We start from the raw sequence: 261,665 nt of genomic DNA on the forward strand, positions 1-261,665 counted from the left end.
ATGCAGCTGCTTTTGTCACTGATGGATAGGATATTTTGAATTTAGATAATTTCTTTCCTTTTTTTTTTTTTTTTTTTTTTTACATTTGAACTGTCTTTCAAGACAGTTCCAGTTTGTGATGTAATCTCCAAACATTTATCTTTTTGGTCTCTAATTTGAAGGAGTCTGCCAATGTCTCTGGTTCAGACTGGTAGTCTGTAGTTTTAACCAGTCAATGCTAAATTACTTTCAATAAAATTAATTCAGACTGTCACTATCATTGAAGATAACACTATGAGATATATATATTCTTTGGTTCAGTTGCCTGGATGTTTTAAGTCAATTCGAGGAAAACAAATGGAATAAGTAAAATCAACACATGAAAATAAATACCTTCATGTTTAATTTGTTCTGTATGTACAGTACTCCCTCCATTAGTTATACTATTTAAATTACAATGAATTGGCACAGGAGGATGGCTATCTTTTGAGATTGGGTCTGATGTATTGGTGAAACTGAAGCCCAGAAATGAAAAATATTATTGAGTTCTTATTCGTTTCTCTTATCGATTCACTGGACAGCATGTGGATAAATTATATTGCATCTTATTTGTTTTTCCTGATACTGATATAAGAAAGTATCTTAGTCTGTTCAGTCTGGAGGCTGGGAAGTCCAAAATCAAAGTGCCAGGAGATTTGATGTCTGGTGAGAGCCAGCTTTCTGGTTTATAGATGTCTTTTTGCTGTGTCCTCACATTGTGGAAGGGGCTAGAGAATTCTCCGGGTTTTTAAATTTTTATCTCTAAAATGGGATCTGTAAGCCCTGCCTTAGCTTGCTTCCCTTTGGACCTTAGAATGGAAACTTCAGAAGAATTGAGGGGGCGCCTGGGTGGCTCAGTTGGTTAAGCGGCTGACTTCAGCTCAGGTCATTATCTCACGGTCCATGAGTTCGAACCCTGCGTTGGGCTCTTTGCTGATAGCTCAGAGCCTGGAGCCTGCTTTGGATTCTGTGTACACCCCTCTCTCTGCCCCTCCCCTACTCATGCTCTGTCTCCTCTGTCTCTCAAAAATAAATACATGTTAAAAATTTTTTTTAAAAAGAAGAACTGAGAGCCATCAGAGCATTTATGTTCTTACTGCTGCAGTGGAACCCATGAATACCCCAACTGCAGAAGATACATAGAGTCTCAGGAAGTGAGGAAAAGGGTAGTTTCCTTTGTTAAAGTTTATTTATATACTTTGAGAGACAGAGAGAGAGAGAGAGGGAAAACACATGTATGCATGTGAGTGGGGAGGGGCAGAGAGAGGGAGAGAGAGAATCCCAAGCAGGCTCTGCACCCTCAGCTCAGAGCCCAACTCAGAGCTTAAACTCATGAACCAGGAGATCATGACCTGATCGGAAATCAATAGTCAGACACTTAACTAATTGAGCCACTCAGGCACCTCAGAAAAGGGTAGTTTCTGATCCTTTCTATTTTTCATACTATTGTGCAATTCGTGTCCTTTGTTCTGGACTCTTAAAAATGTTGAATAAGACTTTTGTCTTCAAACAAGTAGATTTTACACAGGGTTTATAAATTAGATACAGACTTAAATCAGAGGACACCCTCCCCCACCACATACACACACAAATCACTTACCATTTTGAAAAAATTCAGTTAAATTGAGTCAGCCCCATAATTGGTCCCTCAATACAATCAATTTCTTTCAACGCTGAATTAAGAGTTCTTCTGATCTAAACTAATTTTGCATGTAGACACCAAATATGTGGTACTTAGGTTTTCTTAAATCCTAAAAAAAAAACCTAAATACTCTGAAAAACTGAATACTCACCACTTCCTGCTCAGCTGTGTAGAAGTTAACTGCTGGATTTCCAGAAACATTATTTTACATAGACCCGGTTGTTTTCATTGGTTTTCTGATATCCTATAAATTTCCGATAATTTCTCATGAAAATTATTTCTTGTAGAAGAAACCTCCTTTTCATGCTTGTTTGATCAGATAACAACCTACCTGGAGAACTGCCTTTTAGTGCTCCCTAAATCAAAATTAAGTTGGCAGCTGACTTACAATTTCACATTATTGATGGCCCACAATTCACCCAGCTTCTTCCTTGTATTATACTGAACAGAAGAAATGAATTGAAATCCTTTTCTTTTTTTACTCCATATGTTGCTTCCATCACAGCTGTGTGAGTGTGTGTGTGTGTGTGTGTGTGTGTGTGTGCACGTACATACAATCTAAATAACTTCAAATGGGTTGTAATGGTTAACTTATGTGTCAACTTGGTTGAGCTACTGTGCCCAATATGAGGTCAAACATTGTTCTGGATGTCTCTGTGATGTTGTTGTTGGATGAGATTAACATTTAAATTGGTGGACTTTACGTATATTGTCCTCCATGTTGTGAATGGGCCCCGTCCAATAAGTTGAAGGCCTAAATAGAATAAAAAACTAACCTTCCATAAACAAGAGGGAATTCCGCCAACAGATGGCCTTAGGATTCAAACTGCAAGATCAGCTCTTTCTTGGTGTTCTGGCCTGATGACCTTCAGCCTTGAGCTGCAACATTGTTTCTTCTCTGGTTTGCAACCAGTTAGCCTGCCCTGTGGGTTTTATTCTTGCCAGCCTCCATAATCACATAAGCCAATTCGTTAAAATAAATCTTTTTCTCTGTGTATACACATTTTATTGATTCTGATTCTCTGGAGAACCCTGATCAATACACAGATGTTCTCTAGTTTTATATTAAATGATCAAAGAATGGAACTTTGTGGTAGCAAAAAATCTGTATTATTGTTGAAACTCTGAGATGTATTCATGTACAATCTCAACTTCATTTCTTACTGCAACCCCAAATGATATATCTTCTTTCTTTTGTCCATTCAGTTGTGTTTTGATTTCAAAATATATGTTTGTAGTGGGCCTGTGTGGTTCAGTTGGTTAAGCGACCGACTTCAGGTCAGGTCATGATCTCAGGGTTCGTGGGTTAGAGTCCCAAGTCAGGCTCTGTGCTGACAGCTCAGAGCCTGGAGCCTGGTTCAGATTCTGTGTCCCCCTCTCTCTTTCTCTCTGCACCTCCCCCACTCACTCTCTGCCTCTCTCTCTCTCTCCCAAAAATAAATAAAAAACATTAAAAATTAAAAAAATATATGTTTATATATAGAAAATAGAAAGCAGTTAAATGGATAAATTATGCATAAGCTTCAAATTTCTCACTGAAAATGCCTCTAGGATATTGGATAGGAAATGGGAAATACCAAGTGTTGGGCCAAAGTCGTGCTATTGTAGCTTCTTGACATTTGATTTTCCCGACATACCCACTATTGAAAAAGTGCTGAGGACTACTGTAAGACCACACAAGACCCACTCTGGTCTTGAGGGGATGCTTCCATTTACCAAATGAAATCCCCCAGAGAACAACTGACCTAGGTATGTAGACAGAAATAGACTCTGGGAAACAAAATTTCCACTTATCTGTGATTTTGGGGAGTGGGGCAATCCAGGTGATTGGTTCTATCATGTCCTCACTACTTCTCAAAGTAGGGTACTGAAATGGTATTTTGTGGGTATATGGAAAACTATAGCATGAATGTAGTCCACTTTTCTTTAGAGTCAATTTTTCAGTTTTATTGAAAAGCAGTAGTAAGTATTTTTGGTCGGTAAGTTAAAAATGTTTCAAATTGAAATAAATATCAACATATTATGGACTTAAATGCAAAGCTTGCACAAATTTTGCAAAATTCCTAAGGAGGTTTGCACTTACAGGTGAATATTTCCAGTGGGTTCATCTGCCCCCAGATAAGAGTTAAGATTGTATTCCCTACTGCCCTCAGCAGCACACCTTTGATGGAAAAAGTTTCAAAAGCACGATCTTAAAATAGACTGGCTTTAGAAAGTGAAAAGTAAAAGTACTGAAAAGATAGGACCAACTCCATTTGAGAGATCCCTATTCCTTTTTTTTTTTTATAAAGCTGATTTATTTATTTAGAGAGAGAGAGAGAGCACATGCACATACACAGGAGCAGGAGGTGGGCAGAGAGAATCCCAAGCAGACTCTGTGCTCTCAGTGCAGAGCCCAACACAAACCGTGGGATCATGACCTGAGCCAAAATCAAGAGTTGGATGCTCAACCAACTGAGCCACCCAGGCACCCCTCCTCTTCCTTTAATTAAAAAGCGAATTAACTCTCTCAAAAAGGAAACAAAAGAAAGTAAGCTATCAACAGTGAGTTTTAATGGCACTACTTTTTTGCTTTTGGTTTCCTTTTCCAGAAGAGCCCTTTTTTAATCAATGTTAATACTATTGTCTTTATTTTAGTTCTCATCTTAAGATCTAGAATTTACTGAGAACTTCTAATTCTAGGTCTCTAGATGGATTTTTATATTTACTCCTTTCAACAGTTCCATGAGACAGACATATTAAGTGGCAGAGATTTGCCTCCATGTCTCCAAAGCCCACAGTTTGGTTGCATTGCCATGTTGACTCCCATCGTTTTTTTCTCTCCTGGTTTAACCATCAAAGCACATTTACTGGGAAGTGGACATGTCAAAAGTGAAGGTATTCACATTCAGATAATATTGTGCTATTGTTTTCAAAGCAGTCCATGTTTCATGAGCCTGTAACAAAAGAAACTTTAAGTCATGATCTCTGAGTATGGAGAACACATGTTACATCAATTATTCAGATAATCATACAGATAATCCTAAAAGATTGAGAGAAATAGAGTGGAAGAATAATACAAAAAAAGGTTTGGTGAACATACTTTTAGTGACCTATATTCTTCAATGCTTAAATGTTTTACAGTATTTCTGGGTCTACCGCATGAACCAGTGTGGCAGAGTCTTGTTACATTATAGTATCTGTCAGTTGATCACAGTGCTAGTCTACAATTATAGGCAGGAGTGTACTTGAAAATTTCAGTATTCCATAAAGAAGACACAGTCTACTCGCTTATGTAATATTTAATTTGCCAAATAAACAAATGTCTGGCTTTAATACCTCTAAATGATGCCTGTTGGAGAAAAACAGGCACAAAACTAGATGCATTATTCAAGCCGGTGGTTTTCATCAGCAAATGCTAACCAGAAATGAGCCATTCCTGGTAGACCAGTTAAAACTCAACTGTGCAGAGTAAGGATAGGACCAAGCCCCCAGAAAAACAAGGACATTCAAATTTTTTATGACTTTATACAACCCTTTAGCCTGGTAATAGAGCTTGATACACATGTAAAGAGAAAAAGAACAAACAAATGAAGGGATTAATTAATTTGTTATACATTTTTGTTTGCTAAATTGCTAAATTTTAAGAGAGAAATCATGAATAATTGAAATCCTCAGACAATTCAACAATTTCATTTGGCCTGGAGTTTCAATGTTTTTTTGTTTTTTTGTTTTTTTTTTTCCATCAAAAGAGTAAACATGGAATAAAACAGGCTAAAGCACGTTTCTTCTTTATTTCTCTTGGAGTGAGACTTCCAAATGAGTAAAAAGTGTATGGAAGGCAAGCAAATGAAGGAATGACATTAAATGCTTGGATGATTATTAAAGGTTTGGAAAATAAGCTGCTGAACAACTAAAAGGGAACTAAATGTGACTGCGGTCCATTTATCCACCTACTCAAATATGCAATAATCTACTGAGATTTGACTGAGTAACAATCATTTTGAAAGGTTCTGAGAAAAATGACCTTGATGGATGAGACATGACATGCACCTCACCTCTGTAGCCTAGGTAAGGGAGGTTGGGTGCACAAAGAAACAATTCCAGTGTGCCATTCACATGTGAATGGCATGCAATGGGGAGAAAAGAAAGAATGTTACCCAGGAAAGAAGGGAAAGTCTTCAGAAAGAAGGGGACATTTGATTTTAGTCTTGAAGGAAGAGGTGAAGTTTACTAGACAAAAGCCATTTTATGGGAAGGAAGGAGCAGTTACAGCTCAGGGCAGATAGAAAAAATCAGGGCTGATGGTGTGTTAACGCCTGCTGATGCAATGCCTATTTAACAAGATAGATGGTGGGAAGCCATTTGTTTCTAATGCAAATACCTTATCAGCCAGCGTGTTTCCCCACATATTTGGATTGCCATCTGGGTCCCAGTAATCCTGCAAATATATGTGTCTTTTGAGATGTAGGAACTGGTTTGCGGGGTCCTCCAACAAAAATGGTGCTCCCAACGCTCCTGTAATTTAGAGTCCAAGAGCACAGCATCTTTTAGGGCAATAGTTTACATCTCACTGTTTATCCTCTTAAAGAGACATAGCTGTGGCCTTTGGGAGTCTGGGTGCCTGACAAGGAGATCCCGAAAAAGCTATGCTTTGTGGGAGATGACTGCTCCTCAGCCTTTTGCCATGACTGCACTATCATCACCCTGTGTCCTGAATATAGTACAGCATGAAAGCCAGTGCCATGTGATGAACGGAAAAGACTTTTAGAACCTTCTTTACATGCATGGGAGCCCACAGATCTGAATTCAAATTCCAGCTCTATCACTTTTTTAGACAAGTTTCTTTATTCCTCTAAGCTGTAGTTTTCTTGTATGTAAAGACATGGAATAATAACACAGTAACACAATAATATAGGATTGCCGTAAGGATTGGATATACTCATGACTGTAAACCACCCGGCTCAAGCCAGGCGGTCAACGGTCTTTTATTCTTCCCTTCCAAGCCTTTTCTTTCAGTTTGAAGTAGACTGCTTCCAAATCTGGCACTGTGGTTTCAATTGTTAGTATTGATCTATCACTGAATTGAAGAGGTTTGTATTTTAGATTCCTTTCCACTCCAGGATTAAGAGAAAAAAAAAAAGATGACTGTTTTTAAAATCCAGACTCTTTTATGTCTTGAAATTTTAACACTCTATATTGTGTTTTTATTCCCAAATAAAACACAATTGTGTTCAGAGTTCTAATTTGAATCCGTATAAAGGAAGAGCACACTGCCCGCCTATTTGTGGTAACAATACAATCTGTTCATTGCTTGTGATAAAGAGTCATTTATTACAAATGTTACATTAGGTACTCTATAGCTTCATCATTAACAGGATTCTACCGACCAGGATTACAGTGGACTGTAAGATACAAAACCTCCCCTCTGTAAGGGAGGGGAAGGAAGGGTCCAAGATTCAAAATAAAACAAGGAAACATAGGATTTGATTGCACTAAGGGAGTTTAGGAGAAGGCGGTGTTATTAAGCTTTGGGGCTCTGGGGCACAAGCAGACATTTTCATGATCAGGGAAATTGCTGAAACTCTTCCTTGAAGAAAAGATTAAATTTAGCAGGATGGGAGAAGGAGCAAGACTTTAAGTTTTAAGCTAGAGGAATGATGTGAGCAAAAATGTGTGGCACTGGGAATCTGTAAAATGGATGTCTGAAGACAATGGTTAGAGGTGGCTAGGTTATTTGTGCGTGAATGTGTGTGTATGTATCAATGTCATTTATATATACACACACACAAATAATGATAGTTGACATTTATTAAGCATTGTGCTAAGTACTTTACCTGAATTACCTTATTTAATACAACAAACCTAAGAAGCAGCACTATCAATCATTTCATCTTGCGGACAAGGAAACTACATCACAGAAAACTTAAATAATATATTCATGGCTAGTAGGAAGGGGAGATGGAATTCTCCCTTTAAAGCCACTGTACAATATTATGACTAAGAAACAGGAATTCTTGGGGCCAAAGGAAAGTAATAATAATGATAATGATAATAATAATAATAGTCTTATGCATTTATAGAAAAAAAGGAACCAATCATTACTTAAACATTCTGTATGATCTGCTTTTCCAAGCTTGACCTGAGCACTAAGCAGGGTTCTAGTTATTAGTTCTATTACCTCTAGATTAATTTGTTAACCCACTAAGCTCTCGTTCTAAATGCCTACCTATTGAAAATGATGTGGATATTATGCATAGATCAGGCTGTCTGTGGGTGCAAAACACTACTAGTGATGGAAAATAGAAAAATGACTCAGACACATTCTTTATTAATAGAAAGTTAGCAATTTATATTATTCAGTAATTTAAAAAGAAAAGATAAAAGTCAAATTTTTAGAAGATATTAGCAACAGACGATAGAAGTAATACTAGCCTGCTGGTAGGTAATCAAATTCAATACAATCAAACCAGCAAGCCTGTGGAAGCCATCCTCCAAAATGTCCCCCAAAGATCACTGCCTCCTTGGTACTCATATCCTCTGTGGTCTTCTTTCATTTAGTAGAGTGGCCCTGTGTAACCACAGGGTAGTGCAGAAGTGACTGTGTGTGACTTCTATGGCTAGCACATAAAAGATGTTATAGTTTCTGCCTTGTCCCATTCTTGAATCACTTGCTCTAATGGAAGACAGCTGCCATGTTGTGAGGACACTCAAACAGCCCTGAAGAGAGACCCATGTGTCAAGGAATTGAAGCCTCCCACCAACAGCCATACAAACGGAGCACCTGGGAACCTGATATTTTTGCTCCAGTCAACCCTTCAGATCACAACAGTCCTCAGATCACAGTAGCCCTCACTGACATCTTTACTGTACCCTCATGAGAGATCCTGAGTCAGAATCACTGACTTAATCCATTCCCAAATTCCTGACCTTCAGAAAGTGTACAATAATAAATGTTTATTGTTTTAAGCTGCTATAGTTTGGGGGAAATAGTTATGTCATAGTAGATAACTAATACGGTGTTTTATAAGTGCCTACTGATGTCAAGATAAACTGCTAATCACCGGAGCTGAGACCCAGATGAAACAAGTGAGGCCACTAGGGCATAAAACAGAAGAAGAAACTTGCCCTCAAGCTCACAGATTTTGTGCCATGAGATCTCCACTTGCCTCATCCTAGTCTCTGCTCTGATCATCATTGCAGAGAAAGATAAACAAAGAATAACTCTGCCCCTAAGGAATTCACATTATATTCAGAGCTCATAAATAATTACAAGGAAACATATTGTGGCCAGACCAATTGAAGGGGGAATGATTAATTCTGATATTGGCATGGAGGCATCACAGAGAAATCGGTTTTGAGTTGGGCTTCAAAGGTTATGGAATGTTTCCACAGTTAGGAAGAAGGGAGTGGAAACAAAGCACATGTATTCCAGGCTGAAGAAGATTCGAGAGCCAAGGAACAGAGGAACAAGGAAGGCTCAGGTTCGGTGACCATCACTTTGCCAATGTGACTGCAGGGTAGGGTTGAGGTGTAGATGTGGTCAAAATGAACATTGGAAAGATAAGCCGGGGCCTGATTCTGAGGGATAATTACTCTCATACCAAGGAGTTTGGACTTTATTCTTCAAACAATTAATTATTATTTCTGAACAAGAAAATGATAGGACCACGTTTGCTTAAAAAATTTTTGTTTGATTGTGATAAAATATGCTAACAGAAAAATTACCATTTTAACTATTTTTATTTGTACAATTCAGTGGCATCAACCACATTCACAATGTTCTAAAACCATCACCACTATCTCAAGAACTTTTTTATCCCCTCAAATAGAAACTCAGTATCCTTTAACAATTCTCATCACTCTCTCCTCCAGCCCCTGGCAACCATCATTAGCTTTCTGTCTCCATGAATTTGCTAATTGTAGGTACCTCATTGTAAGAGGAATCATGCACTATTTGTCCCTCTGTGTCTGATTTATCTCAGTTGAGTATCTTCAAGGTTTACATGTTGTAACATAGATCAGCATTTCATTCCTTTTTATTTTATTTTATTTATTTTAAGTTTTATTTATTTTGAGAGAGAGCGAGAGAGCATGGCTGAGCACGAGTGGGTGAGGGACAGAGAGAGAGGGAGAGAGAAAGAATCCCAAGCAGGCTCTGCACTGTCAGCACAGAGCCCAATGTGGGGCTCAAATTCATGAACTGCGAGATCATGACCTGAGCCGAAATCGAGAGCCAGATACTTAACTGACTGAGTCACCCAGGTGCCCCAGTTACTCATTCCTTTTTAAGACTGAATAATATTTTGTATGTATATGCCAACATTTTGCTTATCCATTCACAGATACTTTTGGAAACTCCTTTGTCAGTGTGAAAGGCAGATGGTAAAAGGAAGAGAGAGTGAGAGGAACAGGTTGGGGCCTCTTCTAATGGCCCAGAGGAGAGATAAGTGGGACCTGAATCAGGTGACTGACACCATGGATGGGAAGACAGAACTGACTGGAACAGAGCAGGGAACTCATTCATTTGGGCTCACTAGTGAGGACTGCCCAGCATTGAAGTTCTAGTTTTAACTGAGATGTGTTCATAGACCACTTCTCAGATTTCTCTTCATTCTCTTTGAAGAAAAGGTGTTACAGTATTAGACATTTAATGTGTTATTCTGTTAAAAAAAATGAGAGGGGGAGGTTTTCAAAATAGAGTATCTAGACAAAGAAGATTCAATATCAATATCTAATAAATGTTTGTACATACATTAGGCTCAGGATATAATTTACAGCTAGATAAAGAAAATACAGTAACCACTTAAGATAGTGTTACTTGGAATCATCCAAAAGTAAAACCAATATCTGCACTATAATTGTCATGGTGTATTGTACAATTGCTAAGGGGAAAAAAATGTATTACATAAATCTTAGCAGAGAAGCATGGTTTAAAATATAAACCATAGCTATTTTAAGCTCTAATAATTCTGTCTTTTGAAAATCTTCTATCTTTTTGCTCATGGAAAATATTTCACTGATGCAATCTCCCCCTCAACCCCACCCTCGCCTCTGAACATTCAAAGCACCTATTTCAGCATTATGTGCCCAACAGGCATCCAATAAATATTAATTGGCAGTGATAATAACATCACCCAGGAGAGAGACAGAAAGTAGTATTTATTAGCCTACTTTACAAATGAGAAAATTGACACACGGAGATGAAATGACTCACTCAAGGTCACATAGTAAGTCATTGGCAGGGCTGGAAATAAAATGCAAGTTATACAGAAGGGCATGCTATTATCCTCTCTGCTTGAGAAATTTCTCCTCCCTTTTTCATTCTGCCTGATCAACCTTGAAAGTTAGTGAGAGCAAGATCAGAGTTTGTGTTTGTAAGCCTATATAATACTGCTGGGGTTTGAAAACTGAACCCTGAGTTTTATTACTTTGTTGGTTTTTAATTTTTTTTTTAATGTAGGCAGTATCAGCCAGGTTAATGCCTTTTTTAAACTTTAAAATCATAAGCTATAAAAAAAAATCTTCCTTTTTTTTCTTCCCAACTCCCTACACACCCTCCTTCCTTTCATCCTGTATCATAGTAGTTTTAATAGGATCTGTCAAGCTTAGTTCTGCTCTCTAAACATATCTTGAATATAGTCTGCAGAAAATAATGTACAGTTCAAGTAAGGCAGCCACTTCAGAGTATGGAGATATTCGAGATCACAGCTCCTGCCACACAAGCCAAGAAGGATCAGAGATTGAGAGTCTTATCCTGGCCCTGCCAGTGATTTGTTGGGTCATTAGCTGGTTGCTCCTGCCTTTCCATTTCCTGTTCTTTAAAAGGAGGCTGGATCAAGGGCACCTGATCCTTGACTCAGTTGGTTAGGCATCCGTCCAGCTCTCGATTTCGGCTCAGGTCATGATCTCATGGTTTGTGCTTTAGAAGCCCATGTGGGGCTCTGCGCTGACAGCGTGGAGACTGCTTAGGATTCTGTCTGTCTCTCTCTTTGCCCCTCTCCTGCTCGTATGTGTGCACACTTGCACTCTCACTTTCTCTCTCTCAAAAATAAATAAATAAAAATTTAAAAAAAAAGTATAATGAAGCTAGATCATATGAAGCTAAGGTCTCTTCTAGCTCTAGTATTTTTAACTGGCATATATTCATAACAAATAGGTCATTAACTGAAAATTACTTTCTCTGCATGGTGTTAGGGCATCAAAAACATATAGAATATACTAAATGGGTACCGCTCCTACTACCATCAAGGAGTTCACCTGTTGAGAAATTCAGCACTGAGATAGATAGAAATAAGTGAAGGAGAAGTCAAAATAGTCCTAGCCAATAATTAAAAGAATACAAATAAAAATGTATTCACATTATGCACAGAGAAGAGTGCCCATCATGGGCTGTGGAGCAGTATGTTGGTAATGAAAACTGTACAATTGGAAATGGAATGATTCCCTATTTTGTTATCACCCAGGGAAGGTTGAAAAAGAGTCTTTAAATTTGATATTGGAGAAATAACTGAATAGTCTTTATACTGTGCACCTGACTGTGAAGATGATTCCTTGTACCTATGCAAGAAGAGGAACCTATACACGAAAAAAGACCAGAAAGCCTGATGTGAAATATAAGATATAGAATCAAAGGACAGAGTCTGATGGCAGAGTCCTATTTTCTTTCCTGTAGAAGAAACTCATTTAGAGTAACCTCAGCTCACCCTTCTCCCCCCTTGTAGATAGACTCTGCCCCTCGGAAGGGGTGGTGCCCCATTTAACTGTCCAAAAGGCATAACTTGGCATGTTCAGCTAGCTCTTGCTTCTTTCTCTTGAGAGTTAGCTGCCCTCAGAGATCATACTTTCTCTTCTGGTTCTGCAACCTGCAACTAGATATGAAATTTACCAAATTCTGGGGTCCAGTCATCAGGTCCTTTACATCTTATACTATGTTATGTCTTCCAAATTAGCCACTCTCAGGATTAAAGGGAATTGATTGCCTTCCATGATCATCTTTGGTTTATTTCTCCTCTTGACCAAATAAGCAGGCAAAGAAGGGAAGTGGGGAGTTCTATGTGTCAGAAGGTGGTACAGAGAACCCAACACGTCTGTTGTCTCTAAGCCTCACTAAGAAACAGAGAAAAAAAGAAACAAACAGGGGCACCTGGGTGGCTCAGTCGGTTGAGCGTCCGACTTCCGCTCAGGTCGTGATCTCATGGTTTGTGAGTTTGAGCCCCGAGTCAGGCTCTGTCTGTGCTGACAGCTCAGAGCCTGGAGACTGTTTCAGATTCTGTGTCTCCCTCTCTCTCTGCCCCTCCCCTGCTCACACTCTGTGTCTCTCTTTCTCAAAAATAAATAAACATTAAAAAGAAAAGAAACAAACAAGCAAACAAATAAAAAAACCCCACCAAAAACAAAAACAGAATAGACCAGGGCCCTCCAACCAGCAGGAACTTATCATCCCTGGAAAGCCAGGGCTGTGAATTCTGTGAATATTCATAAACAGTTACAATGAGGGAAGGAATTCTTTGTCTGTGAATAAACATGGTGGAATTTAGTGGGGGCAGAAGACACAACAATGTCTGACCAATCCACAGGATGGGCCACAGCTAGCTATTTCCCTTAAGGGCTGGGTGATACTGCTATTTGAAGTGTTACATGATGCCTGGTGCTGGAGATGGAGAATAAGCACTACAGTCCTGGCACAAGTTCAAAAATGCTCAGGTACCGGATGCTGAAAGCAAAGCACTTAGCATTCAGTATAAGCAATTAAAGAATTACATTTATTATTTACTATTTTTTATTGGATTGAGTCCTAGTCTCATCCCTTAAAATGTTTGTCTTCAAAAAAAAAAAGAAAGAAAGAAATGCCCAGGCACATAAATTAAGTATTAAAATAAAGTATAAATAGTCACTTGGAATTAAGTACAAAAGAGGATCAGGAGAAAAGGATATACAGACATCTTGGCCATATGGTAAAATTTTCAAAGATCTAAGCGTAGGAGAAATTTTCTAATTTTCTAATTTTCTAAATACTCATGTTTAGGTTCATATATTTAAAGTTGAATATTAAAAAAATTGAATATTTAAAAAATAAAGTTGAATATTTTATTCTCTGTGTTAATAATTTTTGTTAGAAATTATGAAATAGTTATTTTTTGATTCCCACTCTAAATTTTGATCACTGACCCAAAAATTTATGGTGGAAAAGAGAAGAGTTGTATTTCATGTAATAGACTGTCACTTTGCTACAATTCAGATAAAAGTTAATGAGAGAGAGAATGAGAGAGAAAAAATTTTGGGTTTTAGAGGAAAAATATGAAGAAGAAAAAGAAGGAGAAGGGAGAAATCAAGAAAAGAAATGAAAGGAAATAGAAACAAAAGAAGGGAGGTTATAAAAATGAAAGGTTCAAGAGGTGAAAAGTCATAGAAAAAAAGAACAGGACAAAAAGGGAAGTAAAAAGACAGAGGGCAAAAGAGTCAATGGAAATTAGTTAGGAAAAAAAAAAAAGACACTGAACTTCAGGACTAGCTCTTAAATTCCATCATTTTACTAATCTGTTAAGGAAATGCTTTCATAAATGAACTTTTAACTTGGGAGCTTCGGCTTTACTGATGTTACAATTGCTAGTGTGTTGACTTTGTTGCAAAGTAAATAGAAACTAGTATTACTTGAGTTTAAGCTCAGTCTGTTCTAACCTGCTCTGAACACATTAACATACACAAACATACATGCTCACATGCATGGCCATGTAATTCCTGGGCTCATGTTTTGGACCTGGCAGATCTTTTATTTGCTTTTAATTTTGTGGACAGAGAAATTTGTAACGCACAAAAGGCAGCATTTAATATGATTCAATAGTAACCCTTGTGGGTCATTGCCTGTGTGAATTGATGGGATTTCCAACTCTAGGGCCCTGACAAATGGTGCCACATGGACAGGAAAATAGATGGTTTTTCTGGAACAACCAGAGTGCTCAAAGAATCCAGTCACAGGCAATGATATTTTTCTCTAACTGAGTTATTTCCCAGTTTATTCTCACTACTCACTTTCTTGAGAGCTTTGATCAACCTTAAGCCAAAGTGAGTAGATAAAATTAAGAGCAAATTCTTATAAAACAAACTAAAACTATATACAGAAAATAGACTCCCAAGGAATGGGAGGGTAGGGAGGGCAGCTGGATGACTGAGAAGGGCCGTTCCTCGTTCCTTCTACGATGGCACAAAGGAAGGCAAAAATGGAGCCACTGGAGGCTGGGGGGTGGAGGGGTGGAGGGGGGAGGGGCTGACTGGGTCAAAGGGAAGAATGTGAGCTTAAAAGCTCTTATCAGAAAAACCCAACCCAACCCAACCAACCAACCAAACAAAAACCTTCAAGACAAACTGCTGTTGGTTGCTAGCCATGGAGTGAAAATAGGACCTGGATGTCTGCTAGAGAAACAGGCTAAAGGCAGTTTGCTTCTACTGTCTAAAACCAGAAGACATACTTACACTTCATGTGAGCTTATCACAGGTTGACAGTACGGGCAGCAAGAACCTCCAGCTTGTTTCACATACGGGTCAACCTCAAGGACTGGCTTATTTACTCTGCGAAACACTTTCCACATATGCGTATTTTCCATATTTCTCCTTTGTGTGAAATGGGGCTGTTGGATTTTAACAAGTGCCCTCTTGAGGTGGAATATACTGAGTTAGGACTTCTCTTTACCCTCGCTACAACTAGCCACAGCTGGAGAAAGCTTCCGGTTATATCTTAGTTGGCTCTATCTGTTCCCATAAAGTCATCCAGCTCCCTCACTCCAGGCCTGTTCTTGGAGAACCACTGGCCGCAACAGTGGATTTATTCCTTTTAGCAGGTGGGCTCGCTGTGTGCTCTGTTGCCTGTCCTGTAGCTGCATATCCCATATCTAGCAACAGGGCCAGAGGAGACAGTTTGTGTAGCAGAAAGAAGGGTTTTGTTCTCAGAAGACCTAAATGGAGGATTTGCGTGTGAATCCAGCATCACCATTGATGAACTGTGTAGTTTAGTCATTTAACTTCTCTAAGCCTAAATTCCCTTTGTAGAAGGAAAATCGTAACACTTATTTTCAGAGTGATTATGAGAGTGGACTTGAGGTAACCTATGGAAGGCCCCTCCCACAGAATAAAGACTTCAGGTAGTAATATTAATATTTGCTGCTTTTATTATAGGAGAAGGCAATTCTTGACCTGAATGCTGAAGAGAGGGTTTTTGTTTTGTTTTTTGATCAAATCATGACACTTGGACTTCTAATTCTCTGGCCAGGGAACCAGTTCCAATGTGCATAAATTACTATTTTAAGAAAGTCAATAAAATGATTTGAGGACTGTGCTCATGAATGTAATTACTTGGGGAAGCTTCTTCATCATTTTTAGCTTCAGCATTCCCATTTGGAAAATGGATAATGACATCTTTTCCCTATTGACTTCAAATTAAGTTCTAGACAAAAGCAATTTGTTAGACAACTAATCTGTAACAGAGAAAACTTTTTTTTTTAAATAATAAACACACACTTTTTTAAGATGGTTGTTTTCTTATGAGTAGAGGGCTCCAAGGAAGTGCAGATGAATAAGCTGCATTCTTAAATGAAAGATGGGAGGAGAGAGGGAAGAAGTGACTGAAGTTGATTCAAGCTACGATCTCCTACTTGAGAGCTGAATGATTTAGAAAATGTCAGGTAAACGAATCATTTGTGTAAGAAATGAATCTGGTCCCAAAGACTTATGTGTACTCAGCCTAGAGGTGGTAAAGTCTTCTTTCCTGAGATCTGAAGGGTTGAACCCAGCTCTGTCAACATTTCTCTCTCCTTGGTTTCTAATTCTCAACTTGTTATTTCACGAACTTTAGCCACATAATTTTATTTATTTATTTATGAAGTGAAATCAGTCAAACCAGTTGTCTTTCTAGGTAGACACATTCGTATCTCAGCTGGAGTTAAAGTGAATTCCAACTTGTTTCCTGAGAAAGTCTGTAAAAGTCATTTTGCAGGACCATTTTCCTTTTGCCAGATATTTTTGACCCTGCCTGTTCATAGGTGAATGTTGACTAGCAGTAGTGCTTTTAGCCTTGCTCTAATCCACCGTCACCCACTCTAAAGCCAACTGCATGGATCAGCAGTCAAAGCAAAGCAGTACACTGATGGATTGTAACTAGCCCATGACTTCGATTTGCAGTGTGCTCCCGAAACACTCAAACTGAGCCAGCCTCACTTTCTTCATCTGGAGAAGTGGGCTGTAACCACTATGATTATACATGCCTTGATGATAATTGCCTAATAATAACTTGGCTAAAAATGTTTTAATCAGTTATTTAAACATGTCCCAAACATAAATATAACTCTGATGATTAAAACTCTTTATTAAAATTATTTATATGCTTAAGAATGAAAGGCTATTTATATACACATACATATATGTACACATATATCTAGAATCATATTCTAAGTATGATTCTAAGTATATCCTTTTATCTGTGTGTGTATATGTGTGTGTGTATGTGTGTGTGCGCCTCAAGAAAAGTATGTACTTTTTTTTGTGGGTCTTAAGTTTATCATAAAAGTAGAAATTTATTCTTATTTAAGCATTTCACCAAAAGTATTTGTAAGTTGTAAAGATTTAACTGCGAAAATAATTTATACCTTTGTAGGTATTTTCAGTTTTGGTTACAAGAAAAACAAATGACCTCTCAGTTCCATTCAGATATCAGCCACTGAATTATTGGGTCAATTTGGCAGCAAATCATCTGACCTTCAGTGCCTTCCTTGATCTGTCTTTAAAACACCACTTCTCTGAGCTACAGCTTGCTCTAAAGGTTAATGAATTCACACTCTCACAGTACCTTGAGGTCTCCACATAATGGTACCATGTAAGTATTACAGTTTCTAAAAGCCATTTAAAATTTTTCTTTGTTCAAGGATACAAGAGCATTTCTTTGGAAGCAGCACTTAAAAGGACTTCTTAGCATTAGTGACATGCTAATATGTTAATACATAACTAGGAACAGAATGATCACACACAATTAACACTAACATGTTCAAAACCATGGCATGACATGATAGTTTGGTTTTCCCAATGCTCTAGAATTGATCTGTGGATAAAACATCTTTGTTCATTTCTTTAAAAAAAAGTCGAAAGTGGTTATCTATCAGCATGATTTTGTAAAAAGGCATAATAAATAAAAAAGAAATAGATTCTTACCTATAAGCAATGTTGAACACAGGGCTACTTGAAGCATCTTATATGCCATAATCCTGTTTTGGAAAGAAAAGATTTATTTATTTTAATTGAGACCCAGCAAAGCTGTAGGTCACACCGTCTACTTTCCAGGAGCGTGAAGCATTTGCTGCATACCTGGCAGCCCTGTGGAGCTGACACAAGTCAGAGAGGCCGTTGCCTAAGATGTGGCTTATTTATATGACTCCTGCCTTTTTACCCTTTGGACTTTTTGGACTGACTTTTTACAAGCTGTTCTTATATGAGCCACGTATTTATTTACTAATTTTATCATCTGTACAGACTAATGTAATAAGATGTTAAAAAAAAAAAAGGTTGGAAAAACTGAATCACTCATACATTGTTGGTAGGAGCATAAAAGGGTACAGCCACTTTGGAAAACAATTCGGCAGTTGCTTATAAATCTGAGCATGCAATTACCATACAACCCAACAATTGTACTATTGGACATTTGTCTCTGAGAAATGAAAACTTATTCTCATACAAAAACCTGTATAAGAATGTTCCATAGCAGCTTTATTGTAATAGGAAAGAACTGGAAACAACCCAGGTATCCTTCAAGAGCTGAACATTAAACATATTGAAGTACGTTTATGAGTAACTACTTAGCAATAGCGATACTGTAAACGTTATTGATAGACACAACAGCCTAAAGGAATCTCAAGGGAATTATGATGAGTGGCCAGTCCCAAGTGGTCAAGTACTGCATGATTCCATGTATGTAACCTTGAAAAGATGAAATGGTAGAAATAAACACATTAGTAGTTGCAAGGGACTAGCTATGGAAGAGTGAGGTGGGTGTGGTTATAAAAGGGCAATATGAGAATCCTCTGTAGTGATAGAACTGGTTTGTATTTTGACTGTGGTAGACACGTGAACATAAACATGTGCTAAAACTGCACAGAACTAAATACAGATATCTCATACACAGACACACCCATGAACACACTTAAAACTGGGGAAATCTGAACAGATCAGTAGATTACAGCAACATTAATATCTTGGCTATGATATTGCACTGTCATTTTGCAAGATGTTACCACTGGGGAAAACTGGGTGAGGGGCACACAATATCTTCTTACAAGTGTGTACGGTTCTATCTCAAAACAAAACATTTAAAGACAAAGGAATGTTTAACTGCATTATAAAATGTGTTTGTTTCCAACGAAAGTACACAACGAATAAAACCAGGACATTTCTTTACTTTTTATTTTTTTAGGCAATTACCCTTCTCTGTGGCATGATTAATAGCTAATTAAATAAACTCATCATTATGCAATTTATTCTTTTTTTATATACAATTTATTCTTAAAAGCAAATCACGCATCTGTTAGCCAGTCTCATCAAAATTATGCAACCTGAAACAAGCAGATATAGAGACATAACAGTGGTAGAAAATAACTTTCTTGTCTATCTTTGAATAGTAAAGAGTGTTTAGAGACCTGGATCTACCTAGTGCAGTTATGCCTCTAATTACTGATGGAAGCCTGGCAAAGACAGATGTTTGGGAATCGGCACAGTAAAATCTTGGCAGCCTATCCCATGTATCCATCTATGTGTCCAGCAGTTGCTCATTTCTGTGATTCTTCCTTGTCTTTTATTTGATGGAGAGGTATAAATGTGTAATTATGGGATGGACTAGAAAAATCTCAAGAAAATCAAAAGAAAATACTTTTTGTTATGAGAAGCACACACAATCAAAGGAGAAATTCATCTTCCTCTCTTTTCTTCCCTTCATCATTCTTCAACTTTTGAACCTAAAGTCAGGCTTGCCTGGTGTGGGGCTGTAGGCACGGCTGTCTCCCATCTCTTTCACTCTTTCATTCTCTTATCACAGAATGGCTCATTAGTTGGTGATTTGGGTTGTGATATAGAATGCAAATATGAAATAATAATAGTCATTCTGTGAATTAAAAAAAAATTTTAATGTTTATTTTTTTGAGAGAGTGAGAGACAGAGTGTACGCAGGGGAGGGGCAGAGATAGAGGGAGACACAGAATCTGAAGAAAGCTCTAGGCTCTGAGCTGTCAGCACAGAGCCTGACGTGGGGCTCAAAGCCATAGTCCACGAGATCATGACCTGAGCCAAAGTCAGACACTTAACCGACTGAGGCACCCAGGTGCCTCTCTGTGAATTTTCTATATGTTGTCTCATTTAATTCTCATGGCAACTCAATGGCGAAGATATTATTATCATTTTATAGATGAGTAAGCTGAGGGTCAGAGAGATTTCATAACTTGTCCAAGGAGCGTGTCAAGGTGAAACTTTGTAGCAGAAGAAGAGCGACCGCTGTGCTCCACAGGTAAAGGTGGCCTCGGCAACTCAATTCCGCAGGGGTGGTGTATGTATAATCCAAGATCCTTTATGGGCCAAAAATTGTTGTCCTTCCTGGTGAATGAAGCCTTCCTTCTCTGATCCCCCAAATCGAATCTGGCTTCTCTTTCTCACATCTGCGTACCTTTGGCACTTAGGCCCTGTCTCCCTGTATTATGTATGGTTTCATATGTACATTTCAGTGTTCCCAAGTGTATTACAAGCTTTCTGAAGGCTGGTTCTGCATCTTACTCCTATTTGTATGCTTTCAATGCCTAGCAGCATGCTTACCATGTAACAGCCCTCAATAAACACAATTAATCTCATGGAATCAGCTGATTCATATTAAACTGAACTACATAAAGTTGAATCAGTACTTTCCTGTACTGGTCTATCAGCAGTACAGCCTTATCCTACTGGCTACAAAATCCAAGTATAATGTAGCAGCTTTGTTTTTATATTAGGGCTTGGGTTTTAAACAGTGTTTCCCAGAGCTTATCTCTCCTTATGATCTCTAAGAGAAAAAAAGTTGGAGGCATGAAAATTGGCAATATTTAATTATAAAGACATAGAAATGCTCTTTGAAATAAAATTGGAATATCTATCTTTGAAAAATACAAAGATCAAGTGGCGTGGATTAATGAAGCTCATCAAGGAAGTCTGTTTACAACTTTGATGCTTTGTATTTAGAAATTATTACTTTAATATGATATGATGGACCTTGGTAAGCTCCCATGGTCTCTTTCATATCAATGAAATATAAATGTTAAAAAAAATGAGAGATCAGATCTAATATTATAAAAACAATTTACAGAAGAAAAAAGAAAAGAAAGAAAATTTTATTCTACCAAGAAGCAAGCTGAATTTAGTTACTGCTCTGTCATCCCAGCAATGCAATCAGACCCAATAAACTGCAAAGGTCTGGAAAATGCAATGCTCATTTAGAAAATTCTGATAAGAAGTGATGAAGGGCATGGTGCAGCCGGGCATGATTTAATGACATCATCAGCATCAGTAAAAGATGAAGAGTCAGCCAACATGTTGGAGGAGAGGATACTAGCCCTTATAAACATTGTACTAAACTTTCAACTGCATTCGACCTATTGAAAATAAGCTGGTGACAGTATTTATTTATTTATTTATTTATTTAGAGGGCGCATGTGCACACACATGCAAGCAGGAAGGGACAGAGAGAGAGGAAGAGAGAGAATCTGAAGCAGACTCCATGCCCAGTGTGAGTCTCACGACCGTGAGATCATTACCTGAGTCAAAATCAAGAGTGGGATGCTTAACTGAGCCACCCAGGTGCTGCAATATAGCACCTATTTTTATGCAGTTACTTGAGATTTTTGCAGAATTGCTATGTGGGAACAAAATTTGACCATAACACGCGGTAAAGGAGTCAGTTTTCTACTGATTTCACTACAGATGGGTTTGTTGTCCTTGACAGCTTAAGATAGAGAGTAACATGCCATCATTATCAGGTCGAACCTCAATTTACGAGTGCACTTTCCCTCCTAGGACTGATGGAATATCCCATCACCCCTGGGGTAGTGACTATTTAGACAGAGAATGGCACAGCAACTACATTCCAAGAAGGAGTAAGGTTTTCCATAAAGTCTTGTGCTACATGCAGAAAGTAGCTCTTTAATGAAGCTCAACATGACTCAGTTGCTATAAGGCAGAAACTACTTTTAAACTACTTCATAGAATATTGTTTTGCCTTGAAAGCTAGAGCTTTTGGTTTTATTATTATCTCAATTTGTGAATAAAATAAAGCCTTGCTGAGAGCACACAGAATATGGTCTCATCTCTCCTTATCCTGTTCCCTCCACTTAAGTACATTGTCCTCCCTCTTACCATCATGACTATTGAGCCCTTAGGGCTTCTGTCACCAGGTCGTGGGAGAATGTACTTATCATATGTTAACAGTAGGAGCTGGATTAACTTGGAGAAATTAGCTAAAATGTTGGAGAAACACATTCTGTTTTTGTATTCATTTTTAGTGTGACCATTGCAGGTTTAAAAACTTGCTACCACTTGAGACACCTTAGGTTTAATGTGGCTTGGAAATGTAGCTTGAAGACTTATATAATAGACTTCTCTTTTACTAGATGTAGTAAAACTGATCCTATCTGGTTTGAGGTGAAGGGGTCTTCCAATTATATGGGGGCTTATTATCATCTTGAGATCTAGGCCATTTGTATTACCCAGGCTTCTCTTCTGCTCCCTCTTTCCCATTTATTTGCTAATTGAAACATCCACCAAGGAGTGGTATATAAAGACAGACCATGAGGGGTTTATAGACTTATCCTTCAGGTATTATTCATTCATTCAACAACTATTTTAGTGGGTACTTCATACGTTCTAGGCACTTTTCAAAATCTATTTTAAGCATAAACATTGTTCCCAGTACTAGAGTTACAAAGCTATATCAACCATTTTATTAATTTTTTTTTTAATTTTTTAAAATTTATTTACTTTTGAGGGAAAGAGAGACAGTGTGTGAGCAGGGGAGGGACAGAGAGAGAAAGGGATACAGAGTCTGAAGCAGGCTCCAGGCTCTGAGCTGTCAGCTGTCATGGGGCTCGAAATCACGCACTGTGAGATCATGACCTGAGCTGAAGTCAGACGCTTAACCGACTGAGCCACTCAGGCGCCCCTCAACCATTGTTTCTTGTGTGGGAGAAGACAACTTCAGGGGAAGTTTCCAGTGAGATGAGTTGCAGTTTTCCATGAAGACAAATTTAATTGCGGGAGAAGAAAAATTCCAGGAAAGGAAAGAGCATGGCTAAAGATGAGGCTTGAGTGGAGAGGATGCATTAATCAGTCACATTTGAGACTATCACAATAGCATACTGTACTGGCCTTCTCTAAAAATTCTCTGTATTATTGATGTTTAATAATTTCTATTGGTTATCACTATAGACAAATCAGAGTAATTGAAAGATATGCCATTAATACAAATGTATATAGTCAAGCAGTTTAAAGATGTCAATCTGTTTTATGATACGGTGTTGGAATCACAGACCTCTTGATGAAGCTTTGAGGTAATGCATGCCGAGGCATTTTCCTCATTATACACTGAATAATTGATAGTTGACAATATGTGACATTTATTGAACATCTGCAATTCACTAGCTAGTTTACAGAGCACAGAATCATCAAGGGACCCTGCCCAATCAGCTCACTATCAAAACTCAGTCTGTCACTTGCAAAGTCTTCCATGCTTCACTAAACTAAAAGCAAAGAAAGCATTTCTAGGGACTCACCGCAGAAGTGAGTGGGGCCGTATTTTCTCTACAGGTAGGTCTGTGGCCATTATTATTAGTTCCACAGGGAAGCAGTCTTTTCCCATGGTTCTGGTAATCGCAAAAGATAAATTTGATGACCTAGTATAGATTTGAAGTAGCCTGTTCTATCATGATCATGATGCTTTCATGATGCTTTTTCTGCTATAACCTACAGTTGAGCTCTCAGCAGTGTGACTTTCTCAGGCTCAAAATCTAAGTGCATGTGTTTTAGTCTGGTACATATAAAAACAACATTGGTGTAGCATTAAGAGATTTAAAGTATTGCTTGAAATTCTTGCTTCCTTGGGGAAAAAGGAGGGGACTTAAGATAAAGGAGAGGAATATGGAAAATAAAAATGAAATACCATGGGTATGTAGGGGGACTAGGGAGAGTAAACTGAGAATTTTGTGTTCTGGGTTGGATGGGGCAAGAGAGTCGAAAGAGGCTGGATAAGAATGGCAGAAATGGCATCCCATTGATTGTTTTTGGGTTGCTGTGTTAGTTTGCTAGGGCCGCCAGAGCAAATACCACAGGTTGGGTGGCTTAAACAAAAAAATTTCCCACTGTCCTGGAGACTAGAAATCCAAGATGAGGGTGTTGGCAGTTTTGGTTTCCCGAGGCCTCTCTTTTGGGTTGTTTACTGCTGCCCTTCTGCTGCCTCTTCACAAGGACATCCCTCTGTGCATGCATACATTCCCCATATCTCTGTATGTCCTAATTCCTCTTCTTATAAATACAATAGTCAGCTCAGATGAGAGCACTAACAGCCGCATTTGAACTTAATTATCCCTTCAAAGACCATATCTTCAAATTCAGTTGCATTCTGAAGTATGGGTGTGTGTGTGTGAGGGGGAGGGCTGTTAAAGATTCAACATATGAATTTGGGAGGGACACAATTCAGCCACTAACAAGTAGCAAAGAGAAAAACCCTTCAAATGTGTGTAGTTCTGCTTCTTCTAATCCTTGTTTCTGCTTAAGGAATAGGAGTGTTTGGAAGGGCAGTAGAAGATATCCGAGGGAGGAAAAGAGGCTCCATGAGGATTTATCAGCTGGTGATGTCTTTCCTTGGGGAGACTGCCTTTCTCTCTTGGATGGAGGAAAGTTCTGAGCAAGATAAGGACCGCTCTTCTATATTCCCTCTCTCCATCTCCACTGAGCCAGTTTCCATCCTGGGAAATTCCAATATTGTTAAATGATTTGCATCTCTGGCTCATGTGTTGAGGCCAATGTAAAATGTTAGTTCTCCTTCCTACTGACAGTGACCAACAAATTGATGGATTCATTTTTTTTTTTTTTTTCTCATGGAAGGAAGATCTATCAGGGCAGGTATGTATGGGCAAGAGTGACTTGGCAGAAGGGAGCTTGACAGGAGGACTTCTATACTGCAGCAACATTGGTTTCATTTTTAGGAGTCTATTCAGACAGAATTCACAAATTTCTCATGAGCCCCAAAACTAGATTATTTGGTTTATTCCAGGTTACATAGTAGACATTAAATGTATTATTATGGTCTTTTTTTCTTTGTTATCCATTTTCTCAAGGAAACCTGAGACTATTATCCTTTGAAACTAGAAAATCAAGCTTAGTGCATGTTTTCAAGGCTCTTGAAATTCTGATTATCCTCATACAGAGGGTTCTTATGAGGAATAGACATTTAACTTTAAAAAAAATTTTTTTTAACGTTTATTTATTTTTGAGACAGAGAGAGACAGAGCATGAATGGGGGAGGGTCAGAGAGAGGGAGACACAGAATCCGAAACAGGTTCCAGGCTCCAAGCTGTCAGCACAGAGCCCGACGCGGGGCTCGAACTCACGGACTGCGAGATCATGACCTGAGCCGGAGTCGGCCGCTCAACCGACTGAGCCACCCAGGCGCCCCTACATTTAACTTTTAATAGAGGTGTAATGGTTCCTGAATCTCAGCCTCTTTTGATGCCCCGTCCTCTTTATGTTAGAGAAATGCTATATTCTCCACAATCACCATCAGACTTTCTGCTCAGGATGGATACTCTTTGGGTTATTCTAGATGAGCATTTATTTATTTATTTATTTATTTATTTATTTATTTATATTTTAATTTTAATGTTTATTTATTTTTGAGAGAGGGACAGAGTGTAAGTGGGGGAGCGGCAGGACAGAGGAAGACACAGAATCCGAAGCAGGCTCCAGGCTCTGAGCTGTCAGCATAGAGCCCAACGCGGGACTTGAACTCGTGAACTGTGAGATCATGACCTGAGCCGAAGTCGGACACCCAACCAACTGAGCCACCCAGCGCCCCTCTAGATGAGAATTTAATGCTAGAAAGAAGAGAACTTTAGGTGGGGGCAAGAATGGAGGGGTAGTCCTAAAAAGGAAGATGAGAAAAAGAAGAGACTACAAACCCAGAAACAATAAGCATCATTAGGATTCAGCCCAAGATAATTAAACAAAGATATTTCATGTTCTTATTGAGATATAGTTACAAAGATGAGACCATGATAGAGATTGGGGGTACGTTTCTGTACCAGGAGAAGGTGAAACACAAAAGAAACGGTAGATATATGACCAACTATATAGTATTCTATCATGCACCCAGTTCTCTTGAAAAATAGTTCTGAACTCCTAAATTGATAAAATAATGGGAAGAAAATTAGTAAATTCAGTCAGGTCTAATGAACCTGGTTGCCTGAACTCCTTAGCATATGATGACATGCCCCTTTCTAGGGAAAAGTCCTGCTAGTGGGACGTTGATAATAATAATTATGAATATTAGTTATTCATCCCCTCTGGTATTTATGGGGAATTTTATTTAGAAGAGTTAGATACAGGAGGAAAGGAGACATCACTATGGAGTGGTGATATCTACTCTAAATACCACTGTTCAGTGGTGAGAGGCTACGTAGTTATGGGGGTCCCTTAAAAGATGGAGTGATTAGCTTTGTCAGGAAATGATGTTCTGAATAAGGCAACAACCAAATTTACCAATTCAGTGGCTACTGGTCACAGGGTGGAGAGTGCTTCTTCTAGGAATGGAGAGGGACAAGTGGGAGAATGAAGGAGGAAGAGATTGCCCTCAAAAGAAAGACTGAGAGAAATGTGTTACAGAAACTAATACAAAGTCAGGAGGCTACTGTGGAAAAGACTCAGGCTCTAAAGGAACAATTCACCTCCAACCTCCCTGTGCCACACCAAAACTGAATGATTTGGTTGAAAAAGGTATGGAATTTGGAAGCCTGAATGATGTGGATTCTCAATCCCCATATGCACATTTTACATCAAAGCCTGTTGGCATTTTTTGTTGATTAGTTGTTTTCCAACAGCATTATACATTATCACTCACCAGACCCAGGAGGATACTCCATCATTTACCACACCACCAGGATAAGGTCTAAGAGCAAGCCGTCTACTCTGGACACTGTTCAGTCCCCATCCAAGGTAGAAACATATGCCTCTGAGCCAGAAGAGCAGGATAGCATCAGTGTTTCAACATGGAACCTTGCAAGTAGTTTCTTCTCCCTTCAGCTCACAGTAATTTTCCACCACACCCTATTATTTCTTCCAGCAGGATTCATGAAATGAAAGTCTTTATGCCTCATTGAAGAAATTTCAGGTTACGAATAAAAAGAAGGTGGAGCGTTGAGCCGATGGTGGAAGATCCCTGACATCACATCACAGGCTCATTTCTTCTACATGTTGGATTTTTTTATTCCTTTATTGTTATATTGCATTTATCGTGCAATGAAGATAATTCACACTCAGCAATAAAATGAAACCAAAAACTATTTTAAAACTGTTGTGTGGCTTTGGTTATAGACAAAACCATGCCTGCTCTAAAAAAATTTTTTTACAAGATTCTTGGAGCTTACCTCAATAATAGACTTGTGGCAATTTGATATAGGAGGGGTATGGTAATAGTAAAAAAAAAAGAATATATATATATATATTCCCTATATATATATATATATATATATATATATATATATATATATATATAGGGAACCTGGGTGGCTCAGTGTGTTGAGTGTCCAACTTTGGCTCAGATCATGATCTCATGGTTGGTGAGTTTGAGCCCCATATTGGGCTTGCTGATGTCAGCCTGTCAGCGCAGAGCCCTCTTCAAATCCTCTGTTCCCCTCCTTCTGCTCCTCCCCTGCTTGTGTTCTCCATATCTATGTATCTATCTATCTATCTCCCAATATATATACATATATATGTAGTCAGCAAATTTTACATTAGAAACAAAAGTTTCTTTGAGTGTCTAAAACATATCAGGCATCCTCTGGATGTTGTTGTGTTATGATATAAGGGAAAGACAATGCAATTATGTGCAAGAAAGATCCCTAGACTGAAAATCGAAAATTGTCGGAGAATATCTAGGACAATCTGTTCCATTTCAAAGGTCTGCAGTTTGAGTTAGCTAAGTAATTTTAAGAGGTTGTTTTTTTCCCCCAGAGGAGGAAAAATGTGCTTACCTCTTTCTTTGAATTGCCAGTTATTCATTGCACGTCTGTAAGTACTATGAGCAAAGGTCAAGGTACGAGCCTTCCTTACATGTGTGAGGTTTTTTCCACCTTTGAACTTTTAAAAAGGCTTTTATTACGGAGTGCCCCAAAGATCAAAGTGTCTTGTTTCATTACTTTGCATTCTAATAACGTGCTAAACTGGGCTATTTGCAATGGTTTTTAAAGGGGTCTTGTTGAAAGAAAATGGAACCAGCATGAGAGGAATCTGGATGCATTATCTTCCTTTCATTTTCTATGAATGAATCGCAGAAAACACAAATACAGAAAACGCTGTCTGGTCTTCTCAGGTCAAGGCTGGCGTATAATAATTTTCGGCAGCCTATTGAGTGGATATATAGCCTCCAATCAGAAATTAGATATTAGTATCTAAATGGAATTTTTGTACAGAAAGTTTTCTTTGCAGATTTTTGTTTTCTGGTCAGTCTTGACAATATTAACTTATATCCACAAAATGTACACTTCCCATTACGGTTACCTATGTGTGTATCTTTCTTTCCTGGTACCTCTAACTGGCTTCTTCTGTTCCCATGGGTTCCTCAGCCTCTGATTTCAGAGGCATGCAATACTCAATAAGTTCACTAATATTTTCCATAACACAAAACTATATTTTATTGGAAAATGACAACCTGTTGGTAGCTAACTCCACTGAAGACAGAAAAACTGTGTGTGTGTGTGTGTGTGTTTATTTTTTTTAGGGAAACCACATATTTATTTAAAGCATATTAACAGTTCTCTGCTAGGATATGCTAAATCTTTTTATTTTATTTTATTAAAAGTTTTTTTTAATGTTTATTTATTTTTGAGAGAGAGAGACAAAGAGAGACAGAGAGCAAGCAGGGGAGGGGCAGAGAGAGAGAGAAGGTGAGAGAGGATCCTAAGCAGGTTCTGTGCTGTCAGCCTGATGACCATGAGATCATGACCTGAGCTAAAATCATGAGGTGGAGGCTTAACGCACTGAGCCACTAAGGGCCCCTAATTCTACATCTTAACATGACAACAATGAACTCACTGTCTTCTGCCTTCAAGACTGGTCATTTTTTGTGACTTGCCCATACTATTAATGGCAATGTCATTTCTCCAGGACTTCAAGCTTAAACACATGGAGCAACTTTTGCTCTCTCTTTCTTTTCTACCTCCCTCAGACCCTTGAAGAACTAAATGAAGCCACCCACACTTGTATTTCCCCCCTGCTTTTACTATTACCTGTTGATTCCATTTAGAAATACCTACTCCCAAGTTTTCCTAATCAAGACTTTTTATGTGCACCTTTCTCTCCATTGGCATCACTCCAGTCCTCATCTCCATTGTCTCCTCTCCACTTTACTGCAAGTCTTCTGAAGATGACCTTTCCTGCCAAATAAGCCAGCAGATCATCCAGTGTATCTCTTTCCCCTTAACAGCAAGACTCCCCTGCTCAAGAATCTATTCCTCACTTTCTATTGCAATGCTATTCCAACTGCACTCCCTGCTTCTGGTCTTGAACCCCTCTAGTCTAGTATTCACATGCATCCAGAGTGATCTTTATGAAGCATGAATTTATTCATGGGATTCCATTTAAGACCTAACCCTGGCTTCCCACTCCTTATGGGATACATTCCAAATTCTTCAGCATAGCATTCAGGGATTTGCCTGCCTAAACTTGCACCCCCACCCCTCTGCCCCACTTTGCTTGCCACACTCTAGACACGATGAGCTACTTACTGAATGTCCACGCAGGTTCAACTCAGCACTCCACCTAGAATGTCAGTCCTGACTCTGTCCACCTGGCAAATGTAGCCTCATCTTTCAAGTGCCATCGCTTCTTTGGGATCTTTCCTAACCCACCTCTCCGGAGCCTGACTTCTCTCAAAGCACTGTAGCACCTTAATGCACTGATTGGTGCTTTAAAGTCCACTAAGGTGGTAGAAACTGTATATTGTCTCTCGTCGTCTCCATGTGCCTTCTCTCCTCACTCTCTAGTTAGAGACGTTGGAAAACTAGACACCACATTGAGACACCTTAGCAGCCCAGGCTCTGGGTATGAAAAACGTTGCTTTCCTTTGCTTTGCTGCTACTGTGCAGGCCATGGGGTGTGAGTGCACAGAGGCGGTGGCCAACTCAGCATTCCTGCACATGGAAGCCGTCCTTGTGGTGATTGGGGGCGGTTGTGGTGGCAGTGCTGTCATCAGACTGATGCCCTCTCCTCCGCAGCTTCAGGGTGGGAGCCGGAATTCAATTGTCAGTGGCGGGCCCCTGATTTTGGCCCTTCTGTCTCTTCCAGAGGTTTTATACATACTCATTTTCCCATGTTATATTCCTCTGGGTCTGACATACCTGGAATGGTCTCTGTTTCCTGCATTGAAACCTGATACTGTTGGCCTGTATTAAACTGTAACCCCTTGAAGGCAGAATATGCTTACATTCTTGGAACCCACCGCAGAGCTGGCTCTCACCAAACAGATGTCTGATGCACTGGATGAGCTAATAATGGCCCGAAATCATGTGTCACACCAAGCATTTAAACCTCAGCTGACACTCTTCTTTGGTGCTCTCCTTCCTTATCTGGCCAACCTTGTCGCTTCCTGAGCTGTAGCCTGATAATTTCAGTTATTATATTCCGTACACCTATGTATGTCTTGCCCGTTTCCCATCTCTGTGTTCTGATGGCTGTGTCTGTCTAGGGTGTCTTCCTTCCTATCAGCTCACGTTTACCATCCCCGGCAGGAAAAGACTTATAAATCACAGCGCATAATGAACAATTCTCTGCTGATGCTCAATGATGGAAAGAAAGTATGTTTCTGGGGCTTTCTGGTATTACTTTTTGTCTCTTGGTTAGGAACAGTTTTGGCTACTAAGTAAAAGGAAAACCAATTACAATTACTTAAATTAATAAAGATTAATGTTAAGTTTCGTTTCACCAGGAAGTCTGAAGATGAATGACTGCTGGCTTTGGGACAGCTTTTTGTATTCTCTTAACTTTTCCCTCAAGGAAGCAAATGACACCCCACATCCAGGCATTGTGCTTGTATTTGAGACAGAGATGAGGAAGACAGGAAACGGAGCCAGCCCTGCCTCTGCCTTTTATCAGGAGAGCAAAAGCCTTCCTAGAGCCACTAAGCCGACTTCTGCTTCTGTCTCAGTTATGAGGACTTGGTCAAATGGCCACCCCTTGCTACAGAAAAGTCTGGGAAAGCAAGTTTTCAGTTTTAAAAGTGGAAAGAGGTAGGGCGCCTGGGTGGCTCAGTCGGTTAAACGTCCGACTTCAGCTCAAGTCACGATCGCATGGGTTGTGAGTTCGAGCTTGGTGTCGGGCTGTGTGCTGACGGCTCAGACCCTGGAGCCTGCTTCGGATTCCATGTCTCCCTTCCTCTGACCCTCCCCCACTCATGCTCTGTCTCTCTCTGTCTCTCAAAGATGAATAAACGTTAAAAATAATTTTAGAATAAGGTGGGAAGAGGAAAGTTGGGGAAATGGCTAATGAGTTAGCCAACCCAAGATGACTACTATATTTTCTAACTCATATGTAACCATCATTATTTTGGGGGCAAGTTGTTGGTCTCATACCTTCAACAGTTTCCAGAGATGCTTACCACAGTGTCGCGCACATGGAGTATAAAGACTGTCAGTTAGACAGGTAACTGAAAATCAATGTAATGAAAACCCTACCATTGTCTAACATGGAGTTGACTGAGATGAAAATATACCAGCCAGGTTCAGAATTGCACAAAAGCAAGAAAATAAGTAAATAGGGTGTGAGTTCCTTTCAGAGATATTTCACTATTATCCATAGAGGGTCACTGGCATCTTTCAACATTATTACCTCAATAGTATTTGCCTTCTGTATTTATTATAATATGTCAATGTCACTTCTTAATTATAATTCTTAGGAAATTGCATACCATTGTGCATGGTTGGTAGGTATAAGCATCTTATTTTTATGTTTATAAATTGTCACGTTTGTGAAGAGTAATAAGATGTTGATTCATACAAAGTTATTTAAATGAAAGGGGGAGAGTGTAGTTTGAAAGATTTGAGCTATTGTTTGTGACTAGCAAATGAATGTTGTAATGCTGAAATGTCTACTTAGGAAGAGCTGAAGAGTCTCTTATCCCAAATTGACTCTTCTTAAATGAATTCTTTTTTAAAGTTTTTTTTTTTTTTGAGAGGGAGAGAGAGAGAGAGAGAGAGAGCGCGCGCAAGGGAGAGGCAGAGAGAGGGAGAGAAAATTTCCAGCGGGCTCCACACTGTCAGTGCAGAGCCCGATGTGGGGTTTGAACTCATGAACTCTGAGATTATGACCTGAGCCAAAACCAAGAGTCAGATGCTCAACCAACTGAGCAACCCAGGAGCCCCATTAAAAAAAAAAAAAAATTTAATCTTTATTTTTGAGAGAGAGGGAGACAGAGCATGAGCACGGGAGGAACAGAAGGAGACACAGAATCCGAAGCAGGCTCCAGGCTGTGAGCTGTCAGCACAGAGCCCGACGCGGGGCTCCCACCCACAAACTGTGAGATCACGACCTGAGCCGAAGTCGGACGCTTAACCACTGAGCCACCCAGGTGCCCCACCCCATTTTTAAAAAAAAATGTATTTTGACTCTCCTTAAAATCAGGATCAATCATAAGATGAGTAGATGATGTTCTCATTTTTAAATGTCCCCTCCCTATTATTTCTCCAGTGTTTTTGTATCATAAACTACAGTAACGTGAAAATGAATCTTGAGGTAGGGTCCAGGGAGGTGGCTAAGACAAAGAATCCTGAAGGTATACTTTGAAAAGGAACAAGATTTACCTTTCGGAGCAGAGCGTGGCTAAGTGGGGTTGACATGGGGAAGGGGAAAGACTTTTGGGGGTTGTGTGCGATGACTCTCGGGCCTCTGTTTTAGCGTAGCTGATGGAGCCTCCTGAGCGCCTGTTATCCAGGCCAACCAGTACCGTCTGGTGCTTTGAGGCTGGCCACTTAATGCAGGAGGGCTCCGCTCAGATTATTAGAAGACCTGCTTCTATGATAATCACGCTCTTCCCCCCTGTAGAAATTAGATATTACAGCGTTTACTAATTACAGGCGAGTGGCCCTGGTGCCCCCCCAATGGTAGATTGCTTTGAGATGGCAGCCGGAAATTGAGGTAGTAAAATAAATCCAGAAGAGGCTTGTCAAGCTTTTCTTGCCCATAAAATCAAAATAAATATCATATTTCTGAAGTTCTATGGAAGGAAAAATTGGAAAGATAGCTCAAGTTGCTTAGTAAAGAGAATTTTGCGATCAAAACACCACCACATCAGCCACTGTTAAAACAAAAATGCAATCAGGAAAATTACTTGAAATGTTTATGTTTACTTCCAGTTTTCAAATTAAAGTAGAGCATCATGTTCCTTTGGGTTGTCATTCAACTTCTCTCTTCCTCTCCTGATTCCTATAAATGTAGTAGCAGATAAACTACTTTTTTTTAGAAGTAAAATGACTATCTCAAAACTGACACTTTTTTTTTTCTGAGAGCCTCATTGCTTGCATGATGCCCAGAAATCACAAACACATCTAGTTCAAGTTTTTTATTCAGTAGACACTCATTTTTAATTTAAATTTTTTTTAAGTTTATTTGTTTACTTTGAGAGAGACAGAGACAATGTGAGTTGGGGAGGGGCAGAGAGAGAGAGAGAATCCCAAGCTGGCCCCACACTGTCAGTGCAGAGCCTGATGCAGGGCTCTCACTCATGATCTGTGAGATCATGACCTGAGCTGAAACCCAGAGTTGGACACTCAACTGACTGAACCACCCAAGCACCCCTCATTTTTTATTAAACAATTTTTAATGTTTTTATTTTTATTTTTGAGAGACAGAGCATGAGCAAGAGGGAAGGGGCAGAGAGAGAGGGAGAACACAATCTGAAGCAGCCTCCAGGCTCCAAGCTGTCAGCACAGACCCTGACAAGGGGTTTGAACCCCCGAAACATGAGATGATGACCTGAGCCGAAGTTGGATGTGTAACTGACTGAGCCACTCAGGTGCCCTTTGGTGTCCTCATTTTTTTTTTTTATGCTTATTTATTTTTGAGAGAGAGAGACAGAGCATGAACAGGGGAGGGGCAGAGAGAGAGGGAGACACAGAATACCAAGCAGGCTCCAGGCTCTGAGCTGTCAGCACAGAGCCCAATGCGGGGCTTGAACTCACAAACTGTGAGATCATGACCTGAGCTGAAGTCAGATTCTTAACAGACTGAGCCTGGGTGACCTCATTTCTGATTTTAAAACTATCATGTAAAATCTTTGCTGAGTGTTATTGAACTACCTTAGTCTGTAAGTCCTATAGCCCTAGGTTGAATGAGTTTGAACACTTTTTAGAGGTAACTAGGTCAACTAATTTCTCATCACCACCAGGACCTTTCCATACAGCCTCTTGGACAACTCCTGTTTCACCTTACGTTTTAGTGACTTGGCATTCAGTGCTTTGTGAGCGACAGCAGTTGCAAAGCTGGTGTTCACGGTCCTTCCTTACATTTACCCTCAACCTCCCTTTCCCCTGAACCTGTACCTGCCCAGTTCTGTCTTTTGGAACAGAACAGAATGTGTATTTCTTGAGCTGGGCCAGCACAGCAAATAGTTGACTGATGGCTGGCAGGTGAAAAAGTTTCTCCTGGAACACAAGCCTAACATTACAGTGAAGTCCAAATTCTGTTCTGACTGCCTTTAGTTCCTCCCTCCTTTTTCTTTCTGGCTGATCTCTTTTCTTCTTTCTCCTCTTCAATCGGAGAAAACATTATCAACCCAAGAAACACAGGAAGTCAGTGCTGGGCTTAGAACACAAAATGCCTTCATCTCTGGTGCTGTGTAATAAACTATGCAAGTGAAGGAAAACTACCTACTTTCCTTCCCTGTACTCCCGACCTCCTGACTCAGATTCTTCATGTTCTTTGTGTGTGTGTGTGTGTGTGTGTGTGTGTGTGTGCATGCAATCATTTCTGATCAAATTCTGATCCGAACCTTGGGCTCCATTTACCATATGGGGAATGATAGGAACAACTGTGCAAGAAGGTTAAATAAATCTCAGCGTGGAAAGAGGAGCCTAGCAAAGATGCCTCATGCTTAAAGTGTGGATCCAAGAGACCAGGAACAAAGACTTTTCTTGCCTGACAGCGCAGGATGAGCTTCGCCCTCCGACCAGCAGGGGGAGCGCGTGCTTGCAGAACTGGTGCTTGTCCGTGGCCTTGAGCGTGGGCGTTGGCGTGGACGAAGGCGTGGAGGAGGGCTTGAGCCAACAGCTGAGGGTCGGGGGTCCCTGTCTCCAAGGGCCGCGCGGGACGTGTTGGAGGACATGGGCGACAAGTATGCCACTCTCCAGCGGGCCCAGCTGCATCTGGATTTCATCCACGCCAACTCGTGAGTGCGCAGTGGAGCCTGAACAAGGGAGGGTCCCCATATAGTGAAGAAGAATTTGGTCCTTGTAGCGAAATACCCAATTTGGAAAAAAAAAAAAAAATGAACTTGGGTATCTGCTTTATGGAGATATTATTTATTTAAACTTGTTTGCATAAAAAATAAAAAGGTGGTAACGGTACATATTCTGAGCTAGACTAAAACTTTTTTTAATTTTTTAATTATTTTTTTATTTTGAGACACAGCGAGTGCGTGCCTGCACAGGGGAGGGGCAGAAAGAGAAAGAATACCAAGCAAGCTCCGTGCTGTCAGCACAGAGACCTGAGGCTGTATGTCACCAACTGTGAGATCATGACCTGAGTCGAAATCAGGAGTCCGGGGCTTAACCCACTGAGCCACCCAGGACCCCCTAGATTATAAATCTTTTTGTTGTTCTAAAATAACACCAAGTGGTAAGAAGGCCCAGCATTTAACCAAGTATTTAATTGTGGGTTAGCAGAACCACAGTCCTACCAACCTGGCCTATCTCTTGTGAATTCTCTGCCCAGCACACTGACATTTTAAAGATTAAAGTTGCTCTCCAGAGAGGAATTTGTATTTATTGATTCCAGCCTCTGTGGCCTGAGTCCTTCCAAAAATGTAACCTCTCCCAGGATGGAATCCTCACATTCTAGTTATTGCTTCTCTAGTTACTGCTTCTCTGTCGGGCGCAGATGCCTTTCTGGTACTCATCGGGTGTTATTTCACATACTCAGATTGCAGAGGCAGATGACAGAGGTTTTCTGTTCCATCCATCATTTCTAACCCAGTACAGCGTAGCAGTGACTGCTGTGTGATTCATAGTGGTAGGTCAGTTTTGGGAATCTTATAGTAATTTTGGATTTACCAAAAGTACCATCTGATGCAAGTGATGTACTAGGTTTGAAACCACAGAAATGCAAGTGTAAAGAATGCCAGGCAAGGATAGCCTAGCTGCTTGGGACAAACATGTAATTAAAAAAAAAAAGTAAAACAGGAAAATTTTTGGCAGGTGTTTAGTTTTGTGTGTGTGTGTGTGTGTGTGTGTGTGTGTGTGTGTGTGTTCAAATCTCCCTGGAGAAGAATTGCAAGTTGGAAAGGATGGAACACCTAGTTAAAAGTTAACTGAAGCAGAAGACAAATGACAAAATATCAATTTTTAGTTTAAGAACAATGCTGGAAGGACTGTGAATTTTATCTTGAGAAATTTCCTCAGCTTTAGTTTTGTGTAGTTACCCCAGCTGTTCCCCAGCCCCCTCGTCCCACAGTGGTTTCCCCTGGCCTGTATCCCATTATCAGCTGGTGGTCAGATAACTTAATAACAAAAGTGACAGCAGCAGGAAGCAACAATAACAAAATTAGATACAAACTGGCATCTCCTCAGCTTCTCCAGGTAGATTTTCCTTTGAGAATTCTCTCAGTAAAAACAGGATTGATTTTTAAAAAATTCTCTTTTGCTTCTCTCCCGTGGCCCATTCAACTTGAAGTCCTCTTCTCGCTATCACTAATTATGTCTCAGATTCATTCCTTCCTCTGGACTGCCATTCCTTTAGTTCCAAACAGCCACCATCTCCCCTGTGAGTTACTCCACATAGCCTCTAAATTGGGTTCTCTGCTTCCCATTCTTGCTCCCTGATGGTCCATTTACCTGAGAGCTCCCAGAGTGAGATTTTTTTTTAAGTTTATTTATTTATTTTAGAGAGAGAGAATCCCAAGCAGGCTCCATGCTCAATGGGGAACCCGACATGGGGCTCAAACCCATGAACTGTGATATCATGACCTGAGCTGAAACCCAGAGTCAGATGCTTAACCAACTGAGCCACCCAGGCACCCCCACCCCCCAAAAGTGATATTTTTAAAAAGTAAACCAGCTATGTCATGTCACTCTTCTTAAAACATGACAGTGGTTTCCAGTTACATGTAGGCTAAGTACAAGCTCCTGACCATGGAGTAGGTAGCACGGCATGACCCCGCTGTCTTGTATCTCAGCATGGTCTCCCTTTTTTACCATAGCCAGAGCATACTGGCCTTGGCTCCTTTCTGCTTCAGTGTCTTTTTGCAACTGCTCCTCTTGCTGGAGTGTTTCCACTCTGTCTCTGCAAGGGACTGGGTTCTCCTCATCCTTCAGGGCTCAATTTAAATGTCTTCTACAAAGAGAGGCTCTCCTTGATCACCATGTCCTCTTCCCCATCACCCTTCCTTTATAACATCTAACCAAGATTTGCCATATCATCTTTGTGTGTTTGTTTACTTGTGTATTTTCTATATCCTCCCACTAGTTTGAGCCCCATGAGGGTGAAGACCATGTCTGTCCACATTGGCATATGGCAGGCAGTCTGTAAAAATCTCTTCAGTGAAATAGTCCAGAAACTTCTACGGAATTTCTTTGTCAGAATGACTGCAGTTACTTTCCTGACGTATTATTTATATGTTGCATTTTTGTATATTGAACCCTGTGTTTTAAATTCACTAGAAAGGTTTGCGGTTCCAAATGCTGCTTTTGGAAAGCATATAACCTATACTTCTCATTTGCTCTGCTTTAGATTTTTATACACTGAATTTCTTTTGAGTGAAGGACATCTTTTTGCAGCAATAGTATTTAGTAGTTTTTTTTTTTTAATTATAAACTTGAAAGCTGACTCAAGTCAAGAGACCCCATATCAGCATGTATTTAAAGTTTAAAATTTCCAAAAAAGGGATATGTGCATGTGTGGGTGTGTGTATTTTAAGTTTATTTATTTATTTAAAGAGGGAGAGAGAGAGGGAAGGGCAGCGAGAAGAGAGAGAGAATCCTAAGCAGGCCTCGCACTGTCAGCACAGAGCCCGACTTGGGGCTTGAACTCATGAACCTAAGATCATGACCTGAGCTGAAGTCAAGAGTAGGATGCTTAACTGACTGAGCCACCCAGGCACCCCTATAGATATATTTTAAAATAAATTTTCAGCTAATGTCTTATGGCCTGAGGTATTTGGAATCACTGAGACACTGTAGATGATTTTTCTTCCTGTACAAATGAGCAGATGTGTTTTGATAAATGGGTCTCTCTTGTTTCTGCTACCTGTTTACTAAACATAAAAAGAAAATTGCAGACTGGATCTTCCCTTAATGCTGTGATAAAGTTGCTGATTGAAATATCCACATCAGGAAATGAAAAGCAAGTGTGGGACCCTGAAGGCAGCCTGATTTCACCCACAGATGAACATTCAGCCTTCAAAGCATAAATAGAGACACCTGTCTAATGTGTTTTGTTACCCAGGACTTGGCAGGAGGGGATATAGCAGAGTGACCACAGGTAATTCAGAGGAGAAAAGGGCCTACTGAAAAAATATACATAGATTATATATATCTATCTATTTATGTGTTTATCTATCTATCTATCTATCTATCGACTAATGGGACAAACAGGGGTCCCCTGCCAGTCTCTGTACATGCTGATGGAGTCTTAAGGCCTTTCAGTGTGCCAGGATTTTGATCAGGATTTTTCAGAAATAATTTTATCTTAAATAATACAATTTTAACGACAAGTTCTCAAAAAAACAAACAAACCACACTTGAATATTGTTTATAAGTAATTTTAAAACATGTAAATTTGCCATAAGTACAGAAAGCTGCTTGAAGTCTTTGTTTTATTAGGAACAGATGGGCTACTTTGTCAATTGTGTTCTTAGGCTCGGCTTTGTAATGGACCACATCTACTTCAGAATCTTGACCATGCTAAGAAAGTTGTCTCTGAAATAACTCCTTAATAGATTATCTGTCCTGAACTGGAGGACATTTGTCTGCAAGTACCTCGAAGCTTTTAACACTGATTACAGAGTTGGTTTAACTTTTGGTTTTCCCTCTTTCTTCTTCAGCACCACGCACAGTTTCCTTTTTGGAGCGCTGGCTGAATTGCTGGACAATGCAAGGTAAGGCTCGTCCGTGAACTACCCCTATGTAGTAGGAGGTTATTGGCAAGGAAAAATTGACTTCAGACCCAAGGGAGTGAGAGAAATGTGATCAATAAGGCAATTCTCAGAGCAGCGTCTATAAACTTGCAGCCCTCTTAGCAAGTCTAGCCTGTCTTGTGTTTGTTTGCCTCATAGTGGGAGTTTGCACAGTAGTTCTAAGGAAAAGGAGGAAAAGAAGGGATTGTTTGTAAAGTTTAAGAAACAGGAGGTGCCACATAAAAAATATGGATCCCTTGCCTACCCACCCCCCCTTTTTTTAAGTAGCAGCCTCGAGGTTGCTCAGGGGTCTAAGGGGCTTGGCATGTGCTCTCTTGGGACCAGCCTGTGCCTTCATCCTTGCCATTCTGAGTGGTCCCCATGGCCAACCTGAAGTCCTTCTGCAGCAGACACTTGACTTTGCCAGGGCTGCTCAGATGCTAGAAATTAATATCAAATGAAGCTGTTTACTGGACTTAGTCAAGATGTTTAGTTTTCTCATGAAGAGGGTCTTTATAAAGTCCCTGTGTTATTCTAAGAAATTATTCTGTATCATTTAAGAGTTTGGTGGTTTCCTGTGATTGTCAAAATGAAAACTAGAGGATATCAAAACAGTGTTGTGGACAGCAAGAAAAAATGTGAAGAGACGGTTTGGGGCCTCTTCCTTTTTTTTTTTCCCAGCAGTAAAAAATGGATCAAATATGTATTAATGTAGATACACGTGTACACGTATGTTGAGACATATGTGTATGCTTTGACATGAATAATTCTTTTTTGTTTGTTTAACTTTTAAATTTTATTGAAATCTAAATTATTGAAATTTAGATACCATTTCTTCCTGATACAACAGCTGATCAGAGAGAAAGTACCTGGGCTAAAGTACAAAGCTTATTATGAAATATCTTAATATGCTGTAGAGGTAAATGATTTTTCTGTGCCTTACCCCATGGCATTTCGCTGTGAAGAAACTGTTTCTTGGGGCGCCTGGGTGGCTCAGTTGGTGAGCATCTGACTCTTGATTTTGGCTCACGTCACGATCCCAGGTTTGTGGGATCCGGCCCCGCATAGGGCAGAGCCCTACTTTCTGCTGTGAGCATGGAGCCTACTTGAGACCCTCTCTCCCTCTGCCCTTCCTCACCCTTTCAAGTTAAAAAAAAAAGAAAAAAAAAAGTGTTTCTTTGAAAACTTCCATTTCAGTGCAGTGGCATTTATGGAGGACCTATTGCGTATATGGTATTTTGTATAATGTACAGTTATGGAATGGAGATAATAATACTTTTGTGTCATGTGGCTGTGGTAAGGATTAGGTGAGAAGGCTTAAAAGTACTCCATTCAGTGCTTATTTGACACACAGAAAATGCTCAAGAAATGGCAGTGATAGTTCCAGAATTTCTATAAAGGAGGAGCTTAAAAGCAGCAGTTGGCTAGAGGAAGGAGCTAAGGGCCCAACTTTGAAGGCTTTGAACAAGTCAGCCTAGCAATTCAGATGTATTTGGCATAGTTTTGGGTTGGGACTGATGGAAGTGTTGGGAGAGACTCAGATTTTCCGATTAGAATCCCAGTGGCTGTTATTATTCTGAGCTTCCCTTCCCTCAACACATCCACTGCTGCATCAGCTAAGGCCACTTTCCTCATTGTCTTTCTCCTTTCTCTCACACCCCTCACAGTAAAACCAGGATCTTTTGGCTCTTGCTCTTTTTCTTTTACAATTTCCACTTAAAAAATAATTTTAAAAAATACACAAATAATATCTGTGAGTTGTAGAAAACTGGAAGAACAAGAAAAAAAAAAAGGGAGTCGTCAGTAATCTTGTCACATGGTGGGGCAGGGGACGTCAGCATCCTTCTTCAGACCGTAAATATTTTCCCCTTTTCAGGCCATATGTTCTCGGTTGAAACTACTCAACTCTGCCATTGTGGTGTGAAGGCAGCTATAAGCAATATATAAATGAATGGGCATGATAGTGTTCCAATAAAACTTTATTTATAAAAACAGTTGGTGGGCCACATTTGGCTGTTGGACCATAATTTGCCAACCTCAGATCTAGAGAAAACCACCGTTTTGATTTTTTCCTTACAAATATGGATGTGTTTATCATATATATTCTTTAAAAACATGTGATCATCAGCTCAGGTCTCGATCTCTGACTGAGTTCAAACCCCGCATTGGGGTCCATACTGAGCATGAAGCCTACTTAAAAAAACAAAAACATATGATCATACAGTACATATTACTTAGTATTTTGCTTTTTTCTTTTCATTTTTTGGGCACTAAAATATATCATGAAAATCTTTCTGCAATTTATGGATTATTTTCCAACTAATTTTTTTAAAATAATATCCATTTTTGTTGAGCTTTTTGTGTAGTTACACCACTAAATTCCATCTCTTCTTTTAAAATTTCTGAGTTTCAGGTTTTGTAATATTCTCAAATTATGAATGATCATAGGTCTTGGTATATAAAGGTAGAGCAAAACATTTTAGTAATTGTTTTGAAGCAATTTAAGTGGATTTCTCTATTGTTTGGTACCTGACAATAGGTTACACCTCACATGAGGTGTAATTTTTTTAAAACATAATTTCATATTGAGGCAATGATATTTTTATATTGTTTCCAGAGATGCAGGGGCTGCAAGACTTGATGTGTTTTCAGGTAAGCATATTTGTTTTCTCCTCTCCCCCTTTTTTAATTCTAATGGAAAAGCCTGTAGTGATTTTGCTTTTATTTCATGAAATCAAAGCACATTTTATAGATTTTTAATGTAACTTAAGTGCTTTCTGAGTGCAGTGACCCTATGGGGAGCCAGGTTGAGAGCAGTATGCTCTGTGAGTAGAACTGTTCACTTGTTAGGGGACCCATTTACAAAATTAGATCTTCCAGGGTTTTGTGAAAGCTTCAGAGTGATTTGGAGCCGTCAGTTCGTCTGCTGCAAGAAAACAGTTTTATTTTAAAAAGCACATTAACTTAATGGCTATTCGTAATTAAGTATACCTCATTCTCGACTTATCACAGTTTTAAAATGTGTAAGTGAATGCGAAGTATGAATGTTTGAGGGCTGTGAAATTCAAACCAGGTGTGTTTTCTTCACTGACTTCATTTTTAGTCACCAAATGTTGATTGTCCTTGCTAGTTCATTTCATTAGAATACGATGCAAATGAGATCCTGTTCTGTATTTGATACTACCTAGATAAATGTCTGTAGTGTTAAAACTGGTCTCCAACCCCGATTCTGCCAGCTCTCCTAAAAATGTTGGCTCTTGGTCACAGACGAGAGGATATGATCTGTGATGTCAATCTGTATCCATACTTAAAAAAACAACTCAGGGTGCCTGGGTGGCTCAGTTGTTAAGCATCTGACTTTGGCTCAGGTCATGGTCTCATGGTTCGTGAGTTCAAGCCCCACATTGGGTGAGTATATACAAGCCCCGCTTCGGGTAAAGCCCTGCTTCTGGCGAGTCCCACTTCTCTAACTCTCTCACTGCCCCTGGTGGGATTCTCTCTGTCTCTCTCTGGCCCTTGCTTACTTGTGCCTTCTCTCTGAAACAAACAAAACAAAACAAAACAAACAAAAAACCAACTCAGTTCATTCAGTTTTCTGAATGTTTAAGGTGCTGTGCCTGATGGGTGCTTCTGGTTCATGAAGGAGAGAGACACGGACACCTCGAGAGATCTGAGAAAACAGAATAAATGATTTTCTTCTTCCCTTTTACCCTCTAGGTTCTGAAAAGTTTGAGAAAGAAAACAAGAGAGTCGGTATCTGTCATTGATAAATGCTAGGTTCGCATATGGAGCTTAGTATGAGAAATCCAGCAGATTTGCTGATCAAACCCCAGAATCAGACACTTGACCAACCTGTGGAGTCAGGCTTCCCCTCAAAACTGGTCTGCCTGGGGCAAGCGGGACAGAGCTCATGCACTCTGCCAGCAGCTCACTCACAAGAGGGAACAGGAGAGATCTGAACTGAGCCTCCCTAAGTGATTCTTCCTTAGATTACCGATCAAGAGAGTGAGCTTGCTGCCCCAGGGAAGAAGTGAGTGGAGGGACAAAGAAGAGCCCCTTTACTAATATTAATGGCACTCCGTTCCACATAGAAGGAAACACCACTAGTAGAGAAAAAGTGGTCTTCCCTTTCATATCCAATTATATTGTGTACCATAGAGTAAGTGTTTCTTGCCCAGGAGAGACTCAAAGTAGGGAGGGAATGCAGAGAAAATACCTCATATTTAAGAGCTAGGGCTAAAGTATGAATGGTTTTTTGTCAAGTAGTATAAAAAGAAAAGAATATTCTTGTCTGAGGAATTACTGTGAGAAAAAGAATGGAGGTGGATCAGTTTAGAAATTCATTCATCTATTCAGTAATAGTTTATTGAGCGTCTGTTATGGATGAATGAAATGAACAGTTATTCCACGTGCTAAGGATAGAGCATTGAGCAAAATGTTGGATTAAATATGTGTTCTAAGGAACATGCCTTCTGATGGGGGAGGGATAGACACGAATGAACAAATAATATACCAGGCAATGAAAAGTGCTAAAAGGGGGGAAAAAAAGTGGGATAAGAGAACAGAGAGTGATAGACAGATTGTACTATTTTTCATGAGGCGAATAGGGATAGTTTCTCTAACCAGGTGCTATACCATCAAAGATCTGAATGAGGTGAGGGGCCAAGCTGTATAGATACTTGGAGAAAAAGCAGTCAGGGAACAACGAGTAGGCTAGGTTGACTGAAGCTAATTGTTAAAACCAAATAGATGAGTACCTTCAATACCATGCTAAGGTTATTTTCTGTAGACAATGACCATTGAAAAATTTTGAACAATAACATTTGGCAGATTAGTCCTGTGCTCTTTTCTCTTCAAAGAAAGCTGCTCGAGCCATAGCATACAGGATGGTCTGTAGAAGTGTGAAAGGAGGGACAGCAGGGGTGTGGGGCTACACAAGGACCTACACAAGATTTCATGAGAATTTGAACAAGAGGAGAAGAGGACAAGATTTAAGCTGCATTTCATTCAGAGCACAGATATTACTGATGAAGGGTCAAAGGGTTGAGAAGAATTATCCAGAACCACAAAGTACAACAGATATAATTGGAATTCACATGTTATGTTCTTTTGGGTTTGTGGCAGGACACCAGTGGGGCACGACAGTTCTCATTTCTCCTACTGTCTCCAGCACTTGGCATTCTCTCTCTCTCTGTATCTCCCTCTCTCTCTCTCTCTCTCTCTCTCTCTCTCTCTCTCTCTCACACACACACACACACACACACACACACACACAATCTTTGCCATTTGCATTGAAAATGGCACTTCTTTCTTTAGTTTGTATGTGTTTTGTGAAGAGCTGAACTTAGGATTTTTGGTTTTAAGTTATGTATTCATAAAAAAAGCATCTATTCATGTTTTAAAATTTTTTATTGCAGCAAGTTGCAATATGGTTATCAACTTACCAAACTTTATTTTTCTTACAAAAATAATAAACCAGGGTCAGGGCTTATGTAGCGATAGATAGAATTGATATGGGATAAAGAATTCATCTAAGCATTGGGCTAGGTCTCAGAGTATTTACTGAGGCTCTAAGTTACTTTCCAATCTTAAGTTTTCTTCAGGTAACTTGAGGGAGGGCTATAAAATTCAAACTAACATGTTTAGACATTGATATTTTATCTGTTCATGCGTATTGGTTCTAGTAAACTTGGCTTTGCATTCAATATGTGTGTGTATGCATATATATGTATATATACATATATGTATACATATACATATATGTGTGTGTGTGTGTATATATATATACATATATATATATATATATATATATATTTGTATTTGTATTTATATATTTAGTGCTGACCAAGTGTCAGGCACTGGGTTAAGTGCTGAGTATACACAGTGCCTGCTTTTAAGGAACTGGCATCCTAATGTGGGGGTCTGTGGAAAATATGGTGTATATCTTCACTTTTATGGGTGGAGTGCCCTTAACTTTCACCATATCTCTGAGGCAACTGTGTTCCAAAAAAAGCTACTAATCTGAAAGAGAAATAGATACATAAGCAGGTATTTGTCTGTCCTTTGAATGGTAGGAAGCACACATTACAAACTAAATGTTCTTTATGGGCACCTGATGATGTGGGAGAATTAGGAAGGTGTCCTAGAAGGAACCTTATGTGAACGAAAGACCTAAAGGGGAAATAGGCCTTGGCCTGGTGAATCAGAGACTGAAAGGGACAAAGGGGCAGTATGTGCAGGGGCGTGAATATGGAGAGAACATAGAACACTGATGGAGTTGCAAAAATGTTTGAGATGCTCAAGATTAGTTAAAGAGAATATTTGTGTGGAAGTGGAAGGCTGCAGTATGGGTGAGGGGAGGGAGTGACAAGAGATGAACTCGGAGAGTGTATTAGTCAGGGTTCTTCAGAGAAACAGAACCGGTAGGAGATAGCTAAATAGACAGACACTGTAAAGAGACAGATGGACAGATATGATCTGCATCCCTTCCCCCCTCTAGATATGTATGTGTATTTATATATAATTTTCTATATATCTGTAATCTACGTCTATACATATAGATAGAGAGTTTGCGGGGGGAGGGTGAGAGGGTGCGATTTTAAGGAATTGGCTCACATGATTGTGGGGGCTAGCACGTCTGAAATCTGTAGGGCAACTGGCAGGTTGGAAAGTCAGGTAGGGCTGATATTGCAGTCTCAAGTTCCAAATCTTCCAGGTAGGCCAGCAGCCTGGAGACTCAAGTGCAATTTCTATGTTGCAGTCTTGACACAGAAAATCGCTTCTTTGGGAAACCTCTGTCTTTGCCTGAAGGCCTTCAGCTGATTGGATTAGGCTCACCCACACTGTGGAAGTTATTTGCTTTACTTGAAGTCAACAGATTGTAAATGTTAAGTCTATCCACAAATGTTTTCATAGCAACATCTAGACTAATGTTTGACCAAACAGCCGGGTACCAGGGCTTAACCAAGTTGACACATAAAATTAATTGTGAAATGCATGCTGGTCCACACTCTGCTTTCAGCAGGAGCAAGGAATTAGGCAGCTGTTGCTGTAATCCAGAAGAGAGATGATGGTTTCCTGAGCTAAGGCAGTGTTGTAGGGATAGAGAAAATGGTCAAACTTGAGAGCTTGAGAGATGTTGAGAGGAGGTGGAATTGAGAAGACATATGGAGATCCTGAGGTTTTGACTCGGGCAGCTGAAGCCTAATGCAGAGTGATGCCATTTATTGAACAGAAACATCAGAAGGAGAAGTAAATCTGGCGGAGAACGTGTTGTGGTTTGTTTTGGAGATGCATATTTAACAGATAGTAGAAATTAATCTGGAATCCTTAGTTTTAAGGATTGGAAATAAATGAGGCCAAGCTTCAGGGTGGAATGTAGGGGAATATTAAATTTTGAGGCTATGATGGTCTGCAGCATCTCATTGGAGTTTATAGAAAAAGTAAGCACTGCATATGTCTCTTGGGAATTTCAAGTCTTTCCCACCTATTCACCAGAGAATGCCCTTCTTTCTGCAAGCTCCTTACATGAGACCTTTATCCCAAGAGCTGCAAAATCAGTTGTTGCATCTATGCAGAGCCTCTTGAGGCTTGGATCAGGGGGTTCCCAGTGCTGATAAACACTAGAATAATCAGGAGAATTTTTATTCCTGTGCCTCATCCAAGACCAGTTAATCCGGAGTATCTCTACATGATTAAGATGTTTAGCCACGTTGAGAACAACTACATTGTGCAAAGAATTTAACAAGAGTGGGTTTCCCCTTGTTGAATTGTGGAGAATGTCATCCTCAGTCAGGAAGGGTTGAACAGAGCAAATACCTAAAGTGGAGGAGGAATATTCTGATACAGAAGTTGAGGTCAGCACTCCCAATAGACCAGGCTGAGAGAGGAACTGGGAAAATGAGATGGGAGGGAAGATCCAGAGGGTTTATTGGAAGTGAATTAGCAGGATTGGGGGAGAGATTAGAAGTGGGTATGTGAGCCTAAAATTATGAACCTGGAAAGCTTAGGTATGTGTTTTAGATAGTTATTTATAGATTACCTTGAACATTATTTAATTTTTAAAATGTAGATTGAGGGTGACCATTGAACACAAAGTTAACTTAACAGATGTGCTAAAACTGAATCATAGGTATAGAGTTAGCAAATCAGTGGGTGCCTGAGGTTGGGGTAGGTGTGATGGGCATGGAAGGGAGCAAGAAGGGAAGGACTACAGAGTGACCTGAGGAAACATTTGAGGTGATAGGTATATTCCCTACCTTGATTGTGATGATGGTTTCATGGGTATGTACATATGCCAAAATACATCAGTTTTACACTTTAAACATATGCAGTTTTTTTGTGTGTAAGCTATTTCTCAACAGAGTTATTAGAGAGAGACAGAGAGAGATGTGGTAGAACTTATATATCCAAATGTTGAAATTATTTTCAGAGCCGGATTATAAATTGAGCATTAAAATTAGTCTCATTAGTTTTAGTTACCTTTATATTTTTTAAGGGAGATTATTTTGTTATCTTAATGATATCTCTTAATCATCAAAATTGATTCCAAATAATTTAGCTATTTTCAAAAATCAAATGCATTTTCAAGAGGCAAATATTTGCTGCCACTAAGAAGCACACACAAATGGTTCTTATGGGAATTAACTACTTAGAAGAGAGCCTGAGGAATTTAATAAAAATGGCCTAGATTGACTTTAGAATTAGTGCTTTGGTGGAAGGGCAAAAAGGTTGATCAATTTGATAGAAGGATCCTGGGGTCACATCACCATCTACTTTTATTCCCTCCCGCAGGGAGGAAATGTCTGAAGTTTAAAGGGCCAGATTCCAAAGCAGGGCACGCCATGCTGTATACATAATTTATTAATGTGTAGGTGTTTTATGTTAGTTTAAAGCCTTTTTGTTGCATGATTATTTTCCCCTGCAGTTTCTTGTGAAACTCTAGCCAAGACACCTTTCTGAGTGCCACTATTGTGCCATAACTCTGTCACCCAGTGGCTGCATTTGAGGAGGACAAACAATTATATAAGCAGCATGACTTTCTTATGAACAAATTAAGGCCAATATTTATTAGTAATAACTGCTTTCTCTTACAGTGGATAATGAAAAACTGCAGGGTGGATTCATGTTGTGCTTCCTGGATGATGGATGTGGTATGAGCCCTGGTAAGTTAATTATCTAGATACCTAACTGGCTGTTAGAGGAAACCATCTGAAAGCCCATAAAATAAATAAAAATAAATTGAGCTATCTATGCAAAAACAGGTATGGCGCTATTAGGAAAATAAATCTCAGACTTAACATATTGTTGAACTTTTTATTTCATTTATGTATTTATTTATCTAACAATTTTAATCTTTATTTTTGAGAGAGAGAGAGAGAGAGAGAGAGAGACAGAACACAAGCAGGGGTGGAACAGAAAGGGAGAGAGATACAGAATCTGAAGCAGGCTCCAGGCTCCGAGCTGTCAGCACAGAGCCCTATGCGGGGCTTGAACCCACGAACCGTGAGATCATGACTGAGCGGAAGTCAGATGCTTAACCGAATGAGCCACCCAGGCGCCCCTATTGTTGAACTTTTTAGATTTAATTATTCCAGCTGACAGAGTAAATTGTAATCAATGTAATCATCTAAACCAAGACAAAAAGTGAATGTGGATAAATATTGCAAGAAAAATAAAAAAGAGAAGATACCGATTACTTAGAAAAAAAAAATTCTAGGAACAAATGGAAAAGAAAGGTAACTGGATGGGTTCTGAGATTGCTTTAGCCTGCCTTTCAGGTAGTCCTTGCAAGAGTCCTGAGGCAGTTTCCAATGCCTTTAGGCTGTTTTTAATTTTCTGCTTAACCTTGAGGTGGAGGTTACCTCCCCTTGTTTTTCGTGGTTTGTTTTTTGCCTGCAGTTCAAGGATTTAATAGCTTCAGTCTATTCTTATCATAATGAATACATTTATAATTCATTGCATGATTTTTTTCTTTTGTATCTTTGAGGCATTCAAAATGCAACACATAGTAGGTACACAATACCCGTTTGCTGTGGAATTGATACCCTCTGATAAGGGCTTTAAGTCATTTGGGATAGCTTGTCTGGGATTTCTTGTTTAACACTTTTCCATGTCCCATAAGGCAGGGTTTTTGACCACTAGGTTAAAAAAAATAGGGAGTTCAAACACTACGGAACAGTTCTGGTCAGTTCTACACCAGAGAAGAGGATGTGTATCAGTGCTGCTAGTAGGAAACTGAGAATACAAAGTTATTTTCTTGGGGCATCTGGGTGGCTCAGTCGGTTAAGTGTCTGACTTTGTCTCAGGTCACTATCTTGCAGCCCAGGAGTTCGAGCCTCACATTGGGCTCTCAGAGCCTGGAACCTGCTTTGGATTCTGCGTCTCCCTCTCTCTCTGCTCCTTCCCTGCTCCCGCTCCATCTCTCCCTCTCAAACATAAATAAACATAAAAAAAAAAAAAGTTGTTTTCTTGTTAGTCTCTGAAGTTCTCCCTTGGCACGAATAGTCAAAGATTATTAGCAAGTTCAGAAAATGCTCAAATATCTCACTCAGTTCTTGTTCTGACTTTGGATAACTTTGATTTTTCCAGGTGATTTTGATTAAAAGTATTGTTGTTTCCTTAGTGTTTAAATAAGAGAAAGATTTTGTGAGAAAATCATAATGAAAAAACAGTTTTGCTTTTCGCTTCTAGGCTGACTGTTACGTTCATTTACCTGAGTTCTTAAATAACAATATATGATCTAGTCTAAGAGTTACAGGATTTTTTTTTTTTTACCTCAATACCCAGGGTTTGTTGTCTCACTGCTTCAAAGAATGAAAGGTAGATACAAAATGAGCAGGAGGCATAAGATCAGAAAGTAAGAATAGTAGGAAAGCTCTGTTTACAGAGAGGGGACATTTGAAAGTGAATACCCGCGACAATAGGCAACGGTCTTTATTTTATAAGGTTCTAGTCACCTCCCCTCTTCCCTTCCCCCTTGTTCCTTCTCAAGTCCTACCCTATTGGACTGATAACTCTAGGTGCTGGTTGTCCATTACTGATTGGCTCATTTCCATTGTATGAGGGCTGGTCTGTGGCCAAACCGTTCCTTGTGGGTCATAGTTTATGATCTACTTATTTTTAGTCAGATCTTTTGTCAAATTCCTGAGAAAACCAAGGGGGAGTAGGTGGTGTTTATTACATTCTTGAGAGGGACCTTACTCCTGAGAGGGTTTGCTGTGGTCAGACACTCCCAGCATTGTTCCAAAATGTGTGTTTTTCCCCACCCAGGGACCTCAGTCCCTCTTTGTGTATTTTATCCTACTTTCCCTATTATATAAGGCCCTTCATTAAAAAAAAAAGAAGCAGCTCCTTTTATATATGGCTGTGAGCAAAATGATCAAAACACAGGGAAGTGGCAAATACTCAGATTTTTAGAAGGAACTCAAACTTCAGTTGACGTATGCAGTAGTATTTTTAAAAGCCCACTAGTGTTGAGAGACCAATTCTTTGTTAACATTGATTGGAAATCAAGTAGTAAGTTAGAAGGAAGAATTTATCTGATGACTGAAAATAGCCTCTGTGGCCCAAACTGATCTGGATCAACCGTGATCCATGGAAGTAACTGCAGTAGCTTCCACCCCTTCACTTCTGGTCCTGCCCCATTAAGTCCATTCCTCACATAGCAATCCTGAGGGTATTTGTTATCTTTTAATATAAATCACATCATATCATTCCCTTGCTTAAAACCCATAGTGCTTTTTCGTTACTTTGGGGTAAAATTTATACTCCCCAATAATGCTTCTAGTTTCTTGAATTATTTGACCTTTGTCTACCTCTTTGATCAATTCTCACGTCTCTGTCTCCCTTGTTTATAGCATTCCAACTACACCTGCTAGCCCTTCACTTGAATCTCATCTCAGATGTCACCTTAGGAAAGAGGCCTTCCCTGATCATTCCTTCTGAGGGCCACATTCCTTTTAATTCTCTATCACATTAACCTGGTTTTATTTTCTTTACCTAATACTCTCATAAATGGTCTTATTTATTTGCTTCTTTTAATCTGTTTCTCCTGCCATGACATAAAGTTATTGTGGACAGGGGTCATGTCACTGTTCTATACCTGTGCCCAGAACTCTGGCCCCACCATACATGGGAGTCTGTGAAGTGTGCTTTGAAAACCACAGAATATGGTCTCTGGTAACTCTGTACTATTACCCTTACAGTAACATTTATCAGCTGTTTAACCTTGAGCAGGTTACATAAACTCCTTGAAGTTCAGAGGATTCTTCTCTAGAATTCCAGAATGCCCTGGAGAGATCTGGAGAATAACTATGAGAGTCTGAAACAAGTAGCCCTTTTTCCTCAGGTAGTATCAGACCAGAAGCCATTCTGCCCTTCTCAGTCTTACCTGGGGCCAGGTAAGAGTCAAATTCGTGGAAAATTAGTAGTGGTACAAATAATTATAACACTTTTATTAGCACTTAACAGGTAGTGTGCATTGTATTCAGGGTTTCACATGTAGATAATCTCATTTAATATATTTATCTTCATCAACAGCTCTAACATAGGTATTAACAGTTCCCTTTTAGAGACGAGGAAATTAAGACTCAGAGTTTAAGCTCTGTGTGCCCAAAGTCATATGGCTAGGTCTGTCTGACCGTCAACATATTGCACTTGAGATCCTGGGCAGGGATCATGGAGCCTGACAAGGATCCTTGTCTCTGGACTGACCCAAGAGATGTGGATTTGTTCTCATGTCTTGAGATACGTGTGACATCCTGACAACTGGACCTCTGGCCAGTGTCAATGATTCATAATTCCTAACCACTTAAATGTCTTTCTCAATTACAGAGGAGGCTTCAGATATCATTTACTTTGGAACATCTAAGAAACGGTCATCAACCTTGAAGTTTATTGGACAATATGGTAATGGTCTTAAAAGGTGAGAAATTGTTTTCCTTTTTTAAAAAAAATATTTATTTATTTTTGAGAGAGAGAGAGAGAGAGAGAGAGAGAGAGAGAGAGAGAGAGAGAGAAACAGCAAGGCAGGGAGGGGTAGAGAGAGGGAGACAGAGGATCCAAAGCAGGCTCTGTGCTGAGAGCAGAGATCCCAATGCAGGGCTAGAACTCATGAACCATGAGATCATGACCTGAGCCAAAGTTGGACACTTAACTGACTGAACCACCCAGGTGCCCCAGAAATTGTTTTCCTTTAGGGCATGTATTATTGATATTGGGAACAAGCTTTAAAAAATATATATGTATGTATGTGTGTGTGTATATATATATATATATATATTTATATTTATATTTTATATTTATATAAATGTTATATATAAATAAAAATAAAAAAATACATATATAAACTTGAGAATGCTACCTTGTTTTGGGATTTCCATACCTATAACTGACTTGGATCTTTACAAGATTTTTATTTTTATTTTTAAAGTTTATTTATTTATTTTGAGAGAAGAGGGTAGCAGAGAGAGGGAGAGACAGAATCTCAGGCAGGCTTCATGCTGTCAGCGCAGAGCCTGATGCAGGGCTCGAACTTACAAACCATGAGATCATGACCTGAACCGAGATCAAGGCTTGGACCCTTAATGACTGAGCCACCCAGGCACCCCTACAACATTTTTAAATTTAATTCTCAGATAGGTGATGAATCGTCTTTTAGGTATTATTGAAGGACCAGCTCTGTACTTCAGAGTTTCACTTAATCTCTGTGTTCTTTTGTTCTCAGAGCATGTGTTAGTGTAGGTGAATATGTGTCCACAGCTTATTTTATTAACCGGTCTCAATGCAAGATGAGGACAAGAGAATATGAGGACAAGAAAATATGCCACCTGTGTGGCACCTGCCAGGGACAGATGAGTCTTCTTTTCTTAAGTCCTGAACAGTACCTTATTTCTAGCAGTCATGTTTCAAGCAAGGGTGTAGGGCTAGATTAGTTCAAATGCATCTGCTCTACTTTGAGAAAAAAGCATTTGTTCCCATTTGGTGATGGGTCAACAAAACAGTGGAGTTACTTCTATGAAAGAACAATTCATTACACTGCATAGTTTCATGCCCACCTATTTCTTCTTTTTCGTATATGAGATGTAAACCAGTATATTCTTGATTTTTTTATATAGTGGATCCATGAGGATTGGAAAAGACTTTATTCTTTTTACAAAGAAGGAAGAAACGATGACCTGTGTGTTTTTTTCTCAGACATTTTGTGAAAGAGAAGGTCTTAGTGAGGTAAGAATTTAGATTGTCTTTTGGTTCCCACGGTAACGGTGTTGTTTTCATTTGCCATCTCAGGAGGTGAAGGTTACAATGGTTCTTTTCTGATTATGATTTAGAAGTTTAGGAACGTATTTGGGAAATGGATAGAGGGTGGCTCAACAATCTGGGGTTATCGGAAGCCTGTTCTATGGACTTTTCTTGAGTGGGTTTTTAACTCCTAGGCAGTTTTCAGAACTTAATTTTCATTATCCATGTACCTGAATCTCCCAGAGTAAGAGGCTCCTTTTGGCACAGTGAGATTTTGGGAGCCTGCAAAACATTTCCACCACTTGTGCCATAAATGATCATTTTAAAATGAGTATTGGGGGCGCCTGGGTGGCGCAGTCGGTAAAGCGTCCGACTTCAGCCAGGTCACGATCTCGCGGTCCGTGAGTTCGAGCCCCGCGTCAGGCTCTGGGCTGATGGCTCGGAGCCTGGAGCCTGTTTCCAATTCTGTGTCTCCCTCTCTCTCTGCCCCTCCCCCGTTCATGCTCTGTCTCTCTCTGTCCCAAAAATAAATAAAAAACGTTGAAAAAAAAAATTAAAAAAAAAAATAAATAAAATGAGTATTGGATTAAAAGACTTGGAATACAAAATCTAAAGAAATTGGGTGAAAAATAGACTTGAAACTGTAACTCTAGTGACTATAATTTCAACTCCATCTGATGACCTAGATATGCCTTATTAATTTGCAATGTCTGGGTTTTACTATTCAGAATGTCAGTTGTAATTCCATACAGCAAATACAGGTTAAGGAACTGCCTGGCACAGATACCTTCCCTGTGGAAGGTAGGACACCAGCAGAAGATCATCTGATCATCAAAGTGATCACAAAATAAGATAGCCTTGTCACAAAATGTAGGCAGACACATGTGAATTGGATACATGACACAATGAGAATGTTTAAAAAGAAAGCTGGGGGCGCCTGGGTGGCTCAGTCGGTTAGGCGGCCGACTTCAGCTCAGGTCATGATCTCGCGGTCCGTGAGTTCAAGCCCCGCGTCAGGCTCTGTGCTGACAGCTCAGAGCCCAGAGCCTGTTTCAGATTCTGTGTCTCCCTCTCTCTGACCCTCCCCCGTTCATGCTCTGTCTCTCTCTGTCTCAAAAATAAAAAAATAAAAAAAAGTTAAAAAAAGAAAAAGAAAGCTGTTCAGTGAGTATGCATTTCTGCCATTAACAAAATTGTCAGAAACAATGGTATAGATAGAGAGCCTTGATTGGTCAGTGAGGGTTTTGTGGAGAGACTTCCACTTGCAGCTGGAAGGGCTGATACGTGGAGAGAAATGGGAGCAACTCTCAGACCTGGAGATGAGTACTGGGGTTTTGAAGGGCAGTGTGGAGATATGAGGAGCACGGCATGCCCACTGGCAGTGGTGGAGTGGGGCTGGATAAGGAACAGTCTATAGGCAATAGGGAGTAGTTGAGTGAGAGACTGGTAATGAGGAAAAGCAATGCTTTAAGCATTTATGTTGTACTTGATGTATGTAAAGGCATGGAAAATTGACCAAAGCTGAGGTTACAGCTTTCCTAAGATGGCCCATTTCCTTTTTTTAAAAACTAAAACCAGCAACCCTTTCCCATTTCCAGTACTACAGAGGCTGTCTCTTTCAAGAGTATGAGCAGAGTTTTTCAATATTTTCCTTAATATCTCTATATAAGAGATACTTGTATTACTTGTATTACTCGTATTGTATTTGTATTACTTGTATTACTACTTGTATTACTTGTATTACTACTTGTATTACTTGTATTACTACTTCTTGGTTTGATGTAGGTATTATCTATTAACTGCTCATTACAAAAGGATTTATATATATTTTTTCCTCTGTTTATATCACACATACATACCATCCCAATTCTCCACCCTCAACGTAGCTCCATTGTAATTTTACTTATGCTAATGTTTGATATTTACGTTTTAAGACCAGAACCACTTTTCACAACTATAACCATGTCATGAGCTATTTTTTCCTTTACCTGCATGATTTTTCATTTTTCCTGGAATTAATAATTGTCTGCTTAATGTTCTATGTTCTTAACACTGTCACTGAATATTTTCTTGGTTTTCTGTCTTTATTGCTATCTTAACCCCAGTCTCCTGTACTCTTCTTACTCCCACCTACTGACGACTCTGTTCTGGAGTCTTCTGATGCACTCCCCCTCACTCCTGCTCTCCACAGCTGGTGCTCTGCTCGCTCCCATCATCTGTCCTTGAGACCATATCCTCCATGAGTTTTCTTTTCTTTTTTTTTCTATTTATTTATTTTTGAGAGAGAGAGAGAGAGAGAGAGAGAGAGAGAGAGAGAGGTAGGGGCAGAGAGAGAGGAAGACACAGGATCTGAAGCAGGCTCCAGGCTCTGAGCTGTCAGCACAGAGCCCGACATGGAACTTGAACCCACAAACTGTGAAATCATGACCTGAGCCGAAGTCTGACACTTAACCAACGAGCCACCCAGGTGCCCTCCATGAGTTTTCTTAACAAGGGTACATGAAAGGTCAAGTATTTTGAGACCTTACATGCATGAAAATATTTTTATTCTATCTGAACATTCAGTGGTAATTTGGCTTGGTGTTATTTGTAGGTTGGAGTGAATTTTCCCTCAGGAATTTGAAAGCCTTGCTCCAATATCTTATTTCCAGCGTTATTATTGAGAAGTCCGAAGCCATTTAAATTTCTGAATCTTGTTTCTGACTCTTATCTCCCCTTGTACATTTTGAAGTCAGTAGAATCTTGTTTGTCTCCAATGTTCTGATTTAAGTATTTTGCTCTTTGGGCCAGTCTATTTGCATCCATTGTGCTGGTTGCTTGTTGGGCATTTTCAATCTAGAAACACGTGTTGTTCAATTTGGGGAATATTTTTCTGTAAAGTTAATGATTTTTCTTCCATTCGTATTCCCTTTCCTCTCCTTCTGCAACTTCTGTTGCATCTGAACTGGTTCTTTAATTTTCTTATCTTTTCTCTCCTGTTTTCTGTTGTTTATATTTTTGTTTTGTTTCCTGGGAGATTTCCTAACATTTATCTTCTAACCTTGTCATAGAAATTTTTTTCTGTAATCATATTCTTCATTTCCAACAAGTGTTTTAAATTCTCTTAATATTCCTTTTTAAAGATCTATAGTTTTGCTTCATGGATACAGTATTTTTCCTTTTAGCATTGTGAAGATATTAACAATGATTTATTTATTTTTTCCTCTGAAATGTTCATCTTCCTCATACAGTTTTTGTTTCCACTGAGTTTCTTTATTTGTGCTTATTTGGTCTGTATTTATCATATTGGAGTACTACTTTAAAGAGTAGTCCAATAAAATGTGGATTGAAAGCTCTGTGAGAGCGGTGTTCTAGCTGGGCTGTATGATTGCGAAACCCTCAATGTAATTTTCTAGATGTTTTTCCTTCTGGGCTAGTCCGATTTCTCCAGGAAAACTCCTACAGTCTTCTGCCTGAAGGCCTACCTGACATCTTTGGGGGACCCAAATGAGAGAGGAGGCCTGGGTTCTCAGCACTCAGTATGTGTACTTCGACCCCTCTGATCTCAGTAAGGTCCCCCGATCATTGTGCCTGACATATCCTCTAATCCAGAAATAGCTTGTTCTACTCTTTCTAGAGAATAAGCATCCAGTCTCTGTGGAATTGGGAGAGCTAGTGGCAGATGGGGTTCGGGATGCTACTTCTGGCTCTTCCCTCTGTATCTCACCTCCACAGTTAACTCATGCCATCAGTCTCTGAGCCTTTTACGGTGTTCTGAATTGTAAACAGGCTGTTTTTCTCTTCTGGCATGGGCCTCCGATCGGCTTTCCTGGATATGCTGTCATGTACTTTTCAACTTCTGAAGTGTCAGTACCGTTGTTCCCTCTGCCATCCTACCCATATTTCATTAGTGGGCCGAAGCAGACTCCATCTGTCCCCACATTCTACAATGGAGCATTTTAGAACACAACTCTGAGTGTACATAATTGTTATGTGTCTCTTCTTTATAAAACTAGAATACAAGGGGGAAATAAACTTTCAATTTCATGTTTTCCAATTTGGCTAGATGAGGAATGGACTGAATTAGGAACAGACGGAAGGATGATGGTTTGTATTTGTATATTTCATAGTAAACTGATGTGTGTGTTTTTTACAGGTTGTGGTTCCAATACCTTCATGGTTAACAAGAACCAGAGAATCTGTTACAGATGATCCTCAAAAATTCTCAACAGAGTTGTCTATAATTTTTAAGTACTCTCCATTTAGAAATGAAGCTGAATTGATGCAGCAGTTTGATATGATCTACGGGAAATGTGGTAAGATCACCAAAATTCTGAAATCTTGATAGAAGTATTTGCTTTTACTGCCTTTGGAAAGATACTTTACATGTACTTTTGTATTTTTTCTATTTATAATACCATGCAGGATCTCTCATGGGCACAGTCATTCATTTTATCCATATGAATTTTGTCTTAAGTGAATCCAGACATGAATAGCTCTAAATGCCTGATGATGGGAGAAAGATTTGTACTTGCCTGAGCTTGGGGAACTCTGGTTGTGAAGAGGATGACATAGTGTGTGACCACAGGGAATACATAGTCCCTGCACCAGATAGCAGAGTTAGGAGATGCTTACCGCAGCGTCTAAGGTTAGAGGAGAGTTTTGTAAGAGAGTTAGCAACTTAGAAACCAATGAGTCTAGGTTTCTGTGGCAGAGAGTTAGTAAAAGCTTCATGTTCCAGATGAACAGAGCTTTCTGTATTTCTGTATTTGTGTCTACTAACATTTTCCAGTGCCACTCATTCTCCAAACTTCTACCTTTACTATCTAGAAACAAGAAGAATCTACTCTAGAGAAAGCTGTGTGCATTTTCCTTTCTGCAACTCCTTGATTTATGTAATGTATATAGTGAAATTCTGAGAAATTTGTTTCTGAGTTGGCTTGTATTGCCCTCAAAATTTCTTCTCGAATTTGTGGCATTTTGTTTAAAAATGGTATTTTTTGTCACTGTCTCCCTTTTCTCTTAGAGGAAAACTAGTGGCAACTTAATAAAGATTAATGTTATTAATGTATACATGATATACTTTAAGGGGAGCTAATGTGATTTGTTGGTTGACTTTAAAAAAATTATTTCAAGTTCATTAGCATACCTTGTAGTATTAGTTTCAGGAATAGAACCCAGTGTTGGTCGACTTTTAATTGTGAAATACTCATGTAAATACTAATGAAAGGTATACTATTTCTTGAATATTTTTCTAAACACCTTATAAATATTAATGCATTTAATTCTCAAAACAACTCTATGCTTTAGGTGCCTCATGAACTCCATTGTGTAGATTGGAAAAATTAGATTCAAAGAGGTTAGGAAATTTATCTGAGGTCATTGCATTGGTAAATAAATGATTGATCCAGGATTTAGACACAGGCAATTTTCGTCACCGTGCTGTTTGTTCTCTCTTGTGTCTTAGTACTACCAGGAAAAGTGTAATTGGCTGTTTTTTTAATTTCTCTGACAGTCTTGTTTGTCTTTATATCACAATCAACTTTGTAAAGAATTGGGATTTTTTTTTGTTAACTATGCTTTAGAGCAGGGGTCAGAAAACTGTGGCCTGCAGGTCAAATCCAGCCCCATATGTGTTTTTATAAATAAAGTTTTATTGGAACACAGCTAAATTCATTCATTTATGTATTCTCTATGGCAGTGTTCATGCTGCAGTGGTGGACTTGAATTGTGAGTAGTTGTCACAAAGACCGTACAGCCTGTAAAGCCTGAAATGTTATTTATCTGGCCCTTTGCAGAAAAAGTTTGCCAATGCCTATTATAGGGTCTAAAAGCAATTCTTCATATTTGTACAAATTTTAAAAACTCATCTTTGTTTTTATGTGCATTGGTTTCAGTTCCACCAACAAGAGCTTTACCTACAATACAAATTTAGCTCAGACTCCTCCAACTATTTTCATAATGCAAATTATGAAAAAAGTGCCAAAGTTTAAGAATCCACGTTGAGAGACTTACAATGAATTAACTAGGAATAAACACTTTCCTGTAGAAACTCAACACTCTGGAAGAAAGTGGAATGTGCTGTAAGACGTACATCTTGGAACTTATCCAAGCATATTATTTACTGAAGTATTGAAGGAAATTTGGTCTAGAGTAGGCTTAATTCCATAGATGAGATAATAGCACTATGACTAATATTTGGTGTTGTTACAATACTGACAAGGCAAACATCCTTTTTTCTACTAGGTACTTTGCTGGTTATTTATAACTTGAAGCTTTTGCTTAGCGGAGAGCCAGAGTTGGATGTTAAGACTGACAAGGAAGATATGCTGATGGCTGGGGCTCTTGAGGAGTGAGTAGTATGTGTGTTTGACAGAATGTCTCTCAATAATGGCAGTATCCTCGTCCTGTGTCTGAGGCCACTGGGCCTTAGCACTGAGATAATTCATTTTACCCCAGTTACAGATGAAGAGAGTTAGGCTGGACCATTGATTCCCAAACCTGGCTGACCCTCTGAGTGACCCAGACAGCTTCTTAAGTATAGGATCTTGTCTCATCCCAGACATTGCTGAGTCAGAATCTCCAGATATCAGGCGTAGGAGTCAATATTTTTCACATGTTGCCCAGGTGATTTCGAGGTGGCAGCACATTTTGGAACCACTGGAATAACACCTTTAAGCTTCTCTAATTCTGAAACTCTTATTTTATGAATATTAAAACTGAAGAAAACAGAGTTCATTATTCATTACATATCATTAAAAATGGGCATCAGTATGGTGTGGAGCAAAAAGAAATATGACCAACCGATAATTAAGAATGGCCTTATGAACTTCACGCTTGCAGCTTGTAAGTAAATAAATTGACACATTCATTTTTCTTGGCTATTAGGAATCTATATGAAATAGAATAAGGAAGGATTTGGGAGCATGAATGAAAATTGTGGAGAAATAATGCAACAGTGACCAAACCTAAGTTTCTCCAAAGTAACTTTGTATTTGAAACTTATCAGCTTGAACGTGCAGTTTCTTAGTGTCAGAATGATTCGTTTTAAATACTGATGTTTGGTGCAAATATAATGAGAGCAGCAAATATGAAGCATATATGAAATCTTAAATTTTCTAGTAGCCACGTTAGGAAAGGTAAAAAGAAAGAGGTCAAGTTAATTTTAATAATGTTTTATTTAATCTGGTATATATAAATTATAATTTTAATATGAAAAATATTAATGAGACATTTTATACTTTTTTTCCTGCTAAATCCTTGAAATCTAGTGTGTGTTTTGTACACATAGCATGTATCAATTTGGAGCAGTTTTCTAGCATGGCCAATAGCTACCATATTGGGCAGTGCAATTTTAGACTAAGATATTGAGACCCAAGGAAATACATAAACTTAACAAAGAACCTGTTTTTGTTTTGTCTTTGAGGTGAAATTTGAAAACTCCTTCCCCAGTTAGAAAATTTAATGTTTGATAATGCTTTTAGATGATCTTTTCTACTTAAAGTTTTTTTTTATGATTTATATTTTTCTTATTTCATTCTAAAATGTGTAATTCTTAATTTACACAGAAATGAAGGGTTTTTGTCTTGGAAAAAAAAATCCAGCCTCTTTATTGTTATACAAATGCTGGGAACCCTATTGGCAGTATTAATACGCCAAGATCAGAAAGGAGGCCCAGAACTGTTACTGGCACATCCATTACCATCTCCCCCTTTCCTGCTGACCCTTCCTTTCTGCTTAACAGTTGGTTCCAGAACCAATATCTCATGCTACTTAAAAGCTTTGGGACTAAATTTTCAAGCAGTTATCTGTCAGAGTGCCTTGGCATTTCGACACTAGCGTCAGGAAACAAATAAAATTATTAGAGGAATAATTTGACAGCTAATTCTTTGGGAAAAAGTTCTTACTGTTTCCAGATGGTTTAATGAAGTCAGAAGCTTCTTAAGTCATTTAAGCAATTAATCACAAAATGAAAATGTGTCAGACCCAGGGTACGTACAGTTTAATTTAGGAACATTGACCACATTGGATTTGTTTGTTTGGTTGGTTTTTCAACATTTTTTGTAGTTTAATCACAAGAAAAGCTTTTTAAAGATGGGTGGGGGCATTTTGATGAGGCTGGATTGTTGTAAAGAGGAGATGTCATTTCTGTGCTGGGGCGCTCTCTATTTCATGGTTTCTGATATGAGTTTCATGATAGTGCCAAGGAGGGACAGCAGTATCACCTCCTGGGGGGGGGTAATTATGTATAGGTTTCCCCTCTGAAAAGCCAGTGGGCTCTGACATTAACCATTAACCCAGATCCTCTTTACTAAGGGACCAGGAAAACATGGACTCTTGTGGCTGAAAGAATACTCTGGTCAAAGATGGATCTTTTTCTGACTCTTCTTGCACTTACGACTTCTGTTATTTGAACTTCTAAACAAGTGCAGTTTACATAATCTTGGTTTTCAGAACAGGTGGTTTGTAATATAATAACTCCTTTGCCATTTTTCTTGTGGTTATTGTGTCCCCTTAAACCACTGAGCATGATTCTTCCTCTGTTCAAAACAAGTCTCAAACCTTGGAACTATGCAATTTCCACCTTTGGTCTTAGATGGTATGGTCCTGCTGATTCTGAAAATAATTTAATTTTCTACATAGAAATAGGAAAATTCAAACTTTCAGGCTTTTTTTTTTTTTTTTTTTTGGTCTCGGAGAAGAGGTTTTTCTGATACTTTTTTTTTTTTTTTAATTTTTTTTCAACGTTTTTTATTTATTTTTTTGGGACAGAGAGAGACAGAGCATGAACGGGGGAGGGGCAGAGAGAGAGGGAGACACAGAATCGGAAACAGGCTCCAGGCTCCGAGCCATCAGCCCAGAGCCCGACGCGGGGCTCGAACTCACGGACCGCGAGATCGTGACCTGGCTGAAGTCGGACGCTTAACCGACTGCGCCACCCAGGCGCCCCTCTGATACTATTTTTTGTTCCAATTTTGTTTATTGTAAAAATATATATAATATATAATACACACACACACACACACACACACACACACACGAGGGAAGGAGGGGCCGATAGAGAGGGAAGACAGAGGATCCAGAGCAGACTGTGTGATGACAGCAGAGAGCCCAGTGTGGAGCTCAAATTCACGAATTGTGAGATTGTGACCTGAGCCAAAGTTGGGAGCTTACCCGACTGAGCTACCCAGGTGCCTTGGGTGCCCTTCCTTCCTTCCTTCCTTCCTTCCTTCCTTCCTTCCTTTTTTCTTTCTCTTTCTTTCTTTCTTTCTTTCTTTCTTTCTTTCTTTCTTTCTTTCCTTCTTTTTAATGTTTATTTATTTTTGAGAGAGAGAGACAGAGAATGAGCAGGGGAGACACAGAGAGAGGAGACACAGAATCTATAACAGGCTCTGGGCTCTGAGCTGTCAGCAGAGAGCCCGATGTGAGGCTCGAATTCGTGAATTGTGAGATCGTGAGCTGAGCCAAAGTTGGAGGCTTACCCAACTGAGCCACCCAGGCTGCCCAAAAGTGAAATGATATTTTAAAAAATTGTAAAGAAAATAATTTGTATATCATAATTTTCATTCAATTCTAGTGTTTTTAAGTGTAATTTCTCATTTTTATTTTTCATTTATGATTTGCTTCTCAACCTACGTTATTATATAGTCTGGGTAAGTCTCATAATAATTTCTGGATAAGTGGTTTTACGATAGTCCATTAAATTGATTCATCATAATTTACATAACAATTTCTGTATTTTTGGATAGTAACATTGGTCCCAGTGTTTCACATTATTTATGGATAATATTGAGGTAAACATTTTCATGCAGATGGATTTTTTTTTTATTCTTTTGAATTGTTTTTTTAAGACAAACTCCCAGGAATGGAACTACTGAGTCAAGTGTCTGAACTTTCATATAGTTCTTGTGAGTATTTGATATCAGGGTTTTTTTTTTAATTTTTTAATGTTTATTTTTGAGAGACAGAGACAGAGTGCAGTTGGAGGAGGGGCAGAGAGAGAGGAAAACACAGAATCTCAAACAGGCTCCAGGCTCTGAGCTGTCAGCACAGAGTCCGACAGGAGGCTCGAACTCGGGAACGGCAAGATCATGACCTAGGCCGAAATCGGACACTTAATCGACTGAGCCAGCCAGGCGCCCTATTTGATATTCGTCTTAAACTTTGCAATCAGTACCCTTTATTGGCTTTGCACTGATGCTCTACAGAAGTATATCCGACCTTTAGCAGAGTCCTGTTTTAAGATGACAGTAATCTCATGAAAATTTCATTAGGAGTGATATTCAAGCACATGGGCAGTGGCATGTGCTTTGGCAACATGAGTCTAAAGACAGCCTGTTTTTACTTACATTAAAAGAGAATATGTAGACAGAAAAGTCATCTCAGAATTTCAGAATCAGATGAGGCAGAAGTTTGCATTTAATGTGTGATATATTAAATCGGAATTTGAATCTGTGAATGTGACATGTGGGGAGTGCCAGGGAATCACAGAGTTCCATACATAACGATATACAGAAAGTAGGTTATATCTGCAGGGAAAGAATCTGCCATGTTAAACTTAGGCAAAGTGCCCTAAAAGGGTAGAAGACAACATGAAAAATAGCTTTGTAAGAAATCAAAAGGAAGTTAAGAGTTTGCAACAAAGAGGCAGGGGAAGGGCTGAGAATACTGAATATTAATGAAAAGAGTAGTGAAGTAATAACAGAAAACAAGATGTTTCTTTAGGGCCAGCCTAGACAATGTTTGTTTGTTAATTCATGTTTTATGTTGTAATTTTGGGAACTCTGGACCAAGTCCTGCATCTCAAACTCTTGCAGATTTTTCCCCACTAAGTTTTTTTTTTTCTTCCCCCTTTGAGGTAGTCAAAACAAAATCAAGTCAATTTGTTCTCTCCTTCCGACTGGTGGCTGTTAGTAACCTTTAGCCACAATCACACAGATGATTAAAATCAGAGTGATTTCCAGAGGTCCTCTATTAAATGTTTATTTATTTATTAAAAACATTTTTTTTTTACATTTTTATTTATTTTTGAGAGACAGGGAGAAACAGAGCACAAGTGGGGGAGGGTCAGAGATAGAAGGAGACACAGAATCCGAGGCAGGCTCCAGGCTCCGAGCTGTCAGCATAGAGCCCGATGTGGGGCTTGAATTCACGAACCGTGAGATCATGACCTGAGCCAAAGTCGGATGCCTAAACGACTGAGCCGCCCAGGTGCCCCTATTTATTTTGAGAGAGAGAGAGAGAGCGAGAGCGAGCTTGTGCAAGCAGGGGAGGAGCAGAGAGAGAGGGAGAGAGAGAATCCCAAGCAGGCTCCATGCCGTCAGCACAGACCCTAACACAGGGCTTGATCTTACGAACTGTGAGTTCATGACCCAAGCCAAAATCAGGAGTTGAACACTCAATTCACTGAGCCACCCAGGTGCCAGAGAACCTCTATTGACTGAATGCAGTAGGACTGACCAAATGGAAGATGGCAGGTGGTAGATGGCTCTGAGATGTCAGTGCCTGTAATGCCTCACAGGTGGTTACTGTAAACTGGAATGTACAAGATCCATAGGGTTGGGATTCTCCTTCAGCATTCCTTATCCAGAGAGTCTATCTTTGGCAGGTGTGGAATTACTCTCTAATCTAGATGTTTTAAATTTCACTCATAGGACATAGAATTCTTTATGTGTACACCAGTATGGAATTACAGTTTCAGAACTGAGGTTTTGAAATTTCATATAAGATATGCCACCAAAAAATCCTGGATCCAGGTGTTAGTTTTCTTTACTCTCTCCCCTGTCTCATTCTTCCACCTGGTGGTCCAGCACCTGGTCCAGGAACAGTAATCTTTGGGGCAGAGGTTGGGGTGAGCCTCCAGTGGTACATAAATATGAGTTTCTTGAAAACCTCTCAAAAGTGCATAGATACCTAAATCAGTGTAACAGTGCTTTCTCATTCTCTACCCCTGCCCCTCCAATCTCTCTTCTACTATAGAAATAACTCTGCAACTTGGGCTTATTGAAGTGTGTCATCTAGACTTTTCAGTACTTGTCAGTTTATATTGAAGTCATACTTTTTTCTTCTTAGCTTTTTCTTTTGAAATAATTTAGACTTTTCAACAGGGTTGCAAAGATATTACAAAGAATTATAGTATACCTTTCCCTCAGACTCCCTAGATGTTGATAATTTACCATACTTTATCATTCATCCTGCCCCTCTTCTTTTTACACGCAGTAGGGACCCATGCATTCCTTTTAAGGGTAATAATCTATCACTATTAGTATTAACGTTGTGGCTAAAGTTGTCCTAGATTTGGCTAGTGGGAGCCTATTTAGGCTGACTCTTATGTTCTTTTGATGTATCACCATCAGTGTTGAATATTTTTGTACTTTTTGGCATCATAAGATATTCTAGGCTCATAATATACTTCTGCTGCTGTAGTAATGCGACAATAAGCCATTTTTCCAAGGAATCCTTTTTTCTTTTATTGGATACTCCTATACCTCACTTTTAAGCAACTTTTAAAAAAGTGACTGTAAAGTAATAAATAACTGTACATTGGTATAAAACAATATTTGCATGATATTATAGATTGGTGTACATCATACTTATATCGACGTCACTTTTTCACTATTTTAACTAATGCTAATCTTTATACTTCTATTTTTGGGCACTTGCATGAGTATTTCTTTAGTATTGATTCTCAGAGATAATATTGCCAGATTAAGTGATAGTAATTTTAAATTTAAATAGAGAGTGGTAAATTGCTGTGCAAAAAGCTTAAACTATCTATGCACCCAGCCAATGATCTGAATTTTGTCAATGGCCCCATTTTCATCAAGATTTGATATAAACTAACTTTAAAAATTTTGCCAGGTAGATTAAATATTTCTCTGAACTTTGTTTTCTCCTGATTATTGACGGTATGGGGTATATTTTAATGTTTTTTGGATGCTTACTTTGCTTCCATGATTTGCTTGTATCTTTTGTTTATATTTGTATATTTCTATTATGTAGTTTTAATGGTTTTTAGGAACTTTTATTTAGTTATTAGTACTTTGGATGTTAAATATGAGGAACATTTTTTCTTCAATCTGGCACTTGTCTTTTTTTAAATTAAAATTTGTATTTAGGTAATTGTAGACTCATAAGCAGTTATAAGAAATAATATAGAGAAAGCCTGTGTGCCCTTAACTCAGCTTCCCCTATGCTAGCATTTTGCTAAACTGTAGAACAATATCACAACCAGGATGCTGACACTGATGTAATCCATCTGGTCAAATCTCCAGTGTATCAGTACAAGGTTCCTTCCAATTGCCTTTTATAGCCACACATAACTCCTCTCTCCCCACTTGACTTTTAACATTGTTAGTACTGTCCTTTGTCTTAGAGAAATTTTTGATATTTTGGGGTCAAATCTGTCAGTATTTTTCTTTATGAGTTTCTATCTTTATGAGTTTCTTTATGAGTATCTAACCTCAGATAGGTTTTCCTTAACCAAGTATATCTTCTTATCATTTTAAAAATACTTATGGTTTATTTCTATAGCTTTTGAATCTATCTGGAATTTGTTTTTGCACATGATGTGAAGTGTGTGTGCAGAGGGGAGGATGGATTAATACTTTCTAATGTATGTAGCATTTTTAAAATCATTCAGCCTTTCCTACTTACTTGAAATGCATCATGAATATAAACTAAATTCTCATCATTTGTGGATCTCTTTCTAGATGACCTATTTCTTTTCATATATTTTTTCTGTTCTTGCTTCATTAGAACTTTTTAATTGCTATAGCCTTTATAATGTGTTTTGATATTTGGTAGGGCAAGTACTCTTTCACTGTCCTTTTTGAAAGTGTTATGATTGTTCTTGCACATGTTCTCCTCCATATGAATTTCAAAGTCAGCTTTTCAAGTTTTATTATAAAAAAATCTCTTGGGACTTTGATTAGTAGTCTATTGAATTTATAGCTTGACGGAGGGAGAACTGACATATTTATGTTTTGGTTCTTATTTCAGTCTTCTTTTATATAGTTGAGTGTAATTTTACATCATCATATATGCCACAGTAGTTAAGAATTTTGGTGGTTAGATTGTATGATTGTAGTTATATTTTTAAGTTTTTGAGGAACCACCATGCTGTTTTCCAGAGTGGCTGCACCAGTTTGCATTCCCACCAGCAGTGGAAAGTGTTCCCCCTTTTCCACATCCTTCCCAATATTTGTTGTTTCCTGAGTCATTCATTTTAGCCATTCTGACAGGTGTGAGGTGGTATCTCATTGTGGTTTTGATTTGTATTTCCCTGATGATGCACGATGTTGAACATCTTTTTGTGTGTCTGTTAGCCATCTGAATTACTTCTTTGGAAAAATGTCTGTTCATGTTTTCTGGCCATTTCTTCACTGGATTATTTGTTTTTTGGGTGTTGAGTTTGATAAATTCCTTATAGTATGATTTTGCTTATTAACCCTTTATCTGATCTGTCATTTTCAAATATCTTCCTCCATTCTGTTGGTCGCCTTTTAGTTTTGTTGATTGTTTCTTTCACTGTGCGGAAGCTTTTTATCTTGATGAGGTCCCAATAGTTCATTTTTTTTTTGTCTTAATGGAATTCTTTTATCTTTGATCATTAAGTGTGATATTTGTTCTAGTTATTTTTCCTTTTCATCAGTGCCTTTTGTCAAGCTTAGTAAGTCATTTTATTTCTAGTTTATTGAGTGATTTTTATTTATTTTTCACATTAGAAAATTGCTGTTAAGTTTCAGTCAATGGTTTTTTGACATCTGTTGAGATGAGTTAGTTTTGTTTTTCTCTTCTAATCTGTTAAAGTAGTATACTATGAAAGTTTGTGATATTCAACTATCATTCTTCCATTCCTACAATAAACCCAGCTAGTTTATGATGTCTGTGGTCTTATCACTGTGTTTTTTTATTACTACTTTTATTACTTTTGAATTGTGCTATAACTGTTAATCTATTCAGATTTTTAAGTTCTTGGATCAAATTTGTCATTTATAATGTCTTATAAAAACATTCATTTTATTTAGATTTTCAGATTTGTTGATAAGGAATTTTACATAAAATATTCCTATAAAACTTCTGTTTCCCCCAACCTTGTGGTTGTGTCCACTTTTACTACTTTTGTTGCATGGTATGTCATCTCTTTTTCTTGGCCAGAGAGGCTTAGTTGTTTCAACTGTCTTTAAAAATAAAATAATTTCAGATTCTTATTTATTTTGTATTTCTCTATTTTCTCCTACTTTCTGTAACGTTGTTTTATTTTACTTGTCCTGCTTCCTTGAGGTGTATCTTTTATTTGTTTACTTTCAATCTCGTTTTCTAATCTAAACAACTAAGGCTTTTATGCATCCTCCCAGCACCACCCCTGCATCATGGCTCTATTCTACAGGTTTCAAAAGTAGAACTCTCATTATTGCTTATTTCTAAATAGTTTACAGATTCCATTTTGATTTCCTCTTTAGCTCAGGAATTACTTTCAAAAAGTATTTTAAAAATCTACAAGTACCTAAATTTTGTGTGTGTGTGTGTGTTGGGGGGGGGTGAAATATCCTTTTATTACTGTTGTAATTTTATTATACAGTGATCGGAGAACGTAGTTTGCATCATATCGACTCTTTGAAATTTGTTGAGATTTCTTGTGGCCTAATGTTTTAAACCTTGGAAAAATTGTGACTCTCTGAAAAAGATTTTGTAACATCAAGCTTTTAATTAAATTATTTAAATCTTCCATTCTGCCTCGCCCCCTCCCCGCCCCCCAGCTTGATCCCCCAATTTCTGAGAGCAGTATGAATCTTACAGTGCCTATGGTTTTGTCTATGTTTCTTGTATTTCTTCTAATTTTTGCTATATATGTTTCTGAGTCATTAGATTTATGGCATACACACATTTTGTTTAAGTGAACCTTTATTAATGTAAAATATCCCTCTGTGTTCCGGTGATACTTTCTAATAACTTTGTTTCTGTTTTTGTCTAACATTAACCTATGTTTGCTTTATTTTGGTTAACTTTTCTTACCACATAGTTTTTCACTGCTTTATTCTCAGCAGTGTTATTTAATTTTCAATTTGTCTCTTATAAATGGCATGTAACTAGATATGTTAGCATTCACTCTGAGTGCTTCTATCTTTTAATAGGAAATTTATCTAGTTTACACTTATTAGGACATCTGCTATAGCTGGACTTACTCTGCCTTCTCATTTTATGTTTTATATTTACTTCTTTGGTTGTCATTTGTTTGTGGTTAGGTTTGTTTGTTTAATTTGTTGCCATTTGCTTGTGCTTGGGTTTAATTTTGTTCTGCCTTATTTTTTTTTCTCCCCCTTTGTGAGATTGGTTGAGTTGTTATTTTTTTGTCAAGAAGGAAGATTCATGTTTTCCCATTCAGATAGTCTGAAAATTATTTGTTCCATGCTATTCTTTCAGAGTGGACTGCCTTTATATTTTAAATAAATATATCAAACTTAGTTTTCTTATCAAAGTGTAGAGTTAAAAGTGTTATCTATCTTAACTCACAAGTAAGTCAAGGCTTTGGTATGCTTTATTTCTCTTCATTACCAGTTCCACCTTTTTCTGATTATTTTATTTGGATTTATTTATAAAATTTTATAATATTATGTCATACCCTGCATAAGTAATCATTTAGACTAAATTATAGGATTTATTATTTCTCTTTGCTTACCACACCATCTTCCATCCTGAATCTTAATTTACCCATTAGTTCATTTGCTGGATTATTATTGCTCAAGTAATTGCTCAGATAATTATTTCAAAGTCCATTGGATGTAAACTTTTGGAAGCTTTGTATCCTTAAAAGTATCTTTATTTTTCTTTTCTTCCTCAATGTTTGTCTAAATGAATAAAGAAACATTGATTCAAAAGTAGTTTCCCTCAGAAATTATTGCTTATTCGATGTCTTGAATCCATGTTGTTTATGAGAAGCCTAATGCAGATGTGATTACTAAATTTTTATAAATTGCTCATTTTCCCCACCTTGAATAGCTTTTAGGAATTCTTGTAGCTTTAAATAAAATTCCACAATGTGTCTAGCTATGGGTTTTGACTTTTTAAAATTCTTCATACTCAGGACTCTTGCACTGAGAATTCTTCGATGACATTTCTAACTTGCTTATTGTTGGTTCTGCCTTCAAGTAGATTCAGACCCAACCATTTATTACCTCCTCTACTGCTGTGATCCTGGTCAAAGCCATCATTGTGTTTCGCCATAGTTATTATGGAGGGTTTCCCACCAAGCCACAGGTCTCTCTTGGTTCAGTAAAAACTGTGCCACCCTCACTGTTCTGTAGCAGCCAGAGCAGTCTTTTAAAAACTCTCTGTGTAAAATTCCCCAATGACTTCCCATTACACTCAGAGGAAAAGCGAAGGTCTTTATAATGTTCTGCAGCATCCTGCATGATAAAGTCCTCTGTGACTCTCTAACCTCCTTTCCTCTCCCATCTTCTCTAGGTACACAGGCCTCCTTACTGTTCTTCCTTGGGCTTCCTTAGATTCATTTTACATTCCCTCATTCAGTAGATATTTACTGAGTGTCAGGACCTGTTTTATTTATTTATTTATTTTTTAAATTTTTTTTTCAACGTTTATTTATTTTTTTGGGGACAGAGAGAGACAGAGCATGAACGGGGGAGGGGCAGAGAGAGAGGGAGACACAGAATCGGAAACAGGCTCCAGGCTCTGAGCCATCAGCCCAGAGCCCGACGCGGGGCTCGAACTCACGGACCGCGAGATCGTGACCCGGCTGAAGTCGGACGCTTAACCGACTGTGCCACCCAGGCACCCCTGGACCTGTTTTAGAAGCTGGGTATATATCAAGGGAAAAAACTACAAATATCTTTGCCCCAAATGGCTTGAATTCTGTTGAGAGAGCTTTCATTCTAGTGATAAGTTATCTATGGTCTCTGAAATTTAGTCTTGTCATGTATAAAATGGTACTACATGGAACATGATCTGCTTAATATGAATGCTGTAGAAATAGAATAGTCACAGTACCTAGCACACAGAGGTTCTGAGTACATCTTAGTTCCCTCCATTCTGCTTTTCCCTACAATACTTCTTTCTAGCACCTACTATTGTAATGCAGTGGAAACTAACCTAGGGTCTGATAGGTAGCTAGCACTGAATTGAATGCCAGTGTCTAGATAATTTTCTCAGAATACATAGATACTTCTATTGGAAGGTACCAGCACTCTTCTTAGTGGGTTCCACTGTCCTCCATCCTTGAAGATCGTTGCGGATCTTTATTAGGGAAAGAGGGAGTTTTAGTTTTAGGAAATTTTGTAAAGTGCTTTTGTTGAAATCTCTTTCGGGTTCCAAATGGTGAAGACTTGGTCACTCCTGTAACTCATGTAAGCATTGTACCTGTTCTGTTATGCATGTGATTTCCCTGGGCCATGTTGCTTTTGTGACTTGTCTTCTTAGCATTATAAATATGTTACATATTCAACTTTAAGAGAACTTGCAAGAAAGGACAGATTCTAGTTTAAAAAAAAAAAAAAGCATGTTGTAGAATTGGCTGTCATCATAATGTCCTGTCATACCCCTGGAATCAATCATGGCTTAGGATCTCAGGCAGTTAGGAGAACACATATGACAAAACAGCTCTGAGAGTGATGATATAATATGGAATAATGGAATTGAAATTTTGTGCTAAGTAATATTTTGAAATTAGATGCCACGTTGCCAGTGTCTTCCTAAATTGACAGTCATTGGGCAGCATTTCATAATGTCTATAGTTTATGTCTTAACTGAGCTGGCTGGGAACACATCAAAAGTTACAGCTTCACATTGTAATGTATTGCTTGCCATACTGTGGTTATGACAGAAACATTTTCATTACATTGCATCACTTATAACTTTTATTTTAAATTACCTCTTTCAGTTGACATTTCTCTTAAGTATAATCTACCCTAAGATTAAATTTGGCTAGCCCCTTCATAGTTCAGAATTTAAGCTAGTTAAAAATCTTTATGCACTTCTTTGTATTCAAGATAATATAGACCTTGTTAATTTCAACTTTAGGAACTCCTCAGAGATTTTAGCAATAAATTTAGAAAACAGTTTTTGTTATAATATGTGGTATTTTCATGAATAAAAATATGGCACTTCTGAGATATTCCAAAAGGGATCTAATTTAGTCTAGAGTCATTTTTTTCAACTGTGGACCTTACAAGGGCAGTTCAGTGGGAGTCTGTTGGTGCATAGCCAATATGAATAAATGTAGAGGGTGTCCTGTGAGAGAGTGTTCTGTTCTTCTCTTTCAAGCAACCTTTCTTACATACTACCCTGTCCATTAGGTCTACCATGCAGAGGTTCTCAAAACTTGCAGGGTTAAAGAAATCACCTGGGTGGCTTTAAAAAATTTATATTCTGAGACTCCAGCCACAGAGAATCTGTATTGGTAGATAAGGAGATATGATGCTGACCATGGGACCCCTATTTCTGGCCCTTCTCCTGTCCTTAACAGTTTGGTGACTACCCATGATATGTCGTGTACAGAACAACACTTAAAGCAGAACAATGTGGGTAGATTGGGAGAAGAAAGAGGCCACACCGAGGCCAGCTGGAGGCTGAATTAGAGACTTTTTAAGAATGCCAAACACTGAGCAGGGGGCAAACACATAGACTACTCCATCTGCTGTTATATTCCACAGACTTTGAAGCCAGTTACTGCCTTAAAACACTGTCTTCTTTCCACATAGCTGTCATGTGGCACTGTGTGTGTGTGTGTGTGTGTGTGTGTGTGTGTGTGTGTGTATTGGGGAGCATTCTCTCTTCCTTTCTCTAGTTTATTATAGCCAGTTAAATAGAAATGAGAGAGGAAGAGAGATACAAAGATAGAGATATGGGCACTTCTGCCAGAGTTTCAGATGGAAAAGAAAGACATTTAGGAGTACACAAGAGAAGAGCACTTCTTGGAAAAAATATGTGAAGTAGTTCCTGATGGGGGGAGAATAACACTGTTTTTTTTTCTTAGATCTTTTGAAGATAACTTTATTACTTAGTACATTGGATTTCAGTTTCCCAATGGCCTTATTTATAAAGATTGAGAGCATCGTCATTGAAGATGATCAGTCATTAAAGAGTCTTTCTTGTAAAGGGAACCCCGTTGTTCATTCTACATTAAGCCAACAAAGTCCTGAATAATTATTATTTATTCAGCAAATATTAATGGGTGAGGGTGCTGCCTTCATGGGGTTTGTAGCCTGATGGGGATGCAGATAAAGACAGAGACACTACTAAGTGGGAAGTGCTGTGATGGGGAGGCACAGAAGAAGGAGGGGAGCCCCAGAAGTACATGATTCACCCAATCTTGGGGAGTGAGGGAAAGCTTCAAGAGGCCGTGAGATCTCAAGTTGCATCCTGAAGGGGGAAAAGGAGCTAACCAAAAATTGCCAGGGAATTGAATGTGCTAAGGCATAGGGATAAGAAAGCATGACCCATATCTATAGAACCAAGAGCATTCCTAAATGCCTAGACTAAAGCTGGCAAGAGACGGGGTTGGAGGTCATCAGATCATGAAGGACCTCATACCGCATGTAAAGTTCACAAGTTATACTGAGTAGCCCATTTCATATGTAGATTTTATATTTAGCCTTCTTCATCTTCTTTCTATCACAGACATCACAATAGCATAAGAAGTATTGCCATTCTGTTTGTTGCAAATAAATAGGAACTTTCCAAAGTGGCATGTGTGTAGAAAAGGGTTAACATGGAAGTCTTTGTCCTTTGAAAGTCTAGCTGTCAAGGTTGGGCCTTGGGAACTTGGCTGGTAAAGTTCTGGGAACTTGGCTGGTAAAGGCCCCTACACTGATAGAAAACTTTTCCTAACAATTAAGGTTGGTTTACTATATCTAGTCTATGCAAATAATATGGTTATGCTGGAATTTTGATACATGCTGGCAGAGGGTGCTTATGTGACCACCCCCCATAAAACCCTTCAGTGCTGTCTCTGATGGCTTCCTTAGGCAGAAACATCACACATGTGTTGCTGCATTTTCATAGGTGGGGGAAGAATGCCCTCTGTTTGACCCTGAGAGGGAGAAAACACAAGAAAGCTGCAGTTGGATTCCTCCAGACCCCACCTATCTTTCCCCATTATGATCCACTGTATACCCTTACTGCATCGCTGTGATAAAACTTAGCCATAAGTGCAATTCTGTGCTAAGTCCCATGAGCCCTTCTAGTGAATTTCCTAACAGAAAGGAGGTCTTAAGCATCACCAACACACCTGCTATGACTATTTACTTATAGATATTGATTGGATGAGTACAAAAAGTGAGTTATAAAATGCTGGAAGTACTAGTTTCCTTATTTTGTTTTTGTGTGCGTGTGTGTGTGTGCATATATATGTATATGTGTGTGTGTGTGTGTGTGTGTATTAGACCCATATATACCCATATATATCGTATATCTATATTTTTTAGAAATTCTTTTTTTTTAACGTTTCTTTATTTTTTTATTTTTTTTTTTAATTTTTTTTTTCAACGTTTATTTATTTTTGGGACAGAGAGAGAGACAGAGCATGAATGGGGGAGGGGCAGAGAGAGAGAGGGAGACACAGAATCGGAAACAGGCTCCAGGCTCTGAGCCATCAGCCCAGAGCCCGACGCGGGGCTCGAACTCACGGACCGCGAGATCGTGACCTGGCCGAAGTCGGACGCTTAACCGACTGCGCCACCCAGGCGCCCCAACGTTTCTTTATTTTTGAGTGAGGCAGAGACAGAGTGTAAGTGGGGGAGGGGCAGAGAGAAAGGGAGACAGAATCCGAAGCAGGCTCCAGGCTCTGAGCAGGCTGTCAGCACAGATCCCAATGCGGGGCTTGAACTCACAAACTGCAAGATCATGACCTGAGCCGAAGTTGGACGCTCAACCAACTGAGCCACCTGGGTACCCCTGTATATATATATATATTTTTTTAAACCCAAATTTGTCTAACCCAGTTTGATCTTTCATCATTATTTCTCAAATTATCAAACTTGGCTTTAAATTACTTCTGACTTTTACTTTCAAATGACAGAGATGTGTTAGCTTTTAGGAGAGTCAAAGAAAGCTACTGGCTTTAAGGGCAATTTTTATTTTATTTTTTTATTAAAAAATATTTTTTTAATGTTTATTTTTTGAGGGAGAGAGACAGAGCATGAGCAGGGGAGGGGCAGAGACAGAGAGGGAGACGCAGAATCCAAAACAGGCTCCAGGCTCCAGGCTCCGCGCTGTCAGCACAGAGCCCGGTGCGGGGCTCGAACACAGGAATGGTGAGATCATGATCTGAGCCAAAGTTGGACACTCAACCAACTGAGCCACCCAGGTGCCTCAAGGGCAATTTTTAATCAACAGATCCAGAAAGGATTTGAGTAAATGGCAGAAGTCCTTGGAAGACTTATAGTGTCTCCAGGTGACTTTTTTTTCCTTTTGCTTTTAACAGGTGAGGATTTACTTGATTGTGCAGCATCTGATTATTGTGCTGCACCATAATGCAAACAGCCTCCCTGGTCGTACTAAAGATTCATTAGTATTTATGGAGTAATAGCCATGGACTAGGTACTTTTTATATAATTTATATTGGGAAATTTTACTCAAGTCTTACTTGAAAAGAATTTCCTTTTAAACAAAAGAAATCCTAAAAGAACTTATAACCAACCAGAAAATCCTTGGCTTTCTTTCGGGCTTCATGTTCATTTTGGTAAATTCCTTGGAGCTCTCTCCTTTCTTACTGAGTAACTGGCAGTGGTCTGTGACTCTGTTGAGCACTTCCCCTCAGACAGGATTTATGTTTCCTTTCCATCATCTTTGTCTCCCTCTAGGCATGATGGGCATAGGGCTCCCTGCTTTCTACTTGACCTAGTAGCCTTTTCTGGGACCCAGTAGGTAAAGAATGCTGCTTCCTAAGCATAGCTGGGTTTGTTTTTGATCTTTATTTCTTGTCTAATTGGAGAAGATTTACAGTTCGTAAATGGACTTTAATATAGAAGGTCCCTGGAGTTAGGATACAGCAACAGAGTGATTTCCCAGCAACGTGCAGTTTTACAAGGTTAGCTTTCTTCGTAAGCCTGTTTACATTGTGTCTGCTCCCATTTTACTGCCTTTCCATCCTTTATTTTTCTTTCTCCTCTCTTCCTTACCACATCAGACTTCTCCCCTCAGCTGGCCATAAATACTTAATGCTTACTGCATTTGCAGAATGAAGTTTTATATTTCTTGTTTATAATTTTCAATGCAAATGAAGCATTTTTATTGTTTTTCTCCACTTATATTAACTTCATGGAAACGTTTCGTATTCCTGTGGGCCTAGATTCTTCTTGTTACATTTGAGCAGGGGGATTGTTTTGTTTGTTTGACTTGGTTTTGTCCTTCCGATCCAACAGCTTTAATGGAAAGTGTATTTTCTATTGCTGATGTAAGTCTACTTAGAATCAGTTGCCAACAAAAAACTGGTTCTAATCGAAGGATAGGTTATTTATGTAGCCCTTTATATTTAGAGGCCTGCCTAATGAGGTTATGTGAGTGTTGCAAGATTCGCTGGAGTGTGTTGTCATTAGGTTTAGAGGAAAAGTTCCTGAAGCTGCTGGTGGTAACCGTCATAACCTGTTAGTCTGATTTTTTTTTCTTCTGAAAGACATGACATTTTTGCATCCTTTATAGTGTGGTCTTTGGTATTTTCTATTCTAGTTTTCCAGAGAGATGGTCATTCAGAGCCTACACATCTGTTCTGTATTTTGAACCTTGGATGAGAATATTCATTCAGGCCAAAAGAGTTCAAACAAAACACCTATGTTATTGCCTCTACAGACCCAGGTAACTCACCTTCTTTAAATTATCTTCATAGTTTTTATTTTCTAAAATCAATAGGCTCCTCCCCCAAATTGTTTAAGTGATTTGATAGTAAGAATTTTATAATTTGATAGTAAGATTTTACAATTTGATGGTAAGATTTTTACTATGGTAAATAAAATTCAGACTGCTTCTGAAAGGTTTACTGAGCAGTAATCACGTGTAACAAATATTTGTCCATAATAGCCACAAATTGCAGGGAACCCTCTTAAGTTAGATAACCACTCCAAGTAGGAATTTGTTTTTGACTTATTGAATCTTAGGTGCTTTGATTGTGATTGGTTCCATTATAAAAATCACAGTTCACTTATATTTCTGTTTACACAATTTGAACTACTAAATCATACACATATGTGTATGTATATTTTATGTATGGAATGAACACATTTATAAACACTGTGTGGTTCAGTTATATTTTAGTTGTTTTTTACATTTTAGCATGAACTTTTTTTATTATACCACAATAAGTCTTGTTAATGTGCATAAGCATACATAGTTATACATTTTTCTTAATGATAAAAACTTTTAAGATCTACTCTCTTAGCAACTTTCAACTATGCATTACAGTATTGTTAACTATGTGGTACATACCACATCACCATGACTTAGTTATTTTGTAACCAGAAGTCTGTACCAGCATAAACTTTTTTGAAGCTGATATTTGCATATTTTAAATTTATCTTACCCAACTGTATATGCAGTCAGAAGAGTGTATGTGTGTGTGTTGTTTCTGGGTGGTCATTCATTTACTCACCAAACATTTATCAGAGTCTCCTGTGAGTCCTGAGATTGTGTTAGGTACAAAATATAGAAAGATAAGATTTGTTCTGATTTTGAGGAGCTTAATATCTACTGGGAGAAACGTTTAATGTTTGAACACTGTCTCTCTCTCTATATGCCTTTTTATATGCATTGTTTTTTTTAATTTTCACAGTGACCCTGTGGGTCATGTTTAATTATCACCATTTCAGAGATAAGGAAATGTCACAACTGAACAAGAGCTCACATATTCTGGCTCCAAAGTCTTTACCAATTCAAATTCTGTGCTTTTTTCCCCTATACTACACTAACTCTTTATAGTAGACCTACATTTGTTATGTTGTCTTATTTTCATGGAAAAGCAGTGGCTGTCCTGGGGCCTTGCAGTCACTCATATCAATATGCCCTAAGTCTAGTTACCATCTGTCACCATACAAACTTATTACAATGACCATATTCCTTGTGGTATACACTACATGTTCATGACTTATTTATTTTATAACTGGAAGTTTGTACCTCTTAATACCCTTCACCTGTTTTGCCTGCCCCAGCCTGTCCCCTCTCTGGTAACCAAGGTTTTGTTTCCTGTATCAGTGAGTCTGTTTCTGTTTTGTTCTGTTTGTTCATTCATGTTTTTAGATTTCACATGTAAGTGAAATTTTATAGCATTTGTCTTTCTTTGTCTGACTTATTTCATAAAAGCATAATACCCTATAGGTCCATCCATGATTTTACAAATGTCAAGATTTCATTCATTTTTATGACTAATATTCCATTTGTGTGTGTGTGTGTGTGTGTGTGTGTGTGTGTCCACGCACGCATGCGCGTAGGTTGCTTCCATATTGTGGCTATATTGTAGTAAATATTGCTACAATGAACACAGAATTGCATACATCTCTTTGAATTGGTGTTTTTGTTATCTTCGGATAAATACCCAGAAGTGGAATTTCTGGGCTGTATGGTAGTTCTTTTAATTTTTTGAGGAACCCCCATACCATTTTCCACAGTGGCTGTACCAGTTTACATTCCCACCAATAGTGTACAAGGGTTCCTTTTTCTCCACATCTTTGCCAACACTTGTTATTTTTTGTCGTTTTGATGATAGCCAGCCTGACAGGTGTGAGGTGATATCTCATTGTGGGTGTTATTTTTGCATTTCGCTAATGAGTAGTGATATTGAGCATCTTTTCATGTGTTTCTTGGTCATCTGTATGTCTTCTTTGGAAAATTGTCTGTGGAAGTCCTTCACACATTTTTTTTTAAATTAGGTTGTTTGGGTTTTTTTGTCACTAAGTTGTGTAAGTTCTTTGTGTTTTGATATTACCTCCTTATTGATTGTTTGATTTGCAGATAGATTCTCCCATTCAGTAGGTGGCGTTTTCTTTTTTGGTGGTGTCTTTGTCTGTTTTTGGTATCAGAGTAATGCTGGCCTCACAAAACGGGTTTGGAAGCATTCCTTCCTTTCTAATTTTTTGGAATAATTTGAGAAGGATAAGTACTAACTGAATGTTTGTTAGAATTCACCCATGAAGCCATCTGGTCTTGGACTTCTGTTTTGTAGAGTTTTGAAATTATTGATCTAATTTCATTACTTGTAATCTCACATTTTCTCTTCTTCATGATTCGGTCTGGAAGGTTGTGGGTTTCTAGGAATTTAATTTTCCCAGGTTTTCCATTTTACTGGCATATAATTATTTGTTGTAGTCTCTTCTAATTCTTATGTATTTCTGTGATGTCAACTATAACTTTCCAATTTTCATTTCTGATTTTATATATTTGGGCCCTCTCTCTTTTTTTGATGTCTGGCTAGAGGTTTATTGATTTTGGTTATCTTTTTTTTTTTTAGTGTTTTAATTTTTTAATTTTTTTTTAATTTTTGAAACAGAGAGAGACAGATCATGAGCAGGGGAGAGGCAGAGAGAAAGGGAGACACAGATGCAGGCTCCAGGCTCTGAGCTGTCAGCACAGAGCCTGACACGGGGCTCGAACTCATGGGCTGTGAGATCATGACCTGAGCCAAAGTCGGATGCTTAACTGACTGAGCCACCCAGGTGCCCCTTGTTTATCTTTTCAAAGAAACTTTCCAGTTTAATCTTTTCTATTTAAAATCTCCATTTCAGGGGCGCCTGGGTGGCGCAGTCGGTTAAGCGTCCGATTTCAGCCAGGTCACGATCTCACGGTCCGTGAGTTCGAGCCCCGCGTCAGGCTCTGGGCTGATGGCTCAGAGCCTGGAGCCTGTTTCCGATTCTGTGTCTCCCTCTCTCTGCCCCTCCCCCGTTCATGCTCTGTCTCTCTCTGTCCCAAAAATAAATAAAGGTTGAAAAAAAAAAAAAAATTAAAATCTCCATTTCAATCATTTCCTCTCTGATCTTCATTATTTCCTTCCTTCTACTAACTTAGGTTTCATTTGTTCTTCATTTTCTAGTCACTTTAGATATATAGTTGGATTATCTATTTGTGATACTTTTCTTTCTAGAGGTAGGCCTGTATTGCTGTGAAATTCCCTCTTAGATCTGCTTATGCTGCATTCCATAGATTTTGTTAAGTTGTCTTTTCATTTTTATTTGTCCTAAGGTATTTTAAAATTTCATCTTTGAGGGGCACCTGGGTGGCTCAGTTGGTTAAGCATCCAACTTCAGCTCAGGTCATGATCTCATGGTTTGTGGGCTCAAGCCCCTCATTGGGCTCTGTGCAGATAGCTCAGAGCCTGGAGCCTACTTCGGATTCTATGTCTCCCTCTCTCTCTGCCCCTCCCCTGCTCACATTCTGTCTCTGTCTCTGTCTCTCTCTCTCTAAAAAATAAATAAACCTTAAAAAAGTTGTCTTTGATATTTTTCTTCATTGACCCATGTTGTTTAGTCTCCATTTGTTTGTGTTTTTCTAGTTTTCTTTTTGTAATTAGTTTCTGGTTGTATACCCTTGTGATCATAAAAGATGCTTGATATAATTTCAGTCTTCTTGAATTTATTGAGACCTGTTTTGTGGCCTAACATGTGATGGAGAATGTTCTACGTGCAGTTGAAAAGAATGTGTATTCTCCTGTTTGGGGATGAAATGTTATATATATATTAAGTCTATCTGCTCTAATATATCATTTAAGGCCAGTGTTTACTTACTGATTTTCTGTATGAATGATCTATCCATTGATGTAAGTAGGGTATTAAAGTCTTCTACTATTATTGTATTACTGTCTATTTCTCCTTTTATCTATTAATATTTGCTTTTATGTATTTAGGTACAGGTATGTTGGCTGCATAAATATTTATGAATGTTATATCCTCTTGTTGGATTGATCCCTTTATTATAATGTAATGCCTTTTCTTGTCTTGTGTTACAGTCTTTGTTTCAAAATTTATTTTTCTGACATGAGTACTGCTAGTCCAGCTTTCTTTTTGTTTCCATTTGCATGGTATATCTTTTACCATCCCTTCACTCAGTCTGTTTCTGTCTTTTGGTCTTAAGTGAGTCTTTTGTAGGCAGCATTTAGATGGTTTCTTGTTTGTTGTTTTGTTTCTTTTTTTATCTATTCAGTTACCCTGTGTCTTTTGGTTGGAGCATTTAGTCTATTTGCATTTAAAGTGATTGTTAATAGGCATGTACTTATTGTTATTTTATTGTTTTCTGTTTTTTTGTTTTTTTTTTAAATTTGAAGTCAAGTTAACATAGAGTATAGTATTGGTTTCAGGAGTACAATTCGCAATTCATCATACGTATTCATACATATAACACCCAGTGCTCATCCCAACAAGTGCCCTCCTTAACGCTCATTCCCTTACCCATCTCCCCTCCAACAGCCCTCAGTTCTCTGTAGTTAAGAGTCTCTTATGGTTTGCCTGCCTCTGTTTTTGTCATATTTTTCCCTCCCTTTCCCTCTGTTTATCTGTTTTGTCTCTTAAATTCTACATATGAGTGAAATCACATGATACTTGTCTTTCTCTGCCTGATTTATTTTGCTTAGCATAAAGCACTCTAGTTTCATCCACATTGTTGCAAATGGCAAGATTTCATTCTATTTGATTGCCAAGTAATATTCCATTGTATGTATATATACCACATCTTCTTTATCTACTCATCAGTTGATGGACATTTGGGCTCTTTCCTTAATGTGGCTATTGTTGATAGTGCTGCTATAAACAGGGGTGCATGTGCCCCTTCAAATCAGCATTTTTGTGTCCTTTGGGTAAGTATCAGGTAGTGCAATTGCTGAGTTGTAGGATAGTTCTATTTTTAATTTTTTGAGGAACCTCCATTCTGTTTTCCAGACTGGCTGCACCAGTTTGCATTCCCACCAGCAGTGGAAAGTGTTCCCCCTTTTCCACATCCTTCCCAATATTTGTTGTTTCCTGAGTTGTTAATTTTAGCCATTCTGACAGGTGTGAGGTGGTATCTCATTGTAGGTATGATTTGTATTTCCCTGATGATGAGTGATATTGAGTATCTTTTCATGTGTCTGTTAGCCTTCTGGATGCCGTCTTTGGAAAAATGTCTGTTCATATCCTCTGCCCATTTCTTCATTGGATTATTTATTTTTTGGATGTTGAGTTTGGTAAGTTCTTTAGAAATTTTGGATACTAACCTTTTATCCAGTATGTCATTTGTAAATATCTTCTCCCATTCCGTCAGTTGCCTTTTAGTTTTGTTGATTGTTTCCTTCACTGTGCAGAAGCTTTTTATCTTGATGAAGTCCCAATAGTTCATTTTTGCTTTTGTTTCCTTTGTCTCTGGAGACATCTTTAGTAAGAAGTTGCTGCAGTTCTGGTTGCTTTTGTAATTCTTCTCTGTTTTTTCCTTCTTCTCTCACTCTTTTCCCCTGTGGTTTGATGGTTTTCTTTAGTGTTATGGTTCTTTTCTCTTTCTTCTCTTTGTATCTATGGTAGGTTTTGTTTTATGGCTACCTTAAGGCTCATATATCTTGGCTTATATATGTAGCAGTCTATTTCAAGCTAATGGTCACTTAAGTTTGGATGTATTCTAAAAGCGCTACATTTCTACACCCCTCCCCTCCATGTTTTGTTTAGTGGTTGATGCACTGCTCTTACTATATATTTGCATTTACCAATGAGATTTTTTTCTTTCTTTCTTTTTTTTCCCCAAAGAGATTTTTTTCTTATTGTATTTTCTTATCTCAAGTTATGGTCTTTACTTTTTTCACTTAACATTTCTTGTAGGCCAGTTTAGTGGTGATGAACTTTTTAAATTTTGCTTGCCTAAGAAACTCTTTATCTCTCCTTCAAGTCAGAATTATAACCTTGCCAGGTATAGTATTCTTGGTTGTAGGTTTTTTCCTTTCAGCACTTTAAATATATCCTGCCATCCCCTTCTGGCCTGCAAAGTTTCTGCTGAAAAATCACCTGATAGCCTTATGGGGTGTCCCTTGTATGTAGATAATTGTTTTTCTCTTGTGGCCTTTAATATTCTTTCTTTATCTTTAAATTTTTCCATTTTAGTTATATGTCTTATTATGAATCTCTTTGGGTTCATCTTGTTTGGGACTCTCTGTAATTTATGGACCCTGGATAAAGGCTTTCTTCCCCAGGTTAGGGATGTTTTCAGCCATTATTTATTCAAATAATATTCTGTCCCTTTCTCTTTTCCTTCTGGGACCCCAGTAATGTCAGTGTTAGTACACTTGATATTGTCCCAGAGGTTTCTTAAATTGTCATAATTTTTTTTTTAATTTTTTTTTCAACGTTTATTTATTTTTGGGACAGAGAGAGACAGAGCATGAACGGGCGAGGGGCAGAGAGAGAGGGAGACACAGAATCAGAAACAGGCTCCAGGCTCTGAGCCATCAGCCCAGAGCCCGACGCGGGGCTCGAACTCACAGACCGCGAGATCGTGACCTGGCTGAAGTCGGACGCTTAACCGACTGCGCCACCCAGGCGCCCTGTCATAATTTTTTAAAACTCTTTTATTGTTGTTGTTCTGATTGGGTAATTTCCACTATTTTTTCTCTCAGTTTGTTGATGCACTCTTCTATATCACCTAATCAGCTGTTGACTTCCCTTAAGTATATTTTTTCATTTCAGTTATTATACTTTTCAGCTCTGATTGGTTCTTTGTTATATTTTCTAACTTTCTGTTGAAATTCTCACTGGGTTCCTCTAGTCTTTGAAGTTCAGTGAGCATCTATCTTTGTGATCATTACTTCGAACTCTTGATCAGGTAAGTTACTTATCTCTGTTTCATTAGAGTTTTTTTCCTGGGGTTTTATCTTGTTCTTTCACTTGGAATTTACTCCTTTGTCTCCTCATTTGTTTGACTTTCCGTGCTCATTTCTATGAATTACTTGGAACAGGTCTTGAAGTAGTGACCTTGTGTAGGGGTGTGTCCTTTGAGTAGACTGCATGTGCCTGGTAGCTTTGGAAGGCCAGATGGATGGCATATGGGCTGGGGTGTGCCATACCAGGGCTGCTTTGGCAGTGTGGTTGGATTAAGCACAGGCTGGGAAGGTCCTAGAGCATGCTATGTTGGGGCCACCTTCTGAAGATGGTGTGGGACAGGGACCCAGGACACACTGGTGAGGCTCTAGTAGGCTGGCTAGAGTGCCTGGACCCTGTTCTCATTTGTGCTATCAAGGTGGTGGGGGAAGAATTGTGCTCACTGATATATTTGACCCTGGAGAGGGTTCTGGCAGTTTCCCACCCATTTAGCAGATTCTCTAGGTTAGTGAATGGATTTCCTTCACTTCAAATCTTGTTGCCCTTTAAACAGTTCTTTTTTCACTCTGCCCCATGGTGGGTGAGTCTGTGAATAGCCCTCCCCCCACCCCTGCCAGTGATATCCCTCTCTACTGTAGGTTACAGTTACCATTGTTACTGTTTCTCCCTTTCTCCTACCCTTCTCTATTCTATTGTGCAGAAGCTGTTCAGTCAGTGTCAGTTCTTCAGGAGGAATTGCTTTATATGTAGGTATACATTCAGTGCATCATGGGAGAAGATGGTCAGGTTCTTCCTACACTGTCATCTTAGACTGCCTTCCTGCTTTACTTTTGATTTCTGATTCTACTGAAGATCATATTTGAAAAGTGAAATATAACATGCCTGAGACTTTCTTTATAAATCTTCTGTTCATTTCCCAATTTGTATCAAAGTGATGCTTCCTTTTCATCAGTCTCATTCTTCTGGGAAGTACCAAGGGTCTCCTGGATCAATCAATATAGCTGATCTTTTCAAATTAAATTGCTTCCATCTTAGTGAGTTTGGGAAAAAAATGTTTTAAGCCAAAGGAAAATGTGGATTTGTCTCTATTTTCTCAGGGAATTCTAGTAAATGGAATTTCATCTATCTAAATTACTGGTATTAAGTGATGACTGTTTCCCATTCTAGCACGTTTTTATTCACCTTTCAAAGTGATATTCTTAGATATATGTTACCAGGAAGTAGATATAATATAAATGCTTATTTTGTTCCCTAAAAGGTAGTTAAGGAGGCTTGTACCTTTGCCAAGTTTCATATGAGGTTCTGATAAACTGTCAAATCTGATACTTGGTATTTACGGTATGGACTGATTTAATCCTTCACAGCTTTATCCTTTAGGATTACCCCTCTCTCTGTTTGCCATATTTACTTGCATATGATTTCCCTTAAAGGTTCTCTGGAGGCAAAATTTTTGTGTAAGAAAGTGTACAGTTCCTTCTATGTTATGTCATCCTTAGTGGGTTAGCCTTTTCTTTCTTTCCTTCTTTCTTTCTTTCTTTCTTTCTTTCTTTCTTTCTTTCTTTCTTTCAAGGCATTATAGCTCTCATGGCTGCATCAGAACAAATTAAACGCTTGGAATGTCCCTATTTGACCAAAGTAGGGGCATGTAACAGGTATTAAACAGTGATTAAATGCTTTGGCCTCTTGGTCACCCAGAGGTGACCTAAACTTCTAGAAATGAACACTGAAGTATTATTTATAAGAATACATGACTGTACTTTGTGGTTAGTCATTTTCTGTATTTTTGTAGCAAACAGAAAAAATAATACTGTGGGTAAAATTATAGTTGCTTTAGCTAATTTTATCCCAAGGTCTCTAACAGGTTCAGAAGAGGACTAGATAGGAATTTTTGGTGTCATGTCATTGGTTTCCTTCCTTGGTCATATTCTGTTCATTACTTTTTATCAGTAACTTGTATATAAAACAAACATGTTTGAATTCATGTTTGACCCTGAATTAGGAGGAATCTCTCCCAGTAGGCATAACAGAAACAATATATGAAAGAGTTAAAGTCCAAAAGATAAATGTGGTGTAACTAATGTAACTAAACCTGAGTTTAGGTTTTAAAAATCTATCATGTAAGTATAGACTGGAAAGTGATTTACATGAAAAAAAAAAGCATAGATGTCTTAATTGATCACAAGCTTAGTATAAGCTGAGAGTGTGACAGAGTTGCTAAAATATTTACGGAACTTAACAAGATGGTGATGGTACTGATAAACCATATCCTGCTTACACCGTGTCTGGAGAGTGATGTTTGGATGGGGATGCTTTAGGAGGGACATGGATTTACCAGGTTACAGAAAATGACCTGGTAGGGGGTCATTGATAGAATTGAGCATCATTTTATGTAGGAGAGAAAGGCCTTAATGAAAATGTGATAGCCTTGTCATGTGATAGCTGGGAATTCAGAGAGCAGAACTTGGATGGCTGAATAGAAGTAGAAGACAGAGCTAGCACAGCATGGGAGTGTTAGGCTGTTTTTGCAAGGAAGAGGCACACAGATTACCTTTTTCCTTTGGCGTTTGGTATAAGGATATTCAGAGAAGTCATGTAATTCACTGCTGACAGCTCAGAGCCTGGAGCCTGTTTCAGATTCTATGCTTCCCTCTCTCTCTGACCCTCCCCCCCATTCATGCTCTGTCTCTCTCTGTCTCAAAAATAAATAAACGTTTAAAAAAAATTTAAACTTCATTCATCATTAAAACTTCTTTGCCATAGACCCCTAACACTGAAAGGAGCCCAAATGGTGTGGAATTGGAGTCAACCTGCTTTCTCATTGGAGCAGCAGGTTCTTTGTAAGTTATTCAGGGACACTAAGTTTATGGTTTGCTATTGAATACTCTGCAATACTATGCTTGTGGGACAGTCTTTTAATTTTCTAGGAATGCTTTGTACCCTCTCATATCCCACCCACTTAAATAGACTAATGACACTTTAAAAGTATTTCTTTTGTAAACTGTACATCTTATGTGTCCCTTCATGAATTTGTATAATCTGAATTATTTAATCTTTTGTTATACACTGGTAGTCGAAAACAAAATTTGGATCAGCCAAACCTGGATCTGAGTTTTGATTTTGTCATTTACTAGCTGTGGACCTTCGGCAGTACCTTAAGCCTGACACTTCACCACTGTGCATTGAGAATTCCTCTGCCATTTAGGATTGTTGTGAGGATTAAAATAAAAATATGTTTTTTAATAGGGTTTTTAACGTTTTTATTTTATTTTTGAGAGAGAAAACAAGCACGGGAGGGGCAGAGAGAGAGGGAGACAGAGGATCTGAAGCAGGCTCTATGCTGACAGCAGAGAGCCCATGGTGGGACTCGAACTCACAAACTGTGAGATCATGACCTGAGCCAAAGGCAGACGATTAATGACTGAGTCACCCAGATGCCCCCATAATATGTTTTGTTTTAAACATGAAAATACTCAGCACACTTCTCGACATATTCGCAAATAAACATTATTTACATTATGTACATGTTACTGTACAACTGGATCATGTCAAGTGGACGGAATGACCACCCTATGCAAGGCAGTCTTGTAGGCATTTGGGATTCAGCGCAGCAACAACAGAAGGGTCCTTCCCTCATAAAGCTTATGTTCTAAGTGGCTTCCTAATAAAAGTAACCATCTGTTATTTCTCAGTTCCTATAGGTCAGAAATTGGAGAGTGGTTCTGTGGGGTGCTTTTATCTTGGGATCCCTCATGAAGTTGCCAAGAGATTTTGCCTGGGGTTGCTAGAGGCTTGGTGGGAGCTGGAGGCTACACTTCCAAGGTGGCTGACTTCACATGGCTGGCAGCTTGGTTCCTCTTTATAGGGACCACTGCACTGGGCATCTTGAGTGCTTTCATGGCACAGGAAATGGCTTCTACCAGAGGGAGCAATTCAGGAAAACAAAGTAGAAACTGCAGTCTTTTAGAACCTGGTCTCAAAAGTCACATGCCATCATTTCTACCATGCTTTTTTGGTCACACGGGTCAGCCTGGATTCAGTGTGGGAGGGCACTGCACAAAGGCACAGATACCAGGGGGGAGTAACTCTATCAGAGGACATCTTGGAGGGTGGGCATCACAGTAAGTCATGAAAGAATTTTATGGGAAGACATTTCCAGGAAGAGAGGAGAGTAAGTGTAAAGACAGGCTAAAAGGGCGAGCATGGCTCGAGCACAGTGATTAGGAAGAGGTGAGGTAGATGTGGGCAGATGCTGTAGGGTCTTGAGCAACGTGACAAGAAGTGGCTGTATTGAGAATATAAAGAGTTTTGAGAAAAGAGCATTACTTGATTTATGCTTTTAAAAGATTATTCTGGCTGCTGAGTGGAGAATTGATTTTATATGGGGCAAGAAAAGAGGAAGGGAGATGAGTTAGGATACCATTACTGTATTCCAGGTGAGAAATTACTGTGGCCTGGGCTGGAGTGGTGAGTATCATTCAGTTTATAGATCTAATATAAAGACAGAGCCACCAAGACTTCCTGATGGCTTGGATGTGGAGTGGAGAGGAACTTAGGAGCCATGAATGCCTTCTAAGTCTTTTGCCTGAGCAAAATCTTAAGAATGATAGGGAAGATACAGGGTAGAGGTTAGGAGTGATGGTCAATGGAGCTATTTCTACTCATTCTGGTTGTACTAAGTGTGAGTGGTCTACCTGACATCCAGGTCTAGCTATTGACATTATACTGGCCAGAAAATTTTTGATCATGCCTCATTACATGTTTTGATGAATAATTAAGGACTATAACTATTTTATAGTATGGATAAACCAGGTAAAGTCTCATAATTTAAAAAGAATAATTATGTTTGTGGATACTGCAACATGGTTATAGTTCATAATTGGGGGCTAATTTTATCTGCATAGGTAAGTTTGGAACTGTAGTTTTCTTTACTTGTAGTCTGTTTTTTTTCCAAATTTTAAATTTAAGATACTATATATTAGCCAAAATGTTTTGTACAATTGTACATGTCAGTATTAAATGCCAATGAAAGTTTAAATTTCTGAAGGTGGTTATGACCGAAATAGTCACTCAGAATGCTTTATAGCAATGCTCTATACTTCTGCAATATAAAACGTTAAAATTTACTCTTTTTTCATATTTTTATTTCTCTTGAGGGTGAGGAGTTCTATTTTGCTCTTAAAAATGTAAAACTAGGGGCGCCTGGGTGGCTCAGTTGGTTAAGCGGCCGACTTCGGCTCAGGTCATGATCTCGCGGTCCGTGAGTTTGAGCCCCGCGTCGGGCTCTGTGCTGACAGCTCAGAGCCTGGAGCCTGTTTCAGATTCTGTGTCTCCCTCTCTCTGATCCTCCTCTGTTCATGCTCTGTCTCTCTCTGTCTCAAAAATAAATAAAAACGTTAAAAAAAAGTTTAAAAAAAATGTAAAACTAATAAAAATTCAAATAATACAGAGTTAGATATTGGAAAAAATCAAGTAACTAAAACCCCCCTTTACCACATGTCATTCACTGTGTGCTCTAACAAAACATAATATCCCTAAATAGGAACCTCTGCTAGAAGTTCAATAAATATTCTTCCAGATTGTCTTATGCACAGTGCATTCACATACATACATGTGTGCTCACATACACATTTATACTTTTTTAAAACATAAAATTTAGGGGTGCCTGGGTGGCTCAGTTGGTTACATTTCCAACTCTTGATTTCTGCTCAGGTCATGATCTCACAGTTTGTGAGTTCAAGCCCTGTGTCTGGCTCTGCGTTGACAGCATGGAGCCTGCTTGGGATTCTATCTCTCTCTCTGCCCCTCCCTCACTGGCACTGTCTGTCTCTATCAAAATAAATAAATAAACTTTAAAGAAAAAACATAAAATTTATACACAACTTGCTCTTTTCACTTACAAATTATCTCTTGAAGATCTTTCTCTGTCATCATTAAATATTCTATACAGTACTTCATTTAACTGTTTATTGATATATATTCAAGATTTTTAGAGTTTTTATTGTTACAGTGCTAAAGTTTTATTGTTACAGGACATGTTTGGTCATCATTTGACAGATGTATATTTATGCTAATATGCCATTATTTCTGTAGAACAGACACAGAAGTAAATTTCTGAGTCAGAAGATAGGAACACAACTAATTTTGATGGGCACACCATTAATTTACCCCCCGAGAAGTAGACCCAATTTATTTTCACGCCCTTTTGTCTGGTTCCATATCTACACTTGTTATTAATAGTATTTTCTGTTTTCATTTTTACCATTCTAAGGAGCAAAACTTTTATACTGTTTTAGTTTTCATTTTCCTCAATAGTTTTCTTTTTTCTTTTAGAAAGCTTTTATTTTTAAGTAATTTCTACACCCAGCGTGGGGCTCGAACTTACAACCCCAAGACCAAGAGTTGCATGCTCTACCGACTGAGCCAGCCGGGCACCTCTCAATGCTTTTCATTGACTTTATGTTTTCTCAGCTCCTTTAGAAGAAAATATTCAATAAATTGTTTTATGTAGAAAGTGAACATAAAATATTTGAATGCAGTCATTGGAAAAAACCAGAGAGGTAGAAAGTGAAATGTGTGAGGAAGAGTGAAGGCCTAAAATGTGGCAAAACAAGGTGGTATAGAGAGAAGGCAGAAACAGTGTGGAGGTGAAGGCTGTGGGCTAGGGTTGTGGACAGAAGTGTAAAATAAAAGTAAAGTTTGGGAGATGGGTTTGGAAAAAATTCTAACCACTGTGAAACTGAAGGCCCAGTCCTGGAGGGAACACCATGCCCCTGCCATCAGTTGCAAGGAGGGAGGAGCTGACAGCCAGAGGGGCTCTCTTCCTTATCCTCCGAGGGATACATTACTCTGGGTTTTAAAGGAATTTTTTTTTAAGTTTATTTGTTTATTTTGAGAGAGAGACAGCATGAGTGGGGGAGGGACAGAGAGAGAGAGAGAGAGACAGACAGAGAATCCCAAGCAGGCACCTTGCTGCCAGCACAGAGCCTGACGCAGGGGCTTGAACTCATGAAATCATGAGATCATGACCTTAGCCCAAACCAAGAGTTGGATGCTTGACCAACTGAGCCACCCAGGTGCCCCTTAAAGGCATTTTTATCTGCAAGAGTCTACCAGTAGGAAAAATTAGAAGTGTCTGGCTGAGGTAGACTTCCAGTTAAGGATGAGGATTTGACTGAAAATTGTTTCCTTTATAGGAATGGGCAGATTCATCACACTGAACTTGCACAAGAATATATATGTCATTGTTAGCTTTTTGTAATTGTTATGTACAATTGTAAAATTTAAATTATGAAAGTATGCAGGTCATCTGAGATGTTTCAGATCATCTGGGACCAGATTGTCTCAGTGACACAAACTGCAAACAGAGCACATGTTGTTTTGGTCTTTGTTGTTTAAAATTGAGCACTAATGCATAGTTGGCATTCTTTTGTGCCACTTTTACTTTCGAGGGTATAAGCATGAAGCATGGAGTCTGTGAAATGCTATAAAATATGACCTATAAAATAGTTTAATTCATATCATCTTTAAAGGATCACTTCATTGTTCAGCTTCTCCTTAATTTCACTTTAGTTTAAAAAAAGTGACTTCAAATGAATGATTCAAACCAGATTAAGTATGTGATTAATATGTGATTTTTAAAAAACAAATGGCAATTCCAGTATATAGAGACCCAATAATTTTTTTGCTTTAAAACTTAGGTTTTGCTGTTGTCTAAATGTCTTAGAGACCGATTTGAAATACACCTAGGTTATGACTTAATAATGTTCATTGTGAAAGAAAATCAAGGGAAAAAACTGAGAATTACCTTACTTTAGATTTTATGGGTGTTCCTTTCTTGTGACTAACTATAATTTCATTGGAAAATGAACATTAAAGTTAGCAATAAAGAGACAAAGTTATTATAACGAACTATTCGTGAAACCATAGAAGTAGATGAACATAGGATGACATTTATTTTTAAATAATTTTTTAATTATTAAGTTTTAAATAATTTTTAGTTATTTTGAATATTTTAAAAATAATTTTAAATAATTTTAAAGTTTATTTATTTTGAGAGAGAGCACGAGCAGGGAAGGGGCAGAGAGAGAGGGAGAGAGAGAAGAACCCCAAGCAAGCTCCGCACTGTCAGCACAGAGCCCGATGTGGGGTTCCATCTCACAACAGTAAGATCATGACCTGAGCTGAAATCAAGAGTCAGGCACTTAACTAACTAAGCCACCCAGATGGTTATAACAGTAAGTCTTTTCAGGGAAATAACTGGACAAGCTTGTATAAATCCTTCAGAGTCTTAACAAAAAATTATCTAGTTACTTATTTCTTCATTCCCAATGTATTTTCCCTCTAGAGCCTACATTGAGGGAGCAAGCACTTAATATAATATTAATAGATAATATTAGACAATAATAGTGTAGTAAACATTTATCCCAAACTAGCATTGACTAAATTCTTTAGCTCTATCGATACCTTTAGTTCTCATGACAACCGTGTGAGATAGATACCCCTGTTACCATCCCCACTTATAGACAGGAAATAGAATCACAGAAAATGAAATAATGTGCCCAGTGCTACACTACTAAGGGACACAGATAGGACTTTAACTCAGACAGGATGGGATCCGGGTAGTCCAATTCTTTTTTTTTTTTTCTTTTTAATGTTTATTTATTTATTTTGAGAGAGAGAGAGAGAGAGAGATCTAGCAGGGGAGGGCAGAGAGAGAGGGAGACAGAATCCCAAGGAGGCTCAGTGTGGAGCCCGATGTGGGGCTTGAACCCATGAACCATGAGATCATGACCTGAACCGAAATCAAGAGTCGGATGCTTAACTAACTGAGTCACCCAGACGCCCCCAGGTAGTCCAATTCTTAATGCTTAATCATGGTGTTCTGTCTTGAGTGTATTTGTACTGCATTTGTGGAGATAATGGAAGAGAGTCTTAAAATATAAACAGACTTCAGCTAACAGACATTTAAACTATGTGTGACCTGTTTGTATAGTGATGAATTTGCATTACCGTACACATTATTTGAAAGTCAGAAGATATAAATGCAATTCTAGATCAAGTTATCATTCAAAAGCCATTGCTTATTAGCATAGATTCCAGGGATTGGTAAACATTTTCTATAAAGGGCCTGATAGTAAATATGTGATCACATTCCATCTCTTTTGTATATTCTTATTTTTCCTTTAAAAATAGAAAAATCATTCTTAGGTCTCAGGCTGTGCCAAAAGCAAGCTGCTGGCTCACTTTGGCCTATGGGCCATATTTTGCTTATCCCTGGTATCAACTCAGGGGCATATAGGTTTAGACTCTCCCTCTGCTTGAGAAAATGCCTGCCTGAGGATATTTTGGCTTTCAGGGATACCTGTAGTTCTCTACCCACCTCTTGCTGAACATTTGATGCCTTTCTAAACACAGAAGGTATCAGAGAATGGTGACCGCCTGAGTCCACAGGGGTATAAGGCAAAAGTTACAGAATGAGATGTACAGAGCTTTGAGCATTCTGAAATCCAACATTCTGGAATTTTTTCTCAGGATGATGATTTAAGCTACTATGAAAAATCCTGACTTTAAGGAATCCTCTGTAACAGATATACATAGTTTCATCTGCATTCAGTGAACCTCTATTCCAGAGGGCTTTCCTCACCTCTACTTTGCTCTGACTGAGTTTATGGAGATAAATATATATTTATCTATCTATTTATTTGTTTATTCCTTTTCCTTGATTGTTCTAGAGCTCTCACTAAACAACAGGTTTTGAAAACAAGCTTCTTGAGCAATAAAGTGGAAAATATGTTTTGGTAGTTTGAAATGGTAATGTATGTTTCTGAGCATTTTAGTTAGAGATAGTTGTTTTGAGACTAGGAGAACTGGTTTATCCAGTGTCAGTGACCTGAGTAAGAGGGTTATGTATATTAGCTCGAAATTTTGGTCATGGAGCAGTTGCATAGAAATTTTTCTTTTTAAGAAAATGATCCCATTTTATATGTATAAATGAACATTTGTATGGGCAGAAATTTTGTTATCTCTCTCCTGAAGTTCCCTTCCAAAAGCAAAATTGCCAAGTATTGAAAGGCAAGGAATTTCTTCCTAGGTATACAGTTTGCTGATTTACTAGTTGGATGCAACTCACTGTGTGAAGCTTTCTTCATAATTATGTATATCTGGAGTGTATATTCTTTCTAAAGAATATTCTTTAAGTATTATGTACCTTAAAATGATAACCTGACTTGATCAGTTCTTTTTTTCTTTTCAGAAAGTATCTGTATGTCACGTCTTCTTTTAAAGGAGCATTTAAAAATGAAGTTGAAAAGGCAGAAGAAGCAGTAAAGATTGGTATGTAATTATCTATGTCCTACATCTCATTGTTGTTCATTCACTCAGCCAACATTAATTGTACTTTTATTCTGAGATATATACTGTTATAGCATTGTAGGAATGACCACAATTAATCGAACTCCTGCCTCTAAGGAGCTTCATAACACATTTTTCTGTCTCTGGCTTTGTTGAATTATGACATATTAATTAAAGGTATGTTATTATATTTTTACTTATTATTATTTAATTTCTATTAGTCCAAATACACACTTGGAAGTAGATTGATATATATTAGAAACTCTGGTTGGCATGATGCCGAGTTAGATCATTTTCAAGACTAGCCTTATACCCACTTTAAGAAGGAATGTTCTACACATTCATTCCGCCCACCCCCCCCCCCCAAAGAGGACAAAGCCATATTTTTCCAGCGATCCAAAAGCAAGGAGTAACTTTAATCTGTATTTCACAGATTGCAGAGAGTTTTTCGTCAGCCGAACATTCAGTCATAACCCTTTAATTTGTAGGTATATAGTTATGCCCTGTCAATTATAATGTCTAAGAGGAAGCCCATTGTGGCTACCTGCACCTAGAATATGTGAAAGCTGTGGAAAGAACATAGGATTTTCTGAGATGATTATTTGGAAGCCATCCCCACTGGTCCTGGTCATAATGTATATACACACTGCTCACTTAAAATTGATTAAAAGAACTTTCTGATGTTGTAATTATCTTGCTTCTGCTTCCAGCTGAACGTGTATTGAAACAAGCACAAATCACAGTAAACCAGCCTGACAGAACTTCTTTGTCTTCTGCCAAGGTATGACATATAGTCTTCCTAAATGGCCAAGTGTCATTTGCTTTTTCCTGTACACAGTTGTCTCTTATCATTTACTTCCTAAACTGATAAACACAGACAAGCTCCGAAGCTTAAGTTGATTTTAACCCAGGTAAACAGAGCAGAGGCATGCAGAGAAAGGAGAGGGTACTCAGCAGTGAGAGAAGGCTGAGTCTGAGCAAAGATGAGCAACGTGGGGTGAATTTGGAACAGTGGGGAAGAGCACTGCAGCTCATTTCTTTAAAATGAAAAGAAAAGTAATATGAGAAAGAGAGAAAATAATGAAAAACTAGCAGAAAAAAGCAGCCTATCAAGTTTCCTTGAAAATATCTTTTCAAATTATTGCTCCCTATGCACCTGAATAAATGGGAAACGCAAGGAGAAGACTAATAAGCCATCCTTTTTTCTGGTGCTAGGAATTATGTGCTATAATTATGAATATTAATAACTACTTCCAGCTTACAAAGCTTTTTTCTTATGAGTTGCTCCACATAGTTCATAAACATTTTCTATAATCCTTGCAATGCACCCATGAGTAAGATAGGTTATAAAGAACTATTATTATTAATTATAATGCATGGCAACCAAGAAGAAGAATATTGCTTCAGGACATGTAGGTTTGTTTTTACCAAAAATGCGGTGCAAAGCTTTCTACCAGGGTAAATTATGAAGCAGCATTTTATTTACTTGCATATAAAAGGATAAATAGGTATATGGAGAAAAAAAATGCTTTGCTTCACTTTTCCTTCATTCTCTTCTTCAGACTCAGTGTAGGAATCCTTTCCGTGATTCGCCCTTAAACTTTCAAGGACCAGGGCTGAGTTTGATAAAGAGCTCTCTCATATCAACTGATCATGAATAGGGAATGAAATCAAAGAGTAGCACGTGATAATGTCCCAAAGCTACCTATGGCCTTCCCAAAATTCTCTTACTTTTTTCTTTTCACTTATTATTTTAAAGTAAATGTAGACCTATCTTACTGTTATTGATTTTTAAAGAAAGGTTTAAGCTTTTTTTTTATTTTGTCTCAAAGAAATCAATTTCCTTGGCTTTATGTATTTGAGAAACAAGAGAAGCAGATGCCTTTTAATGGGTCAGGACCTTTCTTTCTTCTTGCCTTAGGCTTACCTCTCATTGCCTCTTTGTGCTCTGAGTGCATTGACAGGAGGGGGGGAGGGGGGTGTCTTTGACCATCTTGCTTTGTTGCTGGGCAAAGAGAGCAAAGCAGAATGACCTTGGCTTTTGACCTCTTAAATTCCTCTAGGCAGTTGAGTGGTTGAATTTGAAGTGAAATACTTACAAATCAGTTACCATTTGCTTTTACTTTAAAGTCAGTGAAAATAATGTTCAGTCAGTGGTATATTCACCAAATGAGATGCCATCTTTTACATCAGGTAGATGGAGCACATTAAAAATCTGTTATTATTTGTGAAATTATAATAATGCATTATTTCTTTTCTGCCTGGTTAGAGTTAGTGTACTAGAGATAGGGCAGTGAATGAGCCAGTATATCAAATTAAGAGAAGACAAGAAAGACAGGTGGGCATTGGTATTCAGGTACTCTGAAAGGGAGAAAGCCTAGGGATGGGATATCCTATAAAGGGAAAAGCTTGGGGAGTATCAAGGGTATCTGGAACTTGATAATAAAGAAGATGTTTTCTTATGGTGACTGACAAAAATTTTTAATAACTTTTTTTTTTCTGAAAGATGCCACAGTACTTGATTTAGCATTTTGTTGTTGTTGTTGTTGTTGTTGTTCTCACAAGCAAAAGTCAGAGTCTAGGTACATGGAATGACTTTTCCAAGCTTTTGTGTAGTTTGTGTGAAAGCCAGTGTGACATTACAGGGAGAAATAGCTCTTTAAAAGACAGAGAACATTGGATTATGTGCAAAAAGGGAACCATGGGCCAGGAGTTGGTGTGTCCCCCTAGCTATTAGAATGGAATCATTTATCAAGTATTTATTGTCTACCATTATACAATTGCATTAGGCAATGTGACCTATCACTGTTACCCTTGTGAAACATTTGGGTAATGGGATAATAAATATCAGCTCAGCTTTCATTAATTTAATAGAATTATGTTCTCTCCTAACCAAATGTACTTCTCCAGGATGTATTACAGAAAGCTTTGGAAGATGTTGAAGCAAAGCATACGATTCTTAAAGTGAAACAGAGGTAAGATGTAAGATTTTCTGTTTGCCAGAATCCTCTGCACTTTGATAAAGCAAATTCTGATTTCTGAGGAGACAGATTTGGTGGTTAATGTGATAACTTCTCTTTCTCAGCCTATGACATCTTATTATATTAAGCGTAATATGGTCAAAATCCCCCAACCGCAAAATCAATGAAGGTATTTATAAAATATATATTTGCATGCATACATATGTTTACATAATATTAAAACTTCTGAATACAGGGTGAAAAATTAGCTCAGTGTCCTGTTGAAGAAGTGAACTTTGCCCAGAGGATCAGCTGACAACTTTACTTTTTTTTTGTCCTTTGGCAGACACAGCCCTCTGGAGGGTTGGTTCTGGTTTCTTCTCTCTTCTAGTACTTGCATAAAATTTAAAATGTTTAGAAAATGTTTCAAATACATGTACCACATATGTAGTTAAGATACAAATAGCAACCCTAAATTACAAAACCATTATTTACATTTGGAAGGTTGACTTGGTCTCCAGCTTGGGTGTTAAACAAGTTAAACTGAGGATAATCAGAGTTGTCTGGGTAAGGTCAGTCTTTGAAAACTGGGATAACTTTGAGAAACTAATTTTTAGAGAAGTATTACTAGTTTCCAGAATTATTGTTTGTGAACTATGAAGTGCTATATAACCATAACTTTCCTCAAACCTAAATTTGAAGTGTTAACTATGCATTTATCAAAATAAGTACTAAATAAATCCATAGAAATCGATATTAAAAAACAAGGTCCTCTGGGGCGCCTGGGTGGCTCAGTCGGTTGAGCGGCCGACTTCAGCTCAGGTCATGATCTCACAGCTGGTGAGTTCGAGCCCCGCATCGGGCTCTGTGTTGACAGCTCAGAGCCTGGAGCCTGCTTTCGATTCTGTGCCTCCCTCTCTGTCTCTCTGCTCCTCTCCCACTCATGCTCTCTCTCTCTCTCTCTCTCTCAAAAATAAATAAACATTAAAAAAAAATTAAAAAAAAACAAGGTCCTCTATTTTTTTTAAGTTTTTATTTAAATTCTAGTTAGTTAACCTACAGTGTAACATGAGTTTCAGGTGTACAATAGAGTGATTCAACAGCTCCATTCAACACCTGGTGCTCATCACAACAGGTGCACTCCTGAATCTATTTTACCCATTCCCTCACCCTCTTCACCCCTGGTAACCCTTAGTTTGTTCTCTGTAGTTAAGAGTCTGTTTCTTCTTGGATGGTCTCTTTCTTTCTTTTTTTCATTGCTCATTTGTTTTGTTTCTTAAATGCCACATATGAATCAAAGAATATGCTATTTGTCTTTCTCTGAGTGACTTATTTCACTTAACATTATACTCTTGCTTCATCCATGTCATTGTAAATGGCAATATTTCATTATATATATATATATATAAGGAATATATATATATATATGTATATATATATATATATATATATATATATATATATATATATATGGAATACTTCTTTCTCCACTCATCAGTCCATTTGACTTAGGCTATTTCTATAGCAGAGCCTTCTTTAAAGTCTTGAGAAAGAAAACTCTGGTTGATGAATTGTTTGTAGTTACATTTGTATGTATGAAAGGTGATCGACCTATATTTTATTAAAAATAATGCCAGCTAGTTGGTATGAACTTTTTTTTAGAGCAAAATGCTTTTATTACAAATTTGAAGACAATCAGCATGCCATTTACTGTTGCAGAGTGATGCTGTCATATTCTGCAACATCCCGTTTTGGGGTCCCTTACATAGTCAGTATTCTTTTTTGTTGAAGAGTAAGGATTTAATATTGAGTACACATTTTTGAGAAAAAATGTGATTTGTATGTATGGAACCCAGCAAGTATGTGCTTTTAAAATGTATATGTTAATCCCAGTCAGTAATTCCCTCATAAAGTCTAATGTGCCCTATATTATGTCCATGTAGAAGGGCTAATTAGGACTTTTTCTTTGTCCTTTAATGATAGATGTATTTAGCCAGTCCAGTAAGCATATTATGTCAGTTATAGTGGCACGTAGTTATAATTTGAAAAGAAAAAGCTGTGTTTGTGGAATGAGACCTACAAGATGGGTGGAGGGGAAGAATTATATTTGGTACCATTCTTGGTAGGAAAGGAAAATAACATTGGTGAGGCACCTAATCTGTTCCAGCTTTATTTCTTCTAGTCCTCCTGACATCCCAAATGGCTAGGTAGGTATTCTTCCCATTTTTCAGATGGGACAGGAAGTTGAAGTGACTCATCCATAGTCACACGGCTGTTACAGAGATGAGTTTGTTTTTGAAGCCAAGCCTGTCTTTCCAGTTCTTATATTCAGGTGTTTTTCATAGCTCCAAGCAGCTTCCTGTTACTATGGTTGTTTCTATCATATCCTGCTATGTCTCAATTTCTGCTTTAACACTTTTAATAGAAAAGTCACATAAAACATAATATTGCAAGACAGAGTAAGAAAAACAGGAGCTCATGTCTGTTGCCCTTGTAAACTTGGCTTTATTAACTTTGATTTTGGAGAAAGAGAAAGCTAAAGAGTATTTTTTGGCATAGTCCACTCTATATAGGATATTTAGAGGCTTGAGGACATGTTGAAAGTTAGAAATCACATCCAGGGTAAAACATACTGAAATTTTAAAATAGTCAAATCATCATTTTTTAAAAATGTTGCGTGTTCCTATTAGTCCACTTAACATTTCACAAATCTTTTGTATTTTGTATTTAATCTAGGAATGCTTGTGTTTGACTGGTATGGCCATCATGTTTATGCAAAATACTTGGCTACACAAAGATATTGAGTGTACCCACTAGGTTTTGCAAAATACCTGGGTATTTTACATTTAGTTCCTTTGGTGTTTACCTTCTCAGTTTAATTATTAGCAGTTTGTAAACTATATATTTCTATTTAATAAAAACCTTTTTTTAAACTTTTCTAAATATAATGCTAGAGAATTAAAAAAAGCAAGGACTCTCTGCCTGTTCTTTGGAGTGAACATAGAAAATCGAAGCCAAGCTGGGATGTTCATTTACAGTAATAACCGCCTGATCAAAATGCATGAGAAAGTGGGCCCACAGTTGAAACTGAAGTCCTTGTAAGTATATTTTTGTTTTCAGAGGCATAGGCAGGATGAGGGAGGTTGCGGTAAGATTCTGTCTTTGGAGTTAGAGGAGTGATTAATCATAATGGGAGCAGGTGTCCTGTCCTCCGTTCACCCTTCCCATCAATGCGCAGGCATTAATATGCCTAATTTATAATATTGGCACAACTATATGCCTGCTTGAAGGAAAAGCACACTTGGGAAATTTTTCTAATACATTTCCTGAGAAACTTGATGTTTTACCATTTCTTGAACCATCTCCTCAGGTTAGGATTTTAATATTTTACCGATGTAAAAATAATACAAGCATAATAAGGAAATTTTAGGAAAGAAAAATCCATAGTCTTATAAAGCAACCCTGTTAACATTTTGTGCAACCTTTATGTATATGAGTTCTTGGCAGTTACCTGCTTGAGCGTGTATTACTAACCCTCTCTAACCTGTTTGGATTCCAGAGTAATACATTCTGGTGCTTTCCTGATGGTCCAAAACTCCATGTGCTGCTTTCATGAATTATGTAGACAGTCAGACAGGGTAATTGTGACCAGGAAAATGGATCAGGGGTCAAACAAAATTCTTGTGATTAATAGAATGGCTCAGGGGACCATTTTTCATCTTATTTCTCACTCTCTAGGAATTAGCAGTTCATTCATTTGTTCATTCAACAAACACTTGAACTGCAGTGTCATGTGCCAGGCACTGTACTAAGCTCTGCACACAAGATGGTGAAGACCTGCTACCCTTTGGCAAAGAACTTATAGTCCAGTGAAAGGAACAAGTATATAAATACATATTTTTCATATTATGTGGCAACAGTAAGAATGATCTTTAAAAAAATTAGTTTATTCTCTTGCTTAAAACACCAATGGATATAGAATAGAACTGGTTACTATGGTCTTCCAGTGATCTGGCCTCTGCCTGGCCCTGTGATGGCCCACCTGTACCCACCCTTTCACTGCATTCTCCTCGCACCAGCCAGCTTCCAGTGTATCACATATCCTAAGCTCACTCCTGTCTTACAGCCTTGGTTCTTGAACCTTCTGTCCTCAGATCTCCTTACTGCTGGTCTGAGTGTGTTACTTAGGCACTTAACTAAAGTCCCCTCCACAGGAAGGTCTTCCTGCACTGTCTAATAAAGTCAGCCGCTGCCATTGGCCCCTCCCCCTTGTTACTCTGCACAAGTTATAGCACCTGCTTTGTTTTCCTCCTACCACTTATCACCATCTGAAATGATCTGGTCACCCTTACTGCCTGTTACCCCTCAATAGAAGAGAAACTTTATAGACAGGGGCCTTATTTTTCTTATTCAGTACTGTATTCCCAGTTTCTGGAATAGGATGCATCCATCCTGAACCGGGATGGATGGATGGATGGATGGATGGATGGACAGATAGATGGATGAATATGTGCTACAGGCAAGCATGAGGTGCAAAAAGAGCACTTGGGAAGAGTAGTAAACCAAACTGGGGGAAGTTGAGTCAGACTTCCTGGAAGAAATGATGCCCAAATTTAGGCTTAGAGAATGGAGGGCAGGATGGCAGGGGAAAGTAGTGAAACACATGGTAAGGTAGCAGCACTACATTAGGAAGGCTTGATTTGTGTGCCTTGCTAAGGGCAGTTGGGAGCCTTGGAAGAACTAGACAACTGGATGTTCTTTCCCAAAACAGGGAAACCAAGCAGAATATTCTGTCACTAAGCAGAAATATCCTGGTTATATATATCGTAAGTTGCTAAAAATCTGAAAAACACTGAATTTATTCATCAGACCAACAGGCAGATACCTGTCACTTTCTAGGATAATCTGGCCCTTATGTTCCCTTAGTAGAATTCATTGAACACCCCATGGACCTCTGCAATGACAGGGAAGAACCCAACCTGCCATGAAATGAGGATGGAGAAATTGACTCTGGCCAGATCATGAAGAGGGTTATGTCAGTTTATTTCAGCAAAGCATTGTTAGTGGTGTCTCATGCTAAAACGCCTCCTCTTGTACCTTTAGGTTTGGAAAAAAAAGTCATGTTAATTTAGTAACAGTGCATTAGATTTTTTCTTTACTATGAGACCAAACACACCTACGATTACTACAGATTTATGTAACAAAATACAATTATATCATAAGTTGTTAAACTTTGACATGGTCCAGACCCAGTGAATAAATTTATGTGGAAAAAATTTTGGTTTCAAAAGACCATGGCATATTTGCATTTTCTTTTTCCTTAGCTAAATTTTTCAGAATTTTTTAATGTATTTATTCTTCTAGACTTGGTGCAGGCGTGGTTGGAATTGTTAATATACCCTTGGAGATCATGGAGCCATCCCATAATAAGCAGGAATTTCTCAATGTCCAAGAGTATAATCATCTGCTGAGAGTCATGGGGCAATACTTGGTGCAGTACTGTAAGGACACTGGGATCAGTGAGTATTCAGTAGTCATAATAAGAGATGGTCAGTGGGGAATCAACTTGTGTAATTTCTTTAATTTGGAATGATTGCAGTGACCTAGACAACCAGTAGCCCAAAGCCCTGTAAAAGAGCTCTTTTTATTTATTAAAATAATAATAATAAAATAGGGCTCCTGGGTGGCTCAGTCGGTTAAGCGTCTGACTCATGGTTTTGGCTCATGTCTTGATCTCACTGTTCATGGGTTCAAACCCCTCATCAGGCTCTGAGCTGAGGGCACGGGGCCTACTTGGGATTGTCTCTCCCTCTCTCTCTGCTCCTCTCCTGCTTGTGTGTGTGTGCACTCCCTCTCTCTCAAAATAAATAAAGAAGCTTTAAAAAATATAATAATAATAATAATATAATAATAAAAAAATATGGGAAATGAGAAGGAAGCTGGTCTCAGAATCTTTCCCAGAATATTATGTGAAAAATAAAGCAGCAGATAAAAAACTTGTAAGAGGAGGGCAATGAGCATTATTAGAGCTGATCGTGGAGGAAGGAAGCAGAAGTTTGCTTTGGGTAGGCCTCAGAGGCCATTCTAAGACTCTACTGTACAGGGGCACATTGTTCCTTACAGACCTGAGTAGCTCCCACAGCGCTGTTATTTCCTGCCATAGCATAATCACTGTTTACCCTGGATAATTGTGCATGTGTGTTAAACCTTGTTTTGTATAGCTAACAAGTCTTGAATATGTGAATTCAAAAAGAGTTCGATTAAACATCATTTAAATAAATACAATTGGATACTTAAGATAAACTTTGGTTGTCTGGGAAATTTGGCTTATTCAGACCACTTCAGTCTCCAGAGATACCTGAAAAATGAGATGGTATGCTGTGCATTAATGAAATAAACTTCCTTTAAGTTATGCAGACATAGGGCTTCGTTTATGGAAAAAAAATAGACAGGCTACTGTGTATTTGTTCCATGATTTGCATGAAGTATGTATAATTCATGCATATCACAAATTATGTCTCTACCCTTGAGACAACTTAAAATCTTACTGCTCTCCTTGAGGTTATGATTTTAGAATATTTTCTTTTCTTTTGTACTCACTTCGCTTTGCCCTAAAATTTTCTTACAGCAGTGAAATAGAAAAGACTACAGGAAGTCAGGGGAGAAACATAGGAGTGTGAATAAAGGTGTGGGCACAGATTTCCTGCCAAAGCTGGATTTTCTTGTCATGGTCTAAAACCTTCTCTGAGTGTGCAGCATCAGCGTCATCTGAGAGCTTGTGAGAAATGCAGCATCTCAGACCTACTGGATGAAAATTCATGTGTTAGCAGTCATGGCCATGATTTGTAGGCACGTTAGAGTTGGAGAGGCACTGCTCTGAAGAGTGCAGGAACTACATGTCAGCACAGACGTACGTTGTCCACGTGTCTTTTTTTCTCAGAGCCATGTCTGAAGTTCTACTAAATGTAGGAACGAGTACCTTATTTGGTGGGTTATGTAGAAAACAGAAGGATATTCAGAGTGAGGTATAAATCCAGGATCTACTGTCTGGTCCTCAAATGCTATCTTGGAATAGAAAAAAATGTTAAGCATTTGAAAAGTGTGTAACTCCTCCAATTCTCCTCATATGCTCTCTGTAATCTCCCTTGCTCATCCTTGGACTAAGGAACAAAGCCTTCAGAAAGAGGCATGGAAATTCAAGGTGATAGGCATCATCTCCATCCAGCCCACACTTCCTCAGGACTGTCGTACTGAGTCCTGTTTCGGGGAGGGCTCTCTTGAAGCCCCTTTTCCTGCTGTGGGGGTGTCCTCCTAACAACTGTAATCTCAACTTCTGGGTGTCACTTGCCTGCTTCCCCCACCCCTTGTATAACTCCCTATCTTTATCTCAACCTCATTTTTCAGAAATGTCTCAGTGGATGTACTGAGATTCAAAATAAGTTATGTTTCTATTTTAATTATTATTAGTGAATACCGGGTTGTTTTCCCGATTCCGTGGCTGTCTACAAATTGATTTAGGGCTGGGGGCACTTTTACAAAAGACGTTCCTCTAGAAGGAAGTCAGGGAGTAGAGAAAGGATAGTGAGCATGTGTATTTATTCACTTATCTGACAATCTCATCCCCAAATTTCCTTATTGAACTGAACCAAGTAATCAAGGTCAGAATTGGTAGTCTCAGGAACTGTGCTGAGGAGATCGACCTTGTGTATTCATTCCCACAGGAATAACCAAAGTCATCTAATGCTTGACTAATACTCTAAAAGCCAGTATTAGAGGGCACACAAATTTGATGAAAAGTACTTGGGTAGATTTTTGCCCTATAAATAAAAGATACAGTCTTTGTGTTTGCTATAAATCTGGTCTGTTTCTATAGAAAATTGGGGCCTTGTAAAAATCAAATCAGCAGAAAGGGAAGTGACTTTGTGTCATTTATCAAATCTGCATTTATGTTTGGCACAGATGGTGCTGAGAACCTCGGAAATATTTTTCTGAGTCTGACCTCACCTCATTGTCTGCTACTGTTTTCTGAAGCATTATGCATCCTTACAGTGAAATGGAAACGTTAACCATCAGCTGTTTGGAGTAGGGAAATAAAAAGAAGGAAAAGTTAGAGAGAAACAGCAAATGAAATTTGGGTTTGAACAGAAGCAATTACATCAAAATTTATTACAAAACTTTGCCAGAATGGATCAGAATAGAGCTGATGTGCTAAGTGAAACCTGTGACATAATAAGCATCACCTTTCCTAGAAGAATTCAGACCATGAGGCCTCAGGTTGGCAAGGAGGCTAAAAATCATATAAGCCAGTCACCTCCCTGATGCTTTAATCCCTTCTACCCCACCCAGCCCTGCCCCAGGCAAGTGGACTGCCATTCTAAGCCTGAGTGGGGGTTTCCTCTGAAAGAAAAATGACTACTTCTTGAAGCAGCCCGTGAATCTCTGCACAGCAGAGCCAAATCTCTTTCTCACGTGTTGTTTCATTCACTCATCTGTGGTAGACATGGAGTGTTCTAGGACTGACAAGCCAGACATGTTCCAGCCTTTCTGGGAATTTGCATTCTAGCAAGGCTACCATGATTTGACACTTAGAAGAAGGATTGGTGCCCAACAGAGAAGAACAGGTGCTGCAGACACCATTGCTCGAGAGCCAGAGAAGGCCTGGAGGAAGTGATATTTCCCCAAGGATGAGAAGGAGTTAGCCAGGCCGACATCATTTTTCCCTCTTGGGGCCATGAAGGATAGGCCTAAAACCTTTCTAAATGACAGCCTTCTGAAGACAAGCTTTCTGTCTCTCTTCAGTCTTGTTTTATCCTAACATTTCCAAGTTCTGTTGCTGTTCTTGACTTGATATGGTGTTAAATATATTTACCATTTTCATGTTATACTCTATAAAGTGTGCTTGCCACCTAGACACAAAAATTTCAGATGAAACCCAGCCTTGAATAAAATGAGATCATCATCCCTTTCTTTTAAGTCATAATTCTGTTGATGAACCTAATATGTTAACTCTCAGTAAGCACATTATTGACCCTCACTGTCTTTATTGCCAATTAGAATTCCCAATAAAATTTTTTAATATGTATTCTTATTAAGCCATACATACATCTCTTATATTTTTTCCCCAGTGTTTTTGGACCTCAGAGTAGAATCATACATTTAGTCCTATTACATGCTGTCACCTTATTAAGCCCATCCTTTCAGGTTATCACTACCTTTTTTGGAATCTAATGTTGACTTCTAATTAATATGCTATTTTTCCAGATAAGTTTGGCCAGTATTTTCTCTATGATTTCCTTTAAATCCTGTTGCACAGGAAGGAGAGGAAAATCAAACACTTGGCCTTCTACTGATGACCTCCCCTGAGGTAGAAATGAGATACTGGATAAAGGCAATTAATCAATTAAAATTCTTCCTAATTAGGCTATCACCTAGGTCATATCAATTTCTTGGTTTGTGTATAATTCTGAAAATGAGAGATAATATTTGTTAGGTGAATAGTTTCTTTAGAAAATAATGCTTACACCTTAGTTTGGGTTGCTATAGCAAAAATACTATAAACTGGTGGCTTATGAACAGCATAAATGTATTTCTCACAGTTCAGGAGGCTGGAAATCCCAAGATCAGGGTCCCAGGATGGTTGGATTCTGGCAAGAGTCCTCTTCCAATTTGCAGACTGCTGACTTCCCCTGGTATTCTCACATGGTGGAAAGAGAGTGAGCTAGCTCTCTGGCCTCCCGTAAGGACACTATTCCCATCACGAGGGATCCACTCACATGACCTAATCACCTCCCAAAGACCCCACTGCCAAGTACTATCACACTGGGATTAAATTTCAGCATATGAATTTAGTGGGGATGCAAACATTCAGTCCATAACACTTTAGTAGGTAGATCTAGCTAGCTGCTCACGACAAATATTGTTTCTCTTATGCTGTACTTCAGTCTGTAAGATCTCAGAAAGGCAGTACAAGAAAAATGAAATGCAACATTTCTGCTAGGGATACATGTTGAGTGAGGTCTATAAAAATATTGAAAGGTGAGACTATGAGAGAAGTTTGTTTGGAGATATAGATCCAGAAATAATTCATACCTCTTTTTTTATTCAGTTTTTGAAGTTACAGATTTTATGTATTCTATTTCATTTAAAAATATAATATTCTCAGTATCATATGTTATATTTTTAAATTTCTCATTTTGGTATTACAGACTGAATTGTTTCCTCAGAATTCATATGTTTTAGCCCTAACCCCCAGTATCTCAGAATGTGACTATATTTGGCGACAGAGCCTTTGAAGAGGTGATTAAGTTAAAAAAGAGGCCATTAGAGAGGACCCTAAACCAGTCTGACTGGTGTTCTTATAAGAAGAGGGAATTTGGACAGAGGGACTCTGGGGGTGGGTGTGTGCAGAGAAAAGATGATGTGAGGACACAGCAAGAAGGTGACCGTCTGCAAGCCAAGGAGAGAAGACTCACAAGAAACCAAACTTTCCCACGTCTTGAAGTTGGACTTCTAGCCTTTACAACTATGAGAAAATAAGTTTCCATTGTTTAAGCCACCCAGTATGTTTTTGTTGTTGTTGTTGTTGCTGTGGCAGTCCTAGCAAACTAATACATACGGGAGATTATGAAGTTGGACAGAATTAAAGAGAATATTATAATGAAACCCATAAATGCATCATCCACTCTCAACAGTTGTCAATTCCTGGGCAGACAAGTTTCATTTATATTCCCACCTGCTCTCAACGACTAGATTATGAAGAAAATTCCAGACATTACATAATTATATTAAATGGATTTAGCATGTATTTTTGAAAGAACTCTATTTAAAAACATAACAATACAAAAACACTTAAAATTATCAATACTTCCTTAATAGCCTAAAATATCCAGTCTGTTGTCACATTTCTAAGTATCTGCTGTCATAATATAACTCATAGTCCCTCTTAACCATCCTCATATTTCTTTTTCTCTCTTGTTTTTCCTTGAAATTTATTTGTAAGAAAAACTGGGCTGGTTGTTTTGTAGTTTTCACATATAAATTTTGCTCGCTGCATTACTGGGTGTGGTTTAACAGCTTCTTTCATTCTGTGAATTTTTTTGCAAATTGGTAGAATCTAGCAGCTTGGCCAAATTTAGATGTGGTGTTTTTTGGTTTGGTTGGTTTTTGTCAAGATGCTTCATAGGTAGTAGCATGTTCTACCATCAGGTTGCCTGGGTCTCTCTCTTTTTTAATGACATTAGCAGTTAATAATCAATGCTCAGATCCATTAGGAGTTCCAGAATCTTCTGTTCTATCATATTTTTATCACTTATTAGCTCTCATACTTCTGATACTTCTAAAACTTTTTTCATCTTCCACTTGGTCACCTAAGTTAGTTTGTAATTTTACTATTTGACAGGAACAACAGAAATCCATACTTGATGAGAGATAAAATTAAAACAATAAAAAATGATATAGACATTTGCCTGACTTGTATGGCATGAATATGTACTCTGTTTAAAATCCTTACTTCATGCCAGCTCTCACCAAATAACAGGATGGTTCAGGAGTTCATTGGATTGATTTCTGTTTAAAAAAAATCACATTCTTAGATTTAATCCATTTACACTGCTTTCACCTGGTAATTGAAATTATCACCATTGACAGTACTTATGCTTCCTTTTCTTTCTGACTGCACTTATATTATTATCATGATAATGACATTTTTTGCATCTACAATGAATTTTCATGCTAAAATATCTCAGAGGATCTCACCTATATTGCAAATAAAATACTAAAAAGTCTAGTATGCTTCTTTTTCTGGAATTAAATACACTCTTATTCTTACAGTCTGATTTCCCCTGCCATACCAGAAGCAAGACCTCAGTCTGCTTATGTATGCCTAGTAAAGAAGAGTAGGTTGCATCTTAATGACTGAATTTAGAACAATCCAGTAAGAACTAAACATAAGTTGTATTGGGGCGCCTGGGTGGCTCAGTCGGTTGAGCGTCCGACTTCAGCTCAGGTCACGATCTCGCGGTCCGTGAGTTCGAGCCCCGCATCAGGCTCTGGGCTGATGGCTCAGAGCCTGGAGCCTGCTTCCGATTCTGTGTCTCCCTCTCTCTCTGCCCCTCCCCCGTTCATGCTCTGTCTCTCTCTGTCTCAAAATAACTAAATGTTAAAAAAAAAATTAAAAACAAACAAACAAAAAACATAAGTTGTATTAACAAAAAAAAAGTAGATTGAATGGCCAGGGTCTGAGTATGTGGAGGGAATCATCGAATTCCTCATGCTGAAGCTAAATGGTCAGACCATGGAGATTGACCAGGTCCAGCCCGTGGTCCATCCACAGTTTACTCCCTTCTGTACAGAGAGCTCCCAGGGATTATTTGAGCCATAGTGGGTGGTCAGCCCAGCCTGCAACAAGTGCTGGAGAGGGTCGGTGAGTGGATGGAGAAAGAAGGCCTCTTAGATCCAAACATCAAATCAGTTTTGTCACCCGTGGAGGATGGGACTTGAAAGTCACGCTTCTGGGCCGGTGCCAGTACTTGAGCTTGCCAATGGGAGATTACTTCCAGCAGCGGGTTAATCTGAAAAAGGCTTACACCTTCACCATAGGCTGCTGGCCCAACGATGGACTTCTAGACATAAACAGACATAGACATACAGGCAGGGCCCATGGCAGCATTGATGACTGCAAGAACATTGCCAACATCATGGAGACACTTGCATATCAAGGGGTCATTGTCAATAGATATCAAACCCATTCTGTTTGGCTAAGGACAGGATGGGGCAGGACAGGGTAGATGCTTGGCCCAGCCCCCAATCCTTCTTTCCCTCACCAGAGAGGAAAAGGGAGAATGGCGTAGCTCTATGTCCAGAGTGGCCCCAGCCTGCCCTGTGGGCTTGTGCCTTGGGTAAGGGCTTGGTCACTTGGCCCCTCTGGAGCAGACACTTTGTGTCCCCTAACCTTTCCCCTCAACCTCAGTCCAGTATTAGCCCTTCCCATTGAGGGCATGGGCTTGAGGGACCCAGGTACTTACTGCCTCCTTCCTGGTACACAGGCTTCTACTGGGGCCACCAAGGCCCCCCCGCTGTGCCTCCTCCCATCTGTAGTGCATGGTGTGTGGTGCCCCTGGGCTCCAGGACAGATCAGGCCCTACCTTGTGTCTACCCCCATCCCCGCTGTGAACGTGCCACTAAATAAAGTTGGGGAAACGAGAAAAAAGAAAAGTAAGTTTGAATCTTTAGATTTTTGAGAACATTAAGTCAGTGGGCTTTGTATATGTCTGACTACAGTGAGTCCTGGTAGAAAGATAAACTTACTAACCCAGATATTGAGGAGAGTGAGCTGGCTGACTGGGCTATATTGCCCATAATGACACATAACTCTAGGAATATACTTTAGGTTAGATTACTATGTCTAATGTTAATTTCCCCATCATAGAGGGGATTAAAAAAGCTGAGTATATCCAAAGAAAATCATTGAAAATAGTTAAATAAAAACATCACTTAAAAAGAGAAAGTAAAAGTTATTTCTTCTTGAGGGAAGAAACAGAAGAAACCTAACTTTTCTGTTTTGTTTTTGAAGGCTTGTTGTCATAAGGCTTCTGATCCTCTTTCTTCTAGTACCCAGTGCACAGAATGGTATGTTTCTAAACTAGGAGCCAGAGAGTCCTAGGGGATTTTAGAGTATTATTTGGAATGTTTGAATTCCTGTCTACCAATAATTGTCTAAAATGGCATTATACCTCACACATCCATATGCTACAGGTTGTTTTTTTTTTTATAAATTTTTAAAATATTAATTTATTTTGAGAGAGAGGGAGAGAGCATGAGCAGGGGAGGGGCAGAGAGAGGGAGACACAGAATCTGAAGCAGGCTCTAGGCTCTGAGCTGTCAGCACAGAGCATGACGCAGGGCTCGAACCCATGAACCATGAGATCATGATTTGAGCCCAATTTTGGATGCTTAACCAACTGAGCCACACAGGCACCCCTACAGTTTTTCAAACATGTATAGATGAAGTTGTGTGTAGTAAAATACAGAATCACACAGAAGTGTTATTGAATTCAGTTTTCTTTTTCATCGTGTATTTTCTCAGTTTGGGGGGTAGTGTTCTGAAATTATTTTGCAGCTTGAGGAGATCCTCATGGGAAAGCACTGACATGGAACGAGAGGAAATGATGCTGTGTTGCCAGGTGAAGGTAGTGAAGTTGACACTTCCAGGGAGTTGGACCAATTCCTCAGATTCCTGGAGCTTTGCCCTGGAACCTACTGTGCTCACAGTAGAGTGAAGTGGAAACATTCTGGCTGTAGCTGCCACTTACTTCTGCCACTGACTGTCCCCATGAAGTAAGACTTGCCCAACCCACTTCACACCAGCCAGAAGACCTGAGAGAGAATGGGGCTGTAAGCACCTTCGCCACCACTGAAGACATCTTGCTTTGCTGTCCTTCAATTCAAATAGAGTACTTGGAAAACTGGATACGTAGCAGCTCTCATACGTGCCCCACAGATTCTCTAAGCCGTAATGGCAGTTCTTCCTTCTAAGTGGCCATTGGCTTCATGACCCTTCACAAGAGCGTACAGGTATCACTTCCAGATGATTGGAGTTGGCCTTTTCGTTGAAACCAGTTTGCCATCCCTGAGAGATTCCATCAAGAATATAAATGATCAGCAGTTACACATGGATCAGCTTACAAAAGGTCTGATATCTAACTTAGCTAAGAATGAGGGGTAATGATGAACAGGACAGTTTCAACAGAGCTGGAGGCATGATTTACAATATCCAGAGAATAGATATGTAATTTCTGTCTCAGGAGATCTTTAAAAATAGAATATAATCATCTGTTTAGTTGCAGAACTACCTGAAGTCAGAGACTTGATAAGCACCTTCATCTCATGATTTTCCTGGTGCTTTGATTTCATAACTGTTTTAGCCTTCCTTATTTTGATTGAAACCATCAAAGCTTTGCTTTGGTAGCTTATTACTGAATTTTATTACTTCTCCTCTTGGCTAATTGATTCCCTGGATGTCTTTGTGCATTCTATGAATAGATATGAAACTGACATCTAGGAGGGTGTTACATTTCTTTTTAAGAGGCACAGTCTTTGTGAAACTGCTCTTTTAGTTACTGGTGTTTGGCAAATGTTTAGTAAGTTATTGCGGCAGTTCCCATTATTTTTCCTGAGTTTTAAAAGTCTCCTGAAAAATTAACCAGATTAATTTAAGCATTAGAGATCTTCTGAATAAAGGACCCCATACATAACTAGCAGTAAATTAAATTTTCAGTTTTTCTCAGATACTTGTTCTAGAAATTAGGACTTTAATTCTGTGTGCATTAATTCCTAATTATTTTACCAATTTAATAAGCTTGTTGATTATTCAAACAAAAATCTCAAGATACGTATTGTTTTATAATTTTGAGTATCACCTGTATGCTTGCAGCCATTTCCTGTTTACAAAGTAAACTGAATTTTTTGATCGGAATACCTTGAGGATGTTCAAATGATATAATTTTGGAATTAATAAATTTTTAGTTTTCTTCATAGTACTCTTTATAGGTGGATAGAAATATTTAAGCTACATTTTTAAAAATCAAGTAATTTCCAAATTTTGAAATTCCAGCTCTTTTAATTGACTTCTGGATGAAAGGGCAATTAAATCCTCATTAAGATACATTAACAATAACATCAGTTATTAAAACCACATATGTAACCAAATGCCCATAATTATATATACCATACCACTAGTCAAGACTAACCTGATTTACTGAATTATTATTATTATTAATTTTATTATTTCTTGCCAGACTAGATAGATAAGGATTTTTTTCCAGCTTTATTGGGGTATAATTGACCAAAAAATTGTGGATACTTAAAATGTACCATATGATGATTTGATATACATATACATTATGAAATATTTACCATAATCACGTTAATTAATGCATCATTCACCTCACACAGTTGTCTTTTTTGTATGTGTGGAGTTAGATTGCTTAAGATCTACTCTCCTCACGAATTTCAAGTATACCCTTCAGTACTAACCACAGGCACCATGCCATACCTTGGATCCTCAGAACTTATTGATCTTATTAGTGAAAGCTTGTGCCGTTTGACCAGCATCTCCCTATTTCCCCTACCCTGCAGCCACTGACAACTACCATTCTACTTTCTGTTTCTATGAATTCAACTTTCTTTTTTTAGATTTCTATATATGAAAGATACCATATACTGTTTGTTTTTCTCTGGCTTGTTTCACTTAGCATAATGACCTTCATGTTGCAAATGGCAGTATGTCCAACTGTTTATGGCTGGATAATATTCTATCTATCTATATAATCATATTTTCATCTATCAATGGACATACAGGTTTCCATATTTCTTTAAAAAAATTTTTTTTAACGTTTATTTATTTTTGAGACAGAGAGAGACAGAGCATGAACAGGGGAGGAGCAGAGAGAGAGGGAGACACAGAATCTGAAACAGGCTCCAGGCTCTGAGCTGTCAACACAGAGCCTGATGCGGGGCTCGAACTCACAGACCGTGAGATCATGACCTGAGCCGAAGTTGACGCTTAACCGACCAAGCCACCCAGGCGCCCCTAGGTTTCCATATTTCTATATCTTGGCTATGCTGCAGTGAACGTGATATTGAAGATCACTTTAAGACACTGATTTCATTTCCTTCAGATATATGTCCAAAAGTGGGATTTCTGGGTTGGATAGTAGTTCTATTTTTAATATTTTGAGAAACCTCCATACTGTTTCCCATAATGGTTGTACCAATTTACATTCCCACCAGCAGTGCATGAGAGTTCCCTTTTCTCCACCTTCTCATCAACACTTGTATCTCTTCTTTTTTTTTTTTTTTAAAGTTAAGCTTTCCTTTTTTTAATATGAAATTTACTGTCAAATTGGTTTCCATACAACACCCAGTGCTCATCCCAACAGGTGCCCTCTTCAATTCCTATCACCCACTTTCCCTTCCCTCCCACCCCCCATCAACCTTCAGTTTATTCTCAGTTTTTAAGAGTCTCTTATGGTTGGGCTCCCTCCCTCTCTAACTTTTTGATAATAGCCATCCTACAAGGTATGAGATTATATATTGTGCTTTTGATTTGCATTTCCCTGATGATAAACACCTTTTCAAGTACCTTTGGCCATTTGTATATCTTTGTTGTAAAAGTGTATATTCAGGTCTTTTGCCCATTTTATTATCAGAGTGTGGGTATGTATGTATGTGTTTATTGCTGTTGGATTGTATGAGTTCCTTGCATATTTTAGATATTAACCCTTTATTAGATATATGGTTTGCAAATATTTTCCCCTTTCTGTATGTTGCCTTTCATTTTGTTGATTGTTTTCTTTGCTGTATAGAAGCTTTTCTGTTTGATGTAGTCCCATTTGTTTTTTGTTTGATTTTTGTTTTCTTGTTATTTGTTTGCTTTTGTTACCTTTGCTTTTGGTGTTGTATCCAAAACAGACTAATCTCAAGAAGCTTTTTCCCTATGTTTTCTTTTAGGATTTTATGGTTTCAGGACTTCAAGTTAAGTCTTTAATCCATTTTGAGTTAATTTTTATATCTAGTGTCAGGCCCAGTTTCGTTTTTTTGCATGTGGATATCTAGTTTTTCCACTGCTTTATATGGAAGAGACTCTCCTTTCCCCATTGTGTGTTCTCAGTGCACTTGTGAAATATTAGTTGATCATATATGGGTGGGATTTATTTCTGGGCTTTCTGTTCTGTTCCATTGGTCTATGTGTCTGCCTCTATGCCATTACCATACTGTTTTAAATACACAGCTTTGTAATATGTTTTGAAATCAGGAAGGCTGAGGCATCCAGCTTTGTTCTTCTTTTTCAAGATAGTCTTGGTTATTTGAGGTCTTCTGTGGTTCCATGCAGATTTGGAGATTGTTTCTTGTACTTCTTTTGTATTGATTCTGTAGATTGCTTTCAGTAGTGTGAACATTTAAAAAATATGAATTCATCCAACCCAGCAACATGGGTTATTCTTCCTTTATTTGGTATCTTTTCAATTTCTTTCATCAGTGTCTTACAGTTGTCAGTGTATTGGACATTTACCTCCTTGGTTAAATTTAATCTTAAGTATTATTTTTTTTAAAATATAATTTATTGTCAAGTTGGTTAACATACGGCGTATACAGTGTGCTCTTGGTTTTGGGGTAGATTCCTGTGATTCATCGCTTACCTACAGCACCCAGTGCTCATCCCAACAAGTGCTCTCCTCAATGCCTATCACCTCTCAGATTGTTCTCTGTATTTAAGAGTCTCTTATGGTTTGCTTCCCTCTCTGTTTGAAGCTATTTTTTCTCCTTCCTTTCCCCCATGGTCTTCTGTTAAGTTTCTCAAGTTCCACATATGAGTGAAAACATATGATATCTGTCTTTCTCTGACTAACTTATTTCACTTAGCCTAAGTTCCATCCACATTGTTGCAAATGGCAGGATTTCATTCTTTCTCATTGCCAAGTAGTATTCCATTGTGTATATAAACCACATCTTCTTTATCCATTCATCAGTTGATAGACATTTGGGCTCTTTCCATAATTTGGCTATTGTTGAAAGCACTGCTATAAACATTGGGGTACATGTGCCCCTATGAATCAGCATTCCTGTATGCTTTGAATAAATTCCTAGTTGTGCTATTGCTGGGTCATAGTGTGGTTCTAATTTTAATTTTTTGAGGAACCTTCACACTGTTTTCCAGAGCAGCTGCACCAGTTTGCATTCCTACCAACAGTGCAAGAGGGTTCACATTTCTCCACATCCTTGCCAACATCTGTTGTTTCCTGAGCTGTTAATTTTAGACACTCTAACTGGTGTGAGGTGGTATCTCACTGTGGTTTTTATTTGTATTTCCCTGATGATGAGTGACGTTGAGCATCTTTTTATGTGTCTCTTGGCCATCTCGATGTCTTCTTTGGAAAAGTGTCTATTCATGTCTTCTGCCCATTTCATCACTGTGTTATTTGTTTTTTGGGTGTTGAGTTTGGTAAGTTGTTTATAGATTTTGGATACTAACCCTTTATCCAATATGTCATTTGCAAATATCTTTTCCCATTCCATTAGTTGCCTTTTAGTTTTGTTGATTGTTTCCTTTGTAGTGCAGATGCTTTTTATCTTGATGAGGTCCCAATAGTTCATTTTTGCTTTTATTTCCCTTGCCTTCAGAGATGTGTTGAACAAGAAATTGCTGTGGCTGAGGTCAAAGAGGTTGTTGCCTGCTTTCTCCTCTAGGGTTTTTATGATTTTGTGTCTCACATTTAGGTCTTTCATCCACTTTGATTTTATTTTTGTGTATGGTGTAAGAAAGTGGTCCAGTTTCATTCTTCTGCATGTTGCTGTCCAGTTCTCCCAGTACCATTTGCTAAAGAGACTGTCTTTTTTCCATTAGATACTCTTTCCTGCTTTGTCAAAGATTAGTTTGTCATACGTTTTTGGGTCCAATTCTGGGTCTATGTGTCTGTTTTTGTGCCAATACCATACTGTCTTGATGATGATAGCTTTGTAGTAGAGGGTAAAGTCCAGGATTGTGATGTCTCCCACTTTGGTTTTCTTTTTCAACATTACTTTGCACATGAGAAAGTTTTCTTAATTTCTCTTTCTTACCTCTTTCAGTTCATTGTTAGTGGCAGAAAAGCAACCGATTTTAGTATGTTGGTTTTGTATCCTTTGATTTACTGAATTTTTGTTTTGATGAGTTCTAACACTTTTTGGGGGGAGTATTTAGATTTTCCATTTATACTATCATGTCATCTGCAAACCAGATTTTTTTTTTTTTTTTTTACTTATTCACTTCTGATTTGAATGCTGTTTATTTTTTTCATATCTAATTGCTCTGGCTAGGACTTCTAGTACAATGTTGATTAGAAGTGGTGAGGGTAATTATCCTTGTCTTTTTCCTGATTGTGAGGAAAAGATTTTAACTTTTTGCTATTGAGTATGATATTATATTAGCTGTTGGCTTGACATAATGGTCTTCATTGTGTTGAGGTACATTCCTTCTAAACCTAATTTGTTGAGAGTTTTTATCGTGAATGGATATTGAATTCTGTCAATGTTCTTTTTTTTTAATTGAAGTGTAGTAGACAACTTAACTTCGATTGCATACAAAAGCTCTACCCTGTTACTCCCTTTCCCCCCAAACATTATTTGCTTTTTATTTCACAGTTCACATGTTTTAAATATTGTGTATCCATTAAGAAATTATAGCTATAGTTATTTTTAATACTTTTGTCTAACTCTTATAATAGAGTTAAATGATTTATACACCACCATCATAGTATTAGAGCATTCTGAATCTATATACATATTTTACCAGTGAGTTTTATATTTTCATGTTTTCAAGTTACTAAAATAGTGTCCTTTCATTTTAGCTTGAAGAATTCCCTGTAGCATTTCTTGTTACAGCAGGTCTACTGGTAATGAAATCCCTCAGCTTGTGTTTCGGAAATTCTAGGCATCTCCTTAATTTCTGAAGGACAGCTTTGCTGGGTAAATTATTCTTGGTTGGTAGGTCGTGGTGTTCTTGTCATTTTTTTCAGCACTTTGATTATATCATCCCACACTCTCTTGGGTTGCAGAGTTTCTCCTGAAAAATTCACTGATAGCCTGGTGGAAGTTCCCTTTTATGGGAGCAATTTTTTTCAGGGATATCTGTATAAATCTCTACAGACTGAATAATACATAAAAGAAAATAGAAACTGACATGATAAGGGGCACCTGGGTGGCTCAGCCGGTTAAGCGTCTGGTTTCGGCTCAGGTCATGATCTTGCTATTCGTGAGTTTGAGCCCACATTGGGCTCCGTGCTGACAGTTCAGAGCCTGGGGCCTGCTTGGGATTCTGTGTCTCCTTCTTTCTCTATCTCTCTCCTGCTCATGCTCTGTCTCTCTCTTTCTCAAAAAAAAAAAAAAATTAATAAACATTAAAAAAATTAAAAAAAAAAGAAACTGACGTGATAGGTTTCCTCATACTGCCAATCTCTGGCTTACTTAATCCCATTGATGAAGCATCTGCCTAGTCTTCAGTGTCCAGTCCTTGGAAACTGGTTTTAATAACATGTTGGAAGTTGTACATGTTTGAGTAGTTTCTATCTGAAGAAAAGTTGAAGTTCTGTTGAGAGTTAGAAAAAGCCATTTCTGACCCTGAGTGAATAACTCTAGTTGTTTTCTTTGTCCTGATATCTACTCTACTAGTGTGTCTTCTATCAGGCCTGGTCATGATGTTTGGGCTACTGAATGTTCTATGTTTTGCTTTGATCGCCAGTTATTCTTCAGTATTATTTAGTCTTATAAGTAAACATTAAGCTCTGTGTGTCTGCCTCTGAAAACAAGATCCTAACATAGCCACTGTCTTTAAGGATTTCACTCTCTAGAGGGAAAAATAGGCATAGAGTAAACTAAAATGTAATACATAGGTGTTAAAGAGTGGTATGATCACATAAACAAATAAACATCAATTTTTTTTTTTTTAAAGGGGCACCTGGACGGCTCAGTCAGTTAAGTGTCCGACTCTTGATTGTGGCTCAGGCTGTGATCTCATGGTTTGTGGTGTCAAGCCCTACATCGAGCTCCATGCTGAAGGTGCAGAACCTGCTTGGGATTTTGTTTCCCTCTCTCTCTGCCCCTCCCCTACTTGCTCGCTCTCTAAAAATAAATACGTAAACATTTTTAAAAATTAAAAAAAAAAAAAAGAGTGGTGTATCACAGAGTATCATCCTACCCTTGAGAGGTGTGTGCCGGTGTTTCTAACATCCTAGTAGCTTCACAAACCTTAGAATATTTATGTTGGGGTTTGTGGTTGATACTGGTTATAGAAGTGAGTTGGGCTGTGTTAACTGTGTTCAGTTAATGTTTCAGGGAGAGACATTATTTCACCTTCATTTTAAACCATAACAGGATATCAATAACATATTTTGTCAAGATTAGAAGCAACATTTTTTGAGGGCTTGTTACGTGCAGGATGCTGACCTCTGTGTTGAAGGCATGCAAAGTTATAAAGCACAACTTCTCCTTTCAAAAGGTACAGCCTCCTTGGGGAAGCAATATTTAAAGAGAGGACAAGTATAATGCAGCAGCAGCTTAAACTTCTGCAGAGTGCTGTAGGTTTAAAAAAATTTTTTTTTAATGTTTATTTATTTACTTTTTTTGAGAGAGAGACAAAGTGTGAGCAGGGGAGGAGCAGAGAGAGAGGAAGACACAGAATCCGAAGCAGGGTCCAGGCTCTGAGCTGTCAGCACAGAGCCTGACGCAGGGCTTGAACTCACGAATGGTGAGATCATGACCTGAGCCAAAGTTGGACGCTCAACTGACTGAGCCACCCAGGTGCCCAAGAGTGCTGTAGTTTTTAACACACCTTCACGTTTATTCCTTATGATAACCCTGTAAAGCAAGTTATTGTAAACACTCACTTTATGATCAGAAAATTCAGTAGCTTCCCACAATTATACAACTAATGTGTGGCAGAGACAACACTTGAAGCCTCCTGACTTTAATCTAAACAGCAGCTCTTGCCTTGACATAGTAAGAACTGAGTAGTTCATGTGGAAATCAGAGAACAAGGTCTTACAAGCCCTGTGCAGACACCAAAGAACATTTCAGAATCTGGTGTGCAGTGAACAAGTGGAGTCTGGGGGCTGGGGCAAGACTACCTGCTGAACAGTTAGCAGAAAGCCAAGAGTTTGAGTTGAGAAAAGCCTAAGAACCACAGTCCAAAGGAAATTTGACATGAGAGCTGTTAGCGGTTCCATGAAGAGACAAGGGAGGAGACCTGGGAATTTGTGAGGACAGCTTTCAGCCTGGCCCAATTTTGTAGTTCCTTTGGAAGTCTGCATTCTTTCCTTGCTGCTCTTAATGGCACACAGCATTCTGGACCTAAATTTTAAGAGGAACAGTAAGGGGTAAGGATGTTTATTTGTATTCTGCATAGATTATACAGTCCTGTGTTCAGGTTGTTGCATATATTTATTTCCAAGGTATGTATGTTAGACCCTCACTGTTTTGACCTTGTACATTGATGAAATGTTTTATATCTGCCACTTTTCAAGTGTTTAGTAGCCATGTGTGGTTACTGGTTACCATATTGGACAGAATGGTAAGCACAGGTTCTTTTTTTTAAAAAGCATTTTTAAAGTAATATATGCCATGTAAAAATATACAAAGTGTTCAGGGGGCGCCTGGGTGGCTCAGTCCAAATCTCGGTTTCGACTCAGGGCATGATCTCACTGTTTCATGGGTTTGAGCCCTGCATCAGGCTCTGTGCTGGTGGTGTGGAACCTGTCTGGGATTCTCTCTCTCCCTCTCTCTCTCTGCCTCTCCCCACTCACGCTTTCTCCGTCTCTCTCAAAATATAAATAAACTTTTAAAAAATTAAAAAAACAACAAAGCATGCAGAAAGTTAAAAATGGAAAGTGAAAGTGTCTTCCTTGGCCTCAACCTCTCTCCGGTAGCATCTACTATTAAAACTTCCTGTTGTTTCTTTTAGGAATAGAAAGCTGTGCCCATCAAAATTATATATGTATAAGCTTTTAATAAATGACAAAAATTGATTATACTAGGTATTCTATTTTATGTCTTTTTTAAAAAAAATATCATTAACGTTTTATCCAAAAGGTCTCGAAACAGCTGTGCATTTAGCTCTAACTACCTGTTTTAAAGGTCGCCTTGTATCCCCTTGTTTGGAAATAGCATTTACCATTTCCTCTTTAGGCTTTTATGTTGTTTCCACTTTTTGTTGTTGTTCTTGCTATTCCAAACAGTGTTGTAATACATATCGTATGTTTATTTATTTTGTGTGTTTGTAGGGAAGAGTCCTACCAGTGCAGTTGCTGGATCAAAGGATAAGAACACAACCTCTTAAGAAGGGCTCCTAATAGTCCTCCTTGACAAGTGTTGTTTCTAAGCAAGGAAGGAGTATAGAATCTGGGCCAAGGCTAGGGCATAAAAGACTGTAAGGAAAAAGAACCAGAGCTAAAATAAAGATGATGAAACTGTGGCTATGAGGCCAGATGATAAATATCTATACCAATGGTCTTTTTTTTTTTTTTTATGTTTATTCAGTTTTGAGAGAGTATAAGCAAAGGAGGGGCAGAGAAAGTGGGGGACAGAAGATCCAAAGCAGGCTCTGTGCTGACAGCCGAGAGGCCAAAACAGGGCTTGAACTCATGAACTATGAGACTGTGACCTGAGCCGAAGTCGGATACTCAACCGACTAAGCCACCCAGGCACCGCACTAAACCAATAGTCTTCAGGGTGGCCTTTAAGTTTAACAAGTACAGTTGCTTCTGGGAGTATTTAAGAAAAGAGTCTTAAATATCAATGTATTTTATTGCAATAGTAGAGGTATGTATATGCTTTTATAACTGCTATTGTTTTTAATTTTGTTATAAAAATATTGTGCCATTATAACAAATATAATAATATGTTGATTGTATTTAGGTTGGGAAATGTGAGAAAGTATAAAGAAGACAAATTTCACTCATACTCAGAGAAAACTAATGTTAATACTTTTATTTCTTATTTCTGTCTATGTACTAGTTTTTACATAGTTGAGATCGTACTGTATATACACGTGTTTGTATTCAACTTTGCTTATCAATCCTGATCTTGTTGATTTATTTTCTTTCATTAATTTTTGCCTTTTTTTTTTAGGTAATAGAAATCTAACACGGTTTTGGAATGAATTTGGATACCAGAATAACAAGGATGTAGAGAAATCTTTAGATTCTATTCAGTATCAAAGAAGACAAGCCATGGCCATACCATTCATCATTCAGTGTGGTGAGTGTTGAATTCCATTCCAATCAGCAAACACTTAGTGAGTCAGTATGCAAGTCATTGTGTTAAAAATGGGGTGTGAGAAAGACAAACGTGGGTAGGATAGGGTTCTTGCTTTCAAAGGGGTTAGGGTCTAGGAGAGAGGTTAAGATACGCATGAAACGAATTGTAATAAAAATGAAAATTAGGTAAGTGACGTCAAAGAGGCATAAAATTATTTGAGGAGTCCAAAAGGGAGGTGGAGGAAGTTGAGGCCAGGCTTTGTGATAGAGGTAGCTTGTGATATGGTCTTTAAAGTAGAATTTTTTTTACCTTCTTCGATGTGGCCTCCTCTCTCCCTTTGGTTGTGGAGTTTGTTCTGCCAGTCGTCAGGTCCGTCAGGTCTATTCCTGGGGCATTCAGGATGATTTGATAGTTACCTGGTTGTGTTCATGGGACAAGGTCAGCCTAGGCTCCTTCCGCTCCCCCACTGTCTTCCTCTACCTCTAAGGTAGAATTTTGACAGGCAGAGATGTAGTGGGACATGTGTGTTAATATCAAGTGGATACTTCAACTAAAATTTTTGTCATAGAATAATAGATACAGTCGTTCAAAAAATTTCAATACGTAGCACTGTGTTAACTAGTACTTAGAAGTTAGCGACAGAATGAATGATGAATTAATAATAAAAGCTAAGAGTAGGTTGAGTAAACTTTAATTAGAGTGACTTAAAGGCCAGAGTAAGGAGTGTTTACTCTGATAAGTAATGAAGAGTCTTTGGAAGTGTTTCAGTATAAGAACAACAGACATCACTGAAGCATTCAGCACTTAGTGCATGTCTCTGATACATCTTCCATCCACTATACAGAGGGTTAGAGAACTAAAGACACTCTCTTCTATCTGCAAGGAGTCTGCCATCCAGTGGAGAAGGCAGCCAGGCAAACAAAGAAAGTGCACACCGTGTGCACAATTTCATAGTTGTTTACACAGTGTCGAGGGAACCCTTCTCCGACCTCATCCCTGGGATGATCCAAAGAGGACCTGACTGTCGTTTGTAACTTGTAGGAAGCTTGCTCTGACAGCTCAGTGCAGGATGATTTGGAGGAGAGCTAGAGCAAAGGTTGAGGTCAGGTTGTGCCATGGGCATAATCCAGGATCCAGGGGAGAAATTGTACATGTTTGAAGAAGGGCACAGCCGTGGGATTTGAGAGGAACATACGTGACATGTATTTAGAAGGTATAATTGAGGAAATTGATGACTATATGCAACAGTCTATCGGATGGTATTAATAATAGCTGAAAATTTCTGTGTGTTTTTGATGTTTGCGGGGTACTGTCAGAATCCAGCCTCTAGTACCCAAGAGCTGTATGAAATTGGGCAAATTCCTTACCTTCTTTAAGCCTCAGTGTTTAGACTCTTAAAATGGGGTTAGCATTTGTAGCTAAATCATACAGTTTGATGAAAATAATATGAATTAACACATGCAAAATTTACTAAGTGCTTAAGATGGCATATTAGGGTCCTCCAGAGAACCAGAACCAAAAGGAGAGGTGAATAGATGGATAGATATTAATTATAGGGAATTGGTTCACATGATTAAGGAGACTAAAGAGTCCCGAGACCTGCAGTCAGCAAGCTGGAGACCCAAGAGAGCCATTGATTTAACTCCAGTTTGAGGCTGAAGGCCTGAGGGCCAGGAGACCCAGTAATATGGTTCGAGTCTGAATGTTGACAGCCTTGTTACCCAGGACGAGCCGATGTTTTAGTTTGAGTCGGAAGTCAGGAAAAAATTGATGATGTCTCAGCTCAATGTGAGGACAGTCAAGAAGAAAAAGTTCCTTCTTTCTTAGAAGACAGTAACCCTTTTTGAGTTCTATTCAGGCCTTCAGGCCCACATTAGGAAGGGTAATCTTTTTAACTCAGTCTACCAATGCAAGAGTTGTTCTCATCCCAAACACCCTCACAGACACACTCGGAATAATGTTTGACCAAATATCTGGGTATGCCACGGCCCAGTCAAATTGACACATAAAATTTAGCATCATAAATAGTGCCTCACAATGTTGGCTCTTAAAATTGTTATGTCATTTAATCCTTAACAATTCTTTTAGGTAAGTGCTAATATTAATATCTTGTTACAGACAATGATACTGAAGCACAGAGAAGTAGTTCATCCAGAATCATGGAGGTAGCAAGTGGTAGAACTATTCCAGTTCTCTTTAAAAAAAAGCTTTTTTAATGTTTTTATTTATTTTTGAGAGAGAGACACAGAAACAGAATGCAAGCTGTGGAGGGGCAGAGAGAGAGGGGCACAGAATCCAAAGCAGGCTCCGGGCTTCGAGTTGTCATCAGAAAGCCCGACACAGACCTCAAACCCACGAACCGTGAGATCGTGACCTGAGCCGAAGTTGGAAGCTTAACCGACTGAGCCAGCCAGGCTCCTGAGCTATTCCAGTTCTTAACGATTGTGACTTGAACGCTGTGTGACTTCAACCAGTGTGCAAACTGTTTCCATCATAGGCGAACAGGAACAATGTTTACCTAAGCGCCATTAGCTGTGTATGTGGATAGAATTCAGGATTAACGTTAATCCTGGAAAGAGTGGAGTCCCTTGGTCCTAAAGGCATGAAGGAGTGAAAGGAAGAAATAGACAAATGAGGTCAGAAACCAAACTGTAGGCTGGAGAGTGGAGTAAGAGCAGGAGACAAACACAGGAAAAGAAACTGTGAACTGTTCAGAGAACTTGATTTTCCTTGTTATGTTAGTCATGTGGTTGGAGATGGAAAGTGGTGTTGGCAGCAGAGAAATACTGAATCAGAGAAAATGGAAGAGTCAAGTCACTAGAAATGTTCCCCTGTTCAAGAAGAGGTGGAGAGGAATCTATTAGTTAAGATTCTTTTGGCTGAAAGTAGCAGAAACCAACTGGAAAGAACTTAAGCAATAACAACAATGACAAAACAATAATAATAACAATAATTTATTGGTGGTGGTGCCCCAGTGTAGCTCATAGAATCCCAGACTAGTTGTGCTATCAAATATAAAAGGTATGTGATGATAGATTAACTTGCTTTGTTTCAAAAGATACCTCATACTTTTGGTATGTGCAATCAGCCATGTAACTGTGCTAGGTTCACTTCTGATTGTGGTCTTTCTTGTGTGTGATTTTGTTTTCATTCTCAGATCTTTGCCTTAAATGGAGAGTCTTGCCTTCTTCTATCAATTATCAGGAAAAAGAATTTTTTGATCTCTGGATTTGTGCAAATAATCCTAACATCTTGGAAAACAGGTAGTTTTGATAGTTTTCTAAAATTCTTTATCCATTTTTAATTCCTAACATAATTATGTATGAGACTAGGAAATTTCAGCTATAGATGTCTTAGCTTAATATCTATCATCCCTGTGAACTGTTTCTATCTCTTTGCCACCTATGGAGAGACACTTTGTTAATGTACTTTTCCATCAAGATAAGAGACCTGGATGTAACTATTTGCAAACTTTGGGGACGTGCAGCTGTGTGCAACGTGTGCAGCAGGAGACCATGACCCAGTGTTTGAGTTCTGCCTTCCAGTTCATTTTCACACAATGTATGGCTTTATCATAAAGGAGTCTTATCCAGAGGGTGTCTCCAGGGGCACTAGCCTGTTAGACCATGTGCTTTTTTCTGTTTAAGTCACATATTGATTTCATTGCTTTGTGCTCCTGGAGGAAGAAGTTCAGACTAAAACAGGAAAAAGACTGATTAAGTATTGATGAATGTCACTGTTATTACTGGCCTGTTAGACTTCTGTGACTTTCCTTGGGGAGAAAAGAGTGAGTACCCCCTTTTAATGAAGGCACCCCTAATTCAAACATTGCTTCTCCATAGAGTTTGTCCTAAGTTTTTGGCCTGCATAAGTGGATCAATATTGCAAATATAGACATTAGTGTAATAATTCCTGTTTGGTTATTTTTATCTAGCCTTAAAACAAACAAACAAACAAAAAACCAAGAGAGAGAAAATTAAAAAAAAATTGTAGAAACTGCTGCTAAAACCCCTTCCACCTGGAGTCCTCAGGTTAGCCATATTTAGAGACTAAGGAGAATGCCATTTGGATGTAAATTTTAAAAAATAAAAAAATGAAATTGAAGAAAAAAGAGGGAAAAAAAAAGGAAAATGCCAGAAGTGGTAAGGACTCTTAGATGGCCTGGGGGTTTTCAGTCTTATTTCTTGTTTTACAGGAGAACTTGCTTGTTTGTTTGTTTGTTTTCCAAATAACATTTATCTCAGACCCCAAATCTATAAGATAAGTGCAGAACTTTCCTGATTGAAATGGAAGCTGGAAATCTGGGGGCCAAAGACATCCACTTATCATTTCTGTTCTATACTCTCTGTACAAAGCTCTGGGGAGCTTAGAGCTTTGAGCTTTAGAGCTGCAGCGAGCATGATTAGACACTACTGATCTGGTCTCATTCCTTCATTTTACAGAAGTGAAAGCTGAAACCCAGATGGGGGCTGAGAAACATGTTGCTAAAGCTACTGGCCAGGGTCTTCTGACTTGTCACCAGTTTCTAGCCCTAACTTGAAACTTAAATATTTCCCACATAGGAACCATGAGTTGGCTCAATTTCAGTATTTAGAATAGTTAATAGTATTGATCCCTTCCTGTGAGGTAAAAACTTTTCATGCAACATTAGGATAGTGTTTAGAGTTCTGACTCTGAGGCCAGGCTGCCTGGGATTGACGCCTGGCTCCATTAGTTGTGAAACCTTGAACAGGTAACAGAACCTCTCTACCTCTCTTGAAATTGACTTTCTATCATTTAGGATGGGGTGTAACCATAGTACCTTTTGTATCTTCTCTGGGTCCAGCTGAGTCCCTTAGAAAGACAATTTACTAAGTTTCTGGTTACTGGGGGCTTCTTAGTTATAAGAATTGAGGTCCCTCCCCACACGTCTAACATATATCTATGACTTCTTAGCCCAGCCTTGGGCATTCTTGGACTCACAGAACTGGAATCTGTCCTCTACAGCTTTCTTTACCTCCAGCTTACCATTGTCCCTGGATTGGCACACTCTCACCCTCTTCTTGAAATGTGGTGATGCCATCAGAGAACATAGCAAAATTAGTTTCAAAGCTGCATTACAGTGCCCCTTGTGATGACAGGCAAGATAAATTTAGCCACATTGACAGAAAACTGATGGTCTCTCAAAGCCTAAAATGCAGAGAGTCATCTTATATTTATAATTTATGTCCTTGATTCTTGAAATATGCTGACATAATTTTGACCATGTGTATTTCACTTGCACTGAAAAGATTAGGACAAAAAATATGCTTAATGTGCCAGCAAGAGATTTAGGAGATATATAAAGAAAAACTCCTGATTATGAGGGCAATTACTAGAGAGTTGACACTTTATTGAAAGTCATTAATAGTTCCAATTCAATATGGTAGGACGGACCTATGTACTTTGAGAATACACCATGAAATAGCAACACCCTGTGCCATTGGATTTGGATAGAATCACATGAAATTGGTGTATTAAAGTGATGAGAAATGCAGTATAGTTTTTAGACAACATTTGATGAATGGAAGGCCAGAGTAATGGCAAAAAGTGGCATCATCTGTATTTATAGAAAATATAGTGTTATGGTCAGCAGTTAATTGCCAATTGTCAGTAGGGTTAATAGCAATGAACAGCATTTGAATGAACAATCTGTGTAACCAGAATTTAGGCAGGAAATATAATAACAGCTTTTTCTTACAAAGCAATTACATATATTATCTCATTTCCCGTTTACAATAACTGTATGAACTTTCACCATTTCTCAGAGGAGGAAACAGACTAAGAGAGGCCCCGTGACTTGTCCAGGATTCCTCTCCAGAGCTAAAATTTGAAGCTAAAGCTGTAGGTGTCAACTTGTACTCTTTCTGCCTTATCACATCCAGTCTCCAAAGGCATCCTCTTTGTGTGTGTTTCAATTTTTTTTTATTTGAGTAACATTACACACAATGTTACGTTAGTTTCAAAGTGTGCAACACAGTGATTCAACATCTATATACCTTGCTCTGTGTTCACCACAGGTGTAGCTACCATCCCTCACCACACAACACTGTTACAGTATCGTTGACTATATTCCCTACGCTGTACCTTTTATGCCTGAGACTTATTCATTCCATCACTGGAAGCCTGTATCTCCCACTGCCCTTCACCCATTTTGCCCATGCCCCACCCGTTTCCCTCTGGCAACCGCCGGTTTGTTCTCTGTATCTATAGGTCTGATTCTGCTTTTTATGTATTCGTTTGTCTTGTTTTTTTAGATTCTGAAGGCATCCTTTTATATTTCAGGAAGCCTAATGCCAGTTATATACTCTATAGTGACAAAACATACCATTTTACAAATGGTAGTATTCAGAGTTGACCCAGCAGGTAAAATGAAACCATTCTTCTTTGGACCACCAGAGCCTGTTTTTCGTTTCCACTTTATTTTTATTTTTATTTTTAATATGAAATTTATTGTCAAATTGGTTTCCATACAACACCCAGTGCTCATCCCAAAAAGTGCCCTCCTCAATACCCATCACCCACCCTCCCCTCCCTCCCACCCCCCCCATCAACCCTCAGTTTGTTCTCAGTTTTTAAGAGTCTCTTATGCTTTGGCTCTCTCCCTCTCTAACCTCTTTTTTTTTCTCTCTTTTCTTTTTTTTTTATTCTTCCGAGGGAGGCTAGACATTTTTTATCACAGTAGCTGAGAAATAGGTATCAGTATACTTCCATTCCATTCATGCTCTGTGTTTATCTGCATTTATAAATGGGGATCACCAACAGGGTAAGAATGATGCTTATCATTTGACTGAACCAAAGAAGTCTGCATTGTGAGAACGATATTTAAAAATATTCATGGGTCGTGTTGCAAGTTAAAATTTAATTTGCTTCCCAAAATCTTTAACTAAAGATAATTGACAGGATTGTGTTTTATTAAAATACTTGAGGTTATTCTTTTCTGAATAAAAACTGCATGTTGCCACAGGGTTTTTGCTCAAAATAGAAACCTCTATAGGTACCACCCCACAGATGTCTTCAAATCAGCACTGCAGGTAGCTGTACATATAGTAGATACTTCCTGATTTGTTTAGTTGCCTCCTCTGTTTGAAACTCACAATAACAGCGAATACCATATGTGGGTGGAATTAAGTGCTTTTTCACAGTCCTGCTTGAATTTGACCACAGTTCCTCACTCCCTTCTCCTAAGGGGCAAGAAAAATATACCCTGAAGCCCTGAAAACCACAAATCATGGGTTTGATCTGCTCTGCTTCTCCAGCACTGTTTCAGCTGGGAGAAGGCCCTCCTAATCTTGGCCCCCTCCTCCCTGTCCCAGCTTCACCACACATTTATTTCATACAAACTTTGTCCCTTCCCCCTTATTTTTGGTTCGTATAAATAAGAGAAAAACCCTTGTGTAAAACAGGCTCTCAGAATTCACCTTGACATTTTGCCCCACTTCTGAACATGCCCAGTCATGCCCTGACTAAAAGCCATGCCCGGTGGGAGTTGAACTTCTTATCCTTGACAAGCCTGGCTATCAAGAGAAACAATATCATATATCAATTTTTTGATAGTTTGGCTAACTCAAGTCTACAGAACATAGCCATGTGACCCAGAGTAGGAAAATCAAAACAAAACAAAACAAAACAAAACGCCCCAAACCTCCCAAGCCATATGTTTCAAAGGTGGTTAGTATTTTATGGAACCATAACGAGGGAGGCTCTTGTCCACAGTCTGCCTACTGTTCATTTACATACAGTTCTACTTGATTATATACTACGTGTGTTAACCAACTAGTGATTGGAAACAGCATAGCAGTAAGACTGGGCAGCACAGAGGCCCCTGCAAGTGTGTTTACCACAACAGCAGGGAGAGAAGGGTGGGAGCTGGGAGCACGCTGCAGCCAGGGTGTGGGGCTGATCGGTGATGAAGGGCTGTGCATGGCTCCGTAAGCCCCCAAGGCTGTGACTGAGTGCCTGTATGGCACCACAGTGGTCACAGTGCTTCACAGCCCTCCTGAGTTCTCGAACAAGGGATCCATGTGTTCCAGAGCAGAATTATTTGGGGTCATTAAGAGAGACATGGAGATTTCTCTCCAAAGTTTCTTGGGGAAAAAATGTTTGGCAATAATGAGATAAGCTTCAATTATCTGAGGACATCTTTGCAAAAGGCCTCATTTCATGATAATGCAGGATAAATGAAGCATTGGTAAAATAATGAAGGTTCTCCCATTCTTGTAAATATACCACCCTTCACATTTTCCCTTAAGCTCTTTTCCATGCAGGCTGGACACGTAATGTCATGTATTACCAAAAGTCATCAATACAGTGGTCTTCCTTTGTAGTCACGTTTTGGATATAAGTCACGTAAGGAGTATCTGTTCATAGAAGTAAGTCATCTTTCACAGACAATAAACAGTTTGATATTTCCTCCTGATGTTGTTTCTTGTTGATCGTGAAGTTGTCATCAGGCAGAAAGCCTACCTTCCATCCCCCTGGGCACCATGAGCAGAGCATCACCATCAAAAAATGAGAAAGAGAAACAACTTCGAGAGGCAGTCCAAAGGTACCACAATCGACTGGCAGAACAGCAGCCACAGGTGAGCTGTTGTTAATTCTTTCCAAAATCTACCCAAACTCTTTGAGCTGTTGGTTTTATGTGTGCACATGAACTAAAGTGGTTGTTTCCTTCTTTTTTTGTCACCTGCTTTTCATTTTGGGGCTAAGGACTGTTTGGGAGGGAGCACAGTGCCCCAGGGGCTCAGAAAGGGAGGTGAGTTGTTAAAAAAAATACTACCTGTGACATTTAAGCCCATCTACACATCAGTGCACGTGAGGAATAGGAAGATTTATTTCCACCTACAAATTCACATAGAGTCTGGTATAGGCGACATGGTCAAGACTGGGGCATAAGTCTGTATGTTTCCCAAGATTGTGCTCTTCCCTGAGAGTCGATTTTTGAGGTGAAGAATTGGTCTTTTAAAAAATATTAGCCTATTAATATAGAAACTCAATGTCACTTAATTGTTAAGAAAATTCAATAAATAAGACATTACTATCAGTAAATGTAAGTAACCATGACAATTTCAAGTGAAAGAAAAAGTGGCATGCAGAAATATTATTTTAATCTCTTAACTAATAAAGGAATTAGATCTCTGTTTACTTTATAGATTTAACACCCAAATTCAGCATTTTTAAATATAGCCTGTCAACTTCCTCAAATAGAACCTGAGGAGGTCAGCAGCATATGTCCAAATGTGTTGACCTCTCTGTAAATGTCAGGAAATAAAATACTTGAATAGAAAATTCTCTTATGGAGCAGGAAGAATGATCCTCAGGCTTATTATTACCTTATTTATAATAATAATAATAATACCTTATTATTATGTGCTCAGGCTTAATACCTTATTATTATGTGTCTCCCTGTGCTTTTTAGAAGATAATCTTTCTTCTCCACCTCATTTCATCTTCTTACCTCTCCCACTTTGCTAGGGATCTGCTGTGCAGATCAGCCCAGCCACCACTTGGGATCACAACCAAAGAAACCTGACCCTTCCTGTTAGTCTGGAGTCTCTGGGTCTCTCAGGAAGACCTGACTGAGAGTCGCTTTGCAAACATATTCTCTTAAGCATTCCCTGTCCCCTGAAACTGGTGAAAATTTCTACAGTTCTTAGAGCCTCTAGTCGTGGGTTTGATAACACAGGTCGGAAGTAAAGGTATCATAGCCTGCAGTTATTTTGATCAACAAGTAGGTACAGTCAGATCTTTCCAATGTGGAATGTCTTCATTTGGTTTTCATTTCTTGTTTACCACTCCTGTAGATTTGTGAAGACAGACAGCATATCCTGAATTGATTCTATCTTTATTGCAGTCTCTGGATCCTTTTTTCTTTCCAATAGAGGTCAGAGCGGACCCTTGGATAGTAATAGTTGCCAGTTGCAAAGACTTAAATTACCCTTTTGTTTGTTTAGCATTGGCTGTTTTACTCATTACTAAGGTAGAGATTTTGATGGTAGCTGTTGGGGTAACATTTGGGCCATCCGTTCTGCTTATTCTTTCTTTCTTGGTAGTTGAGTTTTTCATAACGAATTTGATCCAGGTTTATAGATTCAGTCTGTTTTAAATTTAAACAAAGAAGTTTAGCAGTACTTGCATAGAGACTTGCTGCCATCAGTTCAAAGGATGTAAGAATCCTCACCCTCCTCGTCCCCTTTTGTGAAAATAATCTTAACATATTCAACTCATTTTCAACACTCAGTGCCCTTAGCTGACCCTGTTTTGGAGCTAATCAAGGAAAGCTTTGTTTAAGGTTCACCAGCCGTAGGCAACCAGTTAATTTTGAGGTGATCATTGAGCACACACTTGCCTTTGGGTCTGTCCCATGCTGGGCATTGTGGGAAACGCAGAGTAACTCTAATACCACAGCGTGAGCTCTGTGAGCTCAGGGATAACCTTGGTTTTGTTTACTGTAAATCTCTTACCAAAAACTGTTCCTGGCAAGTAGTAAGTACTCAATAAATAGTTGTTGAATCAATAATAGAACACACGTTCAGATAATAAACAGTTCTTTTGCAGACCGAGTCTAACAGCTGTTTGAAAATTAGTGACCAGGGGTGCCTGGGTGGCTCAGTTGGTTAAGTATCCAACTCTTAGTTTCAGCTTAGGTCTTGATCTCAACAGTTCATTAGTTCAAGTCCCACAATGCGCTCTGTGCTGGTAGCACAGAGCCTGCTTGGGGTTCTCTCTCTCTCTCTCTCTCTCTCTCTCTCTCTCCCCCCCCCCTCTCTCTCTCAAAATAAACAGACTTAAAAAAAAAAAAAAGAAAATTAGTAACCATTGTAACATAATACTAGTTCAGTACTTGTCTGATCATAACTGAAACTATGATAGAGGTTTATTACAGGGAGAGAGTAGGGGCAGCTTCAGTCAAAAAAAGGTTCGAAGAAGGAATGGCAGGGACACCTGGGTGGCTCAGTTGGTTGAGCGTCTGACTTTGGCTCAGGCCATGATCTCAAGGTTCGTGAGTTCAAGCCCCGCGTCGGGCTCTGTGCGGGCAGCTTGGAGCCTGGAGCCTGCTTCAGATTCTGTGTCTCCCTCTCTCTCTCTGCCCCTCCCCAGTTTGCACTCTGTCTCTTCCTCTCTCAAAAATAAATAAACATTAAAAAAAATTAAAAAAAAAAAAGAAAAAAAGAAGGAATGGCAATGAACTTGTGTCTTGAAGTTTATTTAGGGTGAAGAGAGGGAAATGACCGGGCAGGCATTCTAGGTGAGAAAAACATTATAAACGAAGACTTGGAGATTAGCACTGACTTGTTCCTTCATGGTGCCAATCCTCTAAATTACATGCTAAACTTATGTATTTTAAAAAATAGACTCAGCATCTGTGTGACATGTCTCTCTTTTAAAAACTGTGTAACTCATTATAAAATATGGTAATTGCTGAATAGAAGACCTCTGGAAGGTGACCTCAATTCCCCTTTCACAAAAATAACCCATGAAAGTATTCAAAAAACTCTATTTTGGTGATAGCTGCCAGATGCCAGAAACAAGACTCAAAACTGCCCAATAGTCATTGTGAATTACTCTCTTCCTGACCACCTTTCAGATGAAGTTCTGTTAGAATATAACATGGGCAAGGGTGCCCAGAAAAATAGGGCCTTAGTGCCATTCAGGTGAAGTGCAGACATGATTCAGGTGTGGGGTAGATATCACTGGAAAATCAGGAACTGGTTAGTGTATGACTATGATTCACTATGTCTACTGGTGGTGCCCATTCATTCAACATCAGGAAGTAATAAGATACATGCCGTGTAATTATGGTTTGCCCGCCTCTTGTTCTCCCTCCCTACCTCCCATTACTAGTGCCTACTTATGCGCTGACCAGACTGGGAAGCAAATATAAAAATGACCTAAATCTGCACATCCCATTTCGTGTTCTCTTGTATTTCATCTTTCATGGCTGAAGGCATCCTGATCTGGAAAATGAAAAGTTCACTAGGTAAATCAAAGACCTGTCTGGATCTTAGATTCTGTGGTCCTGGGTTTTGTATCACTGACAACCAGGAGTGGTAAAATAATTGTAGGAGAGAGAGTATGATGGTACTGGAGCTACAGGCTCATGTCCACCTCTCACACACCCTACCGGTATGATGAGTGACTAACCTCTAGGAGTACCGCCTACCTGAGCTAGAGGATACTCACAGTGGGTCAGAAAACTGTTCTGGTAAAAGAGGTGTCTCAATGGTTAGATCTTGTCCTCTAGGAGAAAATGAACTAGCTAAGTCCAAAGATATCGTTTCCATAGGTGGTATGTTATGTAATCCCTGCAACATAGCAGTCATATCAGTTACAGCAAAAGAGGGAAGTAAAGTTCAAAGACATTCAATAATTTGAATCAATTGCACATTTTTAAGTGATGAAGTTGGAGTTTGTTTCCTTTTTGTCTAATTTCAGCACGGATCTGCTCACACTCTCATAAGGTTGAATACAGACAGAAAGGATATAAGAACATTTACAAAGGCAACAGATCGCTACTTTGCAAAATATCTGTTTAGGAAAATACCAAATGAACTATGTGTACACAGTTCATAAGCTGCGTCAGCACCCCAAAACCCTCTTTATAAATTGTGCTTCTGAAACAGCCCATTCCACTCTTTCTCCTTTCTGAATAGATGAATGAATAATCTGTTCCTAACTCCATGTTTCAACTTCATTCCACATTACCCGCTGTTTCTATACCAAGTGACAAGTGCCACCTGCTGGCCAAACGATAAAGCATTTTCATTTTCATTGTGTCACTTGATGGCTCTGCTACTATGTGGTGTGTCATCTGGATAATTATTATTCTGTTTGTCAGTAAACCTAGACAATAATTGTTAAAGCCGTAGAGTAGAGTTACAAAATCAGTTTCTCTGCATTTGAGAAACTTTCCAGTCCTCAAGTGTGCCCCTTTATGAGCTTTAAGTCACAGGTTAGATTTTCATCTACCTCCCGTTGTATCATAAGGACGATTGCATCATAATCATGCACGTGGAATATAGCTTTCGGTACATCTCATTCAGGGTTTTTTGGTACCACCTTAAATCCACTTAATGCCTTCAGTTATTAGAACACAGATCATAACTTGATTCCCTGAGTAAAGCCTACTCTACATTTACCCCTTTGTACATAAATAATGTTAATGAGTCTGTATTTATATCATACGTGTTTTTGTGGTGTGTGCTGTATCACTTGTGCATCCTGTCTTTCTGCCTGAGTATTTTCTGACTGATATTAATTTCTTATCCTACACTCTAGGCTCTCTCTAATCTGACTCTCTTTGCCTTCCTGGCAGTACAGTTGACCCTTGAGCAACATGGATTTGAACTGCGCGGGTCCACTTGTGCAGATTTTTTTTTTTTTTTTGATAAATACAGTAGAGCACAGTAAGTGTATTTTCTCTTCCTTATTTAATTAATAACATTTTCTTTTCTTTAGTATACTTATTGTAAGAGTACAGTATTTAATACATCTAACCTACAAAGCATGTGTTAATTTGACTGTTGTCAGTAAGGCTTCCAGTCAACAATATGCTATTAGTGGTTAAGTTTTAGGGGAGTCAGAAGTTAGTTGAAGATTCTCAGCTCTGTAGGGGTTGGCAGCCCAACCCCTGTGTTGTTCAGAGGTCATCTGTAGTTTCTTCCCCTCTATGGGAATTGCCCTGAGCTGGCCTTAGTCCTTAGGTGTATTCTCCATTTCCATGCTGCTCTGAGTGCCTATGATCCTTCCATTTGGTCTGGAGTGGCCTTTGTCTCTTTTTTAGCTCTTCAAGATCTAAAAAATATCATTCTCTGTATGAAGTCTTTTCTCATCCTCTCCCTATAAAAATGTCTTCTTTCCAGTTCTCTTTGTCCTTAATGGGTCTTTCTTAGAACATGTTTTACTTTCTACTTGGTACAATAGTTATTTGTGTATCTGTTCTGTCTCCTATATTAGACTATAAACTTTTAGAAAGAAGGGACCATTTTTGTTCATCCTTGCGTTCCCCAAAATACCTAGGCCTGGACCTTTCACGTAATAAATATTTACCAAACAATGAATGAAAGATTAAAGGAATAATCTGATTTATGCATAACTCTTCACAAATAGGTACAAAAATAATTAGTTTTCATTTGGTTGAGTTGGTCCACTCTACAAAAGTTAGACTTAACACTTTCTGTGTACATTTTGGAGACCAAAATGTTCTTACACTTGGTCAAAATAAGGTGTGGCATTTGGATGGGAATACAGAGACTGTATTTGGATTTAATTTGTCATGTTCATGGTCTTTGCATCAAGTGAAGAGCCTGTGTAAAATGTCATGCCTGTTAAAAAGGAATTCCAGCAACAGCATTCTGTTCTTTTGTGGTGCTCACGTGGACACAAAAAAATGAAATAGTATAATCTGACAGTTCCCACATTGGTTGTTTTGGCAGTAAATGTGGAGCAAGAAAGGCTTCCTGAACTTTTAGCTGTGTTTTTCGAATTGAAATGGCATATCTGAACACAACTTTGTAATGAAGAGTATGAATGCATTTTCCCATTTAGAATTTAATCTTTTAAATGTGTCATTATTGTGTAGGATGCTGAGATTTCAAATCTCTATAACCATGGAGACAGATGCCTTAGAAAATATATTTATTCATCAAGAGTACTTTTCAGTCTTCTTACATAAACTGCCATGATCTAAAATTTATGATACCTAAAGACCCTTGTCTAACAAGAAGCTATTATATTCACTGTAGTTGAAATATTTTACTTTATTACTCTTGCTACAAAGATCTCATTTCTCTGTGGTGATGTGTTGTTTTTCCGAAAGGGATAATGCATAATATATTCACACTTGTGGGCCCTGTGTTCACAGCATAGCAAACGAGACGTTAAGTGAATTGTTTATGTTGAACTAGTTTAGAAGTTCCTTGAGGGTAGATATCACATGTTCTTTCTCTTGTATACCTCCCACCACCACACCTGACTCAGTATTGGGTAAAATAGATGTCCAACAGAAGATGTTCACCTTCTTAACTTGAATTGCTTGTCCAAATTATATTTCATTTCATTTCATTTCATTTCATTTCATTTCATTTCATTTCATTTCATTTCATTTCATTTCATTTCTAAAAAAAATTTTTTTTTTCAACGTTTATTTATTTTTGGGACAGAGAGAGACAGAGCATGAACGGGGGAGGGGCAGAGAGAGAGGGAGACACAGAATCGGAAACAGGCTCCAGGGTCTGAGCCATCAGCCCAGAGCCTGACGCGGGGCTCGAACTCCCGGACCGCGAGATCGTGACCTGGCTGAAGTCGGACGCTTAACCGACTGCGCCACCCAGGCGCCCCTCATTTCATTTCATTTCATTTCATTTCATTTCATTTCATTTCATTTCATCTTTATTTTATTTTTTTATATTGTATTTTATTTTATTTTATAGAGAAAGAACACAAGCAGAGGAGAGGGGCAGAGGGAGAGAGAGAATCTTAAGCTTCACTGAGCATTGAGCCCGACACGGTGCTCGATCCCATGACCCTGGGATCATGACCTGAGCCGAAATCAAGAGTCTGACACTCAACTGACTGAGCCACCCGGACACCCTGTCCAAATTATTTTCTAACTCGTCTTTTCCTGAGGAGCTGATGTCACACTACATGACAGAACAACACTGTGGTTTACTAAGCAATCTGGTACAGCGCCAGTAGTTAGATGCACATCAGAACAGCCAGAGCAGAACCCCTTCAGGGAGCAGTGTCGTCTGAGGGGCCCAGGACAGTCCCTCTTCCTGACTTCATAAATCACCCTATTATGCCCTGAAGATTGGGACCGAGAAATACCATCTATTGTCTGCTCCTGAGTTTCACAAACATGACCCAGTGCAGCTGCTGAGGACCAATAGGAATGTGAGTCCAAAGGGAACTTCTTGCTCTGAGAAGGACAGAAGTAGCTTTGACTACTGACGAGGGCAGGCAGTCTTGCCACATTACATCCCACACTCTGCATGTCAGTCATTCCTGTTCACATCTGCAGAGACGGAGAGAGTAGACGTTCAGGTGTGTCGTGTGAAATGATTTTCACTGGAGGGAATATTAATTTGGATTTTAGCGCAGGTATACCTATTAGATCTCTGCCCTATAAAAATTTCTCGGGCACCTGAACTGCATGTACAACCAGTTCTCAATTAGTGTGCGTGCTCTTTAGGGATAATTAGAGGCTGCCTGGCACCCTGGAAGCACTGCGGAGGCTGTTTCCTCACTGCTCAGAGTAAGGTACAGATATTTGGCTTCCTTCCAAAGCAGGCTACTCACTGGTCCCTTCTAAAGGAACCCGGTATCTCTAAGTCTGTACCCCTGAGCACCAACACTCCTGAATCCACTCCTGAATCTTTCCCTCTCAGCTTGAATCCCATTTCTCATCTTGTTAGTCCTAATCTCCCCTCTTACTCAGGACCCAGCTTCACATTTTCAGTTCAGTTTAAGGAACTGTATTCCACAATTGTCCTGATTTTGAAGTCTGACCCCACATCTTATGCCCCTTGATTTATCGTTGTTAAGCCTTTTCTACGTGATCGTATTCTTGGTTTGAGTCTGGTTCCTTCCTCTGGCCTAACTCCTGTAGGCTTGAGTGAAGTTCAGATGTAATCTCTATTTTCTACCTTGTCCTTAACCAGCAAGTGCTTTAACCCTGCCCTTCTTCAGTCAGTCTTGCTTGCCCAGACCCAGTCTTCTTTTTTCTTTTTTTTTTTAACTTTTTTTTAACGTTTATTTATTTTTTGAGACAGAGACAGGGCATGAACGGGGGAGGGTCAGAGAGAGAGAGGGACACAGAATCCGAAACAGGCTCCAGGCTCTGAGCAGTCAGCACAGAGCCTGACGCGGGACTCGAACTCACGGACCTGCGAGATCATGACCTGAGCCGAAGTCAGACGCTTAACCGACTGAGCCACCCAGGCGCCCCAGACCCAGCCTTCTTACACAGGGTGGTGTCTTGACACACCTGGGGGCTCTAATCCAGATCCAGAGAATTAATTGTTATTTGCTATGACCTTTCCTTTCTGATGGTCTAGAATCATCCTTCCTCGGGGCGCCTGGGTGGCGCAGTCGGTTAAGCGTCTGACTTCAGCCAGGTCACGATCTCGCGGTCCGGGAGTTCGAGCCCCGCGTCAGGCTCTGGGCTGATGGCTCAGAGCCTGGAGCCTGTTTCCGATTCTGTGTCTCCCTCTCTCTCTGCCCCTCCCCCGTTCATGCTCTGTCTCTCTCTGTCCCAAAAATAAATAAACGTTGAAAAAAAAAAAAAAATTTAAAAAAAAAAAAAAAAAGAAAAAAAATAGAATCATCCTTCCTCTACTCAGAGAATCCTCAAGGAGGTCTTCTAGCCAAGACCATTGGTAATTATTCCTGGCATTTGAAAATAACTATTACTTAAAATGTTTCTGAACACAGGCAGATCTAGTTTTTTTGGACCTTGAGGTTTGTATAGTTTTGTGCCCCCCCCCAGTCAAATAAATCACAAAATTTATTTATTTATTTTTTTAATTTTTTTTTCAATGTTTATTTATTTTTGGGACAGAGAGAGACAGAGCATGAACGGGGGAGGGGCAGAGAGAGAGGGAGACACAGAATCGGAAACAGGCTCCAGGCTCTGAGCCATCAGCCCAGAGCCTGACGTGGGGCTCGAACTCACGGACCGCGAGATCGTGACCTGGCTGAAGTCGGACGCTTAACCGACTGCGCCACCCAGGCGCCCCAATCACAAAATTTATAAATATGAAGTTGGGGGCAGAGCCTTGGAAGGGGTCTGTATTGAAGAGGGTCCTGAAGCCAAAGCTTCATTTGCTTCATGGCTTATCTGCCACTTGTTTCTGCATATACTGTGCCATTTGATTGCCACAGGGTTTTTGTAGTAAAAGATAATTGCATATTTTTTGGGTTTCCAATTCCCTTCTCCTCTTCAATTTCTTCCCCAAGATTTCTGTAATCGTATATATTTTGGTGAATTCTAAAACTACTCTGAATGATTAACTGCACACGTTAAATAGATGAGGAGTTTAAGGTAGAAGGATGAATGGAAGGATTGAATGACAATAGTGCTTATAATGTGCCACTGTTAGAGGTGCTGTAAGTGTACTGACTCACTTAAACCCTATGACACTCCTATGCTTTTATAATTCCTCATTCATAGAAGAGAAAACTGAGGTGCAGAGAAGGAACTTGCCAAGTGGAGTTAGGAAACCAGAGAATCTGACACAGTCAAGCTCCAGACCCCTTACTGTTAATCAGGCATGTGCCTTTCTTGGCTTAAGTCACATAAACAAGACAGGAATACAGATACACTTAGAATAGGAGATTGATTCTTATTTCAAAGCTGTTTGAACCACTCTGATATCTTGCTTTCAGTTTGGATTGATAGCTCTTCAGCGTGGGAGAAATTGAGAAATTAATAGCTAACAGCAATCATAATTTTTCTTTTTGAGGAACTCTGTCTCTATTAGGCAGATTTGGAGGGCAGTGATCTCTCTGGAAGACGGTATAGAGTGAAGATGTTTAGGGGCTCTTTATTTTATTTTATTTTTCTAAATTTTTTTTAATGTTTTATTTATTTTTGAGATACAGAGAGACAGAGCATGAACAGGGGAGGGTCAGAGAGAGAGGGAGACACAGAATCTGAAGCAGGCTCCAGGCTCTGAGCTGTCAGCACAGAGCCCGACGCGGGGCTCAAACTCACAGACTGTGAGATCATGACCTGAGCCGAAGTCAGACGCTTAACCGAGTGAGCCACTCAGGCGCCCCTTTAGGGGCTCTTTAAAGATGGTGGAGGCAGCTGAATGTGGTAGGCAGCACTGGCCTGGTGTCAGGATCTTTAACTGCAGGTCCCAGCTCTTTTTTATAAGCAGCAGACCTCAGGCCTGCCTGAAGTCTCTAGTCCTTGATCTTAGTATCCCCTAGCTCAGTAAAAAGAAGGGGATTAAGCTGCATGTTCACAAAGACCCATCCAATTTTAGAGCGTGTGAATATTGCCATCTTTGTTTGCAAGCTGTTAAGTTTTAAATATCTATATTTATTAATTTTATTCTGAATGCAAACATGAGGTTTCTGGAGCAAAGAAAATTATTATTTAATTATAGCAAATAATTGTGCTGATTCCCATTTGCCCTAATTTGTATCCCTGAGGCAATGGATGAGATGAGTCAGATGACATGTTGTCCTACATATACCAGAATTTGTACTACTGGTAAAGAACTCTGAAAGGGGGTTTGGGGGAGGGGGGAGAATCTGGAAGTTTATATAGGAGAGAAACAGCCATCTGTCTATTCCCCTCCATACGCATGTAACCCTTTGCTCTTTGGGAGGGATCCTGAATTCTTACTCTTCCCTTTGAAATATAAATAAGTCTTTCTAGGGCAAGATAAGACTAGCTTCTCCAGCCTTTACAACCCAGGCAATGTCCACACCGTCTCAAATTCCAGTCCTCCCTCAAAATGTAAACACATACCTCCAAGGAGGTAAATCTCTTTGGAGATGCTCTCTCATTAATAATTAGCATAAATTAATTTCCTAGGTTTGTTCTTCTATCCCAGGTCTCAAGTTTTAGTAAAATTCTATCAGAAAGCCCTGATGGTATGGATACATAAAAGTATTTTCTCTGTAGCATCACAAAGCACAGATACCATTATAAGGGAGATTCCTCAGCCTTCCAGGTCTGTGAGTCTGTGATGACTGGGCCATCCGAATGACAATGTCACATGTTTGAAAAATATGGATTCCCTGGGATCTGCCAGACTGACTGAACAAGATTCTTGGGGACTTAAGCCTTGGAATCTGCATTTCTACTTAGCTCCCCAGATGATTCTTAGATACCACAGACATTCCTGGGTTGAGGATCCCTCAGCTTTTCCGCTTTTCTGACACTTCATCTTATGCAGCTTTTGCTGATTCAGTCTATGATTTTCAGGGCTTTCCAAACATGTAAAGAAATTTAAGAGTCTTTCTGGGAGAGTTTATAAGTGTCATATAAAAATAAATAACTGATATTAGCAAGATTTCTAGGCTGATCATGATTCTTTGAAGTCTGGAGATGATGGTGATGATTTAAAAAAATGCTGTTGTTAGTAAACAGCTACTCCTTAAGTAAATGAGACAGAATTTAAAGCACATTACCAGTTATATAGATTTCCGTTCTATGAAATATGCAATTAAAGATGTAAAAATGGGTTTTTAAAATAAAAAAGCATATAAATGATTTTAAAAACTATATTTAAAGAATTATAGGTCAATTCCATAAGTAATCTTAATCCATCTATTAGTAGAAATGCATCTATCAGTAGAAATACCTGTCGCTAATTAAGGAGGGAAAACTTTTGGAGGAACTAGTAACATTTTTCATTAAGGTCAATTTCATTTAACGTACTTAACATGTGCCAATTTATTTTAGTTCGCTAATTATATGTTATCCCTGTCTCCACAGAAGATATTTTGATAGATAAAACTGAAATACCCTACTTTTTGTCTTAATGCTTTAGAAAACTTTTTTCTAATCTTACTTTTTAGTGTTTTGTTTTGGTCTTTTGCCTTTAATTCTGCTGAATTATTAAATTAAGTGTGCAAGTATTATCTCTGTATTTATTATGATCCGGGAACTGCACTAAATCCACATTTTTAAAAATATTTTCTTTGTTTTTCAGTGTAGTTTTAGGTTTACTATAAAGTTGAGAGGGAGATACAGAGATTTCCCATACACCTCATGCCCCCACACGTTATTCATAGCCTTCCCCATTATTCATATCCCCCACCAGAGTGGTACATTTGTTATAATTGGTGAACCTACTTTGACATGTCATAATTACCCAAAGTCCATAGATCCTTAAGGTTCACTATTAGTGTACAATCTATGGGTTTGAACAAATGGATGATGACATATACCTGTCATTATAGTATCATGCAGAATATATTTATTGCCCTAAAAATACTTACTCTGTGCTTTGTTTATCTCTTTCCACTCAACCCCTGGCAACCCGTGATCTCTTTACTGTCTCCATAGTTTTGTGTTTTCCAGGATGTTGTGTAGGAGGAGTCATAAATCGTATGTAGACTTTTTAGATTGGCTTCTTTCACGTCGTAATATGCACTTAAGTTTCCTTATATCTTTTCATGGCTTTATAGCTCATTTCTTCCTATCACTGCATGATATTTCATTGCTGGATACACCAGTTTATCCGTTCACCTACCAAAGTAGATCCTAGTTACTTCCAAGGTTGGGCAATTTTAAATAAAGCCGCTATAAACATCCATGTGGAAGTTTTGTTTGGATGTAGATTTTCAACTCTTTTGGGCAGACACTAAGAAGCGCTATTGCTGGATCGTCTATTTAGCTTTCTAAGAAACTGCCAAGCTGTCTTCCAGAGTGGCTGTGCCATTTTGCTTTCCTACCAACAGTGAACGATGGCTCCTGTTGCTCCACATCTTCACCAGCATTTGGTGTCCAATGTTTTAGATTTTGGCCACTCTAATAGATGCGCAGCGGTGTCGTTTTGATTTACATTTCCCTGATGACCTGTGATGTGGAGCATATTTTAATATACTTAGTTTCCATCTGTGTGTCTTTGGTGAACTCTCAAGATTTTTGGCTTATGTTTAAATTGGATTGTTTTCTTATTGACTGAATTTTAAGAGATTTGCTTTTTGCATATATTTTGGATAACCATTGTTTATGAGATGTTTCTTGTGTAAATATTTTCTCCAAGTCTGTGGCGTATCTTCTCATTGTCTTGATCTATTGGTTTTTATTTAAAGGCCACTGCTCAGATAAATGAGGTAAGTTTCAGAGAGGAAGCCAGGTAGGTTGAGGGGTCAGAAAGGAAAGAAGTGGGAGCCATGAGTAATAAGCTACTCTTAAAAGAAACTTTGTATTGAAGGGGCAGAGAAAGGGTTGTAGCTAGAGGGTTAGGGGGGTAGGGTTGAGGTAAATTTGTAGTTAGGAGAAGTTTGACAATGTTTCTGGACTAAGAAGGGAGCCAGTGAGACTCATAGCACACGTGAGGCCTGACTGATACAGAAAGATTTCAGCAAAGACAGGAAGGATTACTTGGATGCAGTTAGAGGGTTTAAGTTAGGGTAAGAGGAGAGACATTTTTTCCCTCTGAGATTGTGGGAGAGAATGTCAGGGGGTTCATACACACCTAATACCTAGTTTTGTTTTTTTCTAAAGAAGAGTCAGGGCCATCTGCTGATGGTGAAAGAGGCAAGCTTTGTGTACAGAACATGATGAAGATTTGAAACAACCTTTGCAAAGGGGCACAGAAGCTAACCAAGGATGAATAAAACAATAAGTCCAGAGAGGATGAGAACCAGGCCTTTTTTTTATGGTGTGTTTTCAGCAGTAATGCAAACTTTACAGCCTGAAATTGCTGAGCACACGGGGAAAATGATCAATGATCTGATTGATTTAAGGCTGGGGTTTATTGTGTTGGGTGTGGCCAAGCATAGCTGAAGTGATGAACTGTTTTTCTCAGGCAGAATGGGGAATGGAAAGGAAGCCAAGAGGGGGTGTGGCAGATTGAGAGAAAAGAGAAGAACTGAAGGAATAAAAGTTTCAGTAGCTATGAAGAACATTAATAATCCTGAGAGAAATAGGAGAACTGTAAATTATAAGGAAGCAAAAGGATTTCAGAGCTGGATAGCGTGTAAGGGACAGAAAGATCGGTGTAAGTTCACTTAATTTGAGCAGTTCCTGGAATTCCACGGTGAAGTATGTGATGAAATTAAGGAGAAAGATAAAACAGGACTCGTAAGAGAATTGGACCCAATGTATTAAAGATATGGTGTACCTTTACTGTAGATACAGTGAAATGACTCATTGACTGTAGTGAAACTTTCTGGGTATAGAGCCATGCAGGGAAAGGAAGATCTTCAGAGTGGCTGTCTTTGAATGCCTCTTCCCCTAACTACTACTGTGTTCTTCCAATTATGAGTGAATTTTGCCTTCATCTGGAGGCATTACTACTGGCATCTGGAGGTCATTTCAGTGTCTGGTATTGGCTTCTGTATCGCCTTAAAATATTTTATTTGACTAGCATTATTGATGTGTTTCTGTTCAAAGTGTAGTTGAGACATTTTAATTTTTGCTGTGTTTTTCTGTAATGTCTAAAGTTCTGTGGAAACACAACTCTGAAATTAATATAGAAGAGGAAAGTTTATGGAATTTGTAAAAGTTTTTGTTTACTCACAATTTTAGTTTAGTGATGTGATTAGTAGAGGTTGAAAGTCATTACAATAAAATTATATAGCAAAAAGTGATGATCTTTAAGCCAGTACCCAAAATGATACAAACCTAAATAATTGAACTGTATCATATATATAGTGTCACTAGGCTAGGCTCGATCCATTTTGCGGTATCAGGAACAAAACTCATCCTAGGGTGATGCAAGCATTGGAAGAGAGTGTATACGGGCATTTAATGCAAAGCATCTCAAAGAGGCGATAATATCCAACAAGAGTGAGAAGTAGTCGTATTATGCGTGTAGAATAAGCTTGTGGCAGTGTTTCAACTGTGTGGAATAGATGAGCTATGGGCTCCGGGGGCATCTCTTTATCTTTTCAATCATCAACATTTTATTGAGTACCTGTAAAGTGCTAAACATTGTTAGGTATTGCACACAAAACATGTGTTTGGAAGTTTCCAATCTATCGAGAGAGACATGCATGTTAGCATACAACTAAGTGTGATCCATACCATGATAAAGGGAGGTAGAAGTGTTATAATCGGAGACTTCTGCTATAAATGTGGCTATACAGACTTAGCATTTTCCGATTCTACTTCTGGAAGCCTTCTAAGAGCAACAAGGAAAACAGAAAACAAAAATGTGAACTCAAATTTCAGTCATACTAGAAGACATATATACTAAAGTATTGCTCGGGGCTGCTCGAAGCTGCCAAGATACTACAGGAAATCCACAGGAGGCAGGGGAAAGAAGTGGAAGAAACAGCCTAGCAGTAGTACATCTAAAGAATTAATACAAATACTCTTAGTGAAAAAGGGTACTTCTGGAGATGGAAAAGCTCTAGCCATCATCTACTTTAGCCAGGAGGCAACAAGAACCCTACTGGACTTACTCTGATTCATAGAAGTAGATGTGCAATGCACATGAAAGTACTCAAAAGCTGTATTTGCAGAAGCTGTGTGTATGTGTATGTGTGGAGATGAGAAGAAAAGAAGTTTGGCTTGGGGTGGAGGGCAAACTTGCCTAGAATCTTGTCCTCCCTTTCTATAGAAAACTCGGGGAAAGACCTAGTCCTGGAAATCCTAACTCTTAAGAAATGAGCTAGTATAGCAGCTAAACAAGATGTCATACAAAAAGAAAAAAAAAAGATTCCAGTAAAATATGAACAAGACAAAATATAAATATATAACATAAAAATAAGAATCCATAAGAAAAAAAGGAAAACCCAGTAAAATATAAATGATATGACAAAAAAGAAGCAACTACATCCACTTCTGATAAAAACTCACATCAAATCAGGAGCAGAAGAAAACTGTCTCAATGTGATAAAGGGAAATCTACAAAAAAAAACCTGACAGGTAGAATTGTGCTTAGTAGTGAAAAACTAAATTGTCTTCTCCTATGATCAGGAATTAAGCAAGGAGGTTTGCTCTCACCACAGTTCAGCATTAGATAGGAAGTTCTAGGCAGTGCAAGAAAGTAAGAAAAAGATGCAACAATGTGGTTGGAACTAGAGTATATTATGCTAAGCGAAATAAGTCAGTCAGAGAAAAACAGATGTCATATAATTTCACTCATGTGTGGAATTTGAGAAACTTAACAGATGAACACAGGGGAAGAGAAGGAAAAATAAGACAGAAACAGAGAGGGAGGCAAACCATAAGAGGCTCCTAAATACAGAGAACAAGCTGAGGGTTGATGGGGGTGGTGGTTGGGAGAGAGGGGTAAATGGTAACAGGTGGGCATCAAGGAGGGCACTTATTGGGATGAGCACTGGGTGTCATATGTAAGAGATGAATCACTGGGTTCTACTCCTGAAGGTAAGACTATACTGTATGTTAACTAACTTGAGATAATAATTAAAAAACCTAAGAAAAAAGAAAGTAAGAAAAAGAAACAAAAGGCATTCAGATTGCAGATGAAGAGGCAAACTGTTTTTCTTTTTAGTTGTGACAGTTTATGTACGAAGTCAGATGGTATCTATAAAAAAAGTTACTAAAACTAGTGAAGGGAGCTTTGCAAGGTTGCAGGGCACAAAATTAGTATATAAAAATCAACTATTTCTACATACTAGCAGCAAGAAATTGAAAATTAAAATAAAAAACAATACTATGTACAGTAACATTAAAATATATGAACTACTATAGGAAGGAGAGTCAATAAAAAATTAAAAAAATATGTGAAATACTTAGGGAGAGATTTAACAAAAAAATATGCAAGGCCTGTACACTGGAAACTACAAAACATTGCTGAAAAAATTACATGAGACAAATGAGAGATAACCTATGTTCATGGGTTTGTAGATCCAATATTGTTAAGATGTCAGTTCTCCCCAACTGGTCTATAGACTTAACCCAACCTCAGTCAAAATTTATGCAAGATTTGTTTTTGGTAGAAATTGCAAATGTTCCCAAATCATGTGGAATGACAACAGTAATCAAAATAGCATTGAAATAGAACAGTTGGTGGACTGACATTACCTAATTTCAAGACTTATAAACCTGCAGTAATCATGACAGTGTGGTATTGATGTGAAAGGAGACAAATAGAGCAGTAGAATGAGAATCCAAAAATAGACTCACACATATATGTTCAGTTGTTTTTCAATAAAGGGACTAATACGTTTCAGTGGGAGAAAGAGCAACCTTTCAACAAATGATACCAAAACACTTGGATAGCCCTATGTCCCCCAAATAATGGACCTTGACTCTTACCTCAGTACTAAAATTATCTTGAAATGGGCCATAAGCTTAAATGTAAAAGCTTACATTTAAAACCACCCAAAAGACAAATTATGGTCTGTCCAATCAGTGGAATACTACTCATCAGTAGAAAGGAATGAACCACTCATCCACACAACAACACATAGTAATTTCAAAATAGTTCTTCCCAGTGAAAGAACCAGAAAAAAATGCATAATTTATGATTCCACTTAATCATTCTAGAAAATGAAGGTAATCTATATTGAGAGAAAGCAGATCAGTGGTTGCCCATGGATTGGATGGGGGTAGGAAGGGGTGTAGAGAGGGCCAAAAGGAGCACAAGGAAACTTTTGGGCATGATAAGTATGTTCATTTTCTTGATGATTATGATGACTTTATACATATGTCAAATCTTATCACATTGTACACTTGAGTTATGTGCAATGAATTATATGTCAAATTATATCTCAATATAGCTGGAAATGTAAAAAAAGTTGACACAGATCAGAAGGAAATTTTACACACACATTTAGAAACAAGTTTTTACTTAGTAAAAAAAAAATTTTTTTAAAATTATTTTTATGAAGGAAGACCTCAAAGAAGAAATATAAGTATTTAGGAAGAGATGTTGAAATACGAAGAAACAGTACAATTAAAAAATGATTTGGTAGAACTCAAGGAAGAAATAGGAAAAATAAATCATACAATTGGAAAGAATTACAAAGGCAGATTATCACTCTGATAAACACAGTGGGAATATAAAATTTTTAATGTTTATTTTTGAGAGAGAGAGAGAGAGAGAGAGCACAAGTGGGGGAGGGGCAGAGAGAGAGGGAGACAGAATCCAAATCAGGCTCCGGGCTCTGAGCTGACAGCACAGAGCTTGATGCAGGGCCTGAACCCATGAACCGTGAGATCATGACCTGACCCGAAGTTGGATGCTTAACCGATTGAGCCACCCAGGTGCCCCAACACAGTGGAAATATAGAGTGGGGGTCAGCACACTATTACCCACTAACCAGATCTAGCCCACTACCTATTCATGTATGGCCCTTAGACTAAAAATAATTTTTATGTTATCGGATGATTGAAAAAAGAAGAACATGCAACAGAGACTGTAGTGGTCTACTAAGTCTAAAATATTTACTATCTAGCCCTTTACAGAAAAAGTTTGCTATCCCCTGGTATAGAGGATAAATGTGAAAAAGCAAATAAAATGAATAGACATTAGGAAGGGCTTACTTATAGTTACAAAGAAAATGATAATAGAAGTAGAAAAAGGAGATTCAGTATTAGCATAATTGGAATACCCAGGGAAAAAGTAAGGGAAGGACACACCTTTAAAGATATAAGTCAGGAAAACTTTTAATTCAAACAAAACCAAAAACCTTGAAGCTACATATCTGAAACAGTACACTGCATGGTAGGGTAAACTATCCCAGAATAGTCAACAATAAGACATATCCTAGAAAAGTTACTCAACTGTACAGTAAAAGATAATATGTTTTGATGAATAGGCATAAAGATCAAATCACTTATAGAGACAAAAAAGTTCAGATTGGCTTCAAATTTTCTACAAAAATAAAAACTCAGCTCAAGTGATAGGAAGTAAAAACTGTAAGATTCTCAAGGAAAGGAGGTGTAAACCAAGAATTTTATATTCAGCACACCATTCTTCAAATAAAAAGCCTACAAACAAAAAGTTTTGAAAAAAAGAATCCCTTTTTGAGAAAAACAAGTAAAGATCAAATTTCAACCAGCCAAGAGACATCTGAAAATTCTATACCAAAAAACCTGAATATAATCATTTACTGTATTTAATTATAGGCTATAGGCTATAAATATAGTTAAACTGTAGTCTCAAACATATGTGACATTAGGTATCAAACTGAATGTAAATGCCCTGGCAATGTAGAAATTCAACTAACAAAACAAAAGAAGCCAAGGATGAAAGGTGAATGGTGATTTGTTCACCATAGAAGATTTGTCTGTCATAGAAGACCAAGAAGTATCACTGAAATTTAAGCATACTTTTCCGTACTGATGTAAATACTGAGAAAGAGAATGTCAGTAAATATCAGACAGCAGAAGAAAAGAGAGGAGACGAAATAAACAAATTTTATCTTCGTCCAGAGTAGGAAACTTATAGATACTGTCTCAAGATGGAAAGAACTAAGAATAAGAGTTTTATAAAATTATCATTGTTCAGACATCAGACAACACAAAGAAATAAAAGGCATCCAAATCGACCAGGAGGAGGTCAAACTCTCACTCTTCTCAGATGACATGATACTCTATATGGAGAACCCAAAAGATTCCACCAAAAAAACCTGCCAGAACTGATTCATGAATTTGGCAAAGTTGCAGGATATAAAACCAATGCACAGAAATCATTTGCATTCCTATACACCAACAGTGAAGCAACAGAGAAATCAAGAAATCGATCCCATTTACAATTGCATAAAAACCCATAAAATACCTAGGAATAAATCTAACCAAAGAGGTGAAAAATGTATACACTGAAAACTTAGAAAGCTTATGAAAGAAATTGAAGAAGACAAAAAAAAAAAAAAAAAAAAAAAAAAAAAAGGAAAAAAAATTCCATGCTCCTGGATAGGAAAAACAAATATTGTTAAAATGTCTGTACTACCCAAAGCAATCTACATAGTCAATGCAATCCCTATCAAAATAACACCAGCATTCTTCACAGAGCTAGAACAATCCTAAAATTTGTATAGAACCAGAAAAGACCCCAAATAGCCAAAGCAATCTTGAAAAAGAAAACCAAAGCAGGAGGCATCACAATCCCGGACTTCAAGCTGTATTACAAAGTTGCAATCATCAAGATAGTATGGTACTGGCACAAAAACAGACAGATCAATGGAACCGAATAGAGAACCCAGAAATGGACCCACAAATGTATGGCCAACTAATCTTTGACAAAGCAGGAAAGAATATCCAGTGGAATAAAGACAGTCTCTTCAGCAAGTGGTGCTGGGAAAACTGGACAGTGACAAGCAGATAAATGAACCTGGACCATTTTCTTATGCCATACACAAAAATAAACTCAAAATGGATGAAAGACCTAAATGTAAGACAGGAAGCCATCAAAATCCTCAAGGAGAAAGTAGGCAAAAACCTCTTTGATCTTGGCTACAGCAACTTCTTACTCAACACATCTCTGGAAGCAAGGGAAACAAAAGCAAAAATGAACTATTGGGACTTCATCAAAATAAAAAGCTTCTGCACAGTGAAGGAAACAATCAGCAAAACTAAAAGGCAACCAATGGAATGGGAGAAGATATGCAAACGACATAACAGATAAAGGGTTAGTATCCAAAATCTATAAAGAACTTATCAAAGTCAACATCCAAAAAACAAATAATCTATTGAAGGAATGGGCAAAAGACATGAATAGACACTTCTCCAAAGAAGACATCCAGATGGCCAACCAACCCATCATCACAAAATGGCCAACATCACTCATCATCAGGGAAATACAAATCAAAGCCACAATGAGATACCACCTCACACCTATCAGAATAACTAACATTAACAACTCAGGCAACAATAGATGTTGGAGAGGCTGAGGAGAAAGAGGATCTCTTTTGCACTGCTGGTGGGAATGCAAACTGGGGGTGCAGCCACTCTGGAAAACAGTATGGAGGTTCCTCAAAAAATTAAAAATAAAACTACCCTACAACCCAGCAATTACACTACCAGGTGTTTATCCAAGGGATACAGGTATGCTGTTTCAAAGGGACACATGCACCCCATGTTTATAGGAGCACTATGTACAGTAGCCAAAGTATGGAAAGAGCCAAAATGTCCATCAATGGATGAATAGATAAGGAAGATGTGGTGTGTGTGTGTGTGTGTGTGTGTGTGTGTGTGTGTGTGTATATGTATATGTATATATACATATATATACACACACACACAATGGATATATGTATACACACACACACACACACACACACACACACACACACACACTGGAGTATTACTCAGCAATCAGAAAGAATGAAATCTTGCCATTTGCAACTACGTGGATGGAACTAGAGGGAATTGTACTACCTCTAGTGAAATCAGCCAGAGAAAGACAAATGTCATATGACTTCACTCATATGAGGACTTTAAGAGACAAAACAGATGAACACAAGGGAAGGGAAGCAAAAAGAATAAAAAAACAGGGAGGGAGACAAAACATAAGATACTCTTAAATATGGAGAACAAACAAAGGGTTACTGGAGGGGTTGTGGGAGGGGGAATGGGCTAAATGGGGAAGGGGCATTAAAGAATCTACTCCTGAAATCACTGTTGCACTATATGCTAACTAACTTGGATGTAAATTGAAAAAATAAAATAAAATAAAAATTAAAAAAAATTATCATTGTTGGTAGCCACTAGGCAAAAAACAAAAACAAAAACAAACAAAAACCCCACAACCTGCATTATATCAGGTAAAACAAAGAAAATGGACTGTATCATTAAAAACTTAAGACAAATTATAAAAACAAAATAAAATAATATGACGACTAATACCAACCACATATATGGTATCAACAAATATGAATGGCCTAAACCTTATGTTAATAAAGGGCAAGGAACTTTAGGTTACTTCACAAAGCAAAGTTCAATCCTGTGCTATACACAAGACATGCATCTAAAATGACAATTCAGAAAAATTGAAAACGTTATTTCAAACAAATGTACAAGTATAGTGGCCCAGCTTAATATCAGTTTGGAAATCAAGGGGAAAAAACATTAAATGTCCAAGGAAGGGCATTTAATTAAACTAAAGTCTTCAATATGCAATAAAGATGTATCAATTACAAATCTCTCACATCAGCTAATGTAGTGTTTAGTTCCATAAAGCAAAAACGTACAAATGGTACATGGAAAAAGAGTCAATCGTGCTAGTAATAGGAAACTTTAATTTTCTCTCAGCCTAGAAATACAAAACAATCCAACAGCTATAATAATAAGGTATATATAATTGATATATACTCTGTACTCTCAAAATAGAGACTGTACTTTTTATCAGTGCTCTTGAAATAGTCACAAGGATGACTGTATGCTGAGCCACCAAAAAGCCTTGTGGAGACAATGTAACGGTGTTTATCAAAGTTACAAATGCATGTACCTTTTGATCCAGAAATTGGACTTTTAGAAACTGATTACATATACATACACAAATATGAATTAACTATTTACAAAATTACCTATTTTACACATCATTACAACATACTTTGTAGAGTACAATATTAAGAAGACTTAAATGTTTATTAACAGGTCTGGTTAAATAATTTTTTATACAATTTATTGGGATACAATACATCTGTAATAGGAAATGAAGAAGCTTTTTAAGTACTATTGGAGAAAGATCTCTAGGATGTATCCTTAAGTGAAAAAGCAAGATGCAGACTGTATGTATAATATACTACCATTTTTGCATACCTCAAATCTGTGGGGAAAACTTATGTATGCTTCCGTATGAGGTATAAACAGATGTCTGGAAAGATAAACAGAAAAGTAACAGCAGTGGAATGTGAACTGGACAAATGAAGAATGGAGTAATCAGGAGATTTTTAAAAAATACGTACTTTTAAAAATGTATATTGCTTCATGTGAATATATTTTCTACATAAACATCTAAAAAGAAATAATGCCATGGGGGCATAGAAAATAAAGCAATTAATTCTCCCTTGGTGGATGAGGGGGAAGTGAACTAGAAGCAAGAAAAACAAGATTATAGAAAATTGTTCAATCAAGAGATGATAAAAAGCTTTAAACAATATGGTGACTTGAGGCTAGTGTAAAATTAAAAAAAAAAAGATTTAAGGGAAGAAATCCACAAGACTTTATCACTGATTAGGTGGAGAGGGTTGAGGGTGATGATTAACCAAGGATAACCTAGCTTGGGTAACTGGGTGTTTGGTGATGTCACTGGTGAAAAGAGGGAATGTATTAGGAAGTACTGGTTGAAAGTGGGTGCAGGTATAAAAGGAAATAATGAATTCAGCTTTGGAAGAGTTGTCTTAAAGGGTACCAGCAGTTTATAGAATGTTCCAAGAGGCATCCGGATCTCAAGACAGAGGAAAAGGCACCATTTCAAACTCTAAACCACCCACATCAGAAAATTTTTCAGCAGAGAGCAGAGCCAACCCTTAATCATCCAGGACTCCCAATTTCAGGGGAAATTGGAAGAGGAAAGTAAATTTTATGTCCTAGAGAATCTGGCCACTAAGCTGGTTATCACATTGGTGTTTGTGGCTCAGTAAACATTAATGGCTGTACTACACAAAGGAGGTCCAGACAGACCCCCTAACCAGGATCTATTCCGAAGGGGAGTGAACCTGAGCATGGGGTACAGGGCCTGTATTACTCTTTATCTTTTCTCTGTGTATTTAGTCAACATCTCATCCTTTTAACGTGCCCATCATGACATCAAAATACTAGCTTAAAAGGTACTTATTTTTCAGGGAGAGCAGATGCTTCCTCTCTCTCTAGCTGTGCCTATGAGTACAATGCAGCATCCAGTTATTAGGGACACAGTTAAGGCCGGTCTACCCTCAGAAGTCCCTTCAGGCTCAGGCCTCGAGCTCTGAACTAAACAGAGCTATTGCTGAGGGTCAGGATTTAGTCCAGATGCTGGGACCTGCAAACAGGGAATAAAGAGTCTCCAGAGAAAGGGGACAGGGGCTGTGGAGACATGTTTGATACAGTGGTACCCTGAAATTGCTCATGAGACATCTGATCTGTAATGCTTTGACAAGTCATTGCCTTCTCTTATGTTATCCAGTCATCCCTAATCAGAACATTGCTGCAGTAGATCTACTCTGAAAGGGACCCCTTAGTAATTATCAGTGAGGGTATGCAATCTTTTTGTTTTAATTTTTATTTTTTAATGTTTATTTTTGAGAGAGAGAGAGGCAGAGACAGAGCATGAGTGGGAGAGGGACAGAGAGACATAGAATCTGAAGCAGGATCCAGGCTCTGAGCTGTCAGCACAGAGCCTGATGCGGGACTCGAACTTACAAACTGTGAGATCATGACCTGAGCCAAAGTCACTTAACCGACTGAGCCACCCAGTCACGCTGAGGGTATACAATCTTGAAATGTCTTTAAGAAATGAAGAATATTTAATTATTATAATATTCATATTGAAAGTTGCTTTTACTTACATTCATCTAATGATTTTTTTCATAAAAACCTCAGTTTATACCAACAAGAAGAATCATGGAGTTCACTACTACCTGCCGAACTTCAGCATCTAAGGTGAGTAATTAAAGTAGGATTTAGCCATTTGTGTCATGTTTCCCATTTGAAGGGTAAGACTTCATCAAGGGCTAAATGTCATCATGGTTCAGTTAGTGAAGCACTAATACATATTTTTAATTGCCATTTTTTTTCTTATTAGAGTATACATGTTTATTAGGAAGAACTTAGAAGATAAAGTATAAATAAGAAAATTTAAATACCCATTGTCCTACTGTATGGAAATGATGACCATTTTAAATGTTTTAATATATTTCCCATATTTTCTATGGTTTTATATATATATATATATATATATATATATATATGTGTGTGTGTGTATATGTAATCATATACATAGATTGCTTTAATTTATGGCTATATATCAGCCTAAAAATATGTTATTAATTCCTACATTGTTCCTTGTGTTTCCTAAATGTCATATTATATTATATCCTTCAAACGTCTGTTATTATCTAAAATTTAGAGTTTAGAGGGAATATTTTTTAAACTTTAGGGCTTTCCGGTTATACCAATTACACACAAGCATGCACATGCATGCACACATGCAAAACTCTATGCTTTTATTTATTCATTTTTTATTTTTTATTTTTTATTTATTTTTTTTAAGTAGGTTCCATGACCTTGAGATCAAAGAGTCAGATGCTTTATCAACTGAGCCAGCCAGGTGCCCCAGAAGTACATTATTTTAGACCAGGTTTAGGGCTGACATTTTAATTTTAATTTTAATTTTAATTTTAATTTTAATTTAATTTATTTTAATTTTAATTTAATTTTATTTTTTGAATTTTCCAATCTTTTTTTTAATATAATTTATTGTCAAGTTAGCTAACATAGAGCGTATACAGTGTGCTCTTGGCTTTGGGGGTAGATTCCCGTGGTTCATTGCTTATATATAACACCCAGTGCTCATCCCAACAAGTGCCCTCCTCAATGCCCATCACCCATTTTCCCCTCCTCCCTACCTGCCCCCCTACCCAATCAACCCTCAGTTCTCTGTGTTTAAGAGTCTCTTATGGCTTGCCTCCCTCTCTGTTTGAAACTATTTTTCCCCCTTCCCTTCCCCATGGTCTTCTGTTAAGTTTCTCAAATTCCACATATGAGTGAAAACATATGATATCTGCCTTTCTCTGACTGACTTATTTCACTTAGCATAATACCCTCCAGTTCCAACCACATTGCTACAAATGGCAGGATTTCATTATTTCTCACTGCCAAGTAGTATTCCATTATATATATAAACCATATCTTCTTTATTCATCAGTTGATAGACATTTGGGCTCTTTCCATAATTTGGCTATTGTTGAAAGCACTGCTTGCTATAAACATTGTGGTACACGTGCCCCTATGTAGTTATCCATATTTCTTAACAGGCAGGTAAGATGAATATAGGATTGATAAACCCCATCCAGCCTTTAAGATAAACAGATTATTGATGTATATGCACCAGGGAACCAAAGGCAAGTAAGTCGCTGTGGGGAGGAAGTCAGGAAGCATACCACATTCTCAGTTTGTACTTTTCTGCCATCTTTAGAATCAAAAGATTTCTGGACTCAGCCCAGCTCTGCTAAATCAAATTCTGAATGAGCTAAAATAGTGCTAAAGTCTGTTTTCTACATTTCTGCTTTTTAAAGTGTTTATTAGTAATAAGTATCACCTCATTTCATAAGGTTTTGAGGGAGATGACAATTAATTATAAATAAGAGGGCTACCAAACAATGAAAACATGTTCTTTGTTATTCAAGGAAAATACAAAAACGGAGAAAGTCAGGCCTTGGGGCCAGGACTTGAAGCAGGAGTCTCTTGCATCCTTTGAGCTTTCTGTCAGCCACAGAGGCCAGAAAAAAAACACAGAAGGGACAGACTCTGAGGTGGAGTACATTGCAGAAGCTAACATTATGAAGAAGTCTATGCAGAAGAAAGCAAAACCTCAACAGCAGAGACATCCAGCAGCCCTGCCAGAAAACGTCAGACTAGCCAAGAGATCCCAGGTGTTTGTTTTTCTTTTCTTAGTCACAAAATGTATAGTAATTCACTTATTCTGGAAATAGCATTGGGTAAAAGTTTTGCTTCATTTTCACATTTTTAAAGCTCTCTAATTATAGCATATACATTGTCATCTGACTTTCCAGGACAGGGTCCCAATTTCTATTTTTTCTTCTCTATTCTCTTTTGGAGGAAAAGTCAGGTGGCAAATATCAGCACATCAGCACAGTGTGTGGAGAGTTCAACCAACTGAAGGACCCCAGAAACTGCCTGGATGGGAAAAGGATTTAAAATCTGTATTTAAGAGAGACTATGCATATAGGATAAGCCTGTAACCTTGAGGATTTTGCATTCAGTGCCTTTATAGCAAAAATGCTTAGCTGTATTTCATAATCGGTAGTTACCCCTCTAGTTGAGATTCTGAAAAATAGGATGTAATGTCGATAATACAATTAAGTGTTGAGACTGATTTTAACAAATGAACCACCACGTAATTCCCAAGTGAGTTTGCTTCTTTTAAAAGACTCACTACACTTTTATTCTTAGAATGTTACTCTAGCTTAATTCCATTTTGAGAACTTGCTCTTAGATTCGGCTTATAATAATAAGAATACCTCCAACTGAGTGGGCATTTACCTGTGCCAGATTCAGTGCTAAGCGGTTACAGGCAATATCTCACTACCGGTTAAAATCTTTTGTTAGCCGAAATTCATTGCCTAGGTTATCTGCCTTCTTCATCAAATTTGATTTCTAATGCCTTTTTAGTCTTCCCTAAAATTAAATTTACCCTTAAAGAGTAGAGATGGGCCACCAGAGAAAATATTCAAATAAATTGCCATAGACACTGGAAGCAATAAACTGATTTGATCAGCAAATATCCACCGAACTTCACCCTGTGTAAAGATACTGTGTTAAGCACTGTAGGAGACAAGATATTTTCAGCATGGTTCTTCCAAAAGGAATTATTCTGAATAATTGTTGTGCTGCAAAAATATCTCACACATTCTTTTGTAAAATCTTTGGCAAATGGTGTATAGACTCTTAGAAAATCTTTTTTTTTTTTTAATTTTTTTTTTCAACGTTTATTTATTTTGGGGACAGAGAGAAACAGAGCATGAACGGGGGAGGGGCAGAGAGAGAGGGAGACACAGAATGGGAAACAGGCTCCAGGCTCTGAGCCATCAGCCCAGAGCCTGACGCGGGGCTCGAACTCCCAGACCGCGAGATCGTGACCTGGCTGAAGTCGGACGCTTAACCGACTGCGCCACCCAGGTGCCCCTCTTAGAAAATCTTTAGTGACAGAAACTTACTACCTCCCAAGGTAGCCTTTCTCATTCCATTTTTGGGTAGCTCATTCTCTTAAAATATTTGAAATCTAGATTAAGAATTGAAGAAGATAGATGAGGAGACTGTGGAATTCTCTATAAACATTTGAAAAATGAATTTAACCGAATTTTAAAGTGCAGTTGAAACAACTTTCAATCAGTTGAGGGTTATTTCCAATAAACTTCTAACATCCTGTCCAGTAAATACACTGAGCATTACCACTACCAGAGGAAGTGCAGGGAGTGTAATTAATTTTAACATTAGCCTAAGTAAATGGAATTAGGAAGGCAGATATGCTCCATGTAAATCTTGTAATGTTTCCCAAAAGTTTGATAACAATGGCTCTCGCATTAGCTAATGTTGTAGCTTAAATGTACCACAGTTCAGCTTTATTAACAGAGGTAATTAATTGTTCTTCCTAGAGAATTGTTTTTATCACAGTCTTGTATTTCTCAGAAGTTTCCCCTTCCTTTATGCTAAACAACTTTGTCCCCCATTTCCTGAAAGCAAGGGTCCCAATAAAAATAATACTTTTATTGTTTCCTACATCTGCATCTTTTAATTCCTTTTAATTTTCTCTCAATGTCCTTTGTTAATTCACTGAGCAAACACATACTAAGCATTTATGCTGGGCCAGGTGCTTAGGACTCAGAGACTGACACAGTTCTTGCTCTCGAGAAGCTGAGAGTCTACCTTTAGCCATGCCAATCAAAGGAGACCTTTCCCTGTATCATAAATGTTTCATATCAGCTGTTTTCCCACCTTTTTAAGTATGAGGATATCTTTTCAAGAAATTACCGCAGACATCTCACATAATACTAGACATGCCTAGGATCTGTTGGTTAAGAACTATATAAAGGGGCACCTGGGTGGTTCAGTTGATTGAGTGTGTAACTTTGGCTCAGGTCATGATCTTGTAGTTCGTGAGTCTGAGCCCTGCATAGGGCTCGCTGCTGTCAGTGAGGAGCCTGCTTCACATCCTCTGTCCCCCTTTCTCTATGCTCTTCCCCTGCTCTCTCACTTGCCCTCCCTCTGTCTCTCTCACTCTCAAATAAAATAAAATAAAATAAAATAAAATAAAATAAAATAAAATAAAATAAAATAAGAACTACATAAGAGAAAGCCATCATAGATATTTTGAAATGAATGATATCTTATGTCCCCCCAGCAACATCTACATAAATTTTAAGAACAATGTGTCTATCCATATGAGACATTATTTATTCGGTGTATGGGCAATAATTCAGGGAGATTGTTCGCAAACTACTACAAGCCCTTTGATTCACTGTTGATCCCCATAGTCCACAGCACTCATTTCATGCTTAATCTGCCTGATGATAGTTTTACTTTATTGTATATTGTCATTTAACTTTTGTAAGTACTTACTTACATCATATACTTCTTGAGGGCAAATATCAGATATTGAATGTCCTATTTATCCTACAGAAGTTTGCTTCTGTGCGGAAGTTAACAGAAGCTGAATAAAGGTGATTTAATGTGTACCAGTGATTGCTGCTAAGTCTCATGTATTTTTTGTTGATATCCTGCCATAGGTCTCTTCTAGGGAGATGAGTAGGAAGCAGAGCGAAAATCTTGTGCCAGAACGTAAGGCTTTGACCGAAGTTGAAACCAGCGACAGCGATCCAGATATAATCCTGGTGAGATAAATTTTACGGACTAAGTGACACCTTGATATTTATTCCCATTCATGAAGGTTAGAGGAATCCAAGAAGCATGCTATATTAGTACCTCAAAGTAGCTGGAACATTTATTCGAATAACCTAGTTTTTAGGTGAAGAAACAAGACTCAGAAAAGTTAGTTACAAACCCAAGGCTACCTGAACTTGTGAAAATGTAACTGGGATCGTACCTCCAGACCATTAGTCCATGATGATTTTCGTTTTAGTTGTCAAGGTGAAAAAGCTTTAGTAGTGTATAAATTCATATAAATTATATACATAACTTGAAGGTCATCCTGAAACCTGCATGCCCAAATCCAAAGCATATGACCCTTTCTGTAATTCATATTATAGATCCTCGCCAGAAAGTATAATTCTAAACTGACTTACACTAGGCCACTGGGAAAAGCCCTAGAAAAGTCTGTTCAAGAAATGCAGATATATTTCTGTTTATTCCCCTAGATTATGTATCCCTGATTCTAACTTCAGTCATCATTATCAAAGAGCTATGGATCTGACTATACTGTAGATCCCAGCAGAGTTGCTTTGCCTTACTGAGCCAAGAATGAAAGAAAGCCTTTGGTATTTAGGAAGAATTGACCCAAGGACTGGCCTTTTGAGGAATACTTCATCTGTGAAGCTATGTTAAAGACATCCCTTTTGTTACCTAGTGTTCTTTGTACTATAATTTAAAAGTTCATTTAGACATTAGAATTTAACGTCAGGAAGAAATCCATTCAGTGCTTCCTTTTATCAGAATATGAATTTTATTACTCACTATAGTTCTCTTTTTACCTTGATCACCAAGAAGCTTATAGCTAAACTTTAAGAATAACTGTAGTCACCCAGATATTTGCTATTTGTTGACATGATAATATAAGAGAGAGTATTTAGAAAGGGGCCTGGCCTCATCGTATCTGTCTTTAGGTAAGATATCTCAAAATGCTATTTGGAATTGTGGATTAAGTTTTATTTGCCAGTGAGCCAATAAGGAACATGGGTTTTCAGACTTCAGCCTAATTTCTGTGCCCATCAGCAGAAAATCATTGTCAGAAAGTACATGGTATAACAATAATGGAGGTTTTATTTAAAAAAATTTTCATTACAGAAAATTTCAGACATACTACAGTCAGCTCCTGTGTGCCCATTTCCCAGCTCTGCAGTGACCCACTCATGGCCAGTCTTGTCTCATCCACATCCCTTACCTACCCCCTTACTCTCAGGCATCACATCACTTCATCAATAAACTATCATTGTTTGAAGAAGCCATCTGAAGGATGTGATTTGTGAAAGGGTGCTGGAAAAACCTTTATATTGACAAAAAGGAACAACTAAATTCAGGTTCCGAAGAAAGGGAACACCAAAGTACAGTAGAACCTTGGTTTGTGAACATAATTTGTTCGGGAAACATTCTTGTAATCCAAAACACCTGCATATCAAAACATATTTCCCCATAAGAAATAATGGAAACTCAGTTGATTCATTCCACACTTCAAAAAAACTCATATAAAAATGATTACAATATTGTAATATAATACAAAATAATAAAGAAAATACAAAATATAAAGAAAAGTAAACAAATTAACCTGCACTTACCTTTGAAAATTTTTGTGGCTGGTGTGAGGGAGACGAGAGAGGAGGGTTATTGTGTAGGACAGCTTTCACTATCACTGACGGAATCACTGCTGTCTATTGGCTCAATGGAATCTTTTTCTTTCCTGCAACTTTAACAAGGAACTTATCCAATGACACTTGCTTTTGCCTCCTTTTGATGATTTTGTGGAAATGTGACATTGCATTGTCATTAAATAGATTCATCACTTGCACTGCTACAGCCTTTTTCAGGCAGTGCTTTTCTATAAAATTTTGCACTGTTTCCCACATTTTACACATTTCCCTAACCTCACTGGAAAAGATGCAGACGTAGACTTCTTATAAAATCTTTCAATTTCAGCCACTTGCACCTCATTTGTACTTCTCAGTGATTTCCTTCTTAACTTCCACTGTAATCATCTCCTTCTTACCGCCTTTCTTTTCAACCTATTGATGCATGGGGGTCCATTGTATACCCTTGCACGATGCTGACTACAATACAGTATAATAAACTCGTGTCATATACTGTATTTAATGTAACTGGCAATAAGGCAGCAGAGGAAAGGGTCTATATCTGCAGGCAGCCTGACCTAGATTGAAGCAAAGCATTCCTAAGCTTACTCTTGTATGGAAAAGCAAAGGACTGTCCATAGGTGCTTTGAAGTGACAAAAAAAATACATTAGTGCCTGTTGCAGCCACCTTCCAACGTTCTGAAAAATCACTGATTTCTGCCAAACACTGTGGCCTGAGACTGAGAATCCGAGCATGGGAGATGATCACCCATAATCCTACGAGAGAGAGAGAAAGAGAGAGAAAAGAACCATTGGCTCAGTTGTGATCATGTGATGTTCAGTGTCACGTGCTACTCATGTTGCAAGACATTGCTCATTTATCAAGTTAAAATTAATTACAAATGTTTGCTCATCTTGCAGAACACTTTCAGACCAAGTTACTAGAAATCCAAGGTTTTACTCTGTTTTCAAAAGAAAAAGGGTCAAAATTTAATCAGCAGCCAGAAAGGAAGAGAAAGCTCAACTAGTGTTGTAAATAACACCGCCTCTTTGAAGCAAACCATGATGTAGCTGCACCTGTGAGCAGTACTAGTCAAAGCCTGCTTTCCAGAATCTGGTTGGCATGTTTTCCACATGGCCATTGCTTTGTCACCTCCCTAGGCTTTGCATATAGCTTTTAGCAAGTACTTTTTCATAAATTAGGTCTGACATTTATATTAAAATTGTTGTTGTCTTTTCGTGTAATATTTCTCAAGTTTTGTGTTACTTGTGTGTGTGTGTGTGTGTGTGTGTGTGTGTGTGTGTGTGTGTTAGGATTTGTTTGTGCCCCATTGATTTTAGCAGGAAGTCTGTTCCCAAACTCAGTGTGTCTAATTAATTTGGATAAATATGCATTATCCACAGATGCACATTAATTTCTCTGTTTGGCTGTAGTTGCAGGAATTTCAGTAGGACATAAATACTTCTGAATATTTGTCTGTCTGTACTTTCTTAAACTCAGAAATTAAAAAAAATGGTTCTTCTTCACCCCTGGGCTTATACCCAGTTATCTTCTACTTGTAGTGTTATATGTGTATGTGTATATGTGCACGTGCTTTAATTCTGACTCTGTACCTGTCTCATTTAAAGAAGGAAGGCACTGAGGGCTAACAGTGCTGCAAAAGGTTATCACTTAGAGAAGAACAATTCGATACCATACACGATACTTCGCACCCCCTCACAATCAGGTGGTTTTATTATTTTGGTGAAGTTACTGGGGCCCTGGGCCTTATTTTCAAGTGTAATAGGCTCAGAAATATATGCTCTGTACATCAAATAGGGTCCATCTCACAGGGATGATTCTTCATTATCCAAACTCATGAGACTGTTGTATAAGAGCATAATGGCAGTTGGGTCATTTGTAAGATAAACACAGCCTCTGTCCACTTGGAAGTCACATGCTGACTTACACCATGCATTCTCACCCTTTATGCCAATCTGCATGGGCTGGCCAATTACAGGCTGACAGTTACTGGTGAGTTATGTGCCTGAATATTTAAAAGGCTTCCAGCTGGGGCGCCTGGGTGGCGCAGTCGGTTAAGCGTCCGACTTCAGCCAGGTCACGATCTCGCGGTCCGTGAGTTCGAGCCCCGCGTCAGGCTCTGGGCTGATGGCTCAGAGCCTGGAGCCTGTTTCCGATTCTGTGTCTCCCTCTCTCTCTGCCCCTCCCCCGTTCATGCTCTGTCTCTCTCTGTCCCAAAAATAAATAAACGTTGAAAAAAATTTAAAAAAAAAAAAAAAAAAAAAAAAAAAGGCTTCCAGCTAAGACAGGCTGCCATATCCACCTCCCTTAAAATGCATGACAGGGCCGATGTTACCAATGTGACTAACGCTAAAAGGGCGCTAGCCCAGCACCTAGGCCCTGTGTCTACCTGTGCTCCTAGGAATGTATCTTCACAGTGTATGGAGAACAGGTCCATGCTGATAAGCACATTCTTTCTTTTGTTGTGTCTGTCTGCCTTTTGAATGGATTTTTTTCATATTAACGTACTTCCTTTTTCTCTCTTCCAAATTTTGGGCTCACCTCACTCTGGCTGTCCTCCTGACAGTTGTGCAACTTTGAAATGGCGAGAATGTTGATGGCTTTTCAGATCTCTGTCAAATCTGACATTGCTGGTTACTGCAGCCATGGTATCCCTCGCCTTCCCAAGACCTCTCATCTGTGGCACTCAGCCTTGCCACTGTTTCACCCTTTTACCTAACTTCTTCCTCCACTCCCTCTGCCTCATTCTTGATGGAATGCTCCTCATATTCCTTTCTCTTCAAGGCCTATGGTCTATTGAAGCTGTTTTTTAGGAAAACATAGTCTTTTGTTTTCTTTTCTCACTGAGATAATCCTCATTTTCTAGTCATTTTTAATGTTTGTCTCTGTGTTCCACACTGTGTCTCACATTTAACATGCTCCCAAATCATTCGTGTGGCACTTTGGGTTTTGTTTTCCTTATCTCCAGTTGCTTTTCTGATCATGTAGTTCATTGGTGTTGCCTCTGTAGCCTTTTTTTTTCCACGTTGATATTAATTTATACTTGGCCTGTTAGCCAGTGCAGTCCATGCATTTTCAAAGTCCATGCAATGAGAGTGTTCTTGGTAAGACCTTGCACGTCATCTGGCACTGTGGAAGTCTCCAACTGGGATTCAGTTAAAACTCTAGGCATTTTCTAGAGATTAAAAAGTGTCATGAAAATAACGAGGAGTTTTTTAAGAACATTTCAGACCTCTCCAAAACGCCCTAGGTAGCCTCCCCATTGGACCTTTGGGGATGATATGTGTTGGGCTATCTGTTTGCACCGCAGCAAATTTCTTTTGTTATTTTTCATGAGCTCGTCAGCTCAGCTGCAGTTCCCTCCACCACTTCAGGGTAGCAAATGTGATCCAGATTTATTATCTCTGACCCTGTAAGACTGTATTCTTCTGAAATTATGCTGTGTGTGTGCCTGGATATGTTAGTTTTAGTGGGATTAGCCTTTCCTCTTTCTCTGTGGCCATGATGAAATTGAGGTCCCGTGCTTCACATATATCATCTCATCCAATTCTCTTTTTAACCTGAGGGGTAAGTTCTCTTTTCATCCCCATCTTAGAGGTGGGGAAAATAAACTTGCTCAGAGTTACACTGCTGGGAAGTGATCACCTTGAGCCCCAGCTGTTCAGCTTGAACTCTCAGTTTCTTCACTGCATGTCCTTATGACTTCTCCACTTGTCATCCATATACTGTCCCCCATGTCCGTTCACCCAGCCCATTCCACACAGGTTGGTTGGAGTACACAAATACACTTTACTCAGGGGTGAGGATTTCTAGGTACAAATAAATACTGCATTGATTAATATTCAGTATTTGGGCTTATACAGGTTTCCTAAGTTCCATAGATGGGCCTTCTCCAGCCACAAGTCTTGAATTCATTTCAAAAAATCAATCCATCCTCCTTGCCCACATTAAGCTAACTTCCCTTTAGCACATTTCCCCCCCTTATATACCCTAAATCTGACCTATCCAGTAAAGATCTTTTCTGCTTAAGACCTGACTCTAATCTTTCCTGTCAACCCGGAGTCACATAGTAATCATCAGGATCATCATCACAGGGATGATTCCTGGAAAGGAGAATCTTCTCCTTGTCCAGGGCTATCACTTGTAGTAATGTGGTTGTGGTCCTAACTTGGCCATCAACCCCTTCCATGAGCTGGCATTGCCTGATCTTTGGCCTCCAGAGAATTCTATTATTTTTCATCTTCCATGCTCAAAATACATCCCTGCCCTCTCTTTTGATGAATACTGGATATTCTGAACTCCTTCTGTCTCAGGCATTTTGAATCCTACGTGTAAAGTTCAAAATACCTCCCAGTTAACCCCAGATGGGAGGAAGAAGAAATTCTTTTAGGTCACCTCTTATAATGCACTAGCCTCTGTCAGGGGAATCAATGTCTGAGTGAAGGTTACCACAGTTTTGCTTTACCAGAACATTGCCCTGCGGTACTATTGTAATTAAAAGTTTGTCTAAGTTCAATTAAAAACTCTGGTGCCTTGCTATGTGATATATTGGCAGTTCAGCTTTACTCCAGGCAAAATTTTGGCATCTGAACTCCATACCATCCCAGTGCCCTTCAAAATGAAGCCATCTGATCAGCTGTCACTACCCTATGCTTAGCAGAAGCAGTAAAAATAAAAGCAAAGCAGTGGGACTAGATTACCAAGCATCCTAGCAAGGAGGTCACCGTCTCAAGTTATCATACCAGATGAGATGTAAGAAGGGACAGTACAGACTAGGTGTCCTAGGGTGTCTGTTCTGAAAGGTGACTGGGAAAATTAGGCTGCCAGACTCCAGCAGATTGTCAGGAAAGGAAATGATCAGTTTGAAGAAAGTTTCAAAATTCAGTAACACCAGGGGAATAAAATTACAAATGCCAACAGTAAGTTAGAGAAGTTGAGTGGGAATAATTTTCTGACACTCAAGTCAGAGTGATAAAAGTACCAACTTTTTTTTTTAATTTTTTTTTAACGTTTATTTATTTTTGAGACAGAGAGAGACAGAGCATGAATGAGGGAGGGTCAGAGAGAGAGGGAGACACAGAATCGGAAACAGGCTCCAGGCTCTGAGCTGTCAGCACAGAGCCCGACGCGGGGCTCGAACTCACGGACCGTGAGATCATGACCTGAGCCGAAGTCGGACGCTCAACCGACTGAGCCACCCAGGCGCCCCAAAAGTACCAACTTTTTGTTGCACGTGTCTATGCTTTTATTCATCTTGGTGGAGTATGTGTTCCAAATTGACATTATGCATATTTTCTGACTCTAATATGAAGCAGCATTTACTGCCTTCCTGAATACTGGTATTTGCTGTTTTTCCAAATTTTATAATAATCATTTTTTTGTGTGTCTGCTCTGAATATCAGTAGCAAAGCTAGGTTGCTCAGACAAAGAACATTTGTTGTGGTTATTTCAGGTTAGGTTAGACCTGCCTATTTTTATTTTATTTTATTTTATTTTATTTTATTTTATTTTATTTTATTTTATAAGTTTATTTTGAAAGAGGAGAGGGGGTGCCAGCGGGGGAGGAGCAGAGAGAGAGACGGAGAGAGAGAATCCCAAGCAGGCTCCACACTGTCAGCACAGAGCCTGACACGGGGCTCTATCCCATAAAATGTGAGATCATGACCTGAGCTACAATCAAGAGTTCGACACTTAACCAACTGAGCCACGTAGGTGCCCCCTAGACCTGCCTATTTAATAACCAGGAATAATACCACCATTTTGGTCAGACTGACTTGAGTCTTTTTGTCCGCTGTGGCCATTTCAGTCGTTTTTGGCTTGCACCTGTCCTCAAGCACAGATTGGCAGATGGATTGATTTCATTTTCTGCAGACACTTTAGAAAACTTAGTGGCCAGATCGTCGTTGACAGATGTATTTCAAGAGTTTGGCAGTGGAGCCTCTGTATTTGCTATGAAAGAAGTAACCTCTATTGTCTAGCTCAGAATGTGGCACTCTCTGGGGCTAAAGAAAGATATATGAATAAAGGAATGAGTGGGTGGAAGCACCTTTCTGTCTCAGAACTAAGTCCTTTACCAATTACACCTGGTTAGCATTTGGGGGCATCTTTCAAAAGAGGCTGATTCCAGCCCAGGAAAGTCATCAACCAGGTGTGAATCCCTAGGGCCACTGACAGGGGCTCCGTGGTATGTCACAATATCTGGGGGACACCTGGAATAGCTGATGAGTTTCCAGTGTCTATGTCTATCCTCTGTGGCAGCCAAACAAGACCAAACCACGGCACCCCAAAAATAACAGCTAACAGCGCTCTGTTTGGTCAGCAGTGCTATATGATAATGAGGTGAAAAGATGACTCAGCTGCAAAGCAAGTAGAGAAAGAAGAAAAACAACCTGCATAGCCAGTCCCTAAATCAGCTGCATTCACCCTAAATATGTATCATTTTTCCAACTCCTAACAGAAATTGTTTTTTAATGGGAAACTGCTCGGGTATCACAAAAACATGATTTCAGATGATCGAAGTTGCCTTACCTTCAAAAGCAGGCCATTTCTTAGTTTTCCTGGTTGATGATGTTACCATTGCTTCTATACGAACTTGTAGAATGCTGTGATTGTTGCTAACGGCATCAGAAATTTCACAGGAGGAGCCAGCTCCTTTATGAGATACAAACCAGAGCTGCCCTGAGGGCTTCAGAGGAAAAATGGTCTATGCTCACTCTCCACAGCATAATTCATCAACTCACCAGCAGACTTGCAACAGACACAGAGTCAGTATATGATACAGCCAGCACCGGACCTAAAGGAAAATCTCTTGAGCAACTTATGAATCTGAATATTCAAGTGCCAGTGACTGCCAGCAACCATGTACGTTAAGACAAATGTATTGAACATTACTATGTTAGAGATTTTGAGAGACACACATGAAAAATATATGATCCTTGCTCTAAAGGAGCAGGAAAATTGGAAGATAATTTTACAAAACCACGTGTTAGCATTATTTTACGGAAAGTTGACAGGCTCTGTGCTCTGACAGACCCAGGTTCAAATTCAAACTTACCTGCCACTTGTCAGTTGTATCAACTTATGGTCTTCTGTTTTCTTGTCTATAAAATGGGAATAATATCTACTTTCAAGGTTTTTATGAGAATTAATGTTATGATTTGTGCACAGAATGAAAATAGTTATTTGTGTTATGAAGAACATTTTTAAAAGCCATTTTATGAAGAGGGCAAATTCAAGCCTTAATTGGTTGGGCCAGGAGATGGGAGTAAAGAATGAAAATTGAGAGAGTGAAATCACTTTGTGGAAGCAAAGGGAGAGCTAGAGGGGGTGCGCGTGAGGGGTTGAGGGAGGGAAGAGGGTAATCCCGAAGCTGAAAACCTGGTGTTGTGGAATTGGAATTGGAGAGGCTGGAGGGGAGAGTGTGGGGAGAGAGGTGAGAAGGCAGGCAACGGTTGTGGCAGTAGATATAGAGGTGCTTCATGGTGATTTGAAATTGATTTTGCCGTGTATCACCGTTGCCTCCATTTCTGAACACAGTCTTCAGTAGAGTCTATATGTTTATTAATGTTCATAGAGATGGGTTTGTTTTTGGGAGATGGACCCAGGTTCTGCTATGATGTATCATGCAAGAATCAAGGCTGCTACGGGATCCCAGTCTTGTATGGGTTACATAGATAAGATGCTTGGCTATTAATAATAATAGAAACTGTAATTATGATTCATAGTTTCTCAGAGAAAGGAAGAAATCAGTATGGGCTGGAGTAAATAAAAAGGAAAGAGAAGGACTTGCATTTGTCTTGAAAGGTGGGAAGCATTTACAAGAGGGAAAGAGGGAAAGGCACACCAGATAGAACTGCATGGGCAAAGGTGGCCAAGGTGTGGAGACAAAAGTGTATGTGGTGCTTCTAGAAAATTCTGAGGACAGCCGTCTGGTTATAGCAGAGGGAGTTTGTTAAGAAGTACTGACATTATGTTCTGATAACTTAGAATAACATTGAGAAGGGCTTTGAAAGCCAGGTAAAGAGTTTGAACTTGAGGTAGTAACCAGTCAGGATCTGTGGGTACTTTTTGAGAGGGAACATTTAACCATGGAGATTTCACTTAGAAAAATTTATTCAGGAGTGCCCGGCTGGCTGGCTCGGTCGGTGAAGCGTCCAAACTCTTGGTTTCGGCTTGGGTCATGATCTCATGGTTTGTGAGTACGAGCCCCACATCAGGCTCTGTGCTGATAGCATGGAGTCTGCCTGGGATTCTCTGTCTCCTTCTCTCTCTGCCCCTCCCATGTATGCTTTCTTTCTCTCTCTCTCTCTCAAAAATAAGTAAACTTTTTTTTTTAATTAAAAAAAAAAAAAATGAACTGGGTTGTGATAAAGCTGCTGTACTCTACTGGGCAAAGGAGAAACTAAAGACCAAAGAATCAAGTCTCATCTGCTGCCTAAAGATTGTAGTATAAGGATGACAAGGAAAATGGAACCATTTGGAAGGAAAATGAGCAGAAATTGGAGAGAAGCATGGGAGACTAAACAGTGACAGAAGTTTTGAGACGGCAGCCTGGAACATGTTATTACAAATAGGAAGAGAAGAGCTGACCAGGGGATCTGAGTGGGCAAATGTGGGACTAAAGATTTGAAGTTTCAGCAAAATGTTCAAGTGCAGGCACCCTGAAGTCAGTTGGAAATAATTGGAGCAAAGATGAAAAGTTAGGGTTGATGATGCTGATCAGGCCATTGTTTGCATAAGGGTGAAAGTTTAACCCCCTGAAATTTTAACAGGTTCATTGAAGGATTAAGTGTAGACAGAAAAATTCATATCCTAGGAGATTTGGGACACCGAAGGCTATAGAAATCAAGGGAAGAAGGAATTGCAAGGGACTTCTTATGCTTCCCCATCTTAGTGAATGGCCTCACCATTCATAGTTACTCAGGCCACAGCCTGGGAGGTATCCTGAATTCTCTCCTTCTTTCACACAGGGGTGCTCACCCTCTCAGCCAATTGTGCCCAATCAGCCTTTGAATGGACCCCCTGTGCTTTCCTCCTCTATAGCCACCACCCTGACTGATTCACCAACATCTCTGTCAGGGCCACAGCAATGGCCCTGTCAATGATTTCACTGCTTCTGTTGGCCTCCACTGTCTAAAAATCTGACTGTTTCATTTAAAAGATAAGTCAGATCACGTCATTCTCCTCCTCCGAACCCTCCAGTGGCTTCCGCTCACACTGAGAACAGAATTCAGTGTTCTTGCTGTGCCCTCCGAGGCCCTAGATGACCTAGCCTGACCTCCTTTGCATTCTCATCCTTACCACTTGTCCCTTCATTCATTCCACTGTCGCCACCCTGACCTTCCTTGACCGCCAACACCTTAAGCTCATTTTTGCTTCCCTGACTTTTCCTTGGCTGTTTGCAATGCCTGGACTCCACTTCCCCCAGCAACACGCATGTACTGTCAAGACTTTCTTGGATTCTGTGAGTATACTGAGTGTCAGTTACTCTCCTAGACATTGGGGATACAGCAGGAAGATAATGGGCCATGCTCCCCATCCTCGTGGCGCTTCCATTCTAGTGGGGGCAGTCAGACCACAGACAAGACAAAGAAGTAAACTGTGTGGCAGGGTAGATAATGGTAAGTGCTAAGGAGAACAGTAACACAGAGGAAAGGGTAGGAAGTGTCAGTGTCGGGCGTGGCGAGGGTGAGTACAGTTTTACACAGAGTTGGCATGAAAGGCCCGACTGAAGGAAGTTTGAGGAAAAACTAGAAAAAAGTTGGAGGCACAAGCAAATCAACAGCAAACAAACCGAAGACATTGAGAGAAGAGGGTACCTGGCATGTGTATGGAAAAGTGGTAGAGGGGAGAGGTGGAGGATGCAGGGTGAGAACACCAGGGTCCGGAAAGGCAGCGGGGCTCAGGTGTGGTGTACCTAGGCTCTTGTCTTTCTCTTGCCCGTGTTTCCTTTCTTCACAGAACTTAGCTGTCTTTTTATTTACTTAACATCTCTTTTTTCCCTCACTAGAAAGTAGTCCATAAGGCAGGACTTTGTATTCTTTATCATAACAGTGTTTGACCCATACTGGGAACTCAATTTTATTGAATATATTTATGGATGAAAGAGAGGAACCTAGAGCATAATGTTTACTATGGAAGAGTGAAAACAGAAAGGGCCTTTGAATTTATTTTTAGATTTTTTTTTAATGTTTCTTCTTGAGAGAGACAGAGCATGAGCAGGGGAGGGGCAGTCAGAGGGGGAGACACAGAATCAGAAGCAGGCTCCAGGTTCTGAGCTGTCAGCACAGAGCCCGACGCAGGGCTCGAACCCACAAGCCATGGCCTGAGCTGAAGTTGGATGCTTAACCAACTGAGCTACCCAGGAGCCCAGAAAGGGCCTTTGAGTTTGGCAGGAAGGCGTTACTGGTCTGGTAGCGTTTTTGGGTCCTTGATAATAGTAAATGCTTGTGGTAGACATGGGAGGAGCAAAGAAATAGAAGGAAAGAAAGCAGAAAAAGGGATACCAACCAGTTCTTAAACATCCTTAACAGCTGAATTAGATAAATGTTACACAGCTGGCTGTGGTATGTTTTTTTTCCCCTCTAACTTATTTATGATTTATTTATCCCCTTAAATAGATACTTCACAAAATTGAGCATGTGGTATTATGCTGATCCCCTGCATCCTTTGGAGAAATGACAAATCCCACTCTGCTCATTGTTAACATAATTTTAATTAAGGGATCTAAAACCCCATGTTAAGACTTGACTATAATCTCATTTACTATGTGGGAGGTGTTATCAGTTTCATGACTGAGGTAAAATCTTAGGAAAGAGATATCCCCAAACTGCAGAGTATGAAACACAGTTAAGCCTAAGAGACTGGAGAACACTTCTTTAATGAAATGATGTATATGAAAGAGCTTTGTAAGTAGTATCAAAATATACAAATAGTGTCATTGAAAAGACAACTGCCTGTCTTATTGTCTCAACTTGAAAAAATTCAGACCTTCAAAGCCACAAGTACATTGTAATAGAAGACAGCATCCTATGAACTCGGATATTTACACAGTGTTATTTGAAAGGAAATACTGTAGGTGTGAATTGTTTATCCAAAATCTTTCAAGCATCTCTATGCCAAAGAATAAAGAAAATATGAGAAAGGAAAAGAAAAGAAGAAAACCTCTCCTGCAGTACAGATGGGAAAGCTTTGTTTGGGTGCCATTTTTGGAAGGAGGGGACATATCTGATGCTCTCACAGAAACAGCCGCTACAAGGCAGGGCTCAAAGCAGGGAACTAAACAATAAAATGCAAAAGCAATTAATTTCATGAGGCTGTGCTGATAACACCACCAACAAAAGTTCCTTACTGGGAGTGCTGTCAGTTTTGTTAATCTTGGTTGCTTCCGTCTTGTCTGATTTTTATCACAAGGAAGAGGTACCAAAGAAAATGAACACATTCCAAGCAGGATTATCATGGATTACAATAAAGTGATTATATAACTGGAGGCATCACATCGTTCCTCTTGTCAGCTTATTTTATGGTTGCTGTTATGCTGCTTATAAACCGGTCAAAAATGTTTAGTTCAAAGTTAGAGGCACTTAAAAAAGCATGTAGATTTCCTGTATATATCAGCACATTAAAAGAAAACCTTAAGTTTTATGATACATCAGAGATAAATAAGATGTACATTTTAAGGTCATTTTGCAAAATCAACTTTAAAAAATACGTGCGCTTTATTTACTTCTGGGGCACAAATTTTTTTACAGTATAAGTACAAAACTATTCTGAAATGGACAAAAGCATCTTAGAATCAGTTTTATTTATTTGCCCTTACCTAACAAGTCTTTTCTTTTGATGGACTTGAGTGAAATAGAAACAGCAATGATGGACAGCCTCAAAGGCCTTCTGTTGCTAGGCTACACGTGTGCCCATTTAACCTGCTTCCTGATGGAGCACAGTTTCCAGAGTGCCGTGTAAAATATATGCCTGTGTTTCCTGGGAGGAGAGAAAAGGTGGGAGATAGCCTCTCCCTCCCACGTCTGTTTGGCAGGGCGGAGGGGGATTGAAAGGCGCAGGACACAGACACGGTGGGCAAGCTCCAGAAAGCCAATAGCTCTGTGCCTTCCACGAGGTCATGGATGTGGGGACACAGTTGTGTCTCAGCACCTGTTCGGTGGTCTTCAGATCAAGGAGCTTTTGCCTTACCCCTGCCTTCTCCATTTTTCTCTTCTACTGCCTGTTTCCCCACCTTCTCACAGATTTGCAAAATACACAAAGGGAACGTTCTGGGTCCATTTTCCTGAAGGGCATAAACTAACTCTCTCTCTTTCTGATCTAAAGAAGTACATTCCCAAAATGTAAGTTTGTCTTGTGTGAGCCTTGAAAAATGGGTCTTCAGGATTCCCAAAGCAATGGCGGACACGGCTTCTGGATGGCACACTGTTCCCCTCAGCTCTCACAACTCCCACTTCTCCCACAACCCAGACAGCAAACACCCACACCCACCCACCCACACACACACACCCCCTCACTCTCAAGTGCCACCCACTCTACTGGCTTTAACACATTAAGGCTCCACAACCCCTTTTAGGCAGATTTCTAGGAATTCGGTCAAATGACCAGGCAACCCTTCTGTCAACACCCAAGTGTAATCCCCATCCCCATCCATGTCTTCTTCCCCATCATACTTTGGGGCCTCAGGTCCCAGGCCGCAACCTCCCCAAGGTTTTCATTGCACTGATTGTACTGATGTACATTTCATTGCGTGACACTGATTGACCTCATGCTCTGTGTCTGCTCCGTACAGACCACAAGTGTGATAAGCCTCCTCAAAACAGCAGAGGCTCCATCATTGCTCCTGGTGAATCAAATACTTGGCTTGTTTGTTGGAGTCATTGTTACATTCACGTAAGATATGGATTTTTAAAAATATATGTACAGGTATTGATAGAAGTATCAAAACCCCTATATAGAAATGGTAGAATTATGTATGACAGTTTTGATGTAAGCATTCTTGAGATGCACACCAATATAATTTTCTACAGCTCACATGACTGTCTCCCTTCACAACATGCACAAGAACTGTACTCCTGGCCTCTCTCTCTGATGTGGGCACTGGTACTCAAGGTCATTTTGCACCCTGTGATATATCCTGTATTTTTGTGCAGCTTTAAGTAAACAGCTTGTTTTTCAGGTTTTAGATAAAAGTGGCACTGATCTTTCATTGAAACAAGAAAAAAAGGAAGTTTCCCTTATGAAAAAAGGTAAAAAAAAAAGAATTCAGTTTACATCTATTACATCTATTAGCTGTCATGTTTGAGTTGTTTTCAATATGACTTATGTGGCATGTCACAAGTTTGGCAACAGTTTGGATTTTAAAAAGTAACAATTGGTTGTTCCAGAAGTGGGAAGAGGGGTGGGAAGAGAGTAAGCTGCCAATCTCATGTGATTTGAAGGGCCAAGGGACACTTTGTTCCTAAGAAGGGGGCTCCCAGCACTGCCACACAGCCTGGCGTCCCTCACAGTAGACTCCTATCACCCTCTGCATTGAATTCTGTCTAGAAATTTGGAAAGAGTTGATATGAGCCCTTTAATTTTCAGACTGTATTTTGAAAATTATAATGACATTCCTCCTCCTTCAGTTATTTAGTCCTTTTCCTGCTTTTCGTGATTCCCTTGAGATCACTAAGACTAGTTCAACACCCACATTCATTGGTTCCTTTACACCCATGGGATGTGCCTTCTCTCAGGTGAGAGGCTTGAACTGTTTTTAAACTTAGAGTTGCCTTCTTATAATATTCAATCCCAAACAATGTCCCAGGATAGAGAAGCTGGAAGCATCCTGGACTCAAAGTTTTGTTTTCTTAGTGTCTGCGTACTACTATGGCTAACTCTTTTATTATATTGTTGTCATTGCACCATTCTCTGTTTTATATTAATATTATACCATTGGGCCTAAGCAGCAAGCCTGTCATTTTCATTGTCATCTTCTTATTCTGAAATAAGTTTTAAAGCCGTTCTTAGTCTCTCTAGTAAATCTCAGCTCATTTTGGCTATTGTTCCCAGTCCTTGTTGTATCGGGGTCCTTGCCATCATTGTGTGTTCACTTTTGGTGGTAAGCTCTCCCTTCCTTCACACTTTGTTGCTTCGGTAACCTAATCAGTCACTCACTCACGTCTTTATGTTTGAACCCATTAGTGAGATCCCTAAGAAATCACACTTTGTTTTTTCTGTTTCATCTTAATTAGGATAATTTGCAATTCCATAATCAGGATTTCTTTTGTAAGGCTCTCTTGATTTTAAAGCCGATGTTTCATAGAAATTTCAAACTATTCACATGATTTCAAGTATGTGCCTGTTGAATTTCCAAATAGTAATGGAAAAATTGTTAATACAATTTTGATCCTAAAATTAATATTTAATTTCAAATGCTCGTCCTGGGTTTGGAAAGAACAAGTTGTGAAATATTTTCAAATGACTGTAATTATAGATTAGTTGGCTGTTGGGCTAAAAAAAAAAATTCACTTTTTATTATGCAAGCCAGTGAGTAAAATCAATGGTGCCTGCAATGTGCTTGGAAAACCTCTTTTATTTAAAGGAGTCAGGCAGACCCTGAGCCATTCACCTACCATCTAAAACTTTCTTTGTTGCTGTGCTGTTCCACTTGGTGATGGCCCTAAACTTGCTGGCAAGGGTTCACTTGGTGGAACAAGATATTTGGACAGTTATCACAATGAATTCTAGAGACAGGTGGAAGAAGGATATATTGACTTATTGCTTATACTGCCCCCCATCTTAAAACCAATCCAAGGGGTCAAAGCATTGCTGCTCTTCTGTGGACTGTAGATGAATCACTACCCTCCCTGAACCTACAATTCTGAGGTTCTCTCAGTGAGAAGATCCACGAGGTGACTCCTGAGTCTCTTCCTGCTTTAAAGTTTGACTCTCTATTAGAGACACGTTTCTGGTTAGGATCTGTTAGGATGTTTCTGAACCTGAACCTAAAGTGGAATAGAATGGGATCCTAGGGGGAAGACAGGAGGTGGTCTGGGCAGAGGCTGGTGAGAGAAGGGAATCCTGACGGCCCCCAGCAGTCCACCCTAGGCACACCAATAGCAGATAATAAGCGTCATGAAAAAGAGCTTGCAAAAAACAAGTTACAGAGGTTCTTGGATTAGTATATACACTATATACACTTTATTAAGAGGTTTTTATAAGTTGCATTAAGAACACACTGTGCAGTTTTACGAGAGGATGCTTGACATACAAAGCCAGATTATCCACAAGTAGTTAATAAACCACCAAGACGTCTTTCAGTTCACTGTATTGTGTCATCATCAAAATGCAATTGTCTTCATTTTGTCTGTCTTTTGAAGAAAAACAGGAGCTGTGTAGTGATACTCCAGAAATGAAGAGAAACTCTTCATTACCTAATCGGGAAAGGTGAGTGTACTACAATTATACAAATTCCAAGTGAGTGCAATTACACTGTTGCAAAGTAATTATCAATGTTTAAATACAAGAAGAAAGAAAATAATAGCAACAAGCAAAGGCAATTAAGAATGGAACCTCATTTTACAAAGGAGACAAGAAAGAATAGAATACGGCTGGGTTTCTTACCTTTTTCCCAAACCTTTTCATTTTCTTTTGTGAGGATTGGGGATAATGAAATGGAACAGGCTTAACTTCCTACTCACAGCAGGCAGCTAATTCAAATTACTGTAATATAGCCAAAGAACTGAAAGTGTCACATGTGTATAAGGTGTGAACATGAAATCATGAATTTGATTTTTTTTTTGCGTGTGGCTCATTATCTTGTTACATGTATATGTAATTATAATAATCATTGCTTGCTAGAATTTTCTTACGTGAGACTTTTGTCACTTTTAAGATAAAATCAACTGAATATTTTGGATGCCCAATAAAATAAAAAGAATGTTTTCAAGGAAGCAATCTCTTACCCTCACTTAGACAAACTTCTCACAGGTGCTTTCCAGGCATGTAGACCCTGTGTCTTCGAATCCAAATCCTGGGCTCTTTTTGCATAGGAGCACATTGGATTAAGTACCAGAAAAAAGCAGAGAGGAGTTTTATTTTCCACACTTGCTGACAAGAGGCATCCCTCAAATACTCAATTCCCCTCACTTCTCTGCTCTACTCAAAAGCCTGTCACAGCCCCATCACTTGCAAGATAAGTGACAAACTCCTTAGCACGGCACAAGTCCCCTTCAGTCCTGCCCCTCCCTGTAGCCCTTACTTTGCTTCCCAGAGTTTCTGAATTGCTTTTAGTTCAGCTTTATCACACTTCCATCTCCTTGTCCGTATTGCTTCCTTTGCCCACTGCAAGCTGTACACAAGCCTTTAGTCTTTCCTTCAAGTTCTGGTTCAAGTATTCTCTCCTCTGGGGACCCCAACTCTCGCAGGCAAACTCAGGATTTCAGACAGCCACTGTTGCAAGGGTCAGATTGTCATAATCCGTTCCACTTCAGTAATTACCTGTTAAATATCAGCCACATTCTGACACACAACGGTGAGCAACGGCATTGTCAAGACCAGTGGAATTGTCTGTCTGAATGTCTGTCTTCCCATCAGGCCCGGGGCCATATATTTTCTTCTTCTTAACTGCAAGTGTCTGAGTCTCCATCCAAGCATCTCCATGCTCCATCGAAAATAGCTCACCCCACTCCTGACAAGGTGCACTATCAGATCGTAGCATCCTGCTCAGGTGTTTTCAGGGCACTTATTCCTATTGTAAAGTGTCTTATTGAATCATCTATTTATTTTAATATTTTACATTCTACCTTGATGATTTTGTATATTTTTCAGTAGGACCTAACTCACTCCATAAGAGCAGGGCTGACTTGCTCACCTCTGTGTCATTGGTGTCCAGAATAGCAACTGACTCAAAAATGATACATTTGTTGATTGAATAAATGGTCCAGCTTTTCCCCCATGATGTTGCTAGGCCACTTTATGGATAGTGGTTTAAACTAGAGTTATTTATTAAAATTTGAATTAAATTTTAAAATCTATCCAAAAAACTAAAGCACATTTTGTGTGTGTGTGTGTGTGTGTGTGTGATATGTTACTTTTAGCTTTGTATGAGGTTGTGTGTTGTTTTGAATCATCTTGGAATTATATCTATGGCATGAATGTTAGAACTATGGTCTAATTAAGACCATAGACAGTCTTTTCTTTTTAAGTTTATTTGTTTTGAGAGAGACAGAGACAGCGCAAGTGGGGGAGGGGCAGAGAGAGAGAGACAGAGAATCCCAAGCAGGCCCCAGGCTGCCAGTGCAGAGCCCGCTCACAGTGAGATCATTACCTGAGCTGAAACCAAGAGTCAGATGCTTAACCTACTGAACCACCCAGGTGTCCCTAAAACAATCTTAGTGGAAGAATCTTATCAAACTCATTAATAGTGGTCGTGATGATAAGGAAGATCATAATAACAATAATAATTAGGTGCTAAGCACTTTTGACTGAGCAGTTACTAAGAGTAGGCATTGGGCTAAATTCTTTTCTTTAAGGTTTTTTAAAGTTTATTTACTTAGAGGAAGTGGGGGAAGGTCAGAGAGGGACAGAGAGAGAATCCCAAGTAGGCTTTGCACCATCAACACGGAGCCCAGTGCGGGGCTTGAACTCACAAGCTGTGAGATCATGACCTGAGCTGAAGTTGGACGTTTAACCAACCGGGCCACCCAGGCGCCCCGGCATTGAGCTAACTTCCGGGGTAACCCTCAGCACAGTTCTGTGAGGTAGGCACACAGACTGCTTAGAAGACTACTTTAGGGGTGCCTGGGTGGCTCAGTCAGTTAAGCTTCCAACTTTAGCTCAGGTCATGATCTCTCAGTTCATGAGTTGGAGCCCCATGTCAGTCTCTGTGCTGATAGCTCAGAGCTTGGAGCCTGCTTCAGATTCTGTGTCTCCTCTGTGCCTCCCCTGCTCGTGCTCTGTCTCTCTCTCAAAAACAAATACACATTTAAAAATTTTTTTAAGAAGACTAATAAAATTTCAGCATAAAGGAATCTATAGTCAATGGGCTTCCAATATTGTGCAAGTATTCTTTAATAGACAAGCATTAGTTACAGTGTTCTTAATCTTAAGTGAAATATCAGCTGAAGTTAGTGAATTAATGCCAAAAGTCTGTTGACAGTAGAAACACATTCCATTTGATTGAACTGTTATCCAATTTTTAAATGGCCCATATACAAAACTTTTTAGAGCTGTGGTCTTAACGTTAGCATTGAAAGGATTACAATCTCCTCCTTACTTGACAAGCAGAACCCTCCTCGATTGGACCTCTTCCTGCCTACATAGCTTTGTCTTCCAAATTGCATGTTTTCCCAGACCTCTTAAACTTTTTTCATTCCCACAATACTGAAAGCTTTGGGTCTCATTAACACAATACACTACACAAGAAACCCTCCAGTGGTAGTGCCTACTTTGCTTAGAATAAACTCCAGTTCCACCCCATGGCCATGAGCGCCAGCCCCCGCCTCTCCCCCTTTCTTCTTCTTCCCCTGCACGCCACCCCTGCAGCCTGGCCCTTAACTCTTCCAGCAGTCCTACCTCATTTCTGCCAGGGATCATTACACATCACCTGGAACACTCTTCTTCTTCCAGATCTTGACTAAGTTATCCTTTCAACGGACTTTGCCCCTTTTTGTTTTATTTCTGTATGTACCTTTCCCCAGGCTAAAACAGAACTTTAGTTTAAGATCCCCTTTCAGCCAATGAGACAAATCGTATGTGACTACTGTTGCTAAGAATACATTACTGTCAGTTCTGTTTAATTGTGGCTCCCCAAAAACCTTGGAACAAGATTTGTCAGGAATAAATAGTAATTTTTCTAATTGAGAATTCGTAAATGGTAGTTTTTAGCATATTTATGGCCTTGCTCTCATTTGTGGTGTATTAACATTCCATTTGTCACATATTAATGTTTCTGAATTTATGAGTATCTAATGTGATGCCTACTTTGAAATTATAAGCCTCAGCTTGTTTTTGCGCAGTGCACTGATGGAAGATTTAAGTCCACGTTTTGGAGACAGTGCCAGCTTTTCTGTGTATAGTGGTTGTGGAGTTACTTCTTCACTGACAAAGTCTTCTCAAAGCACATATGTCAAAGAAACAGTAAGAAAACTGACGTCCAATTTAAGGTAAACATATTTGCTAACATATTTCCATATGCTTTGTTGAACTTTCTAAGCAGTGACAACTCCTGATCTTCTTTTTTTCCCTCTACTGAGCCTTAAAGTTGTTAAGATTCAATAGAATGACTTTATGACTTGTTCCCTAACTACACTGATACAGATGCACCATAGGTTAAATTTGTCTTGAAATAGAACTATAGTCACTAACTGCCTGTTGTTACATGGTCTGGCAATATAGTGGATGTTCTGTCCTGGATGTTATGAATTTCTTCCTTCCTCCCTCCCTTCCTTCCTCTTTCTTTTATTTTTTAGTTGTTTGGTTTTTGCCTGACAAAGACCCTCATGACATTTGTATGGCCTTCTACAAATTCTCCTATTGTAGCTTTAGATACTAAACTTACCAAGGGAAATTGAGTTTTACTTTTTGGTTCAGTGTAGAATGTTAACATTTGTGGGCAGGTTAAATGAGGAATTTAGATGTCTGGATCTCAGTTCCCAAAGAATGGAGAAAGAGAGGGGATAAAGTCCAGGATTCGGAATTTTTCCAAATAGGGACCAAGGATAGGAGGGGGCCAAAGAAGTTAGTATACAGAAGAGTGCTCTAAAATAGGTGACATATGGAGAGGGAGGGGCAGGAGCAATAACACCTCTAAATTAATGGAGCCAATTGGTTTGGTTGGGGTTCACAGACTGTGAGTGGCCTGTGTTGTAAAGTGAAAGGCTTTCAGCCCAGGAGAACACACCAGAGGACCTGGCCGGAATAGTATTTTCCATTAAGACAGTTACTTTGACTTCCAGATCAGTGATGACTGCAAAAGCTTCCTGAAGAAGTAGCTGGGGAAGAATGAAATTAGAGAGTTGGCAAAAAGAAATGTTGAGGTGGGGCATATACATACGCTTTCTGCTCAGGTCCAGGCTATGGTCTTGTGTGTGAAAATAGACTGCAAACCACTGCAATACTCGAACTTAGTTCTGCAGTTGTCCTGGGCTTTGTGGAAATTTCTATGGCAACATCCAGGGCTGTGGGGGCTCTGCATATGTGAGCATATATGAGCATATATGTTCCCTTGGGAACACATTACTAGTATCCCTCCTGTCCCAGGAGAAGGGAGGAAGCACTCTTGGTTCTATGTAGGTGGATCTGCTTGGACTTTGCATCAGGACACATCTTCACTAATGATACTAGGGATCCAGAGGCAAGTTGTTGACCAAGAAATGAAGCCAGAGTGCTACATTTCTGAACACTTAAGTTTTGACCACTAAATCTGCCGTAGTACCTGAGTTGGCAAGCTCTAGCCTGGGAAAGAGGAGGAAGCAAGCCAGACCTCAGTGTTGTACAGATATCATGAGGTTGAAAAAGGCCATTTGTCAAATGATCTGGATGGATGTCAGTCTCACACTGCCACGGTCTACAGTATAGTCCCTAAAGAATGGGATTCTCCAACCAGTTCTTTTCAGTATTTGTCCAGAAGTAATATGTAAGATCCTCAGTTTCGAAGTTAGGTAGCCATAAATTTGAATCTTGGTTTATTCCTTACTGGTTCCAAGATTCATGCATGTCAGTTGAGCACTACGATGCATCACATGCAATAAATTATATATGTGGGGCGCCTGGGTGGCTCAGTCGGTTAAGGGTCCGACTTCGGCTCAAGTCATGATCTCACACTTTGTGGGTTCGAGCCCTGCGTTGGGCTCTGTGCTGACAGCTCAGAGCCTGGAGCCTGCTTCAGAGTCTGTGTCTCCCTCTCTCTCTGCCTTCTTCCCACTCGTGCTCTATCTCTCTCTCTCTCTTAAAAATAAATAAACATTAAAAAATATTTAAAAAAATAAAAAAATAAGTTATATATGTGAATGTGCCTGTATATATCAATAAAATGTGTGCATATTACTAAAAATGACCACATGTCTCATGATTAGGACATTGCTTCGTGTGAACCAGGCCTTCTTGATAATAATAGCTATTGTGTTTGAGCTGTTAGTATATTTTAGGCATTCACTCAAGTGTCTTGTATATGTTAGCTCCTTACTGCCACCACCTTAGGAGGTTGATATTATTTCTAACTTTTTAAAGAATGTATGATGAGGGGCGCCTGGGTGGCGCAGTCGGTTAAGCGTCCGACTTCAGCCAGGTCACGATCTCGCGGTCCGTGAGTTCGAGCCCCGCATCAGGCTCTGGGCTGATGGCTCAGAGCCTGGAGCCTGTTTCCGATTCTGTGTCTCCCTCTCTCTCTGCCCCTCCCCTGTTCATGCTTTGTCTCTCTCTGTCCCCCCAAAAAATAAATAAACGTTGAAAAAAAAAATTTAAAAAAAAAAAAAGAATGTATGATGAAACTGAAGCTTGGAGAAACAAACACACTTAAAGTCTCAGTTACACAGCTGCTAGGACAGGGCTGGGTTTCAGCCTAGGTTCCTTGATTTGGAGTCTCATGCTCTTCTTAACCCCCGTATTCACACACATACACACATATGTATAACTGTACATATATATGCAGTTACATACATATACATACAGAAACATACACATGTATGTAAGTGTGTGTGTACATACATGTACACACACATTTTGTAACACACACACATCCTTTGCTACTCTTCACACTAAGACCTGGAGAGCTGTCTGGTTGTGTTGCAGTAGAGCTTGGATACTCTGCTATATATCATCATTTTCCTTATTTTTTCCTTGGCTAATTTTTGTTATGCATTTAAGTGTATCATTACTATTAATTTTAATGTTACGTGTGATCTAAGAGGAGATAATGTGATTGAAGGTGCTGAGACTTCAAAGTACATTCACTTCTATAGTTAGGCATCACTGGAAAATTAAAATTTCCTGGAAACCATCTTCCTGATGAACACATAGAATCTTTGGTGCTTGAAATCATCATACTATTACCAACCAAAGACTCTGAAAGCCAAACATAGTAATAAATCAGCTCTTTTCTGTCCCAGCTTGAGTTTTTTTGTGGTGATTGTTTTACAGAATTATTAAGTGGAAAAAGAATTGTACAGAACACAAAGCTTAACTGGGACAAAATGAGCTCCTCATTGATCAGTCTCCTCTTTTGCCTTTAGCAGTGTGTTTTCTCACATTTCACTGGTGAAAACAGATTTCTTGTCTTCTTTGTTATGTATTTCCCCCCCTGTGCTGTGCTGTCCTGTATTTGGTCCACATGTTATTCCTTGTGTTAACTAGACTTCAAATTTCTCAAGGCGTGAAGATTGTGGCTAGCTGTGTAGAATGTGGAGGGTACCATGTTTCACTGGATTTGCCTTGCTTGTCCCATTATAAGGACAGTCATTAGAATCCTTTCCCTCTACTTGGTTCACTTTGTACATGACTCCCTCCTTACCCCTTTCCACACTGCCAAGGTGGAGTCTGGCCACTTCTGTTTAGTTCATGTTAATGGAATAAAATTAATAAAAATAGTAGTTTTCAGTGTTCATTTTCACTACCTGATAATACTCAGTTTAGCGTTTTCCTGTCTTATATTACTTTTTTTTATGTGTATTAGTTTATTTAATCCCCAAATAGAATAACATCTTTGAAAATAGATTGGATTTTCCACATTGTGTCTGACATGTATTAGTAGATGTTCAAAGAATACTTTTAATGAAATTGAAAGGGACTAATGTAACATGCAGTGAAGAGAATTGTTGGATATTAAAATATTTTCAGATGATGGGGTGTGACTGAATTGTGTTAAGTCAGAGGTAGATGAGATCCAGACTGTTAAATTGTATCAGTTGGTCCTAAATATTAGAGTACTATCAAATCTCAAGTCACTCTCAATAATAATGGTGATATAATAATAATACATATTTACTATGTGCTTCCTGTGTTCTGGGCACTGTCCTATAAGCTTTGCATATGTTAACTCACTTGAACCTTTCAACAGCCCTGTAAACAGAGACTTTCATTATCCCCTTTTTACAGATGAGAAAATTGAGGCTTGTAGAGGTTTACTCCTTTGCCCAGCTTTACATAATTCTTGGATAGTAGAGCAGGAATTTGAATCCTGGTGGTCTGCTCTCATAGTCCTTGCTTTTAACTGCTAACCTTATAACACCTTGTTTCAGTTTATTGTTGTATATGTAAACTTGACAATCAGGCAGACTTCATTTATTTCAACTCCACAAAAGCCTATGTAAGCTTACATTTTAAAAGTATCAAAAATTAAATTTTAAAAAGGAAGTCATGGGGCGCCTGGGTGGCTCAATTGGTAAAAAGTGTCCCACTCTTGATTTCAGCTCAGGTCATGATCTTGCGATTTGTGAGATCTGAGATCAGCGTGGAGCCTGCTTGGGATTCTCTTTCTTCTTCTCTCTGCCCTTCCCCCTGATGACAAGCATGCATGCACTCGCTCTCAAAATAAATAAACTTTAAAAAAAATAACGTATGGCACTTGTTACAGGTTGCTCCCAGTTACTGATGCAAAAGAAAGCCCACAAAAGTAAATAACACTAGCAATTGGGGTCTGTCGGAAACTGTGATCTAATTCCTGGGTTTAGAAAGTGAAGCTGTGCCGTTTTTATTCATCCTCATCTTTCTCTTTCACTGGGATGGAGAAGAGAGTTTCAAACCACCTCAAGTAAGAGGCTTGCTCTTTTTCTATGAACTAGGTTACTTTTTTAGAAAGAGCATCTGGATGAGCAGGTGCCTCTGTGTTTCCCTGCTCATGTCCAGAGAGAATGGAACTGTATTAATGCAAGTAAGAGACTTTTCTGAAGAAAAAAAGCTGTTCTGTTGAGAAGGGAATATGACTGTGGAGTGAAAAGGAAATGGCCCTTAGCTGCAGCTTTGCACAGCTTGGCCATCGCAGATGGAAGTGGTGCTGACCCATTGTTGGAGCCCAGCTAGTTGAACTCTTTAAAAACTTCCAATTCAAGCTTGCAGATACGGATATGGATTTGATAGGAATTCAGTGAGATGGGCATCATAGCCAAGGACCTCCTATGGTCCTGGATGCAAGTAACAGTTCTAGAAGAGCTTTAGGATATTTGCTTCTTAAATTCTTGAGAAGAGAGACAGAGTTAAACAAAGACATTTTCCTGATTTTATTGTCAAGCCTGGGGGTAGAATTGTGAGTAAATGCTCCAAGGGAAGAAGGGCTGTTTCTGGTGGGACAAGAGTCCTGTTGAAAAGGCAGGACTTGACTCATGAATCTCCCAGAATGCACAGTGTCTACCTGATTAAATGGATACTAGTGAACAGACACCAATTTATTCCTAGAGTTTTGTGCTGTCATATGTCCTTGAAGGACCTTTCATGGATTAGAGAATCACTATGACCGTCCTAAAGGAAACCTGAAGTTTGTGAGTGGAGAGCGGTTTGATAAGATACAAAAGAAGATATCATCAAGGAAAATCACTGAAGAAAGGGACTCAAGACAATAAATGAAGGAATTTTTTAAGAGTTCGTAACTGCATTCAGACTCTTCTGTGATTTTTAGTATCTTACAGTTTTCTAACAGCATATGACAGTTTTTTTCCAAATTTATCTTTCAGAACAAGGAAAAGGTCTGTGTGTTTGTGCTTGGAGACTGCAGGACCTGTATACTTTGTCCTCTGTCTCATCAGTTTTGTGGGACAGAATCCCCAAGGGAAAAGCTAATTATCAGCAGCTCTGTGGAGGAGAGAGTAAAAGGCAGAAACCAGAGGTCCTAGAGGGTTAGAGACAAAGGAAAGTGCAGGGGACCTACTAGGGCCTGTGGTGGAGGTGGGTCCGTAATAATCAGGAAACCATAGTGGCTCGAGGTAAGAATAATTCCTCAACCAAAGAGTTTCCATGAAGATTACATGAGGTTATATATACTATAAAACATGTAGTAGCACTTAACAGCTTTCTAGCACTTTATAAAGAGTGGTTGAATGTGGCCAGGGGGCTCAATATTGCCAGAAAATACTTGTCCCCAACACGTAGTGCAGTTGGCCTAGAATACTTCCTTCACATTCCGCTGCCCTCCTGCCCCACAGCCAGCTAACTCCTCCTCCTCCTTTAGGGCTCCCCATGATGGTGTGGGCCCCTGTCACAGCGCCCATGGTGGTGTATTCGCTTTCACATCCCAGCATTTCTCACTGTCTGTACCACCCACCAGCCTGACTTCCGTGTAATAAGAATGTGTGGGTTCCCAGCATGGGGGCGCAATGCCAGGCTCTGTCAGGTGCTACTGGGAAAAAGCTATGTTGTAGCGGGGTTCAGGGACTACCTATGGGGTTAATGACCTTGAGTGTCTTGAGAAAATACGACACAGCAAAAGCTGTAAAACTTTCAAACAAAGTTGTGTTTTATTTTAAAATAATGTCTGTCTATCTTTAGAAATAATAGTATGTATTTGTGAGAAATTATTTAGACTATAGATGTTTGGTGTGAATTCTGATGTAGAAATTCCACAGGTTGAGAATAATTCAGAACTAATCCAGAACTTTTGGTCTCCCCGACCTGCCCCTTCAACGCTCTCTCAGTCCCAACCACATGCCGCCAGCACGTAATATTTGTTTCTCTGGAGGTACCTCCTTAGAAGATTGGCTGATTTGCTCTAAATCTAAACCCAAAAAAATGTATAACCACATGAGAAGGACTGTTGCTCAGGAGAGGCTTGAACCCTGTGTTGGAGGAATGGGAGGCTGGATTTAGGGAGAGAGAGGAGTGGCTTGTGTAAAAGACCTCACCCCTTCTGCCCCACCAATCTAGCCATAAAAGTGACCACAAGTCCCCTTTCCTCGGGACTCTAGTTACAGCTTTTCTTTCCATGCCGTCTGATGTCTGCTCCTCTCACATACCTGGAATCATTCTGAGGGGAGTGTGTGTTTGTGTGTTATATTTGATGTTGTGCCATGCTGAGGATTTTTAATGTTTTGGATTGAATCTCTTTAAAACTATAAATGAGTATTAAAACCAATAATAACACTTAAAACACTAGGAATGTAAATTATGTGGGAAACAGCTATTTTACCTTTTGTGTGCCATATTATTTTACAGTTGAAAAGTTTTGTAAATCCCTTGGGTAATTTACCTGAGGTTCTTAGAACCCTTCAACATAAAAACACTCTTATACACCTTTAAGATATAGTAGCTATAAATTTCTAGATTTCATATTCTCCCAGGAATGAAATATGTGTCATCTAGGTGATTAATCCTAAAAAACCTGTCACACTACAGGGGCGGGGCGCTACTGCCTCTTGGCAAAATGAAGCACCTGTCAGAACAATGGCCAGTCACTGGAAAGATCAGGGTTCACATAGGATTCCTAAGAGTATCTGCGTATCTGTGGATCCCTGGATAAAAGGAATTACTCTGGAGAGTTAAGTTCTTTGGTTTTCTTAGGGAAAAAAAAGTCACTAGACAATGTCTTTCCTCCAGGTATTTTGCAATGCTGTTTTCTTAGAACTTGAGTTCTCTTGAGAACACTCAAGTAGGTGCAGGGCGTTCCTGGGCTGCTTGATTATGGATGGGCATTGTGAGATCATGCTTGTTTTCTGCCTTTCTCTCTCTCTCTCTCTCTCTCTCTCTCTCTCCCCCCTCCCTCCCCCCTCCTTTCCTTTCTTCCTTTCTTTCTTCCTTTCTCTTTCCTTCCTTCTTTTTCTTTCCTTCTACTTTCTCTTTTTCTCTTTCTTACTTTTTCAGTAATTTTTAATTTTTAAAAAAAATGTAAAGGTTTGTTTATTTTTGAGAAAGAGAGAGCAAGAAAGCAGGGGAAGGGCAGGGAGTGGGTCAGAGGATCCAAAGAGGGCTCCATGCTGAGTGGGTCTCAAAGTCAGGAACTGTGAGATCATGTCCTGCACTGAAGTCCTATGCTCAACCGACTGAGCCACCCAGGTGCCCCTCTACCTTTCTTTTTTAAATTAACTTTTAATTTTAAGGTAAGTGTAGGTTTACATGCAGTTGTGAGAAATAATACAGAGAGATCCCTTGTGCCCTTTACCTAGTTTCTCTCAGTGGTAACACTATCACAGAATCTTGGCATTGACACAAATACAGAACAGTTCATCACTATGAGGATTCCTCCTGTTGCCCTTTTATAGGCATACCTGCCTCCCTTTCCCCAGTCTGTGCTTTTTGAGGAAGACTTTGATGGATGTGGTAAAACCATTTGGTGGGCACGAATGTTCATCTTTGCCGAGATGTTTAACACCCAGGAGATACCCAGTTCTGACAGGTGAGTGCTGCATCACTCTTCCTGGTATATCACCATCTCTGCTGTGCTCCTATTCCTAGGGAGATTCTTCTGTACTTTTTTTCTGAGCATCGGCTACCATCAGAATTTGGCTACACATCTGTGGAGGAACTCATGGCAAGTTTTGAGGTAAACTGGCTTTATTGGAACTTTGAGGGAGTGACAGAATAGCCTAAACTTAATCTTCACTGAAGACACATTGTGTCTTCACCTAGAATGGCTTATGTGAACGAGGATGGGGATCTTTATACCAAATGGATGACTCCGAATGAAAACTGCATTTAAAACCAGGGTGCCGAGGTTCAGATAAACTTTGGGAAGGTCTTATAGACTGAGAACAGAGAAAGTTGCAGAAATGAAAAGAAATGACATGGTTTCTGCCTTCCCTCCATGACACCAAAACTAGTTTCTATCCCTTGGATACCTTTCCTCAGCCACCTTTTATGAGGGGCCGAGTGAGGATTGGGTAGGTCAGTCATGTCAGGTGTCCAGAGCACTAGTCTTAATAGAATCAGTCACACATCAGAAGGAAAGATGAAGAAAATCTGTATTTACCAAATCTCCTTTGAGAGACGGTGCCATATTATGATTAGAAGGAAAACTTTGTTCTACTGCCTGAGCTCACAATAGTTTGTCCCCAGGCTGCTAAGTCACTGCAGGCTGTGGTGAAGCTGAGTGAGGTGTGCAGGCCTGAGGCCGCCAGAAGCTGCTCACTGGAGTGGAGAGGGACCTTGAGGTACAGGAGGGTGGGGGACGGCTTCTCCACCTTCATGCTCAGCATTGCTTGTGGAAGGGATGGATGTACATAGAATGGCTATTAGTGAAAAGAACACCAAATGATTAATTTGACAGAGGGGCCACATGCCTTAATCTAATCCTGGGGAAAACCCCTTACTTTTCTAATCTGTAATTATTGTTTCTGCTTCCTCGCCTTCTATCTCCTCACCTCATCCTTGCCCCTACTACTTCACTGGACTGTCTTGTGAGGCCACCAGTGACCAAATGCAATAGTCGCTTCTTATCTGACCTCTTGGAGACCTTCAACCCAGTTGACTACTTTTTCCTTCTTCTTTTTTTTTTTTTTAATTTTTTTTAATGTTTATTTTTTTTGAGAGAGACAGAGCGTGAGCGGGGGGGAGGCAGAGAGGGAGACACAGAATCCGAAGCAGCTCTGAGCTGTCAGCACAGAGCCTGACACGGGGCTCGAACTCACGAACCGTGAGATCATGACCTGAGCTGAAGCTGGAAGCTCAATTGACTGAGCCACCCAGGCGCCCCTACTTTTTCCTTCTGGAAGCACTTTCTTTGCGTAACTTCCATGACAACACACTTCTCGTTTTCTTGCTTTTCTCCCTCCCGTCTTTTCTGCTGGCAACTCAACTCCTTCTCTGGTTTCTAAATGTTGGCACATCTGAGGGCCCGTTTCTGGGCCACTATCTTCTATCTGTGAAGTCCTGTTTCTAGGTGACCTCAACGAGTCTGTGACTTTGAGTATTGCCCCATACACCAGTGACTCCCCAGTCTATTTCTGTGGTATTCCCATTCAAGAAACCCATACTCCAACTGCCTTCTTGACATCCGTCTTGAGTACTTAGTGTTTGTCATTTACTTTTCCTTCACTTTCTTTTTTTTTTCTATTGCAATTTTTTAACCATGTTGTTTGTTAATTATGTAAACTGCCTTAATCTTTTTTTGGAATAAGGTGAGGTATATTTTAGTTAATTAATTTAATTAGACCCAGCCTTAAAAGACCCACAGTACCAATGTTGGCCAGTTCTAGGCTTTGATGCTTTTTAATACTAGATACTTGCATGTTATAACTCTGTTGTAGACAGCTCATCCTCCGAAAGTTAATATCCTGTTCTGTTATCATTTACAAAACAGCTGGAGCAGTGCCCAGAGCAGACAAACAAAAAGCTGAGAATGGGCTTCAGCCAGGTAAGCTTTTTTTCTAGGTAGTCATTTATATTCTAAATGATCCCATATTCCAAAGGAGAAATAATATACATTTCCAAATGTTAGATTTGGAAGGAAATCAAATTTGCATTCTCTTATCAAGAATAAGATTAATGTGGAGCATATCAGATGTCACAAAGCAACATCTTTTTGAATTTTAAAATGCAAACGTTTCCACAGCATAAAACTTACGAACTTAGAGTAGGTCTATATTTTAAACAGAAAACATGATGACATCCTGTGTCTTTAAGAAATAGATGAAATCCTCGAGACACTGGACTAAACCAGAAATCATTTGTAGATTAAAGTTTTTAATTATTTTGGACAACTTGCTATCTCTGGGGTTTTTTTGTTTTGTTTTGTTTTTTGGTATCCTATTGACAGTTTTTTAAGTTTATGGTTTTTTCCATTATAAAAGTAGTTATAAAAGCAATTAATCCTAGTACAAGTACTTATGCTTACAGCCATCTTCTGGAAAACTGTCATAATCGCATGTGAGCCTATAAAGACCAGGAGGTGCACGGCTCCCCCTGGAATTGTACGAAGTGCACAGAAACGGAGGCATCGCCTCACCTCTTTTGTAGGGAATGAAGTAGATTTGGATTTTCTTGTTTTATAAATGAAATCGAATTGTGAAGTAAGTTCCTAAAAACATGTAACCAGACAAACTTGCAATGAAAATTAGAACCTAAGCCAGATTCCTTCTTAGAAAGGCTGTATCACAAAGCATTTGAAGTGTAGGATGGGCCTAAATGTAACACTCTTGTGGACATATTTGCCTCTGATGTCTCTGACTGAGTGCCTACTGGACTGTGATTAAACAGCTGGAAATGAAGGTTCCCGTTATTGTTCAACTGAAGAGTGAGGTTATTTTCTGAATAATGTTTGTTTAAAAGGAGTAACTGAACGCTTTCAGCCTCAAGACATACTTGTCAGCATTTCCTAACTAGATTACAAGACAAAGTTTTCACTCAAAATATTTCTGATCCTGTTCGAGCACTAGTATTATTTTCATCAGTGAAGGTAAAAACTTCAGTTGATCAAGAGACAGTAGTAGAGCCAGGCACTGAACTAGTCCTTTAATAGCCATTCCCTCATCTAACTCTCTCAACACTGGGAGGTTGGTGCCACTGTCTTAATGTTAGTAATGAGAAACTAGAGGGTCAGAAAGACAATATTCCAATGTCATGATGCAAATAAGTAGCAGATTCAGGAACCCAGATTCATCCCACCCAAAGCTCACTCTCTGCATCACTTTCTTCCATCTTCTTACCCAGACTTCATCCTGTGACAGGGTTTGCACGTGTTACTTGTAATAGGCGTACCACAGTGTCTCAGCCTTTTGGTATAAAAGAATTATTGTTTACTTACTAGAGAGCTTGACATTGCATGATGAGACATATGGGGGAGCTGCTGACAACGAAAAGGGGAGGGTGTGGTGGGCAGGTTGTTTAGTGTCCCATCAGGAACTGTCCCAACCATAAACCTGTGGCAGCCAGCTTGAAGAGTTACCAGTAAGGCTCCTGGATCTTCCACAGATCTTAATTTGCTGGTTAGGGAATTCTGATTTAAATACTTCACACCATGAAACTTAGAAATTTGCTAAGAATTAGGGTGTCACACATCTTAATTTATCCAGGCTTATGTAAGTCCTTTACATACATAATGTATGTAATACAAAATGGCATTTTTCCAATGTCTATAGGATCAGTAATAGAGCCAGGTCGTTGTTGGGTTTTGGAGGCCACACTGAATAAGTATTTATACACGGGAACAGTGTTAGCAGAGCTGATGAGTAGAATTCTCTTCGTGTTTAGGGCAAGTGGAATTCAAAGGATCAAAGGAAGCTAAACAGTCAGGACCCCATGACTTCCTGTTGAAACAGAGATGTCGCAAGCAAAATATAGCACAACTGGAATCATGACTTCTCCAATATGAAACTGCTTGGTCATGAGGATTTTATTAATAATTGGTAGTTTTAGGTGGACGGTTATAAAAATTATTAAAATCATGTTTTGAAATCAATGTAGAGGACAGATCTATGCAACTTACGCTGCATACTTTTAGTAAAGATAGCTTCAACAAAGCACAGGAGGACCCTTGATAAGTCACAAATGTCTTTGGTCACCATGCCCTGGTTTCCATAACTGCTAATAGTAAGAGATTGTTTATGACCACACAGGTGGTCGTATGTGACCTGACCTGAGCCACCATCTTTTATTCTTTCCTCTCACAAACCATCTGCCCCATACAAAATGGAATTGCTCCATTCCACTAGACTGGCCTGCCTCTTAGCCTTTCCCTGTGCTGTCCCCCCACGACATTCTTGTCTACTCTCCCAGTCCACAGTTGGCCTCTTGAAATTCTGTCCACCCTATGTGGAGTCTGGTCAATGCTACCTTCCACTTCAAGCCTTCCTCAGTCTGTCCATGTGACTTTCTGTATTCTGAGAGAAACTTAAAAGCATTTTAGCATTAGTTAAATTTTCTGCCTTGTATTGTAGTTGTTTCTTATATTTTATTTTCTCCTTTAGTAGATTATAGAATCCTTGAAGTTACAATTCTCTCTTATCAAATTCTATATCCTGTTGCATTTACTCAGTACTTTTGAATGCATCTAGACCTTATTACCATTTGTGCACTGAGTCAAAGTTGATTGTTTCCGCTGTAGTGCCTGACCACATAAAGGCTCACATGCATATACTTATATGTAGAGTACAAAATCTGTAGATCTTGTAGGACTGCCTTAACTTCTTAGGATTCTGGGGCTCCAGAGCTGCTAGAACTCGGACTTTTTAAATTCAAGGCAGAAAATTAAACTCTCAGTTGCATATCCTTTCTTTCAAATCCTAATTCTGTTCTGAATTAAAGGAGTTCGAAAAGAATTCCATTTTTGATCCTCCTCAAATACCTCTACGAGAGTAGGTTTAGCCAGCAGAACTAAGCTTCTCATCTTGTTACAATTCTCTACTCATCTTAATTAAAATGTTAATGCAACCAGAAGTCCTTTTACATTGACTTTGAAAGTTCTCAAAATTGCTACCTTTTATAGAAACCTTCTAGAGATGTTAGCCTGAGAAAAGCAGAAGACTAAATCAGAAAACTGGTTGGTAGTGTTTGAAGGAAATATAGTTTGCTTGGTTACAAAATTGTGAACTTTGAGAGACAAAATATGACTTTGAATGTAGTGTGCTATATAAACATTCCTTATGTCATGCTGTATTTAACAGTGTTGTCTGGGGTTGCCTGGGTGGCTCAGTTTGTTAAGCCTCCAACTTCAGCTCAGATCATGATCTCATAGCTCATGAGTTGACAACTTAGAGCCTGGAACCTGCTTTGGATTCTGTGTCTCCCTCTCTCTCTGCCCCTCCCCTGCTCATGCTGTGTCTGTCTCTCTCTCAAAAATAAACATTAAAAAAAACCAAAAGTGTTGTTATGAACTTTTTATTTTTTAAGTAATTATAGATACATAGGAAATTGTAAAATAATAGAGAGATGTCATATACCTTTCAATTTTTTCCTAATGCTTAGGTCTTATGGAATTATATAATTGTGGTAGAATATCAAAACTACAAAATTTACGTTAGTGAAATATGTGTCTCATTTTATCATATGTGTAAGCTTGTGTAACCACCACCAAAATCAGGATCCAGAACTCCCACCACCACACATCTCCGTGTGCCATCCTTTATAGTCACACTGTGCACAGATAAGCACCTCAACTCCAGGCAACCACTAATCTGTTTTCCATCTCTGTAATTTTGTCATTTCAGTAATGCTGTAGAAATGGAATTGTATAGCACGTGTCACTTTCTGATTGGCTTTATTCACTTGGCATAATGCCCTTCACATCGAACGTTATCAATAGTATGTTCCTTTTCATTGCTGATAAGCAATACTGTTGTTTTCAGATTTCTTTTTAATTTTATCCTATTATTATAATTATTATTATTATTACTGCTGTTGCTTTTATTAAAAAGTATTCCCTGGCCATTTTTCAGAATGGCAAATACTGTGAAGTTCTAGAATTTTGAACACTAAGAGTCCTGAGTGACTCGTAACATCTGAACTATCTGTGACCCTGTCCTTCTTATTCTGGCTGATTTGAATTATTTACCCTACTCTACCTTCAGGCCATGGGAGATGTCACTCCCTGGGTTGGACTAAAGCCTCCACAAAAAAGCATCTATGAAGCTTTCTGGAGGAGGTGGTTGTTGCCTTGTAAATCATCAACTTCCTGTAGGTTGAATTGAGGATGTTCAAAAGTAGGTTCCCTTCCAAGATCTCAGAATGTAGCCTGGGTTTCAGGACAGGATTGGTCTGCGTGCTTAAAATTCTCTTGCTGTGAATGTTGTACATCTGCTCTCCTAACTCCCCACTATTTAGTGACGTGTGGCAGGCATGGGAAACACAGAGGTGAGTAAAACCAATTTTTTTTTTTACATCGAGGTTACATTCTTGAGTAAAGACAGGTAATGAACAGAGCATAATGTAGCATCACATAATGATAGATACTAAACATGTAAATAAATAAACATGTGATATACCATACAATAATTGTACAGGGCCTGGGGATAGACAGTGACAGTGCATATTGGGGAAGGGACAGCCTATTTCAGATGCCATGAGCAAGGAATACCTGAGCCAGCGCAGACCTGAAGGGCAAAGAATGAGCGTTGTGTAGGTTAGGGCTGAACAAATGGAAAGAGAAAGCAGGAAAGGCGAAGGGCCTGAGGCAGGAATGAGGTTGGTATATTCCTGGAAGAATGAGGCCTGGAACTCAGTAAGTAAGGTAAGAATAGGTAGAGCCAGATCAAGGATTTCAGCATCTTTTTAATTCTTGGTGCCCTCACTCAAGTGTCCAGGCAGTTTAAGACTCTAAAATGGGTTCCTGTTCCCAAATAGCAAATGCAAAGCATAAATAATTGGAGGGTAAGTTATTGATATTAATCCATGTCAAGCACTTTAAGTCAGGACTTCAGTGATCTTTAATTTAATGGAGAATCTGTGCCCTCCTCTCAACTCTAATAATATCTGTGCCTCACTAGCAGCACAGTGCATCTTTTCCCATAAGACACATTTTTTGCACACTTGTGTTATCTCGTTCTATAGACTGGAAGCTTCTTGAAGGCAAAGGCTGGACCTTATATATCTTTATATCACCTATAACAAAATTCCATGCCTTGAATTTAGGAGATGGTTAGTGAATTTTAAGTGGAATTCAAAATATTTAGGGGGGTATGGTTTGTTTGTTTAAAGGATTTTATCGAAAAGGGAGAAATACATGAGGGCAATGAGTGTTTAAAGATGCTGATGTGGACAGTGTCTGGGAAGGGCCTGCAGGTATTAGTGAGTGCCGGAGAGAGGGGAAGGGCAAGGGTAGACCCAGAAGACAAATGAAGCTACCTTACAGTTACTCTGGTATCCCAGTCATATCTGAATGCAGAACACTCCTTATTACAGAAACACTGAAATGTATATCGAAACAGGATTTGCTCTGTATCTCTTTTCTCAGAATATCCCCTGGCCCTCTCCAAGTGTTGATACAAGCAATTAATGTCATTTTGAAATTGGAGCATTTGGCCTCTCCATTACCTTTTCTACCCCGTGAGTGTCTCAGTCACAGCATGAACCCTTGGAAAGCATCCAAGACTCTCGAATTAGCAAGGGTCATATGCGTAAGTATATGACCATATTCTGCTTCCAGATAAGGGACACGAAGAGAGTGACAGAACAGGTATTCCTCTTACTGTAGCTTCTGTGCTTTTCAGATGTTACAGACTTGAGTTATAAATGACACGACATCATCTGCCAGGAGAGCCCCGAGTAGCCAGCCATTCTGTCATTGCCTGTGAGCTACTGCTGCTGTGGAGAGAGGGTCATAGGCACCACCAACTGCCCCCTTCGTGCCTTGCACAATCTGGTATCACTGGGTCCGCCATTACTGGGTTCTTTTTCCATTCCCAAGCAAGGATCTCCAAGCTCACCTTGGTGTGCTTTTCTCATCCTTATAGTTACTGGAGTATTACACATACTGTCTCTCTTCCTCTTCCGTCGGATTGCAGGTTCCTTAAGGGTATCACCATGTCTTAAATTTCGAGCACCTGTAGTGCACAGGTATAGAGTTGACACTTGGTACGTGTGTGCAGAATTGGAATATGAAATCGCTTGCTGATACGAGGAGGGAAAGTAATACTTTAAAAATATACTAAAACTATTTTTGAAAACATTCCCAGATCCAGCATGTTTACATGGTCCAATATGAAAGAGAACTAAAGAGGAAAATACAGTCCATTATCTACGAAGCAAATACAAGAGGAGTGGTTAATGAAATATCTCTGGGACAATGTGAAGCAAAAAGAAAACTTACTGAAGACAAACTGAATAATCTTCGGGTAAAACTGGCAATATTGTTGCAGAAACTTCAGCTGGTAGGTAATGCAATTTTGAGTAGTAGGAATATACCTTGTGGAAAGAGCATTCAGCCAGCTTCCTCCTCTGACGTTGTCATCCACTTACTGGCTTTGGACGAGTCATTTAACCCAGCCCTTATTCTCCGTGTAAGGATATTGAAATTGTACATAAATGAATTTTGAAAGTATACATGAGGTCTGCTATTTTTTCTCTTACAAAAATTAGAACCTTTGCTTGTGCTGTTGGTATAGTTGGTCACCCCATCTCCTCAATATATATTTTCATTAGGAATTTTTTTCTCATTTTATTAAACAACAAAATAATTCTCATCCCGGTACATAAATAAAAATAGAGTCTTCTAATCTTTGAGGAGAGGTTAGAGAGTTCAGGGAACACTGTAGGGGTATGCTGTGCATCTTGTTTGGATATATGAACACATAATGAACAGGGCTGCTATGATGGGTTGAGCTAATGAGGAAAAGCCCATCTTATTTCTACAGCATATAGAAATGCTGGATAGAACACATAAAATAAAAAGTATGTAGCCGTGGTTGAAAAGTCTTTCTGCAGCTGCTAGAAATAAATTGAGAAATCAACAGAGAGTCTAAGAAGCATGTGGAATTTTGTATTCAGACACAGGTCCTGAGTCTGGGACAGGAGACAGGGCCCTCCTAGGCCACGTAAGGTGTGAGAGCCAGAGCTGAATGCCCCGAGAGAGCCCTGACTGAGGAGTGGAGGGTTACTTCGTCCAGGAAGGGGGTGGGGGAGAGACCAGGAAACTGACACTCATCAGTATGGTATACGTGATGAGCCTGGGCTTTGAAGCCAGGCTGCCCGGGTTTCAGTCGGCTGTGAACATTTCAAGGTGAATCTGTTCCTCTTTCACAAAATACATGTCCTTTGGGTTATTTGGGATTTCTCTTATATTAAATACAAAATGAAACTCAGAAAATCTTTTTTGCTTAAGTTGAGTATATAGCCAAAAAAGATACCACCCTCCCTCTACCTTGGGTGGTCTAGGCAACAGCTGAAATATTTCCGTGTTAAAATAAAAAAGGACGCTTAATGCTGTTTCCACATATGGTAATTTTATCTGTGCTTCTATCCACGGTACTACCAAAGTCATTATTTGAGTTCATTTATTGCCGGAAGAGTGGGATTCGAGTGCAGCTCCTTTTGGTTCTTTTCGCTGCAAAAGGCGGCAGAAGTTTTTATGTGCGAAACGTCTGGTACGGAGCCCGCCACCATGGGACGGTTTCAGCGATGATTGTTGTTTTACTACAAAACACTAGAGACACCAAAGAAATTCTATATAATAAAAGCACGATACTACTCCCAAAAAAAGTTCATAAAAATTATTGGTTTTCATAATAGCAGATCTATGTGTAGCTAGGGAAAAAAATGAAAGAATAATGATTAACTCTTCCTTCTATGCCAAACCCCTAGGCTACCGCGCAGCAGCCAGAGTAATTGTATGAATTTAATTGGCTCGATTCACAAAGTTTGGTAAGGAGGGGAAGGGCTTTAGCCTGCAGAGTGAGCATATGACATGCTTCATCTAGTATCATTGGAGAGGTACTCAAAGGGCTCCTGCCCAAATATATTTTACTCTCATCCCTGACTTGAAATTTCTATTTTCATGGCCTCTGAATGCCAGAGCCACCTCACTGGCACAGAGCGAAGACAAGAGAGAAGATAGATGGACATCCATCCAAAGTGGATGGACAGAGCAGGTACTTGAAGAGGCTGGGGACAGAACCAACCTGAAGTCCTGGAAGGAAGTATGCTTTGCCAGGCAGAGAGCAAAGGATTAGATGGACTGAGGGCCGTCAGTGTCAGAAGGGTGACACAGGGCATCCCTCAGGGCCAGTGAATATCTGAAAATCTAGGGGAACATGAATATCATGTATGTTTGTCTGTAGGGACAGGACCCCAGTCACAAAGCTGGGCCTTAGTACTCGTCAGAGGCCTAAGGCAGGGGGAACCATGCAGAAGTAGGTTAATAGAACCAGGTGAGGGATGGAGAAGCTGGGATGGTGGTGCCACACACTCACTGGGAACAGTCATAAAACTGGAAATGTCTCTCTGAAAGGTCCTTTCTAAGAATTCTCTTATCCAACCAGCTCAGCTGGAGAGCAGGTTGAACCCATGGGTGCTCTTGAGGGAGGGAGATTTAAGTCAGTACAGAGGCAGCATTTGTCGGGCTGTTCATGGATTAAGCAGCCCAGGGAAGGAGAGTGTGAAATTACCCAGACAGAGAAGTGGGGGAAGAACAGAAAGGAGACCCATGAAGGCACAAGCCAGGGGCTGGGGGGAAGGATAGTGGAGGGGAAGAGGAGCGACAGAAAAGTCAGAATTCACCTACTCATCTGTTCAGATTCATGAACTTTTAAAACGGGAGATGAGATCCTACAACAGAGGAAGATAAGGTGGAAGCAGGGCGGCTTTAGGAATATGACAAGTAATTAAATAGAAGGAAAGCCGGTTGAATTTACCTCCACTAAAGAAGAAAAAAATGATTCAAGTTCCTAACCACTTGTGCGCATAAAATGAGACGAAATGCAAAAACATTTTAAGAGATTAAAAGCATTATTCCAGTGTGATGTGGGTTTCTTGCTACATGAATCGCAGGGAAGGCTGCTCAGAGGCCACCCAGATTACAAGCATAATCCCTGTAGCGTCTTCGCCTGCCATGATTGTTGATTCTCTTTTCCAGGGCGGTCCAGCAGGAGACCTGGAGCAGATTGACAGTTATTTAGAAGCTTTGCTTAAAGAAGATAATCCCCTTTTTCAGAACGCTTTGAATAAAGTGACTACAGATACAGGACACAGTCTCCCTTTAGAAAAACACTGAAAGTACTTCTCAAAACTAAATGTGAGAAAAGATATGCCCTTTTAAAAAATGCCAGTAAGAAAAAGGAAGATTCTTTTCAAACAGTATTTCCCTTTGTACTCATTATTGTATGGTTTGCCCTGTTTAACTGTAAGAAAATTGTGTGCTTTAGAAGTGGAGACTGATTTACAATTTACGTATTTGCAGCCCTGTTCCCTAACTCTTCCTGTTATTTCAGAAACTATTTCTAGAGTTCTCCCATTCCCATGTGAGCTAGTAAGAAAGATGAAAATGTCAGTTAGGCTAAATTTTGTTTTCACTTAAATGACTTTGTTTTTGTTTTGTTTTAAACATTTTGTTTCACTTAAATGACTACAAAAACTAGAAAACAGTGGTTTTCAAGATCAGTGTACAAAGGACTACAGTTAAACTTAAAACTTGTGTTGAAAAGGAAAGACCACATGCCCTGTCTCCACTACAGCCATTACTCAGTAATGCAGAAAATATAAATCCTCAGAAACTTTAATATATTGTTTATATGATAATTCTATTGTTGAGTTGGAGTAAAAGTGCAAATCTTCTAACTATAATGTGAACATATATTATACATGTGTAAATTGTGTTTTTACATTTTCCTTGATAACTGATTATTTTTTTAAATTTAGATATGTCTACAACTTTGGACAAAAGCAATAAAACATTTAATATTTGTGGAATTGTATAATTTTAATTTTATGTACATACACATAATGCAAAATTCAGACCATGTGAGATGGAATATGGTGGAAGGTCTTCGCTCCATCCTTGTCTTTCTTTTTTTTTTTTTTAAGTTTATTTTTTTGAGAGAGAGAGAGAAGAGGGAGAGAGTGTGAGTGGGGGAGGGGCAGAGAGAGAGAGAGAGGGAGAGAGGGAGAATCCCAAGCAGGCTCCTTGCTGTTCTCCCTGTTTGACATGGGCCTCATACCCGTGAACTGCGAGATCATGACCTGACCCGAAATCAAGAGTCAGACTCTCAACTGACAGAGCCCCCCAGCCCTCTGGTTTTGTAGTCCTATTTAGAGAAGACATTCAAATGCTGAAAGTAGAAAGAAATTTTTCCTTGTTATAGTGGTTTTAGTCATTATATTATTAAATATTTGATTTATCTAGAATTTATTTTGGTGAAAGGAGTAAGTTAAAAATCCAACTGTGTGTGTTTCCAGATAGATACAGTATTGTCCTCAAACTGTTAATTGAAAAATCAGTCTCTTCCCCAATGATCTGCACTGCCACGTTTACTGCATGTCAAATTCCTATTTGTATTTGGGCCGAGTTCTGTAAAAAAATGTCTATTATTTTTCATTGATTGTTCCATCTTTTCTCACATTGGACCCAAGTTGTTTTGGTAGGGATAGTCAATAATTTTATATTTGAGAGTTTTCTTTTGTATCTTTGCATGTTTAATTCTTATCCAGACTTAGAATTAGCTTTTTTAGTCAACATCCACCCCTCCCCTCGAACTTTATTTGCATTTTGTTTGGCATATGGTGGTATGATAGATTAAGGTAGAATTGCCTTTTTCAAATATCAAGTCTTTCTACCCCAAACCAAAATATGCCTTTTTGTATGTTCAAGTCTTTATTGGTACCCTGTATTAGCATTTAAAATTTTTCTTCAAATATGTCCAGCACATTCTAGTTAAATTTATTGTAATTTAGATTTATTCTTTGACCTTTTATAAATGAAGACTTTTCCCCATTATCTTATAACTAGTTAATGTTTTATGTAGCAGGATTCCTGAGTTTGGGATATCAATATTGTATCCAATATAAGAATTCTTATACTATTTGTAATAGTTTTAAACGTTTTTTTCTGTATCAGCAAGTAATCATTATGCAGATTTTTTGAAAAGCATAATTTACATGAAGAAACACAGTTTCCAGTTCTCAGGTCCTTGTATTCTTGATTTATCCAAAATTTTCCTTCCACAGGGGATTTTCTTGGCCCCTTGAAAACTTTCATTACCTTCCTCTTGCATCATCGGTAGCCATTCTTTTTTTTTTTTTAACTAAAAATTGGTGATTAATAACTGTTAATGGTGATAAGAAGTCAATGCCTCTGAGCATCCTGGCAAACCATTGGAGACTGCACAGGGACTTCCCCAGAGACTGGCTTTGGAAGATTGTAGCAGGACCCTCCTCCTATTTCCTACCAGGACCTAGTCCTATTATCTCATCTTCTTTCTTTTTACTCTGCCTAAGAAATCTCACCTACTCTAATGGTTTCAAGTAATACTTATAAGTGAAGGTGTTCCAAATTTCGATAACCTTACTGAACACATGTTATTTAACTGTAATTATGGGTTCAAATTTTTTTCTACTTAAAGTCTACCTTGGTATGTGTGAAACAAAATTAATCATATATACCCTAGCCACCCCCATTTCCTGTCAAGGCCCCAAAGGCTCCAGTTCTTGGGGAACCTGGGGTTTTGAATAGGTAATAAGTTAAGACTAAGGAATAGTAACTTAAGAGAGAAACCGGACTTAGGAACTGAGTCAATATGAGAATTGGGGGAAAAATGGAGTGAGGTTAGGAGGGGATAACCATGCTTGGGACCAAATGACCCTAGGTGGAAAGAATGTAATTCTGTTACTCCTACGTATGGTTGGCAGCAAGATGGCTTGCTTGCCACATCACACGGGGCACTTCCTTTCCATTACTGGACCATGGATACGGTTCTTATGCTCATTTGCTCAGTTTTCAATTCCTGTGCAACTGGTGCTTGACTCAGACAAGATTAGCTTGGGAACTGGAGTGGGACAAAGTTAGCAGGCAGAGGGCCTGGGTAGAAGCGGATTTGAAAGACAGAAAATACAGAAACGGAAAAAAAAAGAAAAAGATGAGGTGCCTGGGTGGCTCAGTCTGTTGAGCATGTGACTCTTGATTTCGGCTCAGGTCATGATCTCACGGTCCATGAGATAGAGCCCTGCATGGGACTCTGTGCTGCCAGCGTGGAGCCTACTTGGGATTCTCTCTCTCCCTCTCTCTTTGCCCCTCCCTGGCTGTGTGAGCATGCCTGCATACACACTGCCTCAAAGTAAAGAAGAGAAAAACAATGCCAAGACACAGCTCAACATGTCCCTTTATCTGCAGACTGCCTATCACATCAACAACATTTTTACTGCTGATAATATGGTTATCTCTACCCATTTCCCTCTTCTCTACAGAGACTTCCTTTAAATTTAGCAATTCTCAATGTATAATTTTTCCACGGTTTTAATAGTTTTTACATCTAAATTTATTTTCACAATATTTAGGTATGAAAAAGCAAATATCCTTGTTACTGTTTTACGGATGGGAACAGTGAGACTGTAGAAACTAAGTAATGTTTCAGTCCCAGGCTTCCTGAATGCAACTCAGAGTTCCTTCCATTAGACCCCCCTCCTCAATGTAGGCATAATTGATGGCTAACAATATGGCAAGGACAATGCCTCTGCCCTTCACAGAAAACTGTATCTCTGGCAGCACAATCCCATCAGTTAGCGATAAATGACCTAGTCTTAAAACTGTACAGATGAGTTAATCTCACTGGCTTTCTTTTCTTATTTAGCCTATAGCTGTAAGAGGGTTAGACTAGCTTTCTAAAGGCATATGTTAGCCTCCAGTTCTAGTGAAGAAGTGAGGAACTAAATTGGGAGAGACCATACGTGAAAACAACCTGAGAAAAAGCTGCAGACTGTGAATCACGATGGGAAATAATGAATCGATAGCTGGTGGTCAGAAAGCAGTTCCTGCTAAAGAGACCTATGTGTGGTACAAAGAATTTATGAGGGAATATCCATCCGGCCTGCAAACACTGCATGAATTCAAGACACTCTTGGGTCTGCAAGGTCTGAATCAAAAAGCCAATGAACATGTTGATCAAGTCTATAATACCTTTGACATGAACAAGGTAAGTCCTTTACTTTTTATTTGGCAATGGTTCTGCATTTTCCCCTCTGTAAAAATATGAAATAGCCTGAGGTAAAACGTGTGCATCTCACTGAACAGGGAGGTCTTCAGAGAACCCACAGCTTGTAGGTAAGTGAGTCATTAAACACATTTAGCACTGACGGCATGAAAGTAATTGGGAACTAGCCTCTCCACCCTTGGAAATGTTCTGCATGTAGCGAGTTATTTTAAAACCAAATTAAATCTCGGCGTGGAATTCTAATGCTATCGTTTAAACAAATCTAATAAGTGCAGATTGATTTACAAAGACTGTTTTCAAAGTATTTAATGCGTTGGTGACATTTTATAGAAAAGCAAATTACAGGAATCTGCTTTAAAAAGTGTGATTGCATCTAGATTGGCAGGTAAAATCAATACAAATTTGCCAACATGTTGTTTGTACTCAGAAGTTGGAATGCTGGAATAGTTTTTCATATCTGACCAATTTAGTTGGAGGAAAAACAAAACAATTTACAGTTTTAAATTCAGATAAATTTTAGTTTCTAAAGATTGTCACTGAACTATTGTCTTGAATTTACTCACTCCTAAGGAGTTGCAGCATATTTAATTTTCAAGTCCTGAAAAAATACAAAGATGAGGAGAAAAAAATGGGGAACAGAAAAAAATAAGACAAAAAAGTAACAATCTGACCAACCAGGCCAGAATTCTTCCTGCCTACTTTTCCTTGTGCATTTCAGTTGTTTTTTACCTGTATACTTCAAAATGGGCTGATGCCATCTAGAATAAAAGGGAAAGGGGAAATACCACTCACTGAAAAATAGATGACTTTGGAAGGCTGTGTGTGAGAATAGATGAGGCAGAAGTGGTAATTAAAACAATTGACTGTCCTTTGGGATGTATGGAATCTAGAACAGCCCTTTGAGCCCTTTTCCAAATAAAAACAAACAAACCAAAACAATAGATAACTTAAAAGGAGGTACCAGCCAAGAACTAGGGAAAACTGAACGTGTGCAAAATTAACAGCTATTTTAATTCTTGTAATAATGTTGGGAGCAGATTTCTTTCAGGACATTGTCTTTTAGGACATCTTCTTTGTTATCAAGTGTGAGTGAAACACTGCCTGCTTAGTATGACGGTGTTTTCCTCCTCATAAATTTGACTTAGTGTGGATGCAAACAAACTGTTCTGCCCCCAAGGAGTTTACAAATCAGTGGGAAAATGAGGCAGATTCTGCTTTTGTTCTTGACGTTGAAACATGTTCTAGATATGCTATAAGCTGAATTTTTGTGCTCCCCCAACCTTAAAACCGCTTATTACTTTAACAGCAAATATGGGATTAATTGGAAATAGAAAATTGCAATTTTGGATAAGCAGGCTATGGCAAAGCCATAGGCAAGTATGCAGAGCAAAGGAGAGGAACGCTCTAGTACAGAGCAAAGGGTGAAATCAGGAAGGCTTTTATAAACAAAAAGTCGGTTGGAGTAAACTGGGAGTTTGAGGTATAGTGGCTTTTTATTGTCTCAGTTGTTTGTGACAATATCTCATTGGCTGGGTTGTTGCCAGGGTCAAGGGGTGGGGCCCTTTTTCCTCCTGCTGGGGTGGTAAAGAAGTAGAATCAGCAAGCAAGCAAGATGCAGTCTCTTCCTGTTGGGTCAGCAATTGACAAGGAGTGGTAGGGTGTGTGAGCTCCCCCTGCTAGCCTCCGGACTCCATTCTAAATGAGGTTTCCTTTTTTATCTGTCACAAACTTAAATTATGGTGAAATCTAAACCACTCCCCACCCACATTATAGTATTTGGAGGTGGGGTCTTTGGGAGGTAATTAGGTCATGAAGGCAGAGCCTTCATGATTGGGATTAGTGGGATTACAAAGAGACAGACCCCAGAGAGTTTCCTCCTTCGTGTGAGGACACAGTGAGAAGGCCGATTGTCGATGAACCAGTAGGTGGGCTCTCACCAGACACAGAATCTGCTTGAGCCTTGATCTTGAATTCCCTCACTTAAAGAACTGTGAGAAATAAATTTCCGAGTGTTTTAAGCCAGCCAGTCTATGGTATTTTTGTTATAAGAGCCTGAAGTGACCAGGACAGGGCACAGTGTGCATGTTGGCATGTTGTCTCTCTGTCTCTGCCCACGTATGAATCTCGCAGCCCTCGCTGCCTTTCTCTCTGCCGTTGTATGTTTCGCTCTTTGTGTGGCTGCTGCTGTCCCACTGTGCCTGCTGCCTGCTGTAAGCAACCCATTTCACAGTGGAAGTCTTTTACTCTAGATTGCAGCTTCTCAGACTCTGACAGAACCCCCGAGAGGTTAGAAGATGAGCTATTAGCAGGGTTTTTTTTTTAGTTATTCTTCAAAGTAACTGGTGACATAGCCCATGCCAGAGATTTTGTTGTTAACCCAATGTTTGTGGAAGCACTGCATGTCAGCGGTTCACATGCAAGAACAGGAACATGTGACAAGGAGCGTTGGGCAGAAACCAGAAGTGTTGTCAAAACGAAGCCTGCTGCCGAGGCAGCTGGGGCGGACGGTGTTCAGATAAGCAATCTGGGCGCGTGTGCCATTGGAGTGTCCTCTCGGGGCCAGTCGTGGGACGGCCAAGCCCATCTCAGGAGCTTCATTTAAACGACTTGGAAAGTCCGCTGGTATTCATGATTTATCATCGAGATTTTATGTTTGCTTGGGAAGCAAGCAAATCTAGGCAGTGATGACTAATGCCACACAAGGTGTGGGGATCTTGATATAAAATCAGGTTGTAAAATGAGAAGAGTAAGGATGGTTCTTTATCAAGTGACAGTAAGAAATGATATGCAATTAATGCACAGGAAAACAAAAAAGCCATATATTTAATTAGATCAGTAAAACTATCAGCTGCCCAGCACCGTGGAGGATCTGCTCTTTCTTGGAGCTCCGCTGCAGTGTTAGCTATTCTGGATGGAAATCATTCCAAAGTGCATTTCATACTTTCCTGCCTCCTCAAAGTACCGGTAAAACCTTTTTTGATATCAGAGTCATTGTTATGAACATTGGTTGTTACGTTTTTGGAATACCACGAAGCAGCCATGCCTATTGAAGTTGCTGGGGCTAAGTTTCCTGTTGTTACAAATCCTGAAAATAATGTGCTTTTGTCATTTTTGCTTTTTATTGTTTTTCTCTTTCCCTGCTGTCAAACACACCTTTCCCAGCTTTCTGATTGTTCTAATAATAATGAGCTTCCAATCTCTTTTTACTCTGCCATTTCTCACCTGGCTTTGGCTTGTACTTAAGTTCACTAAACATACTGGAATAGTGCTTAAAGTGGAAATAGATCCTAAAGTTTAGACTGTAAAGTTTATAACAATTCCTTTGGCTAATCACACACCCTTGTAAGCATCTCCTTGTCGCTCAGTAACAATAGTGTTTGAGATGTGTCTGACACTGTTTTAGGCACAGTACATAGACTAACGCATTCAACATCACAGAATTAATAGAACCTGCTTTAAGGTAGCGGCCATAAATTTGGCACCTCAGACCTTCCCAGAAGGTAATTGACCAGGGCCCCAGTGCACAGCTTTGAAATCCTTCACCGCAGGCACAGAGTCCGTGCTTGGGTTTAGGTTATCACCAATGTTGGAGTGCAGCAGGAATAATAAAGCCAACCCATTCTTAAGATGCAGGATTCCTTTGTCAGCAGGCTTTGACTAAAGGATTCCCTGGTGGCTTTGTCAAGCTGTAGGTTTCAAGAGTGCCTAGGACACTTCTGTCCAAACTTCTTTTACACCCTTCTTTAGCTGGGTCGATTAGCTCACTCAGCCTTTCCTGACATCTTTCCTGCTTACTTCCACACACCATTTCTCCAAATAAAATCTTTATATTGGGATTAATAGGTCTAAAACCCAATGAATAAGAGTCACAGAAAAAGAGCTCAGAGAGAATGTAGGGTTATAACAAAACAAACCAGAAAAATTTTCCAGACCTATTAGACACATGTTTCACAAGGGCCCAGTACAATAAATAGAGATTGACTGACAGCATATGCATAGATTTTTTTGTTTTGTTTTTTTTTTAAGAGAGAAAATGCATGGGGGAGAGGTGCAAAGCAAGAGAGACAGAATCTCAAGCAGGCTTCACGTGGAGCCTGATGCGGGGCTTGATCCCACAACCTGGGGATCATGACCTAAGCCAAAATCAAGAGGGGTATCTCAACCAACTGAGCCACTCAGGCACCCTGAGAAAAAATATTAAAAAAAAAATTTTTATGTTTAGTACAGACAGACAGAGTGTAAGTGGGGGAGGGGCAGAGAGAAAGGGAGACACAGAATCTGAAGCAGGCTCCAGTCTGCCAGCACAGAGCCCGACAGGGGTCTCAAACTTGTGAACCATGAGATCATGACCTGAGCCAAAGTCGGACACTTAACCAACTGAGCCACCTAGGTGCCCTCTGAGAAAATTTTTAAACAGGGATAAAGAGACGATCCTAAAATCTAAAAAGAAAAAAAATGAAAGTCAAAATAACATTGAACTTCCTAACACCTACACTAGAGACTTAAGAGTAAATGGAGAAACGCCTCCAAAATTCTGAGGGTGAAAAAAATCAAGCCAAATCAAATGTAAGGAGAGAATAAAAACAGGCAGTGACTAAAAAAATTCCTTCACATTTATTTTTTCTAAGGAAGCTACTGGAGCAGGTACTTCAGCAAAAAAGAGGGAGTATATCAACAAAGAGAGAGAGAGAGTGAATCCAACATAGGAAAACAGATATGGACAGTCTTGGGTCATGGAGATGAAAACTCCAAATCAACAGCTATACAGAAACGTCAGTGTACTGCTAATCCAGATTGTAAAGGGAGAAGGGGGACTCTGGGAGAAAGACCTGAAAAAATGACACTGATAGATTATTGTGCTTGAGGATTTCAAAAACAATATAAATTTACTAATTTATATTTGACCAACTGACGGTCCCTTTAAAAAAATTAACAAGGTGAAATACAAAGAAAATTATTGAAATTTAAATGAAATAACTTTAATTTTTTTTATTATGAAAACTTCACACATATACAAAAGCAGAGAGAATAATCTAATGATACTCTCATAGACCAATCATCCATCTTCAACAATTATTAAAATTTAGTCACTTTCATCTCATCTGTCCTTCTACATTTTTATTTTTTATTTTTTTAAATTTATTTCTGGAAAAAGTTTTTCATTCCAGTTACCAGACAGTGTTATACTAGTTTCAGGTGTACAATATAGTGATTCAACAGTTTCATACAGCATCCGGTGCTCATCACAACAAGTGCACTCCTTAGTCCCCATCACCTGTTTCATCCATCCCCCTACTCACTCCCCTCTGGTAACTATCAGTTTGTTCTCTATAGTTAAGAGTTTGTCTTTTGGTTTCTCTTTTTTTCCCTTTGTTTGTTTTGTTTCTTAAATTCCACATATAAGTGAAATCATATGGTATTTGTCTTTGACTGCCTTATTTCACTTAGCATTGTTCTCTAGCTTCATCCATGTTGTTGCAACTGACAAGATTTCATTTTTTTTTATGACTGAATAATGTTCCATTGTGTATGTGAATTTGTATATGTATATATACACACATACCACATCTTTATCCATTCATCAATCAGTGGACACTTGGGCTGCTTCCATATCTTAGCTATTATAAATAATGCTACCATAAACATAGGGGTGCATGTACCCTTTAAGCACACCTTTTTATTGTTTCTTGATTTGAGTTTGGATCCAAACAAGGTCCATACATGGAAATTGGTGGTTATGACTCTTAAATCTGTTTTTTCTGTAATAGATCCCTAGTCACCTCCTTCCTCCCACCCCCCCCTCCCCATTTATGCCATTGATTTGTTGGGGAAGGTGAGTTATTAGTTCTGTAGAATATTCTGCATTCTGGATTTAGTTGATTTGTTGGGGAAGGTGAGTTATTAGTTCTGTAGAATATTCTGCATTCTGGATTTAGTTGATTGCTTTCTTATCTTCAAATTACCAGTAAATTGGTATTTAGCTGTGGAAGCTTAAATAGATTCAGATTGATTTGCTTGGCAAAAATACTTCATAAGCACATAATTATTGGTTGTCTCACTTTTCATGGATTGTCCATTAGGTTCAGGAGGTGTCAGCCTGACAATGATGAGGTAATTATTAACTCCATATAAAATACTGAAGTCAGTAATTTTGGTGCATCAATGGGTTATACAGGGAACAAAATTTACTAGTCATTAAAATTAAACTCTCAACTTTTAGATTAACCCGCAGTTGTGAGAGTATGGACGAAGAACTATGGTTGCTCAGAAATGTTTAACGACTAGTTCTTCCATGGGAGAAAAGCCCTGGTAACATGTTGATTTCCATGGTGTAAATACTCCCACCATGGTCAATTTCGAGCTACCAACCATTTAATAGTTGGCCTGCAAAATTCCTGAAAATTTGACAATCTGCTCACACCAGCAGATATAGTAGGTTCCAGCACACTACGTGGATATATATGAGGGTCATAGAACTAAATGCCTGTCATTTGCTATGACGGGAAATAAATAGGTAATGTCTAGAATTGATAAATCTCAGCATAAGTAGAATAAGCATCATTACAAGCATGTAAACAAAGGCTAGGAAAAATAACCAGAAAGTCCAAAGTTTTCGATTATAGTTTAGTTTCGTTTTAGTTTAGTTTAATTTTGAGTTTAATGTCAATTATGGATTAGCAATAAAAACCGATTAAAAAGCCTAATGATAAAAAAGCAGATTTATAAAAAGAAAACACAAAAGGTATTAGCATGTCTTTGTAGGTGAGGTGAGTGAAAGTAACTACACTCCTCAAAATTAAGGTCTGTCTCTGCACAAGGGACAACATAGATTCCTTCCTTTCTATGACTATGAATTGTCCATTCCATTATGGAAACCCTATGGACTCCAAAGATGAGGGTCCAGCCTGGCCCAAACATGGTAGTGAGTAACCTTGTCTAAAACAAAGTCTCCGTGAAAAAGTACAACACGGTGTAAGCGTGTGGTTCTTGTGGTCTGTGTTAAACCCACACAGGGTGGATGGTGGAACTTGAAGGTAGGTGGGGGCTCCAAGCACTGGCTGTGCTGCCGCCACTTTAATAGTTTCCTAACCATTTGTGCTCTTGATTTGCTGGGGAAAGTGCAACACTGCTGAGGCAGAAGCTGATTGCGAGGCTGGTCATTAGAGCTGGGTCTGGGGCAGACCCATTTTCACAGAACCACAGTGAAGATGATGATGTCACCGGCTACTGGGTCCTAAAAGGCAGTGAATGTGGACAGGGGCCGCACTATTCTCATCTTAGCGTCGTGTCCTTCACCTGGAGATTGATGCAAAATGCCCAGTTCCCTGGAAACAGCTTCCTGTTGGAGGCATGAACCTGCACTCTGGTCTCTATGCACACAGACAAAACCGAACGAGTGCTCAATTCCAGGCAGAGCCTGGCAAGGAAAGAAGCCACCCAGCACTGCTCTTCTGCCTTTGCGCTCCAGCCACACTGCTTTCTTCACACTAGATGTGCAGTTTGCTCTTCCCCTGTCCTTTCTCTTTTTAAGTCCAAGTGCTGCATGAATTCATCTCGTGAAAACACACTGCAGAAACATGAAGAATAAAAACGAGTGAATCATCCCCTTCAAATCCTGCATGCGTCCCCAGACCAGCCACCTACCTTAGTGGCATAAAGCAGATGTTACAAATATTTACTGAGTGATTAAATAAAATAACAGAAGGGACGACTTGAGTATCCTCACTTTTATATATGCCCTTTTTTCCCTTTCCATTCCCCTCTCCTTCCCTCCTTTTTCCCCCATATTTATACCAAGGATGGCCACTGTGTCTTCCACAGTGTAACTTAGTTCCCAGTTAGATTAATTATCTCAAGGGAAATTTTAAATTTATTTTTTATCCGTATAACTGTTAAGAATTTCAGCTCACACACTCAAGCATTCAAGAAATGTAACTTTAGTTTTCCATGATGAAGTTAATTTATATTTTGCGTCCCCATTTTACCAAGGAGTGTTCTCTCTCTACTTTCCGGGGTTGCATGTAGAGCCCATGGGTGCATCTAAATCTCCAGGTATTAATACAGGGCAGAGGAGCAGCTAAACACACTGGTATTTGCTGAGACCACATCTCTCATCATCTCCTGCCCGCCTCGCGAGGCTGCTGTCTGCATGGCGGGGCCTCCTGGGTCAGGTTCTCTCAGGTTCCTTGTACTCCTAGGCATGGAAGCCTCTTAGACTGTATGAACAGATGCTCCTTGCAACCTTTCCTCCCAAGCCCAGTGAGTGAACCATGGGTGTTTCTGTTCTTATATCTGTCACCCAGACCTGCAGCCATTCTTGGCCCTCATAGAGCCTCTTTAGTTTGGGTAGACTTAGGAGAAACTAGAGAAACTGGCTCTAATTATGTATTCTTCCAAATCTTTTGTTTATGGCATAAATTTTATGCTCTGAATCCTAAACAGCTTAAATTATTGAAACTCAAGAGCAAGAATGAACTCTGGATTTCTGCTTTTATGCTACAGTGACTTCTCTCTTAGGCAATGGAAATCTCCCTGAATGTGGGAGGGCTAGACGATAGAAGAGATTAGCAGGAGCAGAGTCACATCCTTAATACGCTATATTATTATCTCACAGCATTTGCAAATATTTACTGAGCACCTGGAGGCATGGTGGAAGGAAGGTAGGCACAAATATGAATAGGGATTGGTCCTGTCCTCAGAGGAGTCTATAATCTACTGGGATGGCAAATGTATCCTCAAATAATAAAAGGTAGTAAATAAACAATCAAAGACTGAGAGGCAGGAAAGCATACTATTTAGTTTCAGGGTTATAGATGGTTCTCCAGATTACAAGGCTGCTTCTAAACCCTGCCCAGTGATTTGCGGATGGTCCAGCGTCTTTCTAGATGGGCAGGCTGGATGGAAGTTCTGGGGAACTCTTCAATGCTATCCCGGCAGGACAGGCAATGGTAGAAAAATCTAGAAAAATCACACTCAAATTTTGGAGAGGTGTGGGGATGGGGGTGAGTAGGTAGGTGGTAGACATGACGTTCTGTGCCCCTAAAGAGCTTACAGTCTAGTTGAGGATAAAAAATTATGACTAAATGCCCAAAGAGTAAAATAGAGCAGTATAACAAACTATAGCAGGGCTGTGCTGTTCAAGGTACATTTACTGGGATCTGAAGATGAAATGAAAACTAAACTACAGAGTTAGGAAAGGCTTTTTGGAGAAGTTGAGGCACTTTGGGACCTCGAAAGAGGTAAAGAACTTGAATTATTACTAATAAATGCTAACACTTAACTGAATATTTCTGTACTAGTCATGGTTAAAGCACTTCATATTTATTAGAATCCTCACAACAATAATATGTAAGTATGTACTATTTTTAACAGTCCCAGTTTACTGATGAGGAGACTGAGGCACAGAGAGGTTTAGTAACTTGCCTGAAACTACACAGCAGACTTGGAATGCTGGCAGTCTGATTCCAAGGGCTACACCCTAAATTTCAATGGTATTCCCCCTTTGACAAAGGAATTGAGAATTTCAATAAAAGGAACAGCTCAATTAAAGTATGAGGTAAGAGAGAGAAGGGTATGTGAGGACCTAATTAAGGCAGAGGGCTACTGCTAGAGCATAACCGGGGACCACACAGGTGTCTCACGTGTCTTTGCTGTACACAGATAGCCTGTTGTTGTGACTTTCTGTACTCTTGCATCACAGCTGAGAAATGAGACACTCTGAGCACTGAGATGCCAGGGTTGACTTGCCTGGACAATCTCCAAGCAGAAAGTCAGCCCTCAGCCCCTCTAGCTCCTATTCCACATTCTTACTCTGTAATAGGTGTGAAGGTAGGGCGCCTGGATGGCTCTGTCCCTTAAGCCTCTGACTTTGGCTCAGCTCATGATCTTGCGGTTCGTGAGTTTGAGCCCTGTGTTGGGCTCTGTGCGGACAGCTCAGAGTCTGGAGTCTGCTTTAGATTTTGTGTCTCCCTCCCTCTCTGCCCCTCCCCCGCTTGTGTGCACTCGCGCGCGCTCTCTCTCTCTCTCTCTCAAAAGTAAACATTAAAAATAATTTTAAAAAATAGGTGTAAACCCTGGGCCACATCTAGGCATCCGGATGTTATCCAGAGTGCCACTCTGACATCAAAATGCTCTGCCCCTTGTAAGACTCTGAAGTTTGTGAGATAAAATGATTTCTCTGAACTCGTGGGTTTGTAACTCAAACCATAAATGGAGTGATGGTTTAAGCCAGAAAAACTGTTGTCAGCATGAGGACAACATTTAATCACTAGGATAAAACAAAATACCAGAATAAGTTTTCAGGTTAAAGTCACGACCTCAGAAAATCCTGGGAATCAAGAGGAAGGGGATGTAAATGATTCTTAGAAACAGGGTGATTAAACCGCTACAGAAAGAAAAGTGAGGGTAAATAGCAAGCTGTGGGATCTAACAGATGATTATTACAATATATGTGATGGTTTACCTGTAAATATGTTCACAAATCAAATCTTTGCTTCAATGTATTAGAAGTCCTTGCTATAAATGTTTATTAATTTTGAGAGAGCCAGAGTGAGAGTAGGAGGCGGGCAGAAAGAGAAAGAAAGAGAGAATCCCAGACTCTGTGCTGTCAGTGCAGAGCCAGACTCAGGGCTCGAACTCATGAACCATGAGATCATGGCCTGGGCTAAAATCAGGACTCGGACGCTTAACCGACTGAGCCACCCAGCTGCCCGTCCTTGCTAATTTTAATGAGCCTTTCTACAAATTTCTGTAAGACGAGTCACAGGCCACCACAGGCAGTGGAAGCCCTTGCAGGAGAGGTAGGGTTGCGGGACTCCAGTCCCAACTCTGACCCTTACTGTTGTGTGTCATCTTGGACCAAGCTCATAACCTCCCTGTGTCAGGGTCGTCAGTTCTAAAACTCAGACAAGACCTATCCTGCCTACACTCTCACTGAGCTCATGTGAAATAATGTCGGAGAAAACGTTGAAGAAATGAAGACTGTAGCCCACAGAGGAATGGTATGTTTATCTGTTAAATGCAGATATCTCTGATGTCAGCCCCTGCAGGTCTGATAACAGTGAAGAGTAGCTCAACTTTGCATCAAGCTCAAATTCGATTTCCTAATGAAAAGGGGTACCTAAAGGTGCAGAGGTTGCCTGCCCACCATTTCTCTTCTTTAATTGATCCAAGTGCTGTGGACGATCATTTGCGCTGTTTGGGGCCACATTGGCCCCTTCTAATGATTGCCAGTCACAGAATGAAATTAATTAAATGAGAATCACCTTAGGGTTTCAACTGTCTTGTAAATCCAGGACACCTGTATGGGAGCCCTAGCTCTACTGGAAATTCAGAAGTGACCTCTGGTTATTTGGTTCCTTAGTTTCTCTTTGTGTGAGAACCCTTGAAAATTAGAGCAGGCAACCTGGCTTTTATCGTGTGTAATACTTGCTGCTGTTTGTTAACCCCCAGGCTGCCCTGCAGCCTCTAACACTGTATCAGGTTGTCTGACCCGCAGGGGGACCGCTATTACTGCCGCTCTTCTTAAGACACATTTACCGGAAACAAATGACCATCTATTATTAGATTGTAAATCATGAGGCTGCAATCTCTTAAGGGGAAAGACCAAGGCTACTACTTCAGAACTACCAACATAGACACTCTCAGGAAGCATTTGTTGCTGATAATAAAACACCTCATACTTGTTTAGCACTTTGTAATTTACGAAGTATTTTCATATATAACATCAGTCATCAGCATTTTGGCTGAGCTTCTCACAGAATTTTACCTGTTAAAGACAACCAGCTGTACCTGCTGAGATGCATTTAAACTTAAGCTGTTGTAACTCGTGCATTTGAACAGAATCTGTTGGAATTGTAGTTCTCAAATCTGGCTACATATTAGAAGCACCTGGGGGTATTATTAAAATGACCAGTGGTTGGGGCTCCACCCGAGTCCCACTGAATCAAAACAATGTTGTGTTAGTTTTAAACTGCCAGGTGGTTTGAATGTGCGGCCAGACATGAGCACCACTGTTCTACCAGAAAGACCACCGTCAAAATGTTAGAAAGCTGGGGTCTAAGCCCATTTCTGCTACCAAAGAGCTTTGTAACATGGATACTTACTAAAAAGGGACTCAGGGTCCAAAACTATTGATTCAGAAGCAGTTCCTCTGTTCTTCTAGTTACAACCATAATAGAGAAACACAGCCTTGATGCAAGTAATATAGGTATATATATTCTACCGTCTGTGCTACCACTTTCTATATCCTCTGTTTACCTCTTCTAGTCAGCAAAGAACAAGGATGGAGCGTCTTCCATGAGAAAGGAAACACTCTTAGGACACAAGCTGACTGAATTAGGGTAAGGCTGGATTTATCTGTGGCATTGCACTCGCTTCGGCAGCACATATACTAAAATTGGATTTAGGGTGACAGGTGTCTTTAAGAGGAAAGCCATATTGGCTACCTGAAGAAGTTCCTTGCAAAAGGCTACCATTGCTATAGTCACTGCTGCGTCTTCCGTAGTTAGCTCATTCAGAAGTGATCAAACTCAGACAATTGTCTTGCCTTCCACCAAGGCACCTGAGACTGGCTTCTAATTCACAGTCATCCAAACATCACTGAGCTGGCTGCATGCTAGGGGCAGATGCTTGGGGCTTCCTGATTGATATCCAGGAAACCTATTAATAATTGTGAGCTTGTTGGGTAAGTATTGTGAGAAGCCCTTTGTCCCAGAACCCTTGAAGTTTGCACAGTCATGGTCAAGGACAACTGCATGTGATGTGCATACAGATCATGTTATAGAACCAGCCTACAAGCCAGCAGTGTATTTCTCATCTTAAAGAGGTGAGTCTCTTTTGAGGACATTCCAGCAATTCTGTAGCTGATAGAGACTATGTTTGCTGTTATGTCAGTGTTTGTAGGTGAAAATGGGCTAGGTCATAAATGCTGAATACAACATTTCTCTTACAGATTTCAAAAATTCATGAAAGTATTTTAAAAGCATTCGTATGTATTTGACATAATAGAGGTGGCCCTTATATTGCCTAGGGCAATATAGGCAGTTCCTAAGATGCAAACTGAATATCAGTGACAATGATTGATCAATCACGGGATGTGCTGATACTAACTCTCTGGGTTTCCTTACTGTGATCATCTGAGTAACCACTTCCAGGCAGAAGTTTCAATTCATATGTTGCTGCTGACTTGCCACAGCTGGCAAAATGTCACTGGAAGGTGTCACATGTAAAAGAATGAAAACATCTAAATGCCTTCAGGTTAGGGGCTGTGACAATTCAGGAGTTCTTCACAGATCGTGATTCTGTGAAAAGTAGCAGAATGTTAATGCTGTCAGAGGAAATAGTTTTCATTTGGGACCATGGTTTGAAGGATTTTTGTTTGATTTGGATCAGTTGTTTTCCTGAATAAGAGGGTGCACTAGGGTACAAATGGGGTCTGATACCTAGTTGTTGTAATAACAGTTTATATTTCTGCGATCTTGGTGTTACTTGAACCCAGGATGCTGTGCTTATTGGTTAATGCCGTTTGGGACCTTGTTTGGGTTAAGTGAGCTCAGATGTGTGAAGCACAATGCCTGGCCCTGTGTGTCTAGCAAGTATTACATCAACATCAATAGTTGCCATTTTCATTTTGATTATAATTATTATTATTACTAGTTCAGTCCATTTCTTATTTGCAAAATGACTGTTTTTAGAACAGAAATTCTACAATTTGAATCAACGAAATGAAGCCAAGTTCCCCTAAGGACGTTACCCAGTTTATAAATTTGTGGCTCCATCCCTGGGACAAAACTCCAAAGCAGATGTCTCTGAAGTATATTGAGATGACATTTCAATATCTGTTTCTTGGGGTCTCTCAGGCACACAGAGTGATGGCAGGACCACACTGTCCTAGCAGATGACATCTACAGTGATATTTTTACCTGGGTATTTTACAAAGTGGGGAGAATGGAGGGATTGGTTGGGGCTGCAGTGCAGGTGTAAGGCCACAAAGAGGGGGAAGTGCTGAGCCAAAGCATGGACCAGATGCACAGCAAAGGAATGCTATAGAGTCCTAGTCAAGAGCAGAGGTGAAGACAGAACAAGGTTGGCTAACGCAGGACCAGTATGTAGGCTTTAGATCCTGGAGGCGCAGCTGGGGAAATTTCCTGGGGAAACAGGCAGTGAGAGCCATGGTCTATGGGGTGGTGGAGGTTAAACCCTTGCGTGGGGAGAGGGGCTAAGGATTCCAAAATGGATACAAGAAATGTTCATCAAAAATGTCAAGGAGCAGGAGAGGCAACAGGAGAGTGAACACCTTTTGTCCCTCTGAGCCAGATGGCTATGCAAGCGAGGCGAGGGAAGCCTGGGAGTGGTGGCCCCAGGAGCTCTCTGGGCTCACAGTCTCCCCGAGACTAAGCAGCTCAGACCACACAGGCCAGCTGCTCCTTGGGCAGTACCACGTATGAAGGGAGCACAGGTGCCAGGGTGCTGCATTTTCAGTCATTCGGGTCACCTTACGTTATACGACCGTATTACCGAATAGTTCACACCTGTGAATCAGGAACAACACACTGCGCTGAATGTGTACCATCTGTATGGATACCTCTTCCAGAAGGAGAATTCAGTTGTAATGCATTTGAGGGCAATAAATACTGGGTGATACAAAGAACAAAAGCCTTAGAGGAAGGCTGACTGAATTTAAATCCTGGATCTACCTACAACCTAACTTTGTTATTTAAGTAGTTTATTTACCATGTCTGAAAATCCGCTTTCTCCTCTGGAAAGTAGGAATAGTAGGGCTACCTGTCAGGTTTCTATTAGAATTAGAGAGGATGCTTGGAAAGTGACTAGCACAGTGCTTGGAACATTGTATATATATAGTAGATTTTATAGCTTTTATACTTAGTAATAAATAAGAAAATAATTTTTTCATATGCATGTAAGTTTTATAATTTAACTTTCTATCTGCATTTCAAATTGATCATATCCTGAAAGCAACTGTGACTTACGGCATGTTGTGAATATTGCTGGAGACCATGTATTCCACTGGTGGATTTTCTGTTGGACGGAACACTATAGATTTTGTTTTCCTTATTTTTTTTTTTATTATATTAGACTTCTAGTTTCATCTCTTTGATGGTACAAAGAAAACAAGCCTTATATAATGTTTAAATATTTTTATACTTTATTTATAGATGTAAAAAGTATGCCTTATAGTTTCCTACATTTTTAGAGACTATAAGAAAGCTTGAATTTGAAGTCTCCATATATTTTTTTTCTCTTTCTTGTTTTAACCCACCTCTACAAAATGATTTGTAACCTATCAACGGACCAAACTCCCTTTGGAGACTGAGAAACAGTCATGCTTCCGTATCTTGGCCCCATTTAACTCTTCCGTGTAATCCACTCCATCCTAAGAACATAGTGTATACATCTATAAATGTGTTGGAATTAAAATTATTTTTGTAGACATCCTCCCAAACTCTCCTTTTCTGAGGTTCCTGAAAATGGCTTTGTGTGTGCCCAATTTCTTCCCCACCCTCAACCTTGAAGGAGGATCCAGCCGTCACCAAACTAATGTTTTAGGATTTGGGATACAGAGTTAGGAGACAAGGTGGTGGAGTGAAGGGCTGGTGCATTCTCATGGTCAGGCTGCTGTGAAGGAGGGGGGCAGTGGGGAATTGCTGAAGGTTGAGCATCAGGGGCTATGTGCAGGGAGCACAAGGGAGAGGAAGAGGGTGTTAGAAGAAACCCATAAATTTCTTGCAACTTGTATTTTTTCCAGAAATCAAAGTAAAGACTTGCTGTTATTTTCAATTAATTTTTGATTGCTGGACTGTATTTGTAGGCCTGTGTCATTATTCTGAGACTGAACCATGTGGGTCATGTTTTTTCTCATTAGTCTTAATAAGGTTACAGAAACTCAAGTGAGAAGAAGTCATAATTAAAACAGCCACTTGGGCAGATACCTAGATGAAAACATTGCCTACGAAGGAAGACATCTATAAGAAAAACAGCTTAGATCCATAGTTCCCAAACCTTAGGATACATGAGACTCACCTGGGAAGCATTTTAAATGTAGACTCTTGGACACCATCCCAAGTAGTTTTGATGCTGTTGTTTGGGGTTGGGTTCTAGGAATCTGCATATTTCATTGTCCTCATGTGATTCTGATGCAGGGAGTTTATGAACCCTACTCAGGCACAAGGTCAATCAGTGTCAAACATTTCCAGACAGTTCTGTGTGCCACGAGGGCTCCAGTAGCTCAAATACAGAAATATGAACTTAACAATGTTCCTTTGGATCATGTCAAAGAAAAGTCTTTGGGCATTCTCTTTTGCATTTTTCCTGGTCACATTTACAGGAACATCTCACCTCTGTGGCTCTTATCCCCCTCTCCCGTGTTTAAAATCTATAGGCTAACTGAAGGCAATAATTACTTTATCTACCAATTTACAGAATAAGCATTACCTAAAACCCTCTCCAACACTAACACAAGCCATTAAATCACATTCACCAGAGTTGTCTCACCAATGCGAATTTCTACAAAATCTTACCAGAAAAATAATTGGAAAGAAGAGTTGGCTGTGGTTCGTTAAGAATTTGACTATATGATGGAATGCTGGTTCGGAAAGAGTGGTTCGTTAAGAATTTGACTATATAACAGAATGCTGAAGTGAGAACAGAAGATGTATTGCTTGCAGGAGATTTTGGAAAAGGCTGCACTTGTCTAAGTAGAAAGGCTTCCTTACCCATCATCACCTTTGGCAGTCGATTAAGCAGATTGTCCATTTTAAAGCCATACAATGAAAATATTTATGCTCACCTCCTGATAGAGTTTGTTCAGAGCTTCCAGGACCAGGATTGGAAGGAGTTAGGGTCACCTGCCCACTGTGCCTAATCAGAAAACACCAAATGTTCTAAAGGCAGCATTGCTTAGTCTAATCTGTTGCCATTCATCACGCAAGTGATGCCAAAAACTATGATCCTGAAGCAGGACTCAAAAAGTGAAACAAACCATCATGGAATATAAGGTTTTTATGGAAACACTGAAAGATCAACTTTATATTTATAGCAAGCCAGCTCAGTCTTCTCAGGGATGATGTTTCTGTAACTTTTTGGCAAACACACATAAGAACTACCCAGGGAACAGTTGTATTGATTGGTCAGTCCTAAAGACACAGGAGGAAGACCTGGAAGCCAATGTGCCCCTGGTTGAATACTGACCACCCAACTCATATTCTCCATCCCTGCCAGTCTTGACACTGAAAAATAATGGTCATGTCCTGCCAAATCTGAAGATATCTTGATGTCCTCTTAAATAAATTTCAACTCTATGATAACATAATTCCCTTGTCTCAGCCATGACTATGTTAGGGGTTAATATGGTGAAGCAGTAACAGCAGTAGGAAAGGCAGATAGAGAAAAGGTAAAACCACCTATGTTTTGTATCCTTGAGCACATTTCCTTGAGGAGATCCATTCAACCAGACTCCAGACTGTTAGCAGAAGTCTTGTTGCTTGTAAGAAGTATTAAAGTTATTGATGGGGTGAAGTTACCTAAGTTGTAAAATGTAAAAATCTATTACCCACATGTAGTAAAATTTTTAAATATTTTTATTGTATTTTTCTGACTATATAGGTAAAACATCAACAGGGTAGAAAAAAATTTTTCAATAATACATTTTGAAGACAATGCTATAGTTATTAGCACATTGGCTTTCAGTATTTGAGGTGCTGTAGTAGTCTTTAAAAAACCAAACCAACCAACCAACCAACCAACCAACCAACCAAAAAAAGCCTTTAATCAGGCAAGAAGGCTTTGTTTCAGATCCAGAACTACGGGTGAGTTTTCAATTGCTTTTCTTATAGACTAGATACAAAAGCTTGCTCCTCGAAGCAAACACATACTATTTTATAGGCTGCTAAGTCTCATGCTCTTTCTTCTAAGGGGAAGGAGTACTTTATGTCACATCCTGTTTTGTAAATAGGACTCTACAATCCAAAATTCCAAGGAGAATGCAGCTGAAAGCATGTTTCCTTGGGCTGAATATACTACTTTTGGCATCTGAATTCCCAGGGGAAGATAGCAGAGAGTGGGTCACGCACCTCCCTAGAGCTGGTCACTTTTCTTAAGATAGTTGAGCATTTGGCTGAGCAAGGTTTGAAGGGTATGATTCTTAAGAATGACAAGGACTATTTCTGTATCAATTGAGAGTGTTTTACCAATTTAAAACAGGCTGAAGGGAACTGCCTAAGCTTGAAAGCCTTAAACAGTCTTTTCTAAGATCGACTAATATGGCAAAACCTTTACAGAGAAGAGGCTCATAAATTTTGGTTCATACTGAAAACGACTTACTTAAAAGCGATCCTGGAATTTAGCATTCCAAAAAAATCAACCGGGCTCTCTAAAAAGGAGTACAGAATTTATCTAGCTGGTTTTTCCCCTTATATTAGAAATTGGTACCTGGTCTTCTCTCTAAGTGGGGGACAAAACCTGAAGATACTCAGGAGAAGACAGCTACTGTAGGATGTCCAGTGGTGAGGACACAGCCTTCCGTCAGGGTCAGGCCAGAATCTTGTTTCTTTTTTGGCATAAGAAGTAGATATTTTCTCTAAAAACACACTTGCCTATATATTTAAACTTGTTTCTATACACATTTCCCATGCTTTTCTTTGTTTATTTGTTTGTTTTGTTAACGAAATGCCAGGGAAAAGTTCTATGGTGAAATCTTCCGGGTTGTATTAATTTGCGCTAACGGTCCTGCTCGTGAACCATGATTTCTCAAATAAAAGACAATTGTTTCTCTTAAATATTTACGTCCCTTTCTGTCCTTGCTTTCTATAGGATGGATTTATCGACTTTTTAGAGTTTATTGCTGCTATAAATCTCGTTGTACGAGGAAAAATGGAGCAGAAATTAAAATGGTATTTTAAGCTGTATGATGCTGATGGAAACGGTTCTATTGACAAAAAGGAACTACTGAATATCTTCATGGTAAGTGAAGTGGTGAAGTAATCTTAGGACATTGTATAGTTAATGTAATTTTCCTTCCTGTGGAGCTGGTGACAACTATCTATGTGGTTGGTGAATTTTGGGATATACATTTGGAACTGCTAGAGCCATGTAAGTTTCACTATGCTATCAATTACTGAGTGTGCACCTGCAAACCAGCATTATCTTGTCGGTGTTCAAATTCACAAATTTTAGCAGAGTATTGAGATGAAAAATGAATAAACGTGATGTTCTAAAACAACTTGTCTTTTTGTCTGCCTCGGTGCAGAAAGTTGTGCGAGGAACAGCTGAAATACCGGACGGTTATATAGCAAAAGCCAAGGGCTAAGAACAAAGGTACCTGAGGACTAATCTTTCTGAGGGCTGGACTAAAGTATTTCTAAAAAGTACCTCAAGGATCTCAGGCCCTTTCCAGCTCTAAAGTTCAATGAGTCCCTTTATAAATCTCACCCCCTTCCACCAAGGAAGTGGAAATACTTATCATGGGATGACATGAAATGGATTCTAGAATATAAGATGATTAAGTGGGACACTGTACCTAAATGAGAATGTGAAGTAAAATACACATTATGAATGCAATATACGGAATTTGTAACACAGAGTCAGAATTGGAATCAGAGGTCTTAGAAATGATCTGGTCCAAATTATTTCATTTATAGATGAAGAAGTTAAGTTACTGTGTTATAATACGTAGTATAAATATTATCAAAAATGCAAAAAAAAAAGTAGGTAGAACTACAATTATAATCAAACACCTCAATAAATGGCCAAAGCTGTTAATACTTAAAACTGTTTAGCAAATGTAGAGTCAATGAACATATGGAAAGAATTCAAGAGTATGATAATACTAACATTGCTTTCACTTTAATCTCACAGATAATTCACAAAAAAGTACTAAGATACACTTTGTAACTGAACTTTGTAAGCATTAAAATTCAGAAATTCTGCATATATATTACATGTTACAACACAAAATTAGCAATCTAAAATATTCCCTAGAGAATGCCCAATCCCATGTAAATTTTAAAACGTCCTCTTAAACATACTCAAATTTATTTTAAAAACATTTAAATATATAATATAGCATACAAATGTTGGGGGAATATCCAAACAGTATTCAAAGCAAGGGTTCGTATCCTGGGATCTATGGATCTATGGCCTTCGGAAATCCTTGAAGACTATGACATTAAGGGCAACGTTTTTCCTGTATGTTATCGACTTTTGAGGGGAGGGAAAGGGTCATTGGATTCTCAAAAGAATTAAGAGGAACAATAGTATATGAATGTTTTTGTCCAAATCTTATGGAAATTTTTGCACAGATTTTTATTAGTTAAAATGTACAACTTATGTTAGTCAGTAAAGAAAAGAGAAATATTAAGCAGTGAACTGAGGTTTTCTTTGAAGTGTTTAGAAAGAGAACAAAAAGAAAAGAGGGAAACATAAAAGCACAGAGCAGAAATTCATTTAATAATTGACACTATTTGTCTCCAATTAAATTAATAAAGATTAACAACAATAAGGTGGAATTCTGGCACGGGCACTCTAAGAAGAGTGCCCTTACACATTGTGGAGGGGGTATAAATGGAGATAACATTCCTGGAGATTTGGTAATCTGCATCAAGAGGCTAAACGTGTAGCTCCATTTTAGAGCCAACATTTTTGGTCAGGAAAACAATCATTAACATCATCAAAGATAAAGGTTCTATGATTTACATCACAGAGTCACGTAAAATACTAAAAATGAATGACCTAAAAGAGAAAACATTTTAAATAAATTGATGCAATGGAATAGGTACTTATACAAAATGATTGGCCTATGTGGTGGCAAGTGAAAACAATCCAGTAAAGAATACATACTGTTTAATGTAAATTCTCTTGACACATGATAACAGGATGTTAAAATAAAATACAGCCCAGCCATCAAAAGATCCAAAGGAAGTACTAGATTATAGGCAAAACTTACAAAGGAAGTAGTTACATCTTAATTTCACTTCAAAGGCATAAAATGGTCAGGAGGATGTTTAAGAAGGGCTATTAGGATTTTCTTGGGTAAAGCCCTCAGGTCAATAGCATGGGGATTTAAGGAAACCACTGACGTTTGGGGAGCACAGTGTTCCAATATTTGAGTCTGAGAAATCTAATGAAGCAGACCATGGCAGCAGAGTAGAGGGGTAAAGTTGAGGAAGAATCTTATGCTCAGAATATGTGGGGACGAAGGTTTTTTCATGGATCAGACATGGGGAGGAAGCTGACAGAGTTGCCTTGGATCTTGTCCAGCTGAGCCACTTGGAGAAGTGAGGGCATCTCAGAAGAGGAGGGAGCTGGAGGTAGAAGCAGAGAGTGAGTCATAACCAGGAACACGTTGCACCCCTCCCCCAGGGGACACCTGGCTATGTTTGGAGACATTTTGGTTGTCAGCTGGGGAGTGGAGGAGTGCGTGTGTGGTGCTACTGCTATCTATTGTTTAGTGACCAGGACTGCTGTGAAACATTCTACAATGCACAGCACAATCCTGAACAGGAAAGAATTGTCTACTCTGAAATAGCAGTTGGGCAGACCTAGAACTTGTAGAAGGAGCCTTGAGGGGTCAGCTGGAATCAAAATGCATGATCCATGTCTAGGAATGTGTACGAGAGTGTCAGTAATAAAAGGGAGGCATGGTCTCAAAGAGGGGATTTTAAACATCTGTCATCCAGAGAGCTCTGACACTAAATAACTGGGAGTGAGGGTGCCTGCCAAGTCAGACTGTCCTGTTCCCCCTTCTCTCCTACCTCCTCCCCTCCCACTCAGAGAGTGGTCAGAAATGGGCTGAGCAAAATGGAGGAGAAAGTGCAGATATGCTAAATGAGGGAAGAAAGAAGGAAACAAACCATGTCTCCCTGCCCATCCCCCCCACCATGCTTCTCCTGTACGAAGAAGAGGGAAAACACAGGGCACATTGAGGACTCCCTCCGAAAGTATCCTTCCAGGCCTCATCACCCTTCCAATCAATCCTTCAGTCTCACTTCTATTTCCCAGAGATGGGTCACAGACAAATCCTAGATATTTCATAATCTTTTATTATGACTTCTACATGTGGTCTCGTATCCCTTCTGCTGTGGGAGTACTGGATGCCTAGACAAACTTTTAGGCTTTTGGGACCTCTGCCAAGACACTGAGAAACCCTAAAAATATTTATCTAATTGGATGCTATATGTATGTAACCATTATTCTAAACATTACCCTCTATCTAATTGTGAGACCTCACTAGCTGAGGCCAGGAGTGGTGCTGTACTGCTGTTTGCTGGGACTAATCCCAAATTAAGCATTGATAATGCTTGCAAAGCAGCAGAAGAGATAGTCCTATTTCAGACCAGGCCCTCAATTAAAATATGATGCCAGTGGTTCTTCTAAAGATCCCTTTATGTTCAATCAAGGTAGTTATGTTCAAATTCCCAGATAACTAACTTTTTCTTTCTCTATCTCTCTTCCATTTTATTATGAATTTCCACATCAAATATTGGTCGCTTAATTTAATCAGCTGGCAGTGGGGGAGAGGGAAAGAGTGGTTAAATTTTCCCTCTAGGGAAGCTGGAAATGTCATTTTCCCTGGGTTCCCTGACAGCCTTTATGATGAAAAGGTGCTGGCAGGGTGTGAGAGAAATTCAGTGTCCTTCCAAGGCATACAGATCTGTCTTCCCAGTCAATCATTCTAGAAAAGGGCAAAAAGGACCAGAGGTGCCAGTGTCAGAAGCTGGAGGAGAAGCCTTAGATGCTTACAGAATATCTTTTTATGTTCTTCTATAAGATTAATGATGATTGGTCTGAAGTTGAGAACATTGTTTTCTGCGTCCAGAATTCTTATGACAGTGGCCACTTCAATGTTTTTCCCTATAAGCTTTTTGTATCCTTTGCTACCTAATATGTTGAATAGATCCCTTTGTGCTGTATAATATCAAACTTCAGTTTGTATTCAGTTAATTAAATTTCTAAGCCTCATTACCCAGAACTGACATATAATATTTTTATTTATTTTTACCAACTAGAACAGGTTGGACAACAAATATGACATGAACATATCCCAAAATTGTGTCATATTGGGGTAGAAATGTCACAAAATGTATTTGCTTCCAGAAAAGTTGAGCTCAGTGATTTAATTTCTTTTTGCAGGCTGTGCAAGCCCTCAATGGCCAACAAACTCTGAGTCCTGAAGAATTTACCAACCTGGTGTTTCATAAGATCGATAAAAACAATGATGGTAAGGCAATTTTACTCTCCTCGGGCTCACCTTTTTTTTTTTTTTTTACAAAGTAGGAGGTGGTGGGGTGAGTTGGAATGCCATTTAGGCAAAAGCATGAACCTTTCAAGAAAACCCTAGCTGGGCTTCATAATTTGCCCAGTCCAGTGTTCTCCAGTCAGTACAATTCATTGATTAAATGTCTATTGACTACGTATAATCAGTTCATGGTGCTTGACATTTTGGGATATATGAACAAGAGTAAAGGGAGATACAAGGAAAGAAAAGTGGGAGACTATGATATGAAGGACTCTGCTGTTTACTCTGGGATATGTTCTAGTAATTATTCCTTTCTACTGGAGGTGTTTCATCAACTTGCAAACAAACTCAAGTTTCCCATACTACAAAAATCATTTCTTCGATTGTGTGATTTTCTTCTATCAGATTTTTTTCCTTTCCTGTGATGACACATTTCTGGGAAGAGTTGTGTGTACATGCCTTCATTTCTGTTCTTTGTACCTTTTCTACATTTCCACTGTTTCTGCTCATTTCTCCATCTGCTATTGCTACCCTAAAATCTGGGTTCCTCTTCAGCTCCGAGAAGGTGCACTTCTTCTTCAGAGGCTGAGTGAAATGGAAGACACAGGCATTCCAGGAGAAGGGAGAGTGTTTACACCAAATGACATTGATCTCAGTAAACTGGTAGGGGAGCATATTGATTGGAGATTGAGGCAGCATAGCTAAGGATGTTCCTTGAAAACAGAAAGTTTGACACTGTGGAAAATATGATGTTACTAAGTGATTTAAGGGAGAAAAGGAGGATAGATATGAGGCACTGGGACTCTAGCCATGGTTGTCATCAATCCAAAGTAATTTTTTCCACAGGACCAACATGCCCGCCATGGGTCACTTCCTATAATGGACACTAGAGGGCAGTAGACACCCATGTTGTGTGTGGCAGTTTGCACTGGTCTACTGTGTCTGGCAGGATGCTATGGTGAGTAGGGTGGAAGGGAGTTTAATGAAATCGCCATTATGAATGAGCCCAACAACTGGACGAGAGTATAATTCTCAGAAAAATACTTTGGAAATGTATCAGTAGCATCAATCTCCCTCATAAGGACCCAGTCCTAGTCTGCCTCACCTCAATTTCAAGTCAGTATGCTCATTTTCTAGTTTACCAAGATCAGAGCCATTTGGTTGTAACTACTCATATTTGGGTCTATATAGATGAAGGATAAAATAAGTCAGTTCATGTGAAATCTTGTAAAAAACAGATTCAGACTAACCAGAGTTGACAAGGAAACTAAGTGAAGGTAGAAAAGGACCAGAGAAATGGAGAGTGGAAGATCTTAAGAGGCCAGTGAAAACCTTATGTGGAATATGCAACTGAACATCCTGATCACCAAACAGGAAAAATGCTGTAGGTTTGTTCTGTTTTAATTTTTAATCTCAGAGGCGAGGGGGTATAGTAGGGGTTGGCATAGAGATGATAAACCATTTCAGCCTGGGGCCGAAATTGTTGACCGAAGGACGAGGGTCCTGGAAGGAGATAGGACACTGTGAATGTTTAAGACTTAGTTATACAATGAATTTCAAAAGGGCAGGTCATGAATGTTGAAAATATGTCTGAATCCTGCTTATAGTGGTAGAAGCCAGGGAATAGGAAAGGTGACCTCTCCTGGAGAAGTATGAGGGTTGTGGTATCCTTAAGAAGGGTCTTGGTTTCTTATTAGTTTGAAGGAACAAATAACGTGTTCCAGAAAACAAGAAAATGATTCAGGACTCTTTATTTATTACCTAAGCAGTTTCTTAAAAAACAAAGTATAAGTTATCAGTAAAATGGGGGATGTTATGGCAAGAGCCTAGAAAAAGAAAGATGGAGGTGAAGGATGCAAATCTGGAAGAGTAGAGGTGTTTTCTTGGGCAATAACTGAGGTTATCTGCAGTCGGGAAAATGGACTCTTTGACCTAGAAGAATATGTCAAAAGAGAGATAATACATTATGGTTTCTGGAATAGCTTATAGAACTAATCACACAAATCATTTCCTCTGATAACAACTTGTATTTAAGGGGAAAAAAACATATATCATTGCCTTTTACAATGAAGATATTAAATAAACAGGCTACATTTTGGAAGAACAATGAACCACTGTTTCTTGGCAAATGCATATACAGGACTGAAACTGATAAAATTTTCTTTCATATGCAAATTATTGGAGGTTGTTGCATCATCTCATCAAGAGACAGCTGGGTCATTCCCTATGTCAAGAAAAGGAGGCTAAAATTGTACTGTTGGAGAAAGACAGCCCAGAGCACCAGAAGGCAAGGAAGAGAATGTAATGAAGACATAGAAGGTTGATATTTGCAGAAGCGTAAAAGGATTTTGCCAGTATTTGACAGAGGAAAATAAAGTGTTTTATTCACACATAAAAGGAGAGTAAGCACCACAGGGGAGATTATCTATTCTTGTTTGTACAAACCTAAGTATATATACCTCAAATAAGAGTTTTTAAAATTGTTTATTGTCATCGTTATCAAAACATCATTGTTGGTAGAAGTAAAGAGGGTCAATCAAGTATATCAGAATAATGTTGACTATGTGCCGACATATATTTTCTTTAATTTTTCAAAAGGAAAAGCAAGTACGCTATTGTTATCTGATAATCCAGTGAATGTTGAAACTGAAGATCACAACACACCAAGATACAAGCAAAAAAACCTTCAAGAACATGTATGAAAATCCCAGTTTGACTGCAAATTGATTACAAAAGAATAACTGACATCAAAACTATTGGGACAGAAAAACACACAACAGCTATGAAGTATTCTATACATCATTATCATCATGGTAGTTAGCAAATCGGAGGCAGAAGATTAATCAAAATAGAGGCATAGGATAAATACCAAGAAAATAAAAAGATGAGAATCTACAAACTCCATGAGGGCAAGAACTAATTCTGTTTTATGTACTTTGGTAGGTCTTGCATGCTCATACTTTCTGGCATACAGTAGGTGCTCTATGAATAGTTGTGAAATGAATGAATGTCTGGTAAGAAGATGTCATGCAAAAAGCACAGGAAGAAATAAAGAAGAAACAAACACAGCATGCATTGCTATCTTCCTACAGGAAGAGAGTTGTCTAGACTATTTTGGAAATTAACATACATGTGCATATGCGTTGCTACTTCAAAAAATATAAATGCAATTGACTAAGAGAAGTTAATTACCAATGGAAAGTGAAACTGGGGGCCAGAAAGAGGTTACAGGGGATTCTTTCATTTCATTGAACTTTTTGTATTGTTTAAATTTGTATCATGAGCATGTATTATTATAATAATTCAACAAGCTGTTTTTATTTTTATATTACAAATAAAAGCATCAGGAAGGAAAACTTGAAAAGAATCACAAAGACAGAAAATTGAAGCTCAACATTCAATATTATTGAAGAATGAACAGGCAGGACAGCAAGACTAAGTCAGAATAAATGATTAAGCATGGAATTCTGCACCCTTTCCTGCAGGAAGAATGGCAATCCGCATTCTACCATGTGCTGCTTAGGAGTCGTTCTTGACCATGATTTAGGAAGATTTATAGATGCTGTTCACAACATCAAGTGCAGAAAGTGTACCAGGCAAGTTTAACATAGCGCCAAATAGCACAGGGGCAGGGGAGACTTTAAGGCGTTCGTAATAATCAACCATGAAAGTGAAAAGAGACAGAACAAGGCCAAAGAGGAAACGAAAGAGGTGATTATTGGGTTGATACTTGAGGTAACAGAAAACAGGAAGACATCTTATTGAGCAATTAACCAGAAGGACCAATGTTTTCGACTGGCACATTGTGGAAAGTCATGAGAGACACAGCGACTCAAACTGGAAACGGAACTACCGGGAGGTAAGAGGGAATCCGGTTTTCTCATAGAAAAGAAGAAACTGCTGCTCTTAACTCTGCTATAAAATGCTGCTAAATGCCTCTAGTGCCACCTTGCTAATGAATACAAAACTGTGTCGTTTAATGTCTTCACTGGCATCCGCCCTTGAAAATCTGGCTATTCTCATCTCCTGAGACTCCCATTCCCATCTTGGCTAATTTCCCAGCCCCACCACGATTTTTCGTCAAGTTCTAATCTAAAAGAGTTGAAAAAAGAAAAGTCTTTTACATGGGCTGGTTTCTTTCAATATCAGCTGACTTCTTTAGAGCAAAAATGCTAACGTGTGCATGCACTGTAAATTTTGGCTTTCTTTGGGGGTGGGGATAGGAGGTCATTTTTTGTTTTGTTATGAAAGATAATATAAGACATTCATGCAAATAAATACAGGACCCAGGAATATCAATAAGATAACCACTCTGCAAAAACAAGACTAAGGAAAGTATTCATCATCAATGAAGCTGCTGAAATTGGTAGTGAGTGATGGAAGAGCATTGACCTTCAGGGTCCCCAGGAGGAGAAAATGTGTCCCCCAACTCAACAAACTACTAAATAATGTAATGTAGACATATAAGTATATGTATACTTCAACATGCAAAAATAAAATTGTGTACTTTCTGAATTATGCCCTATAAATATTGAAATGTATTTTTAAATATAAAACAAAATAATAAAAACTCAAAAAATTGTTTTAGATCCTTCTGAGTCCTGTGATCTCCTGCTCAGTCACCTCTTACTGGCTTTGCCTCTTTGCTGGTAGATTTTTTGAGGGGAAGCTTCTGGACCCACATAGGCAATCCTTTCTAGAGAGATTCAGAAACCATCCTTTTATTTTCTTTGGGCATAAATCCTCAGACAAATTAAAGAGGATTGGGAAGCAATGTTTAAGAACATCAGATAAAGAAAAGCAGTTTGTCAGCATGTTTTCTGAGCCCCTCCCACATTCCAGCAGCTCAGTCACCAGCGGTGTGGTGGAGGAAATGGCAATTGTAGCTGGGGCTTAATAAATATCTGATGAAAAATGAATGAATGCTAATTACTGGGGGGAAAGGGTGAGGAAAATTTCAAAGTACTTTAGATAGAAATAGTAAACATAAGTTGCTATAGGTAGAAGTTGGCTTCATTTCCAAAAGAAATTTTTTATGGTAAGTGGTTAGGTAACGTGAGAAAAATGAATATGCAGAGGTCACACATGTTTTGAGAAAAGTAAAAAAAGCATCACGGAAGAGTTCCATCTTCTAAGTTGCTAAGAGAGTAGAACTTAAAAGTTCTCATCACAGGAAAAAAAATATAAAGTGCAACTGTGTGAGGTGATGGATGTTTAAACTTAAGGCGAGGATTTCATAATATTGTATGTATCAAGTCATTATGTTGTATGCTCTAAACTGACACAATGTTATATATCAATTATATCTCAATTAAAAGAGTTTTTTTAACAAACTCCATCTTTTATTTCTTTTCCACACCAGTAAGTAATCTGAGTTGCTTTTCACCTGACATGATGTCTATACCCTCCACACCCTCAGACATGGCTCTTTCCACCAGCAGTGGCGACAATGGACAAGTGTTATAACTGAGCGATCAAAACCCACTTCACTTGGGGAACCTGGGTGGCTCAGTGGGTTAAGTGTCTGCCTCTTGATTTTGGCTCAGGTCATGATCTCCTGGTTTCCCTGGGATCAAGTCCTGCTTTGGGCTCTGCATGGAGCTCTGACAGCATGGAGCTTGCTTGGGATTCTGTCTTTCCTCTCTCTCTGCCCCCTCCCCTCCTCTCAAAATAAATGAACATTAAAAAAACAAAAACAAAAACACTTCACTACCCCATCCCCACTCTCACTTCTCTTGCTTCTGCTAAGCCCCTAGAAATTGAAAAAAAAAAATTGCACTGGTAATTTAGCAGCTGTGATTTCCCTTTGCCAAAAACAGGGTTGTTTTGTTGTTGTTATTTATGGTTCCCATGACTCACCGCTCTGCACCCATGTGACCCTCCCCAGCCACACACTACGACTCCTTATTTTCAGTTTTCTCTACTTAACTTTGGTTTATTCCATGACTATACTTTACCTGTGAGACATAGATGACTCCCTTCCTATCCTGTGGGTTTTGTAGAAATTTCTTTGGCATAAGGAAAACATAAGGAACAAAGATTCAGTTTCCCTGTAGAAGACGTGTTTTAGAATTTTGCCATTGAGACCAAAAGGTATCTTATGAGAATGTGATAATTCATCCTTATTTATATTTGATTCACTATTGTGGTATTTTGGATATTTGACTTTGTCCACTAAAAAGTACAGGTACAGTGTAACATCTAACTTCAGTTCCCGTTGCCTTTCTGCCTCAGGTACCCATTCTCTATTTACCAAATGTTCTTGATTTGTCTTTGGCCTTCTACCTAGCCACAAACCTGATTTGATACAATATCTTTGAGATCAAGAACTACATCTCTACCCCTCAACTTTATTTTTTATTTATTTTTAAAAATTTTTTTTAACATTTATTTATTTTTGAGACAGAGAGAGACAGGGCATGAACGGGGGAGGGGCAGAGAGAGAGGGAGACACAGAATCGGAAGCAGGCTCCAGGCTCCGAGCCATCAGCCCAGAGCCCGACGCGGGGCTCGAACTCACGGACCGCGAGATTGTGACCTGAGCTGAAGTCGGACGCTCAACCGACTGTGCCACCCAGGCGCCCCTCTACCCCTCAACTTTAATGCACTCATGTGTAGTCAAATCCCAGCAGACTTGAAGCCTAGGGTGGATGGTGGTCTGCTGAGGCCAAAGGAAAGACCCAAAGACACAATATTATATGTCAATTATATCTCAATTAAAAAAATTTTTTTAAAGAAATTCCATCTTTTCTCTCTTTTCCACACCAGTAACCTATATTGCTTTATTGGGGGAGCTGACATACAGGGAGGCCAGGAGCGGCCAATTGGACAGAGCAGCTGCTGCTGGCATCTTTGTGCAGCAAGTTTTATATCCTAGCAACTCAACCCAGGAACTATCAGAGGCCCTTCTCCTTTCATGGACAGCACTTCCAAGGAAATCAAGGTCTGCCACCCAGACACTCTTTGTTATAAGGGAGACACTCCAGGTTGGCCAGCCTCAGAGACCCTGACCTTGAACACCAAACAACACTTTTCACTGCACGTTCTGCTTGATGGGAATGCAGAGGGAGGACAGGATCTCTATCTTTCAAGGTAGTGATTAACAGGGGCATGAGGGTTATGCTTGCATAAATTAGCTATCCAGCGTGTAACATTAAATTTATAATTATAGTCCAAATGAGTCAACAGAGAACCCCTCCCATCTCCCCCAAAATGTTGAAAAGTTGTCTTGTAGGATGAGGGTAGGGGCAAAACAGGGTGGCCAGGGCACACAGTTCTATGGTGATGGTTTGATAACACTGGACTGAACAGCATGAGACTTTGGCTTATGCTGAAGTGATGAAATTAGGAACCAAAAATCTGAAAAGAAACCTGCTGACCAATAATTGTATGTGGAATGAATAAATGTTTACCCTTCCTCACAGCTGTGGATGGTCCCTGCAATTATTTCCTCAGAGAGAAGAATGTTGAAAACAGCCTTGCACACAGTCATTTCCTCCTGATCTTAGAAATCTGCAGTATCCATACTCCTATCACTTGGTCATATCTTCATGATTAAAGGTCAAATAATCAATACCGTGTAGAGACATACGCATGTATGTGAACATAGGTGCATCGCTGATGATTCTCAACTTAAAAATAGATTGTATTTGTCATCTTGATTTTCAATGGCAATCCTACCATTGAATGCTTTGCTATATAAGGATATTTGAAGACTTTAGAGTCTGGTCAAGGTGAAAGGATATCAGAAGAATATCAATAAAAATATCAGGGAATATATTGTATATACCAGTGATTGGTATGGACAAAGCCTCTTGTTAATTGTTCATTTATTATTTTCTAGGAGAACTGACTTTAGAAGAATTTATCAATGGCACGGAAGAAGAACAGGATCTTCTGGAGATTGTTTCCAAGAGCTTTGATTTTTCCAGTGTACTGAAAATAATCTATAATGGGAATCAGCCAGACACAGAAGGGAGGTTTCCTTCAAACCTTGTGACAAGGCTGATCTAGGGAAGGTGGGAATAAAGTGGCTGGGAGAATGCCTTTTCTGACTTTCAGTGGAGGCAAAACTTCCAGTGGAGAAGAAATGAAATTCTCCCATGTACATGCTATTGATTTCATTATATTTGAATATATATTCAATTATATATTATAATTGGTATCAGCCTGTGAATATATCACTTAAGTCCCTTGGAGATGTCCATAAAGATTGTAGACGGAAGAATTGTTGCTTTTCTGTTTATACATTAGTACTCTCTCTGAAGGTTAGAACATGATGATTAAACTGAAGGATGGTCTCCATATCAGTTCAAAATAGAACTTGTGTACATTTCCTTCCACACCTAAATTAATCCACCTCTTGAAATAGAACTGGATTATTTGGGCAGTGTCTCCATAGTTTAACATTCTTCTTAAACAGACTTTTGGCAAATGTGTTTGCTGCCTCTTGGCTCCTGTTGGATTTGTGTATTATAAATGACCAAGTTCTGGTCTGTGGAGAAACTTTTCTTCTGCCTTTTTTTCTTATTCCTTACCCTGAATCCTATCTTGAATCTGTAATAATGCTCTGTTCCAAAAGAAAAGTCTTAAGCTATGTAGCAAAAGGAGAAAATTTCAGACTGGGCAATGAGAACGTTTCCACTGATTTGCTATAAATCTGGGTCCAGTTGTGCATGAAAATGCAATGGATCATCTGTAATTATTATGCCAGTTGGGGGTTTGATCAGAACAGCAGACAGCCAGGCTATGCAACAACAAGCACTTGACATTTTAAACGGTCCTGACATTATAGCTCTGACATTTCATTTTTTATATCCTTTCCAAAAAATGAAATGATGAATGAGATTTCTTGATGGATTAGAACTTTTTAAGTTTTGGGTTCTATATCACAGGCCCATTGGTACATCTGTCAGTGCAAGACTTTCTCATGGAACCACAGTGGAGGCTGAAGACCAGATGTGAGCGGTCTTTTTTTCAAGACCTTCTTAATGATGCTTTCGTATTCAGATTTGAGTTAAAAACACACATCTAAAACAAGGACAGACTTGGATGTCCCTGTCTCAATGTTACAGATGTGGATAAAAGTATCAATAGAGGTATAGATGAGACAGTAGAGATGAAAAAGAAATGGAGGTAGAGAAGTTATAGATGAATGTATAGACAAACAGGTAGATGAAGATAGTATAGATGGACAAATATTCTGTGGTTTTCAAAAAGATTTTGAAGAGATTCACAAAGAAGTGCACACTATAATATAAAATATGTTGAAATAAAATTATTGTCGATAAAGTAAGAAGAATTAGCCATAATGACACAAAGTTCTACTCATGTGCCAAAAGTGGGGTAGCCGTTGGACTCTGAGCTTCCTGGCAATAGAAGTGAAAAGGGAAGCATCATTACAGTCTTGCCCCAGCAACAGTCCTACCCTAACAGTGGCAAATGATTGCATTTCCCCTTATCTTCCTTCCCCCTACCTAGTGTCCTTTCCACAGAAAACTGGGCCCCAGCTTTCCCTTCCAACCTTCTATGTTCTAATGACTCCAGCCTCTTCCCTTTATTCTTCCAACCTAGAAGGGTGGCTGCTTCCTGTCATTTCTTTGTTACTACTTCACTTTTTCAGTCCTCCAGTGTCTTTTCCACTAATCCCTTATATTCATGCTGTTAAAATAATCAGTGTGATTTCTGTTTCCCTGACTGGATGGATCTTGCCTGGTTCTGCACCCTGACTGACTGAAGGGTCAGTGTTCATTCAGGTGGACAACCCACCCCCTCCTTTCTTTGCAGGCACTGATACTTGCTCTAGAACTGTGCTGCGTGGGCTTATTTAATCCTAAAAGGCAGCGATTGGGGCTGTTATCCCCACTTCATGTCTGGCAGCTGAGACTCAAAGAAGGGGTTTAGCTTGCCCAGAGTTACTGCCTGGTAGTGTCCCTCTAGCGCCACCAATGGGCTGAACTTAACAGGGAAACGGCCAGCAATGTAGTGAGGAGGACACCAGCCTAGCATACAGAGTGAAATATGGAAGAATGAAGTCGGAGCCAAGCGTGTATAGCTTAATTGTCAGCACATTTGTGATAGGTGGTGTGAGAGCCAAGTAGACACTTTAAGAACTCCTCACCAGCCACAGGTCCCATACTCAGGGCATCCAAGCTCTGCTCCGTCACAGGTCCCACCTTGCACTTTATGCTTTGAACCCTGTGATCCTCATCTGGCTTCCCCAGACTCCAGTCACCCTGTTGCCTCTTACCTGGATCCTCCTCCACCTGTCACCCCCTTTGGAATCATGACTGGTCTGTCTAGTTTACCCAGCTTAGGTTTCAGTGTTTCCCTGGATGCTGCCTCTCAGATTCTGAATCTCTGTTCCATGCACTTTACCCGATGCTCATGCTATGTCCTCCCAAGTGGACCCCAGGGCTTAGGTGGAGAGATGACAGTGGTACCCCCTTCCCTTTCCAAGGCATAGCTTTATCTGTAAGAAGGGCAGGCAGGCCCACATAGCACACCTTTGTCAGCTTCTTAGGAAAAAGGGTTAGTGGGTACAGAGAATGTGAAGATAATAGTTGCTTGTCATACGAAAACAGATGATAAAATAGTATCTACTTTATAGTTTTGCTGAGGGCTGTGCTAAGAAGGGGGAAAGCCTGAATTTCGGGTACAAAGGAATTTAGGTTAATTCAAGGTTAGGTGAGATAGGAAAAAAGAAAAGAGCTCAAAAAAACAGAACCACTTCCTTTCCTTCTCCATCTCTCAAGGTCAGTCTCCCCAAAGTCATGTTCCTTCTCCATGCTTTCCTCTGCAGCTTATCGTCATGAGCCTGGTCCAGGAAATAGTCCTAATCTACATACAAAGTCATGTTATTTTAACGAACTGAATATTTTAAGCTAAATTTCTTCTTCCTTCAGATGATAAGCTTTAAGCAGAGCCTACTGCCCCATGATTTTTTTTTTAATTGTGCAGATACTTTTTTTTTTTGTATTTAATTAGAATTCCATGTGTTTCTCCCCAGTGATTTTACAGTAAAATTTCAAGTAAGGGATTTTATGACAAGTAGGGCCTAGTGTGTGAAGAACCTCAACAACTTTAGTTAATGTCTGAGACTCTCATTCCCATTTACCAAAGGGCAGTGGTCCAATCAGAATTATAACCATCTACTGCTCCTACAATGCCTTGATGCTTTGAAGGAAAGGCACTATTTTAAAAAGAGACAAAGATGGAAGGTATTAAAATATTTGATAATCTTAACCTTATGAAAAAGATTCCTTCCCCCCTTCAAAAGAGACTAAAATCATATTACATCTCTCTGTAGATTTGAAGATACATCAGGAAGATGGCCTGCTTCTTTGGCCCAAAATCTTGAGACAAAAAAGGAAGAGAAAGTCGAAAAGAGATGAATGGCAGCTGGTCCAAGATAAGAACAAGCTCTAGTGTGATTTCTCTCCCTTCTCCTCATGTCAGTGGCTGGTGACCAGCTGCTGCTTCAATTAAGCCTTGGCTCTTTCTGGCAGGGACACAGAATATTCCACCTAGAGAAATGTCTGCTGACACAGAACTGCATGTAGATCACAAGGGTAGGTAGTGGGGGCAGGAGAATGGTTTAAGTGGGGCAAATACTTCTTTCATTTTTCTTTCCAAAATGGGTTGGCCCAAAGGTAATGGGGAAATAAATGAGAAAAATGTTTTGTTTAAAATTAAATATATGACTGAGAGGCAAATGAAGAGGCCTAAAGGAAGGGTTCGTGCATTAAAGAAACAACAGGAGTGCTGGAGATAGCCAGCCCGCTCTGCCTACCCCCCACCCCCATTTATATTAGAATAACCTTTAAACATGAAAATGAAATACAGAAGAGTCCTGACATTTAAAACCAAGCTAGGGCCTTATTCTGGCTGAAGAAATGTAAAATCATTAGAACTGTGTGGACAGGGAATAGCTTTTTTAATACTTAGAGTTTGTTTCTGGGGACAGCTGTAGGTAAGCAAAATTGGACATTCAAATTAAACCTGGGAATACCAAGTTTTATCAGCAGGATGACTGACACTGAGAAAAATATTCAGGGAGGCAGAATTGCTTGATGGAGAGACCATGAACTGAGACCACATGTGGATTCCTGGGACCTCCAACAAGCCATGTACCTCTCTAGGTCTTGGCCTCCACAACTCTCCAAGGAGGGGACCAATCTCTGAGGTCCCTTCCACCTCTGTTGTTTTAATGATTCCACAAAACCTTCACAATGCGGGGAATAACACCTCAGTACCTCAAAAAAGATTATTAGCTAGTTAGAAACAAAGGAAAAAATTGTTTGTATTGCTTGTATTTGATACAAATTGAATGAAGCTCAGATTTTTTTTTTCTACTCATGGCCAGTGAGTTTCAGGTTGCTACCTATAGGCTCTATGTTGTCTCCTGTTGTTACTTGTCCCTACCCCTTATTCTGAGTGGTTCTACCTTATTCTAGGTAGGCTAGTGATAGGCTGCCTACCTAGAAGTCACCTGAAAGTCTTTTTCAAAATAAAAAAAAATGTATATTCCTGATGCCCCTGGTGATTCTAATGCATGACCCAGTATGAAAACCATAGCTGTTGTCATCTCCTCTGTGAGAGACCCCTCTCTATGATCACTCTGAAAGGCCAGTATCCATCTATATCCTTTCTCCTAGCATTGACATTTTGAGTTCCTTACAGTTACACAGTCAGGCATGATTCATTTGTAAGATATAGCAAAAAGATCACAGACTTGCATGCCTGCACACTAATTTAAATCCTGCCTCCAACACTCACTCACGGTGCTACCCTTGATAAGTCATTTACTCGAGTAAGTCTGAGTTTCCACACGACATGACATGAGATAACACACGTGAGCACCCAGCACAGTGCCTGGCATGTTACATACTTAGTACATGTTTGTTCCTCTAACCTTTAAAATTCTTAAAGGTTTAGATACATGGAGCTAAGGTTACTCCTTAGGGCCTAGTTTCCATTCTGACATAGAGGAAGGCTACATTCTTATCCCAGACACTTCACTCTCTCGGTGCTCAAGTCACGTTTAGTTGGCCCTTCTAATGAGGTCTGAGAAAACAATCATCTAAACTATTATCTCTGAATGGGTGAAATCGTTAAAGTGCCCACAGGGAATGGACACTCAAACTGTCAGTTATACAGACCTTTAAGATTTTCCCCATGCTCTTAACATGACAATGAGCCCTTATCCATTTTCAGGCAAAAATCCTATAATTAGACTGTACCCTTGGTCTCTGCTCCAGCACATATGTTCATTCTTTCTGCTCAGAATCTTTACATTTCTATAACGTTTACACTTTTAATGAGCATTTTAAGAAATACAATGTAAAAACTATAATATAATATAGATAATATAAGTCATTAATGTAATCTAGAGATTATGATAATCATTTAATATATAGTATTTAGATCAATATATATGAGAATATCAAGTAAAAATATATCCAAGGGCACCTGGGTGGCTCAGTTGGTTGAACACCCAACTTCGGCTCAAGTCATGATTTCCCGGTTCATGGATTTGGGCCCCACATTGGGCTTAGTACTCTCAGCTGGGAGCCGGCTTTGGATTTTCTGTCCCCCCTCTCTCTGCCCTTCCTCTGCTTGTGCATGTGCTTTCTCTCTCAAAAATAAGTAAACCTTAAATTGTGTGTGTATATATATATAGTGTATATATATATATATACACACACACACAATTTAAGGTTTACTTATTTTATAAGTATATATATATATATATGTTTTATATACACACACACACACACATATATCCAGAACTTGACTTCCTTCTCTACCAAATTACCACCCCACACCACCAGGCTGCTCTAGGTTCCATTGTCTCTCACCTGGATGATTACAACAACCTCCTCACTAGTCTCCCTGCCTCCACACTTGGCCCTCTGCAATCTGTTCTCCGTAGAGCAGCCAGAGGGATCCAACTAACGCATGAGGGCATCATGTCATTCCAAACCCCATGTGGAGTGGTCTTCAGATTCTTACATAATCTGTCCCTCTCCTCTCCCTTTATCTTTCTCACTTCATCTGCTGCCACGTTCTTGCTGTTCTGACTGCCTGGGATCTGTTGCTCAATTGTCACCTTCTCAGTGAGGTCTTCCCCACCACCTATTCAACATTGCAAATGTCCCTTCCCTCCACCCCCACACTCTCTAGGCTCCTTTTCTGCTTAAATTTATCCCATCATGCTATCATCTTCTAACCTGCTATGTTATTGCTTATTTGTGTATGCTTTGCCTCTCTCCATTAGAACACAAATTCCACAGGGCAAAGATTTTTGGCTGCTTGGTTTATTAACATATCTCCAGCACGTAAGACAGAGCTTGGCACACAGCAAGAACTCAACAAATATTTGCTGAATGAACAGAATTACAAAACTTGCCAATGATTATACATCTCAATAGTAATGGAGCCAACAGAGCTCTTCTTACTCTTTTGCAAGTCTTTCTTCCAGCCCATGTATCCCTTCATTATGTCATCAAAGTCATAATGGGAAAATCTTTTTTTTTTATTATCCTTCAAATTAGTTTCCACAGGAACTCATATAATCCAACTGATGCTGCCATTTAAAAAATGCTTTTGAAATTGGCTTTTAAGCAGTTTCTTGATCACACGAGAAAATCATAATGTTATCATCATATTATCATCACAGCTGGCTGATGGTTTTGTTTTTTGGTTTGTCCATTTTTTTAACCTAAATGATATTTGTTTATCTATACCGTGGTTACTTGACTTGACTACAAATGGTTTCTGGTTCTTTTCAGAATTCAAAATATATTCTCAAAGAGTAGAATGATATGCCATCACTGAGAGCAAAATGGTTCTCAACATACGAATAAATACTTAAAAATCTAAACAAATAATAAAAATGAACTAACAAAAAAAACCCCTAAACTATTGTATCAAAACTTAAAGGCAAACAATAAGTTGAATTTATTTGTACAAGTGTGCCAAAGGACTAACACTCTAAAATATAAAAGTTTGGATGAATTTACAAGAAAAACACTAAGACTCCAAAGATGGGGAAGTTATCAGGATAGAAAATTTGCAAAGGTTCAAGTACAACTGATTACTGATTAACAAACACCAGAAAGAATTTTCAGTCACAGCTAACAGGAAAAAAAAAAAGAAAATAAAACCCACAAATTAAAACAAAACCGAGAAACAATTCCATATATCAAATTTAAATTTTCTTTCAAAACTCAGTCATAAGATGGTAATATTAGGGGAAGTGGAATAACAGATACAAGACAATTCTTTTATTTTTGTAACTTTTCTGCACATTTAAAATTAGTTTAAAAGATTAAAAAAAAAGAATAGATGCTTTGTTGTGTTTAATTGCTCTGTTTGTTTCTGCATGGATTCCATATTCCCATCATTATCACAGCATTACAATAGTCTTGATAATTGGTATCTGCCTTCTTTTGCAATTGTCTCAGCTATTCCTGACCCTCGACATTCCCATACAAAATGTAAAAACAGCTTGTTAATTTCTGCAAAATCACTGCTTGGATTTTCCACTAGAATTACAATGAATTTATAGGCCAGTTTGGGGGAGAATTAACCATGAAAAATAGGGTCTGCACCAATAACATATTGTGTATATATCTTCCTCTGTTAATGCTCCCCCAGCAACTCTCCCAGGTCCCGTATATCAGGCAAAGCTGGGCCTGATCAGAGCTTGGATCCCTCCAGATTTACTGTCTTGTCTGATGGGCATGCACACTATTTTCCCACTTGGAGTATTCCCTTCTGATAAAATTTTAATCTGGTGTGGAAAATAAAGCTTATCTTCCTGTCTTCTAAACCAAGTCCCATTTTAGCAGGTGTGTGTATCATGGTTTAGAGTAAATTGATGACTCTGCTTGTACCAGTTTAGGAGTAGAGGATGTGGGTTAATACCAATGTAGTAAATAGCAGAAACTTAGCTCAAAATAGCTTAAGCTGAAAAGGCAATCTACTCTTCACATAAACATGCAGGCAGCTAAATACAGGGCTCAAAGGATGTTATCAGCTCTCTGGATCTCTTATCTCTTCTTGTCTCTGTACATCCCCCATACATTCCCTGAGGCTGGGATAGATGGCCACAAATTAATCTCTGCTAAATTATTCTTCCGATTCTCCATTCCAAAGAAAGAGGGTCTTTCTCTCCCCCCACCCCTTCTCCCCCTAGCACCCATATATCAAATCTAAGGGAAGACTGACTTTCTTCCTTGGGTCATTTCCTGAATCAGTCACTGTGGCCAGGTGGATCGCAGGGCTTGGCTAACCATTTTTCAATTGGTGTATATTAAGGGACAGGCAGTGTGGGGTTGGTTGGGGGACCATCGTCAGTGTCATCTGAGTCTTGAGAATGGGTTCCCTACAGTGTGATTACTGGATCATAGGGTAGTTCTATTTTTAATTTTTTGAGGAACCGCCATATGGTCTTCCACAGTGGCTGCACCAGTTTGCATTCCCACCAATAGTACACAAGTATTCCTTGTTCTCTACATCCTAGCCAACACGTTGTTTCTTGAGTTTTTGATTTTAGCCATTCTGACAGGTATAAGGTGGTATCTCACTATGGTTGTGATTTGCATTTCCCGAATTATGGGTGATGTTGAACATCTTTTCATGTGTCTGTTGGCTGGATATTTACCCAGAGAATATGAAAACACTAATTTGAAGGGATACACTCACCCCTATGTTTATTGCACCGTTGTTTACAATGGTCAAATTATGGAAGCAGCCCAAGTGTCTATCGATAGATGAATGGATAAAGAAGATGTGGTATAGGTGTGTGTGTGCATGCATATATATATATATGTATATGTATATATATATATATATATATATATATATAATTCAGCCATAAGAAAGAATGAAAACTTGCCATTTGTAATAACATGGATGGATCTAGAAAGTATAATGTTAAGCAAAATTATGCCACTTGGAGAAAGACAGTTACCATGTCATTTAACTCATATGTGGACTTTAAGAAAAAAGAAATGAACAAAGTAAAAAAAAGAGAGAGAGAGAGACAAACCTAGAAACAGATCCTTCCCTATAGAGAAAAAACAGATGGTTACCAGAGGTGAGGTGGGTGGGGGATGGATGAATAGGTGAAGGGAATTAAGAGTACACCTATTGTGAGCACTGAATAATATATGGAGTTGTTGAATCAGTATATTGTACATCTAAAACTAATATAACACTGTATGTTAACTACACTGAAAAAAAAAAAAAAAAGAATGGGTTCCATTTAGCAGAGAGGAGTTCTGTTTCCAGAAGGGAAGAAAAGCTGGATAGACAAGAATAACATGTCACTGAAGTTACAAAAGTACTGGGCCTTATTTCATCCACCTGTAGCAGTGTCCAACTGTTTGTCCTTTAGACACCTATGTGACAAAGTAAGATAAAACACCTTTTGGGGCACCGGGGTGGCTCAGTCGGTTAAGCATCTGACTTCGGCTCAGGTCATGAGCTCATGGCTTGTGGGTTCGAGCCCCGCATCAGGCTTTGTGCTGACAGCTGAGTCTGGAGCCTGTTTCGGATTCTGTGTCTCCATCTGTCTCTGTCCCTTCCCTGCTCATGCTCTGTCTCTCTCTCATAGAAATAAATAAACATTAAAAAATTTTAAAAAAAGATAAAACACCTTTTATTTAGTATTATAGAAACAAAAAATTGCAGGATTTATGCAAACTTTAAGCACTGTCTGAAAAATAAGAAAAGTTTAAATATAGTCTAAAAACACTGTAGAAATTCTTTGCTATTTAGGATTTTAATCTGTAAGTGTTTAGGACCACTTCCAGTGCAGATGTGATCCCCATAAGACTTCAGCACGCACTTTCCCATTGCTGGCTGAAGAATGTACTCCTAGTGGGTTACCAATAACCACTGCTCTAGGCACTGGGCAGACCCTCAATTTCCTTTCATCACTTTGGTAACCACAACCAGGTTGCAAATTAGAATTTCCTGGGAAGCTGTTTAAAATTCCCACGCCCAGGCTCCAACCAAGGCCAGGTGAATTAAAATCTCTGGGACTGGGACACAGGCTTCAGTATTTTTAAAGCTCTCCAGGTGATTCCAATGTGCAGCCAAGGTTAGCTCATTCAGGGGATGGACAGGCTGCATGCTGACTCCTACACAGGCCTTGCTTCACCACTGGGGTCTTGAAACAGAAAGAACTAAGATTTAATCATGACCTTACAGAAAACGGACAAGAAGGTAGCTCTGCCTGTGTTGGTTGTAGGCCATGAATTCCAAAGAAGTTCATGGACTAGATTGAATTATTTATGGTATTCATGGTATATTTTAAAAGTAGAAAAAATTATAAAAATCTAGGTTTTTATCTTCTGTTGAAAGGTTGGAACATTGGGGAAATATTGGGCAACATTCGGTCAGCTGCTGTTGAATAGCAGCTGCCCCCTCTAGGCAAGAAATGCACTTTTTGGTTTGTCCTGGTTTTCACCACTCGGTTAATATGTCCAGACATTTTCACTAATCGAAACAATCTGCCTAGCCTTTCTGGGCATTTGAGTTTACAGCCACTTCTAGGAGCTAAACATCCCTGCAACCTGGGCAAAAATAAGTCTCTTTCGAATATAGCCTAATTCATTAAATTGGGTCTCCATTGGGATAAAGGCTTTTGCAGTAAAAAAAAAAAAAAAAAAAGTATTAACAACTCATTAACAAATTGACAAGGTGTTTACTATCCTGACCTTTTCTCCTGCACGGAAATCTTTCAAGTGACTGTCAGAATAGGTCAGAGAAATGCTAGGTTCCATATAGATACAGAGATATGTTGATGCATATATACTTGTAGATGTAGATACAGATACATCGCCCCTTTAAGAAGTCTTCCCATGACTATCAAAGGGCCATAAAAGGGGCACACACAGATTTCAGGGTTTCTCTTCTCCACCAAGGAAAAATTAATACCTTGAAGGCGAATTGATTCAATTCACTGTAATTCTGCAACAACAAGTAATGGCACTTGTATAGGACATTCCAATTACAAAAGAACCTCTACACTTATCATCTATTTGATTATCATAGAAGCTATGTGAAGAAGACTTTATTATGACTTGTGATAGAATGACTTATAAAAAATAAATATTTAGCCATTCAGATGACCCAAATATACTTCTCAGATATATTTGGTCTTCATTCACAGTTCCTGAAAATGCTTCAGAGCCACAAAGGTGAAATGGAGGTCTTTCTATTAATAAAGGCAACTTTTAGATCCCACACAAGGGGGTGGGGAGCTCATTGCCAGGGGCATTAACCATATGATTAAACCATATGATTTTAGTCCCTCCCCCCACACACATCCGGGAGGGGAGGGGCTGGAGATTGAATCAGCCAATAGCCAGTGACTTAGTCAATCATGACTATTTAAGGAAGCCTCCATAAAAAAAACAGGAAGGCAACGTTTAGGCCCTTTTAAGGAGACCTTCATGCTTGAGGAACCATAATTCTCCCATGTGCCACCAAGCTGGGCCCTAAGTTCCACGAGGACAGAGCTTCCTTTGTTCGAATGCTTACCCTGTGTATCTCTTCATCTGGCAGTTGAAACTGGTAAATGTAAGTTTTTCCCTGAGTTCTGGAGTGATTGTTGAAATCTCCCACCTGTTGTCAGTCAAGTAAAAAGCTGGGGTGGCTTGCAATTGGGATCTAAATGGGGGTGGGGTGGCCTTGTAGGAGGAAACCTGTGGAATCTGATCCTATCTTTAGCTAGATAGCATCAGAATTGAGTTGAATTTTAAAATGCATCTATATGAAGGAGGAATGCTGAGAAAAGGGAAACTAAGCATAAGAACGATACTTTGGTATAAACTTGGAATAATAGTTATAACACATTTTTTTTTCAAGTTCCTGCCCTTCTTTGGACACTAATCCCTGTAATTAAAATTGTTCTCTCTGTCCATTTAGTTATTTGTAGGTTTATGGTTCTGCCATCTTCTAAGAAGTTAGTCTTACCGATTGTTCTTGTATTCTCAGTCCATTTGGTGAAAAACTTACTACCAGGTAGAGTGAGGGTTCCATTTTATTTGGCTTCCCCAAATAGCTCCAGCATCCCACATTCCACAACATGATTAAAGGCAATATGGTGTAGTAGAAATTACCTTGATTTGAAGTCAAAAGACTTCAGTTTTATTCCTAGCCCTGCCCCCTACCACGTGGCCTCAAAAGGGCAAAGTAAATAACAAATATGAAATTAGCAAAACCGATGAATGCAACTTTCTGTGGCCCCCTGGACATGCCTGTACTCCCGAAATACCAACCTCACCAAATATCCTCCTATTTTAGCTTTTGCAGCTTATTCCCATACTTCTTTCCCTAGCCCTTAACTGTAAGAGAATAAATATTAAGTACAGTAGAAGTATGCATCAGGGACCAACCAGGTGTGGACAAAGACGTGTGTATACCCGTTTTGGTGATGTGTTTTAGCTGAAACAGCCAGGCTCTGAGGCAGGACACTACTCACCAATGTGCGGTGACTTCAAGTGACTACAGGTGATTTTTACAAGGAGTGCATTTAGGCTGTTCTGCTCCAGTGAGCAGTTCATCAGACTTGAGCTGCCTGTGAGAATTGGGCTATGACTTGGTGGAAACTTTGTATAAAATCAACAACATCCTTGCTGAATCCTGACACCTAGATGATATTTACCAGGAGAATTCTTAAGTTGATTGGGCTGTATGTTTTTGTTGTCACTTCTACAGGTTTATATTTTGAATTTCTTTTGCTTCCAGTTAAGTGACTTAAGTAATTTTTCCTCTCCCAAGGGGAAGAGATTTTTTTTAATATTTATTTTTGGGAAAGCACAAGCAGGGGAGGGGCAGAGAGAGGGGGACAGAGGATCTGAAGCAGGCTCCACGCTGACAGCAGTGAGCCCAATGTGGGGCTTGACCTCATGAACCTTGAGATCATGACCTGAAGCGAAGATGGACACTCAACCGACTGAGCCACCCAGTTGCCCCAAGAGATTCTTGTTTTAGATGTGAAAGTTCTGAGTTAGTACTTCCTGTCTCATATTGACTGGTATCACAAAAAGTGAACCTACATAGAGGGCCACTACTACATGTTGCTGCAAACTCTAGGGAGTGCGTACACGTGTATATAAAATGTGTGTACATATATATGACTCTTGGTCCACACTGTCAGGTGTGTAGGGAGTGTAACATCATTTTTCTGTAACTGAACTTGAATTCCATTTGAGGTTGCCATTCTTCTGGTCATAGAAATGTAATCTCAATGTATGAGCTCTTTTCCATCCTCTTTTTCACCTGTCTAGAAACTTAATGGGTGCCAATGTAGAAGAGGATGGAATCCGGTGTGTATTGTCATATATCAACTTTACTTTTGTAGTGATCAGGGATAATCACCAAAATACATTAAAAATATCTAAAAATCAAAATGGCACAGGCACAAACAATCAAAATGGATGTCTACGGTAATTAGTACAAGTGAACAGTCCATGCTGTTGACCTTGTCCTTCTGGTCTTCAACTGTTGGTTCACTCAAGTCACAGCTATGTCTTTTTATCCCTATAGAAAGGCATCTTCAAGTTTCTGTGCCACATCCAAGTGCTTCCTAGGAGCATTAAATATATTATACTATTTTCATCCCACTTTTGCCCACGGAAACTATGTGGGCTCCTTAGGACATGGAGTTCCTTAGGACATGGGGGAAAGTATGAACTTTGTATCTTCCTGGATTCTACTCCAGAGCTGGATGTGGGGTGGGGATTGATGTCAGAGGGTTGCCCTCTTCTTGATTTCCACTTATTATAAAGGTTTAAGTTGTGTTTGGACCAGGTTAGGGTAGGGATCAGGTACCTGAAATGGTCAGAAAAATAGATAATTTTCAGAAATTTTAGCTTTCAGCTTTATTATTTTATATTAAATTAAATTTTCTCCTCACCAAAGATCTAAAGAATATTTAATAGGGGGCACTGTAGCCTGGCTTTTCGTATGCATTCCCAAATATTCCCCGAATTTTGTTTAGGACAAAATTTTTATGGTCTGAGTTCTTCAAGCATCTTTGTCTTGGTTTTTGACAATCAGGAGTCATTTTTCTACTCCTGTTTTGTCATTTTGGATCCACTGAGACAACACATGTTGCCCATTAAACAGGAGAATGTTCACAGCATAATGAAGAATATTAGGAATAGGTGCCTTGTCTTCTCGCCTCTTTGGTCTCAGCCACAGAAACAAGATGACAAAGGGGACGTCATCATTTGGAAAGTGTCACAGTAAGACACACACAGTGTGCTTCTGCTGTGACTCTAAGGCCCACCACCTTCAGAAGCAGGCCTGTGGAAAATGTGGCTGTCCTATCCAGTGGAAGAGAAAGTGTAACCAGAGCACCAAGGCTGAAAGACGAAATAGCACTGGGACTGGTTGAATGAGGCATCTAAAAGTTGTACACTGCAGATTCAGGCCTGGACTCCATGAAGGAACAACACATCAACCCAAGATGGCAGCAGTTGAGGCATCGAGTTCATCTTAAGGATTTCAGCGATTAGTCGCACAATAAATGTTCTGGTTAAGATCGATAGATAGGGGCGCCTGGGTGGCTCAGTCGGTTAAGCGGCCGACTTCACTCAGGTCATGATCTCGCGGTCCGTGAGTTCGAGCCCCGCATCGGGCTCTGTGCTGACAGCTCAGAGCCTGGAGCCTGTTTCAGATTCTGTGTCTCCCTCTCTCTGACCCTCCCCCGTTCATGCTCTGTCTCTCTCTGTCGCAAAAATAAACGTTAAAAAAAATTAAAAAAAAAAAGATCGATAGATATATCTATCTATATATCAAGAATGGCAAACATACTGGCTACTGTGTATTTAACTACCCACAATATATGCTTCAGACATCTGATCTGTCTGTCAAGTCTATACATAGACATCTCAAGCACAAGAACAGTCTTTCTTCTTGAAAGCCCACCCAGTCTTTGGATCACAGTATTAGGAAATTATTTGTTATAATGGTCTGAAATTTGTCTCTATGTAACTTACCTAAGAATATTAAAGAGAATGGAAAACAACCAGTCACTTCTGTATTGTCACTTCTCTCCAGGCCTTGCTTCAGATATTGTGTTTTGTTCATCATCTTATATCCCAAAGGCAAGAGCACACACCAGTATGTAGAATGGAAAGTTGGTTTTCTGGAAACACAGTGTTTTGTGTAGCTGTTCTGCTATCCAAATTCCTGCTAAAATTCCTGATTAGCAGTCTGGGCAACTAGCTTTTGATCAGTATGCTTTATCTTCCAGGGAAAGGATTTCAAGCCCAGTGGCACATGTTGGAGAGAGGTAATACATTGGTCATTGGGATTGGAGACCCTCCCCAGGTTATTAACATAAGGCTCTGTGAGCTGTATGTTGTCCAAGGCTCAAGCCTCTTTCACACTGTACTTCCCCTGTGCTTTCACCATATTGGACACTTTGTCTTTTCAATTTCTCTTCACCCACCATGCTTCCGTGGGACATAGGCCTTTGCTCTGCTGAATGCACTCCTAGAAAAGATTTTTCTTCTCCTATATACCCAGTATTACCCTCCTTCAGATTTTAGCTCAAATGATATGTCCTTATGATATGTCCTTGGAAAACTTCCCCAAGTTCTTTGATGAAATCCTTTGTTTGTTTGTTTCTTTTTAGAGTCACTGATTTACACTTCTTTGTATGATTATTTACTTCCTTTATTCTCTCCCTATTTTTTTTAAAGTTTATTTATGTATTTTGAGAGTGGGAGAGGGAGGGGCAGAGAGAGAGAGGGAGAGAGAGAGTCCCAAGCAGGCTCTACACTGTCAGCACAGAGCCTGATGCCAGGCTTGAACTCACAAACTGTGAGATCATGACCTGAGCCAAAATCAAGGGTTGGACGCTTAAGCAATTGAGCCACCCAAGCACCCCTACTCTCTCCTTATGGTCTATCATCCAGCTGGAACATGGTAGTCACTGAACAGATAGTTTTTGAATGAATGAATGAATGAATGAATGAATGAAAAGCCCATACCTGTATGTAAAGTTAGACCTGGGCCCATGTACTGGGTATGTCTTTCTCTACTCTCTCCTGCCTGTTTTCATCTCCATGCTTCCTTTTCCTCTTTAATTGCAGTGCCTGCTTCTAGCAAGCACTGGAATCAAATAAATGGTGAAATGTGTGTATTTTTTCCTTAAGGTCAGTTACAGGCTGTGGTGATGATGATTCTATGACATCACCCAGACCTTGTCTGATGAGCAACAGGAATCTATGGAGCAATGCTGTTTCCCAGGGTTTGAATCAATGGTTGCAGCAGAGGCATTACAGAAAAAAAGATGGGGTGGGGTGGAAAAGAAAGAAATCCAGTGACAATTTTTCTCCAAATGTCATTTATATTGCTTTGCAATATTTACAATATATCTTGTCATTAATTCCACCAATTAAGGGAGGAAATGGCAGGATGTTCTCAAAAAGTTTATAATAACAAACTCTGCTCTTGTTCATACTTCAGATTAGATGTCATTCCAAATCCCTTAATTTACAACTTCCCTTCAGATACAGCCCCCTAGATTACATAAAACCTTGCTGAAATACATCTTCGTTTTTCATGGAAATCAGATACGGTAATTTGAACATCGAAGGTAGGCTTAAACCGATTCTTGATTGTATTTTTATAAGTGGTGATATTTTCTCAGTATAATTTTGTTTTCACCACACACTTAGAAACCCTACTAAGAACTAATACCCAGGAAATATTTTTTCTGATCAGTTGCCTCTTTAGAAAGGTATGATTCGATACTCACCTGGCACAATTTTAAATGCTAATCTTGTTATATTGGTCACAAAAATGAAACAAAAGAAAACAAATTTAAGCTTGAAAAATGATGGCAATTTGAATATGAACTGTTTGCTATAATTAAAGGTGATAAAGGTAAGAAGTAAGAAATGTTTACAGGAAGATGACTTTAAGTTTAAAACACAGGTTTATTTAAAAACAAAAATGAGGCAGAGACTTATGATGCAGACAGGTTGTTTATGATAGCCCAATCTGTATTACCAAGAACCCACATACAAGTATGGATATGGAAAACTGTCTGCAAATAATTCAATTACACAAAGCAAATTGAAAAGGCATAAAATCACCATCTGAAGAATTGGGCACTTTAATCTTTTTCTGGTACTGTTTATTTGGAGGAAAGTCTGTTTTGATGGGTTTCTATTTTTGTTAAGCAAAACAAATATGAAACATAAAGAAGCAATGGCATTTTGTTCAGTGATAATTCGAGAAGGACACTGTTGAAAGCAAAACACTCTGACTTTGAAATATTGTTTCCATTATGTGGGTTTTTCCTGAAGTAATCTGTAAAGACAGTTTGTGATCCAATCATGAATTCTAAGGACCTAAATGCACTGTTCCTCTTAAAAAAAAAAAAAAAAAAATCTGTCCTCTAGTTCATTATGAGGTGAGTTAGGACAGGTGATCAAAGTTAAGACCAGAAGTAGGAGAGTGGGCTTTTAGAGGCAAGGACAGTGGAAAGATGGGAGGAAACACCGATAATCAAGACAGTTGCATGAGAAATACAATTCCTGGGAGCTCCTGAGTGGCTCAATTGGTTAAGCAGCTGACTTTGGCTCAGGTCATGATCTTGCAGTTCATGGGTTTGAGCCCCGCATTGGGGTCTGTGCTGACGGCTCAGAGCCTGGAGTCTGCTTCAGATTCTGTGTCTCCCTCTGTGTCTCCTGCCACTTCCACACTCCTGCTCTGTTTCTCTCTCTCAAAATTAAAAAAAAAAAAAAAAAAACATTAAAAAAGTAATGAAAAAGAAATGCAATTCCTACATTAAAAACTAAATTGCTATTGTTTCTTCCTGTTGTTTGCTCCCACCTTTCCTGTTTTGAAAAAAAAAAAGTGAAGCTTTACATTAGCAGTGAATATCTAACATAATTAACATATCACAGTTCAATGACCTCTCTGTAAAATAATTGGTGTTCACACAAATGAAAATAAGTAACTCTCTGCACTGCCCTCTGTTCTGAATAAAGTTAGGAAATGTATCATTTTTTCTGTATAGGTCAAGACTGCCCATTAAAACATGTACTCTCTGCTTGATTTCTATTTTTGAAAATTATTTAGTATTTTCGACTATATTTTTTAAGGAAGAAACACGTTTCCACAAAGCTGGCCTGGTCACAGATAGAGTATCTTATATACTGACTGAATGAACAGCAATTTAAAATGCTAAGGTCATATCAAGTGAGAAAAACAGAATGTGTGACTTATTTGGGATCGTGAAACATTAAAATGCAAGTACTATTGTAGAAGATCAATTATTTTCTCTGTGATTGGTTAGGCTGACCTTTTGACTGAAGAAGTCCTAAGGAAAACCAGACTAATGGCCTCATAGCCTCAAAGAAAAGGAAATCTCTAACCAAATCTAAATTACATGGGCACAAAGTTATTTTGCACGATTGCATTATTTCCAACTGAGTAGATACGACTTTTTTTCCTTTGTTTCATTTTTTTAAAACCAGTTCTAGCAGGAATGGGCATCAGCCATTACCCCAGGGAGAGCTGGATATCCTTTACACTTATGAAATGAAACAAAATGAGAAAGATGAATCCGCCTTTCTCTAACCACAGTCCCCCCTATACCCATTCCCTACTGTCCAGAGAATTCTCTGGACAGAAAGATGAGTCGATGAGGCTCTGTGTCATTGGAAAAGTGGAACTAATAAAGTGGGCAGAGACAAAAAGAGTCACCCATTAATTTGTTTTTTAATTCATTAAGTATCTATTGTTGACCTATTATCTGTCAGACTCAGAGACATACAGTAAGGTGTCAAAGTTAGTAAGACAGACATGGACCATGCCCTCTTGGGGTTTACAAGCCAGTGGGAGTTATTAAGCAAATAAATTACAAGTATATAACTATAACTCTTAACAAAGAATATGAAAGAGAGGAAGGCCACTTCAGCTCAGGGTTTTATTAACAATGGTAATTTAGTTACTTGTTTGGTGGACATGAAGAATATTGGCCATTTTCAGAATATATTTTTGAGATCTTGGAAAACGAATATGTCATTGTCTTTCTTGTTTATCTAAAGGCCATGTGGTTGGATTGGTGCAAAAGGAAGTGGAATTCTGTAAGTTTGACACTGTCTGGAACAAAATAAAAATTTTTAGAAAGAAAATATTTACATTTTATTTTTACTTGATTACGAGTACTTATGTTGGCCACAGTACAACTTTTCAAACCTTGCAATCAAATTGAATACCACCCACCACCACTTCATTTCTCTTTCAATATTGATATTCACATAGTATTTGCTTTTTTTTATTAATTAAACCGTTTTATTTTAAGATCATGATAGATTCACATGCAACTGTACGAAAAATAGAGGTCTTGGGTACCCTTTAGCCAGTTTCCCTAATGGTAACATCTTACAAACCTATAATACAATGTTACAGCCAGGACACTGACATTGATACAGTTATGCTACAGCATATTTATGCCACCATAGGCTCTCTCATCCTGCGCATTTAAGCCCCACCCACTTTTCACCTGCTTCCACCTATTCCTTAACCCTTGGCAACCACTAACCTGTTTTTCATTCCTATAATTTTGCCATTGCAAGAATGTTATGTAAATGGAATCATTCAATATGTAACCTTTGGGAACTGGCTCTTTAAACTCAGCAGAATTCTCTGGAGATTCATTTAGGTTGCTGTGTGTATCAGTAGTCGGTTCCTTTTTAAATTTTTTTTTTAACGTTTATTTATTTTTGAGACAGAGAGAGACAGAGTGTGAACAGGGGAGGGGCAGAGAGAGAGGGAGACACAGAATCCGAAACAGGCTCCAGGCTCTGAGCTGTCAGCACAGAGCCCGACGTGGGGCTCGAACCCACAGACCGTGAGATCATGACCTGAGCCGAAGTCGGATGCTTAACGACTGAGCCACCCAGGCGCCCCAGTTGGTTCCTTTTTATTGCAGAGTAGTATTCCATAGTAGTATGGATACACCCTGGTTTGTTTGCCTATTCACTCACTGAAGGGCATCTGGGTTATTCCCAGTCTGGGGTGTTTATTAATAAAGATGCTAGCTATAAACATTCCTGTACAAGTCTGGGATAAATGCCCAGGAGCGATTGATGGGTTATATGGTAACTACACGTTTAGTTTTTAAAGAACTTAAAAAACTATTTTCCAGAGTAGCTGTACCAGTTTACATTGCCAACAGCCATGTGTAAGCAATCCAGTTTTTCCACATCCTCATCAGCATTTGGTGTTGACGCTATTTTTTTTTATTTTAGCCATTCTGATAGGTATGTAGCGATATCTCATTATGGTTTTAATTTGCATTTCCCTAATGACTAATGATTGGATATCTTTTCATGTGCTTACTTGCTAGTTGTAGATCTTGTTTGTGAAATGTCTTTAGTCCATTTTCCAACTGAATTTTAACAGTTGACTTCTGAGAATTCTTTTTTTTTTTGTCAGGTATGTGTTTTGTAAATATTTTCTCCCTGTCTGTAGTTTATTTTTCCCCATCTTATCAGGAGCTTTCAAAAACCTACATTTTTAATTTGCTGAAATATAAGTTATCAATTTTTCCTTTATTAATGGTGCTTTTGGTGTCATCTAAGAACTCTTTGACTAACCTTAGATCCCAAAGATTTTCTGCTTTTTTCCTAAATGTTTTATAATTTTCTATGTTACATTTAAGTCTGTGATCTATTTGGAGTTAATTTTTTATAGTGGCTATAAGACTTAGGTCAAGGTTTGTTTGTTTATTTGCCTCTGGATGTTTATTTGCTCCAGCACTGTTAGTTGAAAAGACTAACTTTCCTTTTAGTTGTTTTTGCAACTTTGTCAAAAATCAGCCAGGCATATTTACATGAATCTATTTCCGGGCTCCCCATTCTGTTCCACTGCTATGTGCCCATCACACAACAATAACCACACAACTTTCGTTACTTTAGCTATGTAAATTACAAAGTTGGCAGCCTGATTACATTTTATTCATCTCTTTTCAAAATTATTTTAGTTATGTGTTTCCACATAAATTTGAGAATAATTGTGTTTATATCTAAAAAAGATGTTTTAGGGATCTGGATTCCCCTCATGACTATGCATGCAAAACCTCAGTAAAAAATTAGCAAATAGAATTCAGCAATATATTAAAGGAATTAGAAGTCATGACCAAGTGTGGTTTATTCCAAGCATATACAAAGTTAGACCAATATTAAAAAAAATTAATGTCCAATGTAATCCACCATATTAACAGACAAAAGAAAAGTCATATGATCATATCAATCAGTTCAGAGAAGGCATTTGACAAAATTCAGTATGCATTCATGGTACGTATGTCTTTGGGTTTATCCTGTTTGGAGTTCAACCAGCTTCTTAAATGTGTAGGTTTCTGTCTTTTACCAAATTTGGGAAGTTTCTGGGCATTATTTTTGGAGACGCCAATGACATTAATGTTGCATCTTCTGTTATGATACCATAAATCTCTGAGGATCTGTTCAGTATTTTTTTTTTCAGTCTATTCTTCTCTCTTATTTTCAATCTGGGTAATTTCTATTGTTCAGCCTTCCAATTTGTTGATTATTTTTCCTGTCCTCTCTATTCTGCTGTTGAGCCCATCCACTGGGATTTCATTTTGAGGTTTGTATTTTTTCAGTCATAAAATTTCCCTTTGATTCTTCATATCTTTTATTTCTTTGCTGAGGCTTTCTGTTTTTTCATTTGCCTTAAGCATGTTCATAATTGCTCACTGAAGCTTTTTTTAATCATGATTGCTTTAAAATCTTTTTCAGATCATTGTAACATCTCTGTCATCTCAGTGTTGGCATCTATTGTTTGTCTTACTTCATTCAGTTGAAATCATCCTGGCTCTGGTGTGATGGTGATTTTTTAATGAAACCTGGATATTTTTGTATTATGTTGTGAGACTCTGGATCTCATTTCAACCTTCTGAAGATTAGCTGTTTTTCTCTCTCCATGCTCTGGCGGATTGGGGACATTGTCTGGTTACCACTAGCTGGAGGTAGAAGTCTAGGTTCTAACTTGGCCTTCGTTAACACCTGAGAGTGGGTGGAGAGCTCTTGTCGCTGCTGGGTTAGGTGACAGTTTGGGTCCCCTTGGGGTCGCCACTGAAAGTAGGGTGAGATTAGTCTCATTATTGCAGGGTGATATTGAATATCTTGAGTCTCTGACAGGCTTCTTCAGAAACCCAGCCACCTCCAGGTGGTGAGGGGAAGGAATGCCCCATGATGGCTGGGTGAGAAATGGAAGTCCAGGTTCCCCATGTAATCTTCACTGACACAATGGGTTGGGGGGTGTACATCATTATCATCTGGGATGGTAGGGAGACAAAAGCACCCTACTTGGCTTTTTTTTGATACCACTTTGATGGGGATTTGAGGATATCTCTTATAGCCTCATGAGTATACAAGTATAGACCTCTCACTCAGCGTTTGATTGCATGAGTGGAGATGGGCCACAGTTTTCTCTATGGTTACACTGGAGTTGAGCAGTTACTGTCTAAAAATTTTCTCTGCCCCAAGGGTGCCCCTTTCCTGCTCTTTTGGCTAAAGAAAGCAGATGTGTGTGTGTGTGTGTGTGTATATGTGTGTGTGTGTGTGTGTGTTTGCTGATATTTACAGGTTGCTGGCTTCTTCAGTTCCCAGTATGGGATATATGAGGTAAAAAGAAAACCCAGAAGACTCACTATTTGGTTGTTTCTTGGGACTCTCAGTCCCTAGCAGGCCTGCTTCTTCTCTTCACCTTTCAAAGATTCGTATGTTTGTTTTATGTATAAGGCCCAGAGGTTAACTGTACTTAGTGGAGGAATAAGGAAAAGTATGTCTATTCCATCTTCCTGGAAGCATAAGTCAATAAATTGTTTTGATTAGTACATTTTTATTTAACAAATTCTCTCTTATTGATTTCCATAAATAAGAGACTAAATAACTCAGAAAGGAACATGGGCACACTCAAAATATATACCCAGAATCCAAACACTTCTCATCTTCATCACTGCTACCATTATGGCTCAAACTATCACCATCTCCCATGTGAATTATTGAAATAATATTATAATTGCTTCTCCCCTTGGTCCCCCACGATTTATATTAATTACAGTATCCAGAGAAGCTCTATTAAAACTATAGGTTAATTATTGTGCTCAAAATCTTTCAAGGGCTCTGTATCACTAGAACCAAAATCCATACAGTGGCCTATGAAACCTTATACATTCTACATCCCCTTTACCTCTTTGACTCATTTTCTCCTATTCTCCCCTCACTCACTCTGGTGGAGCCATGGTGGCCTCTGTGCTGTTCTCACCTAGTCTCAGCTAGTCTCATCTAGGCATATTCTCATCTCAGGACTATTCCCATCTTGGGACTATTGCAGTTGCTGTTTCTTTCATCTGGAACATTTTTGCCCAAGATAACCTCATGGATAGCTTTTACACCTCCTGTATATCTTTTCTCAAATGTTACTTCCTCAGGTCTTCCCTTATTACCATATTTAAAACTGCAACTGTGGGGAAAAGACAGTTTCTTCGATAAATGGTGCTGGAAAAACTGGACAGCTACATGTCAGAGAATGAAATTGGACCACTTTGTAACATCATATGCAAAGATAAACTGAAAATGGATTAAAGACCTAAATGTGAGACTGAAACCATAAAAACCCTTGAGGAGAGCAGAGGCAGTAATTTCTTGGACATCAGCCATAGCAACACTTTTTTTTTTTAGATGTGTCTCCTGAGGCCAAGGAAACAAAAGCATAAGTAAACTGTTGGGACTACATCAAGATAAAAAGCTTTGCACAGCAAAGGAAACCACCAACAGAACAAAAAGCCTACTGAATGGGAGAAGATATTTGAAAATGACATATCCAATGAATAGCTAATATCCAAAATATATAAATAACCTACACAACTCAATACCAAAAACCAATCCAATTAAAAAATGGTCAGAGGACGCGAATAGACATTTTTCCAATGAAGGCATACAGGTGGTCAACGGACACATGGCAAGATTCTTAACATCACTAATCAACAGAGAAATGCAAATAAAAACCACAATGAGATATCACCTTATACAAGTTAGAGTAGCTAAAGTCAAAATTACAAGAAATAACATGTTGGTGAGGATATGGAGAAGAGGAATCCTCATGCACTGCTGGTGGGAATATAAATTGGTACAGCTACTGTGGAAAACAGTATGGAGGTTCCTCAAAAAATTAAAAATAGAAATGCCACATGATCCAATAATTCCACTACTGGGTCTTTACCCAAAGAGAATGAAAACATTAATTCTAATAGATATAGAACCTCTATATATATTGCAGCATTATTTATAATGGTCAAGTTATGGAAGCAACCTAAGTGTTCATCAGTAGATGAACGGATAAGGAAATGTGGCATATAAATGACGGAATATAATATAGCCATAAAAGGGGTAAGATCATTCCAACATGGATGGAACTAGAGGGTATTATGCTACGTGAAATAAGTAAGGCTGAGAAAGGCAAATATCATACGATTTCATTCATAAATGGAATCTTTTTTTTTTTAATTTTTTTTCAACGTTTATTTATTTTTGGGACAGAGAGAGACAGAGCATGAACGGGCGAGGGGCAGAGAGAGAGGGAGACACAGAATCGGAAACAGGCTCCAGGCTCTGAGCCATCAGCCCAGAGCCCGACGCGGGGCTCGAACTCACGGACCGCGAGATCATGACCTGAGTGAAGTCGGCCGCTTAACCGACTGAGCCACCCAGGCGCCCCCATAAATGGAATCTTAATAACAACAACAACACACCAAATGAAGAAACAAACAAAAAGCAGAATCAGACCTATAAATACAGAGAACAAACTGATGGTTGCCAGAGGGGAGGAGGGGTTGGGCAAAATAGGTGAAAGGGAGTGGGGGATACAGGCTTTCAATTATGAGATGAATAAGTCACGGGAATTAAGAGCACAGCATAAGGAATACAGTCAATGACATTATAATAGTGATATAATGGGATAGGTAGTAGCTATACTTGTGAACATGGCATAATGTTTAAATTTGTTGAATCACTTAGTTTTACACCTGAAATTAATGTAACATTGCATGTCAACTATACTCAAAAAAAGATAATAAAAGTGCAACTATCCGTCACTTCCTTAACCCCACATACCATCGTCTCCTGCTTTATTTTCTCTATAGCGATTTTCTTTCTGTTATACCATTACAATTTACTCATTTATTTTGTTTATTTTTTGCCTGTCTTTATTAAAATATAAGCCCCATGTGGGACATGGCGTCTTGTTTGCTATTTCTTTTCTATATCATGAACAGTGCCTGGCATATACGAAGTACTCAATAAATATTTGTTAAATGAATAACTGACATATATATCTGGACTTTATTGAGACAGAAACAGCTTCATGACACAGCAATAGCTTGGATGGTCTGACTGTCAGCAGCTCTGGTGATACAAGATAAATTCTAGCCCATGTTCCTTCAGGTGCATTTATACACCCATCTCTGTTCTGTTGTGTCACTGTATTTCTTTAATATTCTTTGCCCTTCTGCTTCTTTCTGCCTTTCTCATTCTAGACTCACTACCAATTACATGGTTTTCTCAACATTTCTTTAAAAATAACAAGATCGAATCTGATTGCTCCATTGAATTGTTATCCTGTCTTGGCAAAATCACATTATAATGGATCACATTATAGGCCAACAGTTGTGGAGTACCTTTAGGTCAGCCAT

At 39.0% G+C, this 261,665-nt stretch overlaps 3 protein-coding genes and 2 pseudogenes across 4 annotated transcripts; 4 read left to right on the plus strand and 1 right to left on the minus strand.

Annotated features, from left to right (window-relative positions):
• Positions 1-4,506: 4,506 nt before the first annotated feature.
• CUNH3orf85 (chromosome unknown C3orf85 homolog) lies at positions 4,507-27,958 on the minus strand. The gene is made up of 3 exons (XM_047100444.1): positions 27,931-27,958; positions 6,024-6,157; positions 4,507-4,596 (listed from the first exon to the last, which is right to left on the minus strand). The coding sequence occupies exons 1-3, from the start codon at positions 27,956-27,958 to the stop codon at positions 4,507-4,509; spliced, it is 252 nt and encodes an 83-aa protein (XP_046956400.1).
• Positions 27,959-35,268: 7,310 nt separating this feature from the next.
• MORC1 (MORC family CW-type zinc finger 1) lies at positions 35,269-198,048 on the plus strand. Its single transcript, XM_047100229.1, has 26 exons — positions 35,269-35,333; positions 39,204-39,257; positions 41,893-41,927; positions 48,371-48,439; positions 52,110-52,200; positions 53,393-53,501; positions 57,652-57,811; positions 59,742-59,847; positions 77,181-77,306; positions 94,515-94,594; positions 95,323-95,393; positions 97,523-97,587; positions 100,527-100,670; positions 102,937-103,091; positions 122,230-122,358; positions 125,516-125,621; positions 130,820-130,956; positions 155,499-155,566; positions 157,312-157,557; positions 160,432-160,536; positions 175,362-175,431; positions 177,544-177,610; positions 181,183-181,329; positions 189,539-189,626; positions 191,382-191,435; positions 197,689-198,048. The coding sequence occupies exons 1-26, from the start codon at positions 35,269-35,271 to the stop codon at positions 198,046-198,048; spliced, it is 2,907 nt and encodes a 968-aa protein (XP_046956185.1).
• Positions 105,757-110,357, plus strand: LOC124526504 (ERI1 exoribonuclease 3-like; annotated as a pseudogene).
• Positions 198,049-204,426: 6,378 nt separating the features above from the next.
• GUCA1C (guanylate cyclase activator 1C) lies at positions 204,427-235,912 on the plus strand. 2 transcript variants are annotated; one of them, XM_047098698.1, is made up of 5 exons: positions 204,427-204,630; positions 223,477-223,626; positions 227,794-227,886; positions 228,822-228,837; positions 229,557-229,573. In XM_047098698.1, the coding sequence occupies exons 1-5, from the start codon at positions 204,427-204,429 to the stop codon at positions 229,571-229,573; spliced, it is 480 nt and encodes a 159-aa protein (XP_046954654.1). The 2 variants fall into 2 exon arrangements, with proteins under 2 accessions (XP_046954654.1, XP_046954653.1); XM_047098697.1 differs by lacking the exons at positions 228,822-228,837; positions 229,557-229,573 and adding an exon at positions 235,743-235,912 and having other exon boundaries at positions 227,794-227,881.
• Positions 235,913-250,130: 14,218 nt separating this feature from the next.
• On the plus strand, positions 250,131-250,424 carry LOC124525903 (60S ribosomal protein L37-like; annotated as a pseudogene).
• Positions 250,425-261,665: the final 11,241 nt, after the last annotated feature.

This window comes from Lynx rufus, unplaced genomic scaffold (genome assembly GCF_022079265.1).
Source record: "Lynx rufus isolate CCGP_SWC_20201006 ecotype Redwood Valley unplaced genomic scaffold, mLynRuf1.p SCAF_5, whole genome shotgun sequence".
Classification (NCBI taxonomy): Eukaryota; Metazoa; Chordata; class Mammalia; order Carnivora; family Felidae; genus Lynx; species Lynx rufus.

Excerpts from the sequence above, each read along its gene's own strand:
- CUNH3orf85 (XM_047100444.1), bottom strand. The coding sequence starts at position 27,958 with ATGAATAACTGGCAATTCAAAGAAAGAG. Across the intron at positions 6,158-27,930 it reads CTGGCAATTCAAAGAAAGAG|GAGCGTTGGGAGCACCATTT; the intron begins GTAAGCACATTT and ends TCTAAATTACAG. Across the intron at positions 4,597-6,023 it reads GAAACACGCTGGCTGATAAG|GCTCATGAAACATGGACTGC; the intron begins GTATTTGCATTA and ends CTTTTGTTACAG.
- MORC1 (XM_047100229.1), top strand. The coding sequence starts at position 35,269 with ATGGGCGACAAGTATGCCACTCTCCAGCGGGCCCAGCTGCATCTGGAT. Across the intron at positions 59,848-77,180 it reads ATGGCTGGGGCTCTTGAGGA|TTTTCCAGAGAGATGGTCAT; the intron begins GTGAGTAGTATG and ends TTTCTATTCTAG. Across the intron at positions 122,359-125,515 it reads ACCATTCATCATTCAGTGTG|ATCTTTGCCTTAAATGGAGA; the intron begins GTGAGTGTTGAA and ends TTTCATTCTCAG.
- GUCA1C (XM_047098697.1), top strand. The coding sequence starts at position 204,427 with ATGGGAAATAATGAATCGATAGCTGGTGGTCAGAAAGCAGTTCCTGCT. Across the intron at positions 204,631-223,476 it reads ATACCTTTGACATGAACAAG|GATGGATTTATCGACTTTTT; the intron begins GTAAGTCCTTTA and ends TGCTTTCTATAG. Across the intron at positions 227,882-235,742 it reads GATCGATAAAAACAATGATG|GAGAACTGACTTTAGAAGAA; the intron begins GTAAGGCAATTT and ends ATTATTTTCTAG.